This window comes from Budorcas taxicolor, chromosome 23 (assembly GCF_023091745.1).
Source record: "Budorcas taxicolor isolate Tak-1 chromosome 23, Takin1.1, whole genome shotgun sequence".
Taxonomy (NCBI): Eukaryota; Metazoa; Chordata; class Mammalia; order Artiodactyla; family Bovidae; genus Budorcas; species Budorcas taxicolor.
In genome coordinates this window covers 22455702-22734306 of record NC_068932.1, presented here as the reverse complement: position 1 = coordinate 22734306, position 278605 = coordinate 22455702, and the positions used below count along the sequence as shown (strand labels likewise).

Below are 278605 nucleotides of genomic sequence, written 5' to 3'. Positions count from 1 at the left end.
GGCACCGGGTTGGAAATTATTTTCCTGCCTGCAATAACTTTATTTATAGTAATGTCTTCCACTCAATAATCTTGAAATTTCAAGAGAAAAGGATAGAAGAGAGTCCTGACTACTGGCGGAAAGTCCTGACTACTGGCTATTAACTAAAGATCCCCACAACATGAAGGAAAAGAGGAAATAATTTATTAGAGAAAAATGCACTGGGCTTCTTAGAAAGCAGTAACACATAATCTCTCAATTCCATTTTCTCATTCATCAGTGTCATTTCTGCTGCTGCCGCTGCTGCTAAGTTGCTTCAGTCGTGTCCAACTCTGTGCAACCCTAGACGGCAGCCCACCAGGTTCCCCCATCCCTAGGATTTCTAGCTCCCCATGAAAATTAAAGATATACTAGAGCAGTTCCTGGGCTTCCCTCGCAGCTCAGTCGGTAAAAATCTGCCTGCAGTGCAGGAGACCTGGGTTCGATCCCTGGGTCGGGAAGATCCTGTGGCGAAGAAAATGGCAACCCACTCCAGTATTCTTGCCTGGAGAACCCCATGGACAGAGGATCCTGGCAGGCTACAAATTCATGGGATCACAAAGAGTCGGACACGACTTAGCGACTAAAGAGAGAGAGAGAGACAACAGTTCAGAAGCTATTAGATGAAGGATGTTTTAATGACCAAAAGATCATCTATACCAGTAGTTCCAAATGTCAGTCTTCAGACCAATACTAGTATGTTGCCAAGTTTACACCTTTCCAGGAAAAACATGAGAAAATCAACCAAAAATATTTTGTTCATTATTTCCAGTATTTTGGCCACCTGATGGGAAGAACTGACTCATTGGGAAAGACCCTGATGCTGGGAAAGATTGAAGGTGGGAAGAGAAGGGGACGACAAAGGATGAGATGTTTGGAGGCATCACTGACTTAATGGACATGAGTTTGAGTAAGCTCCAGGAGTTGGTGATGGACAGGGAAGCCTGCGTGCTGCAGTCCATGGGGTCGCAAAGAGTCGGACACGACTGAGCTGAACTGAACTGAACAAAAATATACCTTTTTTTTTTTTTTTTTTTTTTTCAAAAAAAGCAAGCCTTATGCAATATACTTTCCTTTGTTCTAGGAATATGTTCCTCAGCTGTATGTATACTAAAATTTCCTTTTATTAGACTAAGAAGGTGGTTCAGTTCAGTTCAGTTCAGCCACTCAGTCGTGTCCCACTCCTTATGATCCCATGAACCACAGCACACCAGGCCTCCCTGTCCATCACCAACTCCTGGAGTCCACCCAAACCCATGTCCATTGAGTTGGTGATGCCTTCCAATGATCTCATCCTCTGTTGTCCCCTTCTCCTGCCCTCAATCCCTCCCAGCATCAGGGTCTTTTCAAATGAGTCAGCCCTTAGCATCAGGTGGCCAAAATATGATTGGAGCTTCAGCTTCAAAATCAGTCCTACAATGAACACCCAGGACTGATCTCCTTTAGGATGGACTGGTTGGATCTCCTTGCAGTCCAAGGGGCTCTCAAGAGTCTTCTCCAACACCACAGTTCAAAAGCATCAATTCTTCGGTGGTCAGCTTTCTGCACAGTCCAACTCTCACATCCATACATGACCACTGGAAAAACCATAGCCTTGACTAAATGGACCTTTGTTGGCAAAGTAATGTCTCTGCTTTTGAATATACTATCTAGGTTGGTCATAACTTTCCTTTCAAGGAAGAAGCATCTTTTAATTTCATGGCTGCAATCACCATCTGCAGTGATTTTGGAGCCCAGAAAAATAAAGTCAGCCACTGTTTCCCCTGTTTCCCTATCTATCTGCCATGAAGTGATGGGACCAGATGCTGTGATCTTAGTTTTCTGAATGTTGAGCTTTAAGCCAACTTTTTCACTCTCCTCTTTCACTTTCATCAAGAGGCTTTTTAGTTCCTCTTCACCTTCTGCAATAAGGGTGGTGTCATCTGCATATCTGAGGTTATTGATATTTCTCCCGGCAATCTTGATTCCAGCTTGTGCGTCATCCAGCCCAGCGTTTCTCATGATGTACTCCGCATATAAATTAAATAAGCAGCATGACAATATACAGCCTTGACGTACTCCTTTTCCTATTTGGAACCAGTCTGTTGTTCCATGCCCAGTTCTAACAGTTGCTTCCTGACCTGCATACAGGTGGTAGATGTTTATTAATGCCTTATAGACCCATATGAAAACATTGCAACCTCATATTGTCCAGTGGAAGTGGTGGCAAGTGGAAGGACTAGCCTGTAAAATCCAAACATTCACGAGTTACTGATCAATCCAAACCGAACTACAGACAATACTGAAGACTACATACTTCAGCATGGAGTGAGAATCCCTTCAAAGGGTCTACAGATCCAGACGCGAGATTGCAACCATCAATAGGCGTACCCTTCCATTTACCTACAGAAACTACAAAGCCCAGGGTACTGTGCGTCGAAACGCGACGCTCCGTTCCTTAAACTAGGCGGGGTTCCAAAGCAGCCTGGCTCGCTAATTCAGGTGCAAGGCATGTTGGGTATTGTAGTTCTTCGAAAGTGAGGTCGGGCCGCTCCCCGGCTGCCCAGTGCCGGCGGCTAGACTGCGCATGCGTGTCAGTGGCGTTAGCGGCGGACCGGGCTGGCAGTTCCTTCCTCGGAAGGAGAGGTTCTTCTGCCATGGAGTCCTACGATGTAATCGCCAACCAGCCTGTCGTGATCGACAACGTGAGTTGCATCCCCCTAGCAGGGCTTATGCTCTCTTCCCCGAAGGGATCGCTTCCCGTGTTTCAGTCTGGGCTGCCGGTTCTTTGTCACTGGCCCGGCCTGTCAGGCGGGTTCAGCCGCCGCCGCCTCTCTCCTCCCTCGAACCGAAGTCCGTAGATAGGGCGACCAGCTGGCCAGCAACCATGAGATGGAGAAGCTTGGGATGGATAAAGGGAAGGGTTATAGTCCTAGCAGGGTCCTTGGGCCCTTGACTCGAGGGTCCTTAACCGCTCTGTGAGTCCCCGGCACCCGCCCCTCCCCAGTTTTCGATAACTCTATTGGCTGCTCTGGCTGTCCATCTTGACCGCTGACCCCGCCTCTGGGCCTTGCCGGATGGGGGCAGCCTTCTGCAGTGATTGGCTCGTTCCCTTGCCGTTCTTCCGGGCCGCCATAGTGTTTCCTCTTTCTAAGGGCGGTGCGGTGCACGAGGGCTGTTGTGATTGGTTTCGGGGACTCCCAGTGGAGGGGGCAGACGGGCTAGGGCGGCGGGTGGAGCAGGGCTAAGTTTCCTTCGGTCCCAGCCGGCAGGGCGGCTTAGCGGTGTATATGGGTGGGGTCTGAGAGTAATGCCAGAAATGGCCTGAGGATTTCAGTTACTTCTGTGATTATAAATTATACCGTTAATAAAGCTCGAGAAGAAAGGAGAATGACAAAGCAAGCAGGGAGGTACCTTCCTCTTTGAAACGCCTAGTTGCTGGGGGTAAAAATTACTAAACATAATACTTGCCAGGCGCTCCAGCGCTTACACGGAGGGGTTCGCATACATTCCAGTTGGATCTTCACAAGGTGAATAGTTAAGGCAGGAATTTTGATCCTCGTTTTACAAATGACAAAACTGAAGCGCAAAAATGTAAAGTGAGTCCAAGGTCGCACTTTAATCCAGTGCTTTATCCGTTATTCATCCTGATAGTACCTACGCAAATGTATCAATAGTCACAAATCGAAAGAATCTAAATATAGCTCTTATTTCTGGCGGAAGGAGGCAGTTATTTAAAAAGTGGATGTCTGTCTTCCATTCAAAGGTTTAGTCCAGCGGAGATTGGTTGCTACCTTTCTAGTCCCCTCTGAGTCCCGCTACTAAGGCAGAATTGCGAATTCCCTCTGTCCTAAGCTGACTCAGATTCGGTTTCTTGATTCAGTCCTTGGGACGGTTGGCACTTGCAAGGTCCTTTCGTTTGCATCATCTTATTCAAGCTTCAACACTGATTGGTAGATAGGGCTCGAAATATCCAGAAAAATGAAACGTGAAAGGTTAAATAACAGTATTCAAACCACCTGGCTTATGAATTGAAGAGCCAAGATTCAATTTGAGATTGAATTCTTAATTCCTCACTTCTTCCAAGGAAAGGTGCTTCTTTAGCTAGCTTTCTTTCCTTCTCTCCTGGAAAAAGGTTGAGCTCAGTGAGACACCTCATTTTGGGGAGGATCTGATCGGCGGGCAGGGCAGGGAGGGTCGCGGATCTCCTTCCTTGGGCTATTGAATCCGGGTGGGAAAAGATGCTTGGTAGTCCTTCATTTTTCCTTAGTCTCTCGTTCCCCAGTTTCCTCCACACAGACAGTATCTAGGGCCTGGCACCACTAGGTGCACACTGGATTTTTAATTTTTATGGGTGGGGGGGATTAATGGCTGAAAATCTCTCACGGTAACAAAAATGTCCCTAAATAAAAGGATGGGAGGAAGGACTAGTTACTGCATAAGGTTGAGCAGGACTCTTTGTTCTTGATGTTAATTTTCAGAGAACACTACTATTTCTATCTTCAGCCAGTTTGTGTATGCTTCATGTGCCTTTTTCTTGGTTTTAAAAAGAAAGAAAAAATAGAAATTAACAATTTCCTGTTTTCATCAGCAGTGCAAAAAGAGCAGTCTGTCCATCCCACCAGACCTTTTGCTTCTAGAATTGTTGGGCTGCAGTGCTATCTCCAACCATTTTCTTTATGTCACTTAAGCAAATGCTTCTTAGTTCCTTCTTTCTCATTCTTGAGAGTGTATTTGAAATGCATCAAAGCAGCGGTACCTTTTCAGTTTGAATACTTAAGGAATAGACTTGTTTTTTCTCTGGGAAAACATTTCCTTTATTATGCCAGCAATCTCACCAAAAGATGAAGTAGGAGAAACTTAAGTAATTTTCCCACTAGATCATTTAAAATATTTGAGCCAGCTTTATATTATGAGGATAACGTGTCTCTAGCAGATTTAACAGCCCCATAGTTTACCATGCTGCCATAGTTTTATTTCTGGGCTAAGTAGAGTGTAATTAAAAGACAGAAGAACAAAGAAAGCAAGGAAAAGAGAGAACAGCCCCATTATCAGTTCACAGCCTTTCCTAGTCTTAACGCAATTGTTGACCACCCCTTTCATAGATTCTGGGACCAAACCAATTCATCAGAATTTAATGAAGATGGAAGGGTGTGTGTATGCATATGTGCACATGCGATTTAATGATTACAACAACAACAAAAAGTGATGAGTATTTTAAAAAACTAAACATGTTGTTCTTCCCAAAGTCATATCACAGATAGTAGTACAAGAATGAGAAGGGCCACTTCCAGGACTATAACACTTTAATAGGAATACTATATTCTGAACTCAGATCTTTGGGAGGTTAAATACTTCCATAAAATGAATCAACATTATGGTCAATCTTAAAATTATCTTTTCTGGCTATAATATGTGGGCCTAAATGCAGGAATAATATCAGATCTCTACAAGTTTTTCAAGCTAAGAGTTTTACTGTTTTGGGGGGTCATTATGTTTCTTCGGCCCCCTTTTTGAAAAGTGAGATTCTTTAAACACACAGAAAAGTTCAAAGAGGTATATAACGAGCACCTATGTAGCATGTGTCCTCCACCTTGATTTAATAAATGTTGTCATTTGCCAAATTTGCTTCAGATTTTTTTAGGACATAAAACATTACAGATCTAATCGAAGGCTCTTTGTACCCATCCATAATCCCACCCTTTCTGGTCCATACATAACCCTGGAAGCAAACCTCACTGTAAAATTAATGTGCTCCTTTCTTTCTGATTTTATGGACACATGTATTTTATAATGTGTGTATATATAGTATTTATGTTTTTAATTTTTTTTAGCTGCTATCATCTTACTTGCTAGCTCTCCTTATTCTGGTGGTGGTGGTGGTTTAGTTGCTAAATCGGGTCTGACTCTTTGTGACCCCCATGGACTGTAGCCTGCCAGGCTCCTCTGTCCATGCGGTTTTCCAGGCAAGAATACTGGAGTGGGTTGCCATGCCCTTCTCCGGGGGATCTTCCAGTTCAGGGACTGAACCCACAGCTCCTGCACTGGCATCCTGATTCTTAACTGCTGAACCACCAGGGAAGCCCTTCCTTAATGTAAAAAATTTCAAATGTAAACAAAAGGAGGGGAAATGTTATAACAAACATCCATGTATCCATCATCTAACTGTAATAGTTATCAACTCTTGACCAATGTTTTTAGCTACATACCCACCCACTTCCCTCTTTCACAAACTTTTAAAAACATAACCAGTATACTATTATCAAAGCTAATAAAATTAGCAGTAATTCCTTAATATCATCAAATATCTAGTCAGTGTCAGTTCAATTCATTTCAGTTCAGTTGCTCAGTCGTGTCCGACTCTTTGCGACCCCATGAATCGCAGCACGCCAGGCCTCCCTGTCCATCACCATCTCCTGGAATTCACTCAGACTCACGTCCATCAAGTCGGTGATGCTATCCAGCCATCTCATCCTCTGTCGTCCCCTTCTCCTCCTGCTCCCAATCCCTCCCAGCATCAGAGTCTTTTCCAATGAGTCAACTCTTCGCATGAGGTCGCCAAAGTACTGGAGTTTCAGCTTTAGCGTCATTCCTTCCAAAGAAATCCCAGGGCTGATCTCCTTCAGAATGGACTGGTTGGATCTCCTTGCAGTCCAAGGGACTCTCAAGAGTCTTCTCCAGCACCACAGTTCTAGTCAGTGTCAAATTTCACTAATTTTCTCTCTCTTCTTTAACAGTTTGTCATCAGCTCTTAAGATCTGTTGATTCGCTTAAGTTTAAGGGACACTAGAATTAGTGAGGAAATGAAGTCAGTGTATTTATTTAACACCATTACTTGTGGTATGACTTTCAGCCTGTTGGTTGTACAACTGCAGTGAGAATCCTCCCTAGTTTGGTGGAGAGGGAAGAGAAGGTGGCTTATAGATTACACTCAATTATGTGTATTTTGAGAGCCATGGATGTGCTTCACAAACTGGAAAGAATGTCCAGAATAGGGGTCTCAAACTCAATGCCTGGGGAGGCCAACCAGATACATTAAAAAGGCGGAGGAGGGGCAAGGGGATGAGGAGAAGGTAGTCTTAATAAGTGAGAAATCTGAGAGGTGCATTGAGCATGTTTGACCAAGGTTTCCAGCAGGTTATCCCCATGCAGGAATGCAGGCCCAGTGTTACCAGATTTTCTCATTTTTCAAGGGAAATCAGAAGTGTTAATCTCATATGCAATCTCTAGTGGTTTTTAATTTTTAATTTTTTTTTGGCCACACCAGGTGGCATGTGGGATCTTAGTTCCCTGACCAGGGATCGACGCCTCGCCCCCTATGTTGGAACCATGGAGTCTTAACCACTGGGCCACCAGGGAAGTCCTGCAATCTCTAATTTTTAACTGTTGGAAGTTAATGTAAAAGTAGTTTGTGGTCTGTGGAGACAGAAAGTATGTCAGTGGTTGCCTAGGTGGGGGTTAGTAAGGATAGAGAGTGGCTGCTAATGGGTACAGGGTTTCTTGGGGGGATGATGAAAAGTTCTAAAATTAGGTTGTAGTGATGATTGTTCAGCTCTGTGAAAATACTAAGAACCATTAGATGATGCATCTTAAATGGGTAAATTGTGTGGTATGTGAATTTTATCTCAAAGTTGTTTTTTAAAAACTACTTTGTGGACTAAACAAACTATGTCTTTGGGCCAGAATGGGCTACCAGTGTCCTAGAATCTGAGGCTCCACCTCACAGCATTAAATGGCAGACAACTAGCCTTCTTCCCAGCATGTTAAGAATAATCAGTGCTTAGGGTAAAGTTGCCCAAGCCACAGGGTCGATAGCCAGCAGGTACTACGAGAAACATGCTGAGGAATTTGCTATTTGTTTGCCTGTACCAGAAGGAAAATGGTCAGAGTTGGCTGGCAGCAGACTTGAGTTCCAAAACTCAAATATTTAATGAGATTACTTTTTCAAATGTAGGCATTTGTTTCAAACAAGGCATTTATTTACTTGGTTTTGACAGAGTGAATAACAAAGAGTGGCAGCTCATTTGCCAAGTATACAGTTCCTAGTTACAAATACTATTAAAGAAATTGACAGGACCCCTTTGTATGCTCTCTTGGTATGGCTTGAGCAGAATAGAGGCAACTCAGCCACTTGCCTTGTCCCCACCCCATTTTTCACCTGACACTTGGCCTGCCAAGCCAGCTCATGAGGCTGCAGGGACAAGCTGGGTCTGGTTCTACCTGTGTATCATTCCCAAGACTGTCTTCACCTTCCCCGTACCACCTCTGCCTGGGGCTTCGGGCATTCCAGCTGCTCATTCAGGTTCCATACTTTCGGCTTCATCTGCCAATCATTTGAGCTTGGTTTTCATTTTAGTTAGCCAGCATCTAGCCGACTACCCTGCAAATGTCAGATACCACTGATATACAAAGTCTCTGACCTCAAGGAATTTGCACTGAAAAGAGACAAAAGTGTAAACCATAAATTAGAATAGAAAGCAGAATGAAATTCATACTACCTAGTGAACAGGTAATGGTGATTTGGGGAAGGTAATAGGAAGAGGATAACAAATTCCAACTGGAGATTATCCTTCAGGAGGAAGGCAATGATATTTGAACTGGGCCTGTTATATTCTTGCTGGGAAGGACAGGGAGAAAGAAAAGAACCTAATGTTTTAATCTGCCTTGTCACTCAAACTCTAGCTCTCTTGTTAGTAAACTCAAAATCAAATCTCCAGGAAAAGCATCTCTTAGAAATATCTCAGAGAATCCCTGGGGGTCCATCGGCTAAGACTCCATACTCCCAAGGCAAGGGGCCTGGGTTCAATCCCTGGTTGGGGAACTAGATCCCACATGCCACAACTAAAAGATTCCACATGCCACAGCTAAGACCTGGTGCAGCCAAATAAATATTAAAAAAAAAAAGTATCAGTCTCAAAAAAAAAAAATCTAGAGTCTGAAGCACAGATTTCATCGTTTCTCATTTTCAGCTCCTACCAGGAGATCCAATTAGTCTGTTAGCATCACCACACCCAGATGAAGGCAGTGGGCAATTATAGGAAGCCTGAGCTAACAAGTTCCCCAAATTCTCTTGTACGATGTTCTCACTAGCTGCGCCACTGTCCCCAAGCCCTTGGGTTTGCAGTAGGATAGTCCACCCTCCTTCCCAGTCTTTCAGCTCAGTTTACAGCTGTAGCTTTTCCAGGCTCCTTGCTGTTCTGCCCAGACCGATGAGTTTGCACATTGTCTCCTGTTTTTTCTGTTGGCAGAAGTTCCTGCTGTCTTAGAGAACTGGCTTGCCGTGCTCTCCCCCAATACCTCTTTCCCTGTCCTTCAACCACTTCTTACCTCCTCCCTTCTCCCTCGCTAGGATCAGTCACCTGCCCCCTCACCCTGCTCTTATAAAAAAGCAGGAATAAAAAAGACAGATGGATCCAGGGGTGTTGCTGGGAAGCCTTTGGTACCAAGGTAACCTTGGCTATTTAGCATCTCCTGATGTCTTTAAAGCTTGTGTGTTCTGGAAACATTACACTCCACCCCAGGAGAAGTTGTCGACAGGCAGCAGGAGATGGCTTGCTGCACCTGGAGCTGGAACTGTGTTGGGGGTGGAAGGACAAGGGTACCTGGTGTAGTGGTAGAAGAATTAAGAAGGAAGAGAACACGGTGATCTGCAGGCACCATCAAGCTTCAACACCTGTCCTGCATGGTGCTGATGTCCAGAATCAATGTTTACTTTGGCTGGGCCCACGTGGTACCAGAGATGACGGTGGGAGATGGCAGATTCTTCTCAGAGTGCTTAAGGGCTCTTCTGCTCTTGACTCTCAAGAGACCAATGAGCACAGCAAAGCACAGTGAAAAGGCAAAATAACTGCTGCAGCCCCCCGCAAATCCCTGTAGCTTGCCCCTGCAGTCAGAACCGGACGACACACGTCATATGGGAGTTAGCTTCGAGTATGGCAGTGCTATCAGGGTGTGTCTGTCATAAAGGCCCTGGAGGGCAGGGACAGTTCAGGTCTGAACTGGGAAGGTAGCTTAGACGCGCACTCCCTGATGGTTTAGCAGAATTGTGTGCCCTTCCCACCTCGGTTGTGTTCCTAAACTTGACCGCTTTGTGCTTCTAGGTACTTTCCTCTTCTGTCCTCAAGCCTTTTCCTTTTCTTCCCTTTATTAATATTATTTTTAATTCCAAAAGTAAACATGTTCAATGTAGAAAAGACGAAGAATACATAAAAATCAAATAGAGTGTGCAGTAGAAATTCCCCTCACCATTCCCAGCCCCAGTGCCCTCCCTTTGCCATGCATTCACTGTACAAATCCTCATATGAGTGGATATATTACACCTAAATATAAGGTCCTTTCTCTTTCTAAAACAAAGGTGGAACCATATTATACATACTTTGTGATATGAATCTCCTCTTGTTTTTGTGATAGTCTGACTTCTCTTTCTCTCCGCAGGGATCCGGTGTGATTAAAGCTGGTTTTGCTGGTGATCAGATCCCCAAATACTGCTTCCCAAACTAGTAAGTCATTCTGTAGCTTAGTCAGAAGCTTGTAAGGCTTGTCAGTTTTGTTATGATGTCAGCCCTCCATCTTTTAGGGGGAAAGGATCTCTCATTTAGGTCAGTCTTGGTATTCAAAACAACAACAACAAGCAAGGGACAAGAGCTGGCTTTTGGAGTAAGCAAACTGTTGCCTGCATGGTACAATTGAGAGGCAGGTTTTTTTTTGTTTTTTTGTTTTAATCTGATGCCAAAAATGTTATCATTGGTGACTTACTGCTTTGGATGACAGTCTCATAATGGAATCTTCTTAAAATTCTCCTGTCATACAGAATGGAATTTGACATTAAACCATACCTACCATTCTAGGGAGAATGAGTCTTTTTCTCAGCTCTTTCTTACTAAGGCAGAGATGCTGCAGGCAGGAAAAGGGCACAGACACCTGGGAAAGGGGTCAAAGCAGTGGAGAAAGGAGGAAGGCCATCTCTCAGTTACAGCATCACAGTTGTCCTTCATAGAAGGCCTGGGCAGGAGGCTAAGGATACAAAAACTTTTTGAGTTAATCATTCTAAATGAATTCTTGTTTCCTTGTGTCTCTTCATCTGTACATATATCGGGGAAAGCGAAGAACTAGGGATATTGAATCCTCCCGAATTTGATAACTTATAAATATAATAAATATATGAAATAGTATACTAATGAATAAATACAAAAAAAAAGTTCATTATAGAAATTGTACGAAGTGCATTCCTCAGTGACAGCCAAGTAGAATGGAGTATATTTCTTCCCATCCAAGTACATGCGTTCGTATATCTGTCCTATGTTCTGTCATGAAGTGAGGAGTGACAGTCTTCCCCGCCCTCTTTTGCAGTGTGGGCAGACCCAAGCACGTTCGTGTCATGGCAGGCGCCCTCGAAGGTGACATCTTCATAGGCCCCAAAGCCGAGGTAATCCCACGTCCTACTGAAGAAGCCTCAACCCAGCAGGGGACCTTCCCTGTTCCCCACGCAGGCAGTATCCGACAGAGGGACATGAGTAAAAGAAACAATTTCCTCTTGAAATCTCCCCTTTCACTCTCTCATTCTAAAGAGAATAAACCTAAATGGTTTATTTCTCCCAGGAACAGCCTCTGGTTTTGGAAAGGAAATATCTGGAACCCCACTTTGGGAAACAGAGACCAGTCCAGAAAAAAGGGCTTTTGCCTTCCTTCTATCACTATGTTGCCAAAGATCAAATTGACTGGCTTGGTTATTTTTTGGCAAAAGTGATTGAGGGAGATCCTGGCTGGGGTACCCTGGGGATAAGTTAATTAGCACAGTTTGGCAGAGCCCTCGGGCAACTTCTAGAAGCAGAACAGCAGAATCTTTGTTGCCAACCTTGGCTGGAGATGCCAGGAGATTGTGTCCTGGGACCAGACAATGAGGAGGATGCCACCCAGGGGCCCACAGAAAGGCAGAAGCCCTCTGCTTTGCCAGCTGGTTGGGCATTGAGCATAGTTCACAGCATACAGTTTAGGGACTTGGAGGATGGGTGGGTCCACCCTTAGCCATGGGTGTGGATTGTGGGGTCCACCCGGCAGTCCTGCTGAGAGGCTGGCTGCAGCTGCAAGCACTGCTCTCCGCCCCCAGGAGCACCGAGGGCTGCTCTCCATCCGCTACCCCATGGAGCACGGCATCGTCAAGGACTGGAACGACATGGAGCGCATCTGGCAGTACGTCTACTCTAAGGACCAGCTGCAGACTTTCTCAGAGGAGGTGAGGGTCCTGTGTGTGGGGCGCCATGTGGGCCATGCAGAGCAGACAGAAGCCCTACCCCAGGCATGAGGCAGATGACAGCAATAACTGCCTTGAGCGTTTGTGTCTTATGTTCTAGGCATCAGGCATGTGCTTTTCAGACATGTTTGCCTTTAATCTTCACAGCATCCCTATGAGGCACAGGCAGTATTATTATCTCCACTTTGCAAACAAGGGAACAGAGGTTCAGAGAAGCCAGATGGTGTTTCCGCGATCACCCAGTGAAGAGTGGTAGAGCTGGGGTTCCAACCCACGCCTTTCAGACCCCAGAGCTATATATACTCTAGTTTCCAAGGAAGGAACTCTCAACTCAGAAACACAAAGGAAGGTGCTGACTAGGCTCATCAGAATTGCCAGGAGAGGGATGTATTCTGTTTTTTAATAGTATAATCAATAATGATATTTAATTTTCTATTTTGGAAAAAAAAATTTTAAGTATTACTTTTATCAGAGTAATTCCAAATATAGAGTTTAGCAAAATCTTGACATCTGGAGCTATCCAGAAGGTACAAGGGCCCATGTAAGAATCTTGGAGGACAAGAGGGTAGCAGAAGGTGAGGATAGAATGACACTTTAACGGGGGTATGAATTTGGAAAGTTGAGAAACTGGCTTGGGTGGCAGTAAGTGACCAGCCCACCAGCCCTCTTTTTAGAGAGAGGCTGACAAAGTTCGTGTGGGCTCTCCAGCCAGCCACGCAGTACTAATGAGGGCTGGGAATCTGTCCTCACCCTGATGGCTATTCGGGCATCTTTCACCAGCATCCTGTGCTCCTGACAGAGGCGCCTTTAAATCCACGGAAAAACCGGGAACGAGCTGCTGAAGTTTTCTTCGAGACCTTCAACGTGCCAGCCCTTTTCATCTCCATGCAAGCTGTGCTCAGCCTGTGAGTAACAGCTGGCTGGCGAGCCTAGCCCCTGGGGGGAAGCAGTCCTTTGGCAGAATCGAGGCTGGCCCTGCTGTGGGTTGGTGCAGAGCTCCTTAAGCACCTCTGCCAGGGACGGTAATGGATGGTGGGAAAGGGAGCATCTCCCAATCTCAGCCCTCCCTGCTGGTCTGGTGCCAAAGGCTCTCCGCTGAGCCTTCTGGGAAGGCCACGTGCTGCAACTGCTCTCCCTGCTGGCCCCTGCAGTGAGTTCAGGTGTTTTTTTCAGGGCCTACTTGAGCCAGGCGCTGTGCAAGGCTGGTGATAGGCTCGTGATGAAAACACCCCTGTCATCCTGTCTTGCTCCCCCTGCCTCCCACCAGGGTTAGGTCTGGTGCCAAGACCATATATTGGTAGCCTGCAGATGGCATGTTTGATCCCGCTAAAAAATTGAGAGCCAACCTTTAAAAATTGGGACATTTCCTATCAAAATAAAAATTTCTGACTTCTCTGAAAAAAAAAGGGAAGATCTGATAATGCCGGGCCTGCATTCCTCTAGAGCAAAAATCAGCAGGAGCTGAAAGAAAATCACAGCTGCCATTTTAGATAGGGTTTGGAAACCTGACTTCACCACAGCCTTCTCCATTGCCTGTTATCCAACACGAAGGCTGAATGTCAGGTGCTGTTTATGAAACATTATGGTTTTTTTCCCCCTCATATCACAGAAATTTATTTCTGTACCCTTGTCCTTACCAAGAGAAAAACTTAAGGACAGACCTAGAGGGCCAAAAGCTAGTTGGTTGGTTGGTTGGTTTTCCTTCTTTAACATTTTGGCAGCATTGCACAGCATGTGGGATCTTAGTTCTCTGATTAGGGATCGAACCTGGGCCCCCTGCATTGGGAGTGAAGAGTCTTAGCCATTCCACCAGGGAAGTCCCCCAAAGCTAGTTTTTTATGCAAGTGAAAATATTCCTATTTTCTTTAATTCATTCACTTTTCTTGCCTAACCCCTGAGTTTTTTCCTCTTGTCTAGAGAGTAAAAACTGTCCCTCAGGCTGGGTCCCTGAAGCAGTGGAAGGGCAGGCCGTCTCCTGCAGCTGGAGGGCCTGTTCTTCTGGAGGAGTGGCAGAAGGGGTGTGTGGAGAGGCTTGGCTCCTTTCCTTCAGACATTCCAGGCTTGCTTGCTTCAGTGCTCAGGCTGCCTCATACTCAGTCCAGTCGGAGGCTTCTGGAGAAGGCAGGCCCCAGCTTCAGTTCAGTTGACCTTGAACTCTAGCAAGAAGTGAGAGTCTTCCCAGAGTGAGGAGGCAGGGGTGAGTGATGGTGTGCCTCCTGTGCTTCAGTTATGCCACCGGCAGGACCACGGGTGTGGTGCTGGATTCAGGGGATGGCGTCACCCATGCCGTGCCCATTTACGAGGGCTTTGCCATGCCCCACTCCATCATGCGGATCGACATCGCTGGCCGAGACGTCTCTCGCTTTCTTCGCCTCTACCTGCGCAAGGAGGGCTATGATTTCCACTCATCCTCTGAGTTTGAGATTGTCAAGGCCATAAAAGAAGTGAGTGCTGCCCCCATGGGCCCAGGTCTGGGAGAGGGAACGGGAACAGCAGCCAGGACCTCCGTGACCTGGAGTGAAGAGTGGCTAAACTCCTGCCCTGGAGATGGGTCTCTGTCCTTCCCGACCAGGCCTCCTGGAGGCCATGTGATCTCCAGCCAGTCCCCTCACCCTGAAGGATTGACCTTCCAAAGTGCTGCCATCTTGTGGGCTAAAGGGAGCTGCCTATATTTCCTAAGCTGGGTGATAAGCACACCCATGCTCATTATGTTTTTTATACATCATGTACAAATTACACATGTTCTTTTACACTCTTGAAGAAGTCAGACTGTTTTTGTTTTTTTTTTTAAAGTAAAATGAACCCTCCTATCATCTACGGCTCCTGGGAGACCTCTGAGCTGGGTAGGCAGGGCCCAGAACCATACAAGTAGTAGGAAAAAGACACCTGAGTCTGAACTAAGATTAAGCCGAGTTGCCACGCTTGGCCCCCAGGAAGGTGGAGCAGGTGGGGACACATATCCTAAGAAGGGGTGGGGAGGTTTGGGTCAGCTTCACTGGGTGGCACTTAGGATATGCAGCACTCATGACCTTTAGGACAGTCACTGCAATGGATGGGGACTTTGACCAGGGAGGCACCAGCTTTCCAGCCAGCCTGACTTGTGCTTGGTTCTCCAGAGAGCCTGCTACCTGTCCATAAACCCCCAGAAGGATGAGACACTAGAGACGGAGAAGGCGCAATACTACCTGCCCGATGGCAGCACCATTGAGGTAGGTGGCGGGGCCTCTCCCCTCGGGTCCCCAGAGCACTGAGCCCAAAGAGAACTCCCCGTGGGGAGGCAGGGGTCAGGTGCACCAGTCCTTTTACACCCTCTGCCTGGAGCAGTGTAGCTGTTGAGCTGCAGCGTCTCCTGCAGGGTGAGGTGCCAGGGACCTTGCTTCTCCTGTGTGGAGGGGAGGAGGTGTTCTCCTGTGGGATTAGAAGGCTGATGTGTAGTGCTATCCTTAACCACTCAGGCACAGTATAGAGTGAATTCCAGCCTCCTGGACCTGCACCGATAGGAGGAAATTTCCACAAATGAATGAATCTATCAAGTTTCTTGGCTAGAAAATGTCAGAGCTAGGATTAAACACAGGAGCTTCCTCTCTCTAGTTTCCCAGGAGCGCTGGTTTTTCCTTTATGTTCCCAGGAGCCCTATCTTTGTTTGTTGTGGCTCTTGACATACAAAGTCTTCCCCGAGTATGGCCTTCAGAGCCACCTGGTTATTAAGCCCTGGGCAGAGGGACCTGAGCCTAAGACGCTTGCCCCCCCACCCTGCAGATTGGTCCTTCCCGATTCCGAGCACCTGAGCTGCTGTTCAGGCCGGACCTGATCGGCGAGGAGAGCGAGGGCATCCACGAGGTGCTGGTGTTTGCCATCCAGAAGTCTGACATGGACCTGAGGCGCACGCTGTTCTCCAACATTGTCCTCTCGGGTGGCTCCACCCTCTTCAAAGGTTGGGCTTTGCTCTCAGGGCCCTACCCCAGGAAGCTGTCATGTCCTGCTGGGTCCAGGGGACTGATGTGAGATTCTCCCTTCCTGCCTATTCAGGTTTTGGTGACAGGCTATTGAGTGAAGTGAAGAAATTGGCTCCGAAAGACGTGAAGATCAGGGTAGGAGTATGCCAGGGGGTGGGCGAACTGGGCTGCCAAGGGTCTGGAGCACCGTGTGGCGCAGCCTCCCCTCCTGCTCTGCCCAAGATTTCCAGGCACCATCAGGTGGCTCCCAGCTTCTACTGTGCCCCTGAGGCCTGCTAGAGCAGGGGGACCCATCCTCATGATGGGTCTTCACCAAACGGGGCAGTTCTGATCCCCAGATGCGGCAGGATGCTAGACATGCAGTCTGTCAGGAAAGCTAACACTGACAGGAGCTTGACTTCAGCTGCTCCCCCGTGACACAGTCCAGGACCTCAGTGACTGCTGAGAGGAGCTGGCCTGCCTGAGGAAGGAGGGATCCTAAGTGGAGGAGTGTGGTGCCTGCCATGCAATCTGCTCCCCACCAGCTCCCAGCAGAGCTGGATCTTGCCTTCAGATAGCCCCTGCTTCCCTGGGAGCCATAGGTACTTTGGGTTGCCAGAAGCCTGTTTCTCCAGATGAGTGTCAGGCTGACCATGGTACCCCCCAGAGAGGCCACAGGGACAGAATTTAAAGGTTGTTGTGTGAAATGTATCCACTGACTCTCACTGGGGCTGAGATGAGTATTGGACGGGGAAGGGAGAGGGGAGGACGGCCATCTCAGATTCCTCTTTCTACCCACCCCGGCAGATATCTGCACCGCAGGAGAGACTGTATTCCACATGGATTGGGTGAGTAGCTCTTCTGGGAGTAAGAGTGGAACACTCTTATTGCAGAGGCATTGATTACGCCTCACCACCCCAGGCCTTTGAATAAAAGCCTGTTCTGGTTTGACCCCAGGGGGACTGGCTGGCTCCACAGATACCCACTCCCTGTCTCTGACGTGATTGCTTTGGATTCCCTCCATGCCAGGGGCTCCATCCTCGCCTCCCTGGACACCTTTAAGAAGATGTGGGTCTCTAAGAAGGAATACGAGGAAGATGGTGCCCGGTCCATCCACAGGAAAACCTTCTAATATTGGGACATCGTCTTCACCTCTCTCTGAAGTTAACTCCACTTTAAAACTCGCTTTCTTGAGTCGGAGTGTTTGCGAGGAACTGCCTGTGTGTATGAATGTGTGTGTGTGGGTATGAATGTGTGCACATATGCGAGTGCCGTGTGGCCCAGGGATCCCAGGATTTCAGGGCCTGGAAAGGACGATGAACTACCCATAATGGCGATGGCCTGAGACCTGGGGTTGACCACTAACTGGCCCCTGACAGGGAAGAGTGCTGGCAGAGGGCCCTGCTCTGTCAGCCGGGCCTTTGTCTGGCTGTGTGGGACTATGTTTACTACCACAGGGAGACAGAGAGGGAGGTAAACCAACCCCGGGGACACTTGCTGCTGCCCATCCTAGGCTGGGCCAGCCCCACCCCCTGTACCCAGGGTGCCCTGCAGCCTCCCCTTGTTCATCATTCTGCTCTCAATGCCTCTTGATTGTGGACTGAGGCCTGAGTCCAGGGTTGAGTTCTTGTCTGGTCTTGTTGCAGTTCGGGTTTAGAAAGCTGGAGAAGCACTCCAGGAGCTGTTATTGAGACTTCCCTGTCAGGAGCGGGCAGGATGCCCTCAACTTCACCTGGGGACCAGAACCACACTGGGCATTTGAGGAGGGCATGGAGCGCTACATCTGATCAGTGGCGGGCTTACTGCTCCAACCCCCAGCCCCATCCGGGGATCTCGGGAGAGTTTCAGGAGCCTGTTGGCCTCAGGTCCTGTTAACTTGCTTTCCATCCATCCATGGGCAGTGCCATCTTCAGTTTTATTTATTGAAGTATTTGTTCAGTTAGGGGACTGGAGAGAGGGAGCTCATTGCCCTGCCCACCAGTCACCCTGTTCACACTAATGTTTACAGCGCCTAAGCTTAGCATAGCGTTCAGGGCCCTGCCACTCCCTGCCAACATGAACTGACAGTATCCATAGGCCTCAGGACCATATGGGATCAGAGGCTACATTCAAAGTCACTCCAGCCTCTTTCTTTCTCCCTCTTCTACTTGCTCACTGCCCTGGAATCAACAGGCTGGTCGCTGGTTGGATTTTTCTGAAATAGGAGGCAGAATCACCATTTGGCAGAGGCTCCTGGCAAAGGAGGGGTATTGGGGATGCCGCCTCCTTAGGACTGGAGAAAGAGCCACAGTTAACCAAGCTGCCTTTTCCCGTGCTAGCTGACCCCAGGGGACTAGCTTGTAGAGGCCAGACAGCCCCTGCTGGCTGACTTGTGCCGTTCTTGTCTTTGGACTTATTTGGTCACGGAAGGAGGGGCCAGACCAGGCTGCCAGGAACTGATGGGCTCAGGCTCACTTCCTCTGGTCCAGTGGGGCCAGGCGCCTACCCTGGACTGGGCTGGCCTGGCAGGGGTCCAAAGGCTCTTCAGCCCAGAAGGTGCAAAGCTGGGGCTAGCAGATATTCACTGGCACCCTCACCCATGACACCAACACTTGCCCGACCCCAGATTCCAGGCAGTATTCTCGACCCCATGCCGTCCAATGACCAAAGGCCCTGCCAGGTGTGGGCCGCAGCAGCAGGTGTGTGTGAAAGCGATGTGGCGACCCGCGGACTGCAGTGTGCTTAACCAGCTCACCTCCCTCCTCTCAGCCCAAGCCTGTCCCCTGCACAGCCTCGCACAAACCATGTTGCCTGGTGGGGCCCAGTGTACTTAAATAAACTCGTTCTAATAGACACATCAGCTGGGCCTCTGTCTGTAGTCAGTGCAGGGTGGGAGGAGGGAGGAGCTCTGGGCCCTGAGACTGGGCCTAGTCTGTCCTCTAGAGGGCATGTTGCACCCGCCAGACTTGGCCAGACCTTCAGCCAAGTCCCAGCCTGTCGGGTGCATGCAAAGATGCTGTTGACAAAGAAGCCCAGAGACCAGGCCAGGAACTGAGAGTCCATGCCCTGTACACATGCCCAAGCCCATGGATGAGACTCCACCCACAGTGAGGCCAGCTCTTCACATCTCTGAAGTCAGGAGCTTATTAAAATGCAGTTCCTGGGGTCTATGCTCAGATATTCTGATTAATCACTTCTCCATTTTAAACCTGTATACTTGAGCAGTTCAGTTCAGTTCAGTTACTCAGTCGTGTCCGACTCTTTGCAACCCCATGAATCGCAGCACACCAGGCCTCCCTGTCCATCATCAACTCCCAGAGTTCACTCAGACTCACATCCATCAAGTCAGTGATGCCATCCAGCCATCTCATCCTCTGTCGTCCTCTTCTCCTCCTGACCCCAATCCCTCCCAGCATCAGTCTTTTCCAATGAGTCAACTCTTCGCATGAGGTGGCCAAAGTACTGGAGTTTCAGCTTTAGCATCATTCCTTCCAAAGAAATCCCAGGGCTGATCTCCTTCAGAATGGACTGGTTGGATCTCCTTGCAGTCCAAGACACTCCAACACCGCAGTTCAAAAGCATCAATTCTTCGGCGCTCAGCCTTCACAGTCCAACTCTCACATCCATACATGACCACAGGAAAAACCATAGCCTTGACTAGACGGACCTTAGCAAAGTAATGTCTCTGCTTTTGAATATGCTATCCAGGTTGGTCATAACTTTTCTTCCAAGGAGTAAGCATCTTTTAATTTCATGGCTGCAGTCACCATCTGCAGTGATTTTGGAGCCCAAAAAAATAAAGTCTGACACTGTTTCCCCATCTATTTCCCATGAAGTGATGGGACCGGATGCCATGATCTTCGTTTTCTGAATATTGAGCTTTAAGCCAACTTTTTCACTCTCCTCTTTCACTTTCATGAAGAGGCTTTTTAGTTCCTCTTCATGTTAGGGATGGGAATTGCTAGCACTTTTCAAGTGTTAACCATTTGATTCTCGCAACAACTAAAATGGAAGTATGTTTGTTACTCACTTTACAGATGACAAAATAGAGCCACAGAGAGATTATGTAGTTTCTCCCAAGTCTGCCCTTTGTTAGCTAGAATTTGAACCCAGGCAATATAGCACTAGACTACATTCTTAACTGTGATGAAGACCTTCAAATAACCATTGGTCTAGGACAATGGTTCCCAAATAAGGTCAGTTTGCCTCTCAGGACACATTTGGCAATGTCTGGAGGTGTTTGGTAGAGAAGGCAATGGCAACCCACTCCAGTACTCTTGCCTGGAAAATCCCATGGATGGAGGAGCCTGGTAGGCTGCAGTCCATGGGGTCGCACAGAGTTGGACACAACTGAGTGACTTCACTTTCACTTTTCACTTTCATGCATTGGAGAAGGAAATGGCAACCCACTCCAGTGTTCTTGCCTGGAGAATCCCAGGGACAGTGGAGCCTGGTGGGCTGCCGTCTATCGGGTCGCACACGACTGAAGCAACTTAGCAGCAGCACCAGCAGGAGGTGTTTGGTCATCATGAATGGGGAGAGATGCTACTGACATCTAGCAGGCAGAGGCCATCTACAATAAAGAACTCTCCAGCCCCAAATGTCTGTAGAGCCCAGACTAAGAAACGCCGGCCTAAAGCCGAGGTTTCTAGTCCCAGTCACACAGTAAAGAAACAATTTTTTAAAAGTCATCTTTGGAAGATCCCTGCAACTCCAAGGTTAAGGATCTCTAGCCTAGCCATGGCCACTCCCTGCCCACCTCCAGCAGTGGTACATGGGAAACGCACTGGGGCTACGACCACAGGCCTGAAAGCTGTTTGGCTCCCAGGGGCCCATGAGGCTACTGGTCTGCAGGCTCTCCCCACTACCTCAGTGAACCTGATGAAGTGTCCCCCTCCGCCCTACCCCACTCATCTTTGAAAACGTTCTCAGGCTGTTCTTATTAAGGAATCCTGTTCTCCAGCCCACTGCTCCCATACACAGCAAAGACTCCAGGAATGGAAATAGAAATGACTGGCTTTAATCAGTTTGTGATGAGATGAACCTCACTGAGAGGTCATTTGGGGTTCAGGGGCACCCTGCAGCAGCTGGGGCATGCTACTCCAGGTGCGGCTGAAGCAGAGAATTCTGAGAGAAACCACTGGAAGGGGCAGGTAGGACTCCCAGTCCTGACCAGGCAAAAGTGGTTTCGGAGCCCACACAGGGCACCAGCCCCGGCCAGGTAGGAGTAATGGCCTCCATACCCATAGCAACCCCATATGACCACAGGGCGGGCCCCACCCTTCTCGGTCCTCTTCTTCTGCTCTAGAGGAGGAAGCAGGTCCCTGAGCACACACACGGCCCAGCCTTTGCCCAAGCTGGGCCAGACAGTCATGCAGGAACTTAGACCCCAGTGACACTCCGGCTCAGCCCCAAGTGCTCCCACTCTGCCATCTGTCCTCCAGGCAGGACTCCAGGGAGGCAGAAGTGCAGGACACAGGGCTGGCGGCCCCAGGGCTATAGGTAGTGTCCTCATCGGGGTGGCTTTGCACTCCCCTCACACCATCTTAATGTCCAGGGTCTGGGCCCGTGACAGGCTCTGGCGCTGGGCTTTGACCACGTGCAGGCGCCTCCCGTGCAGCGTGAACTGGGACCAAGTGAACAGCTGCAGCAGAGCACAGGCGATGGGCACCAGCACCAGCAGGTGGAAGCAGCCCTGGCGGAGTGCGGGGGCCTGTGCCGGGGGCGGAGCCGGGGGCTCCGGCCAGGGCTGAGAACTCCCCACAGGGGCCGGGGGGTGCCGCTGGAAGAGATCATGACCTAGGACAAGAGAGCCCGCAGAAAGAACAGGTCAGCCCTGGCCTCCAGAGTCCACAGTGCCTCATCTCAGATGTCACATGGACACGTCCAAACCCCAACTCTCAATTCCGCACCCAAACTTGCTTCTCCCCGGTTCTTCCTTCTTGCGGAATGGCACTACTATCCCCCCAGTAACCAATGTCTTCCTAGAGTCCTCAGTTAGCTTCACCACTCCCCAAGAGCCAATCCTTCACCTCCCCCAACTCCACAGCCCAAACCAAACACTTCTTTTCAGCCCCCAGCACCACCTGCCCCAAGCCTCCATCGCTTTTGCCACAGCCTCCCTACAGTCCACTCTCCAAACAGCAGACAGAGCGAACTTTAAAAAATGTAAATCAGACTAGGCCATTGCCCTACTTAAAACCTTCCCAAGAGCTGCACTGAGAATAACATCCAAACCCTGCCCTGACCTACAGAGCCCCTCTTCACTTTTTCAGCCTCATCTCCAAACCACTCCTGGGCTTCCCCGGTGGTGCAGTGGTAAAGAGCTCATCTGCCAGTGCAGGAGATGCAAGAGACTGGGGTTCGATCCCTGGGTCGGGAAGATCCTCGGGAGGAGGAAATGCCAATCCAAACCATTCCTGATAACCTGGGCTCCTGTACTTTCTTTTCTGCCTGTGATTTGCTGAGATCTTTCTAGACAATCCTCACCATTCAGTTCACATCCTGGGTGCCATCTCCTCAGGGTCTTTCCGGACCACACAGAGCAGCTTCTTAGCCACAGTGATACTTTTAGCAGTGCACTTATCACTGCCTGCTCTTCTGTTGAGCTGTTTAGTGCCGACCCCACCCCCACCCCAACATAGAATATAAGCTCCATGACAGCAAAGACCTTATCTGTCTTATTTTTTCTCTCTCTCCCTAGAGGCACCTAGAACAGCACCTAGCAGAGAAAGTATCCCATACATATTTGCTGAATGAATGAGTGAACTACTAAAAGATGGAACCCAGCTCCTCTGCCCACAGAGGGACAGGCAGAGGAGAGAAGACAGCCAGGGGCAGCCCAGACCCAGCCTCTGTCATGGCTGGTTGTCATTCTCTCTGCTTCACTCGACCCAGGTCCCAGGTTCATCAGCAGGTACACCAGGTATGCCCCTGGAGCCTCGAGCACCATGCCAGCCCCTGGGCCCTCACCTGTGTAGAAGCAGAGCAGCCAGGTGCCCAGCAGCGGAGCGAAGGTCTGGCCTGGCTTGGTCACCAGGGCCACCATGCCAAAGAGAAGCGCTGAGGCTGCCTGCTTGCGGTGATTCAGCACCAAGTCCTCATCCACCAGGTCTGTGACCACCAAGGTCAACAGCTTACAGGTGCCCTCAGTGAAAACACGGTTGCTGCCGGCGAGAGAGAACGGATAAGAATGAAGGGGGATGTGGGGGTTGTGGGAAACAGGTGTGGGGGCGAGGGAGGGGCAGGGCCTACCTGGCAATGAAGAGGCAGAGCAGGCCGGGGTGGTCGGGGCCAGCCAACAGCATAAGCAGGCTCAGGCCCAGCTTGAGCAGGAAGAGCCCCCGCACCACAGCGTAGACACCCCAGCGCCGGCACAGGGGCAGGAAGTAGAGGTTGTTGAGGTGGGGAGCGACGTAGGAGATGCCTGGGGAAGGGAGCGTGGCCTTGTCAAGGGGCGCTGCCACAGCCTCCACAACTGCCCACATTTTAACCATCAGAAATCAAAGTTTGCACTGATTCAGCACTAACTCGGTCCAGGCGCTGTGCTGAGTTTCCACATCCTTTTATTTAGTCCACGCAACCTTTTAAGGTAAGTACTATCCCTACTTTACAGATAAATGGAGACCCAAAGAGATGAAATAAAACACACCCAAGGCCACACAGGGAAGAAGCACAGTTAAGACTCGTTCCCACGCCTGTCAGGAGAGCAGTCGTCCCTTGTGAACGAGCTACTGCGCCGCATTACCGCTAGGTGGCATGACTACCAAGAGGACCACCATGAGGGCGGCCCTACCCACTCAAACTCGCAGAAGCTGCCTCCCTTCCTCTGGAAAACAGAGTGGGGGTGGGGCTGGGGGCTGGAGGTGCAACCCCAGTGCAGATTCTGCCCTCTGCCACCTGGGCCCCAGCTGGGAGGTGACTGTATCTGCAGTCAGTCTAGGGGTTCTGGGGTGCAAGCCTCTGTCCTTCCGGCCAGCACAAGGTACCCACTCACCCAACAGGAAGGAGCCCGTGGAGAGGGAGATGTGTTCTGACAACAGATGCTCCAGGAAGAGGGGAAAGAAGTTGCTGTTGAAGTGGCAGTGAAAGACCTGCAACCAACAGGGACACTAAGGAGGCTGGGAGGCGGGGTGAAGGGGAGCCAGGAACAACCAATAGGGGCACTAAGGAGGCTGGGAGGCGGGGTGAAGGGGAGCCAGGAACAACCAATAGGGACACTAAGGAGGCTGGGAGGCGGGGGTGAAGGGGGAGCCAGGAACAACCAATAGGGACACTAAGGAGGCTGGGAGGCGGGGTGAAGGGGAGCCAGGAACAACCAATAGGGACACTAAGGAGGCTGGGAGGCGGGGTGAAGGGGAGCCAGGAACAACCAATAGGGACACTAAGGAGGCTGGGGAGGCGCTGGGGAGGAGGGGTGAAGGGGAGCCAGGAACAGAGGGAAAACCAACAGACGTGGGGCGGGGGATGGGAGGGCTGCAGCAGGAGCCAGAGCGGCCTCTAGTTCCGTGTCCTTCAGCATGGAACATACCAGAACAAAACCTAAAACCAAATTCCTATGCTTATCTATAAAAGTTAGAAGGAATGATAACATCACCATTAAAACAACTGAAAGCTTTCTCTTGTAAAACTTATCAATGCTAAAACAAGCTTAATGACATAAAAACAATGTGTTTCTAAATTTCGCTGGCTTATATACTAATGTATTCTAGGTCTGGCCTGTGGTGTTTTAAAGAGTCCTCAGGGACTTCCCTGGTGTTCCAGTGATTAAGACTATCTACTTCCAATGCAGGGGGTGTGGTTTTGATCCCTGGTTGGGGAACTAAGATCCCACATGCCCTGCAAAAATAGAATTATACCAAAGTGTTCTAAGCATTGTGCGTGCTTAGTCACGTCCGACTCTTTGGGACTCCATGAACTATAGCCCATCAGTCTCCTCTGTCCATGGAATTTTCCAGGTAAGAATACTGGAATGGGTTGCCATTTCTTACTCCAGGGGATCTTCCTGACCCAGGGATTGAACCCATGTCTCCTGTGTCTCCTGCATTGCAGGCACATTCTTTACCCACTGAGCCATCAGGGAAGTCCACATATGCCCCGCAGAGTGGCCAAAAAAAAGTCCCCAAGGGAGCACCTCTCTCTCCTATCCTCACGTTGCAGGTGAGAACATGGCTGCTCCAAAAGAGAGAGACCGGCCTAAGATCACACAGGGAGTTAGGAGCTCAGATGCAGCGAGAATCCAGGTCTCTTAACTACCCAACTTGTATTCCTGCCATTCAGCCGCTCAGCCTCAGGGAAGGCCAGAACTGATTTCCCAGCTTCTGGGAAGGCAATTCCCTTGAGTGAGGCATTTGCAGCCATCCTATGAATGGGCATTGCTCCCATACCTGCACCAGGTCCATGCCCACGAACCACAGGAAGTTCCGGTGGCGTGCCAGCTGCCGGAGGTACTGGCCCAAGGTGATGCTACCTGCCTCCTCGCTGCTCACAAGCAGCTCTTCTTCACACAGGCTATGGGGCAGAGGGGAATCAAGAACAGCTTAGGCTGGGCCAGAGCCATCTCCCACCCCAGGCAGCCATCCATCAGCCGGGAGCCCCAGAGTGGCAATCAAGCCCAGCAGAGTGCTGGCCACTCACCCGCCATTCACAGCCACGGCTGGGCACCCCGGCTCCCTGCCGGCCGCCTCAACCTGCCGCCTCAGCAGCCGTGCGGCCCCCACAAAGCCCAGCCCGGAGCCAGTGGCCAGTGCCAGGCAGAAGGCGCGGAAGGAAGAGAAGTCCTCTTTGTTCCAGAAGGCGTAGGAGGCAAAGACAGACAGGGAGCCGGCCGCACTGAAGAGGGAGCAGTAGAAGTTGAGGTGGGTGCGGTCGTGGGCTGAGAGGGCCAGGTCGGCCAGCAAGGCATGATGGTGCAGGTCTACGAGCGTCAGGAAGCCGTCGTAGAGGCACAGGCACAGCAAGAACTGCAGCCCAGCAGGCGCCCAGGGCACCCAGAATGCCAGGAACGACAGTGCCAGCAGCGGCCCATGCCAGCCCAGTGCCCGCACCCGTGCCAGCACCACGGCCCGTGAGGAGAGCCCAGCGCCTGACCTGCCGGGGAGAGGGGGGCCGTTGGGAGATGCCCTGGCAGGCCCCACTCCCTGCCTGAACTCGGGAAATGAGAAGGCCCAGCCAATGGGTGGCAGTGGTTTCCCTTTCTTTCCCCACCCCACACACAGGCAGCGGTCCTCTAGCCCTGGGGAGGGGGAGGTGGGAGAGGACCAGTCCTGAGCTTTCCCAGGGAAACAAACCGGGGTTGGGAGCTGAGGAACCGACGGTCACTCAGCCAGCCGAAGAGGGGGTCATTGAGACTGTTCCAGAGGAGAAACACCGTCTGCAGGCAGAGGGGAGACGGGCAGGTGGGCTCCAGGCGGTGTCCTCTCCAGGACTTTCCCCACCCCAGTCTACTCGCCACCCCTCAGAGATGATGCCAGCTCTCCTGCCTCCAAACATGTGCTCAGGTTAGTCCCTCTGCCATAACCCACAGCCACTGCCCCCATCAAACTCCCACCGTCCAGGGCACTGCTGATAAATACACGTGAATATATTAAAAATCTGCAAACAGTGCCTGGCTCACAGGACAGAGGATGGGAGAGTTGGCATAATCCCCACTGAGGCCTCCAGCTCTACCTTTTCTTGCTGAATCTTGGTGGGCAAGCCAGCTTACCCTCTGCTCCTGGCTCGGTGGGACCCTACCCTGCCATCTGCCCGGCTCCCTCCCCGGCTGACTGCCCCGGTGCTGGCCTACCTCTCCAACCCAGAAGGCAGCTTTGTCGATCTTGTACACTGAGACAAAGGTGTCCACGTAGTAAAGCAGGAACACGTTGTGCAGGACAGAGACAAAGAGGGCCAGGGAGCCATAGACCACAGCTGTGGGCAGGCCCAGCAGCCAGGCCCAGGGTCCACCCAGCCTCATGGTGGCCAGCCCAGCCTCAGCCCCAGGAGCACCAAGGCATGCCCATGGCCATGGGCAGTCTGGCCATACTTGTCCCTGGGGAAGAAGGAGCCAGTTAGCTGCAGGGATCAGAGCCAGCCCTGCTCCTAACCCCAGACCTCTGAGTCATCTCACTGGGAGAAAGTTTGCACATAAAACAAAACTGGGGAATCGCCAATGGGAATCACCACTACTAGGGAGTAAAAGGAAACTGATAAAGGCGTGGGAAGAGAAGGCAGACAGCCAGCAAGTGCAGAGTCAGGTCGCATGCTAGGGCATCTTCTTTCATCCATACTCTAACCTGACACCCCTGGGCCTGGGCACACACTGTGCCTACGGTAGAATCTTGGGCAAGCTAGTTAACCCCAGCCTGTTTTCTCTTCTGTAAAAGGGAAAAGTGGATGATCATGGCTACTCAGAAGAATAAAAGGATTAAATGAGCTAACTCACAGAAAGTGCTCAATAAATGTTGGTGGTATCATTATCATCTTTATAAAACCCATACAACGTTTACAGGACTGTTCCAATATTACAGGAGAGCAACCCCAAGCTCAGAGATGGCTCAGTCATTTGCCCAAGGTCACACAGCATAAAAGTAGCAGACTTGAACCCTGGCCTGTCTGGCTCCGAAGCCTTTTTTTTGCCACTTGACCTCCCAAACTGGATTACTGTGGGGTGCTGGGTAGAATGGAGAGACCTGCTGTGATGTCAGGTTTCACAGGGATATAAGAGTGATAAGATATGATAAGAGTCCACAACTGCCCATGCACTTTGATTCCAGAAACCCCACCTCAAGGAACTAACCCCAAGAGAACATATACAGAGTTGTTCACAGCAGCAACTTCTAAAAACAGCCAAAATTTGGACACAGCCCAGGAACACAACAAAGGGGCTGGCTCAACAAGCCCGATGCTCTCCACAAAGGTCAAGTACGTGGGCAGTGTCAACACACGGGAGAGAAACTCAAGGACGTGTTACATGAAAGAACAAAGGACAACACACGCGGCTGCCCCAGACCAGGCCAGCTCATGCAGAGACCAGCAGGCTAGACGGACCACGGGTTTAAAAGGAAATAAAAACCCAATTCCTATTACAGCAGTGCTTCTCATACTGTAATGTGCTTCCACGTCACCTGGGGACTTGGTTCAAATGTCGATTTTTACCTTCGCAGGTGTGGAGTGGAATCTGAGATTCTGCCTTTCTAACAGGCTCCCAGGGGCCACCGATGCTGCTGGGCCATGACCACACTTTAAGCAGCCAGGCATTAAGTCTATCTGTCTCTTTTTTTAGATTCAAAGTTGTTGTTCTCTTTTCAGAAAAATAATCCCATGTGTGCTTGTCTGACCACCCCCCTTCTCCGCCCACCAGAGGGAATCTATGGGGGCTTTCTTCTCTCAAACTCCCTGTAGCTAGTTGAATTAGCCCCGAAAAGATAGGTTCAAGTTCTAACCCCCAGCACCTGTGAGTGTGATCTTCTTTGGAAAGAGCTTTACAGATGTAACCACGTTAAGATGAGGTCTGAATTGAGGTGAGCCCTAACCTAAGGACTGCTGTCCTCGTAAGGAGAGGGGAATCTGCACAGAGACACAGAGAAAGGGAAGACAGCCACGTGAAGATGAAGGCAGAAATCTGAGCGATGCGGCTGCGAGGCAGAGAACACGAAGAACTGCAGGTAGCACAAGACAGCCAGGTGGAGGCAAAGAAGGATGCTTTCCTAGAGGCTCCCTCCAGAGGGCGCATGACCCTGCTGGTGCCCTGGTGCTGGATTTCCACCCTCCAGGAACCGTGAGGTTGTTTTAAGCTACCTGCTGCTGCTGCTGCTGCTGAGTCGCTTCAGTCGTGTTCGACTCTGTGCGACCCCATAAACAGCAGCCCACCAGGCTCCCTCATCCCTGGGATTCTCCAGGGAAGAACACTGGAGTGGGTTGTCATTTCCTTCTCCAATGCATGAAAGTGAAAAGTGAAAGTGAAGTTGCTCAGTCGTGTCCAACTCAGCGGCCTCATGGACTGCAGCCTACCAGGCTCCTCCACCCACGGGATTTTCCAGGCAAGAGTACTGGAGTTGGGTTTGTGGCTGTTTGTTTCGGCAGCCTTAAAACTTATGCACCTCCTCAGAGGCTATCTCCTCTTGAAGCCCTCGTGACCCAAGCCTACCCACAGGCCTCATTTACATGTCTGCATGCTTGCACACACATATGCAGAACAGAAACTCCTGTTTCCCCATTAGAGTCAGGCCCTGGAGAACCAACTCAGACGCAGTCCCTAAGTGGCGACCCGCCCCCGACAGGCCCTGTTCTTGCCCCATGACTCCCCAGGGCTCTGCTTCCACGCCCAGCCTTCCAGGGCCTCTGTAGTCCAGCCTCTCCCGGCCAGTCCAGCCCAGCTTCCCGTGGACCTTCAAGCCTCCATCTTCTCTGGCCAGGCCTTTGTTCTCAAGGGCCCCTGCTACCAGAAGCGCCATCCACATCTCTTCGTTTCCATCTCACCCGTCATGGCCATTAGAACTCCAACTCCTCGCCCCTCATTGTGCCTCCAGCCCTGCACACATTCTTCTGCCTGCCTGCACTCCAACCTGACGGTGGGGTTCGCCAGCATGGGGCCTGTGTCCTCCCCCTCTACCTCCATCTCTGGACTCAGCCACCCTTGCTGTGGGAGTGACTGGCTGGGGAGATAGAGGCTCTGCGGGGAGAACAAGGAGGGACTCTCACAGGGTCCCTCTCAGGCTCACTGGAAGCTGAGGCGGTCACTCAAGAGGTCAGTATGTAGCCTCCCACCCCCGTGCCAGCTTTGTGCCAGTCCACATCTTAGTGATGGAGGAAGAAGGAGGAGGAATGGCCAAAACTACCTGCGTGGATGCATGCCATGTCACTTCAGTCGTGTCCAACTCGTGAGATCCTTTGGACTGTAGCCTGCCAGGTTCCTCTGTCCATGGGGATTCTCCAGGCAAGAACACTGGAGTGGGTTGCCATGCCCTCCTCCAGGGGAATCTTCCCAACCCAGGATCAAACCTGTGTCTCTTACAACTCCTGCACTGGCAGATGGGTTCTTTACCACTAGCACCACCTGGGAAGCCCGAACTTCCTGAAAGCAGCCGCTAAGTCTGTGAGAATCTCTCCCTGGCCAAAAGGATCCCGCCTTGTCCAGAAGCAGGACGATATCCATGGGGCCTTTAAGCCCCTGAAGAAGTATTTGGTGGGAAATATTGTTTTTTTTCCCACAGCTTTATTGAGATATAACTGACATACAGTAATCTGCACAATGGAGAGGTCTCTGGTTGCCTAGGGGTTAGGACTCCAGGCTTTCACTTTCGTGGCCTGGTTTCAATCCCTGACTGGAGAACTGAGATCCTGCAAGGCCCGTGGTACGACCAAAATAAAAAAAGAGAGAGAATAGAAAAAAGAACCCTTCCCTAGATAATAATACTCTGCACATATTCACAGTGTATAGTCTGATCAGTTCTGGCATGTGTATGCCTGTGAAACTGTCACAGTTGAGATCAGGAATATATCCATCACCCTGAAAGTTTCCTTGGCACTTTCCCAAGCAATGTAGTGGAAAGAAGGCATAAGTGGAGGTCTCCAAAGGCCCAACTCTACCATTTTCTACCCATGTGACCTGCAGCAATTTGGTTAACCCCTCCATGCCTATTTCCTGAATTGCACAATGAAGTCAACCTTCCTAAGGCTAGGGTCAGCAGTCAATGAGAAGATACTTCGACACGGTGAGCACAGTAAGTGCAGTGAGCACCGGGACTTCACAGACTATCACTATCAAGCCTCCCAGACCGTCCATATCCACCACACCAGGATGAGATGGGGATTCATCTAAAGGTGTTTTGTGCCCATAAAGCACAATGTAACATGTAAGAATTAAAGATTTTAAAATTTAAAAAATAAAAAACTTTAAAAAAAAAAAAAAAAAAAGCACAATGTATGCTTCTGCTTTTACCCTTAACTCAGGTCACCTCCTCTGATTCCCCAGGGTCTTTAAGAACTCCCCTCCCTCACCTCGAAAGCCTTTGTCCAAAGGAACTGAAGCCTGCTGGTGCCCCTACCCAGATGTCCAGTGACCTGCCCTGGTTACTGGAGAAGGTGGACTCTATAGGCAAGGTCCCCAGCTGCCGGCCACCAGCTCCCTGCACCCACACTGGGACAACAGTAGAGGAAAACCTCAAAGTGTGGTGAGGTGGAAAAAGTATGACTTTTGCCATCAGAAGAGCCTGGTTTTAAATCTCAACTGCACTTCCTACTAACTGCACCCACAGGTAAGGTCTGACCCTGTCTGAACCTTGGATTCCTCACATGCAAAATGAAAGTAAGTGCCTATCTTTACAAGAATGCAGGGAGGATTGACTGGTTTGATCTCCTTGCAGTCCAAAGAACTCTCTAGAGTCTTCTCCAGTATCACAATTCAAAAGTATCAATTCTAGTCAATCCTAAAGCAAATAAACTCTGAATGTCTATTGGAAGGACTGATTTTGAAGCTTCAATACTTTGGCAACCTGATGCCAAGAGCAGACTGATTGGTAAAGACCCTGATGCTGGGAAAGACTAAGGGCAGAAGAAGGAGGCAAGAGAGGATGAGATGGCTGGATAACATCACAGGCTCAATGGGTATGAGTTTGAGCAAACTCCAGGAGATAGTGAAGGACAGGGAAGCCTGACGTGCTGCAGTCCATGGGGTCGCAAAGAGTCAGACATGACTTAGTGACTGATCACCAACAAAGGGAGTACTAGTAAGCCCCAGAGCACCAATAGAAATATGCTGAGAAACTGGCTTTTTCTTAGGCTCACTTAGATCAGAGTAAGAGCAGGGGAATATGCAGGTAATCAGGTCCTTCTTGGGGCAAGGGAGTTTGAGGGGGGAAGAAAGCACAAGAGGTAAAGTCAGAGGAGGAGGGCCTGCAAGAAGCAGGAGCACAGACAATGTTCAGGGGTACCAGAGACAAACCCGTAAACCATGGACTAGATCTAGAGGCAAAGCACCATGCCCAGGTAAGCCTTTGCCCAGGAAAGAGAGCTGCGGGAGGAGCATGCAGGGTCACTCAACGGTTTCTCTTCCAAATTGTATTGCTCCATCAGTAACTTCTACCTCTGCTAGCCCTCCCCACCTGTTGGTGGTTTAGTCACTAAGTTGTTTCCGACTCTTGCAGCTCCATAGACTAGAGTCCACCAAGCTCCTCTGTTCATAGGATTTCCCAGGCAAGACTACTGGAATGGGTTGCTACTTCCTTCTCCAAGAGATCTTCCAGACCCAGGGATCAAACATGGGTCTCCTGCATTGCAGGCAGATTCTTTAAAATTGAGCCACCAGGGAAGTCCCACCTGTTAGGGAAATTAAATAAATAGTCCTGTTTAGGCTTCAGAGACAAGGCAGACCAGGTCTCTGACCTTGCTTCTAACCTGCTGGGATAATGCCCTGACTGTGCCTGCCTGGACTGCCTGCTGTGAGTGGAAGCCTTGTGGCACCATAGATAAGATAGGGGACAAATCTTGAAATTGTTGAGCCCATAGAGAGGCCCTGACCAACCAAGTCCCAGGCTTAACAACATTCCAAGTTTTACATGACAAAACAAACAGCATTAACATAAAACCAGAGCTGCTTTTGCTCACAGACTGATGATTATCAGTCTGCATCCAGGGATTATGAGTGGGAACTCTGAACTGTAATTTTTGAAGTCTCATCCACAAAGCGGACGGGATGCCTGGGACCTTTTCCCAACTGGGACTCCAGATGTGCTGTGTCATGGGACTTCCCAATGTTGTCTGAGTCTGGATGTTGGTCAAAACTCAGTTTGGTGATGTATCCTCTGCTGTTTCTTTCTCGTTTCTTTTAATGTCAGTATATCAAAAGTTAGATAATTCTCTAATAAATACTGGTATTTATTCGTATATAACACGAGGCTTATTTTGTTAACAAATCCTTTGAACCTAAGATGAAAGTGAAAACTTTCCGAAAACCACCACCCCCAATCCACCCCCACAGAGAGCAACAGCCCTGCCTCTCTTGGGAAGGAACAGCTTGGGGCCCACACTAGCCTAGCTGTATAACGAGACTGAGATGTCCTGTAACCTGCAACCAACTCCACCCTCACCTTGACACCATGAGAACCTGCTGGAGGCCCCACAGCCCATCCCCCACAATGACGGCAGGTATGGTCCCAGTAGTGCGACCTTGAGCCAGCCACTCCCTCCCTCAGGGCCTCAGTTTCCTCATCTATAAAGTGGGGATCTAAGCCAACCTCTTAGATTGCTGTGGGGCTGAAATGCATGAAGGTATATAAAGCACCAAGCCTAGTGCCTGGCATCTAGAAGACCCTCAGCAAAATGTAACTATTCTTTTTCTTTTTCACTTCTTTGAAGTTTGGCTTTATGATCTTTAAAGGATTTCAGTCTGTGTCTTCTGGCAAATCAAGGATTGAAGTTGTCTTTTCAGTACGAAACATTGATGCTTCTCATTGTCTGAAATATCCTCAGTTCAGTTCAGTCCAGTTCAGTCGCTCAGTCGTGTCCGACGCTGTGCGACCCCATGAATCACAGCACGCCAGGCCTCCCTGTCCATCACCATCTCCCAGAGTTTACTCAAACTCACGTCCATCGAGTCGGTGATGCCATCCAGCCATCTCATCCTCTGTCGTCCCCTTCTCCTCCTGCTCCCAATCCCTCCCAGCATCAGAGTCTTTTCCAATGAGTCAACTCTTCGCATGAGGTGGCCAAAGTACTGGAGTTTCAGCTTTAGCATCATTCCTTCCAAGGAACACCCAGGGCGGATCTCCTTTAGAATGGACTGGTTGGATCTCCTTGCAGTCCATATCCTACCATCTTTCAAATTCTTTTTTGAATGCCACCTCCAACCTTAGTTCATGTTGTTCCTTCCACCTAAAACTCTCTAGATGTAACTACATACCAGTTCTCAGGCATATAAGATATGGCTGGTTTTTACACCTATCATCATGTATCCTTACAACTTGTTCCTATTTCTATCCTTATCTTGTAAGTGAAGAAACCAAGGCTCTGAAGGATAAGTAACTGGCCCTAAATCACAGAGCTATTCAGTGCTGGAACCAAAATTCAAAACAGATGCTTTTGAGCAAAAAAAGGAAAAACCCTCAGCATTTCTCACATCACTTTGCCCATCACCCACCACAATCATTATCAAATCCTGCTTATCTGAGAAAGGGCCAGTTCAGTGGCATAAACGTTCTCAAGAACACCAAGTTAGGTGTTCTCTCCCTATTTCAGGTCCCTTGGCTGAATCCTCTGTATCAGGATCCAAAGGTCTCCCTAACCCTTCTCCAGCCTCCAAGCTCCTTATGGGCGGGGCCAGGTCAGACCTACCCCTTATTTCTACCTCTAGCCTCCACCAGGCTCCTTCACCACATATTGGCCTTTTAATTAATAGCCAGTGGGTCAATTTGCCCCTAAAAGGCTCATATGGACATCCCCAGCTCAAGGGGGAAAAAGCACCCATAGGAGGAGTGAGACCCCCAGATCCCACTGTCCCCCTCAACTCTCCATTCTGCTTGACTGTGGAAGTCAGAAAGAGGCAACCTGGGAAAGCCTGATGTGAAACAGGGACAGCAAGGCAACAGGTGAACAAAGAGGAACAGTGATAACAACAAAATGTAACATTTATTAAGCTTTCACCATGTGCTAAGGAAAACTGATACAATATGGAAAGCGAGCTCAGAACAGAGAGACACCAGATTAGGAAGGGCTTGGAAACCACACACAAGATACTCTCCTGAGGACAACAGAAAGGGGGGGTGGGCCGGGTGACAGAAAAAGATTTTTAGAAGGATCCCTGCCGCCCCGCATCTTTCAAAAATGCTCCCCTCTTCACCCCATCGGGCTCCTGGGACATAACTAGAAAAGCATGGAAACAAGAGCAGCTCCCTGATCTTTGAACCAGCCTATGGTGGGCAGGGAGCTGGTAAACTTGGGAGAGGGAACCAAGAGTGCCAGATAGGGCCCCCTGGGGTGAGGGGCTTCGGAAGGACTAGACACTGTATGAGAAGCAATTAGTATGGAGGGGAAAAAATCTACTAGTAAGCATTATTTGGAGTTGGGAGCCCTGGGTCAAGTCTGAACCTTATCACTAACTAGCTATTGACTAACTAGTTTATTCCTATATCTGCAAAGCGGGAGAAAAATTCCATTCCCTGTCTGTCCCCAGGGAGTATTAAATGAATTTTAAAGGTATAAAACCCTATGCAAATATTAAGGGTGTCCTTTTTTCAACAGTAACCTTTGAATTGTCTGCTGAGTTTCCTGTTTCACATCCCCTTTGTCTCCCTGTTCAGTCTTCCCACAACCCCTGGCAGCGCTGTTGGGGAGGCCCACCCTGGAAGGGTGCCCACTTACCATGCAGTAACTTTCTCTTAGGGCCTATTCTCTTTCTTAGGCTAGAAGTCAATTTCACCCTATTGGGAGTTGGGACCATTTCCTTGGAATGTCAATAACTTCACCCCCAAGACCACCCACCCGTTCCAAGCCACAGAGGAGTCTGGGATCAACCATGGTGCTGAACCATGTGGTGGCTCTCCAGCCTGTCTGCACATTAAAATCACCCGAGGAGCTGCTCAGTCATACCAAGGCCCAAGCCTCACTCCCGACCAATTAAATAAATTGGACTCTCTAGGGAAGGGGCCCAGCATCGGTGTTCTTTTAAAGCTCCCCTATAGGCTCTACTACATCACCAGGGTTAAAGGCCATTATGTTAATGAAATGGATCCCAGCCCGAAGCAGCCGGCGACTCTAGGGAGTCCTCTCTGCAAGAATTCCATCCTCGCCTCTTGAGCCCAAGCTTTTCCCACCCTGACCCAAGCACTTTCTCAACCCACAGCCAGATCACTTCAGGAACCCCCGAAGACAGCCCCCAGGACTCCCAGAGCAGACAGCACTCCTGTCCCCCTCGGTGTGTCCTTTGTGTCTGACTGGCCCCCAGTCCGGCCCGCTGCCCCTTAGCCCCTGCCGTCGGCCAGCCGCTCACCGCAATTGTGGCACGCGAAGCCTACTCCCACGGCTGCCGGGAAGCCAGGTGCCAGCCAGTGCGCCTGCGCGCGGGCCGCCGATAGCTTCTCCAGCCTCTTCTTCCGCCCCTACCCAGCGATTGGCTCCGCGCGGCTCCTGGGACCGCAGCTTAGGCAGGTGCTGGAGCCTGAGGCTGTCGCCGCCATATTTGTTATGGGCCTTTGCCCTTGGGGATCAAACAGAAGATGTGCATGCTAGCAAAAAAACGGGGCAGGTTGCCTGAATTCCTGACTCTCACCTCCACGAAGGCTTAATGTCACTTCAATTCAAATCAGCTGTTTTTCTGAGAGCTTCCCGTCCTCTGCACCCTCCTTCCTTTCTATAAATTCGGAGAATGAAGCGAGATCAGTGCCTCCCTTCAAGCCTTGTTATGTGACTGGATGCACAGCTGAGACAGATAAGGAGAGGGCGGTGGCACGACCTGGGACTCCCTGAAGCTGGACTGTGAGCCAAGAGTGGACACGCCCACCTTGAGCTGCTGTGGGCACCAGGATTCGGGTCACACGCAAAAGACCCTGAGAGAGCAACCAAGCGGCCCAACCTCCTTGTACTGTTAATAGTAAAATATGGGCTTCCCGGGTGGCGCTAGTGGTAAAGAACCCGCCTGCCAATGCAGAAGACTGAAGACACGCGGGTTCGATCCCTGGGTGGGGAAGGTTCCCTGGAGGAGGGCATGACAGTCCATTCCGGTATTCTTGCCTGGAGAACCCCATGAAAAGAGGGGCCTGGTGGGCCACAGTCCATAGGGTCCCGCAGAGTTGGACCCAAATGAAGTGACTTGGCTACTGAGCTCTTAGAACTTGCCCTGTGCTGTGTTAAACACTCTGTATGCATTATCTTTTGAGTCCTCACATTGTCATCCCTGGGAGCTAGGTCCTATTATCCCATTTTACAGATGAGGAAACTGAGGTGGGGAGAGATTCAGTGACTTTCACACAGCAAGTAAGCAGCCCAGACAAGCTAGAACACAGGTCTCTTGACTCTTGGGAGTCTTTCCTCTTCCTACCCCTTCCCAGGCCCTGGAAGTCAAGTTTTGTTTTGCTCAGTCTAATCCAGTGAGGATGTCCCATGTCTTCTCTCAATAGGCCTGTAAGCCTAGTTAGGTTTCTAGGCAGTCAGACAGCACAGACTCCAGTCCTGCTGTTTCCCTACCCTGAGATAAGGGGCAATGATCATGACTTTTGACTTCCGGGGGACTTGGGACTCAGTTCCCTGGCTCCACCACCTCTTTTACAGGAACCGTCATTTTGTGAGTCTCTGCTTTACTCCTTCGAGAGAATTTGTGGGCATTAAATGAGAAATAGGGGTGTAAGAGTTTTGTTGTCAACAGGAATATTATCCTTATCTTCCATCCTGACAACCTGTGTGGCACCCATTGCAAAGGGCACACCCATTGCAAACAGTCCAGCACAAGAGCCTAAGTGTCCAGGGGGAGTCTCTTCACCCAGTTCCTTGAGAGCCCTAGAGGCCCCATGAATCTTGCCCCCAGCGTCCATCTCCCACTAGTCTGTCTCATTTCCCTCCTCCTCAATCCTGCCCGTCAGACCCTCTTCTTACTGCCTATATTCTCCTCCCCTTGGCCACACAGGGGAGGCCACACAGGCCACATCATCCCTCTTCTAAAGACTTCAAGCAATTGCTAATTCCCCTCATGTTCTAGAAAGCCCTCATTACTAGAAGGAAGACTACCATTTCTCTCCCATTGCTACCCCTTATCCCTGTCTATGCTTTCCTGGCTGTGAGAAGAGAAGGCAGGAAACTCAGCATTCAGTATGGAGTCTGATACACTAGGTCCTCCATAAATTGACTACAGGAGTCTTTCTGGCATTCCATCTCTGGAATGCATGCACCTTTATTTCAGAGCAACCCTGAATCTTGGCTTAGCCCTCCATGGGTATCCAGTGGGGGAACAGAAAAATGGGCTGAGCTTCCAAGGGGTGAGAACCAGATGTGGTCTTACAGGGAAGGCTTTGGCCTCTGTATTGCACTTAATGCCCCATAGTTACACTCCGTGTTCCCTCAGCCTCTGATTTTATAGACAGTGTAACCAGTTACCCTTTTTTGTCAGCACCAGGCTTGTGATTATATCTGATTTCCTTCTCAGTTGTCAAGCACAGAGATAACAGGGAGGGGACATGTGGTACAACTGAAGATCATGTCACCTTCTCTCAACTTGTATCAGAGTTCTTGGATCATGGGAAAGAGATACACACTCTCCCTGAAATTCTTTCCTCCCTTGGCTTCCAATCTCTTTCATCTGGGTTCCACCATAGTCTCCCTCCACCTAACAACTCCTCAGGCCCCTTCCTTGGGGCACATTTTTCCAGGGCTTTCTTAGTTGGAGAGAGAGTCCCCCAAATTTCCATTTTCAATACTGTTTTCATGTATTCACTTAAACTCATCAGGCCATACACTATATGGGGTAAGAGGGACTTCAAAACCAAGACTGCCTGTTGATGGGAATATAAACTCATTCAGGCACTATGGAAAACTGTATAGAGGTTTCTCAGAAAACTTAGAACCACCATATGACCCAGCAATTCCCTCCTGGGTATTTATTTGAAAAAAAAATGAAAACACTAATTTGCAAAGATACATGCACCCCAATGATCATAGCAGCATTATTTACAATTGCCAAGATGTGGAAGCAACCTAAGTGCTCATCAACAAATGAATGGATAAAGAACATGTGAGCCTATATATATATATCTATATATAGGTATCTATAGATATATATATGCTGTGTGCTCAGTCGCTCAGTCGTGTCCTACTCTTTGCGACCCTTTTCACTGTAGCCTGTGGGCTCCTCTGTCCATGGGATTTTGCAGGCAAGAATACTGGAGGGGGTTGTCATTTCCTTCTCTAGGGGATCTTCCTGACCCAGGGATTGAATTCCGGTCTCCTGTGTCTCCTGCATTACGGGCAGATTCTTTATCCATTGAGCCATTGGGAAAGTCCCGATACACACACATACACACACAGTGGAATACTGCTGCTGCTAAGTCGCTTCAGTCGTGTCCAACTCTGTGCGACCCCACAGACGGAAGCCCACCAGGCTCCCCCGTCCCTGGGATTCTCCAGGCAAGAACACTGGAGTGGGTTGCCGTTTCCTTCTCCAATGCATGAAAGTGAAAAGCGAAAGTGAAGCTGCTCAGTCGTGTCTGACTCTTAGCGACCCCATGGACTGCAGCCTACCAGGCTCCTCCATCCAAGGGATTTTCCAGGCAAGAGTACTGGAGTGGGGTGCCATTGCCTTCTCCCACTGGAATACTACTCAGACATTAAAAAAAAAAAGAATGAAATATTGCCATTTGCAACAACAAGAATGGACTTGGAATGTATCATACTAAATGAAATAAGTCAAAGACAAATACTGTATGATTTAATTTATATGTGGAACCTAAAAATAAAACAAACTAGTGTATATACAAAAAAAGAAAGACTCAGATATACAGAACAAATTACCAGTGGGGAGAAGGAAAAGGGGAAGGGCAAGATAGGGGTAAGAGATTAAGAGGTACAAACTACTATATATAAAATGAATAAGCTACAAGAATATATAGTACAACACAGGACATATAGTCAAATATCATAATAATTATAAATGGAATATAACCTTTAAAAATTGTGAATCACTATTTGTACACCTGAAACTTACAATATTATACATACGCTATACCTCAATTGCCCTCAAAAGGCATACATGGAACCCAACAAATTGGCATCCCTGATGACACAGTGTATGTGATTTGGGCCAGGATAGCAGCAGCGGCTTTGGTAACTTCACTTACTACCTTTCCTTCATGACCAACCCACCTCCTATCTCCAGCCTGAATGTAAAACTGCTGCTAGATAGTCTTCTCCAAATGTCCCACCAGAACTCAGCACTGTCTCAACTTCTGTCACCCCCTCATCTTTCTTATCCCCAGGATCACCTTGACTACCCATCCAGGTGACCAAGCTAAAAACATGTGCATCCACCTTTACCCATCCAGGCAGTTGATTCACCGGGAATCCAGTCCAGGTGAATCTTCTCCCATGTCTTTTTCGTTCCCTGCTCTTGTTCTGGTTGTCAGTTTTCCTAAACTAGGATGTGAACCTCCTCCAAGACTGGCTTCCAATCTTTATCTCCCCAGTCCATCCTCTACTTCGCCTGAAAAAGAGCCTCTGATCATGGGGGTCACTGATCAAAAACTACTCAGGTTGAACACTCAGGGTGTATTGTTTTTGCAAACAACAGAAGACCCCACTCCACAGTATAATAAACATTTACTCTTCCAAAGGCTAACATGATGGTGCTTTGGTATAATTTTTTAAATGCCCATTTCATTGTGTCTTTTATAGTTAAGTTTATATGAAGTAAACAAAACTGGTTACATATACAAAAAAAAAAAAGACTCCATTCAAACTAGATTAAGCAGGAAAGGAATTTATTGCGGGGTGAGGAGAGGGAAGTTGGATAAAGCTGATCAAACATACAGACTTCCAGTTATAAGATAAATATATACTAGGAAGGTAGAGTATAACACGATGACCAAAGTTAACACTGCTGTACGGTATGTCTGAAAGTTGTTAAGAGAGTAGACCCTAAGAGTTCTCATCAGAAGGAAAATAAAATTTTTTTTGTATCTATATGAGATGATGGATGTTGACCAAACCTATTGTGGTAATCATTTCACAATAAATGTAAGTCAAATCATTATGTTCTACACCTTAAACTTATACAGTGCTGTATACCAACTGTATCCTTAAAAAGTGAGCGGGGGAGAAGGAATTTAATGGCTCACATAACTTCAAAGTCCAGGATTCAAACGATGTCATCAGGACTCAGTTTCTCCCTCTGACCTTTGGTTCCACTTCTTCTGCGATTCCATGCTGAGAGAGCATCGCCTTTGGACACAGAACTGCATTCTTCCAGATTTCAGTCCAGGGGAGAGAGACCTTCCATCCACACAATAAGAGAACAGAGCCGGGCTTGGTTCCCATTGGCCTAAATTGAGTCACATGGCTAGCCTAAACTAGTCACTAGGGCCCAAGGGATGACAGTGATGATTGGTCGAGCCCTAAATCACCTAGGCAATTTAAGGATGGGCTAGAACCAACTCCCCCAGAACCACTTTCCTAAGAGTAGATAAGGTGTGGAACCCTAAAAATCTGGAGGCTGTTACTGGAATCAGGGTGAATAAACGCTGAGAAACTTGGCCTGGTTCTTATTTTTCTCATTTTTCCTTAGAACTATCCTCTGCCCCAGACCAGCAGAGGTCTTCAGCAAGTATGTCAGAACATTAAAACACAGGCTTCTCATTGTCCCAGGCTTCAATTTGAGCTTGGTCTCACATTCTCATCTCCCACTCAGGGTGATCAGATCCCCATGGGGGAGAAAGGGGCAGTTATAAATAGAGTGGGGAAGTATATTAATTTTCCACTAATGGTCTAACAAATTACCATAGACTTAGAGGCTTTAAACAATACAAATGTATTATCTTACAGTTCTGGAGACTGGAATTCTGTCTCATTAACTAAAATCAAGGTATTGGCAGAATTGCATTTCTTTCTGGAGGGTCTAGGGAAGAATCCATTTCCTTGTCTTTTCCAGCTTTGGGACTGCCTGCATTCCTTGGCTCACGAGGCTCATGACCCTGTTTCATCTTCAAAGCCAGCGATAGCTGACTGACTCTCTCTACTATCACATACTCTGACTCTTGAGTCTCCATTTTCCACATTTGACTCCTGTAATTACACTGGACCAACCGAGATAATCCAGGACAACTTCTCTATTTTAAGGACTTCTAACCAACAACCTTAATACCATTTGCAACCTTAATTCCCCCTTGCCATGTAATGTAACATATTAATGAGTTCCCAGGGATTAAGCCATGGACATTATGGGGGTGGGAGGCCTCCCCCAGCAAAGACCACTATGTCCTGGGACCAGTTCTTTTTTTTTGGCCACACAGCATGAGAGATCTTGGGATCAAACCTGTGCCCCCTGCATTGGAAGCATGGGGAATCTTAACCACTGGACCACCAGGAAGTCCCTGGGACCAGTTCTTAAAGAGGACAGAGGGGGAGGCTCCCTTCTTGGAGCTGTTGGATAGGGAGTGTTAGGTAGATGAACTAAACCAGTCCAAGCTGCTGCTGTCACTAGGCCAATGGTCTGAATTAGACTTGAAAGAGTGGTGCAGTCAGGAATAAACATGACATCACCAGGCTGAGTGTGGGAGAACTTCCCAGAGGGTAGCTGGACTCTGACGGATGCTGAAAATCTAAGAGAAACTGTGGGGGTTAGTGGTAATACTGCTTAGATTAACAGAGGAGGAAGGAAAGTATGATGGCCTGGCAGCCCAGCAACTAGGAGAGGGTATCCATTTTAACCATCCAGCAACTATGACCCACTCCACTGGGGTAGAGAGCTGGAAGGGCATGACCTGCAGCCAATGGGGACTGGAGATCAGATAGTCTTCACCCCATGTGAATGAAGCAACCTTTCTGGCTTTACCCAAGTTGCTTCTGGGCTTTGGCATAAGTTGGACTGAGTTCAAATCCCACAGTGCCAGTTACAGACTGTGAGAAGACGGGAAAGTGGCCTAACTTCCTGAGTCTCTGGTTCCTTAATCTATTCCATGAGAATGATATCACCATGGTCTTCATGTGGCTAATAAGAATTAGAAGTTCTTTGAAAAAAAGTTATAAGCTCTTATGTAACATTCTAGAGGGGAGAATAGTCAGATAGCGGGAAAGCAGACCCAGCATAGATTGGTGATTATGCTATTACTGACAGCACAAGTCTTGAGAATTTTGCCCTTAACATAACTAGCTGTGTGAGTCTGAGCAGGATATTTACATAAGCCCCAGTCATAGAATACATTCATTGTATACCAAATCTGAGGCAAGCAGCTTCTTGCTATGTAAGGGGTGGGGGGAGAACTATTAATACCTCATTTCTAGGGTTGATGTAAACTTGAAGTTAGATGCTCATAAGCAACTTGAACAAGGATGAGATGGTTGGATGGCATTGCCGACTCAATGGACATGAGTCTGAGCAAACTCCCAGGGATGGTGAAAGACAGGGAAGCCTGGTGTGCTGCAGTCCATAGGGTCTCAGAGAGTTGGACACGACCGAACCATGAAGCAACTTGATTCAGTGCCTGGTGAGGAGGAGCTTAACTCAAATGTTCAGTTCAGTTCAGTCACTCAGTCGTGTCTGACTCTTTGCAACCCCATGAATCGCAGCACACCAGGCCTCCCTGTCCATCACCAACTCCTGGAGTTCACTCAGACTCACGTCCATCAGGTCAGTGATGCCATCCAGCCATCTCATCTTCTGTCGTCCCCTTCTCCTCCTGCCCCCAATCCCTCCCAGCATCAGAGTCTTTTCCAATGAGTCAACTCTTCCCATGAGGTGGCCAAAGTACTGGAGTTTCAGCTTCAGGATCATTCCCTCCAAAGAAATCCCAGGGCTGATCTCCTTCAGAATGGACTGGTTGGATCTTCTTGCAGTCCAAGAGACTCTCAAGAGTCTTCTCCAACACCACAGTTCAAAAGCATCAATTCTTCGGCGCTCAGCTTTCTTCACAGTCCAACTCTCACATCCATACATGACCACTGGAAAAACCATAGCCTTGACTAGACAGACCTTTGTTGGCAAAGTAATGTCTCTGCTTTTAAATATGCTATCTAGGCTGGTCATAACTTTTCTTCCAAGGAGCAAGCATCTTTTAATTTCATGGCTGCAGTCACCATCTGCAGTGATTTTGGAGCCCTCCAAAATAAAGTCTGACACTGTTTCTACTGTTTCCCCATCTATTTCCCATGAAGTGATGGGACCAGATGCCATGATAACTCAATCCATCTGACTGGGAAAATGGGATGTGGATAACAGAGAGCTAACCTAATTGCAAAGGGCACCAGGATGCCCTCACGGAGGTTGTGTCTAAGTTGGGGCCAACATGATTCCAGCAGGTTCACCCAGTGTAAACACAGGCTGGCTGGCTTCTGGCAAGGTCAAGGTGTTTCCCTTTGCCTGGAAACCAGGAGGTGTGGCCGAGTCAGGGCAGGAAGAACAGCAGATCAACTGAAAAGTGGTGGAGAGGAGCTCTGCTCCTGGATCTCTCAGGTTCCTCCAAATGCTGGGGGCCAGCTCCCCGAGGCTAAAGGAGACAAGTGAGTGGGGAGCTATCTGGAAGAGCATTTCAGGGCTGGGGCTTCAAACGGCCTTGAGTCTTTCCTGCCTGCTGGGAGCCTGGGCTTTGGGTCCAGCCCTAGGAAAAGAGGTGACCTGGTAGCCAAACTCCTTAGTAAGAGTTCCCCAAAGCCAGGGGCACAATCGCAGGGGCTCCTGCTGTGAACCAGGGCCTGCATTCACTAGGCACCAGGATCGGCGGTGGACGTGAAAACAAAGCGCATCCATCTCCCCTACTCCAGGTCTGGACCAGGACAAGGCCCCAGGAACCACGCCGACCGCCTGAACTTCGGACCATGTACGCATGCTACTGCCGAGCGCCTGGGGAGGACGTCTGGCCTCTACTGCAGCACCTCACCTACACCTACCAGCCCGCCCCTCTGCTGCTGCCCCCTATCCAGGCCCATAACTTCTGCAGCCGGCCCCGCGACCTGTGCGGCGGCGAGTGGGCTGCTCCGCGGGAATACCACTGCTTCCACGCCACCGGCGCGCCCCTGGAGTTCGCGCCGCCCTTTTGGGTCTTCCCACCGGCCTACGCCGCGGTCCCGCGCCCGCCGTTCCCCGCGCCCGGCTACCTGGGGCCATCGCTGCAGGCGCCCGCGGCCACGGCGCAGGCGGCGGTCGAGAGCGGGGCGCAGTGGCCGGAAGGCGGCACCGTGCAGGCCGAGCTGCGATGGGGCCGCGTAGAGCGCGCGCTTGGCCCGCGCCTCGAGCTGCCGGACTCGGTGCGCCGGGAGCTGCGCCGCGTGTACGGCACATACCCGCGCACCAACGTGCGCGTCACCTACCGCGGCGGCGAGTTCCTGCTGCGGGGCTCGCCGCGCCTGCGAGAGCCCGAGTACCGCGTCGAGAGGGGAGCCCTGCGGCCGCCGGCCAGCAGCGACAGCGGGGACAACAGTCCCGCGGGGGAAGCGGTGGAGCGCGGCCGCCGGAAGAAGAGGAAGGCTTGAGCTGAGGGCGCGCGAGGCCCGGCGGCAGGCGACGGTGAGCACGCGCGCCGTTTTCCTGCCGCCGCAGCTATGCGCTGGGGCTGGGTGCACCCGTCACTTGTATTTTTGCCTTTATTTTTTTTTTTTTTTTAAGCACCGCTGGCTTGCTGCTCTTCCTTGATTTCAGGTTTTTGCAGGATGGCGGGGCGAGGGCGCAAAGGGATCAAAGAGATCTCTGAGTGGATGTCCTGTTACTCCTTCCTTCTCCTTGGACTTGGAAAGCCTGAGCGTGTGGTGGAGGAAGGGTCTGGACCCTTTGTTTCCTTCCTGCCCAACCTCCTCCCCATGAACCCTGCCCTGCAATGAGCCCCAACGTGCCCTTTTTCGTCTCTTCTCTCCAGGAAATCTCTCCTAATTCCCCAAGCTGAGGGCCCACTTATTCCCAGCCTGTAAAGAAAAGTAAATGACTGAAGTCAGGTGTAGGCTTTAAGATTGTTTTTATGTTTGGGGGTGGAGGTGGGGTTTCTTCATATATGTAATGTGAGCCTTACTTCCCTTTTTGGGGGTACAAGGTGTCAGGAATTAGAGCGGGAAACGTGTACTTCCTCACTCGCCGGGCCCCATTTCCCTTAACCAGCTCCCTTCCAGTGCAAGAGGACTTTCTCCTAGGTCCTGAGGCCCACCACCCATAGAGAGATTCTGAGGGCATCAGCTATTTTGTTGAGGTGTGGATGGCAAGCATGGCTGAGGAAGGGATCCCTAAGACACAGATTTAGGGCTGGCTCTGACATGAGTTTGGGTAAACTCTGGGAGTTGGTGATGGACAGGGAGGAATGTCATGCTGCAGTCCATGGGGTTGCAAAGAGTTGGATGGACTGAACTGAACTGACTGACATTTTCTAGACTCTCTGAGCCTCAGTTTATTCATCTGTTAAAGAAGAATAAAACTAATACAGCCTACCTGGAAACTTTACCAGGGTTGAAATCTTGTTTCCCGATTCTTTTTAAACTTTTATATTGTGGGATAGCCGATAAACAATGTTGTGATAGTTTCAGGTGAACATTGAAGGGACTCAGTCATACATATATTTGTATCTTGTCTCCTCCTTCTTGCTAACGTCTTTAATAGGTTGAATGTGCGCTATTCTAGGAGTTTGCTGGAGGATTAAGCCACACATCGAATTTTAACTACAGATCTAGCCATACCACCAGATCTAAGACCCAGGCTGCATAAGTTTGGCTCCTCATGGAATTGCTTTCAGTGAACTTCCATTTGTAGTTGGCCAGAAGATACCTGGGTATACAGGTATGTTACTGAAACTGCAGATCACTTGATTGAACACTGCTATAATTATGAGCTTCATGCAGAAGTTCTGTTAAACCTCAGCACTTGGTAACGATGTTTCTCCTGATGAGTGGTTTTGCTTTTTTATCTGTGAAGCACCAAGGATCTCATAATTGATCATATTTTTCTCTTTGCCCTGGTTTCTGGGGAGCCAAATTTGCTTAGCATCTTTTGTGTAAAACCTGGATCCTGAACTGTTACCCCTAGTTTCATCTTATTTTCCTTTCCTTATTTTTTTAAATTATGGAAACACAGGGAGCTGTTGTAGTGTGTTAGGTCTACTGTGTGACCTTGAGTGAACTATTTAATGTCCCTGAACCAATTTCCTCATCGCGAATGGGGATGATGGTATCAGGACCTATCTCATAAGATTATTGAGAAGATATCATGAAATCCTGCACACAAAGTGTTTACCACAATAACTGTCATATACTAAGTGCTCAAAGGTTAGTATTTGTTTTTAAAAAGTAGTTTGCAATACTGAAATTTATTAAATGGAGAGTTAAAATCTGTTCTGTTATTTTGTGTGGCATGCTAAGTCCCTTCAGTTGTGTCCAGCTGTGTGTGACCCTATACACTGCCGCCCACCAGGCTCCTCTGTCCATGAGATTCTCCAGGCAAGGATACTGGAATGGGTTGCCGTATCCTCCTGCAGGGGATCTTCCTGACCCAGAGACTTAACCTGTGTCTCTTATGTCTCCTGCATTGGCAGGAGGGTTCTTTACCACTAGGGCCACCTGGGAAGACCATCACCCGCAAATGATCACTGAGGTCCAATCTAGTATTTTTTACTGTTTTTTTTTGTGCACCTCATATTACCTACATAAAAGGAATTGCAGTCTTGCTTGTTGCATTTTACATTAAGTACATCTTGGACATCGTTTTATGCCAGTGCACATGGTGTTACCTCATTCTTTAAGAGTCTATAGCATTTGGATTCTTTTCAGTTTTTAGCTATTAAAAGTCCATTCAACAAATTTCTTGAATGCCTTTTATTTGCCAAGAACTATTGCAGGCCCTGAGGATATAGTCGTGAATGAGATAGCCATGGCAGTTTCTGTCCTTATGGAAAACATTTAAGCTGAGACCTAAAGAATATGAAAAAGCTAGCTGTGCAAAGAGAAGGGTGAGGGGAAGCCAGGCAGAAAGTATGGTGAATGCAAAAGTCCCAAGGAATGAAAGTCATCTTCATTGACTTAACAGGCATTTGAAAGCCCACATGTGCTGGGCAGTATTCTAGGCACTGGGGCTCTAGGAGAAAAATAAACAACTCTCTGCTCTTGATAGAGCTTACTTTAGAGATGTAATGTAGGGAAATGAAGACTGACAATAAGCAAAGGGGAATATACAATGCAGTGTCATAGAGCAGTAAGTGATGGGGTGCTATTTTCAGCAGGATACTTAGGGAAGGCTTCTCAGAAGAGGTGACTCTTCAGTGAAGACCTAATAAAGACCTTTGCAAGCTATTTAAATAGCTGGGGGAGAAAAGCAAGTACAAACACCCTTGGCTGGGGTGTCCTTGTCCGGTGAGTTAGTGGGAATGTAACAGTTAATGGATGGCATCACCAACTCAGTGGACATGGGTTTGGGTGGACTCTGGGAGTTGGTGATGGACAGGGAGGCCTGGCATGCTGTGGTTCATGGGGTCACAAGGAGTCAGACATGACTGAGTGACTGAACTGAACTGAATAGTTAATGAAGTTACAGATGAAGCTGGATCCTGTGGCATCTTGAAGCCATGTAGAAAATTTTGGATTTTTTTCCTTAGAGGAGATTATGAGCACAGGGAAATGTGATGAGATTTTTTTTTAAATTATTCTGGATGATGTGTGGAAAAGAGACTATAGAGGGGCCATTGTAGAAATAGGGAGAACAGTTAGGAGACATTTGAGAAATAAGCTGAGAGAGTGATGAGAAAATAAATGTCCTTGAATATGCATCTTTGTTCACATATACAAGTGTTAAATTGTGGAATCTGAAACCTTAAAATTAGAGATTGAATCATTGAACAATGACACCCTAGTAGCAATAAGCACAGCCAGTGCCCAGATCTGTGATTCTAAATTCCATCCTCCAAAAAAGGAACCACTCCCCTTGGGAAAATGGCTGATTTCAAGGCTGTGGCAGGAAAGGTACAAGATGAGCCTGGAACAACTTGTGCCAGAAATTAAAGGACTCCTCAAAAATATCAAAAGAACAAAGGCGCCAACTTGAAGGGACTTCCACTGACCAAATCAAGGACACTGTAAACATCAAAACAAATAATCACAGTAACAGATTATAACCTTCTGAATAAAATAAGGATCCCTAAGTCCATGCTAATATTAACTAAATAAATACATGTGACTGGAAAGCTCTCCTTATAGAAGAAGGAAAAATGAAATTAGAAAATTACCATCCCCAATCATCACAGTAATGAATGATTCAAGTGAGACTCATTCCTGGACACTAAAAATAATGGGTGAAAGTCTGATGAAAAACCTGATATTTATATAGTTTCACGTATGTTCCAATAAGATATTTATTAATTACAAAATTTAAAATAGTAACCTGAAGAAAATAGTAACCTAACAGTATAATAGGAAAAGTGGTGGGTAACATGTTAATAACCCCATTGCAGTAGTCCCTCTTAAACAAAATCTTTCTTACCATTTTTTTTCCTTACCATCTTTTTTTCTTACCATCTTTAATGAGTGTCTTTAAATTTTTTCTTTAATGGAGACAAACTGACATCATGTGCTTTGGATATGTTAAACTGAAAAAATACAACATCAAAAATTCAGTGGTAAGGCATAATCATCAGGAAACAAAAACCTAAACTGAGAAAAATTTTCAAAAATGTCAGTGTCATAACAAAGGTTTCAAGTCAAAGGAGATGAAACAGACATGAAAACTAAATGCAGTGCATGATCCTCTTTTGGATGCTAGATCAGAATGAACATTGTTATGAAGGACAATGTTGGGACAAGTAGCAAGATTTGAATGAGGACTATATATTAAAGAAAGCAATATGGCAAAAAAAGAAAAAGGTTAACAGTTGGTGAATCTGGTATAAGGTTAAGTCACAGTTCTTTGTACTATTCTTGCAACTTTTCTGTAAGTCTGAAACAATTTCTAACTAAAACTAGTGATAATAAGGATATTGAGTCTCTGGATCAAAAAGGATACACATTTAAAATGTAATTTGTCACAGATTTTATATTTTAATCTTAGAGAATTTTCTACATGCTGGTAAGCCTCCTCAAATCCTTTTTCTTTTCTTTTTTTTTTTTTTTTGAAACACAGCAGGTTAAGTAAATCATGACTCTCCCACCATATAAGATTTTTTTCTGAATCCCCTTCCTCTTCTACCCTTTCAGGCCCACTCTTAAAGTCTCTCAACTCTTCTCATCTCTAAGAATCCACATTGCTCACACACATTCTTCCCCCAAGGCCTTCACTTATGCCCCGGAAATGTCCAGAAGCTGCACATAATTTACCCCTATCCCCCAGCCCCAGTGAGGGAGGAGGTCCCCAATTATAGACTTTTTGAAGGAAGGGCTGCCACTCAGCTTAGTCCAGCCTGCCATTGCTTCCAAACCCCAGTGCTCCAGCCCTGTCTGTGGCTGTAAGGAAGCCCTGCAGGGAGTCCTAGATGTTTCTTTCTTTGATCTTTTCTTTGAACTTAACCCTTAGAAGCTTAGAACTCATAAAACATCAGGGCTGCCAGAGACTTTACTGTTTACCTGGCTCAACCTCCTCAAGTTACCTTCCGTTGGGAAACCAAGGCCAGAGAGGAGTGACTCACCCAAGGTCACACAGTAGGTGGGAATCTACCTACTGTCCCTATCTCAGTGGGGCTTGAGCCACCAAACTCTCATCCTGATGGCCTTCTCCTCCTGGCTTCCCCCCAGCCTTACCCAACCCTGGCATTTGGTTTAGAGCCCTTTGCTAATAAACCATGACTGACCAATTTTAAACCCTATCCCACCTCCCAACTGGGTAACTCACATTCTACTGAAAGGAGGGTAATTATCACAATAGTCTTACACACTTAACTGAGCACTTACTGTGTGCAGGCACTGTGCTAAGCCCTGTACAGAAACTATCATTTAATTTTCACAAAACCTTGATGTGGATATAATTATTATCCCCATTTACAGATAAGGAAACTGAGGCCTATAAACCTGGGAAATCTGACTGTAGCCTTAACATATAGGCCTCTTCATACATGAGACATGCTCAGCAAAATACAAGGAACATTTATTGAACAGCCACTCTGTGAAGAATACTAGACTAGTCATCACGGGGCTCATGAATCAAGCCCCACTGGAAGCAGAGTGTGGAGGATTTGTAGGACATCGTATGCATCATTGAGGCACTGGAGAAGCTTCTTGTAAGAGGCATCTGAGAAAGACTTTGAAGGATGGGTAGGAATCGAACAGTGATGGAAAGGAGGTGTCCCGAGAAGAACTGAGGAGGGGTCAGCACAAATAAAAGCATGGCAGAAGGAGCAGGAAGGAGCAGGGTTTCACTGGAGGGCAGGTTATAACCAGGAAGCAGTGGAAGGTCAGGCTTCAAAGCTAAGTGGAGGCCATACTTCGAAAGACTTTAACGGCAAAGTGAGGAGTTTTGGGGAGCCATTGAAGTCTCTGACAAGAAGAGTGGCTTGAACTGAAGTTGTTAAAAGATCGAGCCAGTGGCAGCACCTGGCTGATGCCCTGTGACCTCAGTATTGATGGTGTAGTGCAGCCGGGCACCAGAACTGAGTCCCTAGGGCATTTGCTAGAGCTCACAGCCTATGGAATTCAGTTCTCAGAGCCAGGTGGCCAAAGTTCTCTTAACCTTGATGCTGCCCTCCTGCGCTCTCTTCTGTGAATCTTTCCTCATCCCCAGGATGGATCAGGTGAGAAACCCGAGATCTCAAGATTCCTCCTATTCCAGGAAGGGTCTGAGCTTGGAGCAGAAAATAGAGGTCCATTGCTAGAAGAGGCCAAGGTTCTCTCAATTCCAACAGGATACTGATATTAGATATGAGGGGTGGGGGCTCAGGGCTGCGGTAGAGATTCCATGCAGAATGGGTCCCATCATCCCTGCCCAAATGTGCTCCAATGGGCCTAGGTGTGGAATTGGGTAGACAAGGGACTGGGGGAAGAGCTAGAGCATGTACACTGAGAGGATATTTCTCTAGAGACAGGCCTCCTGAACCAAACAAGACCCACAAAATGTGGATCCACAAGACAGAGGCCCAGGAGTCCGAGCTCCCTGAAACCACTGCCCCCGCCCCTACACACACACACACAAATACACCTGAAATGAAGATCTGAAGTGCCTGGTGTAGATAAGGGAATGGAAGAGAAAGACTTCCCTGAAACACACTGCGACTTTCTAGAGAGTTAAACCGAGGACTAGGGTGCTATTTCCACTCAGGGCAGAGCTGCAGCCTGTCTCTGGAGAGGGAAAGGCAAGCCTGCAGGCTCAAGAGCCACCCTCCACCACCACCCCCAACTTGAGTTGAAAGGAACAGGTCTGCACTTACCCTTGAAGCCTCTCCTCTCCCTCCTGGAGCTGGATCTCCAGTGATGCTCCCAGAGACTGCTCCTTAAATAGGCCCCGCCCCAGCCAACTCCCGCCCCCGCCCCATCCTGGCTCTTCTGAGAAAGGAGGAAGGTGTGGGAGGGCCGGGCACCCTGCCCAGAGAGCCCTTTTTGACCTCAAGCAAGAATGGGGACCCCCTTCTCCACCCACCCCCCCATCTTTCAAAGCATCCCCTTCCTCACCTCAGTCTCTGACTGAGTCCCTCCCACCCCTTGAAACCAGCCGCTGGGTTCTTTCTCTGCCCTTAATGTCTGGGAAATCTGCCCTTTCTGCCTAATTCAAGCCCAGTTCCTCACTCTGAGGTTGAATGGTGGGAAGCTGATGTGCTGTGGAGGCTTCAGCACAAGATTCTAGCTTTCCCCATAGGCTTAGGAGGCCCAGCATCAGCTGCAGAATTCACTCACGGAATGGGGAGGGAGGGGGTATCAGTCTCCCTCCTTCTTACTCATGTGGCTTCAAGCTGCATCCAAAGCATAAGTGGAGTTTATTCCCATTTCGTGGAAAGATAGTGAGACCTGAGGGAACAGAAAAATCAGGGGGTTAAGGCCCAGGCAGTGTGAATGTCACATGGGACTAGTGTTCCCTGGAGCTCCTGATTATGGTTTGTATGTGTCCCTGTATCTGTGGTGGGCCCTCTCCCCAGCCCACCCTCTGTTCTCTGATTCCAGAACCCAACTCTTACTGCACAGAGTTGAGACCCTCCAGAATCTGAGCTGGGAATTGAGGGGCTCCCCCTAAATGGTCTTTCCCTGAAACCTCAAGAAGTTCTTTCCCATGATAAGTAGCTACATCCACTGCCATTCAAGAAACAGGTCACCAGGGTCTTGGGCTTGGAACCAGGGACAGCTCTACTGAGGAAACCTGGAAATTCCTGTAATGGGGGTGGTAGGAAGAGAAGAGGCATCAGTATTGTGCAATGGAGGGGAGAGGGAGGATGGATGGGGGGCTGGGGGAGGGGAGCGATGGCTTAGTCTTTAGAGGCCTGGCAGCTATCCATCACCTCCTTCCCAGGGGCCTGCTTGGCCCCGAGTTCAAAGTGGCTGTCACCCCACCCTTCATTAACCCCAGCAGCACCAGGCTGTCAGCAGCAGAGCTTTTATGGGAGACGCGACGCCAAAAGCGCTCCCTCCTTCTTTCCTCCCCTTTCCTGCCCCCTTTCCCCAGCAGCCCACATCTTGCTCTCTTTGAGGCTAGAGAATCCTGGTGGGGAGGTGGGAGGTTGAAGTGAGGGACAGGACTGGAATAGGGAGTGGTGATCCTCTTTTTCTCCATATTCTGGCATTGCTTCTGTCCTTAGGGAAGAGAATGGGACTTTCTCCCTTGGACCATGAACTCCTCAGCGTAGGGACAATCTCTGGGCCCCCAGCACCCTACAGGAGGACTAGACCTGAAAAGAGGCTCAGCCTCGTGGCTGGGAATGGGAGAGCTCATTCTTGAATGGCACTCTTTCCATCATGACCCACTGAAGGATTTCTGGGAACGGAAGCCTCTGGACTTCCCTCCTGGATAGCACCGGGAAGCTGAGGTAGCAGGAACAGAAAGAGGAAGCTGAGGTTTTACTGGGTACTGGGGTTCAGCCATCCTATCCTAAATGAGGAGCCCTGCCAACGTGGGCATTAAGGTACTGGCCTGCAGGCATCCTGCATCTGAGCTCAGGTGGGTCCTCAGAGCACCTGCTGCCCCTTCCCCCATCCAAACCAGGTTCCAGGTCCCAAAACTTAGGCCCTGTAGCCACCCTAATCTTGGGGAGACATCGCTGTTAAGAGAATGCATACAGAGCAGATCCAGTCTTATCTGGTGGCTTTGTGGTAATGAATCTTCCTGCCAATACAGAAGACGCAGGTTCGATCCTTGGGTTGGGAAAATCCCCTGGAGGAGGAAATGTCAACCCACTCCACTATTTTTGCCTGGAAAATTCCATGGACACGGGAGCCTGGGGGCTACAGTCCATGGGGCCACAAGGAGACCGACACACACGCACACACACGCATGGCGGGTAAGTCAGTACCTAAGAGTTGATGGGTGACAGGGCTTGAATCTGGACTGGACACGTAGGAGGAGAGACAGTGGGATTTGGGGAACACCAGGTCTAGGAGTAGGGGCCACCAGAATCAACCAGTGAGCCACGGGATTGTGGGAAGACGGGAAAAACAAGAAGTCGAGGGGAAGATACAGGATTTGAGGGAGATGTGGGGGGCTAGGAAATAAAGTGGATGGGAATACACTGGGTGGGGCCAAATGTCCTTGGTCTGGGCAGGCAAGGAACTAGGAGGGCATACAGTCAATCGGTGAGACTCCACCCATGGCGTTATCATGCCTAACTACTCCCTACCCTCAAAAAATGGCCGCCGCGAGAGCCCGTCCAAAACCCTGAGACAAATGAGACTGGAAGCAGAAGCCCCGCCCACTTATGGGCACTTGCCCTTCTTAAAAATGGCCACCACAGCGCTTCTGGAAGTGAACCGCTCTGGGCCCCGCCTTTGATCTCGTTGGTGGGGCTGGGGGCATGCGAGCTGCATCGCGCGGGACAAGTCGCCGGCGGCGCCCGACGGAGCAGGTGATTCCCCCTCCAGGCCCCGACTCAGGGCTGGAAGAGTCGCGGAGAGCATTGACCAAGGGTACCCGTCCCGTGTGTCTCCCCACAGTGCCCCCGGGGCCCGCCGGACCCCCCTCTCTGATTCTTGCCGTGGCCTATATCAAGGCACTTTTTAGCTTGCTCAGGCCTCCCTCATCATGTGTCCCCCAGGGCCGCAAGCGCATCCATGTGCCCTCGGGCCCACTATTCTGGATGCTTAAGGGTATCCCGCTAGCTCGTTTAGGGAGCTGCTGCTTCAGGGGTCGGCCATCATTGTGCCCCCACTTCCTGTACTCCCATCACCCCGCATTTATACTCCCGCCTGATTTTGGATGCCGGAGTCCCGTATACCCCTCGATCCACTTGGTGCTTCTAAGAGCTCCTTTGGGGTTCAGGGGACTGTGATGTCCTCTGGAACCTGCGTTATGTACCAGGGCCCCAGGAGCCGGGCTTCATAGAATCTGGGATAAGCGGTGAAGACCTCGTTTCTAGACTCTTGAGTGCCCGGGGCTTCTTCCACTCCGCTTCCCAGCACTCCTCCCACATGGCCTACTGGTCTCCCTCCACCTGGGGCACATCCCCACCTGAAGGGAACAACATAGTACTTCTTTCCCCAGTTTCACTTAAATTTGTTTGGGGAGGGGAGGAGGCATTATGGAGCATCTGGAGAGTTTAGGGCTGTGCGGTCCCAGAGATGCTCCCAAGCCAGCTGGCCAGTGAGGATGGGGCAGTCAGGGTTGGCTCCGGAGAGGAAGAGAGTCCTGCAAAGTGAGGGGCAAAGGGGCAAAGACATTCTGAGTGGGGAGAATGGCGTGAGCAAAGATTCTGAGGTAGGCAAGAGGGCTAGCCAAGCAGGAGAGGAGGATCAGAACATAGGTTTGGGGACAGACCCTTTGCATCATGAAAGGTGGTGTAGTATGGTGGGTAACAGTGAAGGTTTTGGAGCCAGACTGCCTGGCTATAAAACTGCCATTAACTTCCTTTGTGACCCTGGGCAAATTACTTAACCTTACAATGTGTCCATTTCCTTTTGGGTAAATGGGATAATGTGATATATTAGTATCTATACGTTAGGGTAATTGTGAGGATTAGGTAAGTTCATACATGTAAAGAGCACAGAACAATCCCTGGCAGATCTTAAGCAGTCATCCATGAATGCTAAGTCATTTCAGTTGTGTCCGACTCTGTGCGACCCTATACGACCCTATGGACTGTAGCCCACCAGAATTCTCTGTCCAGGGGACTCTCCAGGCAAGAATACTGGAGTGGGTTGCCATGCCCTCCTCCAGGGGATCTTCGAGACCAATGGATCGAACACACCTCTGTTTGTCTAGTGCCACTAGGGCCACCTGGGAAGCCCTGTAAGCAGTCAGTAAATGCTAAATATTATTACCTTCATCAGAGGTATTCAAACAAGACTCACAACAGGATGTCAGTCACATTTCATGGGTGCAACTAACCAGTGAACCCTGATTTGGAGCCCCCAGGATGTAATGGGGTTCTGTGGGCTATATCCAGAATTTGAAAAGTCTTGGGGAAATCATGTTCTGACCCTGGAGAAGCCTGGCTATTTGGGCTGCAGCTTCCCCAACTCAGGGACTATGAGGAGAAATATTAGGAGAAGGTTCTGGGTAGGAAAGGAATGCCAATGAAGCCTAAGGGGTGGAGAAGGGTGAAAGAAAGGAGTGGCAAGCTTTGAAGGCTGGGGAAAGTTTGGGCAGCCCAAGAACAGGAGGAATGGGGACATTCTATTAGGAAATAAGCCAGAGCAAAGGCTCAGGGCAGGAAGACTTTTATTTGAGCACAGTGAGGTGTTTGCCATGAATAACTTCTTGGACCTTGGCTAGAAGCTAGGCATCAGCCACATCCCTGAGAGCTTCTTCCCTAGAAGCTTTCATGCAGCATCCATGGACCTTGGTCCTCACAGAGGTTGGCAGACAGCTGCTAGCAGCCAGGACTGGTATAACCTGGGGTGGATGTTGGTCTCCACAGGGGGCTGACTTCTTGGGGGAGCAGCATGATGGGATCTGGTATGCCTGGTTTGAGCAGTTACACTCCTCGCCAGGGCCCATACTAGGGTCTGGAGCAAGAGGCTGGCCTCCCGTGGTAGGATAGGGCTTCTTAGTTCTGCTGTCCCAAGTGACCCTGTACTGTCACAGCAACTCTGTGTTAACAGTCAGGGAACCAGGGAACTGTGATTGTAGATGGCAGCCCTGTCTCAACCCAATTGGAGGTCTTGACATCCACCCATTCCCAAAGTAGCCCCTTGAATATACACTCAACTAGAAAGTCCTGGATTTATCTCTTGACTACTACAGTCAAGCCAGGTGACCCTGGGCAAGTCCTTAAACCCACTGAGCTTCAGTCTCTTCATTTGTGAAGTGGGAAGTAACTTTATTGAGTGTACATTGATCAATAAACCAGGTGTGTAGTCCCTGTGCTCATGGAGCAAGTGGAAGAATCATTAAACATTGCCCCAGTAATTTTTTTAATTATAGCTATAAAAGGTGTTGTTAAGTAAGGAAAAGTGTAGTCTGGAGTAAGGGTGTAAGATAGAGGAGACCAAACCAGTTCTAGAGGGTCAGGGACAGCATCCCTTGAAGGAAACTGTAAAATGAAACCTGAAAGGTGAGAGGAGTTAGCAAGTGAAGGGGTGGATGCAGCAGGTTACCCAGGCAGAGGAAACAGTTCATGCAGAGACTCTTGCCATGAAAAAGCTGGAGTGCTGGCAAGGTGAAAGCAAGCCAGGGTGGAGAGGAGTGATCTGGGTGGGGATGGGGGCAGGCAGTGGTACATAACGGCTGGAGAGACAGAGGCAGGAGTAAGGCCCTGAATTGAGGGCCACGAAAAGAATCTGGACTACTCTGGAAACAGGAAATCATGGATAGATGTTATGCAGGAAGAACATGATTTTTTGTAAAGATTGTACAGCCATGATCTTTGTGGAGAGTAAGTTGTTGGTGGAAAGATGGAGGTGAGGAGAACGATTGGGAAACTTGCAGTTAAGGCAAGAGATGGAGCTGAGTGGGAGGAGAGATGGAGAGAAGTAGACATGTTGAGAAATAATGGTCGGGGCTTGGTGACTGATTGGATGTGGGAAGGCAGAGGGTAGGATGGTGTCAGGGATCCTCAGCGTCTGGTCTCAGACTTGTGGCAGGAACAGCTGGGTACATGGACAGGTGTACACTGGGGACAGGGACAGCCTTGGAGGAGTAGACGACTTGGGAGAATGTCAGTTTGGAACATGTTAAGTCATCCCCATGGAGGTGTCAGAGAGATGGATGTACAAGTGTGTAGCTCAGAGGAGGAGGCTGGACTAGAGAACTAGACATTTGGGAATTGGTGACATGGAGTTGGAACAAGAAGATCTGGGCCCAGATGAGATCTTCCAGAGACAGAGTGTGCAGACTGAAGAGAGGAGAAGCAGCTTTGAGCCTGAGCTTTGCTGCCACAGTTAGAGGGGGAAAGAGGAGAGGGATGGCCTGGGAAGAAATGGCCAAGGAGGTGGAAGAGAAACGGGAGGACGTGATGCCTCCTAGACCAATACTGATGCTGCTGAAAGGGCAAATATGAGGTGAAAGAAATGGCTTTTCTCTCTTTCTTGATAAAAAATGGATAATATTGGCAAATTCATATGGTTCAGCCTAATTAGACCAATTAGGGCTTCCCAGTAGCTCAGCAGTAAAGAATCTGCCTGTAACACAGGAGATATGGGTTCAATCCCTGAGTTGGAAGATCCCCTGGAGAAGGAGATGGCCACCCACTCCAGTATTCTTGCCTGGGAAATCCCATGGACAGAGGATCCCGGAGGGCTACAGTCCATGGGGTTGCGTAAGAGTTGAACACAACTTAGCCACTAAACAACAAAAATAATTAGACCAAAACCTGAGAACAGTAACTCCTGACCTTAGCCTGAGAAGATTTGGTAGAGATGTTGGAGCAGAAGCCAGACCAAAGTTGGGGAGAAGTGGCTAGAATGGAGAATAAGGCAGTAGACTTGAGCGGGACCTGGTGACTGGTTGATTGCAGCAGGTGGGGTTGAGAGAGGGTGAGACTCAGGGTAACTCCCAAGTTCAGGTTTGGCAGCTGAGCAAGTTGTGTCAACTAGTGAAACAGGAGGGGGTGCCTGTTTGGAGGGGGTATACACAGATGGCAAGGATATGGTGAATTGGGGGTAGGTGCTCCTGAGTCTTCTAACTGGGATAAGCTGACATTTGGACCTGTGGTTCTGGAGCAGTTTGTTGCCACCTGTATGTTCTTGGCTACCAAATACAGACTTTATGGAGCCAAAAGCATGTAAGTAGGATTGAAACAAGTCAGTAAGTATTTATCAAGCACCTCCTAAGTGCAGGCATTTTTCTAAGTGCTAGGGCTATACCAAAGGATAAGACAAAGTCCCTCCCAACTCTCTCTTCTTGAAGCTTATGTTCTATAGGGGAGGAGAGACAAAAAGCAAATAAACATAAAAATAACATTAAACTAGTATATGCCATGTAGAAAATAAAGCAGAGAAAGAGATTGGGGAGTGTGGGGAATGGTTATTTTTGGTAGGTTAGTCAGGGACAGTCTCTCTGGAGGCAGCATTTGAGCAGAGCCCCGGCAGAGGTGAGGGGATGAGCCATGTGGATATCTGGAAGAGATAGGCAGGAAGAAGCTGGGCGAGTTTGAAGGACCCCAAGGATGCTGGTGGAATGAGCGAGGAGGGAGTGGTGAGGTTGGAAGGTAGGCAAAGGCCAGATCTTCTAGGCATCGTAGGCCTTGGGAACGAGAATGGACAGCCTCTGTAGGTAGCCTCAAGCTGCTGGAAGGGCAAGGACCAGGCAGGGAGATAGAATTCATGAAAGACTTCCCCTTCTATCTGGGCCCCAGAGCCAGAAAAGCCCCTTTGTGTGAAGGGTGGGTGGCCCATTCTGGGTGGGGGGATGGCTGTGCTCAATCCTGAGGCCTGTTCCTTGGGGGGCTGGACAATGGGCCCCTTGTGGCTGGACTTGGGGGCCCAGTGGCCCTCTCAGTGATGGGATTCCTCAGCCAGGAGGCATGTGACCTCAAGACCTTGGCGTCTTCCCAGAAGATCTGGGCCTACTTCTGGGGAGTGGAGTGGGGAGATGGGGAGAGGTCAGGGGGAGGGAGGAGGGAAACCTCCACTCTGGAAACCTTCTCCTGAGACAGTGTCCTGTCCTGTCTCAGGCTGGAGGAGGTGGAGAGATAGGGAGGCGGGGCGCTGTGGCTCTGCTTGAGGGAGCGGGGGAGGACCAGAGAGTTGGAAGCTTCGGGCAACTTCAACAAATGGTTTCTACAGCAGGGCAGGAGGGAGGAGCTGGCTGCCCCCAGACCTGGTGGGCAGGGGCAGGCAGAAGAGGGCCTGATGAGCCTCCATCTTGTATCCCTTCAGCAGAGGAGAGAGCATGGAGCTGGAGCGGATTGTCAGTGCAGCCCTCCTTGCCTTTGTCCAGACGCACCTCCCAGAGGCCGATCTCAGGTAGGAGCTGCTCTCCTAGAAGGGTCATGCTTGGGCCAGTGCTGGAGCAGCTGGGCAGGACTCTGGACCCTAGCCAGTGGAGAGACTGGGGTGGGGAGCACTCAGCCCTGTTCCTGAGATGCGGAAGGGCTGAGTATGATCTGCTGGTGTGGCCTTGCCTCTCATCCTGTTCCCGTCACCCTTGTTGAACAGAGGGGAGACCAAATCTGTGAGGAAGGGGGAGGGTGGGATACTCTCCAGGCTTAAGGCTTGAGGTCTGCCTCACGGTCCCCAGGAAGCCAGGGGCTGGAGTCCCAGGCTAATAGGGCTTGTCTTGTTCTCTTCCTGCAGCGGCTTGGATGACGTCATCTTTTCCTATGTGCTTGGGGTTCTTGGGGACCTGGGCCCCTCAGGCCCATCAGAGGAGAATTTCGACATGGAAGCCTTCACTGAGATGATGGAGGCCTATGTGCCCGGCTTCGCCCACATCCCCAGGTGGGGCGTGGCTGGGGCCAAGACGAGGGGGGCTGGCTGATGGTGGAGGGTGGGTAGAGTTGTCCTTTAACCACCCTCCTGGTCTTTTCAGGGGTACAATAGGGGACATGATCCAGAAGCTCTCAGGGCAGTTGAGTGGTGCCAGGAACAAAGGTAAGCCTGGGAATCGGGCCCCTGGGTGACTCAAACGGCCTCCTCCAAAGTCCTGGCAAACCTGTTGCTCTTTCTGCCCCTTTAAGAGAATGTGCAGCCACAGAGCTCCGAGGTCCAAGGTCAGGTATCTATCTCCCCAGAGCCCCTGCAGCAGCCCGAAAAGCTCAAAGAAGAGATGATGTCTTCTGCTGGGGACACCCAAGATGAGGTACTGGTAGAGGAGGGTACCAGTGAAGGAGCTTGGGGGGCTGGAAAGGAGGAAATAGTGCCTCTTGTCAACATTTATGCCACAGGCAGCCGGCCCTGAGGAAGAGCTGCTGCCAGGGGTGGACGTACTCCTGGAGGTTTTTCCCACCTGTTCAGTGGAGCAGGCCCAGTGGGTATTGGCCAAAGCTCGAGGGGACTTGGAAGAAGCTGTGCAGATGCTGGTAGAGGGGAAGCAGGGGCCTTCAGCCTGGGATGGCCCCAACCAGGTATCCTCTGCTAGACTCCCCCACCCCATGCAACCTCAGCCATGCTCCAGCTTAGTGCTAAGCCCCTGCCCCTAGCCTAGCCCCATTTGCTTCCCCTGCTGGTATCCTAGGCCCTACACCTGGCTTCTCTCTGCAGGACCTGCCCAGGCGTCTCAGAGGCCCCCAAAAGGATGAGCTGAAGTCCTTCATCCTGCAGAAGTGAGTCTGGGCTGGGCAGGGCTGGGACCTTTGAGGGTCTTCCCAGGGTGGCAAGAGCTTCACCCAGCCAGTTTTTGGCAGGTACATGATGGTGGATAGTGCAGAGGATCAGAAGATTCACCGTCCTATGGCTCCTAAGGAGGTGAGATGGTCGGGGTCGTGGAGCGGGCGCATCTGTCTCCAGGCTTCCGCTGCTCACTGCCTGATTGCCTGACAGGCTCCCAAGAAGCTGATCCGATACATCGATAACCAGATAGTGAGCACCAAAGGGGAGCGATTCAAAGACGTGCGGAACCCTGAGGCTGAGGAGATGAAGGCCACATACATCAACCTCAAGCCGGCCAGAAAGTACCGCTTCCACTGAGGCACTTGCCAGACTCTGCCCGAGCCATCTAGGCTCAGATCCCAGAGGGATGCAGGAGCCCTACACACCACACAGGGCCCGCCCTAACTCCTGTCCCCCTTCCTTCCCAACTCCCTTGCTCTACAGTGTTAACCTCTTCTTGGAGCTGCCACAAGCACAGTAAAGGTAGCCCCAGGAAGGTGTGAGTCCATTCTGGTTATTTCACAGCTGGGGTGCTGGAATACTGTGTCTTTCTCCCCCAACTTCACATCCCCTATCTCCAACAGAGCAGCGGCGCCAGGCAAGAGGGGGTAAAAAGCTCTTTATTTGAAGCTCTAGGGTGGGGCAGGGCACTGGCCTCTCACCGGAGGCCCCCACAGTTCAGTTTCCTTACAGTTCACGATGAGGCCCCCGCCACACAGTCCGGCTGTGCCCATCGGCAGGCGGGTCAGACCTGCAGGTTGACAAAGGGTGCGAAGCCCACCACGTCCTGCAGCAGTACCAGGGCCTGATGCAGCGGCGGCTCAACGTCGATGTCCACACCGCGCTTCCGCAGGCGGCTTAGGCTGGGCTCGGCCACGTGGTGGCAGTGCCGCACCCGCAGGGAGCGCAGCGCTGGGCAGTACTCTGCCAAAGTCCTGGGGGAGGAGCAGGGGGAGGCAAAGGGCGTGAAGCCGCTACACACGCGATGGGGGAGCCAGCAGAGCCCAGTCTCCCTCCAGTTATGGCATACTTTCCTCCTTACAGGAGGGAAGGGGCCTAATTTGAGGTCATACACTCAATGCCTCCAGTGAACCAGAGACTTCATGCCCCAGGATTGCAAGGTTTTCCCCTTGTTGAAGAATAGCCAGAAATCTGACTTTGTTTCTGAAATCTCCCAAGGTGTAAATAGGAGTTCAGAAAAGGTTTTCAACTATGGGATCTCTGGCCTAGGTATTCCTGGAGGCACTTCCTGTTCAGAATCCAGTTCCATGCTAGTAGAAAGATCCAGAAACCCCAGTTCTGCCAACTAGAGCCCGCCCCTACCCCCAAAGAACTTAAGCGATCGCTCTTCTCCCATCTCACCGACCCCAGGCCCAAGCACCTGATACCGTCGCTTCCGACGCGGAGGCACCCTGTTAGGTCGAGGTGCTGGAGTTCCGGGCAGTTCCGAGCCAACTCCTGGACGGCGGTATCCCCCACATTGGCGTTGACCGCTAGGGAGAGGCTGCGAAGGCCTGCGCCGCGCCTCTGCGCCAGGTATACGATGGCCTCATCCTTGAGCTGTCGGCAGGCGGTGAGGTCCAGCTCCTCCAGGGCCGGACAGCGGTCAGCGAGGCCGCGCAGCGCCAGCCCATCTACCCAGTCACAGTGCGCGAGCGAAAGGCGCTGCAGGCGGGGGCAGCCCTCGGCCAGCGCCCCCAGCGCGCGGCGGCTCAGTTGCCCGCAGCCGGCCAGCGCCACACTCCGCAGCTGCGGATTCCGCGCCAACACCGGCACCAGATCCTCGTCCGACAGCCATTCGTGACACGGCGCCAGCGCCAGCTCCTGCAGCCCCTCGGCGTCCCGCAGCAGCCAGGCCAATGCGGCCCGCGGAATCTGCGGACCCACCTATGGGCGGGGAGGCACCTCGACTCTCAGCTGTTCCCGGGGGAGGACTCTGCCTACTCGCCCCTGAAGAGTTCTTTCCTGGCAGCAGGTTGCCCTCGGGGCTTGGCACCTGCCCTCCCAGGAGAGACCCTACGCGCCCTCAAGTGGATCCCTGGTATTCCCCCTTTGAGAGTACTTCTCGCTGGGTGGATCGCTTCCTAGGCATTCCTAGCGGCCCACGGGCGATCCGGAAGGGTAGACAGAGGGGCTGGGGGCTGGAGGCGGGGCAGAAGTGGCGGGGGGGGGCAGTATCCAGAAGGGGGCGGGGCTCCAGCCCCAGGCTCACCTGAGCGGCGTCGAAGCGGCGCAGCCGGGCGAGGTGCAGCTGCACTAGTGCCCGGAAAGCCCGACTGACGCGCTGCAGCCAGAGCAGCTGGCGCAGCGGCACCCGGCTCAGGACGTGTGGGAGTAGCACGTCTTCCCAGGGCAAATCCAGGAGCCTGTGGGTAAAAAGGCGTTGGCGGCGGCGTTCCCGAGTCACTGTTACCTGCGAGTCCGCCTCCGTTATGCTCCTGAGCCTAGGCTCCTAAAACCAGCCCCCAGGCCCAGCCCTGATTCAGCTCCACTCCCCCAGGCCCTTCTTCCCTCTCTCGGCACCTCCGGTGCTCGGTACCTGACGGCTCCGGGCTCTTGCTCCCCTCCGGACGGGTCCATCGGTGGCTCCATCGGCTGCCTACTGCGCGTGCGCAGTAAGGTCTTCTCGCTGTGGCCTTGGAGCGGACGCAGCAAACCCGCCCTCTTGAGCTACAGAGACAGACCGATTCAATCGAGTGCCGGTTCACTGAGGATCCAATCTGAAAGCCCTCCGGATGGATCCTGAAACCGAAGGCGGAACAGACCGGTGGTGTAAACTGAGACCTCGCCTTCTCTGCTATAGGGCTTGAGACTGGAGGCTGAAGAATGCGATCGTGCAGCAGAGACTGACTTTTTTCGTTTTGGGCCAGTGGCCGCGTCTAAGTGAAGTGATGGGAGGAGCAGGCAAAGCCAAACGTATAAGGGGCGGGGCCAAGATTCTAAGGTTCTGGGCCTGCTTTCTCTGCCCTCTGGTCGCGCTTAGCGAGTTTGAAAAATGGGGAGAAACTGTCCAGGCTCTCATTGTCTGACACGGAGTGGATGCCCAAGAATTGGTGAATGAATCGAAGGGGCAAAGTTAGAATTTATCTTCCTTAATGAAGCAAATTTGCCCAAACCTCCCATCCCTGGTTGATTGTGAGGTAAAGAGCTATTCAACCCCTTCCACTCCCAGAAGATTTGGAACGGGTTTACACCTTTTGGGGAGAAATGTTGGGGGCGAAAAGGATTATATCTCCAGCTGGGTCCCTTTCCTTTACCCGGGAGGTCTGGAATCCTGAGAAGAGTAAATGTTCAGGTCGGCCCACCAAGAATATTGCTTCTCGGTTGACCTGGCGTTGGTCTGGGGATTTAGTTGTGGGGTCTAAGATTAGGCCCGCCCTAGGGCAGCGGCCCCCCAGACCTCTGGGTTCAGACTCGGTCGTCCTCTCACCGCGTCCCCAGATCCTAGTTCAGAGTCCGCTCCAGGGGACATCTGGAGCAGTGCTTTCCCCATCATCCATTGTCAGGGAGGGTGTGAAGGACGCAGAGGGCTACTGCTGTCCTAGGAGCTCCCCCACTCCCACCTTCGCCCTAGCGGGGTTGCATTCTCCCTTCGTGCAACTGTTTCACCTGCCTCTTCATAACGAAAACTGCTTCCCATCTATTACCAGGGTTTCAGGCACCTCTGCAAGGTGGACACGTCTGTTCCGTCAATCCACTTTAAAGATGAAACCGAAGCCCTGGAGAGGAAGCACCTTGTCCGGGGTCAAGCGAATCGGGATAGAGAACTCGGGCATCCTGTTTTCCCCCGAATTCCTTTCACACTCCTCCAACCTCCCCCCCCCCCCCCCCCCCCCACTCCCATGCTGCTGAGAAGACAGTCAACAGCAGCGGGGAAGGACCAAGGAAGATCAGTTTGGGTGGGGGACTTGCTCCCTTTTCCTCCGCCTGCTTGGGGAACGGTAGCTGGGAGGATAGATCTCTGCTAAGATAGAGTCAAGTGGGCGCGCACCACCTCGGGCCGCGCGCCTCCTCCCCCTTCCAGCTTTGTTCGCGCTTCTGCGCCTGCGCAGTGCGACAAATCTGGCGCTGTCCCCTTCAGCACCACGCCGAGCCAGCGCCGCCCCTCCCCGCGGTGAGCCCCGCGCACCCCCGCCTCGCACGTTCTCGCGCCCCCTGACCGCTCGAACAGACCCCTTTCCTTCCGAGGTCACTACTTGCCTGCCTTGGGTTTCCCAAGGAGAGCAGTTGCCATAGTAACTCTAGCGATGTTTTCTTAAAATAGCCGGGCCCGCTTCTACCTTGGCCAAGGGCACAAGGGTTGCCTGTCTCCCACTTCCTCTAGTCCAGGCGTTATTCCGTCTAACCTCTTACTCCCAGATGGCAAGATGCCTAATTCAGGCAGCAAGGAAGTTCTTTTTGAAGTCTGACTAACATCCCTCCTGCTGCATCCTGGGCGAGTGGTCAGGGCTGTGTCTCCTGAGTCCTAGTCTCAGAACCTCCGGAGGGTTTGAGGCCGAGTTCTCTGGATATTTCTTCCATAAACTGGTGGTCTCTTGGATGTAGGGGGCAGGTCCAGTCTACACCCATACCGTGTGCTGGCGGGGCCGCGTGCTCGTGGGGGCGGGAGCGCGTGTGGCATATAACAGGTCATGTGGCAACCTCCTAGGGACACGCGTGGGGTCTGGAGCGGGACACGCGTGTGCAACTGGGTCCCGCGTGCGGCTCAGGGGGTGGTGGACGAGAGGGACGTGGACACGATTGGGGTGGGGCATGTGAGGGTCTGAAGAACAGACCAGAGGTTCCATACGTCCTCCCCCTCTTCAGGGGCGGGTCTCAGGTTGGCGGGAGAGACCTGCGGGGACCTAGTGTCGAGAAGGGGGGCGCAGCCTCTGGGGCTCAGGGCCCCGGGAGAGGGCGGGGGGGGGGGGTGGGTGGGTGGGGGGATTAGCTCTGAGCCGCGCGTAGCGGGGAGAGGGAGGGACTGAGAGGCGGGCGGGCCTGGAGCAAGCGGGAGCAAGCGGGAGCCGCGCTGCCTTCACAGCTGAGCAGGGCCCAGCCTCTCCCCTGCCTCTCCAAGGCCCCAGCTCCAGGCGAGCAGCGGTGAGTACTGACGCGACTGAGTCCAGGGCTACGCTGAGGGCGAATGGGGCCCCGATTGAGCTTCAGAAGCCTTCCTGGCAAGGCTGCTGCTCCGGACCTTTGCCCCTACCCTGCATCTCCAGGGGCCCCTTTACCCCTTTACCGTCGTTCCTAGGCCTGGACAAGATCTGTCATAGCCCTGGGGGTGGAGAGAGAGATGGGGAGAGGGGTCTGGTGTAGCTCAGCCCCACCGCCTCCCCTCAGAGACCAGTGACTGGTGGGCGTTAGGGAGAGGGTGTATGTCCCTGTTTAAGTATGTGTGTGAGTAGGCATCTGTATTTGTGTCTGATTGTGACCAGTAGGTCTCTGTGAGTGTCTGATATACCTGCGTCTCTGTGTATCTTGGGGAATGAGGGCCTTGCGTGTATATTTGGGTATCTCTTTGTGTGTTTCTGTTTGATTGCAGTGTGTGTGTGTAAAACAAGCATGTGCCTTTCCATTACACACATATTTGTTATGACTGAGAGAGTGTATGAGGGTGTGTCTTTGAGCAATGTGTGTGTGTGCCTGGGTCTGTGTGTGCTGGAGGGTGTTGCCTATAAACGTGTTAGCTGTGTACTGACATTATTTGTCCTTACGTGTGTGTGCGCATGAGTGTATGTACCTGTATGGAGAACAAGAATGTCCTTTTCCCATTCATCATGTATGTATTAGAGTTTCACCTGTGCCTCTCAGCCTCTCATGTCCCTATATACTACCCCTATTTTTCCTCCCTCTCCTTCCAGGAGGCCTGAGTCCCCTCCCCTTGAGTGAGGGGCTCCTACAGAGAGACTGTGGGAAGCTCCTGGCCGGGCGATGATGTTGGCTGGCTGATACTTCTGATCCTGAGGGTGGGGTAGCAGTCTTCCCCCTCCCCCACCAGAAGTAGTTCCAAAATGCCACAGTGACTCTGGGCTCACTCAGCTTCTGAAATAGCTTCCTTGGTTCTCTCAGGGTGATGCTTGGGCCCCCAGGCAGAAAGGAGAGGAGCCAGGGGCCCACTGGGGCATAATTCTTTTCTCCTCAGGCCTCCATGGAAATAGCCCAGCCATATTCCCAGGGTGGGCTAGACCCCTGGTGCCCAGTGGCCCCATCTGCTTTCCCTCCCTATCTCTGCTCTCCCATCCTCCTGACTCCCCAGCAGTTCACCCCCTGCTCCCCTTCCTCTCTTGCAGGCCTGTCTGAAGAGCATGCTGCCCGCTCACTCCCCACCTGGCCTGGCCATCCCTGCCCCCCCAGCCTGACCCCCGGCCCCAGCATGGCCCAGGGTGCCATGCGCTTCTGCTCGGAAGGCGACTGTGCCATCTCCCCACCACGATGCCCACGCCGCTGGCTCCCCGAAGGCCCAGTGCCCCAGAGCCCCCCAGCCAGCATGTATGGCAGTACAGGCTCTTTACTCCGGCGAGTAGCAGGTCCAGGTCCCCGAAGCCGGGAGCTTGGACGTGTGACAGCGCCCTGTACACCTCTGCGTGGCCCCCCTTCACCCCGCATTGCTCCCTCACCTTGGGCACCCTCTTCACCCACTGGGCAGCCCCGACCAGGGGCCCAGAGCTCTGTAGTCATATTCCGCTTCGTGGAGAAGGCCACTGTGAGGCCACTGAATGGGCTGCCTGCTCCTGGAGGCTTGAGTCGGAGCTGGGACCTGGGTGGGGTCTCTCCTCCCAGGCCCACCCCAGCCCTCGGGCCTGGCTCCCATCAAAAGTTGAGGCTAGAAGCATCCACATCAGACCCGCTTCCAGCTGGAGGAGGCTCAGCTCGGCCTGGAAGTCAGGGCCTTTTACAGGGGCCACCAACTCAACCCCAGGTTGGAGCAGATGGTCTTTACTCCTCTCTTCCCAATGGGCTGGGGGGCCCCTCTGAGCACCTGGCCACATTATTCCGAGGACCTGCTGACACTGGACTCCTGAACCAGGTATGTGATCTCCCTTGGGCTCCCTGCAACCTCAGAGACCCAGCGAAGCCCAAGGCTTGTCTTGTCTCCTTGGTGGTCTTGGGCCTATCACTCTGAATTCTTCAATCTGTGCTAAATCTGCCTCCTTCTTGCTCTCTGTGTTTGTCCTTATGTCTTTATACTTCTGTCCCTGTATGTTTTTCCTTCTGTGCTTTTGTCCCATGTTCTTGTGTCTTTGTATGTCTGGTTTTCTCTCTGGGTGCCTGTGTCTATGACTCCCTCCTTGGCTTAGGGGGACATCTGGTCCTCACCACGAGAAGTCTCCTCTCATGCCCAGAGAATCGCTCGAGCCAAATGGGAATTCTTCTATGGCTCTTTGGACCCCACCAGCTCAGGTAAGGCCTGAGACTGAGGCCACGGGAACAGGACAGGGCCTTTTCCACAGGAGCCATGGTATGCTAGGGAGCCTTCCTTTAAACTCCCCCAGTCCTTTCCTGGGCTTCTGATTTGGCTAATGCCTCTCTAAGCCTCAGTCTTTCCATCCGTGTTATGATAGCAGTTAGGGATGGCAGCTGGTTTGGGCACCTGGAGGCAGCTGGGTAGTGGAGGGAGGGGAATGGCAAGATATCAAGGGCCATTCCTTGGAGGAGTAAAGAGGCTGGTCTCCCTCAGGCCCCTCAAAACTGTTTGACAAGAACTTGATTTGAAAGGAGCCTCACCAGGAACAAGCTGAGTTTGTAGCAGGAGGAATGGTGGCTAGACAGCGAAAGAAATTCGGGCCAATATGAGGCAGTGGGGGAGAGATCCTTCTGAGAACAGAATCGGGACAGGGAGCTGACCTGAGTAACCTGCTGACCTGGATGCCTATGCACACTGCAGGTGCTAAGCCCCCAGAGCAGGCCCCCCCATCTCCACCTGGGGTGGGCTCAGGGCAGGGCTCTGGGGTGGCTGTGGGGCGAGCAGCCAAGTACTCCGAGACGGACCTGGACACAGTGCCCCTGAGGTGCTACCGCGAGACCGACATCGATGAGGTGCTGACTGAGCGGGAAGAGGCTGACTCGGCCATCGAGAGTCAGCCCAGCTCTGAGGGCCTTCCTGGCACTGCCTGCCCACCTGCCCCACGTCCTGGCCCATGCCTTGGCCCTCATCCCAGCCTGGGCAGTGGCAATGAGGATGAGGATGAGGCAGGTGGGGAAGAGGATGTGGACGACGAAGTGTTTGAGGCCTCAGAAGGGGCCCGGTGAGTGAGTGGGGGAGTGGGAGAGGAAAGGGACTTGTTCCTTCCCACTGACCCAGAGCCAGGGCTGGGCTCCAAGGGACTGGGATAGAGATGAGGGTGGGGCTGGGAGTGTCAGGACCAAGCTGGAGTGCTGACAGGGCGGTGGAGCACGGGATTCTAGACCGAAGCCTGTGGCATGGCAGAGTACCGGGTTTGGAGTTGTGGGGGGGCCATCAGCAAGAACCCAGGAGGGTAGGAACACAAGGATAGAGGAAGAAAGGGGTTCTAAGGAAGGACAGGGGGGCAGGGTGAGAGGCCAGAATCAAGCCTGGGGGCTTGGGAGCATCAGTTTAGATCCTGGATCCTGCAGGAGAATGTGGAGTGTGGGGGCTTTCCTCTCTGTCTCACACCCCATTGCAGCTTGGAGCCTCATCTTCTTCTCCTAAGATGTTGCCAGAAATAGAAATGGAATGGCAGGAGGGGAGAGGATCAGGGAGAAATAGGAGAACGGGAGATTAGCAGGGAGTGAGAGAGGAAGGGATTGGGTACTGGGGATGGGTGGCTGGGGTGTTCTGGGGGCATTGTATGGCCTGGTGAACCTGTGGTGGGGAGCTCTGAGCCAGGTAACTTTTGGGAGGGGCTGGGAGCCTGTGAAATGAGATGATAATCTCCTTCACAGAGTTGGTGTGAAAGTTCAGTGAAATGATACCTGAGAGCTGTGCTCTAGGCCCCTGATCAGAGATTCTCCCTGCCCCTACAGGCCAGGTACCCGAATGCCTCACTCTGGGCCTCTCAAGTCACCTCTGCCCTTTCTACCTGGGACCAGCCCCTCGGCTGATGGGCCTGACTCTTTCAGTTGTGTGTTTGAAGCCATCTTGGAGTCACACCGGGCCAAGGGCACCTCCTACACCAGCCTCGCCTCGCTGGAGGCCCTGGCCTCACCTGGCCCAACCCAGAGCCCCTTTTTCACCTTCGAGCTGCCTCCCCAACCCCCTGCCCCCAGGCCTGATCCGTCTGCTCCTGCCCCACTTGCTCCTCTTGAACCGGATTCTGGTACCAGCTCTGCTGCTGATGGGCCTTGGACACAGAGAGGGGAGGAAGAGGAGGCAGAGGCTGGAGCCAAGCAGGCCCCAGGGAGGGATCCCCCTAGTCCTTGCCACTCAGAAGACAGCTTTGGATTGGGGGCAGCACCCCTGGGCAGGTGAGTGATTCCTTTGGTTCCTCAGACCTCAGGCCCTAGGGTCCCAGAAACAGTTGCTCCAAGAGATGGATCCTGAATGTAAAAATGTGGTTTATATTCCTGACTCCTGACTGGGGTGGTTAGGGGATACAGATGTGTTTTCCCATTTGGAGGACTACTTCCAGTGGCTGTGAGTGGGAGCCCCTTACAGCCTGCTGCCTTGGTCTCAGATCCAGTGACTTGTAAAACCATGGTTCAGGACAGAAGGATCCCTAGAGAACACTGCCCTTTTTCTCTAGAAGGCCGCTTCCCTCCTTACATAGAGCCTCTAACCTGCTTAGAATTCTGCTCTTACCCCACCCCCCAGCCTGGAGGTTCCTCCCAAAGAATCAGCCACCAGCCTCTCCTATTTCCTCTCTCCCATGTCGCCTACCCCCTCCAATCTGGAGTCTCTCACCCTTCCCCAGGAAGTCCTTTCACCAGTCTAACCATTCTGCTCTCCCCTCTGCCAGCTACCCTCTCAGTCACTGAAGCCATGGCAACAGGAGGGGGTGGCCAGGGAGACAGGGTTGCCTAGCAACCAGGAGTTTCCGGCCTCTGTCTCTGGGGTGACAGGTGGCTTTGTGAGTAAAGCAGCTAGGGTGGGAAGGGAAGGGAGGAGGAGACAGGGGCTGAGGGGGTGTGCTCTGACCCCTGTCCCCGCTACCCCAGAGCCTACTTCTTTGTGGGTGGAAGAGAAGGACCATGGAGGAGACTCCTTTTGCTAAAAGGCGGGAAGAGGGAAGATGTAGGAGCAGGAGAGTGTCCCTGCTGCCTCACATCTTTGTTTGACCCTCCACTGTTCCTCCCTAGCAGTCCTATCTCTGCCCATATTCTCAGAGAGACAGGACTCTGAGTAGGGCCAATGTGGGGATGGGGAATCTATGTCTAATAGCAAACTTAGGGAGTTTGGGGGAAAGCAGCCCAAACTCCCACAGAAGCAAGATGGATGCGCGTTAGATTTAAGGCAGGACTTCCACAGAGAGGTGGTAATGATAGACTAGGCTGATGGAAAGAATCTCCTCTGGAGAAAAGAAAAATGCCTTTCCCATGTCCCTATCTTTCCTTCTCTGTCTACTGGGTCTGGAGGCAGAGGAAGCATCTGGATGGCCCCTGAGGGCTTGTCTCACCTCTGAGCTGGTGTTCTACCCCGGCAGTGAAACACCCCTGAACCAGCTGGTGTCTGATTCGGACTCCGAGCTGGACAGCACAGAGCGGCTGGCCCTGGGAAGCACTGACACCCTGTCCAACGGGCAGAAGGCAGACCTGGAGGCTGCGCAGCGCCTCGCCAAGAGGCTGTACCGCCTGGATGGCTTCAGGAAGGCGGATGTGGCCCGGCATCTGGGCAAGAAGTAAAGACACTGGGCTGGGATTGAGGATGGGGGGAGAGGGAATGCATTCTGTGGGCAGCACCTCCACATCCCCTATATCTGATGCCCCCAGGTCTTTATGTTACCCCCACCTGGCCCCTTGACACTTGCCCTTGAGACTCCACCTGTCTCTCTGCCCTGCCCACAGCAATGACTTCAGCAAACTTGTGGCTGGCGAGTACCTGAAGTTTTTTGTCTTCACGGGCATGACTCTGGACCAAGCTCTCAGGTGGGTGTCCAGCCCTTTGAGAGCAGGCCCTACTCTCTAGGCCTGGTGTGCAGGGCTTCAGTTATGCCTCCCCTGAGCCCTGTGCCTCCTCTAAACTGCCCTGAAGTCACTCTTCCCAAGCTGATTGGGCATGGCCAAGAGCCAGAGTTGCCTGGTAAGGGGACCTTGAGTAGATGTGACATGCCCCCTCTTCCCCTCTCCCCAGGGTGTTTCTCAAGGAGCTGGCCTTAATGGGTGAGACCCAGGAACGGGAGCGTGTGCTGGCCCACTTCTCCCAGAGATACTTCCAGTGTAATCCTGGAGCCCTGTCCTCAGAGGGTGAGGAGGCCAGGGTCAGGGTTTTCCTGTCTGGTCATGGAGGCAGATGGGTACTGCATCTGTGCAAAGCGGCATGAGTGTTTGTGCAGAAGTACATGACTGCACAAGCTTGCAGGCATGGAAGCATGCATGTATTGCAGACAATGCTGGCATGACTGCACGGATGTGGGACTGTGCATGTGGGCAGGTACAGTGCTAGAGGCTAGTGTGTGCTGTGAAGAGGCACGTGGCCGGTGTGTTTGCATGCCGTTGTTCACATATATGTACAAGACAGTGCTGGACCTGAGTAGGGATTCTGTTTGGCCTGCATAACTGTGTGGGGCTCAGCTGCTGTGTTTAATGCATAGACACAGAGGAACCTTGGTGCTGAGTGTGAGCAGTGGGCTGTCCCCAGAATCTTAGGGGGTTAGGTAGGGTGACCTAAGAAGGGGGAGAGGTCCTGTCTGAGGGATTTGTTGGAGGAGAGAGGTCTTTGCCTCAGAGGGGTTTGCCAGTGGGGTCCAGGACTTACGAAAGTGTGCCTGTGGGCCAAAGAGGGTCCGAGAGGGGTCAGGGCATGAACTGGAAGAGAGAGGAAGGGAGCTGTGGGAAGACCCCTTGGGAGGCAGCCGAGGCTAAATGTTAACTCTCCCCTAGACGGTGCGCACACGCTGACCTGCGCCCTCATGCTACTCAATACGGATCTCCACGGCCACGTGAGTGGGGGGCTAGGGGGAGGGAGATGGGAAAACCCTGTCCGGATACTTCAAGGCCTGGGAGGCAAAGGACCGACCCCCCACACACCAAAGTTGACAGGCCTCTGTGCCCTCCAATAGAACATCGGGAAACGCATGACCTGCGGAGACTTCATTGGTAACCTGGAAGGCCTCAACGAAGGCGGCGACTTCCCCAGAGAGCTGCTCAAGGTGGGGGGTTGGGGCAGAGGGTAGGGGCAGGGGACCTGACAGCAGGCCTCCAAGGCGGGTGAGGTGAGGGGCCTGCGAGCACCCAGCTCCTGCTGTGGAAGCCTGGGCCCTAGTGACTCAGCCTAGGGACCGACCCTCCCCCAGCCCCCACGGGACTGGCTCTCCCGGAGCATGCGCTCTCCTCATCCCCGCAGGCTGTGTGGGAGGGCGGAGCTGGTGGAGAACACGTGATCAGCGAGCCCTGGACTCTATTTTGCCTTCATTAGTGTCCCTCCTACAGTGTTCAATGAGTTGGGGTGTATGACCCCCGCGCCAGGGTGTACGGCCACAAAGGCCTCCCTGGTACCACTGCACCGGAGGGACCCGGAGGTAGAGGGGCGTGAGAGGGACAAAGGCTTTAGAAGATCGCGAAGTCAGTTAGCACGAAACTGGGACTACATCCTGAGCTTCTGTGTCCTTAATGGGCAGGCCCTGCGCCCGGGCGCCAGAACCTGAGGGTTAGCTACACTGGAGCTGGTAGGATGGGAGGAGGAGGCGGGTGTCCTGGTCCGCGGCTTCACTCCTCTCCCAGATCCGGTGGTGCTCTATCCGAGGAGGCCTGCACTCCCAGAGTTGTCAAGGGGGTCCCCGGACACCACCTACGTGTGACAGCACGGGCATGTCTGTGAACTTGGGGTGTGTTGAGCTTCTGAGTTTGGGGATGCATCTGAGGGGCTGTCCTTTGTGAGTTGGGGGTGGTTAATGGTTGGGATATATATTGAGTTTAGTTGTATACTTGTATATGTGTGATTAAGGGTGTCGGTGAACCAAAGGGGTTTGTCTGACTTGGAGTGTGTTTGTCCTTAGGTTTTATGATGTAAAGTGTATCTGAGTTGGGGGTGTAGGTTGCGCGTTTGTGTGTGTTGGGGTGTATATCTGCGAATTGGCTATCTGGTTTATGACATGTGTCCATGAGTAGGGGGATGTATGTGACTGCAAAATTTGAGGTGTATCTCTGCATTTCTACTGTCTGTGAGTTGAGATGAGTGTGAACTGGTGCATCTGGCTAGTTGGGATGTATGTAAGGTGGGGTGTTTGAGCGTGATCTGGGGTATATACACGGGCATTTGAAGTATCTGCGGCTCGGCGAGGTGGGTGATTCCAGCCTCTTGGCCCCTCCTGGCTCCATAAAAAAAGGGCCACCAGGAGGCGTTCCGACCTTTCTCACCACCCCACCCTGCCGAGCCCGGGGGGCGCTCCAGAGCCTACGGGAGCACCCCTCCTTCACAGCCCCAACCTCCCAGCACCCCTGGAGCAGCAACCCCCCCCCCCCCCAGAACCCCCTACTGGCTCTCCCAGGCGCCTCCCCGGTGACGGTGACGGCGCGCCGCGGGCCCTCCTCTCGGTCGGACGCCTCCATGTTGCGCCGTCCCCGCCCCCAGCCCTCGCCCTCCCCTCCCCGTCGGCGCCCCCCTCCCGCTCTCGCCAAGCTGCAGAGCCGACCGCGCCGCCGCCGCGCGCTGTGTGCGTCGGTGGGAGCCGAGCCGGGCCGGGCTCGGGCCGGGCCGGGCCGCTCGCACCGGCTGTCGGGGGAGCCGTCCGCGGGCCGTCCGGGCCGTCCGGGCCGTCCGGGGCCGAGGACGGACGGGGGCATGGCCGGGGGCCGCGGCGCGCCGGCCAGGCCAGCATGATCGGTGTCAACAGCATCCACAGCAGCGCCGGGCGGCTGCGCTCGCGCTCGCTGTGCTCCGTGCGCTACGGGCGCACCCACCGCGGCGCGGAGACCCTGTGCTACGGCTGGCCGCAGCGCTCGCGCAGTCTCAAGCCCGTGCTCTACACCGACCTGGTGGTCAGCCGCCTGCAGAGCCGCAAGAAGAAAAAGGCGGTGAGGGCTGTGGGGCCGCAGCTCACGCCAGGCTGGGGGCCGACCGAGGGGGTTGCTGAGGGCGGCGCGCCACTGAGGGGGCGGCTTGAGGGAGGCGGCGAAGGCGGCACGAGCCGAGGGGTGCCTCGCGGGGGCCGACGGGGGAGCCCGACAGGACAGAGCCCATGGGTAGCCAGGGGTGGGCATGGATGGAGAGGTTAGGGCAGAGGCCCTGAGATCAAGTTGGGGATCTCAGACCAAAGGGTCCTTCTAGGTGAGAGCAGGATATGGGCCTCCCCCGTGGGGTTTAGGACTTTTGGAAGGAAGACGTGGTTGTGGACCAACGGAAGTGCCGAGAGGGGGCAGGGGATGAACCGGGAGGCTGGAGACACTATTGCAGGCCGGATCTCAGCGACCACTTCAGCGTCCTGGCCAGAGAGTTGAAGAGTGAGGGCTTGGGCTCTGAGCTATGCTGAGTGTGGGCTGGGCTTGTGCTGGGAGGGCTGTGTGTCCACTTGTCTGGGTTGTGCTGTGGGGTGGAAGTGGTGGGGTGTACCTACCCCAGAAAGGGTGTGCACAGGTGAGATGCTTGGCACTTGGGGCTGGGCATAGTGGGTGGACAGTGAAAGAGTCAGAGACCATGTTGCCTGGGGAGCGGTGTGTGGGGGGCTGTGTCCCATCTTGGAGAAGGTGCCGACGTCACCACTGCACCCAGCTTCTCGCAGGCAGGCAGCAGCACACGCCACCACACGCCACACACTTAGCCACACATGCTGGGGACACACCCACTCACAGGCTGGTGGAAGCACCCCCACAGTGGGAGGCACTGGTGTGAGCCCATGTCGCTGGCTGCTGCCAAGAAGAGGGGTCCCCTGTGCCACTCCTGAAACTCATCCTCTGCTCCCACCACCCTAAGGCCCCTGCAGGTCCCCCAGGCCAACTCCACAGAGAGAAGGGACTGGCTCAGGAGTTCACAGGGAGTTGGCAGTGTACAGGGTTTGGAAGCTAAAACTATTGCCCTTTAGACTAATGTCCATTCCCCAGTAACATGAAGTATGGGCATGGGCAGGCGGTTGGAGCACCCTGGCATTTGGCTTGGTGGGGCTGTCTGGGTTGGGGGAAGTGCTCAGCTTGCCCTGGGGTTGGGAGCCATGAGAGCGTGTTCTCTATTAGCCAAGGAGGGAGGTAACAGGGAGAGTCCTGTTCCTGGGCCTCAGTTTCTCCATATGCTCTGTGTGGGTTTATTCCATGGAAATAGGCCAAAGATGTGGCTGGGGAAAGGAGAGCTTCTTAGGCTGCTCTTTCTGTTCCCTCTGGAGCTGCGCTTCCCCTACCCAGGATCTGAACAGGATGACCCTTAACAATAACAACAGTAAAGATGCATGCTAAGTCGCTTCAGTCGTGTCCAACTCTTCGAGCTCGTGGACTATAGGCCAGGCTCCTCTGTCCAGGGGATTCTCCAGGCAAAAATACTGGAGTGGGTTGACATGCCCTCCTTTAGGGGAGCTTCCTGACCCATGGATCAAACCCACACTTATCTCCTGCATTGGCAGATGGGTTCTTTACCACTAGTGCCACCCGGGAAGCCCAAAGATAATAATAGCAGTCACTGTATACTGTACATCAACCATGTGCCGTGATGTCTGTGTTAATTGCTTGCCCCGTGTTAGACGTGCGGTACTGGGGCTTCCCTGGCGGCCCAGTGGTTAAGACTCCAAGTTCCTGATATGATATAAGGGCTGTGGGTTTGATCCTTTGTCAATGAACTAAGATCCTGCGTGCCTCACGGCTCAGCCCCACCAAAAAATAACACATGGTAATAGCTTGTTCTTCCCATAGACACTTGGCCTGCAGCTCAAGTGGGAGATCTGGGCCTGGGTCCTGTCCTTCACTCTACAGCCTGGGTCACTGGTCATTACACCCATGCCCATCCTTACCCCCAGTTCTGTCTTCTCCCCCTGACTGGGAGGGAGGGCTCTGAGCTCGGGCATTGGTACACATCCCCCTGGATCGACCCCCACCCCCCTGATTTGTTCCTTCCTCCCCAGGCCTTGTACAGCTCCATCAAGAATGAAAAGTTGCAATGGGCCATGTGAGTCCTGGGGATGTCTGGAGGGGGGATGGGGAGGGATGAGATGTCAGGAAGGGGCTGCCTGGAGGGGTTGAGAGCACTCAGGTGGGCTGAGTGAACCCTGGGGCTGTGAGTCAGGGGAGGTGGCTGAGACTATAAGAGGCTATGAGGCTGCCTCACTTCCTTTTTTGGAGATCCTGCCTGGATGTGGGGCCTGTGTCTTGTCTCTAGCTAGTTGTTTTGACAAGCTGGGTTGGGTAGGTGGCCAGGATCAACTGACCTGGGAGGAGGGGTGTGGAAACACAACGGGGAGGTCTTTTTGGCAATCCAAGCGGGAAAGTAGAAGTCTGATCGATAGAGGGAGAGCCCCCTCTTGGGTCCTAGGGAGTCCAGAGTTGTCTACTCTTGGCAGCCCCAGTGAAACAGAAAGACTTAAGAGTTGTCTTGGAAAAGTCTAGTCTGAGGGAGGAGGCCTAGTGTTGAATCCCCCAGTCTGAGAGTACAGCCCTCATCTAAACAGTCAATGGGTCACTCATACTTGCTGGTATCTGCTGAGAGTCCATCACTGCTCAGTTTAGTTGGGTGCTCCCTCTGCTCCTCAGAGGAGGCAAAGCTCAGGTCTGGGGTACAGCGGGGATCAGGGAAAGCTTCTGTGAGGACTGATCTTAGGGCAAGCTTTGAAGGAGAGGGAAAATTGTTTGGGGAGAGAAAGAGGGAAGTTGATATTTGGGAGGCAAATGCATGGTGGCTGAAAGGAGTGTGGGGTGGGGAGACCAAGAGGAGGCAGGCCTAACTGGCGTGGAGTGTGGAAGGAGAGACAGTGCTGGTGGGATGTGGTGTAGGCTCCGTGTGGGGGCAGTAGGGAGCTACTGCAGGTTTCTGAGGAGGGAGTAACAAGATAGAATCAGATCCTTTAGAGGATATCTGACAGAGCCTGCAGACCAGGATGTACGAGGGAACCACTAGGAAGCTCCTCTTGCTACCATTTAGCCAACAAGCTGTGAGTAAAGCCTGGTGCTGGCTGTGGTTAAGAAGCTGAATCAGACGTTTCTGCCCTAGTGGAGAAGGGAGTGAGGGGTGTGTGTGCACAAATGGAGAGGATGGGGCTGGGTCCATGTGAAGAGAGGAAGGGACAGACATGGCCTTACCCGTGGGAGCTTTAGTATGGGGGCAGAGACGTGCCGGCTCAAGGAGCCCTGATCTGAGTGGCGAGGTACAGTGGCACCCTGGGCCACCGGGTCTGAGGCTGGAGATGTGGCTCCAGGAGCCTCAGGCTGAGGAGAGCCACACCCTCTGTGGCTTCTGTGGAGTAGAGGGGCAGCCCCCCCACCTCCTTCTCCACAGACACTGGAGAGCTTTCCTGGGTGCCAGAGGTCAGGACTGGATGTGGGGGCAGGCTTGTGGCTCCACGACCAGCCCCCTCTGAGGTGATCACACCTGCAGAGACGAGGAGGAGCTGAGACGCTCTCTGTCTGAGTTGGCCGACCCCAACCCCAAGGTCATCAAGAGGGTCAGCGGGGGCAGTGGCAGTGGCTCCAGCCCTTTCCTGGACCTGACTCCCGAGCCCGGGGCTGCAGTCTACAAGCACGGCGCCCTGGTGCGAAAGGTGCACGCGGACCCTGACTGCAGGAAGAGTACGTGGCCAGGTGGGAAGGCCTGGGAGGGGGATGGGAGTGGGCCTGTCTCAGGCCCCACAGCTCGTCTTCCTTACCCCCCACCTCTGCCCACCCGCCAGCACCTCGGGGCAAGCGCGGCTGGAAGAACTTCCACGGGATCCTCAAGGGCATGATCCTCTATCTTCAGAAGGTGTGAGGCCAGCCCAAAGGGGTGGGGCTGGGATGGCTCAGAGAATTCGGGGGGCTGGGCTGGGACAGGACTGTGGTCAGGACAAGACGGGCACCCCACAGGAGGAGTACCAACCTGGGAAAGCGCTGTCGGAGGCAGAGCTTAAGAACGCCATCAGCATCCACCACGCGCTGGCCACGCGGGCCAGTGACTACAGCAAGAGGCCGCACGTCTTCTACCTGCGCACTGCTGACTGGCGGGTCTTCCTCTTCCAGGCCCCGTGAGTGCCCTCTTCTGGCCCATCCCAGACCCCTTCCCCCCACCCCCAGCACGCTCCCCTCGCTCGTTTTCGGGCCACACCCTGAGCCGGCACTGCCATCGCGGGGCGGATCCCCGGCCCAGTCCCAGGTGGCCGTGCTGTCTCCCCAGGAGCCTGGAGCAGATGCAGTCTTGGATCACTCGCATCAACGTGGTGGCTGCCATGTTCTCTGCACCCCCCTTCCCAGCTGCCGTCAGTTCCCAGAAGAAGTTCAGCCGCCCTCTGCTACCCAGCGCTGCCACCCGCCTCTCCCAGGTACCCTCGCCAACCTCCTGTCCACCTGGTGCCTCAGGGCAAGTGGGGCGCTGGAGTGGGGCCGGCCTAGGCCCACCGCACTGGAGGCTGCTGCCTATGATGTGGCTATCCACTGCACCAGGATGTGGGGGGCCATGAGGCTCAAATCCAGTCAGTTAACCCAGACACCAGGTGCTTTGTTCATCCAGAGGAAGGGGCACCTTTCCAAAAACCTTGCACAAAGGCACTGTCTCTGCCAGAGTAACCCTGATCATGCTCCCCTGGCCCCTAGGAGGAGCAGGTGCGGACCCACGAGGCCAAGCTGAAGGCCATGGCAAGTGAGTTGAGGGAGCATCGGGCCATGCAACTGGCCAAGAAGGCCCGGGGTAAGGAGGCTGAAGAGCAGCGGCAGAAGGAGGCGTATCTGGAGTTTGAGGTAAGCTCCCAGCCCAGGCACCTCTTGCTCCCTCAGGGCCTCTGTGTCCCATGCACAGGCTCAGACACATGGTTAAGGGCATGGCTCAGAGTGGGACTATCTGGGTGACCCTGGGCGGGCAGCTTTCTTGCCATGAGCCTCAGTTTCCTCTCAAGTGGGACAGGGAGGACAGTAGTCTGTCCCCACTAGGGTGATGAAAGGAGCCAATTTCTGCCAAGGGCTCCAGTTTGCTGACTCTGGTAAAGGCTCCAGGAACACGAGGTGTTACAGCTGGCAGTCTACAGAGTCCAGAGAATGGCACCAGAACACCCAGGGGTGTGAGTGGTCACAGTCAGTCCTTGGGGGCTTCAGGGGCCCCAGAGGTTGGCGAGAACCTGGTATCTCCTAGCCTTCTTTGCCTCCCTGCTCCAGATGGGGTGGGCTGGGCAGAGGGGCACGAGCAGGCTCACCGCTGCCCTTCTGCCTCAGAAATCCCGCTACGGCACATACGCAGCACTGCTTCGGGTCAAGCTGAAGGCGGGCAGCGAGGAGCTGGATGCGGTGGAGGCAGCAGTGGCCCAGACCGGCGGCACGCAGGATGGACTCCCCGCTCCTCACTCCAGTCCCTCCCTGCCGCCCAACACCTCCAGTCAGCCCCGGGCACAGTGTCCTGACTCAGAGGCTCGGGCAGGGGCAGGCAGTGGGCGGTGGAAGCCCTGAGCTGGGGGTGGGAGTGGGGGGGGGCGGTGCCCACTGGGCACCTGCATGACACGGCCCTGCCTAAGCCCGGGCCGGCCTCGGGCCACCTGTGAGGGCCTCTCGGTCCAGGGCCTGACCGCGCCGGACGCGGTGTCCGGGGCAGGGCAGGGCTAGGGCACGGGCCTCAGGAGCCTTAGGCTAAGGGCCCCTCTGAGACCCCTTTTTTGTGATAATGTTTTGCACTTTTTCGTACAGGGGATGGGGGTGGGAGGGGCCAGGCCCCCTGGACTCTTGATGCTCCTTTTTTTTTTTTTTTGTGGGGGAGACCTGACGTTTCTGCTTTCTGCTGAGACCACCCCCACCTCTGACACCAGCAGTCCCCCTCCATCCTGGGGCCTGGCTCAGACACAAGCCAGGAGTTGGGGTTGAGCTGGTTTCCCTCCTTTTGCCCTGAGGGTTCACCCTCTCCCTTGCCAGAGGTGGAGGATGGATGTCCAAGCTGAGGCCCCGTGCACAGGCCAGGCAGTGCGGCCTTGCTTCCCTCCTTCAGTGGGCCCTGCCCTTTGTGTCGCCTCCACCTCCATTAAAACTGCTCTCGACTTGCTGGCTGGGCCTCCTCCTCTCTCCGGTGCCTGGCCTGAGGCCAGGGTAGGCATTTGCTTCCCAAGGACAAGCGTCACACACATCAGGGGCTGCTGTAAGTTGGGGAGGAGGCCAGGCCCCCTCCCTTTCCCATGAGAATCTTTTATTTGCCCCAACTGAAGGGTGGGCATGGGGTGTTAAATAAGAACTGGAACAGGCAGGGTCACTGTACAGAGGGGGCCCGGAAGGGGCTGGTGGGTAGGGAACGGTTCAGTGCACCTGAGGCTGGGGGCGCCCGTGGCAGAGCCCTCCTGGCGGCTCAGGGGGTGGGCCCAGCTTCTCTGTTTCCTGTTCCACCGACTGGCTCCCATAGGCACTGTCCTCCTTCACCTCTGCTGGGGGAGTGGACGCGGGAAAGGGTGCAGGGAAGCGTCAGGCCTTAGGCCTCCCACCCTCCAAGCCCAGATCCACCTCTCAGTTACGGCCCCTTTACCTGTGCTGGGCAGCTTTTCCTGGGTCTCTGGACCCTTCAGCAGCCTCACCCCCTCCTCCAGGCCCATGTCAGACAGGGCATTCAGCAGGCCTGCCAAGTCGCCACCAGCCAGCTGAGGAGAAGGAGGAGGCATGAACCAGGAGTTGTGGTTAGGGTGTGGGATCCCTGAGGAAGCACCAGAGATCTGAGACTGGGGCATTGAGCATGGGCCGGGGCCTGACTGACCTGGTAACTGCGCAGGAGGCTGCCACTGGGCGAGGCTGTCCTTCGATACGTGTCCACCAGACTGCGCAGCCCCAGCCGTTCTGCCAGCTCCGCCCAGCTGCCCTGGGCTCCTGGCCCGTCAAGCAAATGCTCCAGGTTCTGTAGGACTGTATCTTCAAGGGGTATCTCTGGCCCTGAAGGGGACACACACATAAACATGTTAGTTACCCCCAGAGATGGCAAAGACAGACACCCAAATGTCACCTTTATCTCAAGGCAACCTGACAGATAGTGCAGGCGGGGCCACTGGGGCAATGGATGGAGGATGGGGATGGAGAAAGGGAGACCTCCTTCAGTGGTCCCGAAGGACAAGAGACCGCTGTGAGCAGGGGTCAGGGGTCTGGCAGTGGGGGGGGAGAGCTCTTCACCTGCAGGGCTGGGCGGGGTCAGCGGCGGCGCCATGGTGTCCTGAGCAGCGTTTAGCAGCAAGGTCTTCACCTAGGGAGACAGCATCAGCCATGACTACCTCCCATCACATTCCTTGACCCCAGGTACCAGCTACTCAGGACCCCATGTACAAGCCCAGATGCCCCATCCCCTGGTACTGCTAGTCCTGGGCTGGCCTCACCTTGCTACTGCGAGTGAGGTCAAGAGGTGTGTGGCCCCGGAAGCTGCCTCGGGTGTCCCTCTCAGGGCTCTCGGAATCTGAGTCACTACCAGAGGTGGGAGGCGAAGGCAGTGGGCACAGGGGCTCCTCGTTCTCTGCGTGGACGTCAGCACCTGGGGCAGGGAGATAGTCACGGGGAGGCTCCCTTGGAGCCCACGTTAAGGACTGCAAAGTGCAGGATTGGGAGGTACCCCCTTTCCCCCGTCAGCCCTGTTCATAAGCCCCCGAGGGTGGGACTGACCAGCCTTCAGAAGGAGGCGGGTGAGGGTTGGGGATCCCAGTCCAGCTGCCAGATGTAGGGGTGTGTTTCCCGCAAAGGTTCGGGCATTCACGTTGGCCCGGAGCTGTGGGGTGCGAGGGAGGGGTTGATCATAGCACTGACTGATCCGCTGGGCCTCCCCCGACACCTTCACCGTCCCCAGCCCTTGGCTCCACGTCTTCCACAGTCCTCAGTCCCACCTTGGTAACGAGATGGGTGACCAACCCCAGCTCCTCCATCTCTGTGGCTAGATGCAGGGCTGTCCGGCCCCCCTGACGCTCTGCAGCCTCCACTTCAGCCCCATTCTCCACCAGCAGATCGAGGCACTCGGGGCTTCGGGCACGGACTGCCAGGTGGACTGGGTATAGCCCTAGTGATACAGGGTATTCAGCCCGCAGCTCTGCCCCTAATGTGCCCCTTGACCAGCTGACCTCCACACCTCACATCCACTGTAGGCGCTCCCCAGATCCTCTCCCTGGTGCCCACTCTTGCCCGCTGGTTCAGATGAGGTGATGAACTCACCTTCGAAGTCGGGCACATGCAGCAGTTGGGGCATGGCAGGAACCCCACTCCGCAGCAGGGTGCACAGCATGTCGGGGGCGCTGGCACCCGCCCGGAGTGCCAGGTGCACTGCTGAGTCTCCATGCCGATCCAGCAGTGCTGGGTCTGCGCCCACCTGCAGCAGGAAGCTCACCACCTTCGTCTGCCCTGTGATCACTGCCAGGTGCAGGGGCGTCTGGGGAAGGCAGGCAGGGTGAGCCAGGCCTGCTCCTTGCCTCACCTACCTGACTTCCAACCCCTCCCCCTCACCAATAGAGACCCCTCACCTGGTGCAAGTGATTGGTGATATTAACCACGCCGAGGTGTGGGGCGTGGTAGATGACGTGGGCTATTTGCTCAATGACGGTGGTCTGCCCGTGGATGATGGCCAAGTGCAGTGGCCTAGGGATTAGTGGGTGAGACTCTGGCCTAGGAAGCTCAGCAACTCGTTTTGCTTTACTCTCAAAACTTCACCACCTCCATAATCTCCCTCTCTCCAGCCCACGAAAGTAAATCCTTCCGCGCACCTTTTGTGGTAAGTGTGTACTATTACTGTGCCCCTTAATCGACAAAACTGAAGTCTACAGAGATTTAAGTATCTTGAACAGAACTAGAGCGTAGCGAGGCCGAACTTGAAACTGGGTCTCCCTAACTCCGGAGCCCTGGCTCTATAGGTCCCTTCCCTGCTCCACACCCCACGACCTTGCACCGGCGGCGTGCGGAGCCCTGGTCCCCGCCCGCTCTCCCGCCCACCTACGTGTCTCCGTTCTCATCCTGTGCCGTCAGCAGGTGGCGCTGTCCCGCCAGCAGCGAGCGCGCGTCCGCCGTGACGCCGTAGTCCAGCAAGGCTCGAGCGCTGCGCTGCGCCAGGCCGAACAGGCGTGCGTTGTACTCCCGGGCTGGGGGTGACAGGGGGCTTGGGTGTGGGCTAGGTCCCCACCCGCAGCGTCCCGACCGCTGGGATTTCCGAGGTCATACCTCGATGCAGCAGCTCCGGGGCTTGCTGTTCGCGCTCGGGCGTCCCGGGGGGCGCGCTCGGCTCTGCTGCTTCCTCCCCAGCATCCACACTAGGCGTCTCGGCGGCCATCTGCGCCCCACCCCCGCCTCCCGGGTAGCAGCCCATTGGGGCCGCGCCCGACTGGTAGGGGCTGTAGGCCAAGGAGGAGGGGAAAAAGCCGAGGCTGCCACCTGTGGATACAGGCAGAACTGTGGGCAGAGGGCACCAGGAGGACTCTCCCAGATTTCTTCCCCACAACTTTTCTCCCCTTTATCCCATCCTCCTCCATTGCCCTTCCTGCCACCAGCACCACCTCACCTCCTCCTCCAGCTCCTCCATAACCCCCAGCCGAGCCCCCAGAGCCTCCACCCATGTGGGAGCCACCCCCAAAGGGCTGGGAGAAGGTGGGCAAGGCTTTCCTCCGCTTCCGCTGCACCTCCTCCTTGTCTAGGGGTAGAGGGAAATGAGATGTTAAAACCCCAACTCGCACCAGCCTCAAGAGCCCTGTCCCACTCTGGTAATGGCCTTTCCCCCAAAAGCCCTCAGGCTGGCTCCTAGGGCCACCTCTTTCTGGGACATTCCCTACTCCTGATTTCACTCATGGGTCCCCTGATCTAGTTCTTGGGACCTCCAGTCAAGCCCTGGCCTCCAGCCCCCCTGGGATCTTCAGCCCAGCTCCACCTTCTACCAGAGGATAATAGGTGAACTGTTTGGAGTCAGAGACATCCCCCCCACGCTTGCGTTTCAGTTGCAGGAACACGGTTACAGGACGCTCAATCTTCATCTTGTGATAGGGAGGTGTCCGGAACACAATGGCATACTGGAGGAAGGAGGACATAGGTGTCATTAAGGCCTTACTTAATTTGAGCCCAGACCCAGCCCTGGCCCTAGGGTACCTGTTTGTGAACATCTGTGGGAGAGAAGTCCCCAAAGGCTTGCCATCCATTCTCATCATCCTCGTAGAACCGAACCTCGATGTCATCTACAGGGAAAACTGAATCTATAGGGCCATTTGTCCTGAAGCCGTGTTGCTCCCCAAGCTTGATGCCCATCACTAGCTCCCAGCCTGGGCCCCAGCCTCACCTTTCTGCACCTTGTCACAGAGCAGATAAACCTCATCTCCACCCCGCACAGAGCCAGCTGTCTTGTCCATTCGAGAAATCTTCAGGTTTGAGGCTCCAGGAGACTCTATGGAGATGGCATATCAGTTACTTGAGATGATTCAATAGCCATGGTCCCAACTAGGGAGCCAGGTGCTTTGTATTTTAACAACCCCAAGAGACACAGGAACTGCCAGTATCTTCATTTACTCAGAGAGGGGACGTGACTTGCTCAAGATCACTCAGCTCATACATGGTGGGCCCAAGTTCAAACCCAGGCGTATCTGACTCCACAGTTCGAGGCTGCCCTCCACACTCCCTGTGGCACCCAGACCCAGCACCCCAGGTGGTCAGGATACTCACTGCTGTCATGTATGGGCTGGGAGATAACTGGCTTCAGGGGCAGAGAGAAGGAGCCATCACTGGCTCGAAGGAAGGCAGAAAAGCGCAGTCGCACAATGCTCAGATCCATCACCTTCTTCAGTTCCTTGGCCTCCTGCTCCAACTCTCGACGCTCAGCCTCTGGGCAGTGGGCATACATATGACCCCTGGACTCCTCCTCTATTCCTTCCATGACCACCTCCCATGACTCCCTCCATATCCCCCATACCCGTAAGGCCCTGGGGCCTGGAGCGAAGACGCTGCCTCTGAAGTTTTTGTATCATAATCTCCATCATGTTCTTTTTAGTCACATGGAGGACACCCAGGTTGTTAAATCTGTGTGGGGGCAGGGAGGAGTCAGAGGCCTTGCGGGCAGTTCTTTCCTCCTGAGGCACCCTCTCCACAGGCAAGGCTCGGCCCTGCTCTACTTCCTCTAGGAAGGTTTTCTAGTTTTTACTTGGGGCCCTGGGTTCTGGGGCCAACCAGAGTCTTTCCCCTTGGTCAGATGCTAAGCTCACAAAGGTGGGCTGGGACCTAGGACTGGCAAGCAATGAGGGGCACACCAGTGGGGACCAGAGGTAGGGGGCACCGGACACCTACTGGGCAGTCATGTCCTTGGGCCCCACAGACACTGCGCAGACCCCCAGCTCCGAGCACTGTTTGCCCACCAGACTGTGAGCATGGGCACGAGGTGGGTCACTGTGTGTTACCAGGTCCACCTCAATCTTGGCAGGTCCCTCGTAGTTACAGATCTGTGAAGGGTGAGGGCTGTCAGTAATGCCCATGGACACACTGTCCACTAGCCCACCCTCCAGCACCACCCTGGCTCACCTTGACCGTGGGATAAGTCTTCCGGCCCTTCTCGCTAGAGGCACCTGGCAGTCCTCCATGGGAAGGGCCTTCACAGCCATATCGAAATCGGAAGCCTCGCTGAAGGTGCCAGGGCAGAGTGACATTGTGACCAGGAGAAACATCCCCCCTCACCAGCCACATCCCCAGCCAGCAGTGACCATAATGACTGGATGTATGTATCCTGAATCACCACCATGCCACTGTGATCAGTAGCTGCTAACAATCCCAACCCGAAGTGGGTCTGTGATCAGTTACCCTGCCCATGGCCACCCAGCTACAACTATCCCACTTGCCCCCAAAATTGAAGCCATCCCTTCTACTTGCTCACCTGCTTAGGCTGTTCCACAATCACCAGGTAGGGACCATCAGCTGGGGACAGAGGAGCCTTGCTGAGCCAGGACCTCTGAGCCCATTCCCAAGACAGAGGGCACACACCACATGCTCCTCCCTCCTCCTCCTCCCGCTCCCTCCAAGACAAGGGCAGGTCAGGGGACTTATTAACCTGTCTCTGGGGCTGGCTCCTTGGGCTCCACAATGGACGGGTTGAATTTGAAATCATCATATTCAATGATGCCATCCAGACCCTGGTATGGAGACAGACTGAGATGGCAGCTGATTCTGAGCCACCCCCAGAACCCTCCAACTCTCAGCTCTCTAAACCATTAGCAATCACCCCCTCTCCTAGGCAGGCCCATAAAAAAGCTCCTACTGAAAGCAGTTTGCAGAGACTGACTGACAGGCAGGGTGAAATAATCTGAGGACATTAGAGGTGCAAGGGAGTAGAAGGGACTAGGACAGGCAGGCAGACAAGCAGACAGGCACAGGGGGGGCAGCCGGCAGGCTTTGAGGCCAGGCGGCGTGACTCACTGGGTCGTAGCAACTGTCCATGACTCTGGGCTAGGCCCGGCTCTGTCCGGTGGCTTCGGCCGGGTTCTGTTTCCCAGAGTTTCAGGCGCCCGCCTTAGGTGGGGAGGAGTGGCGGGTGTACGGAGAGATAGATCAGGACGGGAGTTGGGGGGAGAGAGGGGCCCAAATTTAGGGGAGGGTCCGATCTCCTCCAGCTACCCGTCCGGGTGTGGCGGGCAGGATCCGGTGGAGGGCGAGATCCGGAGTTGGGCTGGGCCAGGCCGGGGAAGGGGCAGGAAAGTTAGAACAGCTTAGGAAAGTCCCGAAAATACCAGGGGGAGGCGGGGCCAGGGGGGCGGGCCTGGAAATGACGCCACTGACCACGCCCCCGGGCGGGAGGGGCGCGAGGTCGTCTCTTCGCAGGCCGGAGAGCGCCTGCAGCGTCTCTGCAAGCAGAGGGGCAATCAAACCCAGGGAAGGCCCCGCGGGGTTGGGGGGGCACCCCCCTCCTCTCTCCAGGCCGGCGCCGGGGACTGGGGGTCTTTCAAGGCCGGAGGAAGCTCCTAGTCCGGGGACCGGCCCCCCCCTTCCCCCTCCTGGAGCAACCTTGGGATTTTCTACCCTCAGGGAGGCCACGGCTGATTCACCCCGGGGGGTTTTGGGGGGACATTCCTGCTGTAGGAAGGCCTCCACCCCGAAGGCCTGTAGGTGGGGGCTCTTCCGAGTAGAGGGCCCCGGGGTTCTGTCCCGAGAAGCAGTCTCTGAGGCCAAGGGGCCGGAGGGGGTGTTGGGATGGGCACCTCCATTCCCTCTTCCCGAAAATCTCAACAGTCGTTGATTCCCACACCGCACCTGCTTTGGGTGCCCCGCCCCCGCCCCTGTCCCATGGCCGTATGTAACACATGTACAGGTGTCTAGTATGTTTCAGCCCTTGTGCTTGCGCATTGTGTGCATGCCGTGGACATGCGTGTACAGGTGAGAATCCTTAAGCTTATTAGTGTGGACACATGTCAGCGTGTATCTGAGGGCACAGGGGAACCTGTCGTTGAGTTTCTGCGTGGAGGGTGTGTGTCCAGGCACCTGTGCACGGGTGAGTGTGTTTTGCGTATGCATGTGTGTGCGAGTCTGAATGCATGGGCGATCCTGTGCACCTGCGGGCATACGTGTAGATGGACTTACGGCCCGTATCTTTGTACAGGATATCTATGTGTATCCGCGTGTCCTGTTCGTATGCGCGCTCTCTGAATGCGCAGATGCCTCTCTTCAGCTCTAGGGCTCGGTCAGCTAAGGACCCTCCTCCCGCCCTTGCCGGTGTCCCACCACCCAGGGGTCTGAACCCGGCCACTCACCGCGGCGGTGGCTCCGGTTCAGGATTCTCTCCCGGCCGGACCCACCTCGGACGGGTCGCGACACCTCTCCCACCACCAGGACTCCAGCCGGGAAAGCCCCTTTTCCGCCCCCGGGAGGGGGGAATTCCCGTGACGTTTCCGTGCGTCACTCGCCATGCCCTTTTTCATTGGCTGAAAGTTTAACTCCTGGACTTAAACAGCCAATCGGGAGTGACTCAGGGGCGCCCCTTGGAGGAGAAATATTTGTGCAGCTCTGGAAGCCAGAGGGAGAATGACCCTCAGACAGGCACTAGCTCTGACCTGGGGACCAACCCGCTGCGGGATCCGCTGACCGAGCGCCATTCCCCAGCCGAGGCACCTGGCTCCGGTCTCCTCACACCCAGGCCTGTCCAAGCCGGCTGGCAGCCCCTGCTGCTACTCGGTTTTATGCTGCGCCTAATGCTCGGCCACCTCTGAAGTCGGGGAACCCCAGGGGGAAGCTGATATGCCTCAGCCCCTCTGGTCCCGCCCGGAGCGGGGCCCGGCTGCCGGGAAGACTTAGAGGAAGAGGAAGGAAGTTAATCTTGCAGTAGGTTCTAGAGTGCCATCTGGTGGCCCCTCTGGAGCCTCAAGGAGACTCCATAATCCTCTGTTTTCCCTGAAACTTGTTTTGTAAATGACAGGTTAACAGCTGGCCAGACTTTCAGACCTGAGCTCAGGAGGTCTTCCGAGGATAAGAGAAAGGAGGTATTTATCTGGGAGACTCAGGCCTTGCTCATCGATCACGGAAGTTTGGAATATTAGAGTCGAAAAGTCATCCAAAATTATTAGTTCAAATGCCTTTGATGTAAGAAATTACCTTTTTATATAGTTTTCAATGTCTGCTTACTTTAAATATATATATATATTTGGCTGCACTGGGTCTTAGCTGAGATCTTTGTTGAGATCTTCTGTCTTCATTGTGTCTAGTTCCCTGACCAGGGATGGAATCTGGGCCCCCTGCATTGGGAGTGTGAAGTCTTAGTCACTGGACCACAGGGAAGTCCCTGCTTAGACACTTCTAGCTGCAGCAAGGTCAGTACAGATTTCCACAAAGTACTGACCTCTGGGGCCGGACATTTCTGGTTGATAGAATTTCTTTTCAGGAGGTGCCATTAATAATCTCCATTTTTGGAGGTGTCCTCCCTTAGGCTCACCATGGTAGAACATAGGCTGTTGTTTCAAATCTTGCCTGCAGCTTGCCCCTGACCTTAATTATGGAATTACAGGCCTGCAGTAGCTCTGCATAAAGGGAGACTATTGTGGCCCTGATTTGGGTAATTTCCTGTCACTTCCCTCTTCATCTTGCCTGCAAATTGAATGTGCCGGATACTATGGGAAGATGTATGTGTACTCAGTTGCTCAGTCATCTTGGACTCTTTGCAACCCCATGGACTGTAGCCTGCCAGGACTGTACCTCTGCCCATGAAATTTTCCAGGCAAGAATACGAGAGTGGATCGCCATTTCTTTCTCCAGAGGATCTTCTCAACCCAGAGATTGAAACCGAGTCTCTTGCATTTCCTGCATTGGCAGATGGATTCTTTACCACTGAGACACCAGGGAAGCCCAAACTGATAAAGTTAAGACTCAGAGAGGAGAAGTAACACAACCAAATACATGGCTTGAAAGGGACAGAGTGAGAATCAAACCCAGTCTCTTAACTCTAGCACAAAGCTCTTCACCCTAAATTTGTATAAAGCAAAGCAGGTCTTCCCACCCCATTGTGAGACTTTAGACTTGGGTGGGAGTGGGTAAGAGTGGGAGAAATGGTCATATTCTAGGTAGATTTGAAAGTCAGGGGCAATAAAACTTGCTGAGGAATTGGGTGTGGGATGTTGGGAAGGGGTGTTGATATAGGAACCTAGAGGAGATGAGGGGTAATTGTACATTAAGTCAGTGTAATGGATGGTATTTGAAGTTTTGACAGTGGTCACCATTACCCCACGATTGAATTTAGAGAAAAGGAGTTGACAAGCACTACACCCTGGGACATTCTGATGTTGAGAAGCTGTGGAGATGAGGAACCAAAAGAGGAAATTGAAAAGACATGGTCAGTGAGGCAGAGGAGAACCAAGAAAAACCCGTGTCTCAGCCAGGTGAGAGCATTTCATGGAGGGGGTGGTGAAATGTTTAGTTGAATTAAAGCTCCTCAGCTGAAGGCCAGGGTTGTTTTCTCACAAACACAGTTTCCCAGTGAGCTCTGAACACAGGTGAATACCCAAGGGCTTGAAAAGCCACATACTTTATTGTTCCTAGAATTTATTGGGAGGGGCAGGGTGATGGGGAAGTGTGCGCCCAATATTACTAACTCTGTAATTCATCTTCCCTGATATCTTTTTTATTTTTTTGGCTGCTCCATGGGGCAGAGATGGAACCCATGCCCCCTGCAGTACAAGTGTGGAGTCCTAACCACTGGATCTCCAGGGAAGTTCTGATAGCATTCTTATGTACTCAGAAAATTCACATTTATTCTTGGTTATGTTTATTTTTTCCCGTTTTTCTTTTATTAATTATAGTTTTTAAAAAATATTATTTGGCTATGCTGGGCCTTAGTTGTGGCATGCAGGATCTTTAGTTATGGCATGCAAATTCCTAATTGCAGCATATGGGATCTAGTTCCCTGACCAGGGATCAAACTGGGGTCCCTTGCATTGGGAGCACAGAGTCTCAGCCACTGGACCACCAGGGAAGTCCCCTTTTATTGATGTATAGTTGATTTACAATGTTGTGTTAGTTTCAAGCATACAGCAAAGTGATTCACACACACACATGCACATGCGGAGAAATAAACAGCAACCTACTCCAGTATCCTTGCCTGGGACATCCCATGGACAGAGCAGCCTGGTGGGCTGTGGTCCCTGGGGTCACAAAGAGTCGGACACGACTGAGTGACTGAATAACGTACACACACATACATATATATTTTTTCAGATTATTTTCCATTATAGTTTATAACAAGATATTGAATATAATTGATCTATTTTATATGTAGTAGTGGGTATCTCGGAGAAGGCAATGGCACCCCACTCCAGTACTCCTGCCTGGAAAATCCCATGGACGGAGGAGCCTGGTAGGCTGCAGTCCATGGGGTCGAGAAAAGTCAGGCACGACTGAGCTTCACTTTCACTTTTCACTTTCATGCATTGGAGAAGGAAATGGCAACCCACACCAGTGTTCTTGCCTGGAGAATCCCAGGGACAGGGGAGCCTAATGGGCTGCCGTCTATGGGGTCGCACAGAGTCGGACACGACTGAAGCGACTTAGCAGCGGCAGCAGCAGCAGTGTTTATCTGTTATGGGCTTCCCAGGTGGCTCGGTGGTAAAGAATCTGCCTGCCAATGCAGGAGATGCAAGAGACACCAGTTCGATCCGTGTTGGGAAAATCCCCTAGAGGAAGAAATGGCAACCCACTCCAATATTCTTGCCCGAAAAATCCCATGGACAGAGGAGCCTGGTGGGCTATACAGTCCACAGGGTGGCAAGGAGTTGGACACAACTGAGCATGCATGCACACACATGGTGTGTTATCTATTAATCCAAGCTCGTTTATCCCTGCCCCTCTTTCCCAGTTTTCTAGTGAAGTCTTAGCTCACCATGTAATTATTACTTCAGGTACTCGACCTTTTATTTCCACGAGAAACTACAGAAAAATGTACCTCATTTTCGAGTTTCCACACCACCATCACTACTTTTGAGCTGGGGAAGTGTCATAGGAAAGACCATGTGGTTTAGAGTGAAACAGACCTGGGTTTGAATCTCAGCTCCCTAACTTCCCAGGAATACGGCCTCTCTGAACCTGCTGCTTCATCTAGGAGAGTTAATATTTCTACAAGGTTGGGTAAGCAGTGCACTTAATATTGACATACACTGGTGTTCCAACAATGTCACTTCTCCTTGTTAGGATCTCAGGCCTCTGGGCTTTTTGAAACCTGCTATCCTAGAGTTCTTATAGGAGACACTGTTAAGCAGCATTTCCTTCCAGATTATACTATTTTCCCAGAGGCTTTGTCACTTCCACGTCATTAGCCAGTCTTTCTTGGTCAGAATTAAGGCCTGCGTACTAGATCTTCTTGTAGCTTCCCTCACCTGACAACACTGTTAACAGCACAAGTCAGGCTATATGTCAGCTGATTTTTCTATACCAGAATAAGACTTTTGACAAATGCTTTCCTTTGCTTGCCAGTGGGGTGGGCTTCAGTTTGCAATCACCCTAGCTTCTTTCCTAATATTTCAGACCAAGGGCTACAGACTCTTCATATTCTTTTGTTCACAGGATAGATTTTGGATTTCTATATGTTAGTCTATGTTGTCTCCCTCACAACATGTTTCCCTTCCTTCAGAAGCTTCTGAAGGCAGAGCTGTGGGGCTCAGAAGGGAGAACAGAGATGTTAGAGTCAAAGCCAATGGTCTAAGTGTCTACCTGATTGTAGGTCCAGGCTTTTCTGCACCCATACAGAAAAGAGCAGGTGAGGCATTCAGTCTTACTCATAATTTTCCCAGGGGCAAGGTTTCAGGTTAGTGTGGAAAGCAGGCATGGTCTGGATTATTTGCAGAAGGTAGGGAAGCGGGAGAAACTAGTGCAGGAGCTGCTGGACTCCTGTTAGTATTGTTCCACATCCGGTTGTTTCCGTTTCCACAGCGGTGCACCCAAGGGAGGCACTGACAGACATCCAGACCCATCCACGTGGTTGTGCTGAGCAAAGGGAAGACTGAGAGGCTGAATGATCACAGACACAGCTGGGCCCAATGAAGAGGTGAGCGCCCCCAAGTCTCCAAGAGGGAGGCCCACTGGTACTACTCTCCACCCTTTGGTGGAAGGGACTATGGTGAAGGAGGAAGTCAAGATGATGGGAGATGCTTCACTTGGGAAGGCTTAATAGCATTCTGCATCCCACCCACAGTAGCTCAGCCCTGCAGAAGCCATGCTGCCTGCTCCATGCACACTCCTTTTTGTCTTATCCTGATGCAAAGGGAAAGAAGAGAAGGGTTTCTCCAATCACGCTTCAGTGACTGGGCTGTTTGGAGGCTACAGGATGGGAAAAACATTTCCATGCTCAGTTACGGGCCAGAATGCCCTGTGTCCAGAAACACAAGCTCACAGCTATGGGCAAGGTAGCCTCCCACCCCCTAAGGCCCATGGGCTCCTTGTGCTGCTGGACTATGAGGCACACCTGAGGGAAGCCTTCTGAGTAATGACAGCTCAGCCCTGGCTCACCTTCCCCCTGCCCCAGCCTGGGCTGTCACAGTTATCTCCACTGGAGTAGTTAGGGAAGAGAACTGTCAACCCCCGGCACATCCCTGGTGACAAGGGAGCACTGCTCTGATGGTGGGGGGGCGGGGGTGTGGAGGTGGGCAGCAGCAGTGGTGAAGGAATCCTGACCATGGTTGGTAGGCTCGGCCTCTGTTCACGTGAGGGCCTACATATCCCAAAATATGGTACCCACAAGCTCAAGAAGGAAACCAGAAGAAAAGGCCGTGATGTTGGTACTAAGACATTTATTACATCATAAAAAGTCCATTGTTTTCCTGTTTTTCCATATGTACATGCTCCGGGGGGCAGTCCTTTTCTCCAGTCCCACCTGCCCACTCTATGGCGCAAATCAACTCTCCAAATTGACCAATTAATAAAAGAGGAAAAACTAGAGGTGGTAGTCCAGGGCTAGTGGGAGTGGGGCTGGGGAAACAAAGTGCAGAGTGGTTGACTTGGCTCTCAATGCCTGACACGGGCAGGACGGGCACAAGGGCGGGCACTGCAGGGCTGGTACAGTGATGCCTCCCTCCCCAGAGCTGCCAGGCTGCAGGTGATACCTGAGTGTGCTCTCAGGTTGGACTCCCAGAAATGGAGAGCAGAGGAGGAAGGTCCCACAGACTATCTGTGGGTCCTAGGAGGGGCCATAAAAGTTCTATTTCCTATCCCCATCCAAAAAGCAGTGACAGCCGCTTGGGCTGGGACTGAAGAGTCTGTGGCCCTTGGGACAGCTGAGAGCGGGGCCAGGGACAGCCTGCTTGGAAGTACTGGTCCTGATAGCTGAGGAGCCTGCCTTAGTTGACCTCAGAGGTGGGCATGGGGTCTGTGGAACGAGGTGTGGCCAGGAGGGGCACAGGTGAGGTGGCCTCAATGAGAGCAGGGTTGAGGATGATGGGCAGAGTCATGGGGGGCACGCCCACCTGCAGAGGGGAGGCCAAGGGCTGCAGGATCAGTGGGGACTGAGCCAGCGGTGGAGGCCCATCTGGGGTAGGGCTCAGCCTGCTGGGGCTGGATGCCACTGGTGATCCAGAAGAACTGCTGTTAGCAGGTCGGGGGCCCTCGGGCTTCTCAAAGTCTAGAGGAAAGCAAGGTGGCTGTAGTCAAACCCCCTTACAGTCCGCAGCTGGTTTACCACACTTCTGCTCCTCCCCATTCCTGTGAGCAAAATGACTCCTCCCAGTCTACATAGTTGAGATTGTCTGCTTGAAACTTATTCCAGTGTCCAGTTACCTCATACCTACCCACTCCCCCCACTGTTGTACCTCCAGTCAGATTAATTTTGGTCTGCTTTTTACTAGCATCCCTGAAGGGCACCTCTGCCTCTTCATCCCAAGTTCCCAAACCAGCCTTCTTCTCTGAAGCCTGCAAATCCCAGGCAGCGAGCTCATCAGACCTGGCCCTGCAGTCTCCCACAGGAAGAGCAGGTGAGCCAGATCCTGTGGCTCCTCCTTTCCCCTGGCTCACTGCCTGTGCTCAGCAGCAGTCATAAAGTACTCTGGGCCTCCTCTTAGGCCTTGATACCCAGCAAGCTCGTTCAGAGGGACTCACCACAGGTCCCCAGCTCAGAGGGCATGTCCGGGGGAGGTGGATGGCCAGGGCTCCTAGTGTCACCAGCAGCAGGAGTCAGGTGTGCTGAGGCCAGCGGTTTTGAGGCATGAGGCTCCATGGGCACAGGGTCTGGGGATGGCAGAGAATCCAGATGGCAGCTCTCAGTGCGTTCTCTGAGTACAGTCTTGGCTGCCTACTAGACTTCCCACCTACCCAGGGCACAGAGAACTAGTTATTAGCTCCAGACTCTCTCTGATGAAGTTGGCCGGAGCCCCCTACCCTGGATGACCGTTTGCTTGAAGAGCTCATCTCGCAGGTGGGGCAGGAAACAGTCAATGCGCTCCCAGGTGATCTCCCAGAGGGCTGAGGGGCTGCCTCCTCGGGCATCTGCACTGTGGAAAATCTCTGCTGTGTCCATCACCAGAAGCATGTTCTTCAGAGACTCTGGAATGGCCTCTGACTGCAGATGGCAGTGGGACCATGAGAATGGGAAAAGGGATATGGAGGAATATGGTAAGGAGGAGATAGCCACCAAGGGGGAAACAGCAAGTATTCCCAGAAGGCAGGAGAGGACACAGGCAGCAGCGCTGGGCTGAGGCAGAACGTACCAGTAAGTCACTGGAGCCTGCATGCATGTACTTGTCCATGAAGTCCAGGATGGTCAGCCAGAGGGCCGCAAAGGTGGAGAGCGACAGCAGTGGAGACAGGTGCTGCAGAAAGACCTACGGCCCCCAGCCCCTTTCAGCTGAGAGGAAGGTAGGAGCCTTCTGCACCCCTCTCCATGGATAGGAGGCAAGCCTTCTCTATCTTTCATGGGAATCCTGGATTAGAGACTCCTCTGAATTCCAAAATCCTCCTGGGTCCTGCTGAGTCTCTACAGCTGGGGGTCATAAGTGCCTACACTACATCTCTGGGTCCTCCCAGGCTTCTGAAGTGGCAGGTGTGGAGAGAGTGGGTGTAGGTACAGGGTGGTAGGGTGGTGACAGTACCTTAGAGAGCAGGGTGGAAGCCCTCATCCGTGTCTCCTCCATCCCACCCACATCCGCAGGGCTGATGTTCTCCAAGAGCTTGGTCAGTAGAGGAAACAGAACCTGGTGGGTAAAGAGTCAACGTCTCTCCAGAGGGGTCAGGTGGAAGCCTTGCCCACCTGACCCTGGGTTGGGGAGTGTGGGTACAGAGCAGGAGGGAAGGTATAATCAACTGAGGATTGACATTAGTGGCTCTTCAGGCTGCCAGGGGATCCCTGTCTTTAGGATTTGCCCTTTACCTTAAGACTAGAGGGAAGGCCTACCTTGTTAAAACAGGACTCCCATTCCAGAGCATCTAACTTCTGAAGATCATGTACCAGCAGTGCTCGCTGCAGATACGTCAGTGCCTGCATCCTCACCTGCCGCCGGGCATCACAGCACAGGCAGGCAATGCCTGAGAACAAGAACAGGCTCAGATCCTTCAGGCATCCTGATCTTGGTACTTCCTAATCACCAGCTCCACCTCTGCCCCTGCTCCCCTGAGGTTTACCCTGCAGTAAAGGGCACCAGCAGTGAGCCCAGAGGGTGCGTGAATCAGCTTCAATCTTCCGGCCGCCTGTCTCCAGGTGGCGCTGCTCCTCCGCCCATGAGCTGTAGATAGAGGCTGCCCTTGTGTGCAGGGTGTGCATCAGATCTAGCAACTGGGATCACAGGAGGGGCAGGACACAAATGGGGTTAGGTCTGCTGGAGCCCCTCCCCAACAGCCCACTCCCACTGTCCCTGACTGAGTCCTCAAGGGAGCCCCTAGGACTGATCGCACCACACTCCTCTCACCACTCTCTGCAACTGTGTGAGCTGGGTGTCCTAGTCCTGACCAGTGTTTTCCAAAGACAGGTATTACTCCCAGTAGCAGGGACTTGAGGTGTGGGCACTAAGAATTTAATAACAAGTACATAGTGAGAAAGGCACTTTCTTTTCACTTCTCTTTCACCCTGATGACAGATTAAGCCTCATATTCATTAATCTCATTTAAAAAATGGCAAATCTAAGGCTCAGAGGCTTTGACAGGCAGTACCGAAATCAGATTGATTATATTCTTTGCAGCCAAAGATGGAGAAGCTCTATACAGTCAGAAAAAACAAGACCGGGAGCTGACTGTGGCTCAGATCATGAACTCCTTATTGCCAAATTCAGACTTAAATTGAAGAAAATAGGGAAAACCGCTAGACCATTTAGGTATGACCTAAATCAAATCCCTTATGACTATACAGTGGAAGTGAGAAATAGATTTAAGGGCCTAGATCTGACAGACAGAGTGCCTGATGAACTATGGAATGAGGTTCCTGACACTGTACAGGAGACAGGGATCAAGACCATCCCCATGGAAACAAAATGCAAAAAACTAAAATGGCTGTCTGGGGAGGCCTTACAAATAGCTGTGAAGAGAAGAGAAGCGAAAAGCAAAGGAGAAAAGGAAAGATATAAGCATCTGAATGCAGAGTTCCAAAGAATAGCAAGAAGAGATAAGAAAGCCTTCTTCAGTGATCAATGCAAAGAAATAGAGGAAAACAACAGAATGGGAAAGACTAGAGATCTCTCCAAGAAAATTAGAGATACCAAGGGAACATTTCATGCAAAGATGGGCTCAATAAAGGACAGAAATGGTCTGGACCTAACAGAAGCAGAAGATATTAAGAAGAGGTGACAAGAATACACAGAAGGACTGTACAAAAAAGATCTTCACGACCCGGATAATGACCCGGATGGTGTGACCTAGAGCCAGACATCCTGGAATGTGAAGTCAAGTGGACCTTAGAAAGCATCACTACGAACAAAGCTAGTGGAGGTGATGCAATTCCAGTTGAGCTATTTCAAATCCTGAAAGATGATGCTGTCAAAGTGCTGCACTCAATATGCCAGCAAGTTTGGAAAACTCAGCAGTGGCCACAGGACTGGAAAAGGTCAGTTTTCATTCCAATCCCAAAGAAAGGCAATGCCAAAGAATGCTCAAACTACTGCACAATTGCACTCATCTCACACGCTAGTAAAGTAATGCTCAAAATTCTCCAAGCCAGGCTTCAACAATATGTGAACCGTGAACTTCCTGATGTTTAAGCTGGTTTTAGAAAAGGCAGAGGAACCAGAGATCAAATTGCCAACATCCGCTGGATCATCGAAAAAGCAAGAGAATTCCAGAGAAACATCTATTTCTGCTTTATTGACTATGCCAAAGCCTTTGACTGTGTGGATCACAATAAAGTGTGGAAAATTCTGAGAGAGATAGGAATACCAGACCACCTGACCTGCCTCTTGAGAAATCTGTATGCAGGTCAGGAAGCGACAGTTAGAACTGGACATGGAACAACAGACTGGTTCCAAATAGGAAAAGGAGTGTGTCAAGGCTGTATATTGTCACCCTGCTTATTTAACTTATATGCAGAGTACATCATGAGAAACGCTGGACTGGAAGAAACACAAGCTGGAATCAAGATTGCCGGGAGAAATATCAATAACCTCAGATATGCAGATAACACCACCCTTATGGCAGAAAGTGAAGAGGAACTAAAAAGCCTCTTGATGAAAGTAAAAGAGCAGAGTGAAAAAGTTGGCTTAAAGCTCAACATTCAGAAAACGAAGATCATGGCATCCAGTCCCATCTATTTCATGGGAAACAGATGGAGAAACAGTGGAAACAGTGTCAGACTTTATTTTTTGGGGCTCCAAAATCACTGCAGATGGTGACTGCAGCCATGAAATTAAAAGACGCTTACTCCTTGGAAGAAAAGTTATGACCAGCCTAGATAGCATATTCAAAAGCAGAGACATTACTTTGCTGACTAAGGTCCATCTAGTCAAGGCTGTGGTTTTTCCAGTGGTCATGTATGGATGTGAGAGTTGGACTGTGCAGAAAGCTGACCACCGAAGAATTGATGCTTTTGAACTGTGGTGTTGGAGAAGACTCTTGAGAGTCCCTTGGACTGCAAGGAGATCCAGCCAGTCCATTCTGAAGGAGATCAGCCCTGGGATTTCTTTGGAAGGAATGATGCTAAAGCTGAAACTCCAGTACTTTGGCCACCTCATGCGAAGAGTTGACTCACTGGAAAAGACTCTGATGCTGGGAGGGATTGGGGGCAGGAGGAGAAGGGGATGACCGAGGATGAGATGGCTGGATGGCATCACTGACTCGATGGACGTGAGTCTGAGTGAACTCCGGGAGTTGGTGATGGACAGGGAGGCCTGGCGTGCTGCGATTCATGGGGTCGCAAAGAGTCAGACACGACTGAGTGACTGAACTGAACTGAGTGTATGGACAGATGTAGAAATTTTTGTTTTCATCGTTTTTCTAAGGTTATTCTATTTAAAGCAATTAGTTCTCCATTTATTTAGTGGTATAAAGTCTGCTCATAAAATAAACGTTGTACGTTTTGAACAGACAACAGAATAACTAGAAAGAAAGAAAAACTGGTGGCAGTGGTTCCCTCTGTTAAGAACTTAGCAGCTAGGGACAGGAATGGAGTGGGACTTTTATCTGTTTACCCATTTGTACCTTTTGAACTTTGTACTATGTGCATTAGAATTATTTATTTAAAAAATAAACTATAATTTTAAAATTAAGCAAATGAAGACTTACAAGTAGCCTTGGATAGGGAAACAGTGGGGGTGCTAGCCGAGGACTTGGGCTGGGAAAATAGGCCCTTCCTCTTAGCCCTGGCTGTCCCTGGCCCCACCAAGACTCCCGACGTCAGGTACAGGGAGAGGAGAGGAAGTAAAGGGTGCCATACTTACGTCCTGACTGACCTGTAAAGACACCGTATGGTAGCTGGCTGGCACACCTTCATCCTCATCATCGTCACTATGCCCTCCCCTAGGGGCATGTTGGCTGGAGGTTCGAGGCCGCCGAAGCATTGAGCCTTCCTTGGATTTTTTCTTGAAGCGGTTTCCTTTGTTGTCATATTTGTGACTCTTGCCACGTTTCTCCTGGGACTTGCACCCTGAGCAGGGCCAGACCCAGGTCACATTTCACATCTATGGGCATGGGTGGCCTGCCTTTCCCCCACTTTGCCCCATAATTCACATGGCTACTCCCCAACTGCCCCTTCATCAGGTGACCCACCGCCATTTAGACTGGCCTCCACAAAGATGCGGAGAGTCTTGACACAGAGCTCGAAGTTGTCAGGTGTGATGTGGGCAGCGTCACGCACGATGAAGGACAGTGACTCCACACACTTGAGCAGGGACTTGGTATCATGTGGCCCAAGGTCCAGCCCCACCGTTAGGCTGTACTGATTGACCAGGGGTGAAGGACCTGGCCGGCTGGGCCCAGGCCCTGGCTTGGAGTTATCGATGTCATCTTTCCCCACCTGTTGAGTACAGAAGAGCTGAGAATCCAGGCTTGACCCTGATTGTCCCCTAGATGCCCTCTCAAGGACCAGGAATCTTTTCCACAGGCCAAGGGGGGGAAGACTCACCCGCTGCCCATACGCTCACTCACCACTAACCAACCGCTGTTGACCACATCAGCATCTGTGGCTGATCGATGAATCTTGCCAGGTCTGCCATGGTCAGTGTAGACCTCTGAGTCGGAAGTGTACCCTCGGTCCAGGCTCATATCATTTTGATGGTAGGATGGGAGTTCACTATCTGACTGGGCCCCTGAGACAGCAGGGAAAGGGGCAGAGTCAGGGTGGCAATGGGGATGTTGGGATGAGGGATAATTTCAGTTATCAGAAGAAAAGTGCTGAAGCCTGGCCTCTCTTTTCTCTGGGTCTAGATTAGTTTCAGCTCTGTCACCAGAGGGCTGAAGGGTGGCCTGGAGAGCTGCTCTCTTGACCAAATGGGGCAGCAGGCTAATTTGGGCTCTGGGTGGCATCTAGTAGCGGCTGTTGGGGAGGGAGATGGCAGTGAGGACAGTTTCTGGGGAAACAGTCCTCAGGACAGTAGGAAGCCTGGCTCATAGCCTTTTCCATTGCCTGCTTGCCTTTATGCTATTAGTCTGTGAGTACTGGTGAGAGGCCAGTGGGCACAGAAAGCCCTGGAAGCAGATGGCAGAGCCAAGGGTATTTAATCTGATGAACACAACAACCTGTGTTTTGTTTTCCTGTCTCAGCCACAGGGGCCATGATTGGTTATCTGCTACTGTGGATCTCCCTGGGAAAGGGCTTACCAGCATCAGGTGCGTCGGCCCTGGCTGTGGCCTGTAGGGCAGCTGGAGGCTTTACACCTGAGCCAATGCACTCCAGCAGTGTGAAGAGGGTGGCCCAGTCATCGCCTGAGTGGATATTGGCTGCGTTGGTCTTAAGGAGCTCATGGAGCCCATAGGCTACCTGGTGACTGACTCGGGACAACACGCTGGGCTTCATTAGTAACAAAATGCGCAGAGAGAGCAGTACCTGGGGAGCAAGAGTAGGAAGCAGGAAGTAGAAAGTGGGCACACAGTATCCTGTCTAGCCTCTTTCCCCAGCAGTCTCCTTAGGCCAGTGAGGATGCTTCAACTAAGACCCAACTTAGGGTACTCTGTGGACAGATGGCCAGGGGCTAGGGATGGGGGCAAGAAAGAGGCAAGTTATAAAAGGGCAACACAAGGGATCCTGTGGTGGTGGAACTATTCAGCATCTTCCCTAGTGGTGGAAACACAAATCTACACAAGTGATTAAATTGTGTAGAACTTAATACACATATGAGTACAACCAAAACTGGGGAAATCTGGTAAGATTAGTAAACTATATCAATGTCAGTATCCTGGTTAGGATACTATACTATCGTTTTGCATAAAGCTACCACTGGGGTAAAATGGGGAATGTATACAGACAGCCCCCAACTTATGATGATCTGACATAGGTTTTTTTGGACTTTACAGTGGTACAAAAGCAATACACATTCAGTAGAAACCATACTTAAGAGTTAATTTTTTCCAGGGCTACTCATGTGCATGCAGTACAATACTCTCTTGCAATGCTGGGCAGTGTCAGGGTGCCACCGCTCCCAGTCAGACATGCCATCATCAAGGAGAACAACTGATGCACTTACAACCATTCTGTTTGCCATTTTCAGTACAGTATCTAATAAATTACCTGATATCCAACACTTTATTATAAAAGACTGCATATGAATCTATAGTTATCAATATAACTCTACTGATATATAGTTATATAGGTATATATATATAACTTTTAACTCAATATTAAAAGTTTAAGTTTTAAAAAACTGAAAAAAAGAAAAGACCAGTAACATTATGCAAAACTATAGTATAATATCCTAATCAGTAACATTATGCAAAACTATAGTATAACATCCTAACTAGGATACTGACCATGATAGAATTCTCTAATCTTATTCAGATTTCCCCAGTTTTACTTATATGTATATTAAGTTCTACACAATTTAATTAAGTGGAGGTTTGTGTTTCCACCACTAGCCAACATGCTGAATAGTTTCAACACCACAGGATTCCTCGTGTTCTTTTATAACCACACTTGCCTCTTTCTTGGGCTTCCCTGATAGCTCAGTTGGTAGAGAATCCGCCTGCAAATCCAGGAGACCCCAGTTCAATTCCTGGGTTGGGAAGATCCCCCGGAGAAGGGCTAGGTTACCCACTCCAGTATTACTGGGCTTCCTTTGTGGCTCAGTTGGTAAAGAATCCATTTGCAATGTGGGAGACCTGGGTTCTATCCCTGGGTTGGGAAGATCCCCTGGAGAAGGGAAAGGCTACCCACTTCAGTATTCTGGCCTGGAGAATTCCATGAACTCTTTCTTGCCCTGGTCCCTAGCCCCTGGCCATTTGTCCACAACTTCTAAAACTCTGTCAATCAAAAATGTCATATAAATGGAATTATACAGTATATAACCTTTTGGGATTGGCTTTTTTCATTTAGCATAATTCCCTGGAGAACCATCCAAGGAATTGTGTACCAATAGTTTGTTGCTTTTAGTTGCTGAATAGTATTCCATGGTATGCATATACTACACTTTATGTTGAAAACCATCTGGGCTGATTGTAGTTTTGGCTACTACAAATAAAGCTTCTGTGAACATTCATGCACAGGTTTTTATAAAAGTTAGCTTTCATTTCTCTAGGATAAGCACCCAAGAGCACAATTGCGGGACTGTGTTAAAACTGCATGTTTAGTCTGGTAAGAAATGACTCTATTGTTTTACATTTCCACTAGCAATTTATGAGTGACCCACATCCTTGTCTGCATTTGGTATTATCACTATTTTTCACTTTAGCCATTCTGACAGGTGTGCAGTGGTATTTCACTGTGGTTTTGTGTTTCCCTGTTGGCTAATGATTTGAACATCACTTAATCTTTTTCATGTACTTATCTGCCATCTGTGTATCTTTTTCATATATTTCACTCATTTTCTAATTTTTTTTTTTTACTGTTATGTTTTGTGCTATTTTACATTTTAGATATTAGTCTTTTTTCAGGTATTTGATTTGAAAACAAACACTCCTTGTCTTTATATCCTTTCCACATTGGGCTCTGATAGAGTAGAATTTTTCATACTGATGAGTCTAATTTATCAGTTTTTCCTTTCACGGATTGTATTTTTGGTGTCAAGTCTAAGAACTCTTGGCCTAGCTCCCAAAGATATCCTCGTGTATTTCTTTCTAAAGGTTTCAGAGTTTTACATTTTACATTTAAATCTATAATTCATTTTGAGTTAACTTTTCTATAAGGTATGAGGCTTAGGTCTAGGTTCACCCCCTACCATGGATTTCAATTGCTCCAGCAATTAAAAAGGCTATCTTTTCTATACTGAATTGTTTTTGCACCTTTGTCAAAAAATTAATCAGGTTTCTTTGTGTGGGTCTGTTTTTGGCTTGTTACATTGATCCATGTGTCTGTCCCTCCAAAAATACCACAGTGTTGATTACTGTAGCTGTATAGTAAGCGTTAATATCACATGGAGTGACCATTCCCACCTTTTTTCTCAAAATGTCTTTTGGCTATTCTAGGGCCTGTGCTTTTCCATGTAAATCTTAGAATAAGCTTGTTTATGTCTACAAAGAAACCTTGCTGGGATTTTCATAGGAGTTGCATTAAACAGATCAATTAACGGAAAAATGATGTCCTTACTACACTGAATCTTTCAATCTATGCATATACTATGTCTTATTTATATGGGTCTTCTTTAATATCTTTCATCAGCATTTTGTAATTTTCAGCATAGAGTATATACATGTTTTGTTAGGTCTATAGCTAAGTATTTGATTTCATTTGGAAAACTTGAAATGGTTTCATTTTCTATATGATCATCGTTAGTACTAAAAAATGTGATTAATTTTTGTGTATTGATCTTATATCCCCTGATCTTGCAGAATTCACTTATTATTTCTATGCTGGTTGTCTTTTTATAAATTGGGCAAAGGTCCTAAGCATGAGAACTAGGAAATCAGGTACAGGGTTGGGACTGCCACAAGGCAGTAGCCTTGTCCAACCCTACTGAGCACAGATGCTGAGTATCAGGCTTCATGCCTGAGGCCATTCCAGACTCACTTCCAATGCCACCTGTTAAGACTCCCCCAGCTCTGTGTAGATCACCGGGCTCATGCTATAGGGTATTAAATGAGCTCTCTGTTTCAGGCCATATCGATAACTAATACTGTGGTTCTACCCCTTATATACCTTCCTGCCCTCCCAGCTGCACTCTGCTTACCTGGCCACTGATCTCTTCTCTCCGGAGTAACCGAATGGCTAGGCGCAGCAGCCCCACCACTGCCCGCTCCACAAGGAAGCAGAAGTCCTGGGCCTGGACACATAGATGGTATAGATGGTCTCGAACAGTCTGCCACACACAGCCAACACGGTCCCTGAGAAATATAAGGGATGAGGACAGTCTCAGATGAAGAGGCCGGTAGGCAATAAGCCTTCTTTTCTGATTGAAGCTAGGCCCTTCAAGGCAGGTCTAATGAGCAAGCTTCTCCTCCACTGCCTGCAGCTTCCTGTGCTTCTTGTCCCTAGAGCCCACCCTGCAAGATGACTCCAGGCTTCCATCCCTTTGGCACAAGTCCAGTATGAGGCCTGCCTAAAGACTGCCTGCTACCTGTTCTCTAGCACAATCCTCAGCAGCATTTCCAGGCAGAAAGCAGCATCCTCTTCATCATAGGTCTCTTCATCTGGTGTCACTGAGACCAGAGCCTGGAGGAGAATAATTGCAGGAAAGAAGGCATGGAGAAGAAGCCCGCCACTGGCCCAGCCCTGACAGTGACTGAGGCATATGTCCCTGTCTCCCCTCCCAGACCCAGCCAGCCCTTTCATCCCTCTTTCCTCTCCACTCTGTACCTTCATGAGCTCCTGCAGTGACTCCAGCTGGAGGAATTTGCTTTCTGTGATCATCTTTTCTGGGTCACATTGCTAGAGGGGCACAAGGGTTCATGATAAGGACTAGAGGGAAGAGAATGTTCCCAAGAAGCTAGGAAGAGAGGGCAGAAGGAGTCAGCTCTGGTCACAAACTCTAGTGATCCTAGTCTTCAGTTCATACAGCTGTGTCTTATCTCGTACAGAAGGATCTAGGCTTGTTCACCAGGGGTGAGCAGGGTCAGTTACCTTGATACAGTCCAAAGCCATTCTCTTGGCCTCTTGGTTTTCAGTGGATGGGCCCCGCACACTAGACTGCTCAGTACCACTTAGTGTCAGCCAGCTCACAAAACTCAGCACTGTTGACTCTCCCCTGGAGAAAGAGGGTACAAGCTCTAGTGAGCTCTAGAGTTCTAATCCCCCTCCCCACAGTCTCTAGCCTCTGATTTGCCCTCACCGGTTTGATGGTGTCTCTTCCCGCTGTAGACAGATCTTGCCATTGGGATCCACAAAGTCTTCTACCTAGAAAATCAGGTCAAGAATAATTTCTTCCCACATGCCTTTTGCATTTCCTATTCCTCTGAGTAAAGTTTTCTGGCTTTCTTCCTGTTGCCCTCTGCCCTCCACAACTGACAGGGTCCCCTCCAACTGGTCACTGGTAATGACTTCTACCAGCCTTCCTTCACAGCTATCCCCTGGCTGAAGATCTGTGGTCTTACATTTGAGGCGTTCCTGGTAAGTTTCAGTATGCATCAGGCCCAGTGCTATTCTCAACCATTTCTAAAAACAGACAGACAGTACATAATCTTGGGCCTCTTGCCTTGTTATTATCGATTAGTCTCCTACCAAGAATTACCTCTACCATAGCCTTGGGTAGCAGTTGGGCTCGGAAGAGTTGCAGCATGGCCTCCATGATATTCTTCCAGCCCTCTCGTAGGATGTCACCATGACGGTGGGCCAAATGGAACACCGTCTTGGCTGCAATGTGGGCTTTAGGGTTGCTTCCAAACACAGTGGGCAGGTTCTCAATAGACTGGAAAAGAAGATGAGAAGAGGCTTAGAGCCTGGCAAATGAATTGAAAGGAGATTCTCTTTGGCCTGTACCTATGGTTCCTAAGGGTCCTTCTCCTATTTCTGCTTCAATCCCCTGTAATGTTGGTGAGAAGGGCTAACCTGGCTAAGGCCTTCTCCACTATTGTGTCTCCTCTCTCATCCCCATTATATGAGGTAATGCTAATCTCATCGCAGGGGTGTCAGACAGAAATGGCCTAAGCTCTTCTGTAGTCTGGCTGAGTGAGAGAATATGCTGAAGGCAATCAGCTCCACAGATAAGGGTAGATCTATGGCCAAGGGAGAGGTCTTCCTTTGTAATGCCAAGGACACAGTTCCTGTCGATGCTCACCTCACTGCTGAGAGCTGTGAATTTGCATAGAGAGATGATGAGATTGTCAAACACATCACTGAGGCCATAGTGGGCGGAGATCATGGCGCACTTCCTGTAATGTCACATACCAGATACAGTCACTGAAAGGCCAGGCAGCCTTTCAAAGTCCTCAAGGAGGCCTGCTTGGGATTCTTCCCTAATCAGTCTCAGGAAAAAACCTTTTACTCTTGAGTCTGTTTAATACTGAGCTTTCCCAAGCTTCAGTCTCCCTCCAGAAACTCAGGAGGAACCCCATTCTAAGGACAATAAGAGTAGGAGTCAGAGAGGCATTGAGGCAATCATGTTAACTCAGAGAGGTGGAAGATTAAGACCAAAGTCAAATCCTGGCTACCTGAAGCCTGAGATGGCTTTTTGGATGATTGTCTCCTCGAGGCTTTTGTCAAAAACATAAGAGAGAGCAGCAATAGTGGGGCCCCAGGTCATGGTGAAGAGGTCAAGATCATAGCTGCCAGCAGGCACACGTAGGAATATGCCCTCTGGGGTGGCACCTCGATGAAGCAGCACATTCCACATGTAATTCTCCCGGACCAAGCCTGTCTGCTCCTCAGGCATCACAATTTCCTCATTCCTGTCAGGAGGTAACAAAAGGAGTAGGTGCACTGCTCTGAACTGACTGAGCACAATCTAGGACAAGGGGCTTTGCCCATAACTGGCACTTCCACCAATGAGAGGTCATCAAAACTGCAGCTTAGTGGTCTGCTTCCCTGCCCACCAGTGGCACCAGGGAGAAAGAAAGGAAGCATCCCATAAATCTCCAAGCCCTGTCTCTAAGTGGGCCTTTAGTTCTATAGTAAGATCTCATATTCTTTCTGGGTATGAGAGAATAGTAAAAATCTAAGTGTCCCAAACCTCACTCTCTAGCACTCATTTTGGGTTCTCTACTACCCCCATCCTAACGCATCTTGTGAGCTAGACAGAAAAATCTAGCTGCTGTGGATTCAGAAAACAGGGCAATGATGCCCCCTCCACTCAGCAGGGGCAGTTTGAATCCTGGCTCAGGGTTCTTCAGTTATAGTACTGTTCAGCTTCTTTAAGAAATAAATGAGCTGGGGGAGACAGGGCTGCCCAGCTAAAGTACAAAGCTAAATCCAGGGCATGTGAGTCACTGCAGACTGATGTGATGCCAACATTTGGAAAAGGAAGCAGTGTGCTTCTCCTTAGCAGAGATGTTACACCATTCTCTACACATACTCACTTGATGGCATGGTACATGTCCTCCAGGATGTCTTGCTCAAAGTCCTTGCCTCCATTCACACCTTTTAGATTTTTGCGAAACTCCTAGAGACAGGGCAGTAAGATTTACCCTACCATGTGTCAATGCTGAAGCCCCACTCAAGGAACTCCTGGGTCTGTGGTACATAGGACTTAGGAAACAGTAAGTAAAAGAATCCACTTCCCTATCCCAGTTCCTCTCCTGTACTAGCCAGCCCTCCCTGACTCCCTTGGACAGAACCGTGTCCACTGTGCCCACTGGAAATCCCACATCCTTCCTGCTACCTCCAAAACTGTGCTGGAACTGCTCTGCCACGGCTGGGATTCAATCTTACCTCTAGGGTCATGGGCGCATTCTGTTTGCGAACATTGTGGTTGTGCTGGTCAGTGTTAAGCATGATGACAGCATAGGCCAGGGCAAAGCAGGCATCGCTATTGGCAAATGGGGAGCCATTACAATTCTGAAAAAGCAAAGACCCCGCCTATGTCAATGCTCTTCTCTGGCCAATCAAACCCTCACTGCCAACCTACTGGTCAATGCTGAGATAGAGGGAAGGTAACAGCCAGAAAATGACCCATCTCTTGCCAACTCCTTGATGGAAGTTGGCATCCCCTCTATAGGAAAGCTCATTGATGTTGTTCTCAGCCTTCTTAGGAGACGGAAACTGGGTCTTTCAGTTGAAGCCACAGAAACCCTTAGTCAAATTAATTTGGGATGCTGGACTCAGCCCCTGCCACTCAAACTCACCCTCCAATGTTCTGTGAATGCCTCTAGCAACCTCTGGATGACCGGTGCTTCCCCGGGCAAGCGGAAGGCTTCCAGGTAGAGCCGGAGAGCTTCATCCAGTCGCAGACCCTGAAAGCTGAAGGTGCTACAGGGAAAGAAAGAAGGATGAAAGACTTAAGATATATAAGTTGCAAATGTTGGGGGATCTATAGGTATAGTCCCCCTAAGCTTCTCCTATTGGAACAGAAAAAGCTGAAGGCTTTGGCAAAGGGGAGGTATATCCTGGACATCTCTAACATTGAATCAGAATTTGACAACCACTAACCTTAGTATTTTTCACATCAGTGTGCTCCTGCCTGGAAATTTCATTCTGGAACCCAGAACCTGCCCTGTGCTCAGGAACCCTGCTCCACCCCTTTGCAATGTTCTCTGTATAAAATGGATTGGCTCCTTCAGCTTTCTTGCTGGAGACTCTTTTAAACTCAACAGATACAAATCTTGGGAAGAGGAAGAACATGTGACCTGGGTTACCAGCAGGAACTGACTGGTACTATTTTGAACTGTCTGTCCCCCAACTACATCCCACGTTTCTTACAGTTTCCTCACCTCACAAAGCTCTCCAGCAGGTCAATGCTTTTGCGGTCACTCACAAACTCTCCAATCATTTTCTTGTCCAGTCGAGGGTTCTCTCGCAGCCACTGGGCTACCTCTGTGTTATCCATTGGGATGGTAAGGAGACCTTTCTCCTGCAAAAACTGGATCCCCTTCTTTGGTTTTTGGTTGAACTGCTCTGTGCCAGTGATCAGCAGCTGCAGGAGAAATACAGGAGGTGTCAAAAGTTGCTCTGCCCCTAAACCAGACAAGACCAGGCCTCCATCAGGGTCCACAGCTGGTCACCTAATGGGTTCCTAGGACACAGCTCACTCCAGAACTAAGGCTGAATCATATTGGCCCTTAGATTTCCCCAATCTCCATTGTTTATGTAGAACTGGCTGAGGAACTCCTTCTTACTCCTTTTCTGAGTGCTAAAAATGCACAGCACTCTCCTCCAACCTGAGAATCAGGGGGGAAAAGTAAAAGAAAGAGACTAGAGAAGGTTATCTTTTCAGTTTTACCACCATCCCTAGTATCTGTTTACAGACTAGCTGATTCTAATCTTTCTTTACAGATTCCCCTTCTTTCTTTGGTTTCCTAGCTCTTAAGGCCCTGGAGATTGAAAGACAAGGCAAACTAACTGTGACGATAACTTTTTGACTGTCTATTCACAGTTCTGCAATCAAGGGCACACATAAACCAAAATCATAGGCTGGCCTTAAGATGAAGAAGGGTTAAATAGGTTTTCTTGGTGTTAAGAAAACCACAAAGCACAGTTATTTGAACTTTACTAAAAGCACCAGAATAAATGTCAATACCCTTTTATTGCCAATGATCACCCCAGAGCTCCACATGACCAATAACCTTCAGTGACCCACAGGATACCAGTTCCCAGGACTCCTGTCACCACAAGTAACACTTGACTCTCAGTGAGGGCAGCATTTGCCCAGGAGCACACAATAGGTGGTCCTGATTACATGGCTTAGGAGTAAGGAAAGGGCTTCAAAGGAGACTGGGGGACTGCTGAAGTCCCAACAAACACAAAAATTAGCTGTAGGAAACTGTTCAGTGAGCTGAAACTCTCGCTTGTTCTCTGAGACAGAACCCCACAGAGAACACCCAGTCAGAGCGGGTAGAGGTTGAGCTCTGGGGATATCTATATGTACCTTCTTTTTGTTTTTAATTTCAATCAACTCTCGTGGATCTGGCAGGAGACAGGAAAATCGAGGTGGCTTCCGGGTAAACATTTTGTCAGCTAGGAATGGGAGGGAAAGAGGGAAACACCAGTAAGACCTCTTTTACCAGGAAAATGACTTTTAGAAGGATGCTGATATACCCTCTAATGAAAAGAAGGATGCCTCAGAAAGTTTCTTGTGCTCATCAGTCTTTCACATCCCTAGAAGTTCTATTTTCTAGGGCTCCCAGTGTTCTCCTTCCTCTCTCTGGGTGTGAAGCCAAGGTGAGCGGCCAAGTTCATTTGGGTACCGCCCTCAGGGGTTTCTGCGACTGTGCCCTGTTCTCCAACAGGTCTTCCAGCTGAGGGGGCTGAGGAAGATGGACGCCCAGTACACACCCCCAGAGTCACCAGCTTCCTCCAGATCACTGCATCCTGGTTTCCCATGTTCTGCTGGCAGCCGCCCTCCACCTGGCAGATTCAGGCCTGCGATGTCTGGGGCCATGCTTGTAGCCTTCCCATCACTGGCTGCTCTCTCGGCTGGTAAGAGAGAAGAAGCTAAGTGAAGACTGGTGCTGTAGGAAGCCAAGCAGAGCTTCAGGGGAATCGAGTCTCAGGCAAAGGAGATCTGCATGTTCCCACATAGGTCACCAACCCTGACAGGATAAACTCAAGCCCAAATAAGTATTCACTATCACACATTAGTCAAGCATTAGATTCTATAGTTTAATAAAGAGATTAATGAGTCACTTTCCTTGATCTCCTGCACCTCAATCTCAAGAAAAAGTTAGAGAAGATTAATTAGAGTTGAGGCAGTTACTGGGAGTAGGAAAAGGAAAGTAGGAAAAGTAGGAAAAGCTTCCTTAAAGCCTGGAACTTTAAGGAACATAAGTCCTATATATCCTTTAATCTAAATTCTCTTTTCTCCCCATAAAAAAATAACAATTCAGTAAAAAAGACAAAGTATGGAAGAGGAGAAAGGGAGAAGTCCATGAGTCCTGTTTATGTGCCAGTCTGGTCTATGATTCACATCATCAAATCTTAGAAACACAGAATTAGGAGTACTTCAGAGGAAGTAATGAAAGTGTAGGAGAAAGGATTCAGTGAGTAGAGAAGGGGTAAACATAGAATCCTGGGATCCTCAAAGAAAGAAATTCCTCTCACTATTGTTGGCTTCTTGAGTGCCATCTACTGCCTCATAGCCAGGTCTGGCTGCCTCTTTCCTTTCTTGCTGGATAAGGTTGTTGAGGACTTTGGCCTGGCAGTGGGCCTCAGTGCTGTCAATCACTGTCAATAGGGCATCGAGAGACAGCAGGTGTGTTGTATAGAGCTGACCAGACACAGGGAAGGCATTCTGGAAAGTAAACAGATCCAGTAGACTTGAGGTTAGAATACTTCTCAAAAAATCCTAAAATTGCCCTTAACTTTTACATTGCTTTGAGAAAATGCCCTTCCTTTTGTTTCCCAACTTTCAAGTATTTCATTCCCTATATGTACTATCCTCACTACCACCAGAGAGATTTCCTTAATTTTCTTTCTAGAGACCAGTAACAATGCTCAGCACCTTGGACAGCAGCTTGGTGAGATCTTCAAAGAGGTTGGAACAGTAGTAGTCACAGTCATAGTTGATATAGAGCTCAGTGACAAAGCTGGGGATGTGCCAGAGCTGCACAATAGCCTCCAGTGCCATCTCCTTCATCTCATAAGGCATCTTAGGGTTCTCCACAGTGATGATCTCCATGAGCTTTTTGATGTACATCTGACAATAATCCAGTAATTGCCATTTAGATGGGGAAAGGGTTCAAGATAAGAAAAGGCAAATTAGACAGGAAGCAAATGCTAGCCAGGAAGCATGCATTAAGGGACAATGGTATTCCATACCTAAAGACATTCTCCTCTTTGCCCTTCATGATGGGGCGGGCTGGTTCTCTACCTCATGCCTGATCCAAAACAAGTTGCCTATTGCCCTTTTTGTGCTCTGTGAGCCTGATCTGGTCCTATTCAGGGTTCCTTTTTGCAATTTTCTGGTGAATTCAGCTTGACCTGCCTGCTTGTGTTGCGAAAGAACTACAGGCAAAAGAGTTCTACCCACTCACAGTGAGGTTACTTGCCAATTTTCACACTTGGGTTCTCCCATTTTAAAGCCAGGCAGATTTCTCTGGGCTCCTTTTAATTTGTCCATGAGAGAGGTTAGCCAGTGAACCAAACTATGGAGGCTAAAAGCACTCTCCTCAGATGCTACTAAATTCCACCCCTGCAGCATGACAAAGCTGATCCAAATGAAGGTGCCATACATCTTCCTATTTTTTCCCTTCTTTTTCCATGTTCAAGAAACTCACCTCTAATTGGAACTTGAGATGCTCCCTCATGCTCTCAAAGAGTAGGAAGCATACCCGGAGGGAAGCAGCATAAAGGTTCAGTCGCTCTACGCTGAGTAGCTGGAGATCACAGTAGGACCGGCCATTAGGTTTCTGAACCTGACTTTGGCTCAACCAAGAGAAAAGCAGGAGAGCAAACTGTGGGAAGTTGCCACCAAGGGAACTCTATATCTGCGCTCTGAGGGAACTCTGTATCCAGCCATTCCTATGTTTCCCCTTGGTTGCCAGCATCCCCGGGGAATTAATGGAGGCCTCTTGACTATGACTAGTGGTCAGTAGGGGAGGTAGGTTCTTTCCTGGGTCCTATACTCTTCACACGAATCAGCCAAACCTCCCTGTGCCCCTGGCCCTTAAAGAGACCCTGAAAAAAAGCCAGGGGCTTGGCGCCCCTCTAGAAATCCAGTCTTACCTGGAATAAGTGGCGGCACATCTCATCCTTGATGAGGCCCAAGAGGGTTTGGCACTGGGCTATGGGGGCGGACTCAAGAGCCACTGTGAGCAGATGCAGTCCCATGTGGATCATAACCTCTGAGTTGTGGCGGTCGTGTGGGTTGGTGAGGGAGATGAGAAAGCGGAAGAGCTCACGGATGCAGGGAAGACCATAGGGGACCAAAGCTGTGCCTGGGGAAGGCCAGGAGGGAAGCGGGACTGCTAAGAAACAACTGGCTCAATCACAGGACTAACCTGCCCTGTATTATACAGAATATTTCAGATAAGTGATTCTCTTCCGGAAAAAAAAAAAATTTTTTTTTCTAGGGCAGTAGGGAGACTAGTCTCACTCACTGAAGAGAATCAGAATTGATGATCCCATCTTTCTGTTAGAAGTCTCAAGCTTCTATTCTTCCCTTTCACTTCCTACTGTTAACCAAACCCCCTCTCTGTGTAAGCTAGGCAAGGGCTCCATCCAACAGTCCTCTGGCTTGATTCCATTTCCTCACTAGACAATAGCCTAGGACACTGCCAGAAGACACCCTGGATCTAGGGTGGTTTGGGGTCAGACTGCTTAGTGTGTCGGATAGGGGAAGAACCTGTCTGAGAGTACTCACCTTCTTTCTGAGAGGACTGTGTAAAGCGCACGCCCCGGGGATTGACGTAATCCATGTCATGGACAGAGGCGGAGTCAGAGTGGTCAGCAGGGGATGTGCTCTCCTCTAACACTTCAGGGATGGATTCCACAGATGTCGATTGGGCCTTTTCCACATGGGCCCCTTCCTGCTATGATCAGTCATGGGGAGGATATAGGAAAAAGGATGAGGCAAGAGCAACTTGGAACTTATTTCCCTTAAGTCTCTGTCCTCCAAGTATCTCTAATGGACTGTGGGTACAGGGCCAACTCAGTGGGCTATGAATCACTGCAAGATGGTTTAGGGAAGGAGTATGACGAAGGACTCAGAAAACATCACCTGAGGCAACACTGACTTATGGTGACTAGAACCCCATACCAACAGAGGACCTCAGGGGCTTGGGCTTTAGATCATTAATATCCAGAAAAAGCCATGACCAGCATCCTCACCTTTGCCAAGTACTGCCTGTATGCACAACTTGAAAATCCCGGGAGCTACCCACCACAGTGAGTCATGCTGTGTTTTTTTTTTCCTAGGCAGCACAGCTAATTCTAGGAAACAGGGAAGAACCCCTACTGCCCCAACCTTCTTGTGAACCAAGGCCTGGATAAAGGAGCCCAGGGATCAAGCCAATTCCCACAGCAGAAGACTGCATGGGGATCTTTAGAAATCAAAGCCATACCTGCGGCTCAGGATGCTCAGGAACCCCCAGCTCGCTGCTGCCAGACTCTGCAACTGTGCTGTACCCTGGAGAGCCAGGTTGCTCCAGGTCAGTGAGGTCCTCTTTGGAGGTGGTCTGGGAGGAGAACTCCAGACCACTGTCAGTAGAGGGGCTGACCACTGCTGAAGCAGTTTCTGAACTTGCAGAGGAGATGGGAGTGGGTACATCAATGAAGGGCATGCCACCTGCCAAATAAAGTAAGTAAAGCTTAAAGAAGAGACTCTAGGAAACACCTACCCTCCATGGTACCGTTTGTTTGCTTGTTTTTGCCTAGACTGCATACGCTGGTCTCTAAAGTAGTCAGAGTCCCACTGGAAGGAGAACAACCTTAAGTCACTGCAGAATTGCTAAATGGTCACAGTTTGACCTGACCTGGAATTTTTCCTTTTTGCCCTCTGCAGAAGGACCAAAGTGCCTCAGTTAGTTGGTCTTCACTGACACAATTCCTGAGAGAGGTAGGAGCTTTCCTTCTATCTATTCTAATCAGAAGAAGCAGCTCAAGGTACTTACCACTGAGGTTAGAGGATAAGGTGGTTCCACTGGAAGCAGGCTGCTCTGAACCTGGTATGACTTTGGTCACATGGCGTGGGGCCCGGGGAGATCTCTTCTGTTTCTTCCACTTAGATGAATCACTCATGCCTCCTGCTCTCATTTTCAGCTGGAAATATCATACCTCATTAGCACTGATATTCAAATTAAGATTCTATCCCTAGAAATCTCCCTTCTTTAGTTCTACTGGTCCCTAGAAAATAGTCTATACACCACATCTGTACCAAAGTAACAATCGAGACCATCAGAGCACAGTCCTAGTCCTCTAGCTGGCCTTCTACATTCGCCACTTTAAAGGTCAGCCTGGGAGCCTCCAAGTGCAAGGTGACATTCTGTTTTTAGGCTGGTCATTGCTAAGGTCAATCCTCACACATCACTCTGCTTCCTTGAATCCCAGGTGGCCATCCTGAGCCCTGCAGATGGTGCCCGACCCTTGTGCAAAAAGGGTAAGGGCAGGGGGTCCTTTGCCAGAAGCTGCACATCTACAGGCCCTGGATCCCTGGGCTTTCCTCAACTACCTGCACAGAAGCCTTCGACTCCTAGTTCTTACCCAGCTATGACAGCCTACCTCTTCTCAGCCAAATGCTTAGCTTTCCTATTACTTCATGAACTGGGCCTAGACTCTAACCACATCCCTCACTCTTGACTGTCTACATCAAACAGGTCAAAGGTTAATTCCTTAGAATTACGGAAGGAGTGGTAGCCCAGCTGACTTGTGGAGTTAAGGATGAAAGGTCATGTCATGTTGCTGCCCTGGTACTCCCAATTTCAGTATATAAATGAGCCCTCCTATCCTTCTCACTGTTGGTCTTTCTAGAAGCATCTTTATGCTTTCAGATGCTAAGACTACTGGATTTCTTAGACTCTTGCTCTATTCCATTTCCCTCTCTCTTGCTATATTTCTAATCCCTCCTATAGTTCCTTTTTAGTCACAAAGGAAAACCTTTATCACCTGTTGACTACTTTAGGGTATAAATTTTCATGCATTTTTTTCCACTCTAAGTTCACAGCTACTTTATTTACGCTCATTTCATCTTCTTAATCCTGATGCCTTCTCAGTTATGGTTTGAATCTAATCCCCCTTCAGTTATATCAAACTATTCCTAGACTGATGGACCATTCCTGGGATGGGCAATAGAAATTCTTTTCTAGGAACCATTAGCATGACTCTAAAAGAGAGTAGAAACAATTTTTTCTCCCTGCCTCTTTCTAAAGGCTGAATATACCCATGTTATCCTTGGCCTATTCAATTCCTTCTGCTATCTGAGAGATAGGCCCCCCTTCTTCCCCCAAGCCCACCAGAATTTGGCTAACCTTTGATGTTTTGCTTAGAAACCACATAATTTTTTCCTCCCTACCCATATCTCCACCCATAAAGGAGAGAGGCCCAACAGCTGAGCCCCACCTCCAGCTCTTAGTAACATAGCAACAGCCTAGCATTGGATTTACACTTTTTGTCCCTGCATCTCCTAAATGCCAGCAGTCATATGCCTAGAACAGAGCTTCAAGTGCTCTGAGTACTAGGGTTTCTGTGGTAAGTAGGAACCAGGATGCTTCCTCCGGGAACCACTGAAGCTCATCTGGATCAAGTCCATGGCAAAAGAAAATTCTGGAGGTAAGAGTCAGTCAAACATACAGATAGGCCAGAAGTCCAAGAGATCAATGAGGGAAAACAGGAATCTCCTGGCTTAAACTGTAAACTGTCACTGAGCTCCAAAAAACACTCACATCTGGGTTGACTTGTGTGAGATAACTTTTCTCTCCAAGTGGCTCCCCAATTTCAGGAACTCCAGGTAGTCCCACTTTCAATGAGAAGCCAGTCACTGAGATTCCTTCCCACACTAGGATCATATCCCTGTCTCCTTCTCCATCCTCTGCAAAGGAGAGGATGTGTTTGATCATTTCAGTGAGTGTTTCAACTTTAACCTGATCATTTCAGTGAGTGTTCTCTGCCTCTTGGCTGGAGTAAGAATTGAGAGGCTGCCAGTTCTTACAAGTGTCTCAGTCCTTTCAAAGTATAGCTGTGCTCCCTGTTATAAGATCCTAAGGTGGGGGCTGGGGTGTACAGTTCATGAAACTCTTCATCTCCTTTTCCATATAATTCTACTTCCAACAGACAATATAAGCTTTATTAAAAAAAGGGGGGCAGGTTCCAGCTTAATAAACATGGCAAAACACAGGGTAGCCACTGAAGAGAGCTGCAACTTGAGACTAGGCAAGCACACAAATGAAATTTTGAGACGAGGCAGACAGAGCACAGGCCTGCGGACTGCCAAGTGCACACACAGTCCATCTTCAATGACCTGGATGTCCACAGCTACACCTCTAGCATGCACACTCTTGGGATAGCTTAGATAGCCCATACTGCCTTCTCTCCTTCTCCTTCCTAAAGCAGGGATACGGGGATTACAGTAATCTTTAGCTTGCACCTCTTCTAAGTTCCCCTACTTCTCAAGGACAGAGGGCCCCCTGGCTGATCACAAAGTATTTCCAGTGTCCTGGGCTAACCTGGGACCTGGCTCCTTTTCATCCATCTAGAGTCCTAAATCTTAGAATGACTCCTTTAATGGTAACCAAGAAAAAAAAGACCTCAACCAGACAGACTACCCTTTCCCTCAAAACCAAGTTCAATTATCCAGCTAGAATCAACGACTGTGCTTAAGCTTTCTAATGCCAGCTCTGAGACAGAGACAGGGTAGAAAAGTGAAGGGTCTTGTTTGATGGTCCCTCATAGTTCCCCTAGAAATGGTAGATATTAAGCCTCCTCACAAGATGTCAGCAGGACCCAGGCTCTCTATCTAGGTTCACTACACAATGTGTTACCAGTTCAAGGCTTCCTTCTGCCTTCAGGCAGCCAGATGCCCCATGAAAATTCCCAACACTGCAAAGTTAAAAACACATGCAGCTCTTCCAAAGCCGTGAGATATTACTAGGGAGGGGTAAATTGTGCTCTACACAGAGGACAATGGGACCCAGATGTTGCATATAAAAAATAAACATTTAAATAAATAAATTAAAAGGGGGTAAGGAGAGGGAGAGGGAGAGAGACCTTGAGGTTCTTAAAGAGTAGTACCCTCTCTAACTGGTTCAGGGCTTTGGTCTGCTCCCCACTACTTAGCTCCAGTTTGTTGAGGAGACATGGAGAAATCTGTGAAAGACAGGCAAACGAACGATTTAAACAGAGTGAAATAAACTCAGACACAAGCCAACGGGGCACAGGGCAGGACGGGAATGGATGGCAGGGGAAATGGGAAGGTCAGGTTCATGCACCAAATAGTCAAGGGTCAGCTTCAAGGGCAGAAGCTCGTAGGGCTGCAAGCAGAATCCTCATCAGAGGCCTGTGAAGTCCAGGGCTTCAGTTTAAGACAGAAAGAGGCCATTCTTCTGAACACCATTCTTCTCCTAGCAGTTTGAGAACCTTCTGATCTGGAGTCAGACTTGATTTATCTTGTCAGAGGCTAGCCCAAGCATGAGCCCAGTCTATTCCAGCATCAGGGGATTTCAGGTATAGCCTCCCTAGGCCTCCTACCTGCTGACTGGGCCCTGAGTGGATGGCAGGACTGTCGCCTTTAGCAGCATACATTTTTGGCCCAGCCTGATGGGCCTCACCCAGATTCCATGAAGGACTGGCTCACCAGCTTACATGGTGAGTCAACAAAGACAGGCTAGAAAGGAAAGGCTGGGGAAGGAGAGGTACTTGGGAAAGAGGTACCTGGAAAATCTCTTGGTAAATGAGTGATAACTATTTCTAGATTCCAAGCAAACCTGTCTAGGCAAAAGCATACTTTTGCTAAGCAAGGGTATCCAGGAAAATCCCAACAGCACAGAAGCTGGGAGATTGAAGTCTGGGTGAGGGATAGCAGATCATACCTTTTTCATGTTGGTCCCCATATAGTTCTTGGGTTCTTCTTTAAACTGAGGTAACCTGTAAGATAAGAAAATCCCATGGACTGTAATTAGGGATAACAACAAATATTCCCCTTCATGCCAGCCACAGCCCAAAGATGCTCTAGGTCAGAGTCTCTTAGAAAAAGCTAGAAAAAGAAACAGGCTAATTTCACCCTTTTCAGAGCTTCATCGAAGGGGCACAGAAATTGAGGAACATGGAACACAGACATGTTCTAAAAAAGAAGGTCATGAGGGAAAGGTGACTAAGTACCTCTGGAGTGCAGAGGCTCTTTTCATCTTTAAACTGATACTCTCCTGCTTGTATTCCCCTGGCAGATATTGCTGAAAGGCATGATATGGGGAGAGGGCAGTCTATTAAAACCCCAGGAGACTGGGCATAGGGTCAAAGTGAAAGGCAGATGAAGTTTTGAAACCAGTAAATTTGAACCTGCGAAGTAGGAAACAATTAGCAGCAGGGTTCAGAGGCAAATCTAGTCTGTGGGTAATAAAGATTATTATTTACAGATTTGAGAGCAAAAACAAATCCCAGGTGGAAGTGTGTGTGCACGTTTTAATAGACTATTTAAAAAAACAATCTTAGTTCACAGTACACTGATTTCCCATATAACCCTTGCTCCCCTACATGCATAACCTCCTCCATCATCAATATCCCTTAGGGGAAGCTGTAAAGCACTTGCCTCAGGGCTAAGTTGAGGGCCTTGATGAGGGTAACCAATGGTTTTGGACTGCAAGGATACGGGACTTTCAGTGTTCAAATAGGGACAGTCAGGCAAACCAGGATTGCTGGTTACCCTAGCCCTGGTTCTTCCTCACAGAAACTGGACTGAGCTCTGGGAGCTCAGCAACCTGCTCCAGGCTCCCTTGAGTTTGGTTTCCTCTGGGTTTCCTGTCCCAGCTGCTACCTGCACAGAAACTGACACAAGTTTGGGAGGCAGAAGTTCTGTCAGCCTAGATCAAATAACCCTCTGCTTCCCTCTGAGGCCAAGCCATCTCCCTCCTCCTTCTCCCTTGCCTGGTAACCCTGGGCCCAGAGAATTACTCCCATCCACAATCTCAGTAGCCTCTGATGTGGCTGTGGGGTTGGCCAGGTCCCTGAAGTGGCTGTGTGGAAGCAGGCAGGCTCAAGAGGCCTGGGCAGCCGGGCTGAAGCAAACAGCAGCAGGTTTACCTTGTGAAGAGCAGCTGCACCATGTCTACGAGAGTGTGCTCTGCGGATTTTCTCAATAACTCTGCACAGGCAAAAACAAATAACACAGGTGTCATTACTTGCCGTGCTATTATCAGGAGGCTTCTCAGAGCAGACTCCCCTCCAAACCTTGTTTACTAAGGATTATACCAAACTTATTAAAACCAGCTCCAGCTCAGCCTGGCAGCCTTAACTTCACTGACCCACTAGATGGCACTACTGAGTCAGAAAAAAAGGCACAAGGATATGTTCTCAGGGGTTGTAGGCCTGTGTCTGTCAATCCCAGAAACCTCGAGGGAAGGAGATCTGGCTCCGGGCTGAGTCAGTCTGCGATCTAGCCCAATTCCTGCCCTGGCACAAAGAGTTAAAGTCTCTTCTAGCCACACAACAAATTGTCAAGTACAGAGACTTCAAAATCCCTATGGCTCCACAAGGTAGGTGATGGAGAAGTCATGAGTTTTCTCTCTCTCTCGGGTTCAGAGACAGCATCTATATTCATACTCACAGATACTGCCCCTAAGAATGATGACAGGCCCAGTATTCAAGCACCTACCACTGAGCCTCATTTCAAAGCAGATCCGGAAGCAAGACTGCATAATCTCACACACAGATTCATTGGTTAGGTGGGCACCTACTGGGGTCAGCAACAGAGTCCGCAGTACCTATCAGGAAGAAAAGGGAGACACTATGATAAATAAGGCAGGCTGGGTAAAGAAGGGTGTACATGAGGGGAGAGAAACTGCCTCCTGTTTCTCTAGTCTCCTATGGAAGCACTCAGGAGTAAGAAAGAGGTTAGCAAGAATACTGACCTTGCTTCGACTTGGTGCTGGTGGTCGAGTCTTAGGAGCTTATCTTAGGAGCTGTGTCTTTACGTTATATGACCTCGACATAGTTCAGCACTCATTTCTGCCCTAGCCCACAAACCCAACAGATGGATGGCACAGATACAGTCTGCCAGAGGTACAAGTGTATTAAGGGTTCCAGTTATTTGATATCAATATCAAATTTAAAGCTTTTAAATTATTTTCCCTAGAAAAAGCTTTTACTTTGGATACGGAGCAGCTTGTTTGGAAACAAAGTAGCTCTCTAAGCCTCAGTGGAGTCAAAGCACAGCTTCACATTGCTGGCAGGCTCTGGTAAGTAGAGCCGGAGGCACCAGCGCCTGGCCATTAGCCGAATTGCTGTTCCCCTCCATTTACCTGAAGGATTTTCATCAGGACAACCTCATCGCTGGCAGGATCTGTGCCCACAAAACGGGCATGGGTGACAGCATCTGCCATGTTCTCCATGCCCTCTGCTGTGCCCTCATGGGTGGGATCTGCTCCAGCAAAGAAAAAAAAAGAAAGGATATGAAGAGGAGAGACAGAAAGTCAAGATGTCCTGTGTAGGGTCTATTTTGAGAGACTTTAGTTTTCTCCTCTTCAATTCTCTAACCCATGGCTCCTTGAATTACCTGAGAGTTTTTGCCTGTAACTGGCTGATATATGTTGTGCCTATCTCAGCACAAACGCTACTGTGTAAAAGTGGTTCTCAATCACATATCAGAATCATCTGGAGAGCTTGTAAAAAATAAAAATTGCTGGCCCACACCCCAAATTTTTGATTTAGTAGGTCTAGCATGGGGCCTGAGAATCTGCAATTCTAACAAGATTCCAGGTAAAGTTAATGCTGCTGCTCAGGGGACCACACTTGGGAATCACTGATATAAAGCTACTCACTTGATAGAGGAAGGACCTGGAAGTTTGAGGTTTTGGCCCAGAGCAAGTGCCTGGGAGGGCCAGAGCTTTGAATGTCAAGGTTGAAGGCTTTCTCTTTTCATGTGTTCTCTTTCAACACATCTCTCTATCTGATTGCTTTTGGAATGCAATATTCTGGTGCAACTGAGGTAGGGAAGTAGAGGGAAAAAATGGACAGTCACTGCTGTCAATATGCAGATCTGGGTGCTCATTATAGCAAATCAGAGAGCACTTCCTGCTTTGGTTTCATGCTTAACAGTATGTCATGGACAAATATCCTTAAATAAAGATTAAGGGGTGACAGGGGACAAACTGAAGAGGGCTGGAGGCTAGCTAACTGAGAAGCAGGAGAGAGGAAGACCTTAAACTGTGAATATGAAGGGAGATGTCAGCTCTGACAACCAGCACTGGGGTAGAAGCTAACACAAATGTTGCCAAGGAGGAAATTGCTCCCATTCATGATTTAAATACCCATAAGGAGTAGACAAAGAAGTGACCTCCATCAAGGCTTACAAGGGTCCTCCAGAACAGCCTGGATTGTTCTTAGGGGGCACAGATAGGAAAAAAAAGATGGGGATATGACAAAAACTTTGTGAGTGACAGAGAAAAATGCTCCAGAGGTGACATGGTGTAAGGTAAGAGAACCTCCTAGTTTTAAAGTGTAGGAATTAGAAGAAATTCTCCATTCTCTTTCCTTGTACCTGAAAATAATGGAGTTCCTGAATTTGAAGCTCTGGGGATGGCTGATAAACCAGAACATTTCTCTTGCAACAATGAGCCAGAACACTTTCATCAACTGTGATTGGTTTTCATTTTTCTCTTCCGTCCTGGTTAGTCTCTGATACCTAGTCAAAGACTCTTATTGTCCTATTTACTTCATGCCTCTACTCAGCATCATGAATGGCTACTTTAGAGGTCATGCAGAAGGAAGCCAATTTCATGATAATCTATAGTAGAGGAAGTGACCCAGCTCTCCATGTTCTATTACCCAACTCTCCATGTTTCTCTCAATCAATACAGAAAATCTTATACTCTCAAGGCAGTTGCCTGAGTCCTCTCTCACAGGCCTGCTGGACAGAGTCCACAGAAGGACCTTTCCTTGCTCAGAAAATCCAGGACCTTCTTGGTGCCGTGTGGGTGTTTCAGAGCTCCTAGTGAATGGCAGCCTTGCTCTCACCTCACAAACTTCTGAGGGTTTATTTCTTCCCTTCTTTCAGTAACCTCCCTAGTTAAAGTGGTTTAAGCTCTATTGATCTTTTTGTAGCTCTTATCCTCTGAGCTTGAATGAAGTAGCAAACTTAATTTTCTAAAAAGGCAAGTACAAGTGACAGGTCCTTAGAACCACAGGCAGGGCCTCACAAGCCAGGCAATCAGAGGCACAAATCCTGATCTGGCAGCTGTGTGGGGCCAAATAAAAGGCTGGTCTTTGGAGTAGGATCTAAAATAATCCTAGAAGCCTTCATCACAGTATTGAGAGATGGAGGGCAATTCCTTCAAGAAGGGCAGCCTAAACAAAAGATTGCTTCACTTAACAGACCTTATCTTCCGCAGGACCTCTTCTTTAGAATCTCCTCCTTTCCTGGCCACCCTGGAGAAGACTTCAGGGAAATTTGCCAATCTCATCTCCTTTGCCTTCTGGCTTTCATACACTCCTTCCTGTTCCTTTTCTCATGCCCACTGCAATCACCACCTCCAGCATTCTCTTTTCCCACCACAGGAAACTCCAGTGACCAGCTGGCCTGAGGTCTCCAATGACCAGCTTGTCTGCCAAGCCAAGAGAGGCCAGACAGTAACACTGACAAAAGAGCAGAGAGAGAGAAAAGGCACAGAGGGCAGCTACTGGAGGCCATGAAAAGAGATGACCTGCAGGTGGTGCTCAGGGCAAGGCTCTAAGCAGCTGGGCCTGATTTTTGCTTAGGACAAGTATGAAGCTAGGACCAGAGTGCCTGGAGAAGCTGATGCCCCTATTCAGAACCTAGCTGGCACCAGCATATTTGCTCCCAATTCTGAATGTTTCAACTAAACAAATCCAATTTTCTGGAAAAGATAAAGAGTTTTCTTGCCTTGAACTGAAGGGCATTTTCCTTTCTTGCTAGCTACCTGAGCTGCCACTTTTCCTGTCTCCCCACTTAGAAATAAGGACAGCTGCCCGTGTTCTGTGTTGCTCACGATTGCACGCGGGCAGACAACAGGAGAAAAAGAATTCAGGATTTTGAGTGACAAAATCAACTAAAAAGAAATTTTAAAAATACACCATAAATAAATTCAGAGACAAACAATAGACTAGATAAAACATTTGGGCTAGACTGAGAGAAATCTGTAACACTATGATAGATAATGGGTTAATATTCTCACTATACAAGGAACTTCTACAAACTGATAAGAAAACCAAAGACAACTCAATAAAGGAGAAGACATTCAAATTTCAAGTACAGGAATCTGTCATACAAAAGGAAATTTTATAACAAAGCTATGTGAACAAGGAAGCTTATTTCAGCATTATTGATAATGGCTCAAAATAAGAAACAATGTGAGCTTCCCTGGTGGGCTAGTGGTTAAGAATCGCCTGTCAGTGCAGGGGAAATGAACTTGATCCCTGGTCTGGGAAGATTCCACGTGCCCCTGAGCAACTAAGCCCGTGTGCCTCAACTACTGAGCCAGGGTGCCCATGTGTCTAGAGCCTCTGCTCCCCAACAAGAGAAGCCATCACAATGAGAAGCCGGTGCACCACAACGGAGAGTAGCCTGGGCTCACCATAACTAGAGAAAGCCCACGTGCAGTAAGGAAGACCCAGCACAGCCAAAAATAAATAAATCTTTTCTAAAAAAAACAAAAAACAAAAAACAGAAACAACCTAAATATTAAATATTCTCCAATAAGAGAATGATTGAGTGAACTGTGTTATATCTATACTATAGAAATTATACAGCTACCAAAAGAATAAAAATCTTACCAGGGACTGAGGGGCAGGGGAAATGGTGTATTATTGCTTAATGATTAGAATTTCTTGTCTGGTATGATGAAAAAGTTTGAGAAACAGATGGTGGGGATGGCTGTACAACACTGTGAATATAGTTAATGCCACTGAATTATATACTTTAAAATGGCAAATTTTATATTATGTATATTTTATTACAATAAAAAAAGAACATACAAACTCCCAGTTATAAGATTATTAAGTTCTGGGGATGTAGTGTACAGCATGATGACTGTAGTTAACAATGCTGTGTTGTATGTTTGAAAGCTGCTGAGACAACAGATCTTAAAAGTTCTCATCACGCAAAAAATTTGTTACTATGTGAAGTAATGGACTTAACTAAGTATGGTAATCATTTTGCAACATATGCATATATCAAATCATTATACTGTACATCTTAAACTAATACAGTGTTATATGACAATTATATCAATAAAATTGGAGAGAAAATAATAAATCAGATAGATAATTATGTACACTGTTTTAATACTATTAAATGAAAAAAAATTTAGCACACAATTCTATTTTTATTTCTTTTTAAAAAGAAGTAGGACTTTATATATATTTATATACATGTATGGAAAGGTATAGAAAGATTCAAACCTTCCTATTAACATCATTTACCTAAAGAAGGATGAGGAACATTAAGAGAGACCATTAACTTTTCTTTTAGTCAACTCTTTATTATTTATCTTCTTAAAATAATCATACATGATACTGGAAAAACAAAGATAAACTAAAATCAAACCTCCAAGGGCATCATATCCTTTGTGCCTCCAAAGCACAAAGAAATCAGTAGCACCAAGGAAACCTCCTCTCACTCCCCACTCTGTACAACCTCAATCAATTAGTGTGATGAGTAACAAAAAAACAATCCTATTTCTTTTCTACAAGGAAACAGATAGCTGGGGAAAACTTTCCAGCAACACCAGCTCATTGCCTAAAGCCTGACCACCCTGGAAATGGCAAAGAAATGAAAGGGTGTGGTCACTCAAAAAAGCCCGAGTGCTTACCTATGAGCGCATAGGACAGGAACTTGTTGACAGAGGTGAGTGCAAGTCCAGTTATAGGGCCAGTGGTATCTTCAGAGCGAATTACTTCCAGAAATGGACGAAGGAATACATTGGGCTCAATTTCTGAGAGCTCTGTAAGAAAAGAAATGAGCATGAGGAGGTGCCATCTTACAAGAAACTAAATGTAGAAAGAGGCCATTTTGTCTGTGCTGTGAGGCAAAGTTCTTAGTTGCTGGGACCATCGTCCTCCTTCTGGATTATCTTGAATCAAACTCCAGACACTATGTTGTTTTGTCTGTAAAATTTTTAGTTTGTAGCTCTAAAAGATTAAAAAGCTTAAAAAAAAAAACCCCACAGTATCATTACCATGTTTAAAAATTAACAATAAGTTAATGGTTAAGATGGTAAATTTTATGTTTTTAATATACATATGCACACATACACACACACACACATACATATTTCAAACCACAGTTTAAAAATTAACAGTAATCCTTTAATATCATCAATACAGCTGGGTCAATTTTCCATGTCCATTTCACCACCCTCCCTAGGGATACACAGGTAAACCTCATCTTGAGTACAGCCAACAGGCCAAAGAGATCTCAGGATGAGCTGCTGTCTTCAGGTCTTTTGTAGTTATAATCAAGGTCACTTCTCTCAGAGATAAAGAATGCAGCACATCCCAGGAAGCTGAGGGGGAAACTTGTGGTTTATAGTCCCTTGCTGAAAAACAATTTTAAAAAGAACAAAAGGCTGTGTTGGAGGCAGTTTATAATCTATGGCCAACCTGGACAGCATATTAAAAAGCAGGACATTACTTTGCCGACAAAGGTCTGTCTAGACAAAGCTATGGTTTTTCCAGTAGTCTTGTACAGATGTTAGAGTTGGACCATAAAGAAAGCTGAGCACCAAAAAATTGATGCTTTTGAACTGTGGTGTTGGAGAAGACTCTGAGAGTCCCTTAGAATGCAAGGAGATCAAACCAGTCAATCTTAAAGGAAATCAGTCTTGAATATTCATTGGAAGGAGCAATGCTGAGGCTGAAACTCCAATACTTTGGCCACCTGATACGAAGAACTGACTCTGGAAAAGACCCTGATGCTGGGAAAGATTGAAGGCAGGAGGGGAAGGGGACAATAGAGGATGAGATGGTTGGATGGCATCACCAATTTGATGGTTATGAGTTTGAGCAAGCTCCGGGAGTTGGTAATGGACAAGGAAGCCTGGCGTGCTGCAGTCCATGGGGTCACAAAGAGTCAGACACCACTGAGCTACTGAACTGGACCAAAAGGTACTAATCACGCTCCAGCCTTCTTTCAGTCTACAGTAAGTAGAGGGCTAACTACCTTGAGATGATGAGGCAATTCATGATCTTTATTTTACAGATGAAAAAAATAAGGTTCAGACAAGACATGACTGACCCCAAATCACACAGCTAGTAAGAAGCAGAGCTGGAATTTGAACCCATACATATGGTTCTAAAACCTGCAAAAACATTACATCTATTCTACTTAATTATCAGCAAAAACTCCTGAATTTAGGTTTCATTCCAGGTCTAAGAAGCTACTCTATACTGGACTTGCTCAGTACCCTACTATGCCTGGGGTTTAATTTTTGTTTTTCTACAGTGGTATCATTCGTCAGACTCTAGCTTCCTTAAAGGATTCCTGAACAGACTAGAAAGACTTAGCGACTGGATGAGGGCTGCCCCACCTTTAGAGACAAAAGGAAGCTGGTTTCCTAAGCACCTTCATTTTCATGCAAATACAAGGAGCTTCCCACTCAATTTCTACCACGCCCCTCTCAGGGTAAATATTCCCTGGCCCGGCTGCTCCTCAGATTAATGCTTTAATTAATTGGCAGATTGGGTAGCATTTTCCAAGCTTGTCTGTATAGTGATCACATCAGCTGTATAAAACCTGCTTCTCATCCCCCGTTACCCCCACCAAGAGACGTACAATCTGCACAAAAAGCCTAGAGAAAGACCTTTGTGTGTGTGTGTGTGTAAGATGGTAAAACGTTCAGATGTAAGGAATAGAAATATTTGGGAAAACTGAAACATGTAAAATACCTTTAAAAAGCAGACTGAGAAAATTAAAGTCATCTAGTTCTGCTGCTTTAGGAACACAACTCTATTACAAACAATTTGGTTTGTTGTTTAAAAAAAATAGTCAAGTTGGGAATATTTGAGATATGAAACAGTTAAATGGAAAAAAATCTTTTGAGATGTAGGATAGGGAACAGATTTTTCTGAGCATTCACTCAGTTGCTGTACCTATATCTGCTTTGTAGTCAAAGACGTGGGCAATTTTATAACCAGCATTTGACACTTTCAGGGCGAAGTACATTCTGTTTCTTTTTGTTTGTTTTTAAGTTTTTTTAATTCGTTAAAACTGACTCTTTGAGTCCTATAAATTTTAACACACACACAGGGTGTGGGCTCCCAAAGCCAAATGACTTAATGTACCAAAGAGTAGTTTCTCCACTGTTCTCAGTAGGCTTGAAATTGATGGAAGTGTGATCTGTCTCTGTAGGGCTGCTTCAACTGAAGGTTTTGAAAGAACAAGTTCCAGTAACAAATTTTTTTCTAATATTGGTTAGAAGAGCCCAGGGAGAGAAGAAATAGGCTCCCCATGCCAGTCTAGCCTCTCCACAGAGGAAAGGGCTTTTCTGAATTCAGGTCCGTGTTCATAGGTGGCCATTCCCTTAAACCTGATCTCAGTGTCTTCAGACCTCAGTCTTAGAGGCAGGGCCTGATATTCCGCTGCATCACGTGGGTGCCATTCTTGGTGTGAACTAGGCTGAGATTTGTATGTTAAGATTCTTTTGGTACTTAAAAAAATTTTTAATTTTAATTATCGTATAGTAAAATTGACTTTTTTAGTACACATATCTATGAGTTTTAACATACACATAGATCCCTGTAAGCACTGTGTCAGTTGGAATACAGAACAGTCTCATCACCCCAGAAAACACCCTCTGTTATTCCTGTGTAATCACAGCCCCCCCTCACCCCAACTCCCGTGAACCACTGATCTAGTCTCTTACCACAGTTTTACCAAAAAGTTCATATAAATGGAATCCTACAGTATGTAACCTTTTCAGGCTGATTTGTCTAAACTGCTACCTAAATCAATAGCCTGTTCCCTTTTTACTGCCAAGTAGTATTCCATTGCATGTTTCTACCACAATTTGCTTATCCATTCACTAGGTGAATGACACTGGGCTTTTCCATTTTGGGACAAGTACGCATAGAGCCGCTGTAAACATTTGGGTACAGGTTTTTGCGTAAAGAACATGGTTTTCATCTCTCTGGGATAAATATCCAGGAGTAGGATTTCTAGGTGAAAGAATAAGTGTATGTTTGGTTTTATAAGAAACTGCCAAACTGTTTTTCCAGAGTCCTATACCATTTTGCATTCCCACTAGCAATGAGGATTCTGATTTCTCCACAGCCTCTCTAGTGCTTGGTACTTTCAGTACTTTTGTTAAGTCATTCTAGTACGTAAGGTGTGGTATCTCAATGTGGGTTAAATTTGCCTTTCCCTAATGGCCAGTGACATCAAACACCATTTGGTGATCTGTCTGTCCAAGTCATTTGCCCATTTTTTGATGGAGTTGTTTTCTTACTGTTGAGTTTAGAGACTTAAACAAGTGCCTACTCTGGATTCAAACTCAGACTTAAATTGAAGAAAGTAGGGAAAACCACTAGACCATTCAGGTATGACCTAAATCAAATCCCTTATGATTATACAGTGGAAGTGAAAAATAGATTTAAGGGACTAGACCTGATAGACAGAGTGCCTGATGAACTATGGAAGGAAGTTCGTGACATTGTACAGGAGACAGGGAACAAGATCATCCCCAAGAAAAATAAATTCAGAAAAGCAAAAATGGCTGTGTGAGGAGGCCTTACAAATAGCTGTGAAAAGAAGAGAAGCAAAAAGCAAAAGAGAAAAGAAAAGATATACTCATTTGAATGCAGAGTTCCAAACAATAGCAAGGAGAGATAAGAAAGCCTTCCTCAATGATCAGTGCAAAGAAATAGAGGAAAACAATAGAATGGGAAAGACTAGAGATCTCTTCAAGAAAATTAGAGATACCAAGGGAACATTTCATGCAAAGATGGGCTCAATAAAGGACAGAAATGGTATGGACCTAACAGAAGTAAATGGCCTTCGAAAGCATCACTACGAACAAATCTAGAGGAGGTGATGGAATTCCAGTTGAGCTGTTTCAAATCCTGAAAGATAATGCTGTGAAAGTGCTTCACTCAATATGCCAGCAAATTTGGAAAACTCTGCAGTGGCCACAGGACTGGAAAAGGTCAGTTTTCATTCCAATCCCAAAGAAGGGCAATGCCAAAGAATGCTCAAACTACCACACAACTGCACTCATCTCACACGCTAGTAAAGTAATGCTCAAAATTCTCCAAGCCAGGCTTCAGCAATGCGTGAACCATGAACTTCCAGATGTTCAAGCTGTTTTTAGAAAAGGCAGAGGAATCAGAGATCAAATTGCCAACATCCGCTGGATCATGGAAAAAGCAAGAGAGTTCCAGAAAAACATCTATTTCTGCTTTATTGACTATGCCAAAGCCTTTGACTGTGTGGATCACAATCAACTGTGGAAAATTCTGAAAGAGATGGGAATACCAGACCACCTGACCTGCCTCTTGAGAAATCTGTATGCAGGTCAGGAAGCAACAGTTAGAACTGGACATGGAACAACAGACTGGTTCCAAACAGGAAAAGGAGTACGTCAAAGCTGTATATTGTCACCCTGCTTATTTAACTTATATGCAGAGTACATCATGAGAAACGCTGGGCTGGATGAAGCACAAGCTGGAATCAAGATTGCCGGGAGAAATATCAATAACCTCAGATGTGCAGATGACACCACCCTTATGGCAAAAAGTGAAGAAGAACTAAAGAGCATCTTGATGAAAGTAAAAGAGGAGAGTGAAAAAGTTGGCTGAAAGCTCAACATTCAGAAAACTAAGATCATGGCATCCGGTCCCATCACTTCATGGCAAACTGATGGGTAAACAGTGGCTGATTTTATTTTTTGGGGTTCCAAAATCACTGCAGATGGTGATTACAGCCATGAAATTAAAAGATGCTTACTTCTAGGAAGGAAAGTTATGACTAACCTAGACAGCATATTAAAAAGCAGAGACATTACTTTGTCAACAAAGGTCCATCTAGGCAAGGCTATGGTTCTTCCAGTGGTCATGTATGGATGTGAGAGTTGGACTATAAAGAAAGCTGAGTGACGAGGAATTGATGCTTTTGAACTGTGGTGTTGGAGAAGACTCTTGAGAGTCCCTTGGACTGCAAGGAGATCAACCAGTCCATCCTAAAGGAGATCAGTCCTGAGTGTGCATTGGAAGGACTGATGCTGAAGCTGAAACTCCAATACTTTGGCCACCTGATGCGAAGAGCTGACTCATTTGAAAAGACCCTGATGCTGGGAAAGATTGAAGATGGGAGGAGAAGGGGACAACAGAGGATGAGATGGTTGGATGGCATCACCGACTCAATGGACATGGGTTTGGGCAAACTCCGGGAGTTGGTGATGGACAGGGAGGCTTGGCGTGCTGCAGTTCACGGGGTTGCAAAGTGTCAGGCAAGACTGAGTGACTAAACTGACTGACTGATGAGCTTCAGATGAAAGTGGTTCTTTTTTTTTTTTGCATATGATGTTCTGTTGTCCCAACAGCATTTGTTGAAAAAAAAAAAGTCCTTTCTTCATTGAGTTGTCTTTGCACCTTTGTCAAAATTCAACTGGCCTTAGCAATCAATAGATTAAATGCAATACCTATCAAAATACCCATGGTATTTTTCACAGAACTAAAATTTATATGGAATTATAAAAGATCCAGAATTGTGAAAGCAGTCCTGGGGGAAAAGAACAAAGCAGGAGACATAACCCTCCCAGACTTCACAGAATACTACAGGGCTAACAGTACTCAAAATAGCTTGGTATTGGCAGAAATACAGATATATGAATCAATGTAACAGCACAGAAAGCCCAGAAACATACTCATACACTTATGGACAATAAATCTTTGACAAGGAAAAAGAATATACAATGGGGAAAAGACAGTTTCTTCAGCAAACAGTTGGAGAAGTTGGACAGCCACATGTAAATCAATGAAGCTAGAACACAGCCTCACACCATACACAAAAATAAACTAAAAAATAACTTAAAGACTTAAAACACCATAAAACTCCTAGAAGATAACAGAGGCAAAACATTCTCTGACAAAAATCATACCAATGTTTTCCTAGATTCGTCTCCCAAGGCAATAGAAACAAAAGAAAAAATAAACAAATCGGTCCTAATTAAAAGTACAAGCTTTCACACAGCAAAGGAAACCATAAATGGAAGGAAAAGACAATCTACGGACAGGGAGGAAAATATTTACAAATGATGCACCTGACAAGGACTTAATTTCCAAAATATACAAACAAGTCCTATAATTAAATAACAAAAAACCAAACAACCTCATCGAAAAACGGGCAGGAGACCTAAACAGATACTTTCAAAGAAGACATACAGATGGCCAATAGGCACACGAAAAGATGTTCATCACTGCTACTTACAGAAATGCAAATAAAAAATATAATGAGGTACCACCTCATACCAGTGAGAATGGCCATCTTTAAAAAGTCTACAAATAATAAACACTAGAGAGGTTGTGAAGAAAAGGGAACCCTCCTACACTGTTTGTGGGAATGTAAGTTGGTGCAGCCAGTACAGAGAACAGTATGGAAGTCCCTCAAAAAACTAAAAATAGAGTAGACTATGATCCAGCAATCCCATTCCTCATATACCCTGATAAAACTGTAACTTTAAAAGATACATGCACCCCTATGTTCACAGCAGCACTATTTACAAGAGCCAAGACAAGACACAACCTAAATGTCCATCCACAGAGGAATGGATAAAGATACAGTGCATATATGCATTGGAATATCACTCAGCCATTAAAAAGAATGAAATAATGCCATTTGCAGCAACATGGATAAACCTAGAGATTGTCATACTGAGTGAAGCAAGTCAGAGAGAGAAGAAAAAATATTGTATAACATCCCTTATATGTGGACTCTAAAATGACATGACACAAATGAACTTACTTACAAAACAGAAAGAAACTCGAAACTTAGAGAATGAACTTATGGTTGCCAGGGAGGAAGGATGGGGGGAAGAGATAGTTGGGGAGTCTGGGATAGACATGTACACACTGTTATATTTTACATGGATAACTAACAAGGACCTACTGTATAGCACATCAAACTCTGCTCAGTGTTACGTGGCAGCTTGGATGGGAGCAGAGTTTGGGAGAGAATGGATACATGTATATGTGTGGCTGAGTCTCTTTGCTGTCCACCTGAAATTATCACAACGTTGTTAATCATCTATCAGTTCAGTTCAGTCGCTCAGTTGTGTCCGACTCTTTGCAACCCCATGGATTGCAGCATGCCAGGCCTCCCTGTCCATCACCAACTCCCAGAGTTTACTCAAACCCATGTCCACTGAGTCAGTGATGCCATCCAACCATCTCATCCCCTGTGATCCCCTTCTCCTCCCGCCTTCGATCTTTCCCAGCATCAGGGTCTTTTCAAATGAGTCAGTTCTTTGCATCAGGTGGCCAAAGTATTGGAGTTTCAGCTTCAGCATCAGTCCTTCCAATGAATATTCAGGACTGATTTCCTTTAGGATTGACTGGCTGGATCTCCCTGCACTCCAAGGGACTCTCAGAGTCTTCTCCAACACCACAGTTCAAAAGCATCAATTCTTCAGTACCCAGCTTTCTTTACAGTCCAACTCTCACGTCCCTATATGACTACTGGAAAAACCATAGTTTTGACTAGACAGACCTTTGTTGGCAAAGTAATGTTTCTGCTTTTTAACATGCTGTCTAGCATATTAATCATCTATACTCCAATACAAAATAAATAGTTAAAAATAAAAAAACGTTGTGGTGTAAATATATAAGGCATTATGGATGGATGGATCTAGAAATTATAAGTCAAAAAGAGAAAGACAAATACCATAATATATCACTTATATATGGAATCTAAATACTATACAAATGAACAGATCTAAGAAACAAAACTGGACTTACAGATACACAGAGAACAGACTTGTGGCTGCCAAGAGGGAGTGGGTGCAGGAGGTAGGGACTGAGAGTTTGGGATTAGCAGATGCAAACTATTATATACAGGATGGATAAATAACAAGCTCCTACTGTACAGCACAGGGAACTACATTCAATATCCTGTGATAAGCCATAATGGAAAATAGTATGAAGAGAATATATATATATGTGTATAACTGAATCACTTAGTTGTATAGCAGAAATTAACACATTATAAATTGACTATACTTCAATACAATTTTTAAAAAATCAGTTGGCCTTATTTGTGTGTCTATTCTGGGTTCTCTGTTCTGTTCTACTCATCTGTGTGTCAAACTCTGTGACAATATCACACTCTCTTGATTACTACAGCTATATGCTAAATCTTAAAATCAGGTGGTGTGATTCTTCCAATTTACTTCTTTTTTTTAAGTACTGTTTCCAGTATTTCCAGTATTCTAGTTCTTCTATCTTTCCATTTTAACATGGTAAACGTGTCTATTTTTGCAAAAACAATCTTGGAAGTTTTACAGGAATTGCACTGAGTCTATAGTTCAACTTGGCGATGAATGACCCCTTTATTATGTCGTGTCTACTAATCCATGCACACAGTATGTCTGTGTATCAACTACTATTTTTCATCAGTGTACTGTAATTTTCAGCATACAGGTTCTATACATGTTTTGTTAGATTTATACATAAGTATTTAATTTTATTTGGCATATTTGTAAGTGGTATGTGTTTTAATTTTCAGTTTCCAGATGTTCATTGTTAGAATATAGAAATGTGATTGATCTCTGTCTGTTGACCTTGCATCCTATGACCTTACTAAATTCAGTTCTTCACTCTAGGATTTTTTTGTGGGGAGGGGTAGCTTCCTTGGGGTTTTCTACATAGACAATTATGTTTTCTGCAAATAGTGACAGTTTTGTTTCTTTCTTTTTTAAAATATTTATTTATTTATTTGGCTGTGCCGGGTCTTAGTTATGGCATGTGGGACCCTAGCACTTAAGAGCAGGGTTCAAACCCAGGCCCCCTCCATTGAGAGCATGGACCACCAGGGAGGTCCCTGTTTCTTTCTTTTCAATTTACATGCCTTTTATTTCCTCTTCTTGTCTCACTATTGGTTAGGACTTCTAGTACTATAAAAGTAGGTATCTTGTTTTGTTCCCAATTTTAGGATAAATGCAGTCAGTGTCTCATTGTGAAGTATGTTATTAGCCATAAGTTTTTATAGATGTTCATGATCAAAAATGGATGTTTTATTGTCAAATGCCTTTTCTTCAACAACTGATATGATCAGGTGATTTTTTTTCTTTAGATAGTTAATATGGCAGATTAATTGATTTTCAGATATTGAATCAGCCTTGTATTCCCAGGATTAACCTCATCAGCCTTAGTATATAATTACTTTTATATACTGTTAGATCTGACTTGCTTAACCTTGTGCTTCTTAAGAGGAAAGAGCTCAATTTGGCATTGAGAAACTTTGAGGGGGCAGGAGTGACATGATACAGAGGCTTGGACAACATCCCACGAAAAACTCTCTGGATGTGACCCTCACAAAATATACAATCCAGTCAATGGACAAGGAATCATTAGTCTCACTCCTACTAATAACCAGGCATATGATACCTAAGCTCATAGGTCAGATTAGATAGTTGGAATCTGATTGCTACAATACATCCATTACAGCATTTCCGTTCTGTGAGTCAATGCTTTATGGAAATTTAGTGATGGAAAACTGAAAGGACTGGACTTTTTAAAGAACCCACTAGGAACCTTCACTATCACCCTCATTCCCCTACTCTTCCAAAAATAGAGAATGATGGTACATTGAAATCACTTTCCCAAGAAAATCTGGTCTAGGCAGAACTGGAGTTTTGACCTCTAGTTTGAACTGCTGATTCAACTCTACTGCTTCCTATGAATCTAGAAAAGAAAAATTTCTGATGTTCTATCTTCTGGTTCATTCTGCCCAGGAATTCAGATTCAATTGTCTAGATCTTCTTTGGAAGAGTATGAAGAGTGCCTGAGTCCTTCAGGGAAAAGGTGCCATGATGCTGCTCATAGTAAGCAGGCTGAGTAATTTTACAACCAAGGAGATATCTGACACTCCTGGCCAAGTAGCCAAAATTCCCACCCTGGAAGGCTGTCAACCTCAAGGCACAAACAGTTCAGTAAACAGAGTGCAGATTAGGTAGAGGGGTGCTCTGAAGGTGACTAATTCATGTTCTAAGATGGGAAGATAAAAAAGGAATGGGTACAAGGAAGAGGTGACTGCAGCCATGAAATTAGAAGATGCTTGCTCCTTGGAAGAAAAGCTATGACCAACCTAGACAGCATATTAAAAAACAGAGACATTACTTTACCAACAAAGGTCTGTCGAGTCAAAGCTATGGTTTTTCCAGTAGTCATATAGGGTTGTGAGAGTTGGACTATAAAGAAAGCTGAGCACCAAAGAATTGATGCTTTTGAACTGTGGTGTTGGAGAAGACTCTTGAGAGTCCCTTGGACTGCAGGGAGATCCAGCCAGTCAATCCTAAAGGAAATCAGTCCTGAATATTCACTGGAAGGATTGATGCTGAAGCTCAAAAACCAATACTTTGACCACCTGATGCAAAGAACTGACTCATTTGAAAAGACCCTGATGCTGGCAAAGATCAAAGGTGGGAGGAAAAGGGGACAACAGAGGATGAGATGGTTGGATGGCATCACCAACTCAATGGGCATGTGTTTGAGTAAACTCTGGGAGTTGGTGATGGACAGTGAGGCCTGGCATGCTGCAGTCCATGGGCTCGCAAAGAGCCGGACATGACTGAGCGACTGAACTGAACAAGGAAGAGGCGGAATTCAACGCCCACTGGAGAAAGAACACTTGGGATCCTTCGAGGACTAGGCCACCTGCTTCTCAAATCAAGTCCAGGTCCAACGTTTAGTCAGTCAGTGCCCAGTAAGAATAATCAAACAAGACTTACTAAACTATTTCTGGAGAAGCTGTAGGCCACTTGAACACAAAGCAAACTGACTCTCCAGAGGTTTCTTGATGGTGTTCTGCTCTTACTCTGCTCAACATCAGTGAACAGGGCTCTCACCTCCCTATATTATAGCATTAACAGGTAAGTCTCAGTTTGGCCTAAAGTCAGGTTGAGAATCTGTAGATGACTCCTAAGTCTTTCATCTTCTCAGATGATGCAGTGGCCTGTCCAAAAGGAGATGAATAGTGACACTGTTTTATCTTCCCACATCAGAGCTGATACCTTTTCTGATAATCTATGTCAAAGGCCTCAACATGTGGTGCTATGCACTGCCCTCAGACAAAAGCGAACAATCTCTTCTCAGCATACAGGGGAGCAGTCACCATCCTCCCAGGAGGCATGTGTTCTCCAGCCTGCAGCAGCCTTTTCTCATTTGGCCAGCATTGGGCTGGCACATTCCTGAGCCAAAATGCACACATAAGCTGCTTTCCCTGGTAGTGAAGCTCTTTACTCCTGAGTGACTCTTATCAGGGACGGTTGGGCATTCTCAATTGGATTACGCTGACAAGGAAAAACTCCTGCAGTATATTATTTCAACACCATTTGACTTCAGAAATGCTTGTCTCGACCCCTTTTGCCCTCAGAGCCTACTTCTCCCTTCTTGCTTTCTAGAGGGTCACCAGCCTGCTCCCATCCTAACTCTTCATTCTGCAAATATTGGCTCATGTTCCTGGAGACAGAATATCATCATTCACAAGGCAGATCATGTATAACAGACTAATGAATCAGAGCATGATAAAAACAGAAGTCTAGTTCATTTACCCCACTTGACATTTCTGTATCCAGAGACACAGGACAGAATTATTTAAGCATAAAAAGCTCTCTGGTTCTGGGCTTTTATGTCTATGCCTGCACATTCCATTTCAGGAGAAGGTGTTAGATCCTCCTTTTTTTTTTTGGTGTGCCATGCAGGATCTTAGTTTCCCCACCAGAGATTCAACTGGTGTCCCCTGCAGTGGAAGCACAGAGTCTTAATCCCTGGACCACCAGGTCCTCATATTCTACTTCTCCGACTAAGCTAGACCTAGGAATATTTCTTGTAAAAGTCAAAGTAAGATTGAGAATGAGCTACAAATGGAATTTTTGAGAAACTGTAAGTTCAGTAGGAAAGAGCTGTACTCTTTGGTCACTAGGGGACATCAGGAGTAATGTGGTCCAAAGGATAAGCCAAACTAAACTTTGGTGGAGCCAGAAGCCTCTGAAATATCTGCCACACCTTTATTTCCAGCCTTGAAAGGTTAGGTGGGGATTTAGGCTTGATTTCAAGATCTGACTTGAGAGAAGGCTGCCAAAGAGCAGCTTTCAGAAAATTACCTAGTCTGGGCTTAAGGGTTAAACCCTGATAACCATTTGCAACCCTGCCCCATACAACAAGAGAAACAAACAAACAAACAAACAAACAAAAAGTGCTACGCCCAGTCTTGGTCTGTCACTAAATGTGACCTTGGGCAAACACTTCACTTCTTTGGGCCAGTTTCTTCATCCACAGGGTTTTCCTGGGGAAGATGGTGGTAGGAGAACACAGTTTAATGAAATTCTTTAAGGCTCCCTTTAGACCCTCCAAGCTTATTCTAAACACAAAGTACAGTTTGGGAATAAATAAACATGAATGCAGACAGTCTGTTACAAAGGTAGCCTGGGGGAAAAGCAAGCCTGGTTTGTTTGTCTAAGCTCCTGACAGTGGGTCCTCTTTTTCTAGATATCATCCAGTAGTTTCCCAGATTTGTTTCCTATTTTCAAACAAATGCTTAGTTTCTCAAAGTGCCTTCAGACTGCATTGGGGGTGGGAGGCAGATTATCTCTGATACTATGACCCTTTAAGAAACAAAGTATGAAGCTTCCCTGGTGGGTTAGTGCTAAAGTATCCACCTGCCAACCCAGGAGACCACAGGTTTCATCCCTGGTCTGGAAGGATCCCACGTGCCGTGGAGCAACTAAGCCAACTAAGCGTGTGCATAACTTCTGAGCCTGTGCTCTGCAACAAGAGAAGCCATCCTGGTGTGGAGCCCAAGTACAACTAGAGAGTAGCTCTCCAAAACTAGCAACGAAGACCCAGCACAGCCAAAAATAAAATTTAAAAGTTTTTTAAAATTTTGTTTGTCTGTTTGTTTCTTTTGTTGTATGGGGCAGGGGTGCAAACGGTTATCAGGGTTTTGTTAAAGTACAGTGATAGCATAATCACTACCACATCCAGGTACAAGGTGAGTCTATGGGTCTACCTAGAGCCTACATGGTACAAACCACCTTACACTAAGAAAGGCAAATTATGTTTAACACTTTGCCCTTTATAAACCCCTTGAGAAGTATTCATTTTTCAGGCTAGTATCTCCCTCAAAAGCCAACTCAACCTCTTTTTATGAATAAAAAAATCAAATCTTAACTTTTACTCTAATTAAACATAAGCAATTCCTGAACTTATGCATCTTGGGGTTTTATTAAAAGTCTGATGATCCCAAGAATTAGAAATCATAAATTTATATTTTTTTCCAAGCTGTCTTCAATAAGTTATTTCTAGGTCATGTTCATCAAGTCCCAACTTAAGTCAGAGATGACATAAAAACTACTCTCCTTCCTTCATAGACATCTGGCCTCCAAATGTTCAAGATGATCAAAAAGAAAAGGGTTTTGGGGATTTACATACGTTCTCTAGCTCAAACACCTTGTCAGGACCTGGGTCACCTCTGTCTCTACAGCAGGTCCATCTCTCCTTAGGGAGAGGATAGAAAAGAAGATGTATTTTTTTTCAGATTGAAATCTCTTGACAGCATATAGAGCCAAAGCAGGCTACTTCCCAAATATCTCTGCTCCTGAAATCCTCACTTTTATAATCTCCTCCTTGTTGAGTAGGACCACCGTGGTCTGCCTGATGTCAGATTTAGCCTTCACTTCCCTGGTGGCTCAGAGGTTAAAGCATCTGCCTGGAATGCTGGAGACCTGAGTTCGATCCCTGGGTCAGGAGGATCCCCTGGAGAAGGAAATGGCAACCCACTCCAGTATTCTTGCCTGGAGAATCCCATGGAAGGGAGGAGCTTGGTGGGCTGCAGTCCATGGGGTCGCAAAGAGTCGGACACGACTGAGCGACTTCACTTTCACTTTCACTTTCAGAAGGTAAGATAGGAACTTAAAAGGCAGCGCACACATGGGAAAATACTTCCAATTTACTGTATGACTTTCTTCAATATGATACATAATCCTGATTGGAAGAAGAATGAGCTTCCCACCTTGGACATTAATAACCAGTTAAAATATTATTTACAGTTAAACAGTTATTTAAACTCTTAAATAACCAGTTTAGCTTGCTACTAGGAGCTGCTATCTATACCACCTACAAGAAGAATCCAATTCCATTGCTCAGGACAACAACCTTTACTGGCCTCAGACATCAGCAACAGCTACATACTAAACTAATTATCGTATGTAGATAATTTTTATCTTCCCATTTTGAACTGTGGTGTTGGAGAAGACTCTTGAGAGTCCCTTGGACTGCAAGGAGATCAAACCAGTCAATCCTAAAGGAAATCAGTCCTGAATGTTCGTTGGAAGGACTTATGCTGAAGCTCCAATACTTTGGCCACCTGATGCGAAGAACTGACTCATTAGAAAAGACCCTGATGCTGGGAAGGAATGAAGGTGGGAGGAGAAGAGGATGACAGAGGATGAGATGGTTAGATGGCATCACTGACTCGATGGACATGAGTTTGAGCAAGCTCCGGGAATTGGTGATGGACAGGGGAAGCCTGGCATGCTCCAGTCCACAGGGTCGCAGAGTTGGACACGACTGAGCAATTGAACTGATCTGAACTGAATAGCCCTGAGGAATAATATTACTGTTCCCATTTTACAGATAAGAAAACCAAGGCTCTAAGAGGTTAAATGACTGGCCCAAAGTCACACAATAAGTGGAAGAGGTAGAATTTAAATCCAGGTCTGTTCTGGGCTATGTTCTTTAACACTGTACTATGCTATTGCTATGGGTTTACTATTAGATATATTAACTGTATAACATGGATGGCAAATAAAAATGTAAAACTTAACTATCCTAGAATTGAAGTTTCTTCTGTACCTTTCTTCTTCCTAACCAGTGACTAACACAGTTACTGATTTTATGACTGCCATACAAATGAAGCTTCAGGTTTGCCCACATTCATTCCTAATCCAAGAGGGAAGAGTGAGGCCCCTTTAACAAGGCTGGCAGGGCTAAATGAGGCCCACAGGGAGCAGCCTCAAACATAGCACAGAGGCCTGAGGACACAGTGATCCATCTGTCTTACTGAGAGCACAAGTTTGATGCGTATCAACTCTAAACACTAGTTCTCTTCCTTCTAGAGGAAATTGGCCCATATTGAAAGGAAAGCAATTAGGTTGTAACATACAGGCAAACCAGAGCTGCTGTGGTCCTTTACTCTGCCTTGCTGTTTTCTGCGTTCATTGTATAAGACCAAGACCAAACTTAAGCACGCAATTTGAAAGCCCAGGAGAAATTAAAAATTTCTGTTGCTATACTTTAAAAGAGGACATTCACCCCAGCTTTATGCAGTCATTACACTTGGAGCAACTTTTTCAATCCAAATTCCCCTCACAGTCTAGTAAAATATTTCATTGTTCAATGGCAGCAAGAAGAGAAAACAATTACAGGTTTATCAGAGATTACCACTCTGTCAGGTCTCCTCCAGGGGCCCTGAAGGGAAGTAAAAGGAAATACTAAAGAAAACTAAATTCTGAATTGACATTAGCAAAGTCTATAGATGATAGAAAAAGACTGAAGGGTCAATAGCCAAAGCTTTTGGAGAAGAGTAAAATAATCCCTAAAGAGTATCAGTTACAGGACTGGTAAGCAACTCTCCCTGTTCCCTAAGTGTACAGAATCCTACTTCTTCACCTTTCCCCAGCAGCTGGAAATTTTTTTTTTTTTTAATAGCAGCATATCACAAATTCTTAGTGACAATAAGTCTGAGGAATTTCATTCTGCCTGAGCCACCTTTTGTGTTAATGGGCTCAAGAACTTTATGAATAGGGACATTTCCACTTTGCTGATGGGAAAAACAGACATTGAAAATATAATCAACAAGGGTCATGACAATACTCTAACCACCTGCCATTGCTGCCTGTAAAGACATGACTATGAGCTAGAGAATGAACAAACAAAGTTTATGGGAGCAGCCGTACTCTGAGAAGTCACACGTTACTTGTTCTGAAAGGTACCCAGAGAACCTTCAAGACAGCTGAATCTAGAGGAACAATCCTGAAAGGGTTAGGAAACAACCTTTCAGAAAACATGGGACAGAACCCGAGTTCAGCCAACACCTGTTTCTCCAACAATATCTGTCTCTCTCATTTTATTCTAACCTCACACAATACAAAAGCTGCATTATTCTGGTAAAGTTGCATTCCAGCCCAGAGTGCACAGTTAATGTTTTTTACAGCCCACATGCCTCTTTGTGATGGATGGACACTTTATAATGAAAAACTTTATGCTCAATCAATTTATAAATAATGAGTCTTCCATTACATGGCATTAAAAACAAACCTCAAATCAGAAAGACTCAGAAATAAACAAGGAACAGGAACAAAAGTGATTGCTGGAAAGATAGGAAGAACTCAAGAGAATGCTCTGTAATTCCTTCATTCCTAAAGAATACACAGTCCTAAGGAGAATTAGGTATCAAAAAAGGTATTAATTTCAAAAATACTGTTGAAACAACTGAACGCCCATATGCAAAAAAAAAATTTTTTTTCCTCTAAACCTCATGTTACACAAAAATTAACTCAACATAGATCATAGGGGTAAATGAAAAGCATAAATCGGCATAGTTTTTAGAAAGAGTACTTCGATAGGACACCAAAAGCAAAATGCACGAAAGAAAAAAACTGGACTTCAATAAAAACAAAATGTGTATTCTATGAGAGACTGTTAAGAGAATGAGAAAACAAGCTACAGATTGGGAGAAAATATTTATAAATAACTGTATAAATTATAATTAAAATTGCAATAAAGGACCTGAATCCAGAATAGACTTAAGTCTTTAAACTCAACAATAAGAAAACAACTCCCATCAAAAAATGGGCAAAAGACTTGGACAGACAGATCACCAAATGGTGTTTGATGTCACTGGCCATTGCCTGACTGACTGAAGTGACTGAAGTCGCTCAGTCGTGTCCGACTCTGCGGCCCCATGGACGGTAGCCCACCAGGCTCCTCCATCCATGGAATTTTCCAGGCAAGAGTACTGGAGTAGGTTGCCATTTCCTTCTTCAGGGGATCTTCACTGGCCATTAGGGAAAGGCAAATTTAACCCACATTGAGATACCACTGCTTACTTATTGACTTAATAAAAGTACTGAAAATACCAAACACTAGAGAGGCTGTGGAGAAATCAGAATCCTCATTGCTAGTGGGAATGCAAAATGGTATAGGACTCTGGAAAAACAGTTTGGCAGTTTCTTATAAAACCAAACATACACTTATTCTTTCACCTAGAAATCCTACTCCTGGATATTTATCCCAGAGAGATGAAAACCATGTTCTTTACACAAAAACCTGTACCCAAATGTTTACAGCGGCTCTATGCGTACTTGTCCCAAAATGGAAAAGCCCAGAGTCGTTCACCTAGTGAATGGATAAGCAAATTGTGGTAGAAACATGCAATGGAATACTACTTGGCAGTAAAAAGGGAACAGGCTATTGATTTAGGTAGCAGTTTAGACAAATCAGCCTGAAAAGGTTACATACTGTAGGATTCCATTTATATGAACTCTTTGGTAAAACTGTGGTAAGAGACTAGATCAGTGGTTCACGGGAGTTGGGGTGAGGGGGGGCTGTGATTACATAGGAATAACAGAGGGAGTTTTCTGGGGTGATGAGACTGTTCTGTATTCCAACTGACACAGTGCTTACAGGGATCTATGTGTATGTAAAAACTCATAGATACGTGTACTAAAAAAGTCAATTTTACTATATGATAATTAAAATTAAAAAAAAAATTTAAGTACCGAAACAATCTTAACATATAAATCTCAGCCTAGTTCACACCAAGAATGGCATCCATGTGAGGCAGTGGAATATCAGGCCCTGCCTCTAAGACTGAGGTCTGAAGACACTGAGATCAGGTTTAAGGGAATGGCCACCTATGAACACGGACCTGAATTCAGAAAAGCCCTTTCCTCTGTGGAAAGGCTAGACTGGCATGGGGAGCCTATTTCTTCTCTCCCTGGGTTCTTCTAACCAATATTAGAAAAAAATTTGTTACTGGAACTTGTTCTTTCAAAACCTTCAGTTGAAGCAGCCCTGCAGAGACAGATCACACTTCCATCAATTTCAAGCCTACTGAGAAGCTTTGGTACGTTAAGTGGACTTTGGGAGCCCACATCCTAACCTTTTGTTTCTTGCTTTAACCTTTGGCTCCCAAAAATTCGTTCCCTAAGACCTAGGTAAGATAGAGGCATTAAAAATACAGAGAAAGAATTTTACCAGGGCATAATTTATTTTCCATAATATTTGATACACAGTATACCAAATCCTAAGTGGCTAAAGGCCCTTTGGAATATTAACGTTACTAAGGGAAATGATGATTTCTACTGCATTCAGCTTCAAGGAGAAAAGGTAGGGGCAAAAAGCAAGAGTGGGAAGGGGCTTTCATCTGCCACACAGACTAACTACCCCCTGATCAAGAAGCATCTGGGCCACCAAAGGCCCCTCTCCTACATGATGATGCTCGTTTACCTCCATCAAATGTATCAAGTCACAGCACATACATTATTACCTAGCCATGTCCTGAAAAATCTCTAATCCAGCATCCATTAGATTAAATCTGAATTCTGCTGGCCAAGCCCCAGCCTCTCAGGGGGCTGGCATAAAATAGGGAGGCTGGAGTAGGGTTTCAAACACCTGTTTCAGCTTTTCAAGTGTCCGATTCAGGCCACTGTGCTCTGGCAGCAGGGACCCTGATGATACGGGTTCTCTTCTCCTGCCAAATCCTCAATTTAAAGAGCCTAGCCCCCCAGGGGAGGAAAAGATAGACTGGGGGTTATAGCCACCTTGAAGAAATGTTTCTTTCAAACACATATCTCCCCTATGATCCAGCAATTTCATCCTTAAGTATGTGTCTAAGAGAAACTAAAATATATGTTCATAAATAGACTTGTGTAAGAACATTCATAGCAACCTATTCACGAAAGACAAACACTAGAAACACTCAAAATATCCTTCAATAAGAAAATAAGTAAATTCTCTTATGGTTTACCCATACAACTGCATACTACTCAGTAAAACAGAATGCATCAACCCCCCCAAAAAACTAGTAATATATGCAACAACATGGATGAATTCCAAAAACATCCTAAGTGAAAAGAAGCTAGATACAAAAGAGAATATCTTATGTGATTCCATTTACAGGAAATTCAAAATGAAAACTAAGGTATGGTAATAGAATATAGAAAGTGGTTTTGTGTATGTGTGTGTGGGTTAACTTAAAGGGGGCATGAGGAAACTGTCTGGGGTAATGAAAATGTTATATATCTTTTTTTAAAGATGGTTAATGAATGTCTACAATTCTCAAAAAATTATCAACTGAACACCTAAGGTCAGTGTACTTCACTGTATGCTAATTGTATTTCAACTAAAAAAAAAGAAGAGAGAACTAGGGGTGCTTGGGATCAGCCTCTCCTATTGGGATTATTTAGGAGAATGAAGACATAGAAGAGAAGAAGCAGATTTGCTTCTTAGCTCACCATTCTGGGAGCAGAGGCTCAACAGCGAGCAGAATTGCCACCTCAATGCCCCTTGGGCAACCTTTGGGGAAAGAAGAGATTTTCAAGTTGTAACTGATATACCCTTAGTGAGACCCTATGGTTCCTCAAAGGAGTGTCACTGAAATGTCTTCCAGTGTTTACTTCTCCATTGATAAAAGTATAATCAGGGTTCAATTTAGAAGTTCACAAAGAAAAAGTTAGGCCCTCGCTACTTAAAATTCAGGGACTTAGTGGTCTAGTGGTTAAGAGTCTGCACTTCCACTGTAGAGAGCACAGGTTTAATTCCTGGTTGAGGAACTGATATTCCACAGGCTGAGCGGTGTGGCCAAAAAAAAAAAATCACAGTCTTAAAAAACATATTATAACCATAGTAACAGACAAGCAAGTCAGAGCTCTAGTTCCAGAGCTGTCACCACTCTGTCATGAGACCTTATATAAAGCATGACCTCTAAGCCACAGTTCCTGCTCAATAAAATGGGCCTGAATGACATCTATGCTTCACCTTAGCTCTACCACTGTATTATTTTAATACTCTTATAAGTTCATACGACCTCCAGGATCAGATGGGGAAAGCAAGCCTTGTAATCCTTCTCAGCATTGTTATAGATTCATCCTTTAGTTTAATGAGAGCCACCCTCTCCCCAACCAGAGGGATTCTGCATTTCATGTGAAATGATTTCACTCCTCTAACACACTTACAGAGTTAGATTCAAAGAAAATAGCTTACAGCTTAGGAATATAAGAAGCTGCTTACATGGCAAACCCAAGGTGGTGCAGCATAAAAGAAGAGTGCTGTGCTGAGTCGCTCAGTCGTGTTCAACTCTTTGCGACCCCATGGGCTGTAGCCTGCCAGGCTCCTCTGTCCATGGGGATTCTCCAGGCAAGAATACTGGAGTGGATGGCCATGCCCTCCTCAGGAATCTTCCCAACCCAGGTCTCCCGCCTTTCAGGCAGATTCTTTACTGTCTGAGCCACCAGGGAAGTCTATAAAAGAAGAGTAGGTATCCTCAAAATCCAGTGGGAAGACTGGAGAAGAAAACAAACATGTATTGAGTGCCTATTATGTGCTAGGTATGCACTGTACTAGACTCCTTGCATGTATCATTTTGTTTACTCCTCATGAGAACCCTAGTAAAACAAGTTTTTAATCCCCATTTTACAAATGAAAAATGGAAGTTCAAATAGGTCAAGTAACTATCAAGACCCTGATGCTGGCAAAGACTGAAGGCAGGAGGAGAAGGGAATGACAGAGAGCGAGATGGTTGGATGGCATCACTGACTCAATGGACATGAGTTTGAGCAAGCTCTGGAAGATGGTGAAGGACAGGGAAGCTTGGTGTGCTGCAGTTCATGGGATCACAAAGAGTTGGACATGACTGAGTTAATGAACAACAACAACAAACTTCCAAGACAACCCAATGGTAGAGATGGGATTTGAGCCCAGGTCTATTCAGCTCTAAAAGTTACACTTTTCTCCACAACCATTTGGCAGGAAATAAGTTGGAGATCCTACATCTCCAAAGGGCCCTAGCATTTTTTCCTTCTTGTAAATAACTCATTTCACACATGTCATGTAGCTCTTGGCACTATACAGAAGAAAGGGTTAAACCTACTGTTAGGAAGAGGAAATTCCCTGGAAAATTGAAACACATGCTGTGGCTCTGACTGAATTTCACACCCGTTCTGTTGAGCAACATCCATACTGTGTGAGAAAAGATTCCTTCCCCATCACTCCAGCCCCATTCTTTATTCATTCTATCACCTGCTGCCTTCCTTCAGACTAAGCTGAGACGGAGGAAGGGAGGAAGACTATACATCTTTGCTTAGTGCACATTTAAGCTAGAGGTTAGTACAACCCAGGGTAGGAAGAAGTACGTGTGAAAAGAGAAAAGGAATGACACTTTCTCATTTCTGCTTGGACCAGCATAGGAGGGAGCTCTTATGATAAGCTACAATGAAGAAAGTGGTTAGACTTCTGCTGGGGAGGAGAAGAGGGGAGGCTGTTCTTCTTGGAGAGTAGGCAGAATTCAGAAGAACAAGGCCAATGTACACCTGTCCCCTTGTCTGGAATTTCATGCTCAAGTGAATGCTGAATTTCTGTCCATGAGACTTATGCCTCACCCAGGAGAGCAAATGGGAAGGTGGAAACAATTTTTTTCTCTCTGCCACCCTCTTCATAACAGATTCTAATTCCCAGTCCCAAATAACAATAAGTATAGTTCTTTGGTACTGGAAGCTGACTGGATGAAAGAAGCTTGTGGGAATTTAAGAGCCTAGGCTACCTAGTAGCTACTTGGTATAAAAGAAGGAAGAAAAGAAAGGTAAGGACAGGTAATGCCATTATGATAATCTCCAAAGACAGTCCCATACACCACCACCCCTCACATGGCTTCCTCCCATCAAGAGGTTCCCCTTGAATTTGGTCTGTGACTGCGTTGACAGATATAATGCAGGAGAAGGGACAATCTGGGACTTCGGTGCCCAGGCACTAAAAAGGCTTTGAAGCGTCTATTTCATTTTGGCAATCTGAACTGCCATGTACAAATTCTAAGCTACTCTATGAGAGGTCATGAGGGAAAGCCCTGGAGACTGAAGCATCATATCAAAAGAAGCCACATGGCACCAGACATCTAAGCCACAGTCATAGCTGACTGCAACCTCAAGAAAGACCCTAAGTGAGAGCATCAGAAGAACTGCCCAGCTGAGCCCTAGTCAACCCATGGAATTGTGAGATATAATAAAATGGTTGTGCTTTAAGCCACAAACTTTTAAAGTGGTTTGTTAGGTAGCAACAGATAACTGAAACAGCTAGCTTTTGTTAAAAATGAAGCTAGTATTCTTTTGTCCTGGGCATATAACATAAACTCTATCGCATAAACAAGGAAAATCTACCCAATTTTAGTTAAAAAGAATTTATATTGGGGGGAAATCTCATTCCATTAGCAACTGAAGATTAAAAAAATATCTAAGAATAAACTTAAGAAATTTATGGTACATAAATGGGGGAAAGAAGAACCTAAAAATTTTACTAGAGTTACAAAAGAAGTCATGAATAAATGTGTAGGCAAAAACACGTTTCTGGACAGGGAGGCAAACATATATTATAAAGATGTAAAGTCTCCCCATATTAACTGACATTTAAAAATCAAAATCCCAATTGGAATTTTTAAAAGAACTTGAGTAAGTGACCCTGTACTTCATGTGAAAGAATAACCAGATAATGATAGCCAGAATATTTTTAAAAATAACTAATAAAAGTTTGTAGTATCATTTTTAAATGAGTTACAAAACTATAACAAATAAGCACGTATAATACTAGCAGAAGAATAGGCAGAATAATATATAATATATGATAAAAGAAAATTCAATAAATGGTCCTGTAACACATGGTTAATTATTAGGGAGTAAAAGTCACATTCCTGCTTCATTTCACTTGACAAAATAAATTCTATGTGATTAAAAGAAGATAATAATTAATTCACTCAACAAATATTTATAAGCACCAACTGTGTAGCAGTCACTGGGATGGATAAGAGAAATATAGTGGTCAACAATGCAATGCAATCCTTTCCTATGTAGTAGAAGAGAAAGACATTAGGGCTCATATAAGTGCTAAAAGTAAAAGTGTTCAAGAGTTAAATATAAAAACTGAAACATTAACAGGTGAAATAAAGTGACCTGACATGAAGGAAAAGTAGTTATAAGATTCATCAACATATGCTTAGCAGAAGAAAAGGAAACGGAAGTAGAGCTGAAAAGGCTGAATACCAGGGGCCTTCAGAGGAAAGCACCAGTGAGAAGCTCTGAAATGGAAGCATCAGGTGGAGGGTGAGAAAAAAGAAGAAAATAAAATGGAAGAGGAGGAAATCATTGAAGAACTAACATAAGATCATCTCCCAATCAAATGATAATGATATTCCTAGATCAACAGGACCCTCACTAAGAACACAGCACAATGACTAGAAAGAGACATCAAGTGTTTATTTACATCAAGTGTTTTAGAATACTGAAACAAAGAGATTGCAAAAACACTTCCAGTTCAAACACAAAGGACTGAGAGTCAGTGGTATCAGACTACTCAAGAGCAACACTGGAAATGAAGAGACAAAGAAGCAAAGCCACCACATTCTGAAAGAAAATAATTTCCAAACTAGGATTCTATATCCTGTCAAATCTTCACTCAAGAGCAGTGCAGAATACAAATAGTTTCAGATATACAGTCTAAAAGAATTTACATACCAAATGTCTTTTTCTAGGAGACTTTGGAGGATTTTTAACACAAATTGAGAGAGTAAAAAAAAAGGAAATGGACATGGAATCCAGGAAAAAGGAGTCCCGAGAAAAGTGAAGTGAAGTTTCAGGATGACAGCTGTACCTCATGCCTAGAGAGCAATCGATGCAGAATGGAAGAAGAGGCTAGCAGGCACTGATAAAGATTCTCCAAGAAGAGAGAAAAATGGAGTAGAAGATTAAAATGGAAGAGACAAGAATGGAGTGTTTGATCATGTGGGAAAACAATATTCAGAGTTAAAAACTGTATTGTAGAGCTTGAGAAGAAATAGTAATACTAACATAGAAAATAAAGCATATTTTTCAAAAGGGAGTAATATCTGACTTGTAGTAAATAATACTTAAGATCTTAATAAGGTAAAGACTGAATATTGATTTAGCCAACTGGAGAGAGAACTATTATATATTGGGCGGATGGAGGGAAGGAAAATAAGTGTCAAGCAGCACTGCATAAGTGCTTTATTTCTATATCTAGCAGTAGGAAGTCAACAGATAGTGGTTCAAATGTTTAAAATCTATTTTTTTTTTTAAAGTTGTGTTGTTCAGTCATGTCTGACTCTCTGCAACCCCAGGGACTACAGCACGCCAGGCTTCCCTGTCCTTCACTATCTCCCTATCTTTGAGTTTGCTCAAATTCATGTCCATCGAGTTGGTGATGCTACCTACCCATCTTATCCTCTGCTGCCCTCTTTTCCTTTCCCCTTCAATCTTTCTCAGCATCAGGACCCTTCCAATGACTCACCTCTTTGCATCAGGTGGCCAAAGTACTGAAGCTTCAGCATCAGACCCTCCAATGAATATTCAGGGCTGACTAAATTCATTTAGTATTGACTGGTTTGATCTCCTTGCAGTCCAAGGGACTCTAAAGAATCTTCTCTAGCACCAAAGTTTGAAAGCATCAATTCTTCGGTGCTTAGCCTTCTTTATGGTCCAATTCTCACATCCATACAAGAATACTGGAAAAACCACAGCTTTGACTATATTGACCTTTGATGGCAAAATGATGTCTCTGCTTTTTAATATGTTGTCTAGGATAGCCCAGTTGGTAAAGAATCCGCCTGCAACACAGAAGACCCCAGTTCAATTCCTGGGTCAGGAGGATCTGGTGAAGGGATAGGCTACCCACTCCAGGGTGGCAAAGAGTCGGACACGACTGAACAACTTTCACTTTTATGCTGTCTAGGTTTGTCAATAGCTTTCCTTCCAAGGAGCAACTGTCTTAATTTTACAGCTGCAGTCACCATCCACAGTGATTCTGGAGCCCAAGAAAATAAAATCTGTCACTGCTTCCATTTTTTTTCCTTCTATTTGCCATGAAGTGATGGGACCAGATGCCATGATCTCAATTTTTGAATGTTGAGTTGTAAGCCAGCTTTCTCACTCTTCTCTTTCAACGCCATCAAGGGGCTCTTTAGTTCCACTTCTTTCTGCCATTAGAGTGGTATCATCTGCATATCTGAAGTTGCTGATAATTCTCCCAGCAATTTTGATTCCAGCTTGTGATTCATTCAGCCCAGCATTTCGCATGATGTACTCTGCATATAATTTAAATAAACAGGATGACAATATACAGCCTTGTCATACTCCTTTCCCAATTTTGAACCAGTTGTTGTTCCATGTAAGATTTTAACTGTTATTTTTAGATCCATGTACAGGTTTCTCAGACAGATAAGGTGGTCAGGTATTCCCATCTCTTTAAGAGTTTTCCATAGTTTGTTGTGATCCACACTGTCAAAGGCTTCAGGATAATCAATGAAGGAGAATTAGATGTTTTCTGTAATTCCCTTGCTTTCTCTTTTTCTGGATTCTCTTGCTTTTTCTAAGCAGGTCATGTCCCACCTTAAACTATACTCAGGAAAAGAACAAAGAGCCTCTCAAAAGTATAATCTAAACACAGAGGTAACTGACAAGAAACTACTGTCCTCACTTGGATATGAATTAGTATGTCACACTGAAATCAAGTGGATAAAAGGAAGAGCAAAGAAAACTGAGTACAAGCAATAAAGAGAATTACCGCTGCTCACCTTGCAATAAAAGTAGGAAGCACCATTACTACCATGATGTATTAAGATTCTTATTCTGGGTCAGTTTTTATCCATTGGTTCAGGGTACACAGATCTTCGGGGCTTCTCACATGACCGACTGACTAACACATAGATACACACACACAGAGGTCTCCACTTTGATGGCAGTAACAAAACCAAGATCTTCCCAAGAGTTTAGGCCTGGCTCTCTCATTACTCACTTTCTCAATTTCAGCGAAAATAACTACCTTTAATTTCTTGCTACCAGAATTAATCTATTCCTTCTTGGTACTTCTAGAATGCTGTTGCTTTAGTATATATAGCATATCCCGGCTTGTGGGGGAAAAAAAAGGAAAGGTGAAACATGTTAGTAGCTTCAGTTGTGTCTGACTCTTTGCGACGCTATGGACCACAGCCTGTCTGTGGAATTCTCCAGGCAAGAATACTAGAGTGGGTAGCCATTCCCTTCTCCAGGGAACCTTGGACTTGACTCAGGGAACAAATCCAGGTCTCCTGCATTGCAGGCAGATTCTTTACCATGTGAAGTACCATTATGGAATAGCTAATTGTAGTCTGTAAGCTCCTGGAAGGCAGAGAGGGTTCATGAAGATAGCAGTACTCAATCAATGCTTGTCAGTTGAAAAAGGTCACAGGGACATACTAACGAAATCCATATCCCAATTTTCCTATCAAAGATTTCTTGTCATTTCCAGGAAAAACTGGTGAAAAGTAAGGTTTATAAGGAATAGGGCAGCACCTGAACAGAAGGTCCCTCCATATGTGACCAGTGGCTGTTGGCCAAGAGTGAGAGTTCAGAGAAGTAACATTCTGAGAACAGCCTGCCAATGGAGATGGAAAGCAGTTAAAATCTGAGGTGGCTGTATTGGGAAGGGAGATGGGAGAGAGGCCATTTTGTGCTCTTCGGGGAAAATGTTAATGAGAGGTTTCACAAATGTCAGACTTGCCTGATTAAACGAAGCCAGCAAGGTAGATGTTTTTCATATTAATGCCATCTTTGCTAAAAGAGCAAAAGGGGAAAGAAAAGGAGGTTTGAGAATGGAAAATGATAAACTTATTTACAGAAGAAATTATGCTTCTAAGTTGGGCTAGGATATAAAAGAAGAACTGTTATCTGGCAGGTATTGCTGCTCCACGTCCTTGCCCCTTTCAAAAAGAAAAATGTAAGCCCTGAGGCCAGGAGAGCGGATAGATCACTGTGCCCCATGCCCTGCCTAAGGTTGTCTAATAATGAAGAACTCAAAGAATCTAAGCAAGTTACGGCACAGTTAAGTTTGAATAATTACTCTTAAAACTTAAAGGAGAAAAAGTACAGGAAGAAAGTCAATAAAATAACTGATGTATTTAAGGGACTTTTTCCTCCTTAGTTTGGGCCTGTAACTAGAGTTTTCAGAATTTCTGTCACTTAAATTAAAGGCTAGGGATGGACAAGTGCTGTTGATTAGAGAGCTCAGCCGTCTTTTACTCCCGTTCCTCCCCAGCCCAGCCTGCAATTGTGTCCCAATCAACCAGCATTAATACAGATACACAGAGGTATTTATTTGCTGCTGATTCTGCCTGGCTGTATTCAGGCTCGATCTCCATGTGTATTTAATAAATCACAGTAGTTAGGTGGACAGGATTAGTTCCAAGTCACCTAATGACTATATCATGAACTGCAGCATTAAAGGGATTATTATTAATCTGAGTCATTGCAATTCAGTGGGAAGGCCAGTCTGTTGTCCAACAGGAGCTCCGGTCGGCAAGAAATCCCCAACAAGACCAGGAAGATTAATGAGGGCTTCTACATTCTGCCCGCAAATCTTCACCTACCAGGGTGTGGGGTAGTGAATCCCAGCCCAGACGAGCTCATAAATAACCCACAATATCACAAGTATTTGGGGCAGCTGCGCCCCAGCAACGGAGGGCTAGCTAGCCCTCTCCATCTTCTCCTCCTGTAACCTACACCATCGAGATGGCACAAGAATTTTACAGGCCCACACAGCAGCCGGTTTTTTTTTCTTTCACGTAAGGGCCCACACCTCGTAAATCACATTCTTATTTCAGGAAAGGAATAGTACTAACTGCAATCTGGTCTTGGGTATACTCAGAAGAACATGAAGCTTCTTGTTATGGTGTCACCTTCCTAAAGTTGGGAACACAACCTGGCCTCCGTAATACAAGGAGCCTGCTTTCAAGTCATGAAATGTTTCGCCTGCCCAGCAGCACAATTCTTCATTAGCATTCACAGTATTGCTACCCTTGCACGGGACTCTGGAGCACATATTCAGAACTACTTTTCCTTGTCCTGTCAAAGTGAATACTCACTGTCCACAAGACACTACAGGAACCAGCATTTCCTTGTGCCTTGGCCCTAATTTCACCACCAGGAGACCACAAAGATGAGCCTAGCCAAGTCTCAGATCTCTACAGGACAGGCAAATCCTTGCTTTCAGTGGCTTAGAAATCAAACTAGTGGTGCCAATGTGAGACGCAGACAGAGAAAGCAACAGGGCAAAATTAAACTCAATTCACTGGAAACCAATTTCTTCTTCAGTAACTCTACAGGCACTTGAGGAAAACACCTGGAGCCAAATTTCATGAGCAGAATTCTTTCTGTAGGAGAAACCAAACTGAAACAGCTGTTTCCACCTTGTAGCATCACAGTTTCACAGTTTGGGAACACCAAAAGTATGGGTTTACTGCAACCAAAGACCCTTGAAACTGCATAGACAACAGTGGATCAGCTGCCAAGATTCCCCTGCGATGGATGAGATTGCTAACTATAATAGTTAGGCACCAACAAAGGTTACCGAACTAAAAGCGAAACTTCAAAAGCATTAAAATAAAAGTGAACTGAAGGCCTGGTGCCAGGTTATCCAACGTTTATAAATGTTTGCTAAGCAACATAAGCATAGAGCTGACATGGCTGCAATTGGGAAGGGAAGAGGCCCATTCATTAAGTGCATTATGCCTCGAACCCACAGCAGAATGGGGGCAGAGAGAGATCTAACATTTTCTAAGTTTGTTAACATTCCACCATTCTTATAAGAGACATGTCTAAAATGGGGCCCACTCAAGCTTCATTCAGTAAAGGAGGAGCTTAGAGAACTATTAAGGTAGGTCTCTGTTTTCTAGTTAAGGTGGAAAGGAAGAAAACTCTTCATTTGTTGGGAAAATGCCCTGATAAGCTAGGGAACCTGTAAATTCTCCATTCCACTGGAGTAGTTCAACTTTGGGGAAATACACAGGGCACAGGAATGACTGGTTCTACAGCCAACAAAGGCAGTTCGCCTGAGTGGGAACCAAATAAAATTATGCCCATATCCACAGTTGATGTTTTCCTGACGGCTTCATTAGCATGAAGTTCTGAAGGGACTGATCAAGTTAAGTGACAGGGACTTTCTCATCACTCTTACTAAACCAAAGCTCGAAAGCTTTCATCAGACATTCAAGCTTTGTTCTCCACAAGACAGACACAAAGGAAGGGAAGCATGAGATAATCTTGGAGAAAAAGATGGGTACAGCAACTTTTCTTGATAGTTGTAAAAGGCTCAATTATCTCTCCACCTATATTCCCTGTACCATTTCTTCACCTTCCAATCTCTTGATTGAAGCCCCTCTCCTGGTTCTAAGAAAATTAACCACCCAGAACATGGAGTCCGAAACCTTTTCTTCATAGCCAAGTCAGCTCAAATTAAGGCTCAAGTCAGTGGCCTCAGGACAACTAGGGACGCTAATCAAAAGTAGTACCATGCTAAGATCAGGTGTGTATACCACAACAATCTACTTAGGAGCTTCAGCCCCAATACAGAATGATTAGGAGTATTTATAGCACTTAAGAGCTGCTCTGTCTCTTGCCAGACATTTCTGTCCTTCTAATAAATAAGTCCTCAAATCATCAGAGGAAAGATGCTCCCAAGACATACGGAATCTGTGTTACCTAAGTCTATGGGAAGGGGACTTCTATAAGCACCAGGAAGCTTTCTTTCCTCAAAACACTCTCTAAAGGAGAATGCCCTGCACAATGCTGAGTCCCCAGGCCATCATGTACACAGGAACAGGGCCATCCAGCGGGATGCATCAGGCTCCAGGAATGCTGAAGTCTACATATTTGCCATTCAACACCAAAATGGCTTTTCAAGTTCAATCAGCTATAAATGTTGCTTTGTTTTAATTTTCCACTGAACTTCCTGGAACCTATTATCCAACTGTCAGGGATGTATATTTAGCAAGAGCAACATGGCCTCTTTGCCACTGCCCCACTGCTCTTGTCACCTCTAATAAACAGAAAATCAATCCCTTCCTCAACTCCACACAAACCCCTGTGGCTTGGGGCTGATAAAGAATAGTCTTGGTGTAGAAGCCACAGGCTGACCAAGCCCTCATACTTACCTGAAAATCTGAAAATCCCAAAATCTCTTCTAGGTTAATACCGCTGCAATATTTTCTAACAGTCCCAGAAAAAAAAAACTCTAGTGCTTATAATCATAAGAGCACAAACATGCAGGCATGCCTCTATTCTAGGGAATGCCAGTAGTAAAAATGAGGTACCTAACAGAGACCAGAAATCTAATACTGATTAATAGAAATCTCAACCAATACAGGCATAGCAGATTCAATACTAATATAACATATATCATATTTAATAGAAAAGATTTGAAAACCAAATCAAGGCTAAGAAGAATAAGCAGGGCAGACATACGATTTTGATTTCATATCAGGGTGCAAGTTTGAAAATATAACTTCCTCTTGGTCAATGGAATATCAGTGTAACTTTTTCAACTCTGTCAAGATGCTTCTGCCTTTTTGAGCTACTGACACTTTTTACTCTGACAACAAACAGTAAGAACAGACTAGACCTGAGTGAGAAACACATGTACCCTACCACTTTTCCAATTCATCACTTCTACCAACTACTAATCCATTTAAATCCCACAACTATCCACACAACCTACTTCCAGTTTCACAATATCCAACACAGCTCTTGAAGCCCAATAGAAAAGATGAAGCTATATGTATTTAAAATACAGGTGGCCATATTTTCTTAAATTATACAAATGTAAACAAAGAATCATAAAATGAGATTTTTTGAAAACACAGAAACTCAGAATAAATTGAAACTAGAATTGAAGGCAATTTCTAGGACTAATGCAGCATCACTAAATTAGCTTCTGACTAAAGCCTGAGATCTAGAATAGACAGCAGATCTAGAACAGGGAGAAAATTCAGGAGAACGAAAAAATATACCTTGCCTTTCATTCCACAACTAATAATGAACTGAGTTCCAGATACATACACACACACACACACACACACAAATCATAACTAGAAAGACCAAAAATTCTCAAAAAAAAAAAAAAAAAGCAGCCTAATCTGAATAAATACAGTGGACAAGATATCTTACCAGTCTTGGAAGATGAATAAGCAAGTATCATATTTACAAACAAAGATATTGAAGCAAAAGTAAAAAAAGTCACAAACTGAGCAGCCCAGAGAGAAAAAGCAAGCTTCACACTAAACAACTTCTGGGGCCTGACTCTGACAGAGGGAAAACATTAGTATTATAAGGGTCAACAGAACACAAGGTATTCTGTGTTCCATATAATTGTTCTTGTTGTTCAGTTGCTCAGTTGTGTCTGACTCTTTGCGAGCCCATGGACTGTAGCACGGCAGGCTTTCCTGTTCTTCACCATCTGCCGGGGATTGCTCCAACTCGTGTCCATTGAGTTGGTGATGCCATCCAACCATCTCATCCTCTATCGTCCCCTTCTCCTCCTGCCTTCAATCTTTCCCAGTATCAGGGTCTTTTCTAATGAGTCAGTTTTTCACATCAGCTGGCCAAAGTATTGGAGCTTCAGCTTCAGCATCAGTTCCTCCAACGAATATTCAGGGTTGATTTCTTTAGGACTGACTGGTTTGATCTCCTTGCAGTCCAAGGGACTCTCAGGAGTCTTCTCCAGTACCACAGTTTGGGTATCAATTCTTCACCACTCAGTCTTTTTTATGGTTCAACTCTCACATCCATATATGACTACTGGAAAAACCATAGCTTTGACTATACAGATCTTTGCTGGCAAAGTAATGTCCCTGCTTTTTAATACATTGTCTCGGTTTGTCACAGCTTTTCTTCCAAGGAGTGTTTCATATAATACTGACCAAAAATCAGTATTATAAGAGTAGACCTCTTCTTGCCATTTCATTTTAGTCATATTTCCCCAAAGACCTTCTTATTAGTATTGATGACCAAAATAGCATCCATAAATTTAACACTTACTATCTCAACTATTTAAAAATGGCTCTAAAGATCCAAGAATCATCATAATTAATAACTTTTCTGAGACAAAAGTTTGAATTCTGCTTTAAGTAATTCGTAACAGTTATTATTTAGCTGGATGACAGCTCAGCATCTACAAACTTAAGCCCTCCCTCCCCCTTTAAGAAAACTTTTCAATTAAAGTACATAACATCATTAAGTACACAGCTCAATGAATTTTCAAACTTAATCACCTAAGTAACCAGCACCCAGATGAACATAACCAGGACCCAGAAGCCACTATCATGACTTCTTCCATTCACAATGATTCCAAAGGTAGCCATTATCTTGACTTTAATACCACTGATTGCTCTGCAATCAAACAAAATCTGGTTTGCTCTGCTAACCAAAGTAAAAGCTTCTAATATATAAATGGTATTGTGTAGTATGAACTCCTTTGTGTTTGGCTTCTTTTGCTCAATATTACATTGGAAAAATTCATCCATTTTGTTTATTATGGACATCTGGGTAGCTTTCCCCTCTTTTTTGTCTTCTATGAATAGGGCTGCTATAAGTATTCTTGTACACATCTTTTGGTGAACATATGTATGAATTTCTATTGGGTATAGCTCTAGAAGGCAGGAGGAGAAGAGCACAACAGAGGATGAGATGGCTGAATGGCATCCCTGACTCAATGGATACGAGTTTGAGCAGGCTCCGGGAGTTGGTGATGGACAGGGAAGCCTGGCATGCTGCAGTCCATGGGGCTGCAAAGAGTCAGACACAACTAAGCAACTGAACTGGACTGAAACCTCTAGAAATGGGGCTTCCCAGGTGACACTAGTGGTAAAGAATCTGCCTGCCAATGCAGGAGATGTAAGAGACATGGGTTCAATCCCTGGGTTGGGAAGATCCCCTGAAGAAGGAAATGGCAACCCACTCGTTTTCTTGCCTGGAGATTCCCACGGACAGAGGAGCCTGGTAGACTACAGTCCATGGGGTTGCAAAGAGTCTTGACATGACAGAAGCGACTTAGCACAGCACAGCATATACTTCTAGAAATAAAATTGCTGGCTCAACAGAGTATGGCCATATCAACTCATTTCAGTTGTTCTGCTCTATGTGTAGTAGTAGTCCACAGTGCCTCCGAATTTCTCTAACAACTAATAAAGTTGAACATCTATTCTTATGTTTACTGACTATGCAGATATCCTCTTTTGTGAGGTGTCTGTTCAAGTCTTTAGCCCATTTTTCTGTTGTAAAATCTGCCTTCTTCTTATTGATTTATACAAGTTCTTATAGAGACTTTTTTATTTGCTAGGTTTGGTGATTTGTAAATATTGCTAGAAATATTCCTTTCAAAAATCAATTTACTGTATTTCATACGTCTCTCATTCTCTGGAGAAATCTCAACTGCAACGAAACTCATATTCCAATTATTAGCGAGCAGTTCCAACCTCTGATTTTATCATCCTGAGGCCCCTGGAATCTAAGAATAGCAGGAAGCACTAAAGTGCCAGGTCCCAATAAGAGCTGCAAATCATCTTCCCAATATAACAGGGACAAAGTGTGGGGAAAGAGGAACCAGAAAGCAGTATTTTTCCTGAGATGGAACCCCTACAGCACACAGACCTGATTAGTAAATGGAAATTCTAGATAGCCTCTGAATAGAATCCTTTTCCATCTTTCAAATAATTTACAGCTTAATGTCAGCTAAACTTAGTAACTTCTCCCATTTGTCCATGGCAAGGAGATCATTGGCTGGCTTTCCACGGTCATTACAGGCCTTCTCATAGATCCCTGAAATATGATGTGGCCATCAAAATGTCAGCACTTACCTGCTGCCCACCCTCGGGACACATGATCCAACTCTCAAGTCAGTGACTGATAACATGAGTAAATAAGACTAGCTTTAGATCTGATTCAAAAACAGACACCTGGTAGTTTCTATGTTCTTGATAATATAACTTAATAAGGACAATGATAGCCAACTCCTTGACTACATCAAGAATTATCTGAAGTGACAGTCCCACTAGAGCAATCACATTAGGGTGAAGAGGCAGCATTAATAAATAGGAGTATCCAAGCAACAGAACAGCAGTAATTCTGCTGATGAAAAAACTCCTGTACTCAGAAACCTTTGATAATTTCCCACTTCTAACTGAATTAAGAAGCATAGGATTTTAGAACTATAAGGAAACAAGCACTCAACCAGCCCATTTTCTATCCCATTATGTGTGTGTATACATATGTAATGAACGTGAAGTCAAAGGAGATTAACTCACCCAAGATCACACACAAAATTATGACAAAGCCCAGTCTATATCTCAAGTATTCAGATTGCCAGTTAAGTTCTTTTCACCACCTAATGGCGTTCCTCAGTTGGCAGTTAAGGCCCTCCATAACATGAATCCAACCTACCTAACATCCTTCTCTCCCAATGGATTCCTTGCTTTTCTCCAAACCTTGGACTGTCCTACCTCCATCTTTCTGGCAGGAAAGCTCTAATACTCTTTACTTGGGCTTCCCTGATGGCTCAGGAGGGAAAGAATCTGCTTGCAATGCAGGAGACCTGGGTTCGATCCCTAGGTCGGGAAGATCCTCTGGAGAAGGAATGGCTACTCACTCCAGTATTCCTGCCTGGAGAATTCCATAGACAGGGGAGCCTGGCGGGCTACAGTCCATGGGGTCACAAACAGCTGGACACAAGTAACACGTTCATTGTCAAAGCCAGTACGTGATACTCATAAAACTTTTGTTATTTTTGTATCGCACAAAGCACCCTAAAGTGTCTGGTATAAAGAAGACATTCAATAAAAATATATTGAAATGACTCTTCAGGAGAGAAACAAGTTGAAAGGACTTCAGCTTCTACAGCTAAGAGAGAAATATTGTCCAGAATTAGAAGTGGTACCTCTTAATACTATTTCACCAAGGTGACCAAGGTGACACTTCCTCAGGGACGTGGAACCAAGAATGCAACTTATAGAGAAAAGGAAGTCTTAACACCAGAGTCAGTATTAAGGGACCAGAGGACCATTCCATCATTTTACAGGTGAAAGAAAATGAAGCACAAAAAGTTAAAGTTACGATGCCCAAGTTTATGGAGGTTTGTGGGTGTTCACTGGAAGGAGTGATGCTGAGGCTGAAACTCCAATACTTTGGCCACCTCATGCGAAGAGTTGACTCATTGGAAAAGACCCTGATGGTGGGAGGGATTGGAGGCAGGAGGAGAAGGGGATGACAGAGGATGAGATGGCTGGATGGCATCACCGACTTGATGCACATGAGTTTGGGTGAACTCCGGGAATTGGTGATGGACAAGAAGGCCTGGTGTGCTGCAATTCATGGGGTCACAAAGACTCGGGCACGACTGAGCAACTGAACTGAACTGAACTCCCTTTGAGATTCTGATGAGATATGAATCTTCTCCCCAGAAAAGTGTGTGTGTGTGTGTGTGTGTGTGTGTGTGCACATGTGCATGTGCGTGCATATATACAAGTCTGCATATATTTTCAGGAGTTCTATTAATCTCCTAAATTCCATACCAAGACCCCAGATCAGAATGTCTGATCTCAATCTTTCTTGAATAAACTTCTTATATAAAACTTACAAATTTACTAACAGCCACACAAGGTAGAACTTTTTCTTATACTTAATTCTAATTTGAAGATTATGTTCCTGAATTCTAATATTCCAAAACTTAGAAGTCCCTTCTTTAATTTACTTTCTCTAAATTTTTTTCATATATATATGAACCACAAATGGTATTTAAGGTATTGGCATGCTATATTTTTGTCTTTAAAATCCTGCAGGATGAGGCCCACCATTGTAAGGACCTTTTTGGCTATAGAGCAAATAAGAAGCCAGTGTATTCAGAGAGCAGTCTACATTCCCTTTCTGGGTCAGAAGATGGACTACAAAAGGTCAATGAATCTTAAATATAGTTTAGATTTCCCCATAAGTATATACTGGCTTAAACTTAAGTCTCATGTACCATTTTTCTGTTTGAATACATTTTTATAGTTATTATTCCTATTAGAACTCAATTTTATGTGAAGATGGAGACCTCATTACATTTAAAGATAGTAGCTTTGGAATAAAAAGGACCAAGAATCAAGTTTCAATTCTGGTGTAACCATAGCAAACTTCTCTAAGTCTCAGTTTCCATAACCATAAAATGGAGATTTGAAAAACCTTACCACATAGGCTCAGCTTGAGAATTAAATGAAAAAATGTATGTAAATATCAATAACCTCAGCTATGTTGATGACACCACCCTTATGGCAGAAAGCAAAAAGGAACTAAAGAGCCTCTTGATGAAGGTGAAAGAGGAGAGGGAAAAAGCTGGCTTAAACTCAACATTCAGAAAACTAAGATCATGGCATCCAGTCGCATCATTTCATGACAAATAGATGGGGAAACAACAGAAACAGTGACAGACTTTATTTTCTTGGGCTCCAAAATCACTGCAGATGATGACTGCAGCCATGAAATTAAAAAATGCTTGCTCCTTGGAAGAAAAGCTATGACCAATCTAGACAGCATATTAAAAAGCAGAGACATTACTTTGCTGACAAAGGTCCATCTAGTCAAAGCTATGGTTTTTTCAGTAGTCATGTATGGATGTGAGAGTTGGACCATAAAGAAGGCTGAGTGCTGAAGAATTGATGCTGTTTTTTAAAAATTGTTTTATTTATTTATTTGTCCACACCACACCTTAGTTGTGGCATGCGGGAACCAGTTCCCAGACGAGGGATTAAACCCAGGTCCCCTGGATTGGGAGCATGGATGCTTAGCCACTAGACTGTCAGGGAAGTCCGAATTGATGCTTTTGAATTGTGGTATTGGAGAAGACTCTTGAGAGTCCCTTGGACTGCAAGGAGGTCAAACCAGTCAATCCTAAAGGAAATCAGTCCTGAATATTCATTGGAGGGACTGATGCTGAAGCTGAAGCTCCAATACTCTGGCCACCTGATGCGAAGAACTGACTTATTAGAAAAGACCCTGATGCTCGGAAAGACTGAAGGCAGGAGAAGGGGATGACAGAGGATGAGACGGTTGGATGGCATCACTGACTCAATGAGTTTGAGTAAGCTCCGGTAGATGGTGAAGGACAGGGAAGCCTGGTGTGCTGCAGTCCATGGGGTCGCAGAGTCAGACACGACTGAGCAACTGAATAAAAACAAAAATACAAAAACCAAAAATGTATATAAAGTACTCAGATAAGAATAGCTAAGATAATTTTGGAAAAAGCTAGGTCCTGAAAGGGTATTCACTCTGCATATTAAGAAGTATCATAAACAATAATAATACATTATTGACAGAATTCAGAGATCTTAGTAGAGTGTTGGACTAAAATGATCATTAGGGTCCTCTTAAAATTTTAATTGGAGAAGGCAATGGCACCCCACTCCAGTACTCTTGCCTGGAAAATCCCATGGACGAAGGAGCCTGGTAGACTGCAGTCCATGGGGTCGTTATGCCACAGCTTAGCCTGGGGAAAACCCTGAGGCTGCATAATATGAGCTGCCTTAATATATGACAGGAGGAGGCTTAGAGACACCATAACAACGGTGTTTGTCCTCACTCAGTTATAGTAGTGTCCATACTGAAACACCCTAAGTTATTCTGAAGCAATATAGTCATCAAGATTATCTAAGATCTCAGGGAAACTATGTAAGCCTTTTCTAGCAGAAATCTGTACAGATATCATTCATTTTTACCAGGGTTGTTTATTGTCAATTGATTTTTGTAAAGTTAGACTTTATTTTTGGGGGGGCAGTTTTAGGTTTGCAGCAAAACTGAGAAAGAAGTCAAGTTTCCATATATCCTCTGCCCAACTTATTCACAGCCTACCCAACAATCAACATCCCCCACCAGAGTGGTACATTCGTTACAATGAAACTGAAATGACACATCATTATCACTCAAAGTCCATATTTTACATTAGGGTTCACTTTTTTTTTTTGTACTAGAAGGCATTTTTTAAATTTTATTTTTTTAAACTGCTTATTTTGAACTAGGGTCACCAATTAACAATGTTGTGCTAGTTCCAGGTGAACAGTGAAGGAACTTGGTCATACATATACATGTATACATTCTCATTAGGGTTCACATTTGGTGTTGTACCTTCAATGGGTTATGAAAAATGTATAACAACATGTATCCACCATTATAGTATTATACAGAGCAGTTTTCACTGCCCTAAAAATGGTCTGTGTTCCACCTGTTTCACCTGTGTTCCCTCCTCCCTAACTCTTGGCAACCCCTGATCTTTTCACTATCTCCACAGATTTGTATGGTCAGTTGATTTTGACAAGGATGCCAAGACTATTCAGTGGGTAAAGAATAGTCTTTTTAATAAATGATGCTGGGACAACTAGATATCCATATACAAAAGAATGAAGTTGGACCCCTACCTCACACCATATACAAAGAATGGATCAAAGACCTAAATGTAAAAACTAAAACTATAAAACTCTAAGAAAACATAGGTGTGTAATCTTTACACCAGGGTTTCTCAACCTCAGTAACTAATAATAGTCTGGGCTAGATGATTCTTTGTTGTAGAAGGCTATTCTGTGCATGGTAGGATGTCTGGAGCATCTATCCACCAGATACTAGTAAAACTCCTCCCTCTTTAGCATTGACAACACAAAATGCCTCAAAATATTGCCCAATTTCCCCTGGAAGGCAAAACTGCCTGGTTGAGAATCACTATTTTAGAATAAATGATGCTCCCTAAACTTTTCCTTTCCAAAATTGCCAATGTTTATGTCATGACTATCTGAATGGTTAATTGCTTAGTAGATGAACTCTAAGAACTCTCTGGAAAAGTCATTTAATATTCCATAATCCATCATTTTGAAAGGATCTCAGGACCTTCCCTTAGCGCCAAGAGCTCCATTTTGAAAAGTTCTTAGTCAAACTCTTTCCATTAAAAGGTCACATATCATGATTTTTTTTTTGATATGGCATTTTTTAGGTAAAAGCTTTATTGAGATATAATTCACATGTCATATAAATTCACCCCTTTAACATGTACAAGTCAATGTTTTTTAATATATTCTGAGCTGTGTAATAAGGTATGATTTTTGAAAAAAATGATCCTTTTATATTTTATAAACCTTTGTCCCAACCACCTAATTCAGCATATCTACCAGGGAACTAAAAACCAAAACCAAAGCAAAACAAAAGGCTATTCACCTTGACATTGTCTCCTCACAGTATAAAAGAGAGTAATGTTCCTCATAGTAATCAATGACTTGCTGTTTAGTTGCTAAGTCACATACAACTCTTGTGCAATCTCATGGACTGTAGCTTGCCAGGCTCCTCTGTCTATGGGATTTCCCAGGCAAGAATACTGGAGTGGGTTGCTGTTTCCTTCTCCAAGGAATATTCCTGGCCCAGGGATAGAACCTGTGTCTTCTGCTTGGCAAGCATAATCTCTACCGCTTAGCCACCTGGGAAACCCAATCAATGACTTAGCCACACAGAACTTCCAGATGTACAAGCTGGATTTCCAAAAGGCAGAGGAACCAGAGATCAAATTGCCAACATCTACTGGATCATAGAGAAAGCAAGGGAATTTCAGAAAAACATTTACCTCTCCTTCATTGACTATGCTAAAACTTTTGTCTGTATGGATCATAACAAACTGTGGAAAATTCTTAAAGAGATGGAAATACTACACTGCCTTACCTGTCTCTTGAGAATCCTGTAAGTGCGACAAGAAGCAACAATTTAAAACCAGACGTGCAACAATGGACTGGTTCAAAACTGGAAAAGGAGTTTGTCAAGGCTGTTTATTGCTACCCTGCTTATTTAACTTATATGTAGAGTACATCACGTGAAACTCCAGGTTGGATGAATCAGAAGCTGGAATCAAGATTTCCAGGAGAAATGGCAGCAACCTCAGATATCCAGATGATACCACTCTAAAGGCAGAAAGCGAAGAGGAATTGAAGAGCCTCTTGACAGTGAAAGAGGGGAGTGAAAAAGCTGGCTTAAAACTCAATATTCAAAAAACTAAGACCATGGCATCCAGACCCATCACTTCATGACAAATGGGGAAAAAGTGGAAACAGTGACAGGTTTTCTTGAGCTCCAAAATCACTGCTGATGGTGACTACAGCTGTGAAATTAAAAGACACTTGCTCATTGGAAGGAAAGTTATGACAAACCTAGACAGCATATTAAAAAGCAGAGACATCACTATGCCAACAAAGGTCCATATAGTCAAAGCTATGGTTTTTCCAGTAGTCATGTAAAGATGTTAGAGTTGGACCATAAAGAAGGCCGAGCACCAAAGAATTAATGCTTTCGAACTGCAGTGTTGGAGAAGACTCTTGAGAGTCCTTTGGAGAGTCAATCCTAAAGGAAATAAATCAACCCTGAATATTCACTGGAAGGACTGATGAAGCTGAAGCTCCAATACTCTGGCCACCTGATGTGAAAAAGTGACTCACTGGAAAAGATCCTGATACTGAGAAGATCCTGACGGCAGAAGTGGGTGACAGGATGAGAAGGTTGGATGACATCGTCAACACAATGGACATGAGTTTGAACAAACTCTGAAAGATAGTGAAGGACAAGGAAGCTTGGAATACATGCTGTATTCCATGGCGTCACAAAGAGTTGGACACAAACAACAAGTGACTGGACAACGATAACAACATATAGTAAAATAAGCTATGAAAGAAGCAAACTGAATGACAGAGCTTTGCATGAAATTTGTCACTGCTATAAAGAAATTAGGCAAAAACAAACCACTCCTAACCCAAAGCCCTGTACCAACAACCCCAAACATTCCTTTTTTCCCCATGCTTCCTAAATTCTAGTATTAGCTAAGAGAAATATAATTCACAGACCAGTGAGAGCTATTAAGACTGTAAAGTAACTATTAATAGTACAGCAGGTATTTTTAAGACTGGATTCCTTTTCACTGTCACTTCAACTTGTTTTGATTCTAGTTTTGAACTCTTGTACAAGACAATTAACCTACACGACAGAAAGGTCAAAGTTTCACTTTAGACCCCGTTTCACTGCTTAGTACAACCACAATGCCACTTTGACCTTAACATTTTTTAGCTCTTGAATAATGTTTGCCCTGCTGCTGTCACTGTCTAATCAGAGACTGGCTGGCAGGAGTAAATGGCTCTGGAAGCCACAGCTGTTATACAGACCAGTTACCATCTTCCAAGTGTGAGAATCACTTTCAGCTTCTTCTTTGATCCAGTTTGCTCAAACCAAAATTTCAGATCTAATCTGAAGCCAGTTAAAGAAGCTGTGGCCTCTGAGACCAAAGCTATCTTGTTGAAGAGTAAGATCAAGGGAACTGTTCAGGCAGCCAGAAAAGAAGCCTAACCTTCCCCTACCTTCCAGAAGATCTCAAATCACGTGAAAACACATAATCCATCTGACTCACATTTGACTCACATAATCCCTCTTGCTAATTTTTCTCATTGTTTACTGACTGACTGTACCCATGCAGATGATGTGAAAGCTTATTCCATTTTCCTTTCAATGAATGTCACTATATTTAATATTATGTTTTAATGATAAAACAACAACCATTTATTCATTGTGTACTACATACCACATACAGTGATAAACACTTGTTATGTTATCTTATTTTGAATTTTCACAATAACTGTATGAGAAAAGTTTCATTACTATCCCCAGTTTTTACATTTATTTTTTAAAATTAACACTCAGTAAATACGTTTTTTTTGCTATACTGTCCTATGGGTCTTAATATATACAGTCATATAGTCAACACGACAATGAGGACACAGAACACTTTCACCACCTCAAATATTCCCTCTACCATCCCTCCTAATATTAATAGTCACACCACCTTCCCACTTCTAACCTTGACAATCATAACCTGTTCCCTGTCTCTGCAGTTTTGCCTTTTCTAGAATATCATACGACTGGAATCATTTACTCAGTATAATGGCTTTGAGATCCACCCAAGTTCTTGTGTGCATCAATAGTTAATTCCTTCTAATTGCTGAGTATCATTCCATGCTGTCTCATTTTTATAGGTAAGGCAGCTGGGGCTCAAAGAAGTTAAGTAACTTACTGAAGGTCACTAATGTGAGGCCAATATTCAAACCCAGGTCTGTGTGGTTCTAGAACTCATACTGTTAACCACTATGCTATACTGCCCCCTATTAGCTTAGACTCTCAGAGGAGCATATGCCATATCCTGATTTAAACATGAAGGGCTCTTCTGGTACAAAAGAATAAATGAGATTTATACTTACCAAAACGGAAGAGAGAACAGTTTGTCAAGACTTCTAGCAATGATTCCAAAGCTCTTAAGGAACATGATATGGAATAAAGAGCAGGAGCTATCATTAAGGAAATAGGCCTAGGTTTAAAATTCAAGTTCTGCCACTTACTAAGTATGTGAACTTCTATAAGTTCTTCACTTTTTAGAACCTAAGTTTCCTCTTCCATAAAATGAGGACAATATTATGTTGAAATATTCCTGGAAAGATTAAATGAGATGATGTATGACACACACTAATATTATTGCCACTTGTACTGAATATAGCCAATAAAGCCCTGCCAAACAAAATATCTACTAAATACACAAGGTAGTATTTATTAAGCTTTGAAAGGTGTAGAAGGCACAGCCCCTGTCTACAAGGTACACATGTTCTTGCTAAAGAGAGAAACATTTTCCTAAAAATAAAATAGATGCTATTATATAATATGATGCTAAATTGTGTGGCTGGATCTATAAATAAAATAAATTCAATTTAATTTTAGCCAATAGCTTTAATTTTCTAATTAAAAAAAAAGAACAGAATCAATACTCTGGTATGGAATCTATCTGCCTTCCAGTCTAGAATATTCCCTAGGCATTGGTAAGGGCAAAGTCTTTTACTGGTCAACACATAGTATGGATTCTAAAAATTACAGGTTCCAACTCTCTCATTCCAGGTATCTGCATCAATTTCTAAATGATAAATATTTGTCCTAATAACTTTTGACACCTGAGAGGAAGAAAAATACATAAAGGCATGAGTTCTATGACACTTGGTAAGAGACTACTTAATAAAATTTGGGGGTTCTTTAGGAGAACAGGGTATACTTCAAAAGGGTTATTTAACTAAAGTCTGAAAGATTCAAACTCTCTGCCCAAAGGAATTTTGCAATTCATTTCCTTCTATCTTGCTTCTGTTTGGTCTTGGTGGGAAAATATATAAACAAACAGGAACAGGGAAGGATGGTCAAAAAGAGGTGAATAAGCTATAATGGTGGAAAGACTTATTAGAATCTATCTACAAGGGTCATTCTACTTTCTTCTGATGCTTTCTATAAATCTTCCCTCAACTGATATTTACAATGTGATTCTTTGCCAGTACAGCAATAACTCTTTGAAAGTCAGCTCAGGTTCATTAGGCTTTTATATTAAGCATGAAAATAAAACATATATAAAAGAAGACTTCCCAAATCCTTATTTCCCAATTTGTTCTGGGAGCAAAAACCTAGTATCAGCTCTATAGGACAGTGTCTTACCAAGGCTCTGTCACAGCTACTTAGCAACACATTCCCCAGAGCTGGCAAGTCTGTACGTCTATTCTGCTGGCTTAGTGCTTTGGACTTGGAAAAAATAGTTAAGATAGTTTAAAAATATTTTTTTAAGTAAACAGAGTAGTAGTTTTGTAGTGGGAGTGAAATCTCACTTAAGGATCAAATAGAACCAAGGGGCTCATTTTTCCAGTACTGCCTCAGTTAAAGTTTTATGCTTATAACTTGCCTAAGCTTGGCAATTTCTTATCCTAAGAAACAGAACCATCTCTAGGCCTGGATTTCCACCAGATTTTAAGACTGAATCTCTTCTCTTATTCTTCAGTTCAGTTGCTCAGTCATGTCCGACTCTTTGCAACCCCATGAATCGCAGCACGCCAGGCCTCCCTGTCCATCACCAACTCCCCGAGTTCACCCAAACTCATGTGCACCAAGTCGGTGATACCATCCAGCCATCTCATCCTCTGTCATCCCCTTCTCCTCCTGGCCCCAATCCCTCCCACCATCAGAGTCTTTTCCAATGAGTTAACTCTTTGCATGAGGTGGCCAAAGTACTGGAGTTTCTGCTTCAGCATCAGTCCTTCCAATGAACACCCAGGACTGATATTTAGAATGGAGTGGTTGGATCTCCTTGCAGTCCAAGGGACTCTCAAGAGTCTTCTCCAACACCACAGTTCAAAAGCGTCAATTCTTCGGCACTCAGCTTTCTTCACGGTCCAACTTTCACGTCCATACATGACCACTGGAAAAACCATAGCCTTGACTAGATGGACCTTTGTTGGCAAAGTAATGTCTCTGCTTTTGAATATGCTATCTAGGTTGGCCAAAACTTTCCTTCCAAGGAGTAAGCATCTTCTAATTTCATGGCTGCAATCACCATCTGCAGTGATTTTGGAGCCGCCCAAAATAAAGTCTGACACTGTTTCCACTGTTTCCCCATCTATCTGCCATGAAGTGATGGGACCAGATGCCATGACCTTAGTTTTCTGAATGTTGAGCTTTAAGCCAACTTTTTCACTCTCCTCTTTCACTTTCATCAAGAGGCTTTTTAGTTCCTCTTCACTCTGCCATAAGGGTGCTGTCATCTGTATATCTGAGGTTACTGATATTTCTCCCGGCAATCTTGATTCCAGCTTGTGCTTCATCCAGCCCAGCGTTTCTCATGATGTACTCTGCACAGAAGTTAAATAAGCAGGGTGACAATATACAGCCTTGACGTATTCCTTTTCCTATCTGGAACCAATCTGTTGTTCCATGTCCAGTTCTAACTGTTGCTTCCTGACCTGCATACAGATTTCTCAAGAGGCAGGTCAGGTGGTTTGGTATTCCCATCTCTTTCAGAATTTTCCACAGTTGATAGTGATCCACACAGTCAAAGGTTCTGGCATAGTCAATAAAGCAAAATAGATGTTTTTCTGGAACTCTCTTGCTTTTTCGATGATCCAGCGGATGTTGGCAATTTGATCTCTGGTTCCTCTGCCTTTTCTAAAACCAGCTTGAACATCTAGAAGTTCATGGTTCATGTATTGCTGAATCCTGGTTTGGAGAATTTTGAGCATTACTAGAGTGTGAGATGAGTGCAACTGTGCGGTAGTTTGAGCATTCTTTGGCATTGCCTTTCTTTGGGATTGGAATGAAAACTGGCCTTTTCCAGTCCTGTGGCCACTGCAGAGTTTTCCAAATTTGCTGGCATATTGAGTGCAGCACTTTCACAGCATCATCTTCCAGGATTTGAAATAGCTCAACTGGAACTCCATCACCTCCACTAGCTTTGTTTGTAAGTGGTTCACTGGAGAAGGGAATGGCAAACCTCAGTATTCTTGCCTTGAGAACCCCATGAACAGTATGAAAAGGCAAAATGATAGGATACTGAAAGAGAAACTCCCCAGGTCTGTAGGTGCCCAATATGTTCCAGAAAGAATGGAGGGATGGAGCCAAAGCAAAAACAATACCCAGTTGCGGATGTGACTGGTGACAGAAGCAAGGTTCAATGCTATAAAGAGCAATATTGCATAGGAACCTGGAATGTTACGTCCACGAATCAAGGCAAACTGGAAGTAGTCAAACAGGAGATGGCAAGAGTGAACGTCAACATTCTAGGAATCAGCGAACTAAAATGGACTGGAATGGGTGAATTTAACTCAGATGACCATTATATCTACTACTGTGGGCAGGAATCCCTTAGAAGAAAGGGAGCAGCCATCATGGTCAACCAAAGAGTTCGAAATGCAGTACTTGGATGCAGTCTTAAAAACGACAGAATGATCTCTGTTCATTTCCAAGGCAAACCATTCAATATCACAGTAATCCAAGTCTATGCCCCAACCAGTAATACCGAAGAAGCTGAAGTTGAACAGTTCTATGAAGACCTACAAGACCTTTTAGAACTAACACCAAAAAAAGATGTCCTTTTCATTATAGGGGACTGGAATGCAAAAGTAGGAAGTCAAGAATCACCTGGGGTAACAGGCAAATTTGGCCTTGGAATATGGAATGAAGCAGGGCAAAGGCTAATAGAGTTTTGCGAAGAGAACGCACTGGTCATAGCAAACACCCTCTTCCAACAACACAAGAGAAGACTCTACACATGGACATCACCAGATGGTCAACACCGAAATCAGATTGATTATATTCTTTGCAGCCAAAGATGGAAAAGCTCCATACAGTCAGCAAAAACAAGACCAGGAGCTGACTGTGGCTCAGATCTCTCATTCTTATCACCTTACAAAAAAAGAGAAGCCAAATCTTTAGTCAATGTTGTAAAAACAAATAGCTAAAGTTTTAAAAAAGAAAACTGCCAGGCAAAACCATAACCACCTTTTCTTATATAAGTTAATGGGGCAATTTTCTCATAAGAAACAATGACAATAGTATCAGACCTGAGTTCTAGCTTTCTACACTAATAAGCTGTATGACCTTGGTCAAATGACAACCATTCTGTGCTTTAGTTTCTTCTGGAACAAACTGAGGAATCACAAACTTAAGCCCATTTTAAAAAAATCAGGGCTAGTCCACAGATATGTTTTGTTTGGTGTAAGCTGCAAGTTTTTTGTTTAGAGCAATGAATGAATTTAGTAAGAATAACTGAAACCACATTTTTAAATGACATGTTATCATCTACTAAAGGAAAAAAATAAAAATTTAAAAGAACAGACTAGACAAATGAACATTTGTAATAACAAATGATTATTTGACTGAATATACTATTAAGGGTCTGGTGACAGTATAGCTAAAAGAACTACCTTTGTTCTAGTCTATTCTAGATTCTTTTCCTCCTTATTCTATTACTCCTCTGCTATAAGGACCTGATTCTGAACTATGGAATTTTAACATTACAAAAAGTTTCAAAATTATGTAAAAGTAAACAGACTAGTGTAGTGAACTCCCATGTACTCCAAACCCATCCTTAATAATTTGCAACTCAGGGCTAATCTTTTTTTATTATCCCCTCCCAAAATGGCAACCCACTTCAGTATTCTTGCCTGGAGAATCCCATGGACAGAGGAGCAAGCTACAGTCCATGGGGTCTCAAGAGTCGGACACGACTTAGCGACTAAACCACCACCATTCCCCTATTATTTTGAAGCAAATCCTTTATATCATATATTTTCATTCATCTTGATAACATCATTATCATCACATCTGAAACAGCAATACTGCCCTAGTATCAAAGCGTTAGTGTTCAATTTGCAATTATTCAATTTCTATAAGTGAAGTCGCTCAGTCGTGTCCGACTCTTTGCGATTTCTATAATCCTCATAAATTTTTGTAACACTTCTTTGTATAAATCGGGACCCAAATAAGACCCATATATTGAAACTGTTTGTTATGTGCAGTTAAAAACAGAATTGAATTTCTTTAGCTGGGGTAGCCTTTCAATTTGCTGTAGTTCCCAATGATCCCTATCCTCATACCCATTTATAAGTTAACTGCTAGGCCCTTAAAAGTTTTGAGCATGGGTCTCTGGAAGATCTGAAGTCTCTTCTCATTCTAAGGTAACTTGATTCTTATAAACATTAGTAGCAACATAAAACAAATGAGGGGAACTTCATGCTTAAAACTGAAAAAACCAAGGAGTAGCAATATAAGCTTGTTACTTGAATTCTGAAAGAATCTGCTAAAAAAGATAAAAGGAGTTGCCTCCTGGGAGTGGCACATGATGAAGAGCAGGTATTGGGGATTACTATTCCACATCCTCATGCCTACCTCACAGGATTGTTTTAAGTCTTAACTGAGACATATTTATATATCTTCATATATGTTAATATATAACTGTATTTAATGAGTAAAAGTTCTAAATCAAAAATAGAATACTCATGTAGTATTAATTCATTTCCAAGAACTATTGAAAATTTTAAGAGATAACAAAGATCTTAGAATCACTTACTTGGAACTAAAAGGCCCTTGTGAAATTATATAACAAGTTTGAAGTACAGTTCACCTGAAAAGTGACCCAAGTAGACAACAGAAAGACAAAGGGAAACTATAAAGTGAGACTACCTCAAAACACATGGAAGCAAAGATTATGTGCATTTTCTCTTTAAAATTACTTTCTGTACTATTCCAACATCAAAAGCTTCATTACAAATAAAGGATAATGACACTCATGTAGAACAGGGTCTCTCTGAAAGTATTTCTAAACTTGTACGAGAGGAGAGTGGACTCAAAGAAGCTAAGGACTTTGACTTCAGAGATCATTTGGTCCACTTTTCTCAGGTTAGAGAAGAAAATTGAGGGCCCAGAGAAAAAGTTCTAAGAGTCTGGGCCTTTAACTCTCTGCAGAGACCAGTGACAATGATTAGGCACATCAGTCTACAAGGTAAAAAAGGACCCTGCTCAATGGGGAGAAGACTGACACATGCTGGGTTACCAGCTTCCCTTTCACATATGGTCAATCTGTCCTAGGCCTGGTGCCATGGCAAAGAGATACAGGGCCTTTCACTATTTAGAATTCTACTTTCTCAGGAAGCTGGATATCATGTCTAGTTAAATCCCCAAACCCACACTTTTCATTCAATCATCTCACGCTAAGAGAAGAAAGAAAGCAAGACAGAGCTGACCAATATCAGCACTTCTCATTTTCCTAAGAGCAGAAAACAGTAACATTTTCTTAAAAAAAAATCCTAATGCCTCCTCTTCATGGCCAACCAGTAAATGACTTGGGGAAGACAATAAAAGTGACCTAATTCCTATTTCAAAGCACAAAGCTAAACCTTAGGTTATTTATAGGTCTGGTATCAGTCAGCCTTGTCCTCATCTCCCCTCCTTACACCTTGGATTGCCTGCTCTCCACACAGGGAGGCTCCCATGCACACTCTGAGTTAAAGGCTCTCACAGGAACTCTCATTTCTATATTTCAAATACAGATACACTAGTTAATGCTGAAGAACCTCATTGTAAGAATAAAAAATACCACTAACCTAACCAGGTTTCAAAAAGCCCACAATAATAGGGAGAAAAAGACATGAGGAATAAATATGAAAAGATAAAAAAGCATTATCCAGATATAAAAGGTGCTGATACAAATTGGAATGGACACTATCCAATCTCTGTCAAATAAGTGGCCAAGACTTAAGTACAGATAATTCACATGAGAAAAACTTCTAACAGTAAAACACTTGAGAAAATGCTAGTAATTAAAGAACCATAAAACGAATTATAAAGGTATCATCTTGTCAACTAAATTAGCAAAATAAAAAGAAGGTAAAAAATAATAAAGGGTAGCACAACCATAAAACTCAGTCGAGTCTACTAATGGGCCTATTATTTCATGAAGATAATTAGGAAAAAACCAATTTTATCAGTATAAAGATGATTAAAGTTGCACTATATCCAACAAATTAAAATTTTTAAAAGAATAGTTAACCTATGACATTCTAATTCAATGTAATTTTATAATGACAATAAAAACGCTAAATAAAATTCTGTATTAAGTTATGCTAAATGAATAAAAGGAACAAAAATAATATGGCAAATCGATTAAATTATTTAAATTATGTGTATATAATGCTAAGGATTAGAGAAGGTCAGAGTTAGGTAAAGAGTGATTTTATGATGAAAGGTTTTTTTATTGTTTGCCTGCTTTGTTACTTTTATCTATGGACTTCTATAGAGATAAACACAATTTTGGATCCTCTCTGGTTCTATACAACTTCCCTGGTGGCTCAGATGGTAAAAGCGTCTGCCTACAATGTGGGAGACCTGGGTTCGATCCCTGGGTCAGGAAGATCCCCTGGAGAAGAAAATGGCAACCCACTCTTGCCTGGAAAATCCCATGGACGGAGGAGCCTGGTAGGCTACAGTCCATGGGGTTGCAAAGAGTTGGATACAACTGAGGGGCTTCACTCACTGGTTCTATACTGTGTTACGCTGTGCGTGTATGCTCAGTCCTGTCCAACTCTTTGCAACCCCATGGACTAGAGTCCGTCAGGCTCCTCTGTCCATGGAATTTTCCAGGTTCTGTATATCCTGAGTCAAAAAAAAGTATCGTGTATATTTTTCCAGGTATGAATTTTCTAGTAGGCCAGTTAACAGCAACAGGAATATGAGGCCAGATTCATTCATAGCTTCAGGCTGTTCCTAGGAAGCCAAAGATACTCTGGGATTTTTGAGAAAGTAAGCTAATTCTCCTTTTTAACACCCCTAAGAGCTGAACAAGTTCAATTTCACAACACAGGCTATCAGGCATAGAGTTTGGTGGAGGAAACTCTACCAAGGCGGCGAAAGATGTCAATGCAACAGCATAGCTTGCATGGTCACGAAACAGGCAGGACAGTGTCTCCAGTTAGTTTCAAGATCAACCTGTACATTCTTCATTACTGTGACTATAGACCTGCTTGGCCTAGAAAGGTAAAGAAAAGCAAATCACTCTTTAGGCTCTTTTCTGATTAGTATACAAAGGATCAGATGAACCCATCAAGTAACAGATAATTTAGTTTTTGAATATCTCCCCTGTGCAAGGACTTTATCTCCATCTCAGAGCTCCTGGATAGAATCTAAGAAGAGTTCACATCATTATATATATCAATCTGGAAGATCCACAGTGGTCCTATGACTCTGGTCACTCTGGTCTATTTGCACCAAATTTTATAGGATCAGTGGTAAATGGATTGAGAAAGCACAAAGGATTATCTGAATTCAACTGAAGAAGAGGACTCATAGGACCAATTGCCACAGGTGTTTCTCTCAGAAGAAAGAGACAGAAGACAGGGAAGACAGGAAGGAAGCAGCAGAGGGACTGATCATGCTTACTGGTTTGCTTTAGAAACAGAGAAGGGTTTTACTACTGCTTAAGGTAGAGATGACAATGGATGAGAAAGATTCACATGTTGAAGAATACATATTTCACATATATATATGCCATGTACACCCTGGATAATTCAGATACAGAAGAGTATGAGAAAAGACAGAAAGAAAGAAAAAAAAGAGAGAGAGAAAAAAGACAGAAAGAAGGCTAGTAAGGAGAATACAATTTTTTAGGGGGGGAAAAAATCAGTATTTAAGCCCAAGTAAACTTTTGAAATTTTTCAATTAACTTCTTATGTAGCCAGCCTCCAAGAAGACCCTCAGTGACAATGATTACACATGTTTGTGCAGTTCTCTCCCAGATCATGTCAGGATTGGTCTGCTGATCAATGTTATACGGTAGACGTTCTGAGACTAGGTAAGAAAAATTAGTGCAGCTTCTGTTCTCTCTCGGATCACCCACTTAGGGGTAAGCCTAAGTTGTTAGGGGTAAGGGGTCAAGTTGTTAGGTATCCTATGGAAAGGTCTGCATTGTGAGAAACTGAGGCCTCTGGACAACAGCCTACAAGAAACTGGAGTACCTTAACAAAAGCCATATCAGTAAGGTTGGATATGGGTCCTCCAGCCCAGCCAAGCTTTCAAATGACTGCAGCTCTGGCTGATTATCTTGAGGGACCCTAGGCCGCAACCCCTAAGTGGCTCCCAGGGTCTTGACCCTTAGAAAATGTTCCATAATAAAAAATTCAAGCTTCTAAGTTTTAGGGTAATTTGCTACATAGCAATAGATAACATGATAACATCAAACTAAACAAGTTTGATGAGGAACTGTACCATATGGTAATAATACCATGATTCCATCTACTGAGTGAGAAAAAGAATCATATTCAAATTAAAAGTGGTGTGCTGCCCAAGATATTACTAAAAGCTGAATAAAGCTTAAAAGGGGGCTCCATTGGAGAGAATGAATTGTGCTTTATTTTCAGCACTAATCTAAGGATTGTCACAAAGAGGCCCCATCAGAAGAGTCCAGTAGTTTCCTCCTACTAGTCATATTATCTATTTTACAACCATAGACATGGAGTTAATGAAGGGTAAGTTTCCTGTACAAGTCACTGTGAGAGTCTCATCCCATATCAGAGCAGTCAGGGTTAAAGTTGAGGCAGCAAACTTATCCCCAGAGATATATGCCTGGTACTAAGTTGAGATTCATAAGACTCTCCCTGAGTTTTCCTTACCTCTAAATGCTGGGATAACTGATGCTCACTGAATGCCGATATTTGTATGAATAAAAATGAAGGGATTTAGCAAATCTTGTTCCTGCACACAGTTGTCAAAAAAAATCTGACCTTTACAACAGGAAAAAGAGGGGGGATTTAAAGATTTAAAGAAGAGGCAGTGACTGTCTGATGTATAACAAACCTTTGAAAAATTATGAAGCAGTGAAAATCCCCTACAGGTCCCAACAAAATGTGTCCAATTTGCATTCCAGCAAAGCTTTCCATACATACCATTTGACTCCTGTGTGTACTTCCAAGCAAGTAAATCCTGACGAATAATCCCACTGGGACCTAAGTCTGATCTCTGATATATTACTGTTCCACAACTCCAGACCAGGCTCCACAAATGCCTTTTTGGTTCCAAATAACTAAATCAAAGTCATCCTGATAAGCTTTGAAAACAGGGAATGTGAGGAGTGGTTTAATGAATGTTACAACTCAACCTATTATAGAACACAGCACATTATTAGAAGAGGGAGGGAAAAAAACCCATCCCCAAATCTCTCAAGACCAAATCCAGACATACCTGTCATTCAACCACACCTGACTATAAAGCCTTATTCAAAGCCTGACTTTGATCAAATGGTTAGGATGCATTTATAAACCTAACCTGGAACAGCGGAGAGGGAGAGGGGGAGAGAGGTAGAGTAGAGACTGCAATTTTCTGTTTGCTTTGAAAACTGGTACAGACTCATTAAAAAAAAAATTTTTTTAAGCAACCAATGGAAGCAATAAACATTGAAATGTATTCTGATTTATTCTGATTTAAAACACAGCAAACACATTACAGTAGCAAAAAATTATTTTTCTGAAACTTAGAAAAACCTACCACCCAACTCATAGACTGGAGAAAGCAGTGCTACCAAAAAAAGGAAAGCTAGATTTATAGAGAAGAGAGAGAGAACTACAAGGTCAAGCTTCCTAGATTCCAGCAACAATTTCCTCCTTCCACAAGAAGAAAGTAATTTCTACAAAAGAAAAATTTAGATAAGACACACTAAAACATTAACCACAGTGATTACTATTATACAAATCACAAAATATATAGACATAAGAAGTAGAAATTGATGGCCTAAAAAAGAGAAGGTATGAAAAAGGCATTTAGGAACTCAATAATTTGATGTAGAAGACATCAAGATAAGAAACCATCTTGCCAAATAGCAAAGAAATGGAATTGTTAGAGTATTAAGGTCCATATAAGTAGTAAAGGGCTTCCCTGGTGTCTCAGACAGTAAAGAATCTGCCTGCCAGTACAGGAGACCTGGGTTTGATCCCTGGGTCAGGAAGATCCCCTGGAAAAGGAAATGGCAACCCATTCCAGTATTCTTGCCTGGAGAATCCCACAGATAGAGGAGACTGGTGGGCTACAGTATATGGGGTTGCAAAGAGTTGGACACGACTGAGTGACTAAGCAACTAACAAGTAGTAAAAGAATAACAACAGAAATCAATTTATGTAGCACCTTAAAAAGAACCAGTAACTTATCAGGAATTAGCACTAACTCCCTCTCCAGAAGGCAATTCAGCAAGCAGGAAAGTAAGCTGGCAATCTGCAAGCAAACTGAACTTCCTGAATAGTCAGCAAGACCCAGTCTATTGCCTGGTGCAGGATTCTGATGGCATATGATACCAGAAATACTACCATCTATGTCAAGACCCAAAGTGTAACTGACACTCTTTTTGGTAAGTCAGATTTCAACCCTATCTAAGCAAACCATATCAGCTGTGACCACTATGTCCTACAGATTTTAGAAGAAAATAATTCTTTAGCACAAAAGGTAGAACCTCAATACTTTATTTGACCCAGAATAGCCTTCCTTTGATTTCAAGGAAGCATGTCAAGAGATCCATTAAGACTTGAAGGAGTTTTATCTGGTGCTGGTAAGGATGTGGAAAAACTAGAACCCTCATACAGTGCTGCTAGGACTGTAAAATGATTCAGCTGCTGTGAAAAACAGTTTGACATTTCCTCAAAAAGTCAGTTACCATATGAGCCAGTAATGCCACTCCTGGGTATATAATTCAATAGAATGAAAACAGGTACTCAAATACATGTACACACATATGCCTAACAGGACTACTCATAATAGCCAAAAAGTAGAAATAGTCCAAATGTTCATTAGTGGGTGAATGGATAAATAAACTGTGGTATATAGACAGTGGAATATTATTCAGCCATGAGAGGAATAAAGTATTGATTTTTGCTACAACATGGATAAACCTCAAAAACACTATGCTAGGATGTCCCTGGTGGTCCAGTGGATAAGAATCCACCTGCCAAGGCAGGGGACACGGGTTCAATCCCTGGTCTGGGAAGATTACACATGTTGCAGAGTACTCAGCCTGTGTGCCATTACTACTGAGCCTGTCTCCTAGAGCCTGCAAGCTGCAACTACTGAAGCCTGTGCACCTAGAGCCTATGCTCTGCAACAAGAGAAGCCACTGCAATGAGAAGCCCATGCACTGCAATGAAGAGTAGCCCCCTCTTGCTGCAACTAGAGGAAAGCCTGCACAGCAGCAAAGACCCAGTGTAACCAAAAATAAATAAATATGCAAATAAACAAACAAAACACTATACTAAGTGAAAGAAGCCAGATGGGTCATATGGCTTTCCTGTAGCTCAGTGGTGAAGAATCCACCTGCCAATGCAGGAGATGTGAATTCAATCCCTAGGTCGGGAAGATCTCCTGGAAAAAGATATGACAACCCACTCCAGTATTCTCGCCTGGGAAATCCCACGGACAGAGGAGCCTGGTGGGCTACAGTCCTTGGAGTCACAAAAGAGTTGGATGTGACTTAGTAACTAAAACAACAACAATCCAGGATGGAGACAGAATGCACACTGGTGTTTGCCAGGGATTGAGGAGAAGGGAGTAGTTAACTGTTTAGTAAGTAGTAACAAGGTTTCCTTTAGGGGTACTGAAAATACTTTGGAACTAGACAGAGGTGGTGGCTGCAACACTATGAATGTTTGGCATCACCAAATCAATGGACATGAGTTTGAGCAAACTCCGGGAGATAGAGAAGGACAGGGAAGCCTGGTGTGCTGCAGTTCATGGGATCAGATACAACTTAGTGACTGAACAACAAGTGCCAATGAATTAACTGTTCACTTCAAAATGGTCAATTTTATGTTGGATGAAATTTACCTCAATTTTTTTTTTTACAAGCCTCTTGAAAATGAAAGTAAAGATTCTCTTATCACTGCTGCTGCTGCTAAGTCGCTTCAGTCGTGTCTGACTCTGTGCAACCCCATAGACGGCAGCCCACCAGGCTCCCCGTGCCTGGGATTCTCCAGGCAAGAACACTGGAGTGGGTTGCCATTTCCTTCTCCAATGGATGAAAGTGAAATGTGAAAGTCGTCCAACTCTTAGCGACCCCATGGACTGCAGCCCACCAGGCTCCTCCATCCATGGGATTTTCCAGGCAAGAGTACTGGAGTGGGTTGCCACTGCCTTCTCTTTTCGCTAGTTCTACTTAATTTTTCTATAGTGATTTAACAGGATATGAGCTTTCCTTCTGGGAAACTGTAAGTTCCTGTAGTGTCTTCTTTGTAGCTTTTGTAGAGAGGAGCAGTCACCTCAGGCCATAGTTCATTGGAACTGTTCTGGATTCTTGCAAAAGTGAAGTACACCTGGTAGCTTCCTACTCAGCAAAACTGATTGCTCTGAAGCAGAGATGTCAGTGAGCCATCTCTGTCTTGCACTCCACACTGAAGGCTCAGTGAATCTGAGCCTCTTTCGTCAGTTCAGTTGCTCAGTCATGTCCGACTCTTTGTGACCCCATGAATTGCAGGACACCAGGCTTCCCTGTCCATCACCAACTCCCAGAGTTCACTCAAACTCACGTCCGTCGAGTCAGTGTTGCCATCCAGCCATCTCATCCTCTGTCGTCCCCTTTTCCTCCTGCCCCCAATCCCTCCCACCATCAGAGTCTTTTCCAATGAGTCAACTCTTCGCATGAGGTGGCCAAAGTATTGGAGTTTCTGCTTCACCATCAGTCCTTCCAATGAACACCCAGGGCTGATCTCCTTCAGAATGGACTGGTTGGATCTCCTTGCAGTAAGGGACTCTCAAGAGTCTTCTCCAATACCACAGTTCAAAAGCGTCAATTCTTCGGCACTCAGCTTTCTTCACAGTCCAACTCTCGCATCCATACATGACCACTGGAAAAACCATAGCCTTGACTAGATGGACCTTTGTTGGCAAAGTAATGTCCCTGCTTTTTAATATGCTATCTAGGTTGGTCATAACTTTCCTTCCAAGGAGTAAGCATCTTTTAATTTCATGGCTGCAATCACCATCTGCAGTGATTGAGCCTCTTTAGCCAGTCACAAATCCTTAGAGACTCTACATCTGCTGAGACCTCATGAAGATTTCACATTGTGCAAAACCACAGTAAGGAATCTCCCTTTCCTCCATCGCAGTTCAAATAATGAGTTCTCTGGAGACACAGATACTTCACTGTTTCTTGTTTTACATTCTGAACAAGACTTTCCTCTGATCTAATGACAGTTTAAAATTTCACCAATGGACAGGATTTTCTGGTTTGAATAGTCATTTTTCATATTGTCACTTTGTCTTTTATATTTTCTCTTTCAAATTGGTAAAGCAAAAGCATTTTCAGAGTATTAGGTCCATCCTGGAATGTTTAATGACTTCCCTGATAGCTCAGTTGGTAAAGAATCTGCCTGCAATGCAGGAGACCCCGGTTCGACTCCTGGGTCGGGAAGATACCCTGGAGAAGGGATAGGCTACCCACTCCAGTATTCTTGGGCTTCCCTTGTGGCTCAGCTGGTAAAGAATCTAGCCACAATGTGGGAGACCCGGGTTCGATACCTGGGTTGGGAAGATCCCCTGGAGAAGGGAAAGGCTACCCACTCCACTATTCAGGCCTGGAGAATTCCAAGGACTATAGTTCATGTATGTAGTCCATGGAATGTTTAATATTTGCTGTCATCTTTGCTCCCATCGATAACCTCCCACTCTCCTGGCACAAGGCCTTTGTCATCCAAGCCCATTAAGACTCCTAAACTGGTAGTTTATAACGTCTACATCATTCCCACCCTACTTCATGATGCCATGAAGACAGACAATATACACAAACTTCCTCAAGTTTTCCCTCATTTTTTTATTCATTGCTATTTTCATAGCTTCCTTTTGGAGACAAAAAATCAGAGCTAATAACCAGAGAGAGCAATAGTCACTACAAAAAGGTGCTAAACCAGCCTCTAGGCTCATAGCTATATATCATCAAAGCATAAACTGAGAAGTATCCCATTTCCCATTAATTAAAATAAAAACTTGTGTTAATAAAAGTGGTTGTTAATGCCATCAATAAACTGTTACCCTATCAGCTTAATTTGGAGAACTTTAAAAGTTGCTCTTTAAGACACAGGTATAATCGCACAGATACTTCTCTAGGCAAGAGAAGCTATTCCCTCAAGATCTGATGCTTTGTACCCCTACAGTTTCCATCACCCTGAAATCACCTTTTAACAGTATCTAGCATCCTCAGTGGAGAAGGCAATGACACCCCACTCCAGTACTCTTGCCTGGAAAATCCCATGCACGGAGGAGCCTGGTAGGCTGCAGTCCATGGGGCCGCACAGAGTCAGACACGACTGAAGCAACTTAGCAGCAGCAGCATCAGTAACATACTACACTTTACCTCCTCTCCCCTCCTCCACCTTACCCCACTGAATAAAAACATTCAGAGCCTGTAACTGCCACGTCCTGGTGGATTTTTCATTTTTCTACCACCTCTCAGCACTAATTCTGTGAATCTCCTAACTTCAAGCCAGAACTTCAGCCTGCTCAATTAGACTCTAGAACTTTACAAAAAATTCATGTGCTTTAGTCCCAGTCACTTACACATAATGCCAGAAACAATCTGGTTGTGTTAGTGCATATGCTAGGCTTTCAATGGACCTTCCTACTGAACTTGGATGTCTAACAACAAGCACCAGCGAGCAGCAAGCCTGCTGCTAGAGAACAAGGTCAACTTATCAGGCAGTCCAGAATTCTCTGGAATCAGCTCCTTTGATAGACAGCAGAATTACAAAGAGAATGGGCATTTCCCATGGGACTGTTACTAAAATAATAATGTTAATTTATATCCAGGTAAGACAGAAAGGTCCAAAACAAGTAATATTTATTCAAATTGGTTTCTTATTCCTCTTCTACAAATGGCCCACTGGAAAGTTGGCTACAGTTCTGCCCTCATCCACATTAAAAGCAAATAGCTACTTCACTGTCTTTTTCCAAATCATAATCACATTTTAATAGAAACTTTACTAACTATATAACCTTGAACATGTTACTTAGCCTTTCCAGAGGTGAATTTTATCTGTAAAAGGAGGATACTAATAAAGGCTCAGTCTATTTTGTGGGTTGTTATGAAACGTTAAAGAAAAAAAATATGCAAACTATCGCAGTGAGGAGGAGCCTGAGGAAACATGACAACTAAATGTAATATGGCATCCTGGATGGGATCCTGGAACCACCAGGTGAAAACCAAGGAAATCTGAATGGACTTCAGTTAATACAATGTATCAGATGGGTTCGTTAATTGTGACAAATGTACCATACTAATGAGAGATGTTAATAATAGGAGAAGCTTGATGTAGGGTATATGGGAACTTCTTTACAATTTCTCCATATATCTAAATCTATTCTAAAATAAAAACACTTTTTAAAAAGTTTTTAAATTATGCAAAAGCACAGTTTATAATTGCAAAGTTCTAGTCATTTGTAAAAGGTCACATAATTTAGTAGATTTAGTCTTTTATATAGATTGTTGATAGGTAGGCAGCCACCTTAAATAGTTCAGATAACAGAAATAGCTTAAAGAGTTAAGTTCTGCTGTGAAGAGTCTTGCCCCCAGAAACATCCCAGCTGTTTCCTGCCAGCTGGTGCCTCATGTCTGACTTTCAATAGAGTTGATTTTCTTTGTATAATTATATTTGTCTTTCAACTTGTCTGTTTTAATAAAACAAAAAGTTACTTTTAAAAAAGAAACTCTATACAGGTATGTGCTATAATTTTAAGACTGCAAAAAGTGAACTATAAGGCAAAAGGGTATGGCTATTTATTGCTAACTGCCGAAACAGATCTGATTTCTACTCCCATCTTCAAATGTAGGAACAGACAGACACCCAGAGATAGAATACACCAAGTGTACCCAACTCCTGCCAACTCCTGTTCTGCCCTGGAAAAAAAAAAGAAGAAAGCAAGAGTCCCAGAAGTGCAGGAAATTGTTTCTCAGACGAAAGACAACACTTCCTTTCCCAGAACAATCCATCTCCCACACTGACATCCTGCTCCTGCTATATTTACCCAACCCAAATCTGCCGATGATATACTTCCAGCTGCACTCCTGCCACATGGTCCTGTCACTCAGCCACAACACTCAGGGGAATCCGTCCAGAGGGCAGAGCCTAGAAATCACTACACACTAATCCATGCTTCCTCTATCGGTAGCCTTCAGAGTAAAGTGAGACAAAATACGGACAGTATTACTCCCTGTTTATTTTGGAAGTGACTGGGGAGACAAGAGGTACTTCATTTTGTATAGCTGCTAATTTTGACTGCTTCTCATAGTAGCCAGTGGAGGAGCCTAAAGAATGAAGGGATTGAAACGGGAGTTTCATTAACAGTTAAAAATAACTGTTAATGCTAGCTCCCCAAAAGGCATCTCTTAATAGACTCTTTCACCATAACCTACTAGGATCAGGCTATCAAGTCACCATATCACAGGGTAAACCTTTCAGTTCTGAATGGATGGATCCAAGGAATCAAAGCTGGGACCATTTTATTCATCCTGACCTCATCTTACCTTGCAGCACACTCTACTGAAAGGGGAAAGCCGAAACAGTAGACTGGGTAAAGGTAAATGTTAGAGTTGATTCCCACTTTCCTATTTAGCAGCTCTGTAATCTTGGTCCTTCCCTCCAAGTCCTCTTCTTCTGCTCCTTTCTGATCTTTCCTCCTTATTTTCTGTCTCTCTAGTTCCATTTATTTTATTTCCCTATTTTTCTCTCTCTCTCTTAATTTTTCATAGGCAACGTTTCCTCTACAAAACATAGCTGATAACTAGTAAGGTTTTCATTAGTAACGTCATATCATCAGCCTACTCTTCACCATAGTAACAGCAAAGAATAAGACTCAAGAGTAATACCTTTTTCTCTACCTTTTCTTTTCTTAGGGAGGCTCATTCATGCATATTGACCAGATCCTTCAAAGGAATAAAAAGAAAGAAGGAAAAGGAAAAATGTAGAGAAAAAAGAGTGACAGAGAGAAAAGGGTGATAGTAAATAAGAATGGGGAGTGATTTTCTAAAACCAATTTTTTCTCTTAAAGTTCCTGAATGATGGGCACTTCAAAACTTTACATATTTTAAAAAGCTGAAGCAAAAGTTCTTTATGAGCTCAACCAGGCTTCTAAAATACATCTGAGAAATGTTGATATATGGTGCATTCATATTGCTATCCCACTTATTAAAAGGAGAAAAGAAAAAAAAGAAGGGCATCAGCTTCACAAGCCTGTTTCCAATCTGGCTTAGGGGAAAAGCATTTATGCTGCTGGTTGAGCAGAGAACAAATTCATTCTACTGATGATGTTGCCATATTCTAGGAAATCACCAAACCCTTGGTCAACCCTCACTGAGGTAAACCTTTTCCCAATTTTCAAAACTAATAAGTGTTTTGGCTGCATTGGTGGTTCAGTGATAAGAATTCGCCTGCCAATACAGGAGACATGAGTTAGATTCCTGATGCAGGAAAATTCTATGTGCCATGGAGCAACTAAGCCTGTGCACCACGACTACTGAGCCTGTGCTCTACAGCCCATGAGCTGCAACTACTGAAGCCCGCTCACCCTAGAGCCCATGCTGCGCAACAGGAGAAGCTACCAAAATGAGAAGCCTGCGCATTGCAATGAAGAGCAGGCCTCGCTCGCCACAGCTAGAAAAAGCTTGTGCAGCAACGAAGAGCCAGCAAAACCAAAAATAAATAAAATTATTAATGACAACTAGAAGAGTTTTTAAGTTACTGGCTTTTTAAAATTCTTTTGGCCATGCCATGTGACTTATGAGATTTTAGTTACCCGACTGGGATCAAACCTTGGCCTTTGGCAGTGAGAGCTCCAAGTCCTAACCACTGGACTCCTAAGGAATTCCCCAAGTTACTGGATATTTTTTAAAAACAGCATCACAAGCTTCCCTGGTGACTCAGTGGTAAAGAATCCACTTGCCAATGCAGAAGACACGGGTTGGACCCCCAATCCAGGAAGATGCCACATGCCGCAGAGAACTAAGCCTGTGTACACGTCACAACTACTGAACCTGTGCCCTCATCATGGGGGCCGCAACTACTGAAGCCTGTGTGTCCTAAAATCAGTGCTCTACAAGAGAAATCACCGCAAGAAGCAGCCCAGGCACCACAATTAGAGTGTAGCCTCTGCTCTCCACAACTAGAGAAAAGCCAGCATAGCAAAAAAAACCTAGCACAGCCAAAAAAATAAAATACATAAATTAAAAAAAAAGAACACACACAACAAGAACAGCAGCATCACCAAAGCCATAAAGAAATACAGATCTTCAGAGCATGTGATTGTATTTCTTAGAAAGAAACAAACATAAGCAAGCTAGGAAGAAAATTCACATTTTCTTCTCATACCTAAGAACAAGTCCTTTAAGAACAGATGTTTTAGGGAACCATTCAAATTTTCCATCACTGCAACCTGAAAATGGTTCAGGCAAGAATCATCAACATCTGATAAATCATGGGGAGAAAAGTTTGTCATTGTCGTTATTTAGTCGCTCAGTTATGTCCTATTCTTTTGCAACTCTATGGACTGTAGCCCTCCAGAGTCCCGTCCATGAGATTTCACAGGGAAGAATACTGGAGTGGGTTGCCATTTCCTTCTCCAAGGGAATCTTCCCAACCTAGGGATCGAACCCATGTCTCCGGCATTGGCAAGCTGGTTCTTTACCACTGAGCCACCAAAAGTTTAATGAGGAGCAAAACAAGGTCTTAATATGTCGCCCCACAAACTGCTTGCGAGTTCCAAGGGGATCACAGTATCTATTCAGTGGAGAAACAGAGTTAACACCTTGATGAAGTCATCAAAATTAATATCACCAATGAGGGGTAAGGGGTGTCCAAAGAAGGACACTATTATCAGTAGTGGTGGGTATATGATAAGTTGCTTCACTTGTGTCCAACTCCTTGTGACCCCATAGCCCACCATGCTCCTCCGTCCATAGAATTCTCCAAGCAACAATACTGGAGTGGGCTGTCATTTCCTTCTCTAGGAGATCTTCCCAGAACAGGGATCGAACCCAGGTCTCCCACACTGCAGGTGGATTCTTTATGGTCTGAGCCCCCAGGAAAGCCCAGTGGTGTGTAGATTCATACCAAATACATACTACCTGAATCATCATGAGGAAATACTAGACTAACCCAAATGAAGAACATTCTTGAAAGGAAGAAAAGAAGAAAAAAATGGCTGATATTCATTTGAAAAATTCAATGTCATGAAAGACCAAATAAGGCTGTAGAACTGTTTCAGATTAAAAGAGACTAAAGAAATATGACAGCTAAATGCAACAGGTGATCCTTGACTGAAAAGGAAAAAATTTAAAAATCTATTACTGGGACAACTGACGGAATTGGAAATATGAATAGTATTGTATCAATGCTATATTTCTTGAACTTGATACTGTATTAAAGATTATATAAAAGGTTATCCTTGTTCTTAGCAAATATACATTGAAGTATTAAGTGATAAGGCTGTAATATATATATATATAATCTACTTTCAAATGATTTAGAAAAAAATGCATATACATATGTATGTGTGTGTATAGAAAGAGAATAATAAAAACAAAAGTATATAGGAGACCTCTGTATTATTCTTGCAACATTTAAGTTTAAAATTATTTCAAAATGAAAATTCCAAAGAATCTACTATCAGTTGATGATTAAATATCCTGACACCAGTAAATTAAAGAAGAAGTAGAGATGGACTTACACTCTAGATAACACTAAAATACTAAATGGTAGGGAAGCAAGCCAATTCTTTTCCTTCTGAGCTTTCAGAGGAAGACTATCAGCAACACAAATATTTCCTGCTCTCTGCCTTCAGTCACTGGATACACACAACCCAATTTTGCTGATTCTTAAGGCTGCAGCCTACCTAGGACCACTTAGGACCCTAGCAACAGCTCCCATTCTCTAAATACCAAAGAGCTCTATCAACTGCAGCCACTGCTCATTTCCTTCCTTATAAAGAACCTAGAGAACAGAGTAAGTCTTTAAAACCTCTGAAATGAGACTGATTAAGATGCTAATCTTGGGCTCACTTGGGAGGATTAATGAGCCATATTTGGAGTCTGGATTTCAACAGAAATCCACTTTCCCTTGACTGTTTATCCCAAAATGCTTCTTTCCAGGTGGGCTGAACCGAAAGAGAACTCCTCTTCCTGGGCCAGAGGGAACAGGATCCTTTGCCAGAGTCACTGGGCTCTGGTCACCAAAAGTATTGGGCTATAACAGGTATTAGGGATGTACTCTGAATGTACACTCATCCCAGAAAAAAGGCCAACAAGATAAAACTGCACTTTAAACACAATAAGCTATCAAGCAAATGATGAGGTCTTTTTGTGGACATTTGTTTGAATAACATTTTTACTCCAACATCCACTCCAACTTCCTCTTTTAGAAAGATCTTAACCACTGTTTAATTGCTTCACTGCCTTACTACCTCTCTCCACCCTTGAAAATCCTAGGAATATTCCTTTTTCCTAAGGAAAAAGGACATTTCTTAAATGGCATTCTTTCTGAGAAATCAAGTTTCTCAAGGGTTACTTCTAAATAAGGGAGCTTTCTTTGGGAAATAAAAGATAAACATATAATGGGATGTTCTGCTAATCTGAAGTCAAATCCTATTCAAAGTCACTGTGAGTTTTGATACTTTTTTCCTCAGGTGAGGCTGCTGGGCTAAAGACAATGGGCTGCTCATGTTACTTTAAATTTGAGCTATAGAAAAGAACTTTCCTCATTCTTTTATTTTTTATACTGTTGGCCTGATTAAGCTGTAAATTTTTATTTTTTTGGTCACAGCTCATGGCTTGCGGGATCTCAGCTCCCCAGCCAGGGATCAAACCCAGCCCCTCAGCAGTGGAAGGTCAGAGTTCTAACCAATGGATCATCACAGAATTCCCCTCACTCTTTTAGCGCCTTAACTAAGTAGCTATTAAAATTTTTGTTTTGTGCCCCTAAACTGCAGAATCCTAACAATTATGTTAGAAGTCCAAGCCTGAAGGCAAAATTTTATTAGAAGTTGACTTTTATTAGAAAAGACAATCAGTCATTGATATCCTTTCCTTGTAGTACAATTTTAGTCAGTTCAGCTCTGAAATGCACAGACTGATTAATCAAAGATGAATACAAATGGATTAATGGAGCCCTAAGACATCCAAAGCCCTAAAGCAGCTAATGAAGCTGCCATGCACACGGTTACTGCCAGGAAGCCAGCGCGAGGGCAGAAAATGGGAGAGATAAAGCTGACAAACACCAAGGCTGCTCTTCTGAAGACCCTAGAACCTCTTTCAGTACACCAGGGCACACAACAATTTCCTAAGATCATATGTGGAAGCTGGGAAGACTTCAAACCACCATCCAGCTGTCCACTCAAATTCCAGAGTCTCTCATATCACCTACCCACTAGACCATAAACTTTATGAGGACAGGAACTGGGTTGCCCTCTTTGAAAACTAGGTCCTTAATACGTAATTCAGTGTCTGGCACACATTGAAGTGCTTGAGAAATACCTGTTGACTTAATATACAAATGAATTTTTGCCAAGATCAAAGTTCCTATAAAAGATGCTATTTCAGATCTTTCTAGCACAACTTACTCCCTGCTTGATCTACCAAAAGAATTCAAAACGACGGCCAGGCCATGTCTAACATGATGTGCTATCCACTCTTTCCTGAACAATCAGTTTAACATCATGTACAACAGATAACATAGAAGGTACAAAGTGACTAGTTAATCATGATTACACCCACAATCTTTATTTCCTTGGGGAAGAATACTTATTCTAACATTCTCCAGGACTGTTATGATTCAAATGGTCTCAAATTAATTTCTGCCTTGCAAAAGCTGATTCACCCAGAGAGAAACGAGCATATAAATAGAAATACTTTAGCCATAAACAAAAAAGAAAGGAAAACTTCCATTTGTAACAATATATGGGGACATTATGCTAATTGAATAAGTCATGTATTCTCTTTATTATGTGTGATGCACTAATGCTTTCTATTCTATTCTTTTTAAGGCCCACAGCTTGTACCAGAAAACAAGGAAGTACTCAAAGGGGTCATATCAAAGGAACAAAGGAGTTAGTTTGAAGGGGCTCTCATTGACCAAATTTGGAATTACTTATGCACCAAAAATGATCATAAATATAATTAACTGTAAACACTGAATAAATAAAAATTCACAAGCCCCTCCAAAGTGGAAAACTCCTCACTTCCCCCCATTCGTGCTCATTACTACAAAAACTCCTTATCTGAAAGCTGGTAATTTAAGAGAAAGAATTAGGCATTTTCCTTGCCTTTTCAGGAGAAACTGTTTCATCCTCCAGTTTACTGAGGAGAATTATTCTAGAGAACACCACCAATAATGTAGAAAGAAAGACAGAATTAGAAAATCGTCATTCTGCAAATCCCCTCCCCTAGTAAAATAAGTGATTCTGGCAAAAATTCATCAGTGGATGAATTAGGTATATTAGAAACAGGTTATCTGCAAGATGCCAAATTATTACTTCATAGATTATCTACTAATCACAAAGAGAAAAATAAATTTATTTTACAATGAAGAGATATGGCAGTCACCACCAGAAGCAACAACCAAATTTAGCACCATCAACAGCAGGACAACTTGACAGTATGTGCCTCCTGTGGTGATATAATATGAAGTACACAGTATCATCTATGCCCAAAATGTTTATCCTGAATAGAGTCAAGCTTTTAACTCTAACTTCTAGAATGGAAATATCTGAAGTACAGTAACAAGTTAAATGACACCACAAGGACATAGACAAACCCAGAATGTAAAACATTCTTAAGATAAGAGGCCTAGTCTCTTCAAAAAGTCAATGCCAAGAAAAAAAAAATAAATAGGGTAGAGGAAAACTATACTAGATTTTTAAAGTCTAAAGAGATATAACTACATAATGAAATGAGAATTCTACATGGATTTTGGTTGGTAAAACCAGCTATAGATATAAAAGGTAGTTTGGGAACAAATAGGAAATTTTAATAAATGGACTGGATATTCACTAATATTGGTAAATTACTGCTCAGTTTCTTAGGTATGATAATGGTACTATGATTATGTAGGAGAATTTCTTTAGGATCCAGCCTGAAATGTCAACACATCTGCAACTTATTTTCAAATGGTGTATGAAAAAAATTACACATATACATGGATAAAGCAAATATGGCTAAATGTTAATAATTTTAACTCAAGTATGGGATGCAGGTGCTCACTATATTTCAATTTTGGTATGTCTGAAATTTTTCATACTAAAAACTTGAGAAAAAATTGCTGTGTAACCCTTTAAAATGATATAACAACTCATTAACAGAATGCAACTACAGTCTGAAGATACCAATCTAGCCCATAGTAGGGGAGTCATAATATTATCTTAGCTCTCCCTTTATTACCAATACTAAGGCAGTTTTCTTAAACCTGTTGTTGCCCAAACAGAAGAATGAACCTTCATGAAAAGCTCACATGAAATGAAGTTTTCTTATTCAAGTTTTATATTTTTCTGCCAATTAATAACTCACTTTACTTGAAAAGGAAAAATAATCAGTTGAAAAATTCCTACCAGGGTCAGAAAAATTTCATTTGTCCCTATACTTTTAGAGGATTTTTTTTCCAGTTAAGGGCCCATCACAGATAACATTGAAGTCCTTTTGATCCTCTTGCTCACAAATTAATGTCCCCAACTACCCTTAGCCTCCAGTTCCCAAGCTGCTTTCCAGGACACCTGGAAGCAAGCTACATGGTTGACTGCAGAAAAACCCTTGCTCCCACACTACATCTGGCCCTGCCTTTCCACCAAATCAAATGCCAATTTATTCCCCTCTGATGTACAGTGTATCAATCCACTTCCTGGATGGCCCCACTTCACAATGGGCCAGAAACCCAAAGCAATAATGTGAGCTCTACAAACGGGCAAATAATCGCTCAACAAGCGTGGAACAAGGAAAGGTCAGTTGTGATACGTGCACATGTGGCAGCCCTTCACAACTCAACATACAGTGGTAACAGAAGGCTGGTGTTACTGAAGAGGCATGCAAAGAGAAGCCAGCCAACAGGCAGCCAGGAGTGCTTGTCCATCTAAGTCCTTCAGACTTCCAAAGACCAAAGTAAAGAAACAAAGGTCTCAAAACTGGAAAGGAGCATCTTATCTCCTCGTTTCCAGAAGCAAAACTGATAGCGTAAGGTAGTCACTGCTCTCCATCTACAACTCTTGTTTAAGATGATCTCTGAGATAAAATAACCTGATCTTCATTTTGCTCTATATCCCACTCTATCTTCTAATGGGTGCAGAAGAGAAAAGACAAATGTACTCACCCTTTCCATAAACATAACCAGTATCATTTTAGAAACTGGGGTGACCAACTGAACATCTGTGAGCACAGAAAGGTGGTTAAAGAAGGTAAGGCTAGGACAAAACTCTTCACTATCTTTCCTAACAAAAACTGCACAGTGAATTTCAAACACCTGGCTCCTTCGGAAACCCTCTTGGCATTTGCCCTAGGTTTGAATGGGTAGAAGAGAAGAAACGGACTCTGCCTGCCTCCCTGTTAAAAACAAGGCTGTATCTGGCTTTCCCTCTTTTTACTCATCTGATTGCTGTCATGGCAAACTGGAACACATATCCAGAGAGAAATTTCAGGCCTCAAGAGGCGGCTGTGTTAAAAAAGACAATGTCAACAAGAGCAATTCTAGCAACAGTGACACCTACCACAGGCCACACCGTCACCTTGTCCGCTAAACTCTACTAGAAAGAAATTAGGTTTCTTTGCTTCTGCTGTTGAGAGCCAATATTTTAAGGAAGCCCTTTATGGGAATTCCCTGGGGGTCCAGTGGTTAGGACTCTACACTTTCACAGCCCAGATTGCAGGTTCAATCCCTAGACGGAGAATTAAGGTCCTATAAGGCATGTAGTGCAGCCAAAAAAAGTCCTTTTCTTCACAGCTTCCTTTCAGATATGAGTAGTGGAAAATGTACAAGAAGACTGGTTCTGATGGTGTGTTTGAGCACTAGGAAAAGGGAAAGTCTGATTAATAAAAAGACTATGTAGAACTGCTTCTTCTCAAGAAAGTCTTCATTTTCTAATCCTGGGGACAAACAAAAGTTTAGAAGAACTTGGTTTAGAAATGTCAAATGAAGGTTCAGATCATGGGGCTTCCCTGGTGGCTCAGCTGGTAATGAATCTGCCTGCAATTTGGGAGTCTCAAGTTCGATCCCTGGGTCAGGAAGATACCCTGGAGAAGGAAATGGCAACCTACTCCAGTATTTTTGCCTAGAGAATTCCATGAACAGAGGAGCCTGGAGGGCTGCAGCCCATGGGGCTGCAAAGAGTCGGACACAACTGAGCGAGTAACACACCAGTAAAAAGAAATGACAAAGTAAAGTCATCAAAATATAGGCCTCTGGGAGCCATCTTATTGATATAAATATTCTCAAAGAAAAAAAAAAAAACCACAGTACCTTTATTTCCCCTAACTGTGCTCAAATGCCCATAAATCTGAGAACACTCAAGCTACCAAGATCCCAAAGTCAGCCTGACTCAAATTCAAGTCACACTCTAATGTGTTGCTCAACAATCTTCAAACTAATATAGTCATATATTTTATTATAGAACAAGAAAGGAAAAAAGAGCACAGGAGGAAGTTCCCTGGTGGTCCAGTGGTTAAGACTCCACATTTCTACTATAGGGAACACAGGTTTGATCCCTAGTCAAACTAAGATCCTGCATGCCATGTAGCACAACCAAAAGAAAAAAAAAGGCACAGGAAAGAGATACTTACGTAAGTGTGCCCAATCTTGCCTGTTCTAATACTGAGCACATTATATAAATTTGTCAGCCAAATTTTATCATTTTATCATTTTTTCCTTTCAGTCTCTAGTTAGGCCTTGAACAATTTACCAGCTCATTTCCAAGTGGATCAAAGTTAATAACTCCTGAAATTCCCTGGCAGTCCTGGGACTCTGAGCTTCCACTGCTGGGTGCCCTAGGTTCAATCTCTGGTCAGGAACTAAGAGACCACAAGACCACAGGAAGCCAGGCTTCCCTGTCCTTCACCATCTCAAGAAGCTTAACCGAATTCATGTTCATTGAATCGGTGATGCCACCCAACCATCTCATCCTCTGTCATCCCCTTCTCCTCCCGCCTTTGATCTTTCCCAGCATCAGGGTCTTTTCTAATGAGTCAGCTCTTCACATCAAGTGGCCAAAGTATTGGAGCTTCAGCTTCCACGTGAGTCCTTCCAATGAATATCCAAGACTAATTTCCTTTAGGATTGACAGGTTTGATCGCCTTGCAGTCCAAGGGACTCTCAAAGAGTCTTCTCCAACACCACAGTTCAAAAGCATCAATTCTTCAGCACTCAGCTTTCCTTATGGTCCAACTCTCACATCCATACATGACTACTGGAAAAACCATACCTTTGACTAGATGGACCTTTGGCAGCAAAGAAATGTCTCTGCTTTTTAATATGCTGTCTAGGTTTCTCATAGCTTTTCTTCCAAGGAGCAAGCGGCTTTTAATTTCATCACCATCTGCAGTGATTTTGAAGCCCAAGAAAATAAAGTCTGTCACTGTTTCCATTGTTTCCCCATCTATTTACTGTGAAGCGATGGGACCAAATGCCATGATCTTAGTTTTTTGAATGTTGAGCGTTAAGCCAGCTTTTTCACTCTCCTCTTTCACCTTCATCAAGAGGTTCTTTAGTTCCTCTTCACTTTCTGCCATAAAGGTGGTGTCATCTGCATATCTGAGGTGATTGATATTTCTCTTTCAAATATGCACCCTTACTCAGTCTTTTTCCTGACAGCGACTACTAAATGTCTTTCCTATATGTCCCTATGTTCCAATTGAAACAGATTAAACGAGGTCTGAGGCATCCTGAAACAGTTTTGCTTCAACTTAGAAGGCTATTTCTAAGAGGCCTAAGTCAGACACGTGTTAAGTTATAGTTCCTCCCAGGTTGGCTTTCAGACTCTGTTTAAATGTTCTCTGTAAAGCTCTAGAGGTTACATGGATTCAAACCTCCTATCTCAAACTCTGAATTCACAAAGCTTGAGACAGTACCCTACAGGTGTGTTTGTCTAGGATAAACTATATTTAAATAAACTCCTGATACATCCACTCTCTCCAGACACCTGTTTCTTCCTCTTAAACTCAGGCACATCATATCTTGCTGTACAGGTAAGCACAGTGAAGAAATATCTTATCCCTCAGAGTTACAATGTGCAAACCCATCAATATCTTTGGGAATACCTAAACTCTGCCCAGAACAGCTTTACATGAGAAGACCAAATAAGCAAATAAATGAGCTAAATTTTTCTTCGTTTCTATGGTTTATGTGAACAAGGGGCAAAAGAGGAATAAGAAAAGATGGCAACAGACTGCTCTGATTCACTATCATCTATTCCATATCTGATAGGGAACCATATGGCCTAAAGTATAGTATATAAGTACATAAGTTAGTCTCAGAATGGTCAGCCAGAGTTATTAGTCTTAAAAACCAGTGGCTATGAGGGCAGGAAGTTTGTTTACCATTATAGATCCAATGGCTAAGTGCCTAAGCAAAATGCCTAGGACACAGAAGGTATTCAGTAAATATTGGTCAGAAGCAACTCAATAAGCTAGACTTAGAAGAAATCCAAATCTTAGTGAATCTCAGAAAGAAAAGGTCCAAGCAGCTACAACAGTTCCATAGTTAATACAGGTGCTTATACTGAGCTTCAAGACCACCTTAGTCTTCTGCTAAATACCCCGAGCCTCATAGGTCCTCAAAATTAAAAAGACCAACAAGAAGTTTTATCTCCATAGGCAAACTTACTACCCACCCTACCACCACCCCTGACCACACACACATATCACTAAGAGGTCTTCCTCAAGCCCTTGAAGTCACTAAGAGGTGATTCCTTAGATTCTGGTGTGATACTTTTAGATTGTTCTTCCCTCTGTGCTTTAAACCAAAATTTTTGGTTTAAAAATTTTGAATTCTGGAAAAGAATCTCTTTGTAATGATCTAAGTTTAAACACCAAGGACAAAGGCAGCCTAAAATCTGGAGGTAAATGACCATAGCCAAACACCACAAATCACAATTGATTGGAGCCCTGTCTGGGAAGCTACATTGAATGAAGGGTACTAAGGCTTCCAAGCACTTGTCTAATCTGGGAACAAAGATCAAAGACCAGAGAGCATGCTGGCTAGAAGGATTACTCTAAACTGTCTACACTTGGGGAACTTCCCTGGCAGTCCAGTGGTAAAGACTTTGTGCTTTCGCTGCAGTGGGCACGAGTCTGATCCCTGCTCAGGGAAGTAAGATCCAACATGTGGCATAGTACAGCTAAAAAAGTAAAAGTAAACTGTCTACTCTCTACAGCTTGGACTGCAAGGAGATCAAACCAGTCGATCTTAAAGGAAATCAATCCTGAATATTCATTGGAAGGACTTTGGCCACCTGATGCGAAGACGTGACTCATTAGAAAAAAGCCCTGATGCTGGGAAAGATTGAACGCAGGAGGAGAAGGGGGTGACAGAAGATGAGATGGTTGGATGGCATCATTGATTCAACAGACATGAGTTTGAGCAAGCTCCGGGAGATGGTGAAGGACAAGGAAGCCTGGCATGCTGTAATCCATGGGTCACAAAGTGTCAGACACAACTGAGTGACTGAACAACAACTCTCTACAGACCTAAAACCAAGAGCAGTATCAAGTATTTAAATATTTCACTTTCCCTTTCATCCCCTTGTCCCATGTCACAAACCTTACCGCCCAGTCTGTGAGATTATAGGTAACTCCAATACACAAGAGCCCCAACAAGATCTCTAAAAGGATAAAAGGAAATGTGTCTTTGGAATCTAAGCCCACCGTATGGCTTGAGCAGATGCAAGGAAGAGGCATGGTCCTTCTGCCCCTATGGCCAGGAAGCCCCAGCCCTGCAGGCAGCACAGAGTTAACTACCCACCCGCTTTGAGAAGCACAAAGGTACATCACTGCAACATGCCTAACATTTACATTGCCTCTCTCTGCTCATTAAACAGGTTTTGGTTAAATAATGAACAAACTGTATTACAGACTCCGATGAGAATTCCAAAATTATAAATCAACTGGGAAAGCCCAAAGGGGCAGACAGACAGGGAGGGGGGAGAAGGATAATATTGACTAATATAAAGGGCGCAGCTTGACAGTGGATATTCCTGCCACACCTGATCAAACACACTCCGTTGGGGGAGGGGAAAGAGAGAAAGAAAGAGGAGATGGGGCAAGACAGCCTGAAATTTGCATCCGGAAAAGATTAAAATGGATTCTTTAGGGATAGAGAAAATACATAATATATATTACTATAAATGCAAAACTGTACTAAAAGCTAACTCAAATGTCAAAGATTACAGCTTGAATAAATTTAAATATAAAAGCCATGTGCTTCTTGAGTTAATGACAGAGACATAAAAGGACAAACTGGGCCAGGAGGCTGAACAGAGCCTTATGCTGCCTTTGCTGGGCAATGGGTTCAAAGCACAGCAGCAAGTATAGTCAGAGCCATCCCTTTATGGCTCTGAGTGCTGAGAAAGAGCTGGTGAATCCCACTGCTTTTCCAGTCTACAATTGCTATTTTGAAAAATTAAGATAGATTTCATATGCCATAAAATTCATCCTTCTAAAGTATACACGTCTACAGTTTTTAGTATATTCACAAAGTTGTACAACCATTATCACGATCTAATTCCAGAACATTTTCATCACCCCTAAAAGAAACCCTATTACCATTAGCAGTTACTTCCCATGCCCACTTCCTACTCCTAGAAACCACACATCTGTTTTAACTCCTTTAGAATAACCTCTTACAGGATTCTTAAGAGAACTGAAAGACTAAATGAGGGGCAGCAGTCAAAGTCTCACTGGTGGTAAGCTATGGCTTTATCCAAAGCACCAATATGCAAACTTTGCTCTCAGGCACTTCATACTTTCCAAGTGCAACCCTGTCTTTAGATTTGGTATTAGAACATTCTATTACTCTAGATATTACAGAGCATTCAGTTATCATGCATTTTGGGCACATACTGACTGCAAATGTGGTCCAGAGACACACCTGTGAGAATAACTGACATGGACTTAGCCAACCCTTACTACAGACAGTAGACTTACATTCTTTACAATGCTCAGACAATGTTCCTGAAGGAGTAGGTAGCACTTATGCCCTTAAAAGATCTTCTGACTGCTTACAAGAGGAAAAATTGCTTTGGTTGACTGACAATGTCCAATGAATCACCTATTTCCATTAATAATATTCTTAACCAACCCAGTCAGCAGACAGTCTGCTGCTAAGTCACTTCAGTCGTGTCCAACTCCGTGTGACCCCATAGACGGCAGCCCACCAGGCTCCCCTGTCCCTGGGATTCTCCAGGCAAGAACACTGGAGTAGGTTGCCATTTCCTTCTCCAATGCATGAAAGTGAAAAGTGAAAGGGAAGTCACTCAGTCGTGTCCGATCCCTAGTGACCCCATGGACTGCAGCCCACCAGGCCCCTCCATCCATGGGATTTTCCAGGCAAGAGTACTGGAGTGGGTTGCCGTTGCCTTCTCTGGCAGATAGTCTAGAAAAGTGCAAATAAAAAGCCTTTGTAAAAAGAGACCAAGCCCAAATCAGTTTCATGAGTTAAACTGAATGGAGTCTTGGAATTCCTACCTAAGTGGTACACCATTCCCAGTCACATAGCATGGGCAGTCCCTTCAGTTTCTCTCTCCAAGTTCAAAACCCTTTCCCAGCCTCCGACCATTAACAGGCTTCCAAGAAAGCAATCCTCCTGACACTGCCAATCAGAAAAAATCTGTTTGTTTCAGTAAAAGAAACAAGAAATTGGTCATGGATTACAAAGTCCAGGACCACAGGAGCAGCTGACCCATAAACCTGCTCCTGGAAGCCAGCACTATGTGGGGGGTCAGAACCAATCAGAAGACCATGAAATGCTTTATTTCAGATCCACTCTGTCATTTTATCAGGTAGGTAATATGCTAAAACCCAAGAACAACGGGGCAACTTAGACAGGCACTGTTTCAATACCTGCCATGGCTACTGGACCCTGGAAAATATCATCACCTTCTTCCTCACTCTGAGGGAAAGCTTGGCCAACACCCAGCTATGTTCCTAGTACCACTGACAGAACTGGTTCCTCAGCGCATTCTGGTTTTAATAGTTTCAAGCAGAAGATAATCTGGATTCCTAACCCAAAGATGTAAGAAAATTAGGCAGCAGACTCAAGTTTGGTAACTCTCAGATGAACTAGAAACCAAATCCTGGACTGTGCTACTCACCACAGATACAATCTCTGAACTGAATTCTTGGGATATGTCAGAATGGAGAAAACAAGTGTAGGATATGGATTGGATGGCAAGTAGGAAACGTGGCTTTATCAGGAGAGCAGCACCACCTCGGCTCCTGAGGGTCTACAAAGTGCCCAAAAGGCCTACAAGGCAACTCCAGTCTCACCTCAGCCATTTTAGGGTGTACCCAGCCACTTATGGGACTTCCCTGGTGGCTCAGATGGTAAAGCATCAGCCTACAATGCAGGAGACCCAGGTTCGATCCCTGGGTTGGGAAGATCCTCTGGAGAAGGAAATGGCAACCCACTCCAGGACTCTTGCCTGGAAAATCCCATGGACAATGGAGCATTGTAGGATACGGTCCATGGGGTCGCAAAGAGTCAAACACAACTGAGCAACTTCGCTTTCTTTCACTTTCAGCCACTTATGACAACAATTCTTAGCTGTATATAAAATGCTTGCCAAACATTTTCCAAATGTATTCTCTGAGAAAGATAATACTCTGAACTCTGACCCATTGTAAGAGTAAAGAATTGTAAATATCTACTGACTACTTTTCTTTGTAATTGGGATATGTAAACTTTACATGAAGAGTTAAAAAAAAAAAATCTGGCAGCAATGTGGATGCAACTAGAGATTATCATACTAAGTGAAATAAGTCAGAAAGACAAATATCATATGATATCACTTGTACGTAGAATATAAAACATGACACAAATGAACTTACCTACGAAGCAGAAACAGAGAGAACAGACTTGTGCTACGGGGGAGGGGAGGATGGACTGGGAGTTTGGGGTTAGTGCGTGCTGCGTGCGTGCTAAGTAACTTCAGTCGTGTCCAACTCGTTGCAACTCTGTGGACTGTAGCCCACCAGACTCCTCTGCCCATGGGATACTCCAGGCAAGAACACTAGAGTGGGTTGCCATGCCCTCAACCAAGGGATCTTTCCCACCCAGGGACTGAACTATCATCTCTTGCATCTGCTGCATTGGCAGGTGGGTTCTTTACCACTAGTGCCACCTGGGAAGATGCAAACTATTATGTATAGAATGGAAGGACAACAAGGTCCTACTACATAGCACAGGAAACTATATTCAGTATCCCAGGATAAACCATAATGGAAAAGAATGTATATCTGTATAACTAAATCACTTTGCTGTACAGCAGAAATTAACACAATACTGTAAATCAACTATACTTCAATTAAAAAAAAAAATCTGCACAAGCCACCAACTTTCTAAAGCAGCCAAATCACTTTCAGCACAGGCCATAAAATGAGAACATGCCTAGTTGCAGCATTAGCCCTGCTAACTAGCTATCAGACACCTCTTCCTCTATATTTGATCATTGGCTAACATTGCCAACACTTTTTCATATTGAGTCAAACTTGCTCCTTTAAAGAAACATGTAGAAAATCCTTAGATTCCCTAGGATTAGGGTTAGGAAAGTAAAAGGAATTTTTCTCCAGATATTCTCCTACATTTCTCATAAAAGGAGAACATTTACTTAATTTTTTATTTATTTAATCCACAGAAGCCTAAACGCTATTTCAATCGTGGTGTTAGATGTTACTAGCTAAAAACATTCCAGGGATATACACTGCAAAAGCCCTTCATAGTCAACAGAGGAGCACTGCTCGGAGGCTTTCCCTTTATGTCTATATCTTCCCCCGACCAGCTTGAAAAATATGAAGTGTTGAGCCTTTACCTCCTCTTTTTTTTTTTTTTTAACCTCTTTTGACATATTTTTAAACATAATATAAAGCATTTCCTGTGTACATTCTCCTCTAATTGTATGAACAGAAACAACACAGAACAGGGCACTAAATCTGGTGTTAGGGGCCTGAATTCTAGTTTTGAGTTCTGACTCCACTTCTTAGGATCACTGTGATCTCAGCTAAATCACTTAAAATATCTCTGGGCTTCAACTTCATTCATAAAAGGGGGACAAATCTGCCATGCCTCTCTCACAGGTTGTGTAAAAGTTTCAAAAAGGTATGGTAACTAGGCTTATCATGGTGAACATTTTGAAATGTACCGAAACATCAAATCACAATGTTGTATAACAAGAACACAGTATTACAGGTCAATTCTATTTCAAAAGCAAACAAATGAACTCACAAACAAAAAGATCAGATTTGTGGATACCAGAGGCTGGGGGTGGGGGAAAGAGGAACTGGATGAAAGCAGCCAAAAGACACAATCTTCTAGTTATAAGATAAATAAGTAGTTATAAGATAAGTAAGTATTAGGGCTGTAATGTACAACACAATGGGCTTCTCAGGTGACCCAGTGGTAAAGAATCCACCTGCCAGTGCAGGAGACGCAGGAGACATGGGTCTAATCCCTGGGTCAAGAAGATCCCCTCGAGAAGGAAATGGCAACCAGTATTCCTCATTCCAGTATTCTTGCTTGAAAAATCCCATGGACAGAGGAGCCTGGCAAGCCACAGTCTATGGGGTCAGAAAGAGTCAGACATAACTGAGCGACTGAGCATGCATGTACGCACATACAACATGATAAATGTAATTAACACTGCTGTATGTTACACATGAAAGTTGTTAAGAGACTAAATCCTAAGAGTTCTCACCAGGAAAAAAAATTTTTTTTCTATTTCTTTAATTTTGTATCTGTGAGATGACAGATGTTCACTAAACTTATTGTGGAACTTATTGTGGTAATCATTTCATAAGGTATGTAATTCAAAGCACTATGTACATCTTAAAGTTATATAGTGCTATATGTCAATTACATCTCAATTAAACTAAAAGAACGAAGTTCCTGATCTGAAATATAAATAAAACAAAAGGAAAAAAATTTCAATAAGGTAGTAAATGTGAAAATGGCTTTGAAAATTCTAAACATATAAATATCACATAAGATAATTATGATTAGGAAAACAAAGGCGGAGTGTGTGACACAAAAGATTCTCGGAACAAGTGAAGACTAAAAGAGCTGCATTACAGAAAGCTCAGGTCCTAAAACCAGTAAGGATTTTCTGTAAGAGAAAGATTACACTGCAAGTATTAAACACTTCACTTGTGTCATCAACTTCCTATCTGATGGCATACGTGAGTTAGAGAAAGAAAAATAGCTAAAACAAAACAGAACACTAGCCAAAAATAACACTTATAACTCAAGCAAAGAATGAAGCTTATAATTGTATGAATGCTGATTCCCCACTAAAGTGGGACACTAAGAGCTCCAGGAAGGATCAGCAGTAAAATAAACCAGAGCAAACTACACCTGTGGGCCAAAACTGGCCTGCAGCCTGTTTTTTTAAAAGACGATTTTATTTCTTATTCATTTAAGTATTATCTGAGTCTGCATTTGAGTTACAATGACAGAGTTGAATAGTTGCAGTTGCTACAGTCTACAAAGCCTAAAATATCATATAGTCTCATACTATAAAGAAAAAGTTTGTCCACCCTTGCAATAAATCAAACACACTTACCTGTTACCTTGTTTAAAACCTCCTTTAGATGACTGAAACTATGCAGCAGAGGATCCCGTTCTTCATCCTATAACACACAAATTAAAAAAAAAAAAAGAATTCATTATCAGACCAAGAGTAAAACGGAAATAAAAGACAGATCAAGAGCTCTTTCTCTGAATCCAACCAGAAAATTCAGTCAGTATTCCTTCTGACAAAAAGGAAGTTAGCCATGGTTCATTTTTCCAGTTCCTTAATCTCTTATCTCATAGAAGTACTCTGGGCCTACCTAAAATAGTACATCCTGAAGTAAATTAATCTACACCAAGACCATGGCATTCAAGTTACCATAGACTGCGAGGTCTTCTGTATGTGCTATGGTCTGAATGATCATGACCCCTCAAAACTTCTGTGCTGGGACTTTCCTGGTGGTCCAGTGGTTAAAATTCCATGCTTCCACTGCAGGGGGCACAGGTTTGATTCCTCATCGGAGAACTAAGATCCCACACGCCAAGAGTGTTCCCTTGCCCCTTCTATCATGTGAGGATACAACGAGAAGTCTGAGACCCAGAAGTACCTCACCCAAGCATGCTAATGTTCTGATATTGAACTTTCAGCCCCTAGAAATAAATACACTGTTTAAAAAAAAAAATCTGTTTATAGGCTACCCAGTCCATGGTATTGGGTTAGAGCATCCCAAACAGACTGAGACATGTATTACTCTATCTCTTCCCTTTCTTCATAGTTATCATAGTTATATACATTCATCCCTAACTCCACTCTTACTTATAAAATAGTTCATTTTTATTAATGAAAGTGAGAAATTTCTAAACAAACATATACATATTCACCAAGCTAGAAACGTCTAAAACTTTAATTTTACAATTGTACTCAAAACTGTTTTATACAACTGTAACAAAAACATCACTGAACATACATATGCAACAAAGAAAGTCAGCTTTACAACAGTTAAGCTTACTCATCTGATTAGCAAGATATGGTCTCCTCTATATTTGAAAGCTTGCTGAATTTCCAAGGAGTACCATTACAAAGCCATATTCCATTTGCCAATAACTACACTAATTGAAATGAATTTGATAGCTAATTATAGTTCTCAGGAATCAGAAGGCAAGGAATCTATATCGCAATTTTTTTCCAATATTGAATATTAGAATAAATTCTTAGAAGTAAAATTTCTGATTCAAAAAGTAATCAAACAAAAAAGAAGATGAGAAATCTTTTTGACATGTTTAAGCATATTAAAGAGGTCCCAAGTACTACTAGCTTAAGCTGCTTATAAAAACAGCTAGAAGAAAAATGATATCATCTTTTGGGTTCTAGAGAAAAAAAAGCAGCTTATAAATTTGACTCTTATTAAAATAAAACAGAAGGGTCCTTGATACCCTTCTGAAAAACTCTGAATTGCTCCTATTATCATTATTACCAGGAAACTGACCATGTATCAGATCTCCTACAACAACTCAGTAACCAAGTGTTCTGCCCATCCCCCACTTACCAGTGGTGTATGGGTGCTCCATCGGGCATTTCGTTTGATGGCCCCAACCACAATGTTAATTTCCCCTTGAATGATGTAAATATTTTTATCCACCATCCTGGCAAACCTACTGAAACAGTTAAGAGAAAAGTTAGTTAATATTTGGTTACCCAAGAGCATCCCCATGCTTGAATCAGTACCTGATAAGGTTAGAACTATGATCTAGCTTTTTAGTACCAAGATTCCCCACTTATAATACTAAAATGTGATAAGGTCCTTCTTATGTTATGAATCCAATTACCTGGCTCTTCTAGAGGTCTCTGAAAGTTCCAAGATACAACTCAAAAAACATCACACCATAAAATTTCTCAAAGGTACCTCAACAATCTCTAACAAGCATTCAAATTCTTCAAAGTCAACTGTCCCCCAAATCTACCCTACGAAGCATGAAGACAAGCAGATACCTTTGTGTGCCTAGCTTGTTAAAGAAATATTTCAGATCTTCCTATTGTTCTTTTACTTTATCAACTCAATCAATAATGAAGGTCTAAGTTAAAAAAAAAAAAGAATGAAGGCTGTTAGAAAAATAGCCTTAGTTTGGAACCACAGTTATAGTATCAATTTTTAGACTGCATTTATTCTGCCAAGTCAGCTCCAGAAAATTGGACAGTGGCAGTGATACAAGCTTTGAAAAGTTCTGAAAAGTCAAGTTCACTTGCTTATAGCAGGAAATCTCTAATAAGCAAACTGAAAGGTAGACTCTTCTTGGCATAGAGAAAACCTTAATAGGAGCTTATAAAACCAACCTAATCACTTCCCATTATTTAGAAAGAAATCCTCCTCAAAATAGATAAAATTTAAAAAAGCAAAAGGGATAAAAAGAAGGGAAGGGCAGACACACAGTTATATAGACATTTAGATCAGGCTCAAGGAAAATTACAATGCTAAGGCTACACATGTACCCCAATGCAGCACTATTCATTGCAGCACTTTTTACAATAGCTAGGACATGGAAGCAACCTGTATGTCCCTCAATAGATGAATGGATAAAGAAGTTGTGGTACATATATACAATGGAATATTACTCAGCAATAAAAAAGGATGCACTTGAGTCAATTCTAATGAGGTGGATAAACCTAGAGTCTATTATACAGAGTGAAGTAAGTCAGAAAAAGAAAGACAAATATTGTATACTAGCAATATATATGGAATCTAGAAAGATGGTACTGATGATCCTACTCACAGTGCAGCAAAGAAGATGCAGACATAAGATCATTGTGGGGGAGGGAGAGGGTGGGATGACTTGAGAGAGTAGTATTGAAACATATACATTACCATATGTAAAATAGATAGCCAGTGGGAATTTGCTGCATGACACAAGAAATACAAAGCTGGCCCTCTGTGACAACCTAGAGGCATGGGATAGGGAGGGAGGTTTAAGAGGCAGGGGACATGTGTATGTCTGTGGCTGATTCACGTTGATGTATGGCAGAAACCATCACAATACTGTAAAGTAATTATCCTCCAATTAAAAATAAAATAAAAAACAGCAAGGTTAACAGAGTAAGTGAAGCAATTTCAGAAATATTTACTTAATGAGCACCTACTATGCACAAGGCATCTTTCAGAGTGCTAAGGATACAGAGCAAAAGACATGGAAAGAGCCTCACACATACTGTGAAATGAAAAAAAAAAAACTAGTATATGATTATATGTTACTAGTTATGTAAAAACAAACCAACCAATCCTACATAAAATACTAGATTTTCATTTTTAAAAATATGCAGTATTTAACATAAAGTAAGATATAAAGCCCTTGGACTGCAAGGAGATCAAACCAGTCAATCCTAAAGGAAATCAACCCTGACTATTCACTGGAAAGACTGATACTGAAGCTGAAGCTCCAATACTTTGGCCACCTAATGCGACGAGCTTACTCATTAGAAAAGACCCTAAAAAGACTCCTTTTCAGGCCTCTTAGAAAAGACTCCTGCTGGGAAAGACTGAAGGCAGGAGAAGGGGATGACAGAGGATGAGATGGTTGGATGGTACCACAAATGGATATGAGTTTGAGCAAGCTCTGGGAGATGGTGAAGGACTGGAAAGCCTGGCATGCTGCAGTCTATTGGGTCGCAAAGAGTCGGGCATGATTGAGCAACTGAACAAAAGCAACAAAGATATAAAGGGGCTTCCCTGGTGGCTTAGTTGGTAAAGAATCTGCCTTCATTTCAGGAGACCGAGGTTAGATTCCTGGGATGAGAAGATCCCTCTGGAGAAGGGAATGGCAACCCACTCCAGTAATCTTGCCTGGAGAATTCCATGGACATGGGAGTCTGACAGGCCACAGTTAATGGGGTCACAAACAGCCGGACATGACTGAGTAACTGACACTTTCTTTCACTTTCAAGATATAAATAGTGATATAACAAGCCAGTATCCAGATTAAGAATAGTACAACTGAAGTCTCTGTGTGTCCTTCCTAATTACATCCTTCTCTCTTTCATCCATAGTCCCCACTATTCTAAAACTGATGTTTATTAAAATTCTATGTTACTTTATACTTTTACTTCATTGATATGTATCTTTAGACAGTATGTATCATTCTGCCTATTTTTATATTTTGTATAATATCAGATTGTATGTATTCTTCTGCAATTTGTCTTTTTCCCTTGAAATACTGTGTCTGTGAGTCATCTAATGTTGTTACAAGTATATAGAGAGATATACTTACAGGTATATAGAGAGATATGTAAACACTGAATAAAAGGTTTGAGTAGATACACCAAAACTCAATAACCACAGTTATCTCTAGAGAAGGTATTATGAAATTAGGTTGTAATCAGAAGATACTTATAGCCTTATCTATATTCTAATTTTTTACAAGAACATATTACTATACTATCAATATAATTTAAAATTAATAATTATGAAAGAAGTGAGATATAATTTCTGCCCTTGAAGCATTTATAGAGTTCAGCAGGATCTAAAAGAAAACTGAGCCATAGACATGGCGTGGCGGGGGGAGCACGCTGCAAGTAGCTCTGTTTGCGTATTTTGCACAAAGAAAGTGAGAAGCATGAAAACTATGACAAAGGAAAAGAGTACAAATTTTGTTCAGGCCCATAACACCTCTCTCAATCCACAGGGAATTCCAACAAAAAATAGTATCTACTGTTTAAAGATTTTTTTTTTTGGCCTCACCATGCAGCATGTGGGATCTTCCCCAACCAGGGATCGAAATGATGCCCCCTGCATTGGGAGCACAGAATTTTAACCACTGGACCATCAGGGAAGTCCCAACATTTATTTTAATAACAATTTAAAGAAACAACTAGGTTAGTCTCAGAAGACTAAATGCTCTAGGCACACAATAATATTCTCTTCAATGAATGGAGAAGATTCAATGATGAGAACACATAATGTTGAAGAGGAAGAGAATCAAGAAGTAGAAGAAAAATAAATTTAAAAATAACTTAAAGTATCAGAAAAGATAAAATCTCTAGTATCTCTTCTTCCTTAAATTGTTTAGGCAAAATGAATATGTTCTAGATCTCTGGAAAGATTTTTAAGACACTCTTAGCATAGTGGTGAGTATCCCCACCTGTCATTCGGGAGACCAGGGTTCAATTCCCCAGTGTGGAGGAGTGTTAAACATCGGGTTTCCCAGGTGGCACTAGAAGTAAAGAACTCACCTGGCAAAGCAGGAGACGTAAGAGACACAGGTTCAATTCCTGGATTGGGACAAGGCCCTGGAAGAGGGCATAGCAACCCACTCTAGTAATCTTGCCTGGAGAATCTCATGAACAGAGGAGCCTGGCGGGCCATAGTTCAAAGGATCACAGAGAATCAAACATGACTGAGGCGACTTGACATAGCACACAACAGAGATTGCCACTGGAGAACGGAACTCCCAGTTCCTTCCTCTCACAATGGAGACGGGAAGACTTACTTTTCTTTGTATATTCTTTTATACTTTTTGAATTTTGTGTCACATACATATATTACCTATTTTTAAACTTTAACAGATTTTTTTAAATGAGTAGGCTCTTTAGAAAAATAGTTGTATTATTTCATGTGTAAATGATTAAGAACAGCCATCAAAGTTAACTAACAAACATTCACCTCAGTCAACCAGATATTATTTAGCACATGCTAAGCAAAATGCTAGACAGAGTCATACTGAATTATCCCTATCCACCCACAAGGAATTTATAATCTAATAGATTAAACACATACATCTATACACAACCCATACATATGCCAATACATGACTGGTATGCAGTGTCACAGCAGTGAAGTAGAGAAAATATTCCTGTTAGAGAACACTGGAAAAGCAAACAAAAAACAGGATTCAAACAGCCAAAAATACAAGAGAATGGCAAGAGTAAAAGCTTACTGGTGGGAAAATTCAGTATGTATTTAGAGGATCAGGATTATTCCAGACTTGTTGGAACATTATTCCTAGGAGAATAACAGCAAGTGGGGGCCTGGAGGGCTTTCAATATATGTAGTATCTATACTGACTACAATCGTTGTAAAAAATATTTGCGGGGGGCTGGAGAGGACCACTATAAAATATTTAATTTCTCTTTTTTTGGTTGTGCTCCAGGGCATGTGGGATCTTAGTTCCCTGATCCAGGGTCGAACACAGGTCCCCTGCCCGTGATTCCCCTGTAGCAGAAGCTCCGGGTCTTAACCCCTGGACTGCCAGGGAAGTACCTTTAATTTCTCTTTTGAAGAACTAAGAGGACTTCCCTGATGGTTCAGTGGTGAGAATCAGTTGCCAATGCAGGAGACATGGGTTGGATCCCTGATCCAGGAAGATCCCACGTGCCACAGAACAACTAAGCCCCTGGGCCACACTATTGAGCCTGTGCTCCAGAGCCCAAGAACTGCACCTACTGAAGTCCAGCGAAGCCCAAGTACCACAACTAGAGAAAAGCCCGTGAAGCAACGAAGACTCAGTACAACCAAAAGTAAATAAAAAAATTTTTTAAATAAAGAACTAAGAGCAAGAGAGAAAACACCCATAATGAAAACAATACAGAAACAAGAAAGAACACTATACTACAAATTGCAAACAAAAGTGTCAAGACTTAACTGAGATCTACATGCTATTTGGTAGGCTTTCAAACAAGAAATAAATTTTTAATTGGGATATCACCTGAAGTAATCGACCTACACTAAATCAAAATTCATTAGGCATCAAAAGCTAACAAATTTCTAAGATAGCAAAGGTCTAACAAAAAAATCACTGTCATAAGTTTCTTAGCGAAAAAAAAAAAGAAAAAGAAACACGTACGGAATAAAGAGGAATTATTTTCAAGGACTATGTAGAGTTGCCTAATCTCCCTCCAAGCCTTGAAGCACGTCTCCTCATCCAAGAATCTCCCAAGGGAAATTTGTCCTTTGGGTTCAAAAGGGAAGCTCTGATGAACCACTTGCTGCCTGGTAGCCAACGACCTAGAACCTCCTTGTCACAAGGTCACAAAGGACAGCAGACACCTCATGAGTATGGTAGAAAAGAACTTAAGGTTTACCTTTTATCAGAAATAATATAAGAACAAACAACTAAATACACAACACAACAACTAACATCCTCCAGGCAAATAAGCCACTGTCTTATCTGCCCAGAGACTGAGCAACATATATTATTTGAAACCACTATCTCTTTAAACCTGGGTCTAATAGGATTCCTCTAGTATTTCGCAGCATCCCAGTTACACACCCCAAGAGGATCCAAAGAGGAGTCATCACTGTATCAATTAGCAACTCCCTCTAGACTACACCCCAGGGAAGCACAAAAAATTTACAACAGGGGCTAAGGGGAAGAAGATGTGACTAGCAGGGAAGGCCATACACATTGCCCTAGCTTTGGTGATGCTCTGTTTTTTAAGCTTGGCTGGGGACACTGATGCCCCATGTATGCCATATATTCTCTTTTATATATATATATACTCTTTATATAAGAGACCATCAAGGGACTTCCCTGGTGGTCCAGTGGTTAAGACTCTGCCCTCCCAATGCTGGGGGAGTGGGTTTGATCCCTGATTGGGGAACTAGGATCCATGCCTTGCAGTGTGGCCAAAAAATATTTCTTAAATAGACCATCAAAAGTTCTTTCTTGTTCAAGTCACGATCTTTGCTGTCTGCCTTTGTGCATGCTGTTCTTTTCTGTTTTGAACTTTTTTCCACATCCTTATCCACCTGGTAAATCTTTACTCACTACATTCAAAAATCAATGAGAGACTTAGAATACCACGGTGGTATTCTTGACTATTATCACCTATACGATTTAATTAAATAAGTTTCTTAGGCTCTCTGAGCCCCAGTTTACAGTTCTCATTGCAAAACTGAGCTAGTACCTCCTCATCCACTTGTTGTTAAGGCCGAGCATGCTATTAGGAATATTAAAACCCCTCAAAGGTTGGCTGTTATTATGATAATACCTAAGGTTTAAGTCTTCCCTAGCTAACCCACTTTCCTTTCCAAGAGTGGTTTGTTTTTTTTTTCTGTCACCCCATAGCACTGCACCTACCTCTATTTAAGCATATCTTACGCTAATTTATAATTATTTATTTAGTCTGTCTCTCCCATGAGTCTATGAGCATTTCAGGAAGAGACCATAATTTATCATCTTTTACATAGAAAAATGATAAATACATAGTAAGAAAAGTGATATATACTGAATGAATAAATGAAAGAATATCAAGACTGACTCTTCAGTACTGATGCAGTTCACATCCACCTCTTGTGAGAACAACTGCTTCACAGAAGACAAGGACTCTAAGCCAGGCAGGCAAAACTTTCTGTAACCCAGGTTTGTTCCTCTACTATTAAAAGAAGTTGCAAACCTTCCATGTTAGCCACTCTATGGACAAAAGGAATCCACATTTATCCACCAGTCAAAGAATAATGCTTCTGATTTACATCTATCTTCCTGAAGTCTCCTCATATGCTATGTGCATGTTCACATTTCTGCTATGAAACATTGTAAATAATTACAATTCTTTATGTAATTGTCAATTCTTCATATTCATGTATATGTGTCTTATTTTCGTTGGTACTAGATTCGTTGGGGCTTCCCTAGTAGCTCAGACAGTAAGGAATATGCCTGCAATACAGGAAACCAGGGTTCAATCCCTTGGTTCAGAAGATTCCCTGGAGAAGGGCATGGCAACCCACTCCAGTATTCTTGCCTGGAGAATTCCATGGACAAAGGAGCCCAGCGGGCTACAGTCTATGGGATCTAAGTTGGACACAACTAAGCGACTGAACACACACACACAGATTATTCAGTTCAGTTCAGTCACTCAGTCGTGTCTGACTCTTTGCGACCCCATGAATCGCAGCACGCCAGGCCTCCCTGTCCATCACCAACTCCCAGAGTTCACTCAGACTCACGTCCATCGAGTCAGTGATGCCATCCAGACATCTCATCCTCTGTCGTCCCCTTCTCCTCCTGCCCCCAATCCCTCCCAGCATCAGAGTCTTTTCCAGTGAGTCAACTCTTCGCATGAGGTGGCCAAAGTACTGGAGCTTCAGCTTTAGCATCATTCCTTCCAAAGAAATCCCAGGGTTGATCTCCTTCAGAATGGATTGGTTGGATCTCCTTGCAGTCCAAGGGACTCTCAAGAGTCTCCTCCAACACCACAGTTCAAAAGCATCAATTCTTCGGTGCTCAGCCTTCTTCACAGTCCAACTCTCACATCCATACATGACCACTGGAAAAACCATAGCCTTGACTAGACGGACCTTAGTCAGCAAAGTAATGTCTCTGCTTTTGAATATGCTATCTAGGTTGGTCATAACTTTCCTTCCAAGGAGTAAGCGTCTTTTAATTTCATGGCTGCAATCACCATCTGCAATGATTTTGGAGTCCCCAAAAATAAAGTCTGACACTGTTTCTCCATCTATTTCCCATGAAGTGGTGGGACTGGATGCCACGATCTTCATTTTCTGAATGTTGAGCTTTAAGCCAACTTTTTCACTCTCCTCTTTCACTTTCATCAAGAGGCTCTTTAGTTCCTTTTCACTTTCTGCCATAAGGGTGGTGTCATCTGCATATCTGAGGTGATTGATATTTCTCCCGGCAATCTTGATTCCAGCTTGTGCTTCTTCCAGCCCAGCGTTTCTCAAGATGTACTCTGCATAGAAGTTAAATAAGCCGGGTGACAATATACAGCCTTGACATACTCCTTTTCCTGTTTGGAACCAGTCTGTTGTTCCATGTCCAGTTCTAACTGTTGCTTCCTGACCTGCATACAGATTTCTCAAGAGGCAGGTCAGGTGGTCTGGTATTCCCATCTCTTTCAGAATTTTCCACAGTTGATTGTGATCCACACAGTCAAAGGCTTTGGCATAGTCAATAAAGCAGAAATAGATGTTTTTCTGGAACTCTCTTGCTTTTTCCATGATCCAGAGGATGTTGGCAATTATTAGTAGACAATTATTTTTTTTCTTCATTGCTTAAAAGTTGTTCTTATCCAGCTAGAAATTAGATTCTCTAAAGGTAAAAACTCGGGGTTTTTTCTTTTTCATAGTGCTCTGATGTCTAATACAGAGCTATGTAAATCAAGAAAACTCTGATGGGCATACTGAGAGGGTAGAAGGTACCACGGAGCTGAACAACCATCAACTGGCCCTTCCAAGGTTTATCTTCACTCTTCTCTCTAACATCCCAGAGAACCACCAAAGATGCAGAGCTTTTAAGGTTTCTATAGCTAGCCAAAGAACATGCCATAATTCTGTGCTTTGTTGAAAGTGAACAAAAATTACTGAACTAGTAAACAACTTACTGGGCTCAAGAAATTTACTTAAAGTGTGGAGGTAAGAAAAAATAAAACCAAGAAATAAGCTGATTCCCTGAGAGGATACAACTGGGAAATCCTCCCAACCCAATAAGCAGGTGACTAGTGTACCTCAGCTCTGCCATTCCACCTCCTCCCTATATAGAGATTCTGAGGTTATCCCAAGAACTATATGCAGTGAGTTACTGAGATAAGCCCAAAGTTGTCCTAAGATGTCCTTTCTGTCTCCTTGGAGATAAAAAATGAAACAAGGCTTCTTTCTCTCACTCAGAGCATCCAACATGACAACTCAGCATAAAAGTTGGCAGAGTAGGACAAATATTAAAAAGTGAGTCTGTATGATTATACATAGTGAACTGCAGTGATTAAGTCTCATAAGGTCTGCTCATCTTGAATATCAAGAGTCTTCCTCCACTGTCATGGCATAGAATCCAGTCCGCAGACGTATTTTCCACCTGTAAAAGGCTTTTAAATAATCTAACTAGCTGCCAACAGTTTAAAACACAATGATCTGAATTCCCAGTTTCTCCTGAAAAATAAGAAGAATGGTCATACTATGCCCACATTTCAGAACACTAGTCACTACTATATCCTAACACATTCCCTCCTGGCTCACTTCACTCAATTACATTACCTGCCTGATACTCAGACATTTGAGCTTGCAATCCATAGTTTATTTATATGATGGCAATAAATCATTATTTCATGATCACATCCACTACAAGTAGGCTCCAAATCACCACAAAGTCCAGTACATTTTCATTTAAATAAACAACTGCCATTGAACGTAATGAAATACAGAAAAAGAGGAAGAATAAAAGCTAAAGAGCTAACAATTACACTTAAACAGCTCTTCTAGCCAGAGGTAAAATTGACCTCCCTGACTCCCTTCAACTCAATTCCACAATTACCCCACAACAGAATCATTCTAATTAGTCACCTTGAATCACAAGGACAGACTGATCAATCATAGAAGTGCTATACAAAGACAAGGCTGATCCTTCCAGTGAGTACTGTATAAAGACAATGGGTCTCCTCAAAAGCAGGAGCTGTGTCTTTTTCCTCTCTAGCCAGTTTAAGTACCCAAACAATGAAGTTATTATCTAAAAGTGGCAGTCATCCTGCCTTCTGGAACACAGAGAACGAAGTAGTAGTGTAACTACTGAGAACTTGAGTTCAACTGGGATTGGTGCCCAGCTACTTATGAGGAGATGTATCTACAACCTGAGTTCCCACTGTGCCAATGAGCATCACTGTCAAGATTAGAACGTACTGTCTACAGGCACTTATAAAAAGAAGCTCAAATACAAATCTTGAAGGAAGAACAAATTTTCTGATTTGGGATGGGGGCTGGAAGTAAAGAACTATTTCTATCCAGAAAATGACTTTTTAAATAAGAAAAGGTAAAATCTTTGATGCCTGACTTACCTCCAAGCCCAACTGAAAAGATGCTGAACTGGTTATACTATCTATCCAAAGACTAGACTGCCTATTATGCAAAGCATTATCAACTCAACAGGGATCAACAGGGCCTATCAACCCAGATGAGAAAAGCAGACCCTGGATACTTCAGGTTAGGTAAGTTCAAGTTAAAATGCAAATAGTGTCCTGTAATTTCCACCCCATTTATTTTAAATCAACAAATACATACACACACATTCAGGAGGGCAGAGTTTAGTCACTCTAGAATCTAGATTATTTTCCCTTCTAACACATGAGGTTTAGATTCTCCTTGTTACTACCTCACCATGCAAAAGGCCTGACTGCCAGGGTTAGAACCAGGCCACAGGATCACACACTAAATCTAATCTTAGGTACAAATAACACTTACTGAGTGTACATGCTAAAAGGCACTTAGGTTGACATGCACAGTATAGGCCAGTACACATATATTGCTACTGCTTTTTAGAGCACATAAACTGAGCACAGCAAAGCAACCTCCAATCAGACCTTCCCATTTGTACCCTCCACAGGGTCCAGAGGTGTGCCTTGTGTACCTGATTTAAAAGCATACCAAGTTCTATGTCGTGCATTAAAAGACACTATACCTATTCCTTATTTTTAAAGGCATTCTTTATCACTGAGGGACTCTTAAAGCTTTACAATACAGCAGTTTGTCAAAGTCATCACAGTACCACAAACAACACTCTTTGGGGTTATGTTCCATTATTCATTCTGCTGTCCTGAACCTACCACTTTTAAACTGACTGACTATCTCTCACGACTCTTCCTACCACTAAAAATAATAGGCCAACAATACCAACTTCACAGGTTTCAAATCCCTCTCTGCTCTCCTCCAAGTATGTTGTAATAGAACGACTTCCTTGAGATTAAACTTCATCTCCTTAGGCCAAGTGAAGAGAAGACCTGGGGAAGAGATGGCAACCAAAAATATACACCTGAAGAAAATATTTGTAAAAGATGAAAGAGGCTCAGAAGATTAAGTCCAGTGTTTACACACAGACCCAGACTGGCAGGTGAGCAGCCCCATAAAAGGAAAGCCTTCTCTTAACCCAGGCCCTCGGAGGCTGGCCTCAGTCCTTCCACAAGCTTTCTCACTACCTGGTCTAGTAGTAGTGATGATCAGATTATCATCATTAATAAAGCAGTTCAGCTGTGTTAAAGAGGCAGTCACATAGAAGTGGGCGCTGCACAAAATCCAGAGAGACTCTCACCCAAGCTCTAAAAATCAACCCTGAAAAGTAAATATGATACTCTTCAGGTCTGCTTTCAGCTTCTGAAAACTGGCCTCTTTAGGACGCAGAAAGCTCCAAAAGAGAGGAAATAGGCTAAGCCTGGGAACACAGGGAGAAGGATTCGGGTACTTGCAAGAGATCAAAAGGCAGAGTTGAAGTCGCCCCTCCGGCGGCAGGGGCCTGACCTTTGCCCCCTGCACCTCTCCCAGTGCGCTCCCACAACAATCTCTCCCTCATCTCGTTCTTGCCCCTGCGCCCCTAACCCAACCCGGCTCATTCGGTTTAAGGGCTCGCCTCTCCTTATTCCCTCTCGTCATGTCAGGGAGGCCTTCACGACACTGGAACTCTAATAAGAGACTTCGCTGACCTGTCAGCGGATCCAAAATGGCGGGGCCTAGTCCCAGGACCGGCGGCCGCTGCTCATGTCCAGCCCGGGCCTCGAAGGCGTCTCCGAGCGGCTCTCCCGGCTCTGGCGGCAGATAGGAGCAGGAAAGGAGCCCTTTCCGGGAGTTGAGGCCGAAATCAAAGCCCACCCAGTTAGCCAGGAAGAGTCGGCCAGAACGGGCAGTGGAGCCGGCTACCTTCCCTGTCAGCTCACTGACGTGGTAACTAGCCTCAGTCTAGCCCGCTGCCTGGTAACTGCACGAGCCCTGCCGCTCATAGCCAATCATAGCTTCGAATCGTGAAAAATGGCATTTCGGTTACCCAATCGAAGGAAGGAAATTGGCGTCGGGAGGCGGGTAATGACTAAAGAGGCGAGATTACAAGGGAAAGAAAAAGATAGGCAGGGAACAACCAACGGATACGAGGACTCTCTGAGTGACAGCTCCTAGAACCAGTAAAAAAGCAGAAATTATGCTGGCAGTTGGAGAGGTGGAGTTAGGTAGAGTTAGGTTGCAGTGCACAGTTTGGCAGTGGCTGCTGGGCATTAATGGGGAAGAAAGCTGTGATTTGCTGGAAAGGGGGCGGAGTCCGTTTTGAGAGCCTTGAGTGGCCGACACTATTCTCTCTACGCCGAAACCGGCCGCTGCTCCCTATTAAAGTCACCTGGGCCAGTACCATAAACTTGAGGAATCGTTTTCTTTCAAGGCAGCTTAAGGGAGCAATCTATTCCAACCTCCCGTCCCCCACCGTGCCTTCTGCTTGCTTGACTTCTCATAAATGAATCTGTCCCATCTCAACTTTGTTTCTGTGTCTTGTGCCTCATGCCTATCATCCTGAAATAGACAATGGGAAGTGACAGAAGGCTTGGATATCTAATTCAAGTCCTTTCATTTTATGGATCAGGAAACTGAGTACCATATTGGAAAGATGGCCCCCATGTTTGTATACCTAGTTAATGACAGAGCAGAGACAAACCTAAGTGTCCTCACCTCTAGTCCAGTTCTTTTTTTCACTGCCCCTCGATACCTCTTACACTTTAGTTTATTAGACTGTGACTCAGCTCTGACCCTCATCCTAAGCTTTGATTTCTTTTGCTCAGTCTCTAGGTCGTATCGACTCTTTGTGACCCCATGGACTGCAGCCCGTCAGGCTCCCCTATCCGTGGGATTTCACAGGCAAGAATACTGGGTTCCCATTTCCATCCCCAGGGGATCTTCCCAACCCAAGGATCGAGCTTGCCTCTCTTGCATCCCCTCCATTGGCAGACGGATTCTTTCCATTGCACCACCTGGGAAGCCCCTGGATACTCTTTACCTATCTGGAAAAAAAGCTAATCACACGGATTAGTCCATATCACCAGTGACAGGAAACTAAAGGCTTTCCTGAAGCCTTAGAAATGATAAAACATCTGAGAGCAAGAAGCCCACTGTAGTCTTCACTCTCCTGTCCCTAGTTGCCTCTCCCCTGGCAAGAGATGATAGAAGTTGCTAGGATATTTAGAGTGACCTAGTAGTTAGCGTGTGTAAAAAGGGGACAGAAGGATGAGTTTTCTCCTTGCAGATTGAATGTTGGAGTTCCTAGCCTGTCTGCTTGAATAAAGCCTAAGTGTCCCTACAGACCTGAAGAGACTCTGCTAGAAAACGATGAAAAAAACATCCAGCTCTCTCCCCTATTTCCTTTCATTTATGGATGACTCAAGTCTAAGGACGGAGAAGGCAATGGCACCCCACTCCAGTACTCTTGCCTGGAAAATCCCATGGACAGAGGAGCCTGGTAGGCTGCAGTCCATGGGTCAATAAGAGTCGGACAAGACTGAGCGACTTCACTTTCACTTTTCACTTTCATGCATTGGAGAAGGAAATGGCAACCCACTCCAGTGTTCTTGCCTGGAGAATCCCAGGGACGGTGGAGCCTGGTAGGCTGCCGTCTATGGGGTCGCACAGAGTCGGACACGACTGAAGCGACTTAGCAGCAGCAGCAAGTCTAAGGAAGCTACATTCCTAACCCCATAGGAATATGGTCTCAAAACCAGACATCCAAAGCCTTGTGCTAGAATCTTCTAACGTGGAGAAACCCATCAAACCCGAAGAACTCCTCAGTAGGTTGGTGTAACTACATATGGGGCTCCTGATCTCTGGGTCCAGCTAAAGATCTTGCCTCTTTCACCCAAAGAGTCAGAGGCTGATAATACAACCACTGTAGCATCTCTTCCAGCTTACCTCTGAGCCATTTTCCACCTTCATTTGAAAACTTGAATTTGGTCTTCTGACCCTATCTCAGATTGAGGTCCTAGATAACAAACTGAAAAATCCTCTAAGTAGGCCAAAACTCCCTACTATCCTATCTCCACTCCTATATACCTCCAGAAATTAATCAACCTAAAAGCATGAATGGAATTGTGTGTTAGAGATGAGGCGAAGAGAAATGACAATGCCCCAGCCCTTCTAACCTCCATCATTTTACTAAGCAAAGCATCTTCCTCTTAGATATTAGTATTGAGTGTCTACATAATGCCTAGGAATAAAAAGATGAGGAAGATATGGTCCTTGCACCCTAAATCTTAGCATAATAGGGAACAACACATAAACTGATCTCTTCAATATGATGGGTAAGGTAATAGATCTACACACAGGAGGGTTGTGGGAGCAAAAGGCTGGACTTCTGGCTAACCTAGGTAGCCTTGACAAGTCTGGGAGAATATAGCCTATGTAAGATAAGAGAGCAGACTGACAGGGAACTTGCCCAGGTCTCTGAAGAGTGCCCAGGCCAAACCCTGAGATTCAGCTAGAATCTCCTTTAATTTTACAGGGTGGGTGAGGAATAAGGGAATCATAGTTAAGTTACTTGTGCAAGGCCACTTGGCAATGTTGCAACTGATGGCAGGATTAGAATGCTGTTTTAATTTATCTCACTCCAAACTCTCCACGAAGCTACTTTCTTGGAAGAGAGGGAAAAGGGGCTTGGGGAGGAGTGACAGCCGAGAGGAGGAAGAGAGAAAGATGGAAGGGAAAAAAGAAAAAGAGGATCAGAAACCTAAGTTAGTCTTTCGAAGTGGCAGGGGACAGAGGAGTGAGACAAACAGAAGAAGCAAAGTGGTGGCGAAGGAAAAAAAAAGAAAGAAAGGCGAGAAGTGGGAGGATTGTAGCTGAGACAAAAGGGCAGAGAGACAGACAGCGACAAGTGGAGAAAATCACCGAAACTTGAGCGGCAACGAAGTCTGAATGCTGAAACCCCGCGGTCTCTCCCGGGCTATGCGCCCCCCCGCCCCGGCTCTATCCCCCCGCACCGTTCCACTTCGCTCAGGGTGGTTGCCTGGCCCCATCTCGCAGCCTACCGGCCCAAGCTCGGTGAGGATACCCAGTTCACGCAGTTCTCCGCGAGCGCGGTTTCAGCCACGTGGGGAGGGGCGTGGCCCAGTTGCTGAGGCGCGCCTCCGATTGGCCAGGGGGCGGGGCTGTTGGCGCCGCGCCGGACGGACCCCTCCCCCGAAGGCGGGGCCAGAAAAATCACAGCTGGAAAGGGTGGAGCCCCGGCAGTGCAGCTGGAAGGGGGCGGGGCCCGATGCGCGCGGCTAGCCGCTGCTGGCTGGGGGCGCCCTGGGCTGCCATAAAGTGAATGGGCGCTGGCGGGGGGTGGCAGTCCGCGGCGAGGCTTTCTCTCTCCCAGCGAGTCCGGGAGCGCCGGAGCGGAGCGGCGGCCCGGGGCTCAGGGGGGCGGCCCCCACCCCGGCCGGGTGCCCGGCCTCTGGCCCCTGCTTGCCCTCCAGACTGCGGCCGCCGCCGCCGCTGCCGGGAGTCTGCCTGCTGCGGGACTCACTGTGAGTGCTTGACCATGCGGGGACAGGGGCTCACCGGGCAGAGGGGCCATGGGCGGACTTCGGGATCCCTAAAACAGGACCTAGGGCGGCTGAACTGTAGAACGGTGCCTGAGGAGCAGGTCGAGACTGGGAGAACGGACTGTAGACCGGGGGCCAGGACTTAGAAAAGGGGAAACTTAGAGCCGGGACTCGGGGAACCTAGTAGGGGAAAACTCGAGGGATCCGAAGAGAAGTCGGAGACATGAAGTCAGGACAGGAGTTCTGCGAAGCGCGCAGCGTTGGGAAACCAGTTATCAGGAAGCGCCCTGGGATCCCGGGGCGCGGGGCCGACAGCCCGGGTGCTAAAGGGGTTGTGGCCAGCGGGGGGAGCTGGCGGCGGCCGCCCAGCAAGGGGGCAGTTGGCAATGCTAGACGCCCCCGGGCTGGATCTCAGACGCCAGGGCCTGGGAGCAGGGGTGCGTTAGTCGCACACGCTTTTCTTCCTAGCTGCTTTGCAGTTGGGATAGGAGCCGTGTTGTGAGAACCCGACAGCGACCGTGTCAGATGGCTGCTGTGCGGGCTGCAGGGCCGAGGTTGGGTAGTCCAAGTGACCAGACGGCGGGTCTGGCAGGTCCGCTTGGGGTGTCAGGGCCCTGATGGGTGCCGACCTGGGAAAGCCAGGGCATCGGACGAAATGTCCGCCGCGCGCGGTTCTCAAAGCGGACAGAATGTCCGGGGAAGCTAGGTTGGTCTCTCTAGAGCAGGCGCTGTGTCGGGCAGCGGTGGACAGAATGTCCCTGGCCGAGTGGCATGTTCATTTACCACGCAGCGCCTGCCCAGCTGCTGCGTATACGGTGGGGTTCGCTGTGGTGGGTTGCCTAGAATCCCAGTTCACACTTTGCAAACTTGTCTCTCTGCTAGGGGCTACGGGGCACGGAGCAGGGACCGAGAGTGAAGGCTGATACTTGGCCTTGGGTTGGAGTGGCACTCGGAGACATTCCCTCTCCAAACTAGATTAGACATGTTCCGAGCATCACCCCGGACTTCTAGAATCCAGATTTGTGGAGAGGGAGCAATGGTGGGACTGCTAGTGGGAACCAAAAGTAGGAAAGGAAGTAATGACTCACAACTGGCAATGAGGGGAGCAAGGAGGAGCCTAGCACAAGCCCCTGACAGCTTCAGGTCCCTCACAAACTCAGTCACCCCTAATTCCAGTACAGCTGACCAGATACCCCACCTTAGACTCTGCCTGGATTTCAGCAGGCTAGAGTCTCCTTTCCCACAGTGGGCAGGAGCCCAGGCCTAAAGAGAAAACTGCAGCCCTTCAGCAAAGCAAACTCTGGGGTCTTGTTTCCCTTTTTGCTTCCTCAGTCCCACCAATCTCCCCACCACCCTGGTGGCTGAGAGGAGGTGGGAGGGAGACACATGGGATCCAGACACTGGGATCCAACACAGGACCCAGACTGCCTTCTCTGGCTGGGAAGGATGTCTCAGCCCTACTCAACTACCTTATTTGCTTTTCCTACAGCTAGGAGAGGGCCCTGATTTCTTTGGATCCATACAATGACCGCCCACTCTGACTCCAACTCTTTAACCAGAACCCAGTTAAGCTGAAGGGAACAAAGTAGAGGGAACTCTCCTGATCTATGTAAGTAAGCAAACAGCCTGTTTGGCGACTGAGTTTCATGGGGACAAGTGCAGGGTAATATATTCAGCAATGAGTAATCTAAACAAAGTGGGTTCCAACCTTTCTCACCCTCACCACACTCCCCATACGTCTTCCCCACACTCCCACCTCCACTCCTTAATTTTAAAGTTCATTTATCACTGGCTAGGACATTGTTTTTCAAACTCTTTTGTCCCTCATCCCTTTTTGATAAATATAGAGTCACATCCCAGTTACTCCCCATCACATTTTGATACCCTTTTCAAGGGACTTGTGCTCCTATTGTCTTTGGAAAATACTGAAATTATGGGTGAAATGAAGGGATCTGAGTCAGGAACGGAATAGGGAAGGCATTACAGATGGTTCTCTGAAGACCATAGCCCTAGATTCTGCTTTTGCCAAAAAGGCAATGGCATTATAATAAAGATAGCTGGAAACAAAGGACAGAACCTTCTCTTGTCCCTGCATAAAGCTGTTTAGCTGATTGCATGCCTGGTCACTGGCTCTTAGGAAGAATGTCATGGACCTAGCGAAGGGTCAGAGAATGGTGGCAGAAGGAGGAGCTAGGGGCTGCTGGAGAGAGCAAACTTGAAAGTTTAGGCCTCTGGAAAGTGAGATAGGATGGAAATCCACAAAATAAGGAAAGACCTAGATAAGCAGATTTGTTTGCTCCCCAGATCCTAAAACCAGATATGAGGGGGCCTCTTAGAACTGGAATGATGCAAGCACAGGATGAATGGGAAAATGTTCCTGGGCACACAGTGGGCAGCAAACTTCCCGAGCTCATTTCCAGGGAGGTGGTAAAGGCAGGAAGTAGAAATGGAATCCCTTAAGGGCTTGGAAGGATCAATGCATGTTAGAGCCGCAAACGGTTGCTGGGGTGGAGGGGGCGAGGAGTGGCAAGAACTCAGTCCCTGGTCTTAGGAGAACTGGATTAGAACCTCTTCAATCTCTATAACCATGGACAAATTTATCTTTTTAGAGGTGAAATGGAATGGTCATTCCTGGCATTTAAGGTGGTTGTAAGAGTTCAACAAAATCATGTATTTGGAAGCCCCCTTGCAAATGGAGAAGAAACACAGAAATAAGAAACATTACTGGTATTATTATGCTCAAACTGTAGGTCCACTGTAAGCACAGAATCTTCATTTGGAAGGGTGCATCTCAAACCTTAGATCAGCCTGCTAGCATCCGTGGTCCAGCCACAGGAAGATTCTCAGTGACAGATGGGACACCCTATCCTAGACTTCAGATGCCAGCCACTATCCCCATCCCTCCCCGAGAAGAGTTCTAGGGAACTCCCCAAATGCCTACTCTCTCAGACCAAATATCCTGATCTGATCCCTCCCTGCCTCCAGCTCAAGGATGTGACTATGGGCCCAGAACCCAGGTCCGGGAATGGAGGGCAAGGGAGGCATGCTGGAGCTAAGTTGGGGGTGAGCATAAGAGAAACACACTACCCAAATCTTTTCTTCTCCATTCAATCTCAGTGATGCTTCCTAGCATGTAGGGAGGCAACCTCCTGAAGATGGCAACTAGGTCCTGAGCTTTGGGAATATCTTGAGTGTCTAGTCTTTGGTCACTGACAGGGACCCATGATGAGTGATAGGGAAACAGAAGAAAAGACGTGGGCTGAGAAAGCCACTCTTAGAACGCTCTCCACTACTTTTCCTCCCCTGAGGCCTTCTTTACTTTTCATCTGTCAGTTAATAGTTTCCTCTTTCCTATTTCTCCCCTGCCCAATCCATTCTGCTCATCATTGCCCAAAAAAGATCCCAAAGATACTGCTTTTATGTCACTCTCTGGCCTACATGCCTCCAGTGACTCCCACTGCTTGGAGCACTGCTTCTCAGTAGCAAGTTGGGGCAGGGGGGTAGGGGCAGTATAGGAGTGGGAGTGGCATGACTCTGCAGGCTACACTGGGCCCATCTTCCTGTGCGGTGATGTCACTTGAAGGTGTCTCTTGGAAATTTGAAGAGAAAATACTATTTTTGTATTAAATTATACAGAGTGAAGTCAGTCAGAAAGAAAAATACCAATGCAGTATATTAACGCATATATATGGAATTTAGAAAGATGGTAACGATGACCCTATATGCAAGACAGCAAAAGAGACACAGATGTAAAGAACAGACTTTGGGGCTCTGTGGGAGAAGGCGAGGGTGGGATGATTTGAGAGAATAGCATTGAAACATGTGTATTATCATATGTGAAACAGATCACCAGTCCAGGTTCATGCATGAGGCAGGGTGCTCAGGGCTGGTGCACTGGGATGACCCTGAGGAATGGGATGAGGAAGGAGGTGGGAAGGGGGTTCAGGATGGGGGACACATGTACACCCATGGCTGATTCATGTCAACGTATGGCAAAAATCACTAAAATATTGTAATTAACCTCCAATTAAAATAAATAGATTAATTTAAAAAAAATGAATGTGGGATAGAATGCAAAATTTACTTCCAATTTTAACATAAGGCTGAAGATCTCAAAGAAATTTCATACTGGCGGCAGCTGTTTCAGGTTGTGCCCCTAGTTTCCCATACTATATTCTCTCTTACTAGTCTTAGGGATTTTTCATAGAAAAGCTGAGAATTCTCTAGCCTACATGGTATCAAATATGAACCCCCACCCTTCGCCCCTCATTGGATGCCTCCTCAGCCTGACCATTTTTTCCTGATGATCTTCCATTACGCCCACTGTCGACCCTGGCTCTTTTATTTAGAAGCTTCCGCCACCTTCTCTGCCTCTCTAATTTCCAGAGCAGTTACATTCTCTGAGCCCCAAAACTTGATGCCACCTTACATGGGCTTCTGTGTCTCTGAGCTTCCACCATCTGAGAATCAGTCTCATGCAGTCCATCATTTTATCCTATCCTCTGTTTGCCTCCCCAGACTGTAAGCTGTTAGCAGTTAGGGTCTTGTACCCTTGTACTGTTCTTGGGTATCTCCTCTGTCCATGGGATTTCCCAGGCAAGAATACTGGGGTGGGTTGCCATTTCCTTCTGCAGGGGATCTTCCTGACCCAGGGATCAAACCTGCATCTCCTGCTTGGCAGGCAGATTCTTTACCACTGAGCCACCTGGGAAGCCCGATCCCTGATTTACCGCTTGATAAAGTAAGTGCATCAAATCACCGATGCCTCCACCTGAGTCTTAGGGTTTCCTCTTGGGGCTGTGAACCTTGTCCACGGCTGTCTTCCTTTGCTTTCATTTGCTCACAGCAACTCAGGAGACTAGACAGTGTAGATGCCTAGCATCCCTAATGTACATGAGGCTGTGTCCACTTAAGAGTCTCACTTTTAGTTTCAGGTTCCATCCTGTTTAGGGCTCTAGTTTATACCTATTCACTAACTTATTGCTGGCTGAGCTGAGCAACAGCATTACAACTCCATCCCCTCTTATCTTCCTTTTCATTCAGTCTCTGCAAGAAAAAGGTTTTCTCCATTTCAGTTCCAGAGTGTACCTTGTGCCTTGGCCACTTACAACTACTTGGGGGCTCTCTGGCTGTGGCCCTGGTCTACCCTTTGTCTTCAGGACAAAAGTGGGTGCACATGGAAGTTACCTTCTTGCCATATGTTGTGTCCCTTAGAAATCATGGCCTCCCCACTATAGCCTCTCTGCTCTGGGGCAGTCTCTATTCTCCACTTTAATTATCTTGGATATTTTGTTCTTACTGTGGTCCATGACAGCTTCCTGTAATTCCATGCTGTATCTCAGAGTCAAAGGTCACCTGCAAGCCCTCTATTCCCTAGGGCTGGGATTGTCACCTTGAAACCAGTGGTACTGGGCCATGAGTCTATCCCCTGCAGGGCGTGTCAGAAAGGCTGGGGTGGGGCAGGAGGCCCCCTACCCCAAGACCTGGACTCAGCGCCACTGTTATCTCTCAACTCTCTCTGGTCTTTCCTGGTGTATCCTACCAGCATCAACCAAACCTGTGGCTTCTATACCTACTGCTTATCCCTGTCCATTGAGTGAGGCGAAGTCCCTGGCTGCAGTCCCAACTCCCCAGCTTCCCGACCTCCAGCAGTTTGGGGGAGCTTAATCCTCAGCCAGCCTGTCTCCAGCTCAGACAACAGCTTGGCGCCCCCAGCCTCTGCCTGACCAGCCCACTGGACACAATCTGCTAGAGGCCTCTGCCCCCACCCTCTCTCTCTCTGTTGCCTGCCTAGCATTAGTGTTCCTGCTTTTTCAGCTTCACAGGCAGGGCCCATCTCAGCTGCCTTTCCTCTTGCTGCTATTACTAAAGCAGTCAAGAGTCTGAAGCCTTCATTCTTTCCTCTCCTACCCATCCCGGGTCCTCAGATTAGCTCCCAGTTTGGGCTTCTCCACCCATGTGACTATTTCCTTATTGACTGGGTGGTCTTTTATGTTTTGAACAGAGTGCTCACAACACACATATGCATCCCTCTCTAAAATGCAGCATACTCACCTTTATTCACGGAAGCAATTTTTCACTGGGAGACAGAATCTAGGGAGGTGAACCAGTCAAGCAAAGGCAGAGACAAAAATGATAACCTTATTTCTGAGTCTATCCTGAGCACCTTACTCAATGCCCAACATTATTTCAGTAAATGAGAAAAAAACATGGAGTTTGACCCCAACTTATTTTTAAATGTTATGTTTTATTTTAACCTCTTCACAATACTGAAGAGAGGTAGAGAAGGAATTATAATCTTACTTTTACAGATTAAAAAAACATGCCCAGAGAAGTATGACCCACAGCTAGTAAATTGAGGATCCAGGACATGAACCCAGATCTTTTGAATCTAAATCTAGTTTCTTTGGGGTATACTGGATTACTTTCCCTGGTCGGAGCGGGATGAGGGGGCTTATCACTTTCTGCCCCCACCACGACCCCATACTATTCTTCCAGCATTCTCATACCTTCCCCACCTCAGCCAAACAGGCTATCCCCAGCAGCCACTGAGCATAGACCACGTCGCTGGCTCCTCAGGCTTCCTCCTCCCCCACAGAGTCCTTAGTTCCTGGGACTGAGAGCTGAGGTTCAAAGGGGCCAGGAAGGGGGAGGGGGGGATAATGGCTAGCTCCAAAACAGCCGAGGCAGCTGTCCCTGTCACAGAGAGAGGAGTCTGTGTGACGGTGTGTGTCTGTCTGCCTGAATGTGGGGGCACATGTGTGGGAGAGAGTGTGTGTTTGTATGCCTCTAGCTCCAAGTCCAAGTGCTTATTTTGTCTGAGAGGGGGCCTGTATTTGTCTGCATGTGTGTCTGTCTGTCTTTGGGAACACAGCCTGAACTCTGCTTTCTCAGTCTCGTCTTTTATTCTGGCCCTTATCTTTCCTCACTCTGCCTCCCTCTGCTGAAATAAAGGGTGAAACCAAGACACAGGTATGGAATGCTGGGGGAAGGGGGAGTTTGGAAAATGGGAAGTCTGGAGCCAAAGCAGACTGGAAGGATGAATGGCAATGGTGGAATTCAGCTTTTCCTACAGGCAAACCCAACTGTCCTTCTTTTCCCAGCTCTGCATTGCTCCTGTGGGCCTCTGGAGAAGTCAGGGGTGTGGTTTGCAATTTTGAGGGCATCTTAGGGTATGAAGAGATTTCAGAGCACCCCTTTTCCCACCTGTTAGTTTTAAGCCTCCGCAGCTACTTGGGAAGAGCTACTAGTCTAGGCTGCTCCTGGTCCCTCCCAAGGGCCTCTCCCTTCTATAGGAGCATCATCAGCCCACTCCTAAGCCTCTGACTCTGTCCTCAGACCTGGAAGGCAAGGGAAGCTGAGCACTCCCATCCCTGGCCTGACTTCTCTCCTTCCTTTGGGGTTCCCTTCAGCCCTGCTTCTCCAACACTAGGAAAGGGTCCAAGGTCTAGTCCTCTCTGCCTGTGGAAAGAACAGGGACTGTTTCTCAGCCTCCTGCCTTGACCTCTGTCCCACTCAAACTAGCTTGGGGCGGGGTGGGGGGGCAGCTGTCGTGTCTGAGCTGGTTGGAGGGGGCATTACCATGTGCAAATACAGGCTACTGCCCATCTGCGCCTCTCTTAGAAAGGCTCCTAATCAATTCAGAGCAGCCAAGTGACACACGTCTCTATCTAGGCTAATCTGCCACATTAATGCCACCTTGCACAGCCTGCATTAAGTCCCTCTTAATGGGGAGGCAGATGGACCCCTCCTACATAGCTCTTTACCCCTGCTCCTTGGTCCTTAGCCTCCATTGGTTCTCCTCTGACCAAGAGGCATCTGGAGTCTTGAGTCCCACTAGTGTCCCTTTCCCTTCCTCCCACCAGAGGGGGCCTGGGAGAGCTAGCAGAAAAGGGGACCCTGCAGGGGGAGACTTGGAGGAGGACCCAGGCAGGCTCCTGGGCAATGTCAGGTGAGATTTGGCATGGGGAGTAATGGTCAGAAGTGGCTTTTAAGAAACCTACACCCACAGCCTGAGGTGGGACTGCAGGAGGGCGTGGGAGAGAGTGGTGACTCGTGGGGTGCAATGTACAGAAGCAGACAAGATTCTTAAACTTGTTTTTGATCCCAGAACCCTTTCTTCAAATGAAGTCTCTCCAGAAAGCATAAATAAAACCGACGAAAGCAGGGCTGCCCTAGTTGAAGCTGACCTGAGTAAGATCAGGCTAGATTTCTATCCCTGAGGTTAGCCCTGAGTTCCAGTCCCTGAGGGAGTTTGCGGGGCAGGGAGGACCCCAAAGAACACAGTTTGAAAAAGCAAACAAAAGTATATCTTAGGAATCTCACAGACCTGATTCAGATCATAACTCTACTACTTACAAACTTCGTGATCTTCATCATTACTTCATGTCTCAGTTTCCACGCCTAAAAAAGGGTGATCATACCTAACACTGAACCATTCTTGTGAGGAGAAATAATGAGGTGAAGGCACATAGACAGTACTCATAAATGATAGCAGCAATTCTCCTTACAGGGAAAGTATCAGGCCTGGTTCAAAATCAAATCTGTCCCATGGGAGAGCGAATAACATAGGTTCAGACTGGCTGAGAGGCACGTTTGAGTTTATGGGAATATTGGGCATTCGTGTGAGAAGGAATTTGATTTTTTAAGGATGTGGTATGTGGTATGCAATGTGCTATAGTGAGGTTTTCATTAATTCAATGATTATCTATTGAACACCAACTGTACCAGGCAGGGTTCTAGGTGCCCAGCATGGAACAAATCAAAGTCTAGTGTGTATAACTGTGTATGAAACCTCTGAGTATGCACCTTTCCCCACTTAGGCTGCTGTTTCCCCATTCTAACCTAGGGCACCTCAGATTAGAAGGATAGCTTTATGTCGGCTGAGAAAGGGGAAGACGGGGAAACACTTCTGTACTGGGAACCAGATAACCTGGAGATTTTATTCCCATTAACCTGGTCTGTGTCTTCTCTTACCTTCAGAGTTCTCGAGCCCCCAATGGAGTTCGGCCTGCTGAGCGAGGCAGAGGCCCGGAGCCCGACCCTCTCGCTGTCAGATGCGGGCACTCCCCACCCCCCACTCCCTGAACACGGCTGCAAGGGCCAAGAGCACAGCGGTGAGCGCGCCCCCTTCTGGGGGTGGGGGAAATAAAAGCTCCATCCCTAACCGGGTGGGACCCGGGAGTGGGAGCCCGGGTGCGAGCGGGGGAGGGAGGCGCCCAAGGAGGAAGTCCCCGAGCCAGGGAATCTGCGCAGGCAAGGATGTGCTGTGACAGCCCCCACCCCGGCTCCCAGATTCGGAGAAGGCCTCGGTTTCGCTACCCGGCGGCTCCCCCGAAGACGGCTCGCTGAAGAAAAAGCAGCGGCGGCAGCGCACGCACTTCACCAGCCAGCAGTTGCAGGAGTTGGAGGCGACCTTTCAGAGGAACCGCTACCCCGACATGAGTACGCGCGAAGAGATCGCCGTGTGGACCAACCTCACCGAGGCCCGCGTGCGGGTACGCAACCCGGGCGGTCCCCCTCCACCACCACCCTCCCCTCCACCTCGGGCCTCCCTCTCGCGGGCCGCTCAGCAAGCAGCTTCGGAAACGGCAGCCTGTAGTTCTGCCCTGCCTGCCCCTTCCTTCGACCCAACACCCGACGTCCCTCGCCCAGGCCCGCTGCCTCCACGGCCTTCTTTCCACTAACCTCCAATTTCTTCTCTTCCTCCACTCTCTCGCCCTAGACGGAGCGCTTTCTCCCCTGGCACTATCTCTGGTTCTTCTCTAAGACCCCCTCCTGCTGTCCTCGCCACCCCCCAATACTGTCACCCCCGACTCCGTCCCGCATGCGCTCCTGCCCCACCCCGGGCCGTTGCTCCACCACCCCATTCTCCTCCAGCCACCTCATCTTTATACTCCGCCCGGCACCGGACCCCGCTTGGAACCCCCCAACCTGGGCGACCGGTCCACCAGGCGCCTTGGGGGTCGGGTCCTGACGACCTTCCTCCCACGCCCGCAGGTGTGGTTCAAGAACCGGCGCGCCAAGTGGAGAAAGCGCGAGCGCAGCCAGCAGGCGGAGTTGTGCAAGGGCGGCTTCGCGGCGCCGCTCGGGGGGCTGGTGCCGCCCTACGAGGAGGTGTACCCCGGCTACTCGTACGGCAACTGGCCACCCAAGGCCCTCGGCCCGCCGCTCGCCGCCAAGACCTTCCCGTTCGCCTTCAACTCGGTCAACGTGGGGCCTCTGGCTTCGCAGCCCGTCTTCTCGCCACCCAGCTCCATTTCCGCCTCCATTGTGCCCTCGGGCGCGACCGCCCCAGGCACCGTGCCTGGGCCCGGGGCCTTGCAGGGCCTAGGCGGGGGGCCCCCCGGGCTGGCTCCGGCCGCGGTGTCCTCGGGGGCCGTGTCCTGCCCTTACGCCTCGGCCGCAGCCGCAGCAGCCGCCGCGGCCTCCTCCCCCTACGTATATCGGGACCCGTGTAACTCGAGTTTGGCCAGCCTGAGGCTCAAGGCCAAACAGCACGCCTCTTTCAGCTATCCCACCGTGCCGGGGCCGCCGCCGGCCGCCAACCTCAGTCCGTGCCAGTACGCCGTGGAACGGCCCGTCTGAAGGGCGCTGCCCGCCGATCATCCCTGAGGGTGGGGCGGTAATTCACGGCCTCGACGGACTGGGGTCGTTTTGACTGGCTTGCCCCCGCCCTCAGGGTCTGAGAGGAGAGCTGGGCAGTCGGGGTTGGGGAGGCGGCAGGTTCAGGAGAGAGCCTTCCCCCACCCCCAGGCCTGAGGGGTGGACTGGGCCCTTAGTCCGAGACCCTGGGACTAAGGCCAGGAATAGGGACCAGTTCCCCGGGGGCCAATTCACCTTTGGCCCACCTCGCCTTCTCCAGACTCCCTCTCCCTGGTTTTCAAAGATAAATGAAATAAACGTGCGCGGACTATCAGAGGCCTGGTGATTCAGAGTTTCGGTTGAGCTCCCTCCCCTCATCCTTCCCTATTTTTAAAGGAGAGCTGGGTTTACAGGAAAGATGTGCGGGTCCAGGCTTCAAGAGCTTCAGTCCTCAACCCCTCAACCCCAGAATGGAGAAGCCTGGGGATTCCCGGAGCCAAGCGGCGCACGAAGCGTGCGTGTCTGTGTAGGGGGGGGTGGTGTATGGCTTGGACAAAGCTGGTACTGCAGCGCCGCCTCGTGGTCTCAAGGAGGATAACTGGAAGGTCAGCTTTGAAGTCAAGTGTCAATTCTGCAATTTAGGAAGCCAACGACTTTAGAAATTTACTCCACCTTTGCGCATCTGTTTCTCACTGTTCCTATGAGGGGCTTTTGCCTCTAGCAGCAATAAAATTCTGGTCTGTAACAGACATTTATTAAGTGCCTACCAGGCCTAGGATTCTTATTGAGTGTCTCTGTGTGTGACTCTCAGCCTTCCACACACTGTTGTAAGCTTCTCACCCACTCATCATCCGATTGCCAGCAGCCCTCCTCCATCACAGAAGTCCCCTCCTTCCTGTAAATCCCCAAACCCTGAAAACCTTGTTGGAGTCTTTAAAAACAGAGCAAGCAGGAGAAAGATTTCTGGAAACACAAATAACTCAGTTTGGGGGAGCCTCCTTAGTCTCACCCCCATCCCAGGGCCTGCTTGGCCTTCACATTAACAACAGAAACATCAAAGTACTAGATCACATCCCCACCCCAGGGGTGATACTTCTTGACTGTCATCATCTCCTGCCACCTTGGAGTATACATCCCATGGGGAAACCATACAGGAAGGGCTTCCTAATCATTCCCTCAAACCTAAGCTCAGCCCCTCAGTCCCCTGGGGAGGAGATAGGGCTTGAGGCTTCTTCTCTTTCTCCAACCACTCACTGGCTCTTGGTCTTGGCTTTGATCTTGGGAATTATGTAGTTTTGGTGGAAGAACTTGGCAAAGAGAACGAAATAGGTTGCATACAAGATGAAGGACCAGAAGAAGTGTTCCTCTGTGGTGTGGCATCCCTTTTCCTGTCTCCAGATATAAGCCAGGATACAGACAGTGGCTCCTATAAACATCTGCAGGATCTGCAGGCTGGTGACGAGCATGGGAAACCAGCTGGGGGACTTCACTTTGGCAGCCTTCAGAGTGTAGTAGGTGTACATGATGGCATGTACACCAAAGTTCATGGTCATGAACCAGCCGCCTGCAGCCACCTTGTTCTTGTATCCAAAGCTCGAGTACACCAGCACTGTGCTGTGGTGGTACCAGTGCACAAAGATGAGTGGCCGCTTACGCAGGATGATGAAGGCTGTGTCTCCTGGGAGATGAGGAGTCATAGCTGACATATCACCCAGTGTTGGGACCACCCTCTGAACTTGATGTAGGGGCACAGGGGGAATTTTCAGGACAGGGAGAGGGGTCTTCATGGCAGAGAATCTGAAGAGGGGCTTGGGTGAGAGATGTTTTTAGGACCCAGGGGTGGGGAAGGAACTCTCAATGTGATGGGTAAAGGGGAGGGCTTAAGGAGGGATGCAACTGACTGGATACCAGAGAGACAAAGCCTTGCCACTCACCAAGTTCAACGACCTTGCTGAGAACAAACAGGAAGGACCAGAATTGGATTATGGGACTGTTGATGAAGGAGGAGAAGCATATAGTTTGCTTTGGGCTCCCCCTAAGTAGCAGGGTCCCCATGTAGCCCCACATCCTCAGTGTCCCGAAGATACTGAAATGGAACAGAGGAAAAGGGTGTAAGGGCCATTCCCAGGCACCTTAACCCTTGGCCTGGTCAAGTCACTGATCCAAGTTCCACCACCTCCCCACCCTTCCAAAGGGGTCACAGCTTCTGAGATCCCAAGGCCAACTTGGTAAAGCCAACCAGTAATCTAGAAGATAGAAGACATGGCTGGGGAGGGACCAGGGAGTGCTAGAGGCTGAGACTGAAAACTGAACTAGGGAGCAGGGTTCATAGGAAGGGTAGGAGCCTGGAAGGAGACAGGTGGCAGGATAGGGGAGATCAAAGGAGTCTGGGGGGAATATGGGAAGAAGGGGCTGGGGAAGTTATTGGAAGGTCTTGGGAGAGAGTGTTAGATGCAGAGAGTATTAGAGGCTGGGGAAATTGTTGGAATTATCCAGACTCAATGAGCACAAGAGGTCTCATGAGAGAGAGGAGAGACTACTAGTCTAGGAACTGGAGAAGAAGGAAAACAGGAGAGTGGAACCTGGGGAGAGGAGTCAGAGCTGAGAGAACAGAATAAGGAGAGAGTTAGGGGGCAACTTGGGCAGTTGATGCAATTGAGGTTTTTAAAGAGCTTTTAGGGATAGAATGAGGGTCTAGGGTCTATAAGATAGGTTGGAGTGGGGAAAGTCTTACCTGAAGACTGCAAGGCAGAAGGACCAAAGGATGAGAGGTCTCTGCAGGTTGAAGCCCTTCCGTGACTTCATGTAGTTTTGCCCCACGAAGATGAGCAACAGGTAGATCAGAGCTATGGCGAATGAGGTTGCCCTGGCAGGCAGAAGGCAGAGCAGATGGGCTTATGGGTGGGAGCTGGTTAGAGGAATGCCGACTCATATCTCCAGGTCAGTGCTCTGGACTGGAATCCTACTTCTGCCACTTACTAGCTGTGTGACACTGGAAAACCTACTTTCTTCTCTGAGGGTCAGTTTCCTTATTTGTAAGGGGGGAATAACACTCCTCTCCTGACAGTGTTAATATATGTAAAGTACTTTACACAGGGCAGCAGCTATAACCAAGGTTCCTGGGGTTGGGAGTGGGTGACAGCTGCCAGTCCATTTCTAGAAGCAATCCAAGGCTGTGATGTACAAAGAATGTGGCAATAGCTTCTGCCTGTTTGGTCATAGCAAATTGGCTGGAGCTCTGAGGGGCTCTAGGGCAAAGTCTGAGGATGTTTGGAAGAGTATCCAGATTTTGCCTCCTTCTCCACAGCAGGGATGATGGAACATTTGAGGAATAAGATGATAACTGTGAAGAGCAGTCCTCAGGCATCAGCACATGCACGCATGTGCACACATGCAGCCACAAAGGATGGAGAGTCGTCTATAAGGTGGGTGGGAGTAGGAGTTCAGATCAACCCCATTCTTCAGAGACCAGTTCTCACTACACTTTTCCCCGCTTGGTTTCTTTCTCCTCCCAAATTCTTCATCCCATCTTCTTATTTCTGCCTTTCTTTCTTCCAGATCTAACCTCTTTGAGGTGCCACACTACCTGTACCTTGGACAACAGGGACGTGAAGCCAGTACTGGGGAATCCGATACATTTGCTCCTTAGCAAAATCTCTGTGGGCATTCTGTCTCGCCCTCCCCCATTCCACCAATCCCCCCAAATAGCGGTCATTAGAGTTGGGCCCCTAACATGGCCCTTCCCCTTCTACGAGTCTCACCAGTACTCCTCCAAAAAGGGCCTCATGTCCCGGAACAGCTCAAAGTTGTAGGGCTGGAACATCTGCTCTATTTCATCTGAGGTATTCACTGTTGTGACCATTTCGTTTTGCAGACGCTGAGGCCGGGAGCTGGACGAAAGCTAGGGGACGGAGGATGGAGAGAACCTTGGGGGCAGGACTGACTAGACCCAGAACCCAAGGAACTCCGCGGCAAGCCAGAGCCTCGGATGCAGGCACGTGCGCTGCAGTCCAGCCGGCTTCCACAGCCGCGGCCACCGCAGTATATAACGCGAAATTGCAAAGCAGCTGTCCTAGGCGCGCCGCGGCCCCCTCCCTGCTCCCGGCCTTCATCCAATCGCAACAAAGATACCCCCCCAGTCCCGCCCCTGGGCTGCAAGCCGCTCTCTGATTGGTCATTCTTAAGGACAGCACCCCAGAAGCCTCCCGCGACCTAGACCTTCGCCACGCCCACCTTCCCATCTTCTCGCACACCTCAACTCTGATATGCTTAGTTTAGCCGCTGTGGCTTTGGAGTTACTGGGGTGTGACAGGCTTCTCCTGGCACTGCCAACAATAACCTTTGCCTCAGTTGGTTTCAGTTCTGACCTATCTGGCAATGAGAGAATGAAGGTGTCCCCCGTTTCTCTGGTGCCCCATTCGGAGATAGGGTGTCAGTTTCCCGCCTCCCCGAGACCCTGGGAAAACCAGGCTGGGGATGAGGGGAAGGGGCAGCAAAGAGCCCTTCCTGTAGTCCCCTCTGCTTCCTTCTGGTCTGCAGTTGTAAGTGGGAGGGAGATGAATCGTAACGAGTTTTATTGTCGAGGTAGTTGGTGTTGATGTTTGGAGAGTTGGTTGTTGAGGCTGTTGTTTCTTTACATCTTCCTGAATTCCTGCCGGCTCCAGCCTGATACTCAGTAATAACCCTGGGAAAGAAGTGGGGTCACCCTCTGGGCTTCTGGGATTATTGTCTTCAGGCTTCCTGGAGACTGCCAGGGGTTTATAGAAGAGGAGGTGCTGCTCATCTCCCAGTATCCTGCGGTTCTTCCCTAGTCTATGTTTATCTAATCAAATCTACTTTTTCCTTGCCTGTGTACCCAGCCCCAAATAAATAAACATTTAAAAAAATTTAAGGTCTTACTCATCTGTCTGTTATTTCTGTCCTAGACTTTATGAAAATGAGAGGGAAATACAAGGCTTGAAGGCAGTTTGAGACACGATGGAGATATGCAAAACAAATGCTAAGAGAAATAAATACAAAATATTTAAAATCATGAAGTGGCTATAAATGGTTATGTGCAATAAGACCACAGGCTCTGTAGCCAGAGGACGTAGGCAGGAATTCCAGTTTACTTCTCAGCTACTGTCTGAGCTAAGGGTGAGTGGGAAGTCCTGCCATGCTAGCTCAATGACTCCCAAGTACATCCCTTTGTCTCTGTTTTGAGTCATCTCTTACCTGATTACTACAGCCAGCACCTCTTCATAATTAGTTGACACTTCCTTCTCTAATATAGCACTTTCTATTGCATTAGGGGAAGAAAACAGTACCCAAACCTGGCATATCACCAACCCCAGAGCCACTGACCCAGTGCGTGCATGTATGCTAAGTCACTTCAGTCGTGTCTGACTCTGTCCAACCCTATGGACTGTAGCCCGCCAGGCTCCTCTGTCCATGGGATTCTCCAGGCAAGAATACTGGAGTAGGTTGCCATGCCCTCCTCCAGCGGATCTTCACAACCCAGGGATCAAACCCGAATCTCTTAGATCTCCTGCATTAGCAGGTGAGTTATCTACCACTAGCGCCATCTGGAAGACCCCTCTGACCCAGTGCGGCCTCAAACCATACTTTGAAAACCACTTCCTTCCATCCTCTCATCCAAAAGAAGGTTCTAAAACCTAAATTGGATCATGTTACTTTTCTGCTTAAAACCTTTTGTGGTTATGGATTGCTTCACACATAGCCTGACACTCAGAAGGTGATCAGTGCATATTTGATGGATTAATGAACAAACAAAAGAATGAGCAATGCAAGAATAATTCCATCTAGGGACTTCCCTGACAGTCCAGTGGTTAATACTCTGCACTCCCAGTGCAGGGAGGGCAAGCTGGTTAGGAACTAAGATTCCACATGCCACACATACAGCCAAAAAAATTAAATAAAAAAATAATAAAAAGAACATAGGTGTGACCACCTGTTGAGATCATTAAAAAATTTTTTTCTTGAAAAAGAAAAGAATTCCATGTATGTATTACAAGACCTGGATTCAAATGCCTGTACATATTAACTAGTCCCATGATTTTAGCCAAGTTACCTAACCTGAGACTCACATTCTTCATCAATAAAATGTTGAGAGTCATACTTGCCTGCCTGCCTCACAAGGTTGGGGTCAGTCTACAAGTCAGATAATGTCAATGGAAGGATACTTTGGGGACTTCCCTCATAGTCCAGTGGTTAAGAATCTGCCTTCCCACACAGGGGATGAGGTTTGATCCCTAGTCAGAGAACTGAGATCTCACATACCTTATGGCAACTAAGCCCAAGTGCTGCAATGAGAAAGCTAGTGCACCACAATGAAGACAGTGCAGCCAACATAAAATAAATGAGTAAATAAATAAAATGAAATTTAACATTTTTTACAAAGAAGGGATACTGGGAACTAGATACAAGGGAATGTCAGGGTGAATCATTTGGGGAGGTTTACAAATGCATGTAGAATATGAATATTCAGTTCTGGGTTTCTCTCAAATATTTTACATTGCTTTTATCTGTGAAGTTTAATGGTAAGACTTGAGTGAGAGGTGTGTGTAAGAGCAGCAGAAGAAAACCCTCCAGAAATCATTTCCTAGGGGAAACCCTCCCTGACCTTTGGAGTTGGTCTGCTACCTCTGTTACATATAAATTGCTCTCATAGCATGACATTTCTTTCTTTCAATTGAAGTCACTCAGTCATGTCCGACTCTTTTGAGACCCCATGGACTATAGCCTACCGAGCTCCTTTGTCCATTGGATTTTCCAGGCAAGGGTACTGGGGTGGGTTGCCAATTCCTTCTCCAGCGGATCTTCCCAACCTAGGGATTGAACCCAGGTTTCCTGCATTGTAGGCAGACGCTTTACCATCTGAGCCACCAGGAAAGCAAAGAAGAGAGTGGCCCATACAGGGACTCATTTCATTCAATGAGAGCTTATAATTATGATTTCTTGTTTAACACTTGTTCCCCCCACTAGTCCTTGAGCTCCATAAAGGCAAGGAACATGTCTACCTCTTATTAACTACCAAAATTGCTGTTTAGTCACAAATTCATGTCCAACTCTTTGTGACCCCATGGATTATAGCCCGCTGGACTCCTCTGTCCATGGGATTTCCCAGGCAAAAATACTGGAGTGGGTTGCCATTTCCTTTTCCAGGGAATCTTCCTGACCCAGGGATCGAATCTGCATCTCTTACATTGGCAGGCAGATTCTTTACCTACCAGAAACTTCTTTCTAAAACATACATTAGCTCCTGTCATTCCTCTTTAAGAACAAAATATTCGAGACCTTCCTGGTGGTCCAGTGGTTAAAAATCCACCTTCCAATGTTGGGGGACAGGAGTTCCATCCCTGGTTTAGGAACTAAGATCCCACATTCTGTGAAGCAACTAAGCTCCTGTGCCACAACAAAGACTGCCTGTATCATAACCAAGACCTAATGCAGCCAAATAAATAAATACTTAAAAAAAAAATTCTTCAGGAGCAAGGTCAGATTCCTGAGGTTAGTCCTGACTCTTCCTTTCCAGCCAATGTCCCATCATTCCTCAGCTCCAGCATCCCATGTCTTAGCTATAATGGAAGAGTCACAGCCCCATAACACAACCACCATATTATCAGACTTTTCAACCTGTTGACCTCGCTTCATATTGTCCCCTCTCCCCATACATCATTTTCTCAGCTGGACAAATCTTATTCAGCCCTAGCTCTAAAGTCACCTACCGTGCAAAAGCCTAATCTTTTTCAGGCAGAGTCAACCCTTCCCTTCTTTGTCTTCCACCCACAGGCCTTTCCCCGAGCAGTTTGCCAGGACTGTGCTTCTACTGAGAGAGTACAGCTACTCTTATATTTCCTATACTATCCTGGTTCCCCCACCCTATTCCAAAGGATCATTTTTATTAGGTCTCTGCCCCTTTGAGGGATGTACACATCTCCTAGCACAGAGTGGGCACTCAGAATGTCTGTTGCTTGGAATCGAGTAAGCACCTAACAGGATAAACAAGTAATAAACAATATATTTATTTTTAAAAAGACTCAACTTCCTTAGTAATTAGGGAAATACAAATTAAAGACTGTAAGTATAGTATGGTTCCAAATAACAACCATTAAACCAAGTAAAAATTAGATACCCAATGCTGGTCCAAGCTTTGGGAAACAGATATATTCACACCTGTCTAGGGGCCAGGTAATAATCCTTCTAGAGGCACACTTAGGTAACACTTGGCAAGAGCCAACTGGCTTTCTTTTGACCCAATCTCTCATCTAGTAATTTAAAAACAAGTGAAACAGAATAAAAGAAAAAAAATCTCTATGTACTAAAACACATCATTGGGACTCAAAAAAGCTGCAAACAAGCCCCTAATGAAAACTTAAATGATTAAATACTAATATTTTAAAACAGCTTGCTGCTGCCAGAACATGGAGAAACACAAAACCATGTTTACAAAGTAATGTGAAAGAAAAACAATATTTAAAACTATATGGCCCAACAACTATTGAGCCTGTTCTCTAGAGCCCAGGAGCTACAACTGCTGAGCACATGTGCCACAACTACTGAACCCTGTGCACCCTTGAGCCTGTGCTTCAAAACAAGAGAAATCTCTGCAATGAGAAGCCTGTAGACTGCAACTAGAAAGCAGCACCCACTCACCACAACTGGAGAAAAGCCCATGAAGCAATGGAAACACAGCACAGCCAATAAATAAATTAGATATATACATACACACACACACACATACATATACCTGTATGGCCCAGCAGCATGGTGATCCTGCTACTATAGCAAATAATGATAGCTCGTCTCAGATGATGCCTGATGTTAGCATGCAACAAAGTACCATGCCCCCACCCCCATGTGCAGGCCATGCAGGGAAACAGTGCCTCCTGAAACGACTTCTCCGGCCATGGGATGCCTTTCAGCGCACCTTTCATTGGTGCACCCAATGGAAATCAGATGTTCTGTGGTCAGAATCTAGGCTTCCCCGTCAATAAGGATGTCACACTAACAAACCCATTGTTGGTCAACTTATTGCAGAGTGATATCTCTGCAGGCAATTTTGGGGTAAACAATAAGCAAAGTAACATCAATGCAAATAAACTGAAGAAGAAACCCCCTTGGTAGAAGAAAAATAGTTAGCAGAATCCAAACACTCCAGATACTCACCCAGCTGGTCTGGAGGAGGCTGATGATCAGCCATTACCTGGAAAACAAGGAACTAGCTTGGAAAACTCAGGCCCTAAACCGCCAGAATTTTCAAGCTGACCACCAGGCCCTTCACAGAGTTTGGTCCCAAAGGAAACTCCAGCCACAGCACTACAGGGTTCTGTTTCCAGGTTAGAACTCAAGGCAAATGCTGCCATAGTGTCTGGACAGAACAGTGAGCCCAAAGAGGTAACTGAAAAGTCCAAAACTCCAAGCCAAAGAAATGCCCAAACTGAAGAGCCAGCTTGTGGCTTCTGAGAATATGGAAAATGGACATGGTGAGCCATCCTCTGTGCTTCAGCCTCTAGGTCTACTAAAGACATAATCAATGTGGTGCAATCCAAGCAAAGAAAATCCAAGTAAACAAGCTGGATGACAACGTGATATTTGTAAATGTGTGTGAAATTTACAAAAAGTGATTTTGAGTTGTGACTTTTTAAATCCATTTCTATACGGTTAGTTATTTTGACAATGTGGTCCCTCTCCTAGTCCCTGCAACTTATTTCGTAAAGTACAATGGGGAAAGCGGTTATTGAACTCTCTTGATGTTGCAAGATGAAGTTCAAGGTTTCTAAAATGTTGCCACATATTGAGCAGAGCTAATGCAATTACATTATTAGTTTTCACATTTCTTAAGCAGTTAAGAGTACAGGGTAATCTTCTCATGATGTGCTGTGGAAGTACTGTGTGTGAATAGCAGTAGTAGGGCAGAAAGAATCTTCTCATTTGGAAATGTTGTAAATAATTTTATTATGTAGTGTTTTGGATGTATTTGTTGTAGAAATGGACCAATGAATAAAGGAAATCTAAGGTTTTTTAAAAACAAAACAAAAAACCAAAAACTGTATCTAGCTCATCCTCTTGTTGCCTCTGCTTTTGATGAGGGGCCCAGGTTGGCTGGTGGGAGGCCAAGAGGCCGGCGGGTGTGGTGTTCCTCACAGGCTCGGGCAGTTTGGGCATTCCCCAGTGCCCCAGGGTCTGTAGCAGATGGGGGTTGCATACCTATACTCACAAGAGGCCTGGAGAGCAGCTGTTTCTACCCACCAAAATGACCCCATCCCTGCAAGAATATTTACAATGGGCACCGATGATCCTCAGATAAAGTAGGATGGAGAAGCATCTGTGAAGAGAGTTGCTATTGATGCTTTTTACAAGGATGCCTATGAAGTCAGTAAGGCTAAATTTGAGAAGCTATAAACTCAACCAGCTGTTTGACAAAACATGACAGGTTTGCTGACTCCTTTGGCTTTGAAGAGATGTTGAGTGAGCACAGGAGGTCTGATAGCCAACAGGCAGTTACAGATGCTCCCTGGTGGTTACCTGTTAAAGGCACTACCTGGAGACACCCAGAAGGGCCCGACTTTACTGTTTGACCCAGGCCAGATCTCCCGGGCTCCTGAAACCACACCGGGCACTGCACCTGGGCAGGGAACTGGTTACCCATGAAAGCTGAGTGGGAATACTGCTGACGAGGAGGTCTGCAAACTAGACATTTCCCCTGGGGCAAGAAACTGTAGCCAAAAGGCCAACATTGTACCAACTTTTGACAAGGCGAGTTTCCCATGACCAACACCACAGACCACGGAGACTGTGTCTGCTAACGCCTTTCCTCATAATGGTTATGGTTTATATCAATATAGTAGGGACGCCTAGGAGTGGACTTCAGACTGGTGTGGACTGTTCACCATTTTGTTGAAGGAATGATTAATCCAAAAGGCCCTCCTTTGGGGAAAGACCGGATGAAGAAAGGTTATCCTGCATGCACCATACAGATATCGCTATGCTGCTCGAAGCCAGGACACACCTGGAATTCTGCTGTGTAGCTGACCGCCTGCCCGCCACAGGCTGAGCCATGAAGAGTCTTCCTGAGTCCACCAAGAAGCAGTGTTTAACCTGTATGAGTCTTCCCTCAGAGTGCTGAACAATCTCGTATGAAAATTCCCACTCCAAGGTGGGTTACATAGCTGACTGATGGCTAAAGTAATCACACTGCAGACCAAATTGCTAATCTGCACCACCTTGTGTGGGGTTTCTCAGGTGGCAGTTAATGGGAAAGAACCCACCTGCCAATGCAGGAGATGCAAGAGATGCAGGTTCAACCCCTGGGTGGGGAAGATCCCCTGGAGGAGGGCATGGCAACCCACTGGAGTATCCTTGCCTGGAAAATCCCATGGATAGAGGAGTCTGACAGGTTACAGTCCGTGGGGTCACAAAGAGTTGGATATGACTGAAGCCCTTAACTTGCGCACATTAGCATGTGCACTTTATCATTTGGTGAATTTTATGTTTACTTTCGGAGAAGGCAATGGCAACCCACTCCAGTATTCTTGCCTGGCAAATCCCATGGATGGAGGAGCCTGGTAGGCTGCAGTCCAGGGGGTCGCTAGGAGTCAGACACAACTGAGCGACTTCACTTTCACTTTTCACTTTCATGCGTTGGAAAAGGAAATGGCAACCCACTCCAGTGTTCTTGCCTGGAGAATCTCAGGGACGGGGGAGCCTGGTGGGCTGCTGTCTCTGGGGTCACACAGAGTTGGACACGACTGAAGCGACTTAGCAGCAGCAGCAGCATGTTTACTTTTGATAAAGAGGAAGGAGTAGAGGGAACCCTGAGTTTCAGGAGGCCTGCATTCTACCCAGGCTCTGCCCCTGGGGTTAGACCCCAAGGTCCCACACTAGACCTTCTTGGGCCTCAGTGACCTACTTCCTCTCTACAGTGAGGGGATGAGTAATATAATCTCTGAGGCTCTCTCCCAACTTGCAAATACTCAGAATATATCAGATTCTATTGTGATTTCACAGTGAGAATGTATGATGTTATGTCTTAGCTATTTCTTCCATGTGTGAACCCTGGGTGAAACTGATTTTGTAAAATATTAATGATTTTTTCTTATGAATTATTTTTAGAAAAGGGTGGGGAGTGGCAGTGATGAGTCTTTCTATTCACACTGTATTTGGTTTTTTCAAGGATGGTACACTCAAATTCAGCAACCTGAACACATAGGAACATCACTGGGGTGACTCTACTGTGCTTTATCTCTTTAAAAAATATTTATTTATTTATTTATTTGGCTGCACTGGGTCTTAGTTGTGGCATACAGGTTCTTTAGCTGTGGCATGTGGGATCTAGTTCCCCAACCAGGGATTGAACACCAGCTCCTGCATTGGAAACTCAGAGTCTTAACCACTGCACCACCAGGGAAGTTCCTGCTGCTGCCTTATTTTGTGTTTAATTTTTTTCTAGTGCACTGTTTTGATTTTCTTCTCATTTCTTTTTCTGATTTTGTTTTTAGTTATTTTCTTAGTGGCCGGGTGTTAGAGGTAACAGCTCCGGTTAATAATAATCTAGTTTGAATTAAACCAACTTAGCCTCAAGAGTATACAAAACTCTGCTCTTACACAGCTTCATCCTCCCTTCCCTATGTTGTTATTGTCACAAATTACATATGTAAGCATTGTGTGCCCATTAACATAGATAATTGTTGTTTTTGCATTTGTCTCTTAATCATATAGGGAAAAAAGAGAAACAAACCAAAAATACAACAGTACTGGATTTTACACCTAACTATGTAGGTACAGTTACTGGTGTTCTTTATTTCTTTGTACAGTTTTTAGTTACTCTCCTTTCGTTTCAGTTGGAACAACTGTTTAGCATTTCCTGTAGGGCGTGTCTGCTATTATAGCAATAAGTTCTTTAGGCTCGTTTAAAATCTGGGAAAACCTTAACTTATCCTTCACTGTCATTAATAGTTCTTTTTCTGTTATTATAAAGTTCTATATATTTGTACTTTAAAATGTTAATAACTGTCTTGTGGGTTTTTTTCCAATTTTTTAAATTGTCGTAAAATACACATAAAATTTACCAGCTCAACCATTTTTAAGTGCACAGTTCACTGGTATGAACTTCATTTATATTGTTGCACAGCCATCAACATCATCCATCTTCAGAATTCTTTTCATTTCACAAAACTGAAACTCAATACGCATTAAGCGATAACTCGTCATTCCCTCCTGCACCTCCAGACTCTAATAAACACCATTTTACTTTTTGTCTCTATAATTTTGACTACTGTCAAATCATGCCAGGAACATGGGCCACTATTCCCACAGCTGACACCAAGTTTTACCATTCTTCTTTCCATGTCCAGAAAGTGTTCTGAAATCAATCAGAATAGAGGACACAATGGCATTTTTTCCCATTACAAATATACACACACACGAAGTTAAAGTAAGTTGTAAAAAAGTGAAAAGGAATAAAAAGTAAACTGACAAAATCAACTCTCTCTCTCCCATTTCTATCCTTAGTTCTTTTTCCCAGTGCGTTCTCAGCCACTCAGTCGAATCTCCTGCTGTTGCTGCTAAGTCGCTTCAGTCGTGTCCGACTCTGTGCGACCCCATAGACAGCAGCCCACCAGGCTCCCCCGTCCCTGGGATTCTCCAGGCAAGAACACTGGAATGGGTTGCCATTTCCTTTTCCAACGCATGAAAGTGAAAAGTGAAAGTGAAGTCGCTCAGTTGTGTCCGACTCTTAGTGACCTCGTGGACTGCAGCCCACCAGGCTCCTCCATCCGTGGGATTTTCCAGGCAAGAGGACTGGAGTGGGGTGCCATTGCCTTCTCCCAGTCGTATCTGAGGCAACCACAATTACTAGTTTCTTGTGGATCCTTTCATATATCATCTATGTATAAAAATGTATGTTTGTGTAAATGAAAGTGGGGTTCAGCTGCTTACTGTTCAAAGGCCAGTGAAGAGGCAAGACTAGTGGAAAGGAAAGTTTGCTTTATTTCGGATGCCAGCTATGGAGGGGGGCGGGTAGGGAGGGAGTAGACTTCTATCCCAAGGCCAACTCCTACCCCGCTGACATCAGAGGGCAAGAGCTGCACAGATGGAGGGAGGGGACTATGTGCAAAAATAGCAGTCGGCTCTGACAGTCATCTTAACATTGGCCATGCAGTGGTCTGATCAGCATCACCTTAATTGTTTTAAGTAAAGTTAATCTTCAGTTCTAGGCTTCCCAGGTGGCTCAGCGGTAAAGGATCTGCCTGCAGTACAGTAAGCCTAGGTTCTATCCCTGGGTTGGGAAAATCCCCTAGAGTAGGAAATGGCAACCCACTCCAGTATTCTTGCCTGGAGAATCCCATGGTCAGAGGAGCCTGGTGGGCTGCCATCTATGGGGTCGCACAGAGTCAGACACGACTGAAGCAACTTAGCAGCAGCAGCAGCAGCAGAGGGCCTAATTATAAGAGGCCCACCAACTTTCATAAATTTTTCTTTCAGAATCTCTACCAGGTTCTTTTATTATTATTGTTGTTGTTGCTTATTTTTATTTTATTTACTTGTGGCTGTGCTGGGTCTTCATTGCTGCAAAATTATGTTTAAAAGTGAAGAAAAAATAAAAGAATGTTCCAGACAAAAACCAAGGGAATGTGTTGCCAGTGGACCTGTCTTGCAAGAAACATTAAAAGATATTCTTTAGAGAGAAGTAAAATGGTATAGGTCAGAAACTTGCATCTATATAACAAAAAAAAGAGCATTAGAGAAGGAACAAGTGAATATAAAATCTTTCATTTTATTGATCTAATATACAACTATTCAAAAATACCAACAGGACTTCACTAATGGTACAGTGGTAAGAATCTGCCTTCCAATATAGGAAGACAAGTTCGATCCCTGGTTCGGGAAGATTCCACGTGCCGCAGAGCAACTAAACCCATGCACCACAACTATTGAGCCGGTGCTCTGGAGTCCACGAGCTGCAACTACTGAAGCCCATGCACCTAAAGCCTGTGCTCCATGTCAAGAGAAACCATCACAACGAGATGCCCATGCACCACGAGGAAAAGTAGCCCCTCCTTGAGGCAGCTAGAGAAAGCCTGTAAACAGCAACGAAGACCCAGTGCAATCAAAAATAAATAAATCAATAATAAAAATAGCAACAATGTGTTGGGAGATTACAGCTTATAGATAACTGAAATGAATGACAACATTATAATGGACAGGAAGGAGGGATTTATAATTCTTTTATAAGATACCTGCACTATTCATGAACTGGTATAGTGTATTTGGAATTAGACTTAGATTAGTTGTAAATGCATATTTTAAACTTTAGGGAAATCACTAAAGCTTTTCTAAAGTATAATTAACATGCTAAGAGAGGAGAGAAAATGAAATCATATAAAATGCTGGATTAAAACTAGAGAAGAGAAAAACTAGAGAAGAAAAAAGGAGAATATTCAAATAAAGAAACAAAGAATTGCAAAGAATAGAAAATAGTCACAAATATGGTGGATATTAATCCAACTTAATCAAAAAACATTTAAAATGTGAGTAGTCTAAATACACCAATTAAAAGACAGACTGGATAAAACAGACAAGACCCAATTGTTGCCTATAAGAAACCTGCTTTAAATATATAATGAGGTATAAATATAAAAAGATGGACAAACAATCCAGTTTTAAATGAATAAATGACCTGAATAGACATTTCTCCAAAGAAAATATACAAATGGCCAATAAGCTTATGAAAAGATGCTCAACATCATTAGTCATTGTGTGCTAAGTTGCTTCAGTCCTGTCCAACTCTTTGCAACTCTATGGACTGTAGCCTGCCAGGCTCCTCTGTTCGTGGGATTCTCCAGGCAAGAATACTGGAGTGGGTTGCCATGCCCTCCTCCAGGGGATCTTTCTGACCCAGGGATAGAAATCACAGTCCCTTAAGTCTCCTGCATTCGCAGGCAGGTTCTTTACTGCTAGAGCCACCTGGGAAACCCATATCAGTCATTAAGTGAAGTTGTTCGGTCTTGTCTGACTCTGCGACCCCATGGACTGCAACCTACCAGGCTCCTCCGTCCATGGGATTTTCCAGGCAAGAGTTCTGGAGTGGGTTGCCATTTCCTTCTCCAGGGGATCTTCCCAACCCAGGGATCAAACCTGGGTCTCCTGCATTGCAGGCAGACACTTTACTGTCTAAGCCACCAGAGAAGCCCAAGGGAAATGCAAATCAAAACCTCAGTGAGATGCCATTTCACATCTACATGAGATGGCATCTCACTGAGGTTTTGATTTGCATTTCCCTTGGGCTTTTACACCTACTAGGTATTGTTGCAGAGAAGGCAATGGCAACCTACTCCAATACTCTTGCCTGGAGAATCCCAGGGATGGGGGAGCCTGGTGGGCTGCTGTCTATGGGGTCGCACAGAGTTAGACATGACTGAAGTGACTTAGCAGCAGCAGGTATTGTTGAGAATACCTGGAATACCAGGTGGAAAAATTGACACATACATTGCTGTTAGGAAAATAAATGGTACAATCACTACAGAAAACAATTTGGGAGTTCCTCAAAGACCTGAACATTTAATTACCTTATGACCCAGCAATTCTACTCCTAAGTACATGCCCAAAAGAGTTGAAGGCAGAGGCTCAAGAGATATTTGGACATGCATTTTCATAGCAGTTTTGTTCACAATAGTCAAAAGATGGAAACAAGTTTCCATCAAGAGATAAATGGATAAGCAAAATGTGACATATATGGAGATTCCTATAAAAACTAGGAATAAAACTACCACATAACTCAGCAATCCCACTACTGGGCATATGCTCTGAGAAAACCATAATCCTAAAAGGCACATGTACCCCAATGTTCATCACAGCACTATTTACAATAATTAGGACGTGGAAGCAACCTAGATGTCCATCGACAGATGAATGGATAAAGAAGTTGTTGTACATACACACGATCAAATATTACTCAGCCATTAAAAGGAATGCATTTGACTCAGTTCTAAAGAGATGGATGAACCTAGAGCCTATTATACAAAGTGAAATAAGTCAGAATATGTGTGTTAGTCACTCAGTTGTGTGCGACTCTTTGTGATCCCATGGACTGTAGCCCACCAGGCTCCTCTGTCCATGGAATTCTCCAGGCGAGAATACTGGAGTGGGTAGCCATTCCCTTCTCCAGGGGATCTTCCCGATCCAGGGATTAAAGCCAGGTCTCCTGCATTGCAGGCAGATTCTTTACAGTCTGAGTGACCAGGGAAGCCCGAAGCAAGTCAGAAAGGGAAAGGCAAATATCACATACTAATACATATATACAGAATCTAGAAAGATGGTACTGATGAATCCATCTGCAGGGCACAATGGAGACGAAGACATAGAGGACAAACTTGTGTACACAGCAGGATAAAGAGAGGGTGGAATGAATTGAGAGAGTAGCATTGAAACATATACATGACCATATGTAAAATTAGATAACCAGTGGAAATTTGTTGTGTGATTCAGGGAGCTCAAATCTGGTGTTCTTTGACAACCTAGAGGGGCAGGATGGGGTGGGAGGTGGGAGGAAGATTCAAGAGTGAGGGGACTACCTGGTTGATCCTGCCAGTAGCATATGCTTGTCTCAAAGATTAAGCCATGCATGTCTAAGTACGCATGGCCGGTACAGTGAAACTGCGAATGGCTCATTAAATCAGTTATGATTCCTTTGGTCGCTCGCTCCTCTCCTACTTGGATAACTGTGGTAATTCTAGAGCTAATACATGCCGACGGGCGCTGACCCCCTTCGCGGGGTGGGGGATGCGTGCATTTATCAGATCAAAACCAACCCGGTCAGCCTCCTCCCGGCCCCGGCCGGGGGGTGGGCGCCGGCGGCTTTGGTGACTCTAGATAACCTCAGGCCGATCGCACGCCCCGCGTGGCGGCGACGACCCATTTGAACGTCTGCCCTATCAACTTTCAATGGTAGTCGCCGTGCCTACCATGGTGACCACGGGTGACGGGGAATCAGGGTTCGATTCCGGAGAGGGAGCCTGAAAAACGGCTACCACATCCAAGGAAGGCAGCAGGCGCGCAAATTACCCACTCCCCTCCCGGGGAGGTAGTGATGAAAAATAACAATACAGGACTCTTTTGAGGCCCTGTAATTGGAATGAGTCCACTTTAAATCCTTCCGTGAGGATCCATTGGAGGGCAAGTCTGGTGCCAGCAGCCGCGGTAATTCCAGCTCCAATAACGTATATTAAAGTTGCTGCAGTTAAAAAGCTCGTAGTTGGATCTTGGGACTCAAAATGGATTAAAGATCTAAATGTAAGACCAGAAACTATAAAACTCCTAGAGGAGAACGTAGGCAAAACACTCTCCGACATAAATCACAGCAGGATCCTCTATGACCCACCTCCCAGAATTCTGGAAATAAAAGCAAAAATAAACAAATGGGATCTAATTAAAATTAAAAGCTTCTGCACAACAAAGGAAAATATAAGCAAGGTGAAAAGACAGCCTTCTGAATGGGAGAAAATAATAGCAAATGAAGCAACTGACAAACAACTAATCTCAAAAATATACAAGCAACTTATGCAGCTCAATTCCAGAAAAATAAACGACCCAATCAAAAAATGGGCCAAAGAACTAAATAGACATTTCTCCAAAGAAGACATACGGATGGCTAACAAACACATGAAAAGATGCTCAACATCACTCATTATCAGAGAAATGCAAATCAAAACCACAATGAGGTACCACTTCACACCAGTCAGAATGGCTGTGATCCAAAAATCTGCAAGCAATAAATGCTGGAGAGGGTGTGGAGAAAAGGGAACCCTCCTACACTGTTGGTGGGAATGCAAACTAGTACAGCCACTATGGAGAACAGTGTGGAGATTCCTTAAAAAATTGCAAATAGAACTACCTTATGACCCAGCAATCCCACTGCTGGGCATACACACCAAGGAAACCAGAATTGAAAGAGACACATGTACCCCAATGTTCATCACAGCACTGTTTATAATAACCAGGACATGGAAACAACCTAGATGTCCATCAGCAGATGAATGGATAAGAAAGCTGTGGTGCATATACACAATGGAGTATTACTCAGCTGTTAAAAAGAATTCATTTGAATCAGTTCTGATGAGATGGATGAAACTGGAGCCGATTATACAGAGTGAAGTAAGCCAGAAAGAAAAACACCAATACAGTATACTAACATATATATATGGAATTTAGAAAGATGGCAACGACGACCCTGTATGCAAGACAGCAAAAAAGACACAGATGGGTATAACGGACTTTTGGACTCAGAGGGAGAGGGAGAGGGTGGGATGATTTGGTAGAATGGCATTGTAACAGGTATACTATCATGTAAGAATCGAATTGCCAGTCTATGTCCGATGCAGGATACAGCATGCTTGGGGCTGGTGCACGGTGATGACCCAGAGAGATGTTATGGGGAGGGAGGTGGGAGGGGGGTTCATGTTTGGGAATGCATGTACACCCGTGGTGGATTCATGTCAATGTATGGCAAAACCAATACAGTATTGTAAAGTAAAATAAAGTAAAAATAAAAAATTAAAAAAAAAAAAAAGAGTGAGGGGACATACAAATAACTATGACTGATTCATGTTGATATAGGGCAGAAACTAACACAATATTGTAAAGCATTTATCCTCCAATTAAAAATAAATAAAAATTTTACAAAGTGACATGTCCATACAAAGGAACATTATTCAACTATGAAAAGGAGTGAAATTCTGACACATGCTATAACATGGATGAATCTTGAAAACATGCTTAGCAAAAGAAGTTAGACACAAAGGACAATGTTGTATGAGTCCACTTACATGAAATATCCAGGCTGGGCAAATTCAAGGAGACAGAAAGTAGAGTAGAGGTCACAAGGGGCTGGGGAGGGTTCTAGGTACTTTCATTGCAAGCATCTTTGCTATAGACATCTTAAGTTGCAAGCATATTTGCTACATAGCTAATTGTCTATAACGCAATTTTGCCATCAATTAGTTTCTTGACAGTCTGGTTTTATTTCCCCTTGATGCAGAACTCCCATTTTTATAATACATAAATCTTGGATCTCATTATGGTCTACACAGTGAAGAGTCTTAAAATAGCAGATGATAACAACAATGTATGTCAACTTGATACAAAATAGGTTGATAAAACTTATAAGAAGTGTGTAAACCAGACTGCACACTGTACTGGAAAATGGTTACATGTCAGTTTGCAAATCCTTCAGTGATTTGAAGGCATAGGACCCATAGAACTTTGGAACATCTATTGATGGACAAGATGCCAAGAACAACAGCGGAAAGGTTTTCACAACACAATACAAAGCTCAGTTACAAAATATACATCTTAGTATTTGGAAACTTATAATTCTCTTCACAAAGGAAATTTTAACATAAAAGAAAAAGTACAATGCTGAACAAGGAGATGAATCATCACTGACAACAAAAATATATGTAATATATATTTATAATATGTATTATATTACAAAAATATAAGACAAAAATATGTATTATATTATACATATTATATAACTGTGAATGAAAGACTTGGGAAATAAGTGCTTACATGTAGCCCACAAAGTAAAATCAGTTATTTGCACAGTATTGCAGTGAACCCACACACATTTTAGTTTATTTAAGGATTTTGTAATTTGCAATAAAGTCTTTCTAGTTTTGTTGTTCATATGTTTCATTAGGTCCTTTTAATGTCCCTCTTTGGTTTTTTGTTATTTTATCTTTTACAGCAGAATGGTCTTATGGCCAATCAGTTATGAGCAAAAATATTTGTGCCATAAACGTCTGTAGCAGTGATGTCTATGGCAAAGATGCTTATAGTCATGGACATGTTGGGCAGAGTGGATAATGGAGAATTCCTAATTAATGGGTATAGAATTTCTGTTTGGTGTGATGAAAACATTTTTGAATTACTGATGACAGTTGCACAACATTGTGAATGTAGCTAATGCCACTGAATTGCACACTTTAAAAATTATTAAAATGGCAATTTTATGTAGTATATTTTGCCACAATTTTTAACAGTTCATAATGTATTATACCAAAGTTCATCAAATTGTACACAAGAGCCAAGAGATGTGGGGAGGGGACTGACTACAAAGAATCATGAAGAAATTTGGGGGGTAATGAAAATATTCTATATAACGATTGTGGTGATGCTTGTACATCTCCGTACCTTTTTCAGACTCATTTCATAGTATACTTAAAACTGGTGAGCTTTATTATGTTTTAATATCTCATAAAGTCTGACAAAACATAAAAATGTAAAAAAAACCCTAAATAGAAAGTAAAATGGAATTAAATGTTCTCAATAAAACTGGGGAGAAAATAAATAAAATAAATACTCTATATGTATTGAGTTGGTAGTGTAAGTATACAAAGAACTATCTCAGATGACTGAGATACATTAATTTGACTGTACAGCCATAGTCAAAAGTACTCTAAGGACAAAAAGAATCTAAAAAAACCCTCAAATTGTTTTTGGTAATTATATTGTTGGTGGTTATTGGCAACATTGTTTTTTGTTTGTTTTCATTTTTTTTTAATTGGAGGCTAATTACAATATTGTGGTGGTTTTTGCCATACATTCACATGAATCAGCCATGGGTGTTCGTGTGTTCCCCATCCTGACCCTCCCTCCCACCTCCTTCCCCATCCCATCCTTCAGGTTCATTCCAGTGCACCAGCCCTGAGCACCCTGCCTCATGCATGAACCTGGACTGGCAATCTATTTCACACATGATAGTATACATGTTTCAATGCTATTTTCTCAAATCATCCCACCCTCGCCCTCTCCCACAGAGTCCAACAGTGTATTTTTTACATCTGTGTCTCTTTTGCTGTTTCACATATAGGGTCATCATTACCATCTTTCTAAATTCCACATATATGTGTTAATATACTATATTGGCGTTTTTCTTTCTGACTTACTTCACTCTGTATAACAGGCTCCAGTTTCATCCACCTCATTAGAACTGATTCAAATGCATTCTTTTTAATAGCTGAGTAATACTCCATTGTGAATATGTACCACAACTTTCTTATCCATTCATCTGCTGATGGGCATCTAGGTTGCTTCCATGTTCTGGCTATTGTAAACAGTGCTGCGATGAACATTGAGGGTACACGTGTCTCTTTCAATTTAGCATCATTGTTGCTCTGAAACTGTGTATTGTGGGAGAAATAGAATAAAAATAATAAAAAATAAAATAATGTTGCTGTTATTGACAACTGACATTTTTTATACTGTTAAGAAGAGATAATGAGGTAAGACTGATGATGTTAAGTAAAAACTCCATAGCTTATTTTGAATTGGAAGTGTCAACATAAACTCACGATATATTTAATGTTTTTTTTTAAATTGTATTTTCTAGCTCTGTTAACTGAAAAGATCTAGGGTCCATGACCAACCCAGTACCAATGGGCATTCCTGGCACTCAGTTTGTTGTTTTTAAATGTCATTTTGTTAAAGTAACCTGGATTCCTTAAGGTGGCTGATTCCAGGACTGGGACAGATCTGTATACAGAAGATGGGCCTAAAATAACCTGTCATTATCAGGAAGCAAATAAATTAATAAAGACAAATGATGTGTCAAAGGACTCTGGACATAACCTGAGTAAATTCACACCAGCCAAAACTACTATTTGAGCATCAGAAAGAGTTACAGCCTCAATGAATTATAGCTTCAAATAGGATTAAATCTATTTATTCATAATGATACTACAAAAGCCCACTTTATCGGTCACTTTTGAAGGATGGTAGGGAATCAACTCATTATTTTAACAATTGGTAAAGAAAAAAGAATCAACATTTGTTATGGTTTTCCTATACAAGTTGAATATCTCAGGGTAACTGAATAGGTGATAAGGGGAAGTTTCTCCTTACAGAAGTATTCTAATAAACTCGGTAGAAAAGAGGATTAAAATATCACCAGTTGCCAAACCCTAATGAATGAATGGATCTAGGAAATGACAATCAATAGCTGATAACATTGATAAAAAGAGGCAAGAAAAAAATTTTTTTTTTTTTGGCCATGCCATGCTCATGTGCAATGTTGGTTCTCCAACCCAAGGCCCCTGCAATGGAAGCACAGATTCTTAACCACTGGACCACCAAGGAAGCCCTGAAATTAGTCTTACTTTGAAAAAGAAATCTAATCTGATCAAGTCTTTACATTTAACTATCAATCTAAACCAAATTCAAGAGGGAAAGAAACATGATACTATGGGGATGCAATCAGCAAACTATACAGTGAGGGGCACCTGCGAATGCAGGAGACACAGACTGATGGGAGATCCCACATGCCACAGACCAACTAAGCCTGTGGGCCACAGCTCCTGAGCCCGTGCTCTCGAGCCGGGGAGCCACAACTACTGAGCCCACGTGCAATAATTCCTCAGGCCAGGCGCCCTAGAGCCTGTGCTCTGCAAGAGAAGCCACCACAATGAGAAGCCCTCACACTGCAACTAGAGAGTAGCCCCTGCTTGCTGCCGCTAGAGAAAAGGCCATGCAGCAATGAAGCGCATCCAAAAACAAATAAAATACAAAATTTATACTGCGAGAAACCTGACAAATGACTGAGCACACACAAACAAAAACATGCACGGATATACTCTTTACGTTGTTTTTAATCCAATAGAATTTTAAAATGTCTATGTAGCAAAATATATCAGCACTTTTCTTTACTGCTTTTGGATTTCACTTCTTGCTTAAGAATGTCATGGCTATTTCAAATTTATAAAAATCATGTATAGTTCTTCTAATATACTTCTATTATTTCCTGAATTCATATTTAAGGAATTCATATATAAGGTGTATGTAAAGGGAATGGAATAGAGATCTAACATTTTTATAAATTAGTAGTTAAGTCCCATAATCATATATTAACCCATTCTGATTTTAAAATGCCATCTTCATTGTATATTAAAAATCCATAGCCACATGAGCTTTTTTCTAGACTCTCTGTATGACTATCCAGGAGGTTTTTGTATGTGACAATAAAAATGTTTAAATTATCATAGCTTTAGAGTTTGTTTAGATATCTAGTTGGAACCATTCCCCTTCATTGTTCTTTTTGAAAATTTACTCTCTCCTTACAAATACCCTGCCAGATAAACTTCAGAATTAGTCCAATACCATATAACATGCAACCTAGTACCCCCTTCACTTTTTTATTTTGAAAAAACTTTAAAGAAAAAAGGAAAGAATAGTAAAATGAACACCTGTGTACTCTTATATCCAGATTCACCAATTTAACATTTGCTCTATTGCTCTTTTTGACCAGCAGCTGCATGCCAGCTGTTAAAAAGAATTAAGGCAAATTATATCAGAGATGAGATTACAAAATGGTAGATACACTTGGGAAACAGCTTGATAGTGTCTTATAAAGTTAAACATACCTTATGACCTAGAAATTCCACTCTTAGGGATTTACCTAAGAGCAAATGTGAACATATTTCCACACAAAAGTGTTATGCAAATCTTCATAGCAGCATTATTCATATGAAGCCCAAACTGGAACAAACCAAATATCTATCAACTGATAATTGAGTAAATAACTCCTTTATTATGTAATACTATGTGCTAAAAAGAAATGAGATGGTGATGTATACAACAAGGCCATGGAATCGCAAAGAAATATTGAAGTGTACAAAGTCAAACAAAAAAGACTGTATATTGTACAATGCCATATAAATGAAACTCTAGAAATGAAAACTATTTTGTAGTGAAAAGCAGGTCAGTGGTTTCACAGAGTTAGATTTTAGGTGAGGGGATTGATTACAATGGAGAATGAGGGGACATTTTAGAATGATGGAAACATTTTGTGTCTTAATTGTTGAGATGGTACATGACAGTATACAACTGCCAAGACTTATTAACTGTACAGTTAAAATGGATGAATCTTATTTTATGAAAATTATACCATATTTCTAAATTGGGTAGAATCTAATGCCTAAATTCCCTAATCTAAAAACTGGAGGAAAATCTTTAAAAGGAAAAAAATGGGATAATTAGGCAATTCAGTAAGAACTGATTTGAAATGTTCTCCGAGATACATTATTATGGCTAATATTAATATTTATATGAGATATATAAGAGAAAAATGGTCAAGTTTGTGAATATAATTGCATAGAATATCCTTGAAGTTGTTTAAGGAAGGAATTGGTAAGAGGGCAGTTGGTGGGGAGGTGAAGTGGGTGGTTGGGAGAAGTGGTGGGCCTTTTTACTGTTTTGGAATTTTTTCTGAGTGCACATAATATCTAGGTAAGAAATAAATAGGGCTTCCCTGGTGGCTCAGATGGGAAAGAATCCGCCTCAGTGTGGAGACCTGGGTTTGATCCCTGAGTTGGGAAGATCCCCTGGAGAAGGGCATGACAACCGACTCCAGCATTCTTGCCTGGAGAATCCCCATGGACAGAGGAGCCTGGCGCGCTACAGCCCATGGGGTCACAAAGAGTCGCACAGGACTGAGCAACTAAGCACAACAAGAAATAAACAATTAAAGTAAAATAAAACAGTTAGAAAAATAAACTGAATTTAGACTCAGATTTTTAAAAAGAGAGAAATGTGAACATTTTTAACAGTCAAATTTGGTAAGTGGGTTATACCAGCTGTAAGAACATATTGCTATGTTAATAACAACAACTAACACTAATTGAGTGTTGTCACATACTACTATTTGGTTAAGAATTTTAAAACAACTTGAGACATACAGAAGTTACATAATGTCTCTGAGTTCATACAGCTAGCTGCTGCTGCTGCTAAGTTGCTTCAGTCGTGTCCAACTCTGTGCGACCCCATAGACGGCAGCCCACCAGGCTCCCCCGTCCCTGGGATTCTCCAAGCAAGAACACTGGAGTGGGTTGCTAGCTAGAAGCTGTAAATGTCTAAAGGTGCCTGGATCCTGACAGCATGGAAGGGAGTAAGATGGAGTAGTAGATAAGTGCTTCTTTGGGGAGTAAAGTAAATGTGACAAAAAAAGAAAGCTTATAGTACCAGCTACTCAAGAAGGCCTGGTTTGAAAGCAAGCCCCAGAGGACATGTCCAGGAACCAAGACCTAAGGATCATATTATAGAAGTTACACCCCAATCAGAGCTCTCTTTATCAAATCAAAGGGAAATAAGCCAGGCACAAGTTTCCAATCTGACTCAGAAGAACCCAAAGTGTGTGGATAGCACCTTGGTCTCAGATACTCTGCCATCTAGCAGTGATGTAGATTTGATGTGTGCCTTTCAGCAGCTGGAAGGGCCAGGATAGGAGACCAGCATTCAGGGAAAAGAGAGAAACTAGGAGGGAAATTGGAGGGTATAAATGATGTAGGGTCTGTGAGGGAATAATCATCCCCCTTTTGCCCCGAGTATGGCTACAGGATGGAATAGGCACAGGAAGCCAACAATTGGGTGTAACGGGATTTTTTTTTCATTAACTCTGATATTTCCCTGAGTGTCTCCACAATCTGTTGTCCCTCTTTTATCTCCAGACCATTTGGTTGGGAACCTGAGCTATTGCAAGCTGGTGTCCGGATTTTGACCCAATTGACTAACACTTTCCTGAGATCATTTCTAAGAACCTTTATTTCTACTGCTTTCTTGGGAGACCCCCAGTTTTCTGATTCCTCTGTAGAAACCAACCAGTCCCCTCCAATTTCTCTCCTGCGTATCAGAGAACTTGGAGAAGAGTCAGTTTTGTCCCCAAGGCAAGGAGACAGATGGATTAGCGCGTTGAGTAGTCGGTTTCAGCCACTTTGGAACTTGAGTCTATAGCTGGACTATAATTAATTAGTGTGAGTTTGTTTTTGTTTTTGTTTTTTTCCCTAGACTCTAGTTCTGTGTCCTCTAATTTATGAGAACTTTTCTAAGAGCCAGGATCCATGTCTATCACACCATCCAACCTATCAAAACCACAAGGCTCTACTTCCAAGTATCAATATATCCATTGCTCTCTCTACTACACCCACTCTGATCAAGAAGTCAGGAAACTGATGGCAACTCAAATTGCTAAAATTAACCTTTTTTTAAAGGTTAATCTGCTCAGACTTCCATGAACTCTTTATAGTAATCCCATTTCTTTTTCTTTCTTCCCCCCCCTTTTATTTCTTTTGGCCACATTGTGCAACTTGTGGGATCTTAGTTCCCTAACCAGGCAATCAAACCCAGGGCCGCTTGCAGTGGAAGCACCATGTCCTAACTACTGGACCACCAGGGAATTCTAAGAAAGTTTAATGAACGAACTATAAAGCAGAGACATTACTTTGTCCACAAAGGTCCATCTAGTCAAGGCTATGGTTTTTCCAGTGGTCATGTATGGATGTGAGAGTTGGACTATAAAGACAGCTGGGCACCAAAGATTCGATGCTTTTGAACTGTGGTGTTAGAGAAGACCCTTGAAAGTCTCTTGGACTGCAAGGAGATCCAACCAGTCCATCTTAAAGGAAATCAGTCCTGGGTGTTCATTGGAAGGACTGATGTTGAAGCTGAAACTAGAATATTTTGGCCACCTGATACAAAGAGCTGAATCATTTGCAAAGACCCTGATGTTAGGAAAGATTGAAGGCAGGAGGAGAAGGGGAAGACAGAGGATGAGATGCTTAGATGGCATCACCAACTCAATGGACATGAGTTTGGGTAAACTCCGGGAATTGGTGATAGACAAGGAGGCCTGGCGTGCTGCGGTTCATGGGGTCACAAATAGTTGGACAATACTGAGTGAGTGAACTGATAACTAATATATTGGGAAATACAAGTGCACTAGGGGTGGCCACTATATCCCTAGTAGGAATGACAGAGGGGAGCCATTACTAGAATACAGAGAGAGCTTTGGGGAGAGGGCTGCCTGGTAGGAACTGATACCTTTCATCAGGGGATAGATGCCCACAGCATCCTGCAGGATGGGAGTCAGGAGAATACCCTTATCTCATTTTCCCCTCACCCTCTGATCTCTTCATCAGTCCTCCATGTTGGCAAAGCTCCACACTGACCAAATTTAACCAGAAGTTAGAGGGTCTACCAGCTGGTTAACTGGTCACCACAGATCAGCTTCCTGGAGCACAGAACAGGGAAGAGAATGATCAGAGTGGCTCTGGAAAGAAAAGCAGATCGTCTTTAACCTGGATTCCTGCTGTAATCTTAAACTTTAGTCTGATTTCTTCACAGCTGCCAAAGCCACCTTTAAAAAAAATTGTGATGAAATATATATACATCACAAAATTTACCATTTCAGCCATTTTTTTTAAGTACACAATTCAGTGGCGTTAGTTACAATATTCTGCAACCATTACCACTATTTCTAAAACTTTTTCATAAACCTAAACAGAAACTTTGTATCCATTAAGCAAGAATTTTCTATTACTTGCACTTCAAGCTCCTGATAACCTGTAATCTACTTTCCAATGCAATGAATTTGCTTACTGGGGTTATCCTCTAGTTTCAGTGCACAGGCTTGTCATTGTGGTGGCTTCTCTTGTTGTGGAGCACAGGTTCTAGGGCATGCAGACTTCAGCAGTTGTGGCTCCTGGGCTCTAGAGCACAGACTCAGGAGTCGTGGTGGACAGGCTTAGTTACTCAGTTGCATTTGGGATCTTCCAGGATGAGGAATCAACCTGTGTCTCCTGCACTGGCAGGTGGATTCTTTACCACTGAGCCACCAGGGAGGCCCCTAACATTATCTTTACAAGGTTCATCCATGTAGTAGCATGTATCAGAACTTCATTCCTTTGTTTGGCTGGTTAATATTTCATTGTATGCACATTTTGTTTGTCCATTCATCTGCTGATGCACACTTTGGTTGTTTCTACCTTTTGGCTATTGTGAATAACGCTGCAATGAACACCAACATACAAGTATATACAAAAACTCTTTCACCACTCAACAGTAAAAAGACAACAAAGTAAAAAATGTGCAAAGAATGTGAATAGACAGTTCTCCAAAGAAGGCATACAAGTAGCCAATAAGCATGTGAAGAGATGGTCAGCATAATTAGCCATCAGTTCAGTTCAGTTGCTCAGTCGGTTTCGACTCTTTGCAACGCCATGAATCGCAGCATGCCAGACCTCCCTGTCCATCACCAACTCCCAGAGCTCACCCAAACTCATGTCCGTTGAGTCGGTGATGCCATCCAGCCATCTCATCCTCTGTCGTCCCCTTCTCCTCCTGCCCCCAATCCCTCCCAGCATCAGGGTCTTTTCCAATGAGTCAACTCTTCACATGAGGGGGCCAAAGTACTGGAGTTTCAGTCTCAGCATCAGTCCTTCCAATGCACACTCAGGACTGATCTCCTTTAGGATGGACTGGTTGGATCTCTTTGCAGTCCAAGGGACTCTCAAGAGTCTTCTCCAACACCACAGTTCAAAAGCATCAATTCTTCAGTGCTCAGCTTTCTTCACAGTCCAATTTTCACATCCATACATGACCACTGGAAAAACCTTAGCCTTAACTAGATGGACCTCTGCTGGCAAAGTAGTGTCTCTGCTTTTGAATATGCTATGTAGGTTGGTCACAACTTTCCTTCCAAGGAGTAAGCATCTTTTAATTTCATGGCTGCAATCACCATCTGTAGTGATTTTGGATTTAACTTAAAGTTATGTAATTGTTTCCTCTTCTATTAAATTATAAGTTCCTTGGACAGATCTTAAAAGTATTTCTCATTTTGTTGGGCTTCCGTTTATTGCACTTCACAGATCTTGTTTTCTACAGATTGAAGACTCATGAGAACTTTACATTTTCAGATGATGCTTAGCGTGTTTTTGTCAGGCGAGTGTATGCTCCTTGGTTCTGTCTCGTCACAACAAAGATTTGGAGTGACGGACATTAAAGCCTTTGGCGTGTCACAGCTCTCGGGTCTTGGACAGACCGTGTTATAGCTCTCAGGTCTCGAGCAGACAGTGTTATAGCTCTTAGACTAATCAGTGTTACAGTTCTGTGTTTCAGCTCTATTTTATTTAGATAATAACAGGAAAATCCATCTTCAAGGTGAGAGGGCATGTCAACCCAAAGATGCGAAGAGAAGAGCACCCCAGCGCTCAGGAGAGAGAGCCCCAGCCCTTTAGCTCCTCTTTTTATGTGTTTTTCTCTCCCTGGGCCTGTCCTATGTAAATTGGGCCAGCCAGGAGTGTTGTTTGTTTTACCTGAGGTCCTCACTCCGGTCCTCGGACCTTCCTTTGTTCCATTTTCGTGGGCTTTTCTCTTCCTTATCTTTTATCCACCGCCATTCTGGACTCCTTTTCCCTATTCTAAATACCTAACATTTTAATTAACTCATTGGAAAAGACTCTGATGCTGGGAGGGATTGGGGGCAGGAGGAAAAGGGGACGACAGAGAATGAGATGGCTGGATGGCATCACCGACTTGATGGATGTGAGTTTGAGTGAACTCCAGGAGTTGGTGATGGACAGGGAGGCCTGGCGTGCTGCAATTCGTGGGGTTGCAAAGAGTCTGACACGACTAAGCAATTGAACAGAACCGAACTAAACATTTTAATTAAGGTACATTGTTGGGCTCCAAAATCATTGTGGATGGTGACTGCAGCCATGAAATTAAAAGATGTTTGCTTCTTGGAAGAATAGCTATGACAAACCCAGACAGAGTATTAAAAAGCAGAGACATCACTTTGCAGCCAAGGTCCGCTTTGCTGCAACTATTGAAGCCCTCATGCCCTAGAGCCTGCGCTCTGCAACAAGAGAACCCACTGCAGTGAGAAGCCTGCACACTGCAACTACAAAATAGTCCCTGCTCGCTGCAACTAGAGAAATCTCATGCACAGCAATGAAGACCCAGTGCAGCCAAAATAAAAAAATAAATAAAAATTTGAAAAATGGTTTAAGTATGGGGTAAATACAACTTTTATATGCACTGGAAAACCAAAAATTCATGACTCACTTTATTGCAATATTTGCTTTATTGCAGTAATCTGGAACTGAGCTCACAATCTTTGAGGTACACCCTGTATAAAATTTTTTAATCCCTAATGATTAACAGATTAAAAACTAACACTGCCATTGTTACAATGCGTAAAAAGATTAAAAAAATAGGAGAGGCAGCAGCTGAATAGGCTGTGATCAAGGATTTTTCATGTAATCACACGTGTACACTTTGCAACTAATTTGTCTTGGCAGAGTCACAACAAACCTATATTATTCAAGCTAGACATCTGGACATAGGAGTCTTCTCATTACCTGATAGTGGGAGTAGAGATGTATATAATATTCCAGAAGACATTATAACAATACAGTGAGCAGCTACTTTTCTTACTATTGTAGAACCAGAATTCCAGAAATGGTTCACCAATATGTTTTACACCATGGTTTCCATATCTCCATTTCCAGGTAGGCTGGAAGAAAATGAATACACAGTTCTCCAAAGATGGCATACAAGTGGCCAATAAGCACATGAAGAGATGGTCAGTATCATTAGCCATCAGGGAAATACAAATCAAAACAACAGCACCTAAGTCACCAGTATGAGCCACATCATGTGGGAGGCAGCATTACTACCCCAAAGAAGCTTCAAAACTAAACACCCAAAGGAGTCTCAAGTTCCAGATGCAGTTCCAGGACATGTGTGCCACCACTGGGATGGATCCCTTGATTTATAGAAAAGGATTTTGGTCTGAGATGCTGGGCATACAGATGATCAAAGTGTGCCTAGCCCTGAAGCACCAGAATGGAAGTTTGAGAACTTTGGAGGAACTGCTACACCAACAGGTTTTATAGGGAAGGGAAAAATTCAATCAGATGTCAGCCAAGACAACTTGATCAGGGTCATCAAGTAAATAAAGGCACATGGCATTGGCTTCAGCATTATCCCTGTGGGTGGCACTTACCATACTCACTCTGTTCCAGCTGAGCTCAGTATGAATTACAATGAGGTTCTAGAGCTGGCAGGAAAGAAAGGCTACAGAACCACCAGTGAGATAAAAGCCAGTCTTCTATGGGAGACAAGAGTGATTATTACAAGTGCTGGAACACATGCTGATGGAAGGGCTGGCCTGCCTAGACAGCCTCAACAGCAAACTACTGTCTTCCAGCTCTCTTCACTGACCTCCCCTCTCAGATTACAGCTCAGGAGGCCAGAGAATTCCTCTCCTGAATCTAGGAATGTGGAAGGGAGCACAGCAGGATGAAGGAAGGAGAGAGAGAGCAGCTATTGACTGGTGAATAAAACCTGAACCAGGAATTACCTAACTGTCCAGTGGTTAGAACCCAGTGCTTTCACTGATGAGGTCCAGGTTTTTCCCCTTGTCATCTGAGAACTAAGATCCCACAAGCCATATAGCACAAACGGGGCAAAAAAAAAAAAAAAATTCTGAACAATTTTGCTTAAAAAAAAAATAGAAAAAATAAATAAAACAGATCCAGAAATTTTAATGGTGATGGAACAAACAAGAACATAAAAGCTGCTACTATAAATATGCTTTATATCTTCGAAAACGTAGAGGAAAACCTGACCAAGATAATTAGAGAAGTGGAAGATAAAGGAAAGATCCAAATGAAACCTCTAGATATGAAAAACATAGTATCTGAGATGGAAAATACACTGGATGGAATAAAAGCAGATGCTGAAGATTGGTGATTAGGAGAAACAGAAATAGAAACTAAGCAAGGTGAAGTACAGAGACCGAACAAAATGAACAGAACACCATTTGTGTATGGAGTGATATTAAGCAGACTGACATAATGTAATATCTCAAGAGGATCCCATAAAGAAAGAAGATGCATGAAAAGAGGCTTAGAAAGAAAATATTTAAAGACAAAATGGCCATACATTTTCCAAATTTGCTGAAAACTATAAAACTCATGGATCCAAGAAGCTTAATGAATCCCAAGCAGAATAAGCCTGGGAAAAATCATATCATATCATGTTACAATAAAATTTCTGAAACCACTGATAAAGAGAAAACATTAAAAGCAGCCAGAGAAAAAAGACATATTTCTTACAAAAGAATCAATATAATAACATAGAATTCTTATCAGAAATTATACAAACCAGATCTTACACAAAAATCCAAATGAATTTTTTGGCCAACCCAATATGTTTTACCCCAATAAAAAAATTAAAGGAAAAAGAACAATTTTTTTTAAGACAAAAAATGAGAAAATTCATCACCAGAATTTTGATGAATGACAAAATTACTGGTCTAAAAGAAATATGAAAGGAAGTTCTCCAAGCAAAATTGCTTTCACTGCTTCCAAATGATACCATGTGGAAATGTGGATCTACACAACATAATGAAAAGTGTCAGGAATAGTAAATATGAGTAAATGTAAAATACACTTAATATTTAATCTCTTCAAAAGATAATTGGTTCTTTAAAGCAAAAATTACAATAGGATTTATAGTACATGTAAAAGAAAAATGTATGATCACAGTAGCACAAAAGAGGAAAAAAATTACTGCTGTACTGTTTTATAGTACACATGAAGTGATACATTATTTGAAGGTAGACTGATATTTAAAGACTGCATTTTATAGGGAATTCCCTGGTGACCAGGTGGTTAGGACTGCACACTTTCACTGTCCTGGCCAAGCTTCAATCCCTGGTCAGGAAACTAAGATCTAAGTTCCCCCCTAAGCCATACAGGATGATTAAAAAAAAAAAAAAATCTATTTTATAAAACTAAAGAAATAAAGATACAACTAATAAGCCAATAATGAAGACAAAATAGAATCACAAAAAAGTTCAATCTGAAAGAAATCAGGGAGACAAGAAAAAAGGAACAAAGAGAAGACTGGGCAAATAGGAAGTAACTGAAAGATGGTAGCTTCAAACTCAATCATACTGATAATTACATTAACTGTAAATGTAGCAAACACTCCAATCAAAAGGCAAGGAAGGTCAGATTGGATTCAAAAACCAAAACCAAAACTAAAACTATAGAGTTTCTTGTCTATAAGATACTCAACTTAAATATAAAGAAACATATGGTTAAAGGTAAAAAGATGGGAGAATGTATATTATACAAATAAGAACCAAATGAAAGTTAGAATGGCTATATTAAAAATAAGAAATAGACAAATCTGCAATTATAGTTGGAGATTTTAGCACTTTTCCCTAAGTAGCTGAGAGTAAAGCCAGACAGAAAATCAGCAATAATAAAAATTTGAAGAACACTATCAACCAATCTGATTTCTTAAATTCTTTATTTCTCTTCAGCTGTGCTGGGTCTTCACTGCCACACAGGCTTTCCTCCAGTTGTGGCAAGCAGGGGCTACTCTCCAGTTGCAGCGCGTGGGCTTCCCTTGTTGCAGAGCACACACAGGCTCTAGGGTGCACAGGCTTCAGTAGTTTCCACTCCTGGGCTCCAGGGCACAGTCTCAATAGTTGTGGCACAAGGGCTTACCGTAGAACATACTGTTCTGCAGTATCTGGGATCTTTCCAGATCAGCGATGGAACCTGTGTCTCCTGCGTTGGCAGGCAGATTTTTTACTACTGAGCCACCAGGGAAGCCCCATCAATTTGATTTTAGTGACATTTATGGAACACCACCAACTCCAAACACATTATTCTCAAGTGCACATGGATCACTTACCAAGAAAGACTATGTGCATATTTGTGCTAAATTGCTTTAATTGTAACTGACTCTTTGTGACCTCATGGACTGAAGCCAGCCAGGCTCTTCTGTCCACGGGATTCTCCAGGCAAGAATACTGGAGTGGGTTGCCATGCCCTCTTCCAGGGGATCTTCCCAACCCAGGGATAGAACACACATTGGTTAAGTCTCCTGCATTGGCAGGCAGGTTCTTTACTACTAGCACCAGCTGGGAAGCCCCAAGGCAGACTATAGTCTAGGCCATAAGACAAATCTGAATAAACACAGTTTGGCAGTGTTACAAAACTAAACTTTCTCTTAATCATACAATTTGGCACTCATGCCCCTTGGTATTTATCCAAATGAGTTGAAAACTTAGGTCCACACAAAAACCTGCACATAAATGTTTACACACTTGAACTTAGCCAAAAGGCCAAGAAGCACATAAGTATTTATAGCAGCTTTATTCATAATTACCCAAACTTTGAAACAACCAAGATGTCCTTCAACACGTAAATAGAAAACAAACAAACAAACAGTGGTACATCCATATAATGACTATTATTCAGCAATAAAAGAAATGAGCTATCAAGCCATGACAAGATATGGAATAAACTTGAATGTATTTTACTAAGTGAAAGAAGCCAGCTCAAAAGTCTACATACTGTATGATTCCAACTATTTGACAATTCAGAAAAGGTAAAACCAGAGAGACAGTACAAAAATCAGTGTTGCCAGGGGTAGGTAGGAAAGAGGGAAGAATGGAAAGAACACAGAATTTTTAGGGCAATTAAGCTACTCTGTATGAATAACTTAAGACGGCATCTCTTGTTGCAGAGTACAGGATCTAGGCGCTCAGGCTTCAGTAGTTGCAACTTGTGGGCTCAGTAATTGTGGTGCATGGCCTTCAGTTACTCTGTGACATGTGGAGTCTTTCTAGACCAGGAATCAAACCCATGTCTCCTGCAATGGCTGGTGGATTCTTATCCACTGTACCACCAGGAAAGTCCTGACATTTTCTTTATTGGCGTTCTTAGATTTGTTTTTTAAATTGGAGTATAGTTGCAGTAGCCCACAAACTGCATGGTGTGGCAAAAACAGTTTTTTTGGAAAGAAACAGAGGTATATATTTTGAAAGTTGCAAGAGATTTTAAGAGTAATTAAGATAAAATATGCATTAAAAATATATTTTGAAAACAGAATGGAGTCATAGTAAATGAGGTAAAGTATGCAGACAAAGAATAGCAAGGAGAAATAAGAAAGCCTTCCTTAGTGATCAATGCAAAGAAATAGAGCAAAACAACAGAATGGGAGACGCAAGACATCCTGGAATGTGAAGTCAAGTGGGCCTTAGGAAGCATCACTACGAACAAAGCTAGTGGAGGTGATGGAATTCCAGTTGAGCTATTTCAAATCCTAAAACATGATGCTGTGAAAGTGCTGCATTCAATATGGCAGCAAATTTGGAAAACTCAGCACTGGCCACAGGACTGGAAAAGGTCAGTTTTCATTCCAATCCCAAAGGAAGGCAATGCCAAAGAAAGTTCAAACTACCACACAATTGCCCTCATCCCACATGCTAGCAAATACTGAAAATTCTCCAAGCGAGGCTTCAACAGTACATGAACTGAGAACTCAAGATGGTCAAACTGGATTTAGAAAAGGCAGAGGAACCAGAGATCAAATTGCCAACATCTGTTGGGATGAGGAAAAAGCAAGAGAATTCCAGAAAAATATCTACTTCAGCTTTATTGACTATGCCAAAGCCTTTGACTATGTGGATCAAAACAAACTGTGAAAAATTCTTAAACAGATGGGAATACAAGACAGACCACCTTACCTGCCTCCTGAGAAGTCTATATGCAGGTCAAGAAGCAACAGTTAGAACCTGACATTGAACACTGGACTGGTTCCAAATTGGGAAAGTACATCAAGGCTGTATATTGTCACCCTGCTTATTTAACTTATATGCAGAGTACATCATGTGAAATGCCGGGCTGGATGAAGCACAAGCTGGAATCAAGACTGCCAGGAGAAATACCAATAACCTCGGATACCCAAATAACAACACCCTTGTGGCAGAAAGTGAAGAGGAACCAGAAAGCCTCTTGATGAAAGCAAAAGAGGAGAGTGAAAAAGCCTGCTTAAAACTCAACATTAAAAAAATGATCATGGCATCTGGTCCCATCACTTTATGGGAAATAGATGGGGAAACAATGGAAACAGTGACAGACTTTTTCTTGGGCTCCAAAACCACTGCAGATGGTGACTGCAGCCATGAAATTAAAAAACTCTTGTTTCTTGGAATAAAAGCTATGCCCAACCTAGACAACATATTAAAAAGCACGGACAAAGGTTCATCTAGTCAAAGCTATGGTTTTTCCAGTAGTCATGTATGGATGTGAGAGTTGGACCATAAAGAAGGCTGAGCACTGAAGAATTGATGCTTTTGAACTGTGATGTTGGAGAAGACTCTTGAGAGTCCCTTGGACTACAAGGAGATCCAGCCAGTCAGTCCTAAAGGAAATCAGTCCTGAATATTCATTGGAAGGGCTGACGCTGAAACTGAAGCTCCAATGAATATTCAGGACTGATTTCCTTTAGGACTGACTGGCTGGATCTCCTTGTAGTCCAAGGGACTCTCAAGAGTCTTCTCCAACATCACAGTTCAAAAGCATCAATTCTTCAGTGCTCAGCCTTCTTTATGGTCCAACTCTCACATCCATACATGACTACTGGAAAAACCATAGCTTTGACTAGATGGACCTTTGTCCATACTTTTTAATATGCTGTCTAGGTTGATCATAGCTCCTTTAATTTTATGGCTGCAGGACTCCTAGTCCTCTGCATATCTCATGTTTCAGTACCAACATCCCAGGACCCTTTAAAAAGCCCTGTAGTAGTGAGTTGATTGGCTGTAAGCCACAGAATTGTGGTATTGGAGAAGACTCTTGAGAGTCCCTTGGGCTACAAGATCAAACCAGTCAATCCTAAAAGAAATCAGTCTTGACCACTCATCAGAAGGAACTGATGGTGAAGCTGAAGCTCCAATATTTTGGCCACCTGATGTGAAGAACTGACACGCTGAAAAAGACCCTGATGCTAGGAAAGATTGAAGGCAGAAGGGGATGATAGAGGATGAGATGGTTGGATGGCATCACTGACTCAACAGACATGAGTTTGAGCAAGCTCCGGGTGATGATGAAGGACAGAGAAGCCTGGCGTGCTGCAGTCCATGGGGTCACAGGGTTGGACACGGCTGAGGGACTGAACTGAAGCTTCAACTAGAGTCCCGATTCCTACAGTGCGCAAGCACCCCACCTACTGGCCTCTTCAGTTAACTGCAGACAGCGTAAGCCACCTCTGCATCATGCATGGGGTGGGAACTCTGTTGTTGGTAGAGACTTTGCTTTCACTGCAGCTGTGTTGGGCTTCCCAGGTGATGCTAGTGGTAAAGAATCTGACTGTCAAGTAGGAGACAAAGCTCAGTCCTTGGGTTGGTCAGATCCCCCAGGGTAAGAAACGGCAACCCACTCCAGTATCCTTGCCTGGATAATTCTACGGACAGAGGAGCCTGGCAGGCTACAGTCCATGGGGTTGAAGAGTCGGAAATGACTGAAGTGACAGCACATAGCTGTGTGAGTGCCTGGTGCACTGCATTAGACTGGCAAGCCCCTAACATAATCATGTGAACAAAATAAAGTACTAATCCCTAACTTGGGTATAAAAGGTCATTGACTCCTCAGTCAGATTATTCTCTTGCCCAACTTACCACACACCCTCCAACTCTCCTCCAACCCTCCAACTCTCCTCCAGTGGGAGAAGAGAGCCTTGACGATGGAAACCTCTTCCTTGCACGGCATGTGCTTTCTTCACACCTGGCTGCTGCTACTCTCCTCAGAATTCTGAAGCAACACTGGTCAAGTCTTTTCTTGCTTGTCCCCTGGGGGTACTGTGCTGGCCCTTGGTGAAAGGACTCAGCATGGTGTACAGAACTGTTCCCATCCCTGACTTTCCTTATTAGACACTGAGCTCTCAAGGAGTTCTATGGCTGTACATAATAGGTACACAAGTGTTGAATACAGATACATTTTTAGAGAGATCTGAGCTTTTGTCTCACATGTGCCACTAAGCTGCAGTTTTTATCAACCCTAAGCAAATTAATAAACCCCAGCAGTTCTCAAAATTTTGCCTCGAGAGGTTATCTGGCAATATCTGGAGCCATTTTTGGTTGTCCAAACTAAGGGATGCTACTGGCATCTAGAGGGCAGAGGCCAGGGATGCTGCTACACATGCTCCAACAGTACAGCTCTCCATAAAGAATTACCTGGCCTCAAATAATAAAGTTGACACACCATGATCTAGTTAATATTCACTTAACAGGGTTTGGGGCTTACTTGATAGCTCAGTTGGTAAAGAATCCACCTGCAATGCAGGAGACCCAGTTCGATTCCTGGGTCGGGAAGACGCCCTGGAGAAGGGATAGGCTACTCACTCCAGTATTCTTGGGCTTCCCTTGTGGCTCAGCTGGTAAAGAATCCGCCTGCAATATGGGAGACCTGGGTTCAATCCCTGGGTTGGGAAGATCCCCTGGAGAAGGGAAAGGCTACCCACTTCAGTATTCTGGCCTAGAGAATTCCATGAACTATACAGTCCATGGGGTCACAAAGAGTTGGCAATGACTGAGTGACTTTCACTTTCACTAACAGGGTTGGGTGACAGTGAGGATATAACCTGTGAAACATAAAGGCACAGAAAGATGTTGGAAAGTCTTCTGCTTTGTGTTCATGTGAAGTACACTACAGAGGAGCATGAGCTATCATGTGTGCAACTCACTGAACACGTGAATTTCAGCCACACTGCCAGAACCCATCAGCAACAGGTGGGAATTCAGGTCCCTGAAACTAAACAATGAAATGGACAAATTATATCATATGTGGTACATACGATGGAGTGCAGCCTTGGAAAAGATCCTGCTACATGCTACAACATGAGCAAACCTGAGGACATCATGCTGAGTGCAAAAGGACAAATAAAGTCTGACTGCACTCATATGAACTATCTGGTCAAAATCATAGCAACCTGTTGTACTACAATGTCAATATACTTGACACTACTGAACCATACACTTAAAACTGATTAAGATGGCAATTTAAATGTTTTTTACCACAATTTAAAAAAAACTGAGCACTGTCATTTATCCAAGTGGCAAAAGTCAATTTGGTTAAGTGTTGGCAAGAGGGCAAGCTAAAAGGTATTTTAAGTGTTGTTGGAACTACAAGTTGATACAGTGGTTTTGGAGGGTAGTGATGAATAAATTAAAAGTACATAGCCTTTGACCCAACACTCTTAGGAATACTTCCTATAAAAATACCCACACAAATACTCGCATACAATTGTCTCATGTATAAAATACCCACTGCAGCACTATTTAGAATAACAAAACACAAAAACAACCCAAACAGCTACCAATAAGGTACTAGTTAAAATAATTTGAGCTATTTCCATACAATGGGGTACCATGCAGCTGTTAAAAATGAGCTCCAAAATTATGAGACACTGCATAGAGCGAGCTTCTCCATGTGTGAGGAGAAATGGGAAATGATGCACAGAGAAATTCTGGAAAGAGAAAAGAAACAAATCCTAGAAAACATGGATAAATTGGAAACTTAAATTTTTACCTTATACTATTAGATCTAGTAAGTATATTTGAAAATGAAAGCATAAAAGGAAGAAAAATTACCCACTCACAAGTGGTTTTCAGGTCTCTTCAGCATCACCTGCCTGGGAGCTTAAATAAAATCCCAACTCCCAGAATCCACCAGAGAGCACTAGGATCTGACTCAACTGGTCAGCAGATGGGTCCCAGGGCATTGGTGTTTTCAAAAGATCCCCAGATAGTCGTAACTTTTAGCCACTTGTGAAATTACTGATTTACCCAGGGCTTAAGCAAACTGTAAAACATGACAGGAAATATTATATCCTTTGTGATCACATAGTCTTGTCACTTTTTTTGAGCCCTTTAAAAAATGTACAAGCCATTCTTAGCTCCTGGTCAACTGGATCCAGTCCATGGCCCATTTTGCCAACCACCAGTTTTAGACCCGGAGAAGGCGATGGCATTCCACTCCAGTACTCTTGCCTGGAAAATCCCATGGACAGGGGAGCCTGGTAGGCTGCAGTCCATGGGGTTGCGAAGCGTTGGACATGACTGAGCGACTTCACTTTCGCTTTTCACTTTTATGCATTGGAGAAGGAATGGCAACCCACTCAGTGTTCTTGCCTGGAGAATCCCAGGGACGGGGGAGCCTGGTGGGCTGCCGTCTATGGGGTCACACGGAGTCGGACACAATTGAAGTGACTTAGCAGCAGCAGCAGTTTTAGACCACCCAAACACTGGACTTATAGCCTGAACAAGACACCATGACACAAGGTATAGTCAGGAAGGTATAGTCAGTCCACAGTGAGCCTCCACAGGTCTGAACTCTAGCCCTCTAACTGGCACCCAAGTTGTTCTGAGTAGGAGGTAGGAGGGCTTTGGATTCACATTAGTAAAACTCCCAAAACACATATAAACCAGTCAGTTTATTATTTTGTAGTTAAGATGTAGAACTTTCACCATGCAGACTTTATACGTATGTCAGCATACTTTCTTCCTAGCGGCAGTTACACAGAAAACCAGGTTATCAGGTTACTTGGAACCCAAACAAAGGGAGGCAAATCTTAACTTACACCTCATCTATAAAGTTACGGCACACTTTCCCAACACAGGGACAGCCCAGCACCAGAGAACTTGGGAGAGACTGGAGAACTCAATTTTCCTCCTCACTTGCTCTGGCTGAGCACTGCCAACATTAATCTCCTACAGGTCTACAAAAAGCCTGCATGGCCCAAGAGCCGTATCTATGCTCACAGGTTTTTTTTATTGTTACCTCCACTGATACTGACAGTGAGGTTCTAAAGGGAGCATATGAGTTGCTCCCATGTATCAACTACAAGACACAATAACCCTGTTAGAATGCTTTCCCAACACCACTCTAACTCAAGTAATACTAGATAAAATGCTTTGTAAAGGTTCTTCTCCTCTCCATTAGCATATACATAGGTTACCTATAAATTCACCTGACTAATGGAACCTAATTCCTACTGAGGATTTTCATTATAGATTTCTTCCTTCACTTTCTTGATCAGTGACTCCCAAACATGTAAGAAGTTAATCAAACTATTTTGTGTCACCATGCTACCAAGACAGAAATACCAAGTGATATGTGCTTTTCAGATTAAATTTTGTACTTTAAAATGTAAAAAAACTGAGAAGATATATAGTCCTCAGAAGCCAATCAAAAATTATCTTTGAACAGTAAAAAAGTTTATGCTTTTAAATTAATAAACATATATTGCAAACATTATGTGATAATAAAAATACAAAAAATATCCAGGCTGACCCCAGGGCATTCACACATTAGAATTTTGTCTGAAATAAAACAGTGACTTTTATCCCTCAAAGTAGGTAAGTCCATGCTGGCTGAAGATTTCAGTCCTAGACCCCATGGATGAGGTACATAGTTCATGCTTAACAGATATACACATTAACAATGCTTAATGTTAACTGTCCTTCATCAGGGCTCTGAGGGGTAGGAAGCATGAAAAGTGGACACAAGCACTCACATAGGCAGAGTTCTCCAATTATAAAAATTCTTACATGTGACCTTTACCAAGTCTTGGGAGATAGCTAAGATTTTAATCTGGGGGAACCCACCTCTGAAAACCACAACAAAAATCAGTAAGAAATGATTTAATAGGAAATATACAAATTTCTCAGTATGAAGACTTTCACAGAACATGGAGGGAATGACAACTAAAATTTTTCTTAAAAATGAACACTCTTTGTCCTTGCTACCCAACACTCAAAAAACAAACCTGTACAAAACCACAAACACAAAAAAGGACCCTAGAGGGTATTACAGTGCAGAGTCTTCAGACCTATTCTAAACTGTTCTCTTCACCAAGACCCTCCCCTGAGAGAGCCTAGGATTCCCAGGTCCACTGAGGACGGTGAGTGGGCTCAGATCATCACCCTTGCTGTGCCACAGACAGCCCACGGTCACTCACTGTCAAACTTAACAGAGTTGACTTGGACAGAGATGGAGCCTCCCCGGTAGCTGCCCCGCTTCTTCTTGGTTTTCTCGTGCCGGAAGGATTTGCCTTTGGTGAACTTCAGAACCTGATTGGCTCGCTCCCCCCAGTCTCCAGCTGCACCCCGCTGGTAAGCAGAAAGAGGTGGTTAGCACAGAAGAGCAACCCCAGGGCCCTGTCATTTCTTCTTGCTCCAGGCAACTCAAACCCAGAGAACCTATCAACCAGGACCAAACACTGTACTCTCTCCCACCCCACCCCCTCAAGGATGGTGAAGACCCCTCGTTCTCCTCACCTTGGCGTCAAAGGAATTGTCTGCCACTCGAGCATCCACCTCGATCTCCTCTTCCCTGATCCTTCGGAATGGGGAGGATGCCCTTCGTTCTCCCTGGGGAAGAATGGAGCAGGAAACTCAGGATGGAGCAGTCATGGAACAAAAAGGCCCTCCTGAGCTACACACTTGAGCGTGTGTGCCAGGCCAGGCAAAGAGGTGTCCAGATGATCTGCAGTTTTTGTCTGCTCTAAAAGCTGGCTCCTGGGAGGAAAACAAGACAACCTACCTTCTTCCTTTTAGGAAATGTGTTGGGGGTCTGAGGCTTTATCTTCTTTGCTGGAGGAGTCTCTGCCTCCTTAGCAGCCTCATTCTTCTTCTTCTTCTTCTTCTTCTTTTCTGACCCTACAGAACAGAAAGCCAGACTCAGGAAACCAGTTTCCTGTCCCCTCCTCCCAGGCTCCCACACCGAGGGCCTCCAACTAACTGGAAGCTGGTCAGGGGCTTTGGCTCCCTAATCCACTCCTCTAGAGTACCGCCCATTCTTGTTTAGGGGACAAACCCAGGAGGCAGGTTTTTTGGATACAGACCTGGCTTAGCAACTGCCACTGCTGCCTTTTTCTTCTCCTCCTCCTCCTCATTGCTGCCCCTGTCTGCTTTTCCATTCTGGGCAGTCAGTGCAGAGGTGCCATTGGCCTTGGTGGCCTGCGGTCTTGGCGTGCCCTTGCCCTTGGGTTTCTCCTTCTCCTCCTCACTGGAGTCATCAGAGGAAGAACTGCTGCTGCTCTCGGCCTTTGCTTTCTTCCCAGAGGCTGGTTTGGAAGAGGCTACAGCTCCCACCTCCTTCCGTGGCTTTTTAGTTGGGGGTTTAGGTGTCTTCTCTTCTTCCTCTTCCTCGCTGCTAGAGCTGTCTGAATCCGAGCTGCTGCCCCCAGCACCCTGAGAGGCCTGCTTGGCAGGCAAAGACAGGGCTGCTTTGACTGTCGCCTTGGACTTAGGGGTGGCTACAGTCTTCTTCGTCTCCTCCTCGTCACTAGAACTGCTCTCCTCCTCACTGGAGCTGCTGTCAGCCTTTCTGGTTAGAGGCTTCTGGCCACTGCCCACAGCCTGCTTGGGAGTGGCAGCTAACTTAGCCGCAGGCTGCTTGGGAGTGGCGGCGGGCTTACTTGAGGGATTCTTGGTGGTACCAGCTGGCTTGGCAGGAGCTTCGTCCTCAGAACTGTCGGAGTCTAGACAGGGAGGTTACAGTGAATAGGTCCCCGAATCAGGCTAAAGGGGGTCCTCGGAGCTACCATCGCCCCGAGGGCCTCCTACGCTATACCATCCTTACCTGAGCTGTCTGAAGAGCTCTCTGCTGCCTTCTTTGCTGGAGCTGCTTTAGTAGCTGCCTTGGCGATGACTGCCTTAGCTGGAGGTTTCTTTTCTTCCTCAGAACTTGAATCTTGAGAGAAGCAATGGCATTAGGCTGGGTCCAGAGTCCCACCAGCGGCAGGAAAAAGAAGTGTAGGGAGTTCTCTGGTGGCCCAGTGGTTAGGACTCTGGGCTCTCACTTCCATGGCTGGGGTTCAATCTCTGGTCAGGGAACTGAGACCCCCGCAAGATATGTGACACAGCCAAAAACAACAAGGATGCAAAGACCGGTACAGAGCATTAGCCCTGAGGTGCTTCAGAGAAAAGCAGAAGGGAACAGGAGCATTTCCTTCCCTACTCCTCACACACTCCCAGACCCAACACAGGAGATGACTCACCAGACGCGTCGCTGCTCTCCTCGCTGCTCTCCACAGTCTGCTGCTTCTCTGCAGCTTTCTTGGGGGACTGAGTTCCCACGGACTTCTTGGGTGGGGGAACAGAAGGCGGGGGGACTGAGCTATAGGGACCTGTTTAAAAGGGACAGTGTGATAAAATATGTACACAGATTTTTTGATACCGCTTCCTTCTAGAAATGGA

The 278605-nt window shown here is 45.9% G+C and overlaps 11 protein-coding genes and 2 pseudogenes across 32 annotated transcripts in view; 7 read left to right on the top strand and 6 right to left on the bottom strand.

The window, feature by feature from the left end:
- Positions 1-2581: 2581 nt before the first annotated feature.
- ACTR1A (actin related protein 1A) lies at positions 2582-19016 on the top strand. The gene is made up of 11 exons (XM_052660629.1): positions 2582-2702; positions 10432-10496; positions 11347-11422; positions 12104-12229; positions 13028-13152; positions 14475-14691; positions 15364-15456; positions 16007-16181; positions 16277-16338; positions 16990-17030; positions 17212-19016. Exons 1-11 carry the CDS (start codon positions 2655-2657, stop codon positions 17312-17314), a joined length of 1131 nt encoding a protein of 376 aa, XP_052516589.1. The 5' UTR covers positions 2582-2654; the 3' UTR covers positions 17315-19016.
- A 2167-nt stretch (positions 19017-21183) lies between these two features.
- Positions 21184-36166, bottom strand: MFSD13A (major facilitator superfamily domain containing 13A). 3 transcript variants are annotated; one of them, XM_052660932.1, is made up of 10 exons: positions 36125-36162; positions 32244-32457; positions 26948-27190; positions 26451-26533; positions 25798-26250; positions 25548-25671; positions 24158-24254; positions 23416-23587; positions 23134-23327; positions 21184-21960 (listed from the first exon to the last, which is right to left on the bottom strand). In XM_052660932.1, exons 3-10 carry the CDS (start codon positions 27113-27115, stop codon positions 21698-21700), a joined length of 1554 nt encoding a protein of 517 aa, XP_052516892.1. In that variant the 5' UTR covers positions 27116-27190; positions 32244-32457; positions 36125-36162; the 3' UTR covers positions 21184-21697. The 3 variants fall into 3 exon arrangements, with proteins under 3 accessions (XP_052516892.1, XP_052516894.1, XP_052516893.1); XM_052660934.1 differs by having other exon boundaries at positions 25798-25992; XM_052660933.1 differs by lacking the exon at positions 32244-32457 and having other exon boundaries at positions 36125-36166.
- An 8477-nt stretch (positions 36167-44643) lies between these two features.
- Positions 44644-45297, top strand: C23H10orf95 (chromosome 23 C10orf95 homolog). The gene has a single exon (XM_052661226.1). It carries the CDS (start codon positions 44644-44646, stop codon positions 45295-45297), a length of 654 nt encoding a protein of 217 aa, XP_052517186.1.
- A 9342-nt stretch (positions 45298-54639) lies between these two features.
- CUEDC2 (CUE domain containing 2) lies at positions 54640-62090 on the top strand. Of its 6 annotated transcripts, none has more exons than XM_052660912.1 (9): positions 54640-54755; positions 60169-60252; positions 60583-60726; positions 60818-60879; positions 60966-61087; positions 61173-61352; positions 61489-61550; positions 61632-61692; positions 61768-62090. In XM_052660912.1, exons 2-9 carry the CDS (start codon positions 60179-60181, stop codon positions 61912-61914), a joined length of 852 nt encoding a protein of 283 aa, XP_052516872.1. In that variant the 5' UTR covers positions 54640-54755; positions 60169-60178; the 3' UTR covers positions 61915-62090. The 6 variants fall into 6 exon arrangements, with proteins under 6 accessions (XP_052516872.1, XP_052516871.1, XP_052516873.1 ...); XM_052660911.1 differs by having other exon boundaries at positions 54641-54755; positions 60166-60252; XM_052660913.1 differs by having other exon boundaries at positions 54700-54816.
- Positions 62091-62206: 116 nt separating this feature from the next.
- FBXL15 (F-box and leucine rich repeat protein 15) lies at positions 62207-64188 on the bottom strand. The gene is made up of 4 exons (XM_052660958.1): positions 64136-64188; positions 63809-63962; positions 62978-63483; positions 62207-62531 (listed from the first exon to the last, which is right to left on the bottom strand). The coding sequence occupies exons 1-4, from the start codon at positions 64186-64188 to the stop codon at positions 62342-62344; spliced, it is 903 nt and encodes a 300-aa protein (XP_052516918.1). The 3' UTR covers positions 62207-62341.
- Positions 64189-67729: 3541 nt separating this feature from the next.
- On the top strand, positions 67730-81234 carry PSD (pleckstrin and Sec7 domain containing). The gene is made up of 16 exons (XM_052660857.1): positions 67730-68608; positions 68880-68982; positions 69467-69827; positions 70567-71007; positions 72183-72377; positions 72544-72624; positions 72830-72942; positions 73579-73637; positions 73758-73847; positions 77739-77782; positions 79205-79395; positions 79497-79567; positions 79669-79826; positions 79976-80120; positions 80392-80535; positions 81004-81234. The coding sequence occupies exons 1-16, from the start codon at positions 67730-67732 to the stop codon at positions 81232-81234; spliced, it is 3306 nt and encodes a 1101-aa protein (XP_052516817.1).
- A 669-nt stretch (positions 81235-81903) lies between these two features.
- Positions 81904-89591, bottom strand: NFKB2 (nuclear factor kappa B subunit 2). 2 transcript variants are annotated; one of them, XM_052660655.1, is made up of 23 exons: positions 89484-89591; positions 88156-88248; positions 87791-87872; positions 87617-87657; positions 87268-87366; positions 87037-87188; positions 86666-86772; positions 86419-86577; positions 86039-86143; positions 85852-85937; positions 85637-85775; positions 85274-85402; positions 84937-85146; positions 84716-84857; positions 84246-84360; positions 83941-84154; positions 83619-83788; positions 83401-83503; positions 83121-83272; positions 82921-82990; positions 82514-82686; positions 82289-82400; positions 81904-82190 (listed from the first exon to the last, which is right to left on the bottom strand). In XM_052660655.1, the coding sequence occupies exons 2-23, from the start codon at positions 88174-88176 to the stop codon at positions 82066-82068; spliced, it is 2706 nt and encodes a 901-aa protein (XP_052516615.1). In that variant the 5' UTR covers positions 88177-88248; positions 89484-89591; the 3' UTR covers positions 81904-82065. The 2 variants fall into 2 exon arrangements, with proteins under 2 accessions (XP_052516615.1, XP_052516616.1); XM_052660656.1 differs by lacking the exon at positions 89484-89591 and having other exon boundaries at positions 81904-82187; positions 88156-88458.
- A 5389-nt stretch (positions 89592-94980) lies between these two features.
- GBF1 (golgi brefeldin A resistant guanine nucleotide exchange factor 1) lies at positions 94981-219509 on the bottom strand. Of its 11 annotated transcripts, none has more exons than XM_052661001.1 (41): positions 219274-219509; positions 207422-207530; positions 205927-205993; positions 127252-127383; positions 122725-122843; positions 122079-122187; positions 121508-121568; positions 120301-120355; positions 119480-119578; positions 116392-116539; positions 115843-116066; positions 115143-115311; positions 114506-114717; positions 114058-114156; positions 113283-113477; positions 112883-113072; positions 112118-112258; positions 111711-111799; positions 110557-110759; positions 109972-110095; positions 109559-109684; positions 109207-109289; positions 108343-108579; positions 107970-108063; positions 107424-107600; positions 107025-107089; positions 106817-106940; positions 106553-106624; positions 106314-106408; positions 105927-106080; positions 102430-102655; positions 101758-101918; positions 101380-101626; positions 101052-101257; positions 97816-97966; positions 97589-97719; positions 97287-97388; positions 96906-97019; positions 96577-96757; positions 96298-96426; positions 94981-95824 (listed from the first exon to the last, which is right to left on the bottom strand). In XM_052661001.1, the coding sequence occupies exons 2-41, from the start codon at positions 207515-207517 to the stop codon at positions 95544-95546; spliced, it is 5688 nt and encodes a 1895-aa protein (XP_052516961.1). In that variant the 5' UTR covers positions 207518-207530; positions 219274-219509; the 3' UTR covers positions 94981-95543. The 11 variants fall into 11 exon arrangements, with proteins under 11 accessions (XP_052516961.1, XP_052516962.1, XP_052516955.1 ...); XM_052661002.1 differs by having other exon boundaries at positions 207422-207527; XM_052660995.1 differs by lacking the exon at positions 219274-219509 and adding an exon at positions 214805-214842.
- A 3385-nt stretch (positions 219510-222894) lies between these two features.
- Positions 222895-234475, top strand: PITX3 (paired like homeodomain 3). Of its 3 annotated transcripts, XM_052660747.1 has the most exons (5): positions 222897-223107; positions 224615-224734; positions 232108-232241; positions 232420-232622; positions 233125-234475. In XM_052660747.1, exons 3-5 carry the CDS (start codon positions 232124-232126, stop codon positions 233710-233712), a joined length of 909 nt encoding a protein of 302 aa, XP_052516707.1. In that variant the 5' UTR covers positions 222897-223107; positions 224615-224734; positions 232108-232123; the 3' UTR covers positions 233713-234475. The 3 variants fall into 3 exon arrangements, with proteins under 3 accessions (XP_052516709.1, XP_052516707.1, XP_052516706.1); XM_052660749.1 differs by lacking the exon at positions 224615-224734 and having other exon boundaries at positions 222895-223107; XM_052660746.1 differs by lacking the exons at positions 222897-223107; positions 224615-224734 and having other exon boundaries at positions 232001-232241.
- A 484-nt stretch (positions 234476-234959) lies between these two features.
- On the bottom strand, positions 234960-237571 carry ELOVL3 (ELOVL fatty acid elongase 3). The gene is made up of 4 exons (XM_052661167.1): positions 237471-237571; positions 236444-236575; positions 235644-235795; positions 234960-235387 (listed from the first exon to the last, which is right to left on the bottom strand). Exons 1-4 carry the CDS (start codon positions 237569-237571, stop codon positions 234960-234962), a joined length of 813 nt encoding a protein of 270 aa, XP_052517127.1.
- Positions 237572-243185: 5614 nt separating this feature from the next.
- Positions 243186-244743, top strand: LOC128068081 (formylglycine-generating enzyme-like; annotated as a pseudogene).
- Positions 244744-265021: 20278 nt separating this feature from the next.
- LOC128068080 (vacuolar-sorting protein SNF8-like) lies at positions 265022-265809 on the top strand (annotated as a pseudogene).
- Positions 265810-275598: 9789 nt separating this feature from the next.
- NOLC1 (nucleolar and coiled-body phosphoprotein 1) overlaps positions 275599-278605 on the bottom strand; it is a 9641-nt gene continuing 6634 nt past the window's right edge. For both annotated transcript variants that reach the window (XM_052660672.1, XM_052660673.1), the window contains exons 8-13: positions 278407-278535; positions 277989-278099; positions 277249-277887; positions 276948-277063; positions 276683-276775; positions 275599-276514 (exon numbers count right to left, since the gene is read on the bottom strand). In XM_052660672.1, the coding sequence (XP_052516632.1) occupies positions 276356-276514; positions 276683-276775; positions 276948-277063; positions 277249-277887; positions 277989-278099; positions 278407-278535 (1247 nt within the window). In that variant the 3' untranslated portion in view covers positions 275599-276355. The remainder of the gene's footprint in view (positions 276515-276682; positions 276776-276947; positions 277064-277248; positions 277888-277988; positions 278100-278406; positions 278536-278605) is intronic.

Coding starts and splice junctions, on each gene's coding strand:
- C23H10orf95 (XM_052661226.1), top strand. CDS start 44,644: ATGTACGCATGCTACTGCCGAGCGCCTGGGGAGGACGTCTGGCCTCTA.
- ACTR1A (XM_052660629.1), top strand. CDS start 2,655: ATGGAGTCCTACGATGTAATCGCCAACCAGCCTGTCGTGATCGACAAC. Junction 2,703..10,431: donor AGCCTGTCGTGATCGACAAC/GTGAGTTGCATC, acceptor TTCTCTCCGCAG/GGATCCGGTGTGATTAAAGC. Junction 11,423..12,103: donor TCATAGGCCCCAAAGCCGAG/GTAATCCCACGT, acceptor CTCCGCCCCCAG/GAGCACCGAGGGCTGCTCTC.
- ELOVL3 (XM_052661167.1), bottom strand. CDS start 237,571: ATGGTCACAACAGTGAATACCTCAGATGAAATAGAGCAGATGTTCCAG. Junction 236,576..237,470: donor CCCTTTTTGGAGGAGTACTG/GTGAGACTCGTA, acceptor TCTGCCTGCCAG/GGCAACCTCATTCGCCATAG. Junction 235,388..235,643: donor CAGCAAGGTCGTTGAACTTG/GTGAGTGGCAAG, acceptor CTCATCTCCCAG/GAGACACAGCCTTCATCATC.
- NFKB2 (XM_052660655.1), bottom strand. CDS start 88,176: ATGGACAGTTGCTACGACCCA. Junction 87,658..87,790: donor GGAGCCAGCCCCAGAGACAG/GTTAATAAGTCC, acceptor CTCTGTCCCCAG/CTGATGGTCCCTACCTGGTG. Junction 82,991..83,120: donor ACCTCACTCGCAGTAGCAAG/GTGAGGCCAGCC, acceptor CTGTCTCCCTAG/GTGAAGACCTTGCTGCTAAA.
- MFSD13A (XM_052660933.1), bottom strand. CDS start 27,115: ATGAGGCTGGGTGGACCCTGGGCCTGGCTGCTGGGCCTGCCCACAGCT. Junction 26,534..26,947: donor CTGCCTTCTGGGTTGGAGAG/GTAGGCCAGCAC, acceptor CTCTGCCTGCAG/ACGGTGTTTCTCCTCTGGAA. Junction 25,672..25,797: donor GCCGTGGCTGTGAATGGCGG/GTGAGTGGCCAG, acceptor TCTGCCCCATAG/CCTGTGTGAAGAAGAGCTGC.
- FBXL15 (XM_052660958.1), bottom strand. CDS start 64,188: ATGGAGCCACCGATGGACCCGTCCGGAGGGGAGCAAGAGCCCGGAGCC. Junction 63,963..64,135: donor CAAGAGCCCGGAGCCGTCAG/GTACCGAGCACC, acceptor TTTTACCCACAG/GCTCCTGGATTTGCCCTGGG. Junction 62,532..62,977: donor GTCGGAAGCGACGGTATCAG/GTGCTTGGGCCT, acceptor CTCCTCCCCCAG/GACTTTGGCAGAGTACTGCC.
- CUEDC2 (XM_052660909.1), top strand. CDS start 59,026: ATGTTCTTGGCTACCAAATACAGACTTTATGGAGCCAAAAGCAT. Junction 60,253..60,582: donor CTCCCAGAGGCCGATCTCAG/GTAGGAGCTGCT, acceptor CTCTTCCTGCAG/CGGCTTGGATGACGTCATCT. Junction 61,551..61,631: donor AAGTCCTTCATCCTGCAGAA/GTGAGTCTGGGC, acceptor AGTTTTTGGCAG/GTACATGATGGTGGATAGTG.
- PITX3 (XM_052660746.1), top strand. CDS start 232,001: ATGTCGGCTGAGAAAGGGGAAGACGGGGAAACACTTCTGTACTGGGAA. Junction 232,242..232,419: donor CAAGGGCCAAGAGCACAGCG/GTGAGCGCGCCC, acceptor CCCGGCTCCCAG/ATTCGGAGAAGGCCTCGGTT. Junction 232,623..233,124: donor TCACCGAGGCCCGCGTGCGG/GTACGCAACCCG, acceptor CCACGCCCGCAG/GTGTGGTTCAAGAACCGGCG.
- GBF1 (XM_052660995.1), bottom strand. CDS start 214,827: ATGGCATCACTGACTCGATGGAC. Junction 115,312..115,842: donor CTGAGCATCCTGAGCCGCAG/GTATGGCTTTGA, acceptor GACTGATCATAG/CAGGAAGGGGCCCATGTGGA. Junction 107,601..107,969: donor TCACAGCTCTCAGCAGTGAG/GTGAGCATCGAC, acceptor CTTCTTTTCCAG/TCTATTGAGAACCTGCCCAC.
- PSD (XM_052660857.1), top strand. CDS start 67,730: ATGGAAATAGCCCAGCCATATTCCCAGGGTGGGCTAGACCCCTGGTGC. Junction 68,983..69,466: donor TTTGGACCCCACCAGCTCAG/GTAAGGCCTGAG, acceptor TGCACACTGCAG/GTGCTAAGCCCCCAGAGCAG. Junction 69,828..70,566: donor GAGGCCTCAGAAGGGGCCCG/GTGAGTGAGTGG, acceptor CTGCCCCTACAG/GCCAGGTACCCGAATGCCTC.